This window comes from Motacilla alba, chromosome 9 (genome assembly GCF_015832195.1).
Source record: "Motacilla alba alba isolate MOTALB_02 chromosome 9, Motacilla_alba_V1.0_pri, whole genome shotgun sequence".
In the NCBI taxonomy this organism is placed as follows: Eukaryota; Metazoa; Chordata; class Aves; order Passeriformes; family Motacillidae; genus Motacilla; species Motacilla alba.
In genome coordinates, this window is record NC_052024.1 from 8829800 (window position 1) to 9118157 (window position 288358).

General features: G+C 41.7%; 3 protein-coding genes and 1 long non-coding RNA gene across 24 annotated transcripts; 2 read left to right on the forward strand and 2 right to left on the reverse strand.

Annotated features, from left to right (window-relative positions):
• The first annotated feature begins 19075 nt into the window (after positions 1–19075).
• On the forward strand, positions 19076–39464 carry LOC119704699 (guanylate cyclase soluble subunit beta-2-like). 3 transcript variants are annotated; one of them, XM_038146309.1, is made up of 16 exons: positions 19080–20238; positions 21100–21173; positions 22141–22235; positions 22422–22582; positions 23004–23103; positions 24206–24426; positions 24514–24619; positions 26291–26394; positions 27853–28069; positions 29686–30006; positions 30710–30858; positions 33047–33193; positions 33470–33624; positions 35072–35286; positions 35375–35497; positions 36209–39464. In XM_038146309.1, exons 1-16 carry the CDS (start codon positions 19930–19932, stop codon positions 36358–36360), a joined length of 2649 nt encoding a protein of 882 aa, XP_038002237.1. In that variant the 5' UTR covers positions 19080–19929; the 3' UTR covers positions 36361–39464. The 3 variants fall into 3 exon arrangements, 2 of the variants coding, with proteins under 2 accessions (XP_038002237.1, XP_038002238.1); XM_038146310.1 differs by lacking the exon at positions 19080–20238 and adding an exon at positions 20309–20353; XR_005258021.1 differs by lacking the exon at positions 35072–35286 and having other exon boundaries at positions 19076–20238; positions 36209–36344.
• On the reverse strand, positions 36183–45268 carry LOC119704700 (putative coiled-coil domain-containing protein 195). The gene is made up of 5 exons (XM_038146312.1): positions 44582–45268; positions 42900–43161; positions 39471–40173; positions 37245–37303; positions 36183–36307 (listed from the first exon to the last, which is right to left on the reverse strand). The coding sequence occupies exons 1-3, from the start codon at positions 44850–44852 to the stop codon at positions 40128–40130; spliced, it is 579 nt and encodes a 192-aa protein (XP_038002240.1). The 5' UTR covers positions 44853–45268; the 3' UTR covers positions 36183–36307; positions 37245–37303; positions 39471–40127.
• A 10978-nt stretch (positions 45269–56246) lies between these two features.
• DOCK10 (dedicator of cytokinesis 10) lies at positions 56247–201599 on the reverse strand. Of its 19 annotated transcripts, none has more exons than XM_038145324.1 (58): positions 201408–201599; positions 144606–144722; positions 137066–137155; positions 128789–128871; positions 125839–125911; positions 125388–125525; positions 124944–125078; positions 120429–120612; positions 118728–118813; positions 116538–116621; positions 115492–115647; positions 113766–113987; positions 112931–113053; positions 112259–112341; positions 106721–106843; positions 105383–105462; positions 104101–104288; positions 103412–103477; positions 102459–102551; positions 100470–100593; positions 100205–100326; positions 99461–99547; positions 98820–98912; positions 96666–96784; positions 93848–93917; positions 91969–92082; positions 90806–90877; positions 90249–90395; positions 89116–89199; positions 86449–86545; positions 85795–85839; positions 85176–85351; positions 84933–85049; positions 83843–83954; positions 83006–83127; positions 82806–82920; positions 82573–82639; positions 81784–81831; positions 81037–81138; positions 80040–80164; positions 79534–79646; positions 78691–78828; positions 76989–77171; positions 76329–76439; positions 74726–74941; positions 73970–74027; positions 73543–73641; positions 71895–72001; positions 71305–71427; positions 69900–70013; positions 69224–69229; positions 64889–65035; positions 64345–64555; positions 61347–61537; positions 60597–60697; positions 60123–60261; positions 58136–58211; positions 56247–56996 (listed from the first exon to the last, which is right to left on the reverse strand). In XM_038145324.1, exons 1-58 carry the CDS (start codon positions 201519–201521, stop codon positions 56929–56931), a joined length of 6597 nt encoding a protein of 2198 aa, XP_038001252.1. In that variant the 5' UTR covers positions 201522–201599; the 3' UTR covers positions 56247–56928. The 19 variants fall into 19 exon arrangements, with proteins under 19 accessions (XP_038001252.1, XP_038001251.1, XP_038001257.1 ...); XM_038145323.1 differs by having other exon boundaries at positions 144606–144725; XM_038145329.1 differs by lacking the exon at positions 201408–201599 and adding an exon at positions 196007–196421.
• Positions 201600–243135: 41536 nt separating this feature from the next.
• On the forward strand, positions 243136–244490 carry LOC119704320. Its single transcript, XR_005257924.1, has 3 exons — positions 243136–243306; positions 243988–244048; positions 244370–244490. It is a non-coding gene; the product is annotated as an uncharacterized LOC119704320 (long non-coding RNA).
• Positions 244491–288358: the final 43868 nt, after the last annotated feature.

A 288358-nucleotide genomic window follows, 5' to 3' on the forward strand; every position in this document is an offset into this window, starting at 1 on the left:
TTTTGCATCCTGCTCCATGTACCTCCATCATCAGTGTTTTCCTACAGGTGCCTGTAGACTGCATGTGTTCGCAGGACACAGAAACAGCTTTCCTTCTCTGAGCTAGTTTACCTTCTGTGCCAGTGATTTCACCAGTTTGGTCTCCTGGAGCTGGTTACAAACACTTCCTGTTGGGACTATGCCTGTTCATATATGACATATTTTTTTAATCTCCTGATCAGAATTAAGTATATACGCCTAGAGTAGGTGTTATATAAGAGCAACACAATAAACAATGATTGCAACATGACTATGCAATAGGAACCAGTCCTTTTCAAAATTACAGTATAGTCAAAATGCAGATCAAAGATGAGATGAGAAGGGAAAGATTACCTGTTGTTAATATGAAGAATATGGCTTACACATTGTTTCAATATAATTTCAATGTAATTTCTCCTCCTAAGTATTTTCTTTGCCAAATGAGGACAACCTCTTATGTTAATGCAGGTTTTTTTTCCCAGTCCATAAACTTTCAAGAAAGAAGAAAAAAACAACTTTTACTGTCCCCATCACTGCAGATAGCTCTGGATTAACTTCTCTAATGATTGCTTCTGTGCTTCCTGCACTGGCCCTATGCTTGTGGCAGCCCTGGACAACCAGCCTCTTTGCCTTCTAAGTTGCTCTGAATGCACATTTTTTATCTAAAAGTAGAAGAGTGCTGACTCACCCTCAGACACTGTTCAGACTGGCACATAACACCCAACAAAAATTAAAATATTCTCCTACTAAGTAATCTCAATTCTCACATCAAATAGCTTTCTTTTACACATGAGTTTATAGCTACCACACACTAGCACAAGTGTAATGATAGCTCTAATTTTATTACTAAATGCTGATTTTGGAGCCTGAGCTTTCTTTTGGTGTAGATTTATGACCCAGTGTGTCACATCTGCTAACACAGATTCCTCTGGAGCTCCTCCTTTGGTGTCTGAGGTCTGTGACTGTCCAAGGTGCAGAAAATTACCATTTTTAGTGCAAATGTTCTATTTCCATACATAATGTACAAAAGGAGGTTCCACTAAAAGTTACCCTTTGAGCTTACATAGAGAACTAATTGAGATGTTTGTTAAGTGCTTATAATGTGAATTCCAGGTGGGTCAAACCAGAAGGAAGGCAGGCAGGTGGGGGAGGACAGATCAGCACAGGAAGCATGATGCACCCTGTGGCTTACCCAGGTCACCTCAGCTGTGTCCCAAACATCTCATGTCCTTCTGTGGTCTGGCCACGAGGGAATGGTTCTTGTGCACAGGTGGGTCACCCCATTGCAAAGTTCCCATCTGAGCATTGAGCAGCCTTAAACCCAGCCTACAGCAACCACAACAGCATGCAGAGCTATGAACACCCCCAGAATCATTTACCCTAGTGCAGAGAAGGGCTTAGCATTATCCTAAGAAGTCATTCAGAGTTTGGGTTTTATGTTTTCCTGAAGTCCTCTGATTTTAGATACTGATGATCTCACTAAATGACAGGGGACATTGCTTAGGTGCCTGCCAGCCCACACAGAATATCTCCACCTGAGTAACACATCACCTCCTTGCTGTCAGCAGCAGAAGGATGGCTCTTTGCATTGATCTGTATGTCTTGAAGGTCACAGCAAATCTTTAATTATTTAAATACTGGGTTTATCATCTGATTTATATCTTAACTTATAATTTTAATGATGTGAAAAGCATCAGAAATTTTAGAAGAATGTGAAGAGCACATTATATTGGAATTGATCTAAATTTACATTTTTATAATTAGGCCTTTAGGCAGAACACAGCTTGTGTTAACTTCCAAAAAATATTCAATATATACCTGTGCAAATATGATTTCTTTATTTCAAATCATGACTTTCTGCTTGGTAAGGCTTAATTGTGTTTCACCAAAGCCGAGAACTGTGATTTTTTTTTTAAGTAACCATCCTTTCCAAGGAATCATACATGCATATTCTCAGGTCTTCCTTGCACAGGGGTGAGGGATTGAAATACAAAAACATAAAGAATAAAAGTATTTCTATCACAGAAGGATGCAGAATGACCATATCCTGGTCTGCAGTGCACCTGAATGCCTGACTGCAAACTCAGGGACAAACATTGCAGGGCTTGAACTCACTGTAAGATAGGTAAAAAAAAATAATTCCTGAAGTGGTGGGAAAAAATGAGATCCCTCCCTGTAAAGCCCAGATTCAGAAGGAGGGCTTTGCCCACTCCAAATCTTTTTTTTTCACTTTTTTTTTTCTGTGAGTGCCATCACTGCACGTGATGGTTGCTTTCAGATTTGCATAATTGATATGTGACACAGTAACCGTATACAAGACAGTTCAAGCATCCGATGAATGAACCACACACTGGCTTTTAATTGATTATATTGAGGATTCTGCCAAAAGCAGAATCTTATTCCAAGTCACTGAAAGAAAAAAAAAAAAGCTCAGGACAACCTGATAAATGTATACTTGTAATGCTTTAATTACTTCCCTGCAAATCACAACCAGATGACTGATTTGTGTACAGGCTTCCTAGATTTCAGTAGGTGCAGGGACAATAGCTTCCTGTAGAAACAGGATCAATATTCAGAAATATCATTTACCAGGGCACTATTACATTTCTCTTTGAAGAAAGAAAGTGAAATTTCAAGGCATAACAATTTCAAGGCATAATGTTTCACAATATTATTTCTCTATCCATTTAGAGGCTTTTTTTTCCTTTTGTGTATGTCCTGGATGAAGAAAAAACTTGTTTTTATCTTCCTCAGTCACTATTTCAGAGGAGTGTGGGCCAAGGTATAATTCACTGTAATAAAGCTACTTGCATTCCAGGTAGATCTGTAAGTTTGGAGGTTTGTTTTTTTTTCCCTATGCAATAGGAAATGTACAAAATATTTTGATTACTTTAACAAGGAGCACAGTTGGGTTTTATTTTTTGTTTTTGTTGGGGTCTTTTTTGACATGGTGGGGGTGGCTGAAAGGCCTGGGGATGCAGTGAAAGTCTGTGGAGTGGCAAGACAAGAAGAAAAACAAGCAGCATAAAGTTATTTGCTTGCTCACTCATGGAAACTTGTTGCTTGGAACATTTAGCTAGGATGTGTTTAAATTTAATTTCTATTGCATTTAAATGCCACCACAAACACAGTAAATGCTAAAATATGGCAGTCTAAATAACTCAACAGTTTCAAAATTAAAACAGTCTAAATTACTTTCAAACATTTTTGCAAGCAGGAAGAGATGCTGAGGTAGTGTCTCAACCCTGTTTTCTGTGTTCCTGCCCTGACTTACAGACAGAGCCCTTGCTGCTGGGCACAGCTGAGGCAGGCTGTCCCTCAGAGCCCTGTGCATGGCTTTGCACAGCAGCAGCAGCAGCAGCAGGCTCCAGCAGCACTGGTTGCACAAGCCCTGCCTGCAGTGCTGGCCGACTCACAGTGGGCTGTTTACAGCAGGGCGCTGAGGATGGGCAGGAGGAGATGATGAGGTTGCTGTAATGAGCACATCATGTAGTGGCACATTTCAAAAACAGGTCTAACCAGACAATGCACATAATAACCAAAATTAATGCTGTCCAAACACCGCTGGCTTCCCTTTCAGTACCTGACCCACTTCAAGTTCATTGGAATAATACTGAAGTCCTTAACAGGCTAAGTCAAGTGTCAGTTCCAGTGCAAACTCCCATCTCTGATGCAGGTCGTCAATGGCGATCTTGCACAATGTGACTGCAAAAGACATGAGCAAACCATGGCCTGTAACTCCTGTAATTCCGCAGCACTGCAGCTTCCCTGATGGCAGCAATCCACGCCCTGCCTGGGTCTGTGTCAAGCAGGGACTGCAGCAGCACCGTGGGTCAGTGCCTGTGTCCTCGCTGCAACAGGAGAGGCTGTCCCATCGGGAACAGACAGGCTCCGGGCTTACTGCCCCAGTTTTGAGCTGTGAAACCGCTGCTTCACTGTCGAGGGCAGAGTGTAAACAGGCTTCCAGTAGTGTGACAGGAGATGTAGTTGGAGCACACTGTTTGTGCAAGGCTCACATTAGAAAAAAAAATTGAAAATCATGCAACAGAGTTCCAGCCAAGAGTGAAAGCTGCAGTAGTGCAGTCAGACAAATGGTTCAGATATCTTTCCTATCACATCACAACAATCTGCTCTTAAGAGGTGAACAAATATGAATATATTGTGTCAGAAGATAGCCTCAAAGAGCCACATGCTTCAAAACACTCAAGGCAACCTTTCAGGAAAAAAACCAACCTGTTTTCTGTGACAAACCGCAGAAGAAAATACTGTGCACCAACCCAAGTAAAATTAAAAAAGCTGCACCAGTACCGTCATACCACACAAACACCTACCAAAAGGTATGGGGCAACTTGTTCTTGGTGTATAAAGCACCTACCTAGGAAAGTGGTTTCTGAGAGTACTGCCATTTAAATCTAGTAGGAAAAGAGAGCCCGACAAATTGGTTGGAAACTGAAGCAAGATCAAAAACAATGCAACACCAAAGATAATTATTCCTTACAACTACTTACTTACATATGTGACAGATCCCTCATTATTCAACCTGTCAAATGAAGCTTAGTAACCTGCTAAATACCAAGTCAGAGTCCAAAGGGGGTGAGTTATGTCAGGAGTAGCCACTAATGCCACGTTCTTCCAGAACGCCTGGATTTATTCACTTCAGTAGAAATAGCAGCAGCAGCTCTTGGCATCATCTGCAGATGCAGGTGTGTAATGTAGACTTTTGGGAGCATTTACCCACTGCTTTGTGTGGCACAGACAGCGCTGATGGAGAATGTCTGAGATAGCTGACAAATCTTTCTTCTTATGAGATCTAGTGTCTTAGTACCAATTCAGTTTCTGTGGGACTGGAGGAAGTTACTTTGAAGCTTGAGGGAAAAACACATTTCACATTTTTAATGGTTACAGTCACTAGAGATTACTTTATTTGCGGCTGTTACTGACTTTCACGCCTCAGCTATTCTGACGTTTCCTGTTTGCTAAGTGACAGAGAATTGCTTGCCTTGCATACTTAAAATGCCTGTACATTTGTGGCCTTTTCACATTCTCTAAACCTAGGTAAAACTCTAGGTTTCCCACAGGTACATTGCTTCTAAAATGTACACATTGTTCTAAAAGTTACTTCTGCATGAGAGAAGACTCTACCCAGGTGCAGTTTGCATCCTTTGCAGTCCTTTACACTGCCACAACAAGCCTTGTGCTGTAAAGTGACTAATGTTCAGTCTCACATCGGGCATTTAGTGGCCAAGCATCTGTGCCAGTTTAAGATGTGACCAACATTCAGGTGTTTGTCATCACTCTGCAGCAGCTGTACAGTCAACCCAGAGTATAAAAAGCTATATTAAAAAAATCATGTTTAAATTCCAGCAGAAAAGTCAGGTGGGTGAACTCACATCACTCCTACCAGCACTTACTAACCTGCTGTCTTTGCACTAAAACCCATGATGAGAGCCCACATGATTTATTCTGACATTTCAGCTGTACCAGGAAGAAGGTAATTTTCAGCTTATGGCTGGGGATGGACATCTTCAAGTGGCACAAAGCCATTTCTACAATGACTATGTGACTGAAGCCTCAGAAAACAGTCATTATTTTACAGACAGCTGGTAAACATCCTCTTCCAGACCTGGTTCTGCAGGCTAAAGATGCCAGGCATCTGGAATGGGCATTCCCAGGAACCAGGGCTCTCCCTGGAATGAACTGGAATTGTGCTGCAGTTTTCCTGATCTGCCTGAGACAAAGCATGCAGGTTAGTCAAGCCTGCCTTTGGCAGCTGTTTGATCTGTTTCAAGCAGAACTTGCCTGAAACAGAGTAGTTAGTGAGCATTAATTGCCCTGGTTACACCTTTTTGGTAGAGTTGTGTTGTTGGTCACTCCTGGTTGTGATGAAAATGCAAAAACTGGGGACAGAGAGAACAAGATTTCAGCAAAGGGGTTTGCAAAATGGTAATGGCACATGACCATCAAGTAGTCAAGTGAATTGCATAGTACAACTGTCCATTTTTTTTCTAGTTCTGATTAAAAAAATACAAAACATCCAATGAAAAACACAACTGTCTCTCAGCCCTTAAACAGCTCTCAAATTACAAGGTTGAGTTCAATGCAAGAAATGATCTTTTAATAGCTTTTATTTCATGATAATAAATTCAGACAAGATGCCTCTTTAAACCACAAGATTATTGCTAGTATCTTTACTACACTGTCATCTGAGAGCCAACAAACAGTACTTTTATCTGCCACTAGACAAGCACAAAAAATAGACAATTTCTGCAAAAAGGTTTGCAAATTATGCAGACAAGGCAGGGAAAGGTGTGGCGGGAAGGAGGATGTGTTTTCAGGAATGGGATTATGGTCTTTGGCCTTACAGTCTGAAAGGAGGCCTAAAGCAAGGGAGAGAAAGAAAAAGATCACATAGTAGATGTATTGAGCCTGGTGGGAGCATGCATGAGATCACCTTGGTATGCATCTGTCCCTTGTGCAGACTCCAGGGCTTGACAAAGCAGGCCAACGTGTGCTGAGCCTGGCTTATGGAACAGTCATGACATGCGCGCAAGGTAAAAAAACAACTTCGGATGCCAGTGAGTTATCTTAGAGAAGTACCTAAAGAAATAATGTCCTCATGAGAGAGCATGGTGTCTCGGTAGCACAGACCCATTCCCATGAAATTGCTAGAGTTTCTCAAGACATTGAAAGACAAAGTGCAGAAAAAAGAAGAGCTACATACACCTAAATAAAAATCTACATGCAAGACCATCTTCCTAGGATGGATGCATCAGATGCATGGCAACATTTTTATAATATAAATACAATGTATCAAGAAAAGTTCATTGGTACTGATGTACTTTACACAAGCCTCCTGTGCTGATAAAAAAGAAAATAAATATTTGATCAAACAGTGACACCTTTTCAAGGTGATGCTCAGGTTGGCAATCACATTTCTTAGTGTCTCTGTCTGACCCAAATTCTTTCTAGGGATTGAAATCAGCTGTGGCCAGATCTCAAGGCTTATTTGGCTCCAGCTTCATGGCTAGGAGATGTTTTATTCATGTCATTACTAAAATCACTACTTCAATTTAAAATGCTGTCAGACAGTCTGCAGATTCTGCCCATAGAGGATAAGCCAAGCAATATTCCTCAAATGAGCTGTATTGCACATAGCACTCTTGAAAATCAATTTTTATTGCATATACCATTGATATTTCTTAATTTGAGCCAACAGCAATTTCAATACCACTGTAAAAAAATATGACTCTGTAAAACACATCTGGTTTAGTATGGAGAGACAATACTAGTAGTAATGTTAAGACAGACAATAAGATTTATTTCTAGGAGATATTTTTCTTCTCTCTTTAATGGGATCCTTCCAATATCTAATTGGGAGTGGAGGAATAATAAAAAAAAAATTCTAGAAATTTCTTAACCATGATCTCTCTGACCAACTTTTCTGGTTCTTCTAATTGAGAAATTATAACAGCTAGGGATAGGCACATGTTATTATCAGAAACCTTTTGCAACTGGTAGCATGGATCCAGTTATGTGCTTCATTACTTTCTATTGGTTTCATGAGTGTAGTATTAAAAAAACCAAAAAGGACGCAAAAACACAAAAAAACCCAGTCTCCTGGCACTTTTAAAATGCTACAATTTCATTTTTTTGTGAACATTACTACAAATTTCCTTCTATTTTACTTTACAGGCCATTGTAAGGGATATTTCTGATGTCTGCAGTATACAGGACAACTGTGTGTATACAGATTTATTGGAAACCCCATCAATCTGCCTGTCTTTAAAAAGGCTCTTAATTAACTTGCAAGGGTTTGGGCTCACATTAGCTAAAGACCCTCAGAAATTCTCCTCCTCAAAGATTTCCAATTTTATTTTATTTTTTAAGTAAAGCAGGCATCTTAGCAGAACATTAATTTAACAAATGTGTGTATTAATGAAGTGAATGTGGGATGAATGTTAATTGCAAACCTTGTCTCTAGTACCAGACTGTTCAGGAAAATAGAAGTAAGTAAATTCTAGGGTAGTCCTGAGGTGTTTCAGAAATAACAGGAACAACACTTGTGCTATTTTAGCCATTTTGTTGTTGAAATGCTACCACTGTTTAGCAACTCCTAGACATCAGGCAACAGCTCAGCAAACCTAGGTTTGCAGATTTCTTAAAACCAGGAACGTCAAAGAGTTTTCTTCTGCCAAATGAGACAAAGTCAGCCAAATGGAAAGGTGTAAATCCTGTCCTCTTACGCCCTGAGCATCTCTAGCCCCCTTCAGGGCCTGGCAGAGGTCGAAGCTGTCAGCTATTAGCAGCTGTAAAGAGCATGAGGCATAATGCCAGCTTTTCAATTAAACAAACAAAAATACTTTTCTTGTTGACTTTTAAAGGCACGTATATTTCTTTCACACTTAGTGCTCTGTACATGGTCTTATTTAAGTGAGTGGCTGGAAAAGTACCAAAGACTTTTATATGCTTACATTGCCAAAAGGAAGACTGCAGGATTTTTGAATTCAGGATCTAGGAAGACGTCCCCCGCTCCATCTCTGGGCCAGCTGGACTATTAGGAGTTGGGAAGATTTTTGACCAGATTGGAAAGTCCTAAAGGTCATTTCACAAGCCCCATCAATCAGCCTAATGCTGGGCCAGTTGCCATAGGAAAACACGTTTAAAGAATTTTTGATTAGTTAAAAGGGTGATTTCATTTAATTGTAGATTTTTACCCGGGAAGAGTGGTGTGTGTTTGTTTTTTTATTTATTTTATTAATTTTATTTTTTTTAATTTAATGCTGCTTTCACATTTCAGAACTACCCTGACTTAAAGAATTTATCCCAATTAATGGACGTCTCTTATTCAAATACAAATGTTACCCTTAATAATATATTCCAAACACTTCTTCACCATGGGTAAGAGAAAACATTTATAAATACATTTCCAAAAGGGGGAGAAATGATTAAAAGTGACTCACTTACTGGAGTTTTGTGTAAGGTATAGCTGGTACATGATATACAGGAGTGGTGTTATTTAGCACACACACATGGGTTCCAGTGCTGGGCTGTGGAAAGAGTGCCATACAGTGCTTGCTGACAAGAAAACATGTTCAGTTGCCTATGAGAAGAAATGCTAAGATATTCTAGAGTTGCTTTTTCCCCTACAGCTTCCCAGATGTTGGAAAGCATCCAGAAAGAAGAGTAACTTCAAAGTCTGACTCTGTGTACTTTCTGCCAAATTCAAAAAACATTCATATGATCTGAGGAGGGCTAAATAGCTCAAAAAACATGTGGTGGAACAGGTGCAATTCTTTCCACAGGGAACATAATTTTTCTATTTTCCAGAGCACAAACCATTAGCACTCTCTGTCTCTCTCTTCGTGTCCTTTTCCATTTCTTGTCTCTTTCCTAGATATTCCTCACCAAAAAAACCCAACTAAGCCAGCCTTCCCAACATAGAAATCTACACCATGCCAGTCAATCCTTTGCATAACTCTGCCAAGCTCTTTCAGCACTAGCTTATGACATTATTTTTAGGGTTTTCTTTCTGACTGAAGCTCTTTGCACCGGCATCTGGGACTCCTCCTCCAGAGCAAGCTTCCAGAGCCACCATTGTGAAACTGCTGCAGCACTGAATGCAATCAGAGCAAGGCAGGAGGCTTGCATTCATTGCTGCAGAGGTGTTACTGGCCCTGATGTCTTGCTTTACAAACATTTATATTGTATATATACACATAGATGTATATTTCTTCTCAGTGAGGAAGGACCTACCTACTCATTCATAGCATTATACTGACATATATCTTGAGGAGGCCTTCTAAACCTGAAAGTCAAACATTTAATTAAAAATTAATATGCCTTTCAGGCTTCCTTGCGCATGAGATCCATGGGAGCCCAATTGCTGCGTGTGGCGAGGCAGTGCCAGGCTGCCTGTCAGGTGCACAGTGCTTGGTCAGACCCTCTGCTGACAGGAAATTCATCCAAGGTCCAGTTTCTGCAGCCATAAGGAAAAAAAGTATCTACTTTTGGTTGGCAGGAATTTAATGATTCAAGCAAGATTTTTACTCACAGTGTTTTCTTCTCAGTATTACACAGTGGGTGGAATGCAGAGGACTTTGCTCTGTGTTTTAACGAAGACCTGTAGCGATGGCAGAATTTTTCATTCAGTGATTTTCCAGGCCTACAAGAATGACTTGGCTTGAAGTATTGGGTGTCCAAACACACAGATTACCCAATACAATCTGTTCTTTTCCTGGTGTTCATTAGTCCAAGTCCTGTGAATCAAGAGCTCTCTTGGGTAATCCTGCATGCATTCTGATGACATGCATGGATTCACAAGATTCTTCAGGGTTACTTTATGTACCAAGTGCTCTCATACTGGAAGGCTTTTGAATAGCTCTGCCTTGTCTTCCCTTCTTTTAAAAACTGTGCAAGGAAATATTTGCAATACACAGAAGACACAGGAACCACAGAAACAATCCTGAATGTAGGATGGATTTTCAGACCATCATGTCAAAGGCATTACTTGTCAGAAGAGCCCAAAGCCTGGGCATTTTCCATGACAGCAGTGACCTTGCTGCTTGTGGCCAGTCGCTGTTTTGGCATGAGAATATTCCATTGTTAATCCCATCTCTTTTCCCCAGAGCATGGAAACCAAGGCATATAGTTGAGGATGTTAGCCTATGTTAGAAAAACAGCCTGAAAAGGTACTCTAATTTTCTTACCCCATTGACAATTCTCTCACTTTCAGGCGTGGAAGCAGGAAATTATATCTTCTCTCTAATCCCATTAAAGAGATCACTCTTCCATGTGAGAAAAGAGGTGTTGCCTAGAACCCTGGCAAGTTTCATAAATTAAACACCATTAGAAATTTTGGTATCTGGATGTTGCCATAGGGCAAAACAAGGAATTTAACTGTTGGCTTACAGGCAGCAAATGGAAGTCTGGGAAGCAGTGGAAGCCCATGTAACTTAGACTCTGTCATCCTAATGGCCAATCCTTGAAAATACTTGTCACTATAGATTTGGGTTGGCTTTACCTGTGACATTCATTCCTGCATCTCTGCAACCAGCTGTAGTGAAGACTCTAGTAACTAGCCTGTACATGTTACTGGACAGCAGGATTATTGTTGTTTTTAATGTATTACACCATCAGGCAAGCTGTTAGGACAGAACAGCTGTACAAGTTGGTGCTAGCCTCCTCCCAATTAACTGCATGGTGGTTCTGCTTCTCAGAAGCTCACATCTCGCCACCTATGCATTTGTATTTGTTTATTTCAGCTAATAAAACGGGTCCAGAGTACAGGTCTGATGGCCAGCGGCTCTGGAGTTACATGCTGGATCATCAGCCCTGTGTCCCATTGCACGCTGCACTGCTCCTCTGTTTTCCCCCTGGGAAAATGTGGACATCACCATTCCCCTGCATTGCAAGCACCACTTGTGCAAGGCTTTGAAGAGAGACACAGCAAGGCTTTGAAGAGAGACCAGATACTCTGGTATCTGATGTTGACTTTATACAGTACTCACACCCATCAAACATGGATAAAATTAACATTTTAGAGCTAATTCACAAACCAGTTTAAATCTGTTTCTCACAAACTGTCACTGTCAAAGAACTGAAGGTCCTTCAGGCTCTTCACCTGCCTGGCAGTCTTTCCTTGCAGCTCACACATGCTATGATGGCCACAGATTTTCCCAGTCAAGGTTCAATTGGAGCTGGTTTGTTTGCATTGTTGTGCCTAAGAAACATGCTGCTTTGCCTTCCCCACAAGGCTACTCTGTCAGACTAAGGAAAAGAAGGGAGAAAAGAAAGGGAAACTAGCAAAGCAGCACGAAAGGAGGGGAGCAAAGCCCCAGCACGCTCCTTGAGGGGCTACAGGCACTGCTGTGCATGCAGGGAAGACAAATTGCTCCAGCAGCAATGCGATCCTGCATGCTTTGAAATGGTTCCATGCACACAAACACCCTGCAGCATGCTCGCTGGCCACACAGACAAATGCTTTGCTGAACCACGTAACTCCATGCAGCCAGAGATAGCGCTGCACCTCTGAGCTGGAGCTCGTGCTGCAGTGGAGCTCCTGTTTTCCATGTGCACACATCATCCCACTGCAATGATTCCACAGCCAGCTCCCACACTAACTCGTGTCCCTCCACCTCCATGAAAGACCACGATTTGGATTCCCCTTCTTTCAGCAGGGAAATCCAGCATCAGTCTTGGTCATGACAAAAAACAGAGCAGAGCTGGCATTCACACAGCTATAAGAAGTTAGCTGTACTTGCAAACCATGTTTGTAAAGGCCGGTGATATCCAGGTTTGGGCAGCTCTCTGCTACACCCATTGTGAGGTCAGTGCCAGTTTCCCAGTGTGTGACACAAGTACACTGGAGCATGGCACACACATACATTGATTGTCTGCTTCTCATCCTACTGGGGGCCCAGAGATGAGCACCAGCAATTTATCTTGCTTCTTGGACAGCTCTTACACTCTTTGACAAGTTCTTTGTTCTTCATCCGTCTGGAGCAGAACTAGTTCAAACAGACGGGACAGGTGTGCAGATATAGGTTCTTATTCTTAAAAAAAATAGCCTTTCAACACAGCTACTCCCTAGCCTCAGAGACACACTATAAAAAACAGTTTTGATGAAACCAAGATGGTTCAAGTCAAGAAAGGAAAACACTGGCTTTGGCAAAACAAATTATCAGAGGAAAAAAAATCAATCTCAAGGGAAATGCTGGAGATCTCAAATAGTCCTGGCTCCACATTTACATTAAAACCCTCAAAATCTCAATTTTAGTTTATCTAGTGTTCATATCAGTGCAAAGCCAAGCACAAAACCAAAACAAAGACCACTATTGTCCCCCAATTAATCCACAAGGGCTATTAGATGGCTACAGCAGAGGTCAGAAAGGTGCAGTGCATTTTTGGTAGCTAGCCTAAGCTAGAAAGACTTTTTAAATTATTGCTAGTTTACAGAAAGGTATTTTCTCTTCCTGAGGATGAGTGTAACTAGCTGCAGCAGACGTCAGAGCAATAATTGAAACTGTGTGGTGAATCTTTATAAAAATCTAATGCTGGCTGTTTTGGCTTTATTGTTTTGATTGGAGAGGGAGGGAAGGACCTTAATGCATTACGATATAAATCAAATATAAAAATATAAATCAAATAAATATAAATCAAATATCAATATAAGTCAAATACAAATACACAGGGAAGTCAGAAGACAGAATAATCATCAGCAAGCACCAAAGGGATCATTTCTCAGGTTTTCTTGGTAGTATAGATTTTAGCTCTTGTCCTCTCTGCTCAACTGCTCAACACACTGGGCCTTTCAAGTTTGTTCATTGCTGGTTGGATGGAAGTGGGTAGTTGAAGGCTAAAAGGAAAATTACAGGGATTTTGGGGTAATCCTCTGAAGGGATTCGCCAGGGTGAAGGCCACTCCTCCATCACATGATCCAGCTGCCCTCCAAGTACGAATGTCTGGCTAGTCAGGTGCTGGTTAGATCATCACCAACACCTCCAGTTTCGAAAGCAGAGATCAAAAAGGAGATTGCAGTTGTAGGCAGAGACAGAGGAAACACAGGCTACCTCCAACTGCTTCTTACCAGTTGCTCTCAGCTGGTCTGTGAGTTTCTCATCCCCTCAGCTCAGCCTACCAGACACAGGTGTGTCACTTTCATTGTCCAGCTAAGCCCTTACCCCTTGCAGAGCCCATTACAAAAAATAAAGCTGCTCTAACATCCAGCAAGCACCTGCTATCTTCCTCACTCCTGATCACGGCATTTCTCCCTGTGCAGAAGGAATAGGAGCCATCATCCCTTTGTGCCTTTAAAAAGCAAGTTGACACACATTGGTCACAGAGAAAGCACTTCATGTTTTCAGTCTTCCTTTCACTTCAATAGAATTTACATTTCTTCCTGAGAACTCACATTTTTTTAAAGTCACTAACCATTCTGGCTTTAACATTTATAAATTTCTGGCCAAGAGCCCTGCTACTTGACAAATCAGCAGGGTTTCCTTAGAGCTTCAGCCTTTGGACTGCTCTTGTATTACCATCAAAGATCTCCACTTGGATTTTCCAGAAGAGTTTACTACTCCCTATTTAGCATTCCCTACTCAATTACAAATTTTGCTTCACTTGCTTAAACAAGGGAATTGTTTTTTGTATACTTCCCTCTGTTCATAAAGTGCTTTGCTGTCAAAGCTCAGGTCCAGTTCTTGGGGATCATGGGAGCTGTTGTCCTCTGGAAATTCACACCTAAAGCTGTAGAACAGCTTGCCCTAGTGACAGAAAAGGATATTAAACTTCACCTTTGTATAGAATGGATCCAAGTATGTTTCAAAGATACCCCACGGGATATAGTTCACATATTCAGTTCAAACCAGGAAAGCTAGAGTAAACATGTATTTGCTAATAATTGTATGAGAAATCTAAGCATGCTGTATAATTAAAATTATTGCAAAATGTTACTTGGAGGAGTACAAGCAACAAGGAAGCAGATTGTTACCTCTGAAGCACCAAGAGAGCATCAGTGGTAGGTGGTTCAGTGGGAGAGGATGGCCAAGCAGAAAGTTCCCTGGATCATCAACAGACGAAATAAGATTTGCAATTTAACAGTTAGAGGTCTTAATACCCACAGGCACAGGAAACCTGGGCCCACCTCTTAAGCACAATCCCCAGACATTTATCATGCCACAATGGAGGATATCTGGATTATCATTTCAAAATTAAAGGAGCAATCTCTCATAATATGAAAGACAAATAAAGCTACAGCCAGCATTTACCATTTGTTGGTTTGACTTTATCAGGGGTGTGCTGCTAAACTGCTTTGGGTTCTTGAACCGGGCCTTTGGAGATTTTGAGTTACATGGCAAATGATTGGTGACATGAATATTCCAGGGAAGGCCCTCTCTTCAAATCCCAGGGAAGGGACACTGGTGAGGTGGAAGGGAAATACACCACAGAGCCCTCAGATACTCCTTGTTTAGCAGCACCTCCTGCACAGGCTGGTACTACACTATTTCTTCATTTGGCACAGGCACCTCGTCATTTGGAGTTCCATTTCCAAGGGAACAAGATGCCAGAAAGCGACCAAACAGCTCCATAGGCTCCTGTGTTGGAGCTACAAGGCCGGAGTACAATACAGATACAATAGCAAAGCACCAAAGATTGATGAGCCTCAGCTTTTACCCATTTTTGCATTATTCTTGACTGCATTCTTCCAGTCTCCCGGATAACTGTGCCATCTGTGAGCTGTAGCTGATATGAGCCTGGCCTCGGCAGTTGGGACAAGCGATTCTTTGTAGCTCATTGCTACAGTGATGTTACAGCTGGAACCAATTTCATTAGCTAGCAATCAGAGGGGGAAAATACCAGCAATGAGCCATTTTTTTTGCAGAAAACAAAGATATCGGATGCTAGCTCTTGAATGTGAGTAGCCATACAAGAACTGAGAGAAAGGAAATACCCGGAGGAATGTGCACAAAGACTTTAGCCAGAAAGTTTCATGCAAATGTAGCTCCAGGGCCTGTTTCTCCTTGGCATGAGACATTCCCAGGGGTGCAGGCCTGGCTCCCACAGATCAGAGGGGTGCTGAGGAAGGGAAGCATCAGGGGGATCACACACAGCGAGAGCAGAGCTCCGTGGCAGCAGACATGGAGAGCCAGGGGAGAGGGAGCTGTGCCACTGACCATCCAGCTCCTGGAGGAATCATTAATTTCCTCAATTCCCTCCCCATCGGTGTGCTCAAGAGCACCTGTGGATAGGTTTTGGACCTGAGCTGGTGACTTTTTCCAACTTAATTCCCCTTTAAAATATTATTGATGGCCTCCTATCTCCAGCTCAGCTTAACAGATAACCAGAGGGGCTGGGGTTTTGAAAGCTTCCTTGAGGACAAAGCCTGCACTTGTGCAGTTTCACTGCTGTTGAGTTAGTCTACATTAAAGTCATTTAAATTTTGCCCAGGGTCTTTAATAAGAATTCAAATATAACTGCGGGGGGTTTAAAATATGTGTTTTGAAAATTGGAGCCATCCAAACTATGCAGGACAGCACATCTCCTGTGTTTATTTTTATTCCTGATCTAGACTTTGCATCAGCTGTCTTCATGGTTTGGTAGTGTGAAGTACTGGAAGCCTACCAATGCATATATATATATTTATATATATATAAAACTTCCTTTTTGGTTTGCAGCAGTAGAAGGACAGATTCTTTTTCACTTTGAGTCACTAAGAAGTCACTGTGCAGGCTAATTTAAGACAAATGTGAACACATGATATCTGAACAACGGATGTGAAGCTGTGTTTGAAGGAAGTATGCTGAAAAGCCCTGCATCCTTAGGGGTCTTTGGTAGGAGACAGTGCTGGCAACCACTTGGAGAAAGGATTCTGTTACTGCTGTGGTATTTTGGGCTCCGGGGTGCAGCATTTAGAATGTGCTCTGCTCAGACAGTCGTGGAAGGAGCCTCTCCACCACGGCAACTCACATATGACTTTGCATTGTTGGTAATGATCACACAGCAGAGACAAAAAGAAGAAAAAGGAGGGTAGCCTTGCATAGGCAGACCATGACGGTCTATGACTGCATTCTCCAAGGCTGTAACCAGGAGTTATAAATTGCTATATTGCATATTTTCACCTCTCATCTAATTGAAGAAACAGTGTATACAGCTTTGCAGATGGCCCATTTATTTTGCTGAACTACCAAGGGCTCAAGGATGCTGTTTAGAGCTAACTGGGTACAAGAACAACAAAGGCCAGGGGAAATTGGCTCTTGATAAAATCAATTGTCAGGTATGGATGAACATCTTTTTTGCAAGGTCACAGCACCTCCTTTCTGAATTAATGAACCTTTTGCCACAAAGGCAGAAAAAATATAAGGCACACTTACTGACAAACTGCCCGGAATGTTGCAGAAGTTTCCAGAATTTCACTGCAGCACGGTCGTCAGGCTGCTGTTTGGATATCAGCACTGGATGCTGAGTGGGCTACAGGAGGGAGGAAGGGCTATGTGCAGGTGCAGCCCCTGGAGGACTTTTCAGACACGTTTCACCTGAAGGTATCCTGTGCCCATCGCAAGAGGCTCAGCCTCACAGGAGAACTGCAGTGTGCAGTTCTGTCTGAGCCTATGCCTGTCCACCCTGTGTGTTCTGGAAAGCAAGAAACCCTCTGAAACCAAAGGCATCCTGCTCCAGCCTCCCCCCTACATCCCCAAACATGCCTGCTCTGCTGCACCAAGGGGCAGGTTGGGCCAGTGCCAGATCTCTGCAGTGAGGTCCAGAACAGGCTGGGAGACCTGACTGTGTTGTGCCAAGACAGACCAGAATCACTATCACCAGAGCACAGCAACAGATTGGAAAGGGGAGTATTGTTTCCTTCATTTTACACAGAGTGGGATGAGATAGAGAAACATGTTGAATGTTGTTTTTGACTGGGGATTATACACAGAAATAGCTGCTGATTTCAAAATTCTAGGAAGTGTTGATTACATTGTGCCGAAGGAATAAAGAATCCCCAGTGACACCAGAAGTGTGTTATAATTTTTTTACCTCTTGATTTCTATTATTTTACTTGGAAGGTTTCTGTTATCTAACTTGAGATGACAGAGGTGACTGGAGATGACCGAGGCCAGGGGCTGTGAAGGATGACCCACAAAAACCAATCCTGACTTGAATATTCTTTATCCAGATTTCTTTCATAATCACAAACAGACCAGAAAAAAACTAATAGAATCAATTCAGTAACCAAAGAAGGGCTAAAGCAATAATAAATGCAATTATAGTATGATTTACCTTGTGCAATATAGATGTAGTATATAGGTATTGTATTTGCAGGGATCCCTGTGGCAGGGAGGAATGATGAATCTGACTCCATGTTCTCCAAAGGCTAATTTATTGTTTTATGATACTATATTAAAGAATACTAAACTAAACTATACTAAAGAATACAGAAAGGAAACTTACAGAATGCTAAAAAGATAATAATGAAAACTCATGACTCTTTCCAGAGTCCCGACACAGCTTGGCCCATGAGTGAAAACAACTCACAGCAGAAACCAATGGAACAATCACCTGTGGGTAAACAATCTCCAACGTCATTCCTCATGTGAGCACAACACAAGAGAAGCAAATGAGATCAGAATTGTTTTCCTTTTTCTCTAAGGCTTCTCAGCTTCCCAGGAGAAAAATCCTGGGCGAAAGGATTTTTTTCAGAGAATGTGAATGCCATATGTAAGTACTAATGTGAGTTTTGGATAACTTACCTGAATTGCGTCTCCAAATCTTTTTGATAGTTGCTAATCTTTGCTACTAAAATCACTGTATTGCTTATTTAGGTGTTATACAATGAGAAAAAGAAAATATACTAAAGTACTGAAAGAGAGGATACTTAAGTTCTTACTGTTATTGCAAATCCCACCAGTGACTCAGGTTTTATAAATCTTAAAATGAGTTTCATTTCTGTATAATTAATTTACACATTAATTTATACATGGAAGGCAGTGAGCATACCTATACAACTCTTAGATTACATGGTGTTTATTCCCCTCAGGTATTGCTGGCTGGCTGAGCTGTGGGGCTGTGTCTGTGGGTCCAGGACCACCTCTTGCCCTGCAGCAGGCAGGGGTGCTCCTTGGAATCCCAGCAGAGAGAGAAAGCCAGGAGATAGGCCATCTGTTGTGCTGGCCAATGCTAGCTCCAACAGGTGCGTGTTTGAACAAATATTTGATATTGTCCAGGAAATACAGAGGGGTGTGTTACATGTTTCTGTGCTAAACTAGTCCTCTGTGCACAGCACAGGGAATACAGTGGGCACAGTTAGTTAGAACTGTTAGAACTAACAGTTTTGTTAGTTCTCTTCCCCTAGGCCTGGCTCTGACCAGGCTTTGGCTCATGAGGCAGCTTTTGAGAAGAGACCTAGGTCCCTTCACGAGGTCACAGAGCAGTCACTGGTGGTGTGGGACAGAAAGGCTGTGGGGAGTTTAGAGGAGGCTGTGGGAGGGCAGAGACAGCACAGGGCTGGTGGGAGGGCTGTGATTGCCAAAATTTCAGCAGTTCTGTAGTTTGGAGAAGGGCTTTGGCCCAGATTTTGATGTGCGGGCTGAACACACTCAGCAGTGGAGGGCTGAGGATCAGAGACAGAGCCACGAGCACAGTGCCTTAGAATCACCACACCAAGAGCAAAACCCTCCCTGCCAGACAGGAACAGAGTCCTGGCTCAATGCACAGTCCCCTGCAGCATCCCACACCCCCTGCAGCAGACAGCAGCAATGAGGTGGTGACACAAGGCTTTCAGCATCCACAGGGCTGCCTCTGTGGAGGACAGCAATTCCTGCTGGACAGGAGGACAGAAGCTCGTCTTTATCAAGGAGAGAGGGGTTTTCCCCAAACAGTTCTTCATTCTGTTCCTTCAGGACTCTCAAACCATTCAAATCTCTCACTCTACAAATAATTATTTAAAAAATAAACCTAGGAAACGAGATAACTCCAAGCACCAAACCCCATGAATTCATTGCACCTAACAGCAACCACTGCGTTCCTGTTTACATCCCGGCTGCTGTCCTTCCCTCTCAGACAGGCTGGGTGGCTGCAGACACAGCCTGGATGATGGCAGCCGCATGCAGGGAGCTTCACCTCCTGCTTCTTGTCAGGCCTCTGGCAGCAACTCCCAGCTCAGCAGCAGTCGAATGGAAAGTGCTGCTTCTCCATGCGAACCTCCTGTCCTTGGGTAAGGGTGGCTGTGGACTCCACCATTCCTGCTCCGCTAAGGGCAGTTTTGAGAAACCCTTGGCAAGAAACCTCCTCCGCTCTCGTCACTCTCCCGGCTCCCTGCCCTCCGGAGGTTGGGACCCGATGGTCCCGGCCGTGCCAGGCAGTGTCCAGCCGGGGCTCAGCAGCGGAACGGGTGACCCGCCGTGAGCTGCCGTCGTGCCGGCGATGCCGCGGCCCCGGGATGCTCCTCGGCATCGCTCGGAATTCCCGACACAGCCGCAGCTGCGGGGAGCGCGCCTCTCCTGCGGAAAACAGCCGGGCCCGCGGGGGCGCGGAGGGGACCGGCACCGGCACCGCACCGCTCGGGGCCGCTCCGAGCGCCGGCGGCGCTCCCTGCCCGCGGCCACCGGGTGCCACCGGGTGTCACCGGGTGTCACCCCCGCGGGCGAGCGCGGCGGGGCCGGGCCTGGCCGGGCCGCCGCCCCCCGGGCCGGCAGCGGGCGGCGCGGCGGGACCGGCGGCAGCGGCAGGATGGTGAGCGGGGCGGCGGGGCGGGCCGGGACAGACAGACAGACACACAGACAGACAGCTCCTGCCGGGGACCGACAGATAGACGGGTAGCTCCTGCTGGGGACAGATATACAGACAGGTAGCTCCTGTCGTGCACAAACAGCTGCGGCCGGGGACAGACAGAGGGGCAGCCCCTGCCGGGGACAGACAGACGCGCAGTCCCTGCCGGGGACGGACAGACAGACAGACAGACAGGCAGCCCCTGCCGCTGGCCCCCAGCCCGAGAGGCGGGGCTGAGCGCCGTTTCGGGACAGGGTGCTGACCCGCACTGGGTGCTGTGGGGCACTCGGGCACACCCCGCCGGGCTGCTGCGCTCCGCCAGCGCTGCCCGGCTGCCGTCTGGCGCTGCCCCGGTCCCAGCGCTGCCCGGCCGCCGTCTGGCGCTGCCCCGGTCCCAGCGCTGCCCGGCCGCCGTCTGGCGCTGCCCCGGTCCCAGCGCTGCCCGGCCGCCGTCTGGCGCTGCCCCGGTCCCGGCCGGGTCCCCGCGGCTGCCGCAGCCGGGCGGGGATGCTGTGCCCCGCCGCAGCGCCCGGCTCCGGCCGCAGCCGCCACAGGCACCCCGGCCCTTCCCTGCAAAACACCGCTGCCTGCGTACTCCGCCGCGCTGAGTGCCTGTGAAACGCTGAGGGAAGCGCTGCGCTGTTTACTGAGAGATGTAATGGCTGTCCAACATTATTGCTTTCTCTGTAGGCCGTCAAGCGTTATTACTTCTTCTCTTGCAATATAAAATTAGCAGACGAATCTGAAATACAAAAAGGTGGCGTGTTGGGGCAGCGTTTGAAAAAACAGTACATTTTCTCCATGTTCGTATATTTGCTTTTGCAGTATGGGTTTATAAACACGTGCCTGAAGTCTTTGGTGGTGGAAAAGTATGGTGAAGAAACATGGGAAAAATTAAGGTAATGTGTTCCCAATAAATGTAGCACATTGAAAGAAAGCGCTCAGGAAAGCAGCATCAGGGGATATAATTTCTTATTGGTAAATGGTAGCTGATGTGTATCTCAAGTCATAATTAGGAGTAACTAAAAGGGCAAAAGCAAGAGTTTCTTGCTTTGTAACACTTCATCCTCTGATACTAATTTGTCCCAATTAATTTGTCATATCAGATAATTAAAGATGACATTTAGTCTTATAGACAATTTTGCAATAGACTTGCTGGCTCACGGTGACGATATTGAGAAGTAATTACACTGAAAAGATGTCATCCTTAATATAAAGTCAGTTTAATTCCAGTACTCAGACAAACAGCTAAATCATAGAATCATAGATCATCTGGTTCCAATCCCCCTGCCATGAGCAGGGAACCTGCCACTAGACCAGATTGCTCAAAGTCCCATTCAGTGTGGCCTTGTTATCATATCTGGTTTGTTTTGTTTTTATGAGCTGTATGATATTTCCAAGATATGTAAATGATACTTAGATGCCATATAATCCATCCACGATATATTATCATCCATTGAAGCCAATAAAAAAAAAAATCAGCAGGTTTGGAAAGCCCCAAGAGCTTGATATTGTGGCCGTATTGAACAACAAACCAGTAGACAAACTAAGACTCCACTTGCACTAGCACCCAACAGTATGATGTCCTAATCCTTGAAAGAGTTTACTGTAATACCAGAATGTGAAATAGCAGACTCGGTGAGGTGGACACCACCATTCAGCTGTGTTGAAGCAATTTAATTAATTTAAAGCAATTTAATATTAAACGTACATCATTAGGTGAAGTTGTGGGTCCCAATATAACGCTTGAGGGAGGTTGAGGAGTGCATTCACAGCAATCAGTACTTAAGAAATGCCAGCTGGGTCACCCAAGCATGTTGTATTTACAGCACTGCTGAGACAAGGATATTGTCTTCTGTGTTGTAGGCTGCAGGCTGGAGTCCAGGATTCTTTCTTGACTTTTGAGGTTTACAAAGATGAGATCACAATGCAGCTTGTCGACAAAGCCTGCAAAGTATTAGGTATGTGTTAGCATGCCTCAAAAATGGATCATCCTGGGTCAGGCCTGAGACTGCAGCCCAGGTTTTGTCTCCTCTGCCCTTGGGAATGCCTTCCTGCAAATTTTCTGCTTTCAATCCTAAACCATCATACAGCATTGCAAGAACTTACAAACCTTCCTTATTCCCTAAAGTATCTTTATTTTCTAGGTGTCCCTGCTGACATTGTTCTGAGGGAGTTTGGAAAGTATTTCTTTGAATTCTGTAAGCGCTCAGGCTACGACCACATGCTGAGGACACTGGGTGGGAATCTCTATGAGTTCATAGAGAACCTGGATGCATTGCACAGCTACCTGTCTCTTTCTTACCAGGCAAGTCTGACTAGTAACTGCTGAGCAGGTATGGATGGACTCTGCCAGAGTTCATAACACAGGGAACAGCATCTCTTAGGTGTGAATAAATACTGAAAAATGTCACCAAAGCATGTTCTCTTCTGCTATGTTCTGAAACAGATTACTCCTAATGTTAAGATAATTTCTAAAAATGGTTGGTTTAGACTAGTCCTCAACATTAGGTATTATTTACTACATTGGCTCTAATGCATAGCAGATTTTTCTTCATAGGTGAGAATATTTAATTTTCTGTTTTCCAGCTTATTTATATTACAGTGTACGTTATTAAGGCATGAGATGCTTTTGTACAAGTGGAATTCATCAGCCTACTTTCTGAAAAAGTGGCCTTTTCCAGAAAAAAGATATTGAAGTTGTGGTTTTGGTTTTGTTTTTTCCTCAGGAGATGAATGCACCCTCTTTTAGAGTAGAAAAGAATGAAGATGGGTCAATGCATTTACATTACTATTCAGACAGAAGAGGTCTGTGCCATATTGTGCCAGGTAATGAGACTTAATGCAGAGTACAGATCAATGCAATATACATACAGAGCAATCATATATTTGCAGGTGCACTCAGAGTTCAGTATCTTTTTTCAGATGAGGCTTGGCCATGGAATTGAGGCCTGGTAGAGTTCAGTGTCCAGACTCTGAACTCATTATTTCCCTACTGCCTGATCACTCCTAGCTCCCAGTAAATTTCATAAAAATTTTTTGTATGACAACCCAGACCATAAATGCCCATTCTTGCTGTAGAATTCCCTCCCTGGAAGAAAAATTCAAGTTTATGGTGTGTATTGTGTCCAACTGTTTATTAATTCTCAGTGACTCGTGCTTTTTAAATTCCCGTGAAGTAGAAATTCTAGTTGAGTTGAAGAAATTCATCCACCCTGTAGTACATCCAATCTGTGAATCTCCTACTGAACCCTGCTCCAAACTGAATCTTTTACCAGCATTTACCAGCATCTCCAGAGCTGTGCTTGTGCAAGCATTAGAGAGCTATAGGTCTGTAAGGGATTCCTTTCTTTCATAAATGATACTGAATTTAGTTCATCAAAACTTCCCCCTTTGTCAAAACTTACTTGATATTGAAAGCACTGAATTATTTGGAATTTCAGATAGAGCTTTTGATGTCATTTTTATGTCCAGTATTTTGCCTAATACCTGACCAGAAATGAGAGAACTGATTGTGCATCTGCATGAAAGATATTTCCTTCCTTTCAAAACACAGTATTCTTCAACGACTGAAATAGATTGTGTAGCAGAATCTCTTTAGACTCCCTGAACTCTTTGGGTTGATGGGAATTCATATTATTGCTCTATGGCTACTTGAACACATTCTTCAGCTATCCTGCTGAGCTGGTCCTGGTGAAAATCAGCATTTGTCCTCAGCCAAGGCAAAAGCAGCAGTAACTTTGAAGCTGACCTCCTATGAGCGCATTCTCATCATGGCAGCTGTAGCAAGGACGGCATGCGTTGCTTTCTTCTTCCAGAGTTCTTTGGAAAAGTGATTTCTGAAACAGTGAAATTCCACTGGGGGCCCTCTAAAAGGGGAATTGAAAAGGTTTTGTTCTTGGCAATACCTTGTCTTTTGTTTCCCCTTCAGGAATCATCGGTGCAGCAGCCCTAGATTTTTTTAACATTGAAATTTCAATGAAAATAGTCAATCAAACAGAAGAAGAAGAAAGAACTGGGAAAAAAGAACATATTGTTTTTCTTGTCACTCAAAACCCTCTATTTCCATGCAAGGAAAGAAATGAATTTTCTTCCTCATCTCAATGTCTTGTTGACTCTGAAAAACAAATTGAGAACCAACTGAATAAAGAGGTATTTTAATATTCATTATTACCATATTACTAAAATATATTTAAAATGAAAACACCAGTGAATTTCCCTTTGGATTTATTTCAACAGGACCTTGAAAAAGCCAAGAATGCAAATGGAGACAGAGGAAACTCTGCTTGTCTTGTTAAGAAAAGTCACTGGAAAACATTGAGAGGAATAATCACACTAGGAAAAGGTGAGAGATCATTCAGAGTGAGCTCATCTTCATTTCTGAGTCTCTTCAGCTAGAAAGTCAGTCAGCCTCCCTATCCCCACCCACCCATCCATTTTGAAGTTACCATTTATATTTCCTCTGCAACTTTTCAAAATGTTTCTGGTTAAGTTTCTTTCAGTTTGACATTGATGATCAAAGAAAAATTGCAGATAATAAGCATGCTTAGTAATGACAGATACTTAAGTGGAATATGACCTGTCACTTTTGTCTCTTAAACAGGGCTTTCATCTGAAACTTGTTCTTCTATAAAATGCTATTGTGTGGTGAATTTGATTCTTCATTCTCATGTCACTTGGTTCAAGATGCTGAATTTAAAAGTGTGGTTTTTAACTTGGTAGATACTACTCCTTTCCAAAATTATCAACTGTAGTAAATTTTGAAAGCCAAATTACATCCTCCACTACCAAAAGTCTACTGCTAATCTTGTAATCTCTTGCCTTTATCTATTCTTGCCTTTATCTTGCCTTTATCTATTAGATGTTTATATATGTTTATAAAATGGAAAGAATTTTTCAGTCAGGATCTTTTGATTCCCCAGAAGGATTGAGAATCTAGCTCAGTATTGCCACGATGTCTGCATTCTGGGATGAGTGAAAAATTGAACCTGGTATCACCTGGTGCAGTGCCACATGCATTACAAGGGCAGATATACTAAGTAAGAAATTTAAAATAAAAATTTAGAGTAGCATTATTACTTTAAAAAATTAATTATTTACCTATAAATGTGAGTTATCAAGAGCCAGACTTTGATAAATTAAAAACCCACACTGACTTCCCCTGAAGCAGTAAAAGGTCTAAAAGCTGGGTTCTAAGTTTGCAGTATTTTGCACCAATCTCCTGAGTGACTCGAACATTTATTCTCAGCAGAACTTACTGGAGTAACTATCATAGCCACCTTCAGGGGGAAAGAGATCATTGGAAGTAATCATCTTTTTGATTCTGGTTGTTTACTGGGAATCCAAGTTTATGCCATGAAGATCAAAGGTTTTGGGTGCTTCACTCAAAAGATGAGCTGTTTTGGTATTTTACCCGTTGTATTCCTTTTACAAAAACATCTGCTAGTAAACACAAACTACTCTATAGATTTGTGACCATTTTGTAAAAAATCTTGGGGTAAGTAAACTAGAAACCAAACAGTAATTCTGACTCTGTGCTATGGACATTGTACATATGCTTTATTGTACAGGAGACTAAGACCCAGATCACACTGTTTTTTTCTCTTAGTGTTCCTTAGTAGCTGGCAAAGTGTATTAAATCCACTGCTGTGCACATTTTTGTGGGATGTGCCTGTGTTATATTGCTATGGCATCTGCAGATTCATAGAGAAGGAACATCTACAGTTGTTCATCTATTCTTATTTTTTCAACATAATTTCACGCATCTAGTGCTCTGTGGTTTTTGTGTGCTTAAGTTTTAGACACTCAGCCAACTCAGATTAGTTGCTGATCAGCTGTGGGTTACACTGCAGAGCATTTAGCACAGATGGGGGCACATTTATGGGCCCACACACTGTTTGCTTTGTCCTCACTCACTATGATACAGGGTCCTGTCTCACTGAGTGATAAAAAGCCATGCTGATTGGTTTTATGAAGTGCAGCCTGATTTTAAAACTACACATTTCTCTCACCACAGGTAAGCTCCTGAGAGGATTTGATCCTGTTTATCCCAAGAGCCTCTGGATTGACACAAAAACATTTTGCAATGGACTTCCTTTTCATATGGTTTTTGACAAAGAGGTAGGACAAGCATGTGGTCAGGGCCCTTAGTTTGCATAAACCTCAGAGTAATTTCCCTTTGTTTTGACTGTCCTGCAGTTCCCTGCTGCATGTGCTCTGTGTGCAGTGTACACTCACAGGATTTGCAGAAACACTCTATACAGAGACATATCACTGCAGATAGAATCTCCTTTAAATTCATTGAGTTTCCCATGTCTGAAACATCTGCAGATATGCCAGCAAGGTTTATTGCAGCAGTCTATCTGTTACCAAGTAGTGAGCAGAATTTTTTGAGGTTTCTGGTTGCCCTCCCGTCCCTGGATATAGCAGAGTCATGTCCCATCCTTTAAACATGCTTTGCATTTACAAATGCTCTCCTCCCAGTTACTGATCTGTCCCAGGGCTTGGAGGGCTTTGCTGGCAGCTGAGGCTCCATGTGCTTCCTGAGCCTACTCCTACATGCTTCTGCTGGGAAAGCCCAGCCACCTACTGCATCAGGCAGCATGCAGCCCCTTTGGGACCCCAAAATCTCTTTACTTTCTGGGGCAGGATTGAGTCTCCTCTCCTGGGCACACACCCTCTGCAGCCCCTTGGCAGGACTGCCCTCTGGCTGCTTCCCAGCTCACCTGGGTTCCCACCAAGCTGCAGGTCCTCCTGCTCTGAACCCTGTGGAGAGAATATTGGCTTGAGACAGGAGCAAAGAAAGGAGAAGCTGAGGATGGGAGAGTAGAAGAACCCTGAATACATTGCCCTCAAGGAATGTGTTTTGGCATCGTGCTGATCGAGATACCAGAGCATATAATCTGCTTCATGCCACTGCCCACATCAGCCAAAATACAGTCTTAAACCTTTCAAGAAGGCCAGTATGCATAATTTAATAAAATTACTAGTGTGCAAAGAATAAAAGTCATACACCCATTACTGGTAGCCAGGTCAGAGCTTCAATAGCCGATGACAAACAGAGAAGAACGCTTCTGCAGAATTTAAGAGCTCATGTACAGTCAGCAGAGTAAAGGAAAATGACTAAGCCTTTACACTTTGTTAAGAGAAAGTAAGCCATGGCATCTATTAGAAAATTAATATTTTACATAATATTTTACAAGGCATTTTATGCTACAGTTATTTTTGTTTTGGAATACAAGACACTCCAGTATCTCAAATTTTCTCCTGCAGAATTCTCCCATTTTCTCCTGTAAGGCAGTTTGTGAGGCCTGCACAAATGCAAGCAGGGATACTAGCAGGTAGTTTTGGGGCTTTTCACAATTGACAGGAAGGAACATTTTAATAACAGCATTCCTTACTTGGGGCTTTGTCTTGCTGTGAAGGGCTGGGTAGCTCTACACTGACGAGGTAGAAACTTTGCTCAGAAATGAGCCATTGCTCTAGAAAGGCTGAGTCTGTGGAAATGTTATGAGCAGCTGCTTGGTCTGAACCCAAAGGGACATGAATTGTAACATTGGTCCATATTTTCTTTTTAAGCTCAAAGTGAAGCAAGCTGGGGTGAGCATTCAAAAGATTGTACCTGGCCTTCAAACCATGGGCATCTGCTTGGATCAGTATTTCAGGATCATTCACCCAGAAGTACCCTTCACCATCTCCAGCATTCAGAAATTCATCAACAGCCAATTTGTTTTCCAGACTAGAAGAGAGATGATGCCTGAGTCATGGAAAGAGCGGCCCATGCTAGAGCTGAGAGGTACTTCAGTGTTTGCAATAGCCTAAGTGCTCCTGTGGAATCAGGAATTAGGCTGAGGTGCACTCCTGACCTCACTCCAGTCCTATAAATAGCCCTTGGGCAGTGAGGAGATTAGATGGTTCTGTTTAGAGAAGCAGTAGATGCTTGTACACAAATTCTGCTGTCACCTCACCAGATTCTGAAGGCTTTCAGTCAGAAGCAACAACTCTGCTCCTATTTGAAAGGCTTAGAAATACAGCGATTTTCTGATGCTGCAAAACCCACATGTGAATACATGGTTTGTTCCTAATTTATGCCTTTGAGGGGAGTTATTTGCTACTGGCTGGGTTTCCAATGTGATTAAAAATAGATTAGTTCTCTGTGCTTTCATTTTTTGTAGCACATTTTCAGGTTCTGTCTTCACACACCCCCCCAAAGCCACATAAGAGAGTTTACAAGTTAAAGTTATCTCAGCAAAAAAGATATTGTATTTGCTTTATTTTTACTGAGAGGACTGAATATGGGATGATCCTCTGCTTGGTGTAATTAACTATAATAGCAGTTGGTTTAGTTGTTATGTGACTTCAATTTTTCTTTTCTGAACTATGTAATGTGACCTAATTTTCTCTTGTTTCCTTTCACCTTTATGTAATGAGTGTCAAATCTTGTTTTCCCGAGATTCAGAAAAAAATTAAGGGTTTAGGGACAATCTTGAAAAAAGTAATGCTACCAAAAAAAGGAACTTTGATCAGTCATGAGTACAACTGTACTTTCTCTTATCCTCTAGGGGTTACTTCACATGTATTTCTGATGTTTCAATCCTCTTAGTTTTAAAGCTGTTCATCCATTAGCCCTGGGGATGAGGTGAGGGAAAGAAAGAAATTGGAATTCCTATATTGCTGTTTAGAAAACAATGATACTTATGAAGTAAAAAAAAAAACCAAAAAAAAAAACCCAAAAAAACCCCAAAAAAACCCCCGAAAAAACCCAAAACCAATAATAATAATAATTATAATAGTCAGAATCAAATCTCAACTAAAACCCAAAAACCTAGACTCCCCACCAAAAATCCCGTTAACTTTTCAGGCATTTTTTTTTGTTACTTCTTATTTAGAGTATGATTGTAACTGAAAGCTCCAATTTCCAGGGAGGAAAGTGCCATTGACTTTACTGGGACACAAACTGTGCACTGTGAAATTAAACTTCAAATGCTTTGCTTAATTGCTGTGAATCTCAGTTCCCCTGTGCAAGATTCTGACTGACTGGCTTCGGGAACAGCCCTAGAACTGGGAGGAGAGGAAGGGAAAATACAGAGAGGAACAGAAAAGAGGAGAGATGTTATGAGCACTGGGGTTCTTCATGAGGAGGAGGGATTTCAATCCTAGTTGGGCTCTGCCCAGCACCTGCAATAAAGGAGTTACTGCTTCCTGGGTTCCAAAATTTTGTTATTGGCTCCTCTGAACACGTTCACCTCAAATTCCTAGGAAATAGATTCCTGTGATCATCCAGACCCTACAGAAACCCTCTGACCTTAGAACTAATCCACTAGAACTAACACCAGTAACGCAGAGCACCCTGTGAAAGGCCTGAAAACTGAAAACACTGCTGAAAAGCCTTGCCAACACTTGTTCCCACAGGCCAGATGATGTGGATGGAGCCCCTGCAGTGCATGCTCTACCTGTGCTCGCCTCTGCTGCGCACTCTGCACGAGCTGGAGGAGCGGCAGATGCACATTGCAGACATCGCCCCCCACGACGTCACCAGGGACCTGATTCTCCTCAATCAGCAGCGCCTGGCAGAGATGGAGCTCTCCAGCCAGCTGGAGAGGAAGAAGGAGGAGCTGCGGATCCTGTCGAAGCACCTGGAGGAGGAGAAGAAGAAGACCGAAGCTCTGCTGTATGCCATGCTTCCCCAGCACGTGGCCAACCAGCTGAAAGAGGGCAAGCGAGTTGAGGCAGGTGAATGAGCAGGATGCATTTGGGATGTGTGATTTGTGCAACAGGGGGTGGGGATAGAGAGACTGGGGTGCTGGCACAGCTGCTTTGCCACTGCCCTGGAGTCCGTTCTCTACTTGGTGACATCGGTGCACAGGAGGATGATCACAGCCCCTAATTTCACTGATAATGAAAATTGGGCTATTCTATCAAAGAATGCTTTGGGAGCTCTTTGCCAAAATTGTTCCTTAGGTGGTGAAAGGTGGTAGTGCTGCCCATTCAATGAACAGAATTCAGTGTTTCAGCAGTAATCTGAGATTTTGGTTTTAACATGGGTATACAGGAAGACGAGGGCTCAGAAGTGAAGGGAGTAAAGAAAGAGGTCATTGCTAGAAAATTCTCTTAGTACCTTTATGCTATTTATAAATGTAGGATCATGATGATTCCTGTTGTTATTAAGGGTAGCAATAATATGCTTAAATTCCCTTTAGTAAGCATATATATGAAATTAGGGATAATGAGTTATGTGTTTCCTGTATATGGTGTATTCACATGTTTGGGTTGTTTGAGATGTGCAATTATTCCTGTATTGATACACTCTTACATTGACACCTGTCCTTCATCTCAGCACCTGTGAGAGGCCATAGAATGATCTTTCCCAACAAGTCTCAAACAGATACTGTGATTGTGCAGCCATTACAAATACCACTGCTCTTTCTGCCCACAGGAGAGTTCAAGGAGTGCACTATATTGTTCAGTGATGTGGTGACCTTTACCAACATTTGTGCCCAGTGTGAGCCTATTCAGATAGTTCTCATGTTAAATTCAATGTACCTGAGATTTGACAGACTAACCACAGTGCATGATGTGTACAAGGTAGGTACTGATCAAAAAAGGCTGCAGAAATTTTTGCTGGTTTTTTTTGGTTATTTGTTTATTTGGGCTTTTGTTTGTTTTTGTTTTAAGCGTACTTGAATCCTCTTCACCACAGCATGATTGTTGATTAAACCGTAAAATATTACCCATTTGTAGTGGCCACACAAACTGAAAAACTGGGAGAAGTAGACATTATTGGACAGGAATGCAACTTCTATCATAGGCTAAAGTCTCCTTCCACAATGCTGATACCAGAATGGCTCTTCTTTCATATATCTCTCTCTCCCTCCTTTCTCAAATGCCTATCCAACACGAATAATTTGCCTAGTTCTTTTATTTGAACCTCTTCTAAATAGGTCACTTTGTCATTGTCTCTTTTGGTGGGAAATAGCATTATAGCCAATACCCAGACCATAGGTAGATTTCTGTTTCATGGAGATCTTCAGCAGTGGTATCCTCTCCTGCTAACCCCCACAGAGCATGAATCAGACCCACACTGTACTTGTGGTCTCCAAACTGTGCTGGAAAGATCAGAGCCCTGGCTGGCCTACAATTATACTGTTATTAACACTTCCAGAGGTACCAGATTTGATGTGCTGAAGAACAGTTCCTAAGTTTCTGTCTGTCCTCAGCTCATTAAATATTTAGGAAGGCAGAAATAGTAAAGGGTGAAATCCAAATCTCATTTATTCATTGCTCAGGCAAGGCTTGCAGTTCATCCCACAATAAATTGTACTGGGAAATCAGAAGCATTTCTTCCTTGGCAAGGAATCTGTATTCAATAATTGAAGAATCCAGGACACGGCCCACAGATTTCAGGATGAATTAGCATCATATTCTATCTAATTCATCCATCATAAGTAAATGATCTGTCACTATAATAATCTCCTTTTGAAGCCTGTACATAACTCCTATTAATATTGAAGGAATAACTGGGGTATAGAGAGCAAGGATGAGATTACTATTGCAGGGAATTGGGAAAGCAATGAAATAGTGACATTGATCAAAGAAACTTGGCCCAAGCTTATAAACATCTGAAGTTATGACTAAGTCTTGTTAAATTAAATCTTCTACTATGGCTGAAAAATAATTAGGGTATCTATTTGCATTAGTAGCTTTTTACAGTTGTTTTTAATTTGTTATAGAAAATTACTGACATCACTGTGGGTTTGGCTGTCTGATAGAAGGCATGGACAGTAACACATTATTTGAGATTGAAATGAGGGGCCGTTTTAAGTCATTGTGTTAATGAACAAACCCAAATATTAAGTTGTGTTTCCACTCTCCTATTGGTGTTAATTTTTAAGAAAGCAAATTAGTCTAATCTAAAAGATCTCTTTTTTACTGTTGATAAATGGGCCAGTGAAACCTCATAAGAGCAGTTTAAAAATGTCATTACCGTGCTTTTACATTACCAGGCTTTTACAGTGGATTTTGAACATTTAAGGATTCTCTGTTTCAAACAGGTCTGTTCTATTCCCAGCAAAATTTCTGTTACAGGAACAAAATCCAAAGCATTTCTCAGGTACTTTAGCATGTATTTCAAGGAGACTGGATGCCTGGAGGAGGACAAACCCTTCAGCATTTGTCTTGCAGGCTGCAGCTGTTGTGGGAAAACAGCTAGTTGTAGGGAAGGATGCTCCCGAATTGTTTAGCTCACACTCTGTGAGATCCTTGAGACTGGCGGTTCCTGAATTTTGTGTGAACCCCTTAATCATAGCCAACAGTGAATGGGCTCCCTTGCTTTATTGTGACTTTTAAAAAAATAAATCCCTCTCAACAAGAAATACGCTTTCAGCATTAGTTGTGAATTAGAGCTAATTAACAGCACTCATCTATCAGGTAACCTCCCGGCCCAGGAGGCTGTGCCCCCGGCTAGCTCTTTGCATATACCGGGGTAAGAGGAAGGCAAGCAGTCTGACACTTGCACAGCAGCCCTTTCTCTCACACTGATATCTAAAGTGGGTCAAGTGAGCAGGGACAGAATGCCATGGAATTTTTAGTGTGGAGTGAAGAAAAGGATCTCCATCTCAAGGAAACTCATGTGTGCTAAAGCTTTTCAGTGACTGGAAACATCTTTGAAGACAAAGGGGGGGTTGGTGCAGATGAGAAGAGCCCTGAAGAGCAAAACACTAACCTGAGTGAGATGCAGCTGGCATGCTCATGTGCTTGTCCCTCTCCATTAAAGGTGGAAACCATTGGAGATGCCTACATGGTGGTAGGGGGGGTCCCTGTGCCTGTACCCACTCACGCAGAGAGAGTTGCTAATTTTGCCTTGGGCATGATAATGGCAGCCAAAGGAGTACAGAACCCAGTTTCTGGAAATCCCATCCAAGTAAGTTAACACAAAGGTGCATGTGTGTCTGTCTGCTTCTTGTGCTGAGCTTCTGGTTAATGTACTGCAGCAGCCCCTCAAAGAGCTGCCTCTGACTCTTCTTTGGCTTTGGGCAAGGCCCGTGAGGGCACATTTCCATGAGGAGCCTCTCCCTGTGGATATTTGATATCATACTGGCATCCAGTGTTGTGTTGAGATGAACTTTTCGGTGGCTGGATAGCATTAAGATGTTAAATAACAAGTGACATTTTTGGGGGGTGTTTTATCTTTGTAAAGATTCGAGTTGGGATCCATACAGGTCCTGTCCTGGCGGGGGTTGTTGGAGAAAAGATGCCTCGTTACTGCTTGTTTGGAGACACGGTGAATATCGCCTCCCGGATGGAGAGCCACGGCGTGCCCAGCAAAATCCACCTGAGCTCCAGTGCCTACCAGTGAGTAACTCTTGGGGAAGCCTTACCTGCTCAAATCCACTGCCTTGGCACTGCACCTTTCAGATGATGCTTAGTTACTCATTTATTTTAAGCAGCTTGTAAAGGGAAGTCACCTCTTTTAAAGAGTCTTATTTTTTTCCTAATTATTACAAATGTACTTATATATAGGAGCAGAGGTTTGAGAGAGCAAAATATTTTAAAAAACCTGTGATAACTTATTTAGAAATACTGATAAATTGATGTAAGTGCTAGAAAGACAGTCAGAACATCTAGAACATTTAATAACAAAAGGCTGTCTGATTGAGCACCATAATTTGTAGTGAAACAGTTTCATTTACACTTACTAAATATTAACTGCATCAAGAGCTATCCTCTTCATGCAGTAATTTACTTTCCAGAAACTCATGTTTGTGAAAAATTAATACTACATTTCCAAGAACTTTATGTGTGCATAAAATCTGTATGCAAGAGTGGAAGCAGAGACAAACTACAAAGGAAGGAATACAACAACATTGTCTGGGCACATAGGAATGATGTTGGGAAAATGAGAACTCAGCTGGCATTGAAATGGGAAACAAAGTTCAAAGGCAGTCAGAGGAGCTCTGCAATGTTAGAATATAAATAGAAACACGGACCTGCTGTGGCAGGTGATTTAGTGACAATGCCCTGAAGAAAGGCTGAGTTACTCAAGGCCTCTCTTGCTTTGGTCTTCACTGACGAGATCTTCAAGGTCCCTGCACCAAGAGTCAGGGTTCAAGGAGTAGGTGAACCATGAGTACTGGAAGAGGATCAGAGCAGGGACCTTTTGAGACATCTCAATCTACAGAAATGCATGGGAGCAGAAGGGATCTGAGGCAATGAGAGCTGGGTGGTGGCACTGCAGAGCTGCTGGCTGTCAGCTCTGGCAGGCCATGACTGTCAGCACCCCAGCAGCTGAAGAAAGCTACAGCTGTATGGAAAAATGGCAAGGGTGACATGGTGAAACTGCAGGCTGATCAGCCTCATGTCAGTCCCAGAGAAAATCAAATGGCCATTTTTGGACACATGAAAAAGGCAATTGGGAATAGCAATGTCTGGATGTAAAATAAATTAGTCAATCATGCTTGACGGACCTGATTGCCTTCTCTGATGAAATGACTGGGGATAATTCTGTCTAGCTGATATTGGCTGCCTCAGTTCTTAATTTCTATTTACTGGTAAATAAGAGCCCTCCACCCTACTGAAGTATTTGACTATGTAATCCATTAATTTTTGATCAGGCTGTATGTGTAATGCTATGAAAGCACAGCATGCTTGAATAAACAGTTGAAACATATCCTCAGTTCTTCACAAATTGAGACTCTTTTCCCCAGAATGTTGTGATTTGATCACTCGACTCTTTGAAAACATCAGTGTCATTTTTACTTGTCTTGAATTTTCATGTGTCATTTTGCTTCTGATACTTTAGGTGCCTAAAATACAAGAATTTTGAGATTACTGAAAGAGGAGAAATAGAAGTAAAAGGCAAAGGGAAAATGCACACATACTTCCTCATTAGAAATAAATCTGCAACTGAGAATGAGATTATGGGAAGGCCAATGAAAGATTTAGATTCTGGCCGTGAATCTGTTCAGTCCTTTCCAGAAGGCAAGACTGAAACTATACCAAGTTCTCATCAGCCAGGTAGAGTCAACTCAACACATATTTTCCTCCTTGAACAAATGAACAATTGTACAATCCAATTAAATGTCCTTTTTTATTCTTCTTTCAGCTACTCAGACTCAGCAAAAGAAGGACCAGACCCCAGCTATTGCAATGAAGTATGTTGATGGCCCCACAGAAGCACAGAACAGCCTCAAAAGGAGAAATCAGATGAAAGCTGGAGATTTAACAGGTAGTTATTTAGTTGCCATCTCACAAAGAGCACAAAACTAGGAAGTAACTGAGGCTTAATCTTGCAAGTTCTTTATATTCATCTTCTGAATAACCATAGTTTTGTCAAGCCAGAAATTCATGCCAATATATACACATTACCCTTCTGCACAATCTTTAGGACCAGACAAGTTTCACCCTTGGAGCAATCCCAGGTGTTGGTTTGCACTAGTGAGAAAGAAGCTGACAGAGCTGTCAAACCCCAGAGCCCTTCTGGGAGTGCAAATAGAATGGATAAACATTAGACAGCTCTTCACAGGGACAGGCCCATGAACTGTTCATGTACACATCTTTTCCTAGGAAAGATGTAGTTATGGGAGAGCCTTACCTACTCAAGAGAGACCTCAGTCCTGCCTGCTGCAGGAGTCAGAAGGATTTATAGCCATGCTCATGTTCTGTGACCAAAGTTCATTCTCTTTTGAAGTAGCTGATACTGAGATAACAGATTTGATGCCATAACAACCTAATCTAATGCAGCAAGTCTTGTAGTTCTATGTATGTGTTTTGTGGATTTTAAATAGACTAAATATGTTGTCGCTAATTACTCGAAAATATTTTACTGCCTTCCCTCCCACCTGCTTAGATGGGGTGGTTAATCTAGTATGTGGCGTGCTGACAAACAGAAACCTCTCTGGTCCTTAAAAACTCACAGTGCAGGAGTGTTTCCTTTCAGGCAAAACTTGTGATTCCAAAAGCGATGGGAGTCTCCATGGCAACCAGCATGCAGATGATGGTCCTCGTCCTCCAAACCAGGGAAGAGCCAAACGTGCTGCTGAAGAGCCACAGAATAGAAATGTTCGCTCTAATTTTTGCACTTTACTCTAAGTTTCTTACTTTTACATTAAACAGAGAAATTTTATTATGATTTTGTGCATTTTGCTGTTATGGGACTGATTTTGTATATGAGTACCACACGATTTTGTAAAAAAACAAGAAAAAAGACATTTCATCACAGTTTTCAGTAAAAATAAAACAGTGGAGGAAATTTTTTTAATCCATCTACATGGGCCATATAATACTCCCAGTAGAGAAAGAAACCCTTGCAGGATGCTTTGAAGATGCATTTTCAGCCTGTGCCACATCTTTGAATATCCTTGTGTAAAAATCATGTGTTGGTATCTGATGCAGCAATCGAGAAAGAGGTGACTCATCCAGCTAGAAATATTCCTACTCAAATGAGCACTTGCCATAAAAGAAACATTCCCTGAAGTGACCATCTGTCTTGACTCCAGCACAGCCAACAACTTCCCCATGTAAGGTTAGCAGCATGCCACCTATGTTTTAACTGCAATAACAGCTTAATTTCTTGACTAATCTTTGGTTGGGTAAAGACATTATGAAGTAGAAGTGCAGAATAGATCTAAAACAACCTGTATTTTTGCATCCTGAAGAGAGAATGATGTGTACTTGATGGCAGCCAACAGTAGAAAAGAGCACCTGTGATCTCTGAACCAGCCATACATACTGTGCATGGAAGGACATGGAAATGGTGGAGCTACAAAGCATCAGATTTGTCACAACACTGAAGGACTGTTCAAGGCCTACAAATGAGTTACAAGTTTATTTCTCATTTTTTCACCCCAGCTAGACAAAAATGAAAAAAAAAAAAAAACAACCAAAAACATTCAGGACTGCAGAAGGAGACTGTCAGTGCTGGAATTAAAGTCGCTAGCATCATTGAAAATGACAGCATTAGAGATCAGCACTACCTGGTATCAGAGGCTGCTCAACTGAAATACTTCCATGCTGACAAATTCTTAGATTAGGCCTGATCAGAAATGGGAGAGAAGAATTGAAGCTCATTTGTCAGAGAGAGGAGCAAAAATACAATGGATATAAAGGTTGTAGACAATTTGGTGCATCATAAATTGTGCTCTCACTCCTATAAATGGAGCTTGGAATAGGTGGGTGGCTTTGACAGAAGATGTGCCCTGCACACTGATTTATTACCTTTGGCTGTAGATTCATTGACTAAGGATGCAAGCATGAGACCAAAGTGAACTCTGGGCAAGAACTCACTGGAGAAGGTGATAAAGTTACTCCTCTCTGACAGTCTGGAGCATCACATTTCCACCTCTGTGTCTGCAGCAAGAGCAAGGCTCTTTAAACACCAGACAGAGAGCTAAGACTGATGAAAGGCATCTCCTCCTCTTTATAGTATAGCCAGATGAAATTTCACCTGGTTAGAGTTTTTTTTCCAAATCTCTGAGACAGTAGCTGGACAGCTCAGTCTACAGGAACAATTAGTGCAATTAGACCAGCAGAGGAGGATGCACAGAGTGAAACCATTGCTGTTGTTCTCCACTAAAGAGGTGTTCAGGGGTTTGCCAGGTGTGGTCCCACACAATGAACACCTGTTAGCTTCTGGAGCACCTCATAAGCACATGCTCTGGCTTAGCTTCCTCCAGAAAAGATCCATTGAACACTTGCTTTGCTTAAAACTGCCCTTCTTGCTCTGAACAATCTATGGTGTTTAATGTTGGAATGCTTCAATTGCCAGTAAGTGCTCCATGGTAAGTTACTTCATGCTGTCCTGTGGTAAAAATGGTGTGCTCAGTGGTTTGTCCGTGGCATCTGCTACAATCTGGTTCTCCTGGAGGTGCAGAGCTGGGTCAAATCTGCACATCTGCTTCTAAAAATTAATGTGCCTGTGCATCATCATGTGTTCTTAAATCTGTAGGCACTTCTAAAGATTGCAAAAATACAATTCAAAAATAAATCTTTTCATTAATAAACCGACTGCCATTTGTCAGTGATTACTTTGATTCCTGTCCCTCTTTTTCCTTCCACCTTTTCTATTCTCCTTTTCCTCTAGGCCTACAAAAGTGCTCAGTTTTTGTGTCAGTCACATAGCTACAGTGAACTGACACAAAAAGGGTGGGAGAAGGAAATTCCCACCGCTGCTTCATGGAAGCTGAGGCTTAGAAAAATTAAAAGTTGAGACTTTTGAAAGCTTTCTAAAGCATATAGATCCCCAAATCCCATTAAATCTGGTGTTAAAACCTTAACTGTAAAAGTTTGGGTACCTTAAAGGCCCAGGGGCCAGATTTTTCAAAGACTTTTGTTACTTTCCTGAGGGAAAACTTGTTTTAGGTGCTTAATTGATCACATATGCAGTGTTTAATTCCCACAAATGATGCTTTCCTTAAAACATTTATAAAACCTTCCCTGTAAAGCCTTCTAAAATGGGCTGTTTAGTAAACTTTCCAAACTGGAACCTCGTTTACATTAATTCATTACTTTTGACATTACAATGCAACTCTGTATGGATCCAAGCTGAACATAAAAATACACCAATAAAATAGCAGTAAAACTGAAATTATTACTTCAATAGTGAGGATATATTAAAACCACACTTGAATATAAAAAACTATGGTGAAATTCAAAATGAAAAAGGAAACACACTATTTCATAGAAGTATACAACATCATGGAAAATCCAGAGGGTATTTTTTCTACTGTCTCTGCTTCCACCTTAGAAAACTCAAAACTTTCAGAGCAGACAATGAGATTAAAATCTTCCTTAAAGTTATCTGTGCAAACATCTACTATTCATGTATTCTTTATACAACATTCAATCATCAGTGCTTCCTGTACAGAAAGAAATAGCAGTGTGCAGTATTTTGATTCCATAAATAGTTGTAATCAAAATAAACACATGGAATGTTATCTTCACTTATATGATCAGACTAACAAGCACTGCTCATTTTTTGCAAGCTGTCTGTGGTTCTATCTCACAGTTATGTTGTACTTGCTTGCTGAATTTCTGCTAATGATTTTTAGTCTGAGCTGTGCTGAGAAGCCATTCCTAAAAAATTCTGATATCCACAGTTCTTCCTATTTTGACTTGGTGTCCAGCCGTTAGTCTCCAGCTGGATGAGCACACCATGTGAGAAGCAGATATGTAGTCACATTTTCATACCAAGAAGTACTTACTGTGCCCTGTGCTCTGTTGGAAGTGGACCCCAAAAGGACATAAACTCATTGCCAAGCTTTGCAGAAATCAGGGCAACATTAACTGACTCTATAGTATCTCCTTAACTTTGATGTATTAGTGAAGCTTGAAAGTTTTACCTACAGAGAAAACCTCCCAGGCTCTTTGATAGCTCTTATTTTGTCACTTGCGTCAGACACCTTTCTGTCAAGGGAATCGGCAAACACAAGTGGTGACACGGTTTCTGCTTTTTGTGACAAACACACCAAACCCAGCTTCAGCACCCTGTTCTCATCAGTCCTGGGGTAAGGGGTCCTTGAACACATTGCACAGGAGCACTTTGTGGAGGCACCTTTGCCTGGTGTGGTTTCATCGCAGTGTCTGGGCTTCCAGTTGGCTTTGTTGTGGCTTCCATTTCCATGCTGAACATCAGGGCAGTGACCCAAAACACGGCTGGGTGATGCTCTGTGGGCATCCTGCCAGAACGTTTTGCAGGAGAGGAACCTGACACACAGCTATCATTTAAGGCCAATTGATCTCAGGAATCAATGGGCCTTTAAAAATTCACCAGCTCACATATCCTTTTCAGTGGTGGTCATCAGATGTTTCGTGCTCTGATTTTGTGGGCTGTTGAGAGAACCTTGCTTTTCAGCAAATGATCACATATCTGTTGGTAAGAGGAAACTCACAGCCTTCACTTTACCCCTGGAGAAAAAAGAGAAATCATTATGAGGATTACAAAGGTATAAAACATGCAAAGAAAGTAAAAAAACAAAACCCCAAAACACCAACCCAACCCAGCAAGGAAAAAGTAAATGCTTTAAAGTCTTGCATGCTACTGGAGGCAGGATTTCATGCCATTCACAAGGCCATCCCAAAGGACCAGGCATGGTGCTCTCTGCTGGAAGCATCTGCCTTTTTCCATTGAGTCTCACACCTCCCTGTCAGTGCCTAGCCTGTGTGTGCAGAGCTGTGTGTGCACAGAACCCTGGGGGTGCATGTGCACCCACAGAGACCCTTCAGTAATTTTAGTATAATAGCCCTGAAAAGAGTTCTCAGCCTCTCTTATCCTGTATTTAAATATTTAATGGGTTTTTTCATTTACCAAACACAGCGGGAATCCCTTGGTAGAAATAATACTTTTGCATGTATGAATTAAAATATTTTAGACATGCAAATTAGAGATGATTTGTTAGCAGTGCTGGTTTTTTATTACTTGGGTGCAATGGCACTCTATATAAATTCAAGATGATACTTCTAGAGAGTTAATTTTAAAGCAGCAATATTCATATCACATACAGGATTATAGCTTTGGAGCAAAATGTGAGGAAGCTACAATAAACTAAGAATAGGAAAACCTGACATGAAGCAGCATGCTGGAAAGCAAAAATGTCATCCTTGTAAAAAAATTAAGCTTAATACGCTTGCTGAACTAATTGCTAGAAATTACCTTGTCACTATAGGACACGAAACAACATGACGTGCACACGCTGTTGTTTTCAAGGTGAAAAAAAGGGAAGTTTATTTTCTGATTCTAACATTTATAGATTTTTAAAAGTGGTAGTGGATTGGAGGGTGAAAGTGCCACCTCTCCAATGACACTGGACAAACTAACAGTTTATCAAATTTCTTCTCTTCCATAAAAGATTGTAGAACAATAAGTTATTTACAGAAAGTGTGAGAAAGTTCATTACAAGAATGTAAACATCAGAAGGCTTAGAAAATCTTAAAAATCAGGGTGACATTACCTTACTGGTGAAAAGCGAAGATGGTGTGTGTGTGAGACATTTGAGTATATAACGGAAGCATCCACCATTAAGACCATAAAAGATACTAGATGTTTTTTTGGTGTAAGAAACACAAAGCTTTGTGCTTCAGGATATCACCCAGCCTACTGAGGGGGTGATGTGAAAAGCTCTTCCCACAACCACTTCTCCTCCCACAGCAGCCAGCAGTGAGTGCCCATGAGTCACTGCTCAGCTTGACAAGGCAGCTCTAATGGCAGCGATAAAATCATCGCTGCTGTCCTCTGGCCACGGGGCACCCGGCAGCTCCCCAGGCACTCCATGTAACAGATCTGTGCTGCACTTTCGATTGCTTTGAAAGCTCTTTCCCCTCTCGAGCAAGCAGCAGGATTTGCCATTGCCATCCCAGGCCTGCACGCTGCCCATGTTTGCTGCCATGCACACCTTCCAGCTGAGCTGGCTCCATGGCAAAGCTCCAAAGTGTCCATGTGCACCCTGAGTGTCCCTGAGTGTGAGCTGGCTCCAGGGCAAAACCCCGAAGTGTCCGTGGGCACCCAGAGCCCTGAGTGTCCCTGAGCCAGCAGGGCATGCACAGAAACCCAGAGTTACAGGGTCAGGGTGCTTTGCAAAATGATACCAGTTCCCTGCCAGTGACTAAATTTAGGTGCCCAACTGCTGTAAAATGCCTGACCCTGAAATGCCCTTACAAGAAAACCCAGGTGCCTCTGAAAGCTTGACCTTATTGTCCCCTGCAGCCTCTCAGAGAGGAGCTGGGCCCCAAATCAGCTTTGCACAGGGAGTGCAAAGGGCTGGGCACTGGTCTGCTCTGAGGATTTAGGGGCACAGAATAAAAGCTGTTGTGCTGTGCCATGCACAGGTGCCTCCACACAGGTGACACAAGCCACAGCAGGTGTCAGCCCTGGGGTGGCCACTGGAGTCCTGTCCCAGGACATGCATGGGCAGGCAGGCAGAACCTTGGACTTCTCCTGCTAAAACACCTGCCTTGAGGCCCTTTGGATGATTGTCCTTTTGAGCACAGCATGACTGGGCTGAACCCAGGAATCAGCATGAATTCCCAAGGGGGATATATCAGCACCAGGATGTGCTTGGGCTATCATATATCACAGGCTCCCTACTGCTCACAACAACCTGTGGTTGCTGTCCTGTGATGGAAAGCTTCTCATCAATGAGCAGAGACACTCAGGGCTGGTGCAGCAGCCATTTCACTTAATTTAGAAGCTGTCCTCAGACTACTTTTTTCAAGGTTGAAAGCATTGACTTGTAATGTTTCAGTTACAGGGGAAATATGATACAATACATCTAAATCCATGAACCACACTTCTAAAGGCACAGTGCAGAGTTCCTTGGTATTTCAGTGCTTTTTGTCCAAAGCTTAAAAATCCCTTTCAAGCTTAGCTTGTCAGAACATGACGACAATCTGCAAAACTCTGCCTGGCTTTAACAGAGCAAAGATTTCAGCCAGCTACCACTGCCGAACCTCATGCAGTGCAGGGGGGAGCACAACTTCCTCAGAGGAGGTCTCCAGTCTGCTCAGGGCCCATACACATTCAAACAACTGTTTTGCTGATAACATAACTAAAACCCAGAGCAAAGTCCATGTATCTAATTAGGAGAAACGTGTGACCAGCCCAGGCAGGTGGTGCTGTGAAGGCAAATCAAACCTACTGGCACTTGCAGACATGCTCCTGGAACAGCTTCACGTTGCTGGAGTGGCTGTAGGAGAGACAACTGGCTGGTGATTTTCCAAGCCCTCCCTCCTCTTCCCTGCTGAGCTGTGCTGCAGCAGGAGGGGCTGGTGGCTGGGCACTGCCTGGCACCTCCAGGAGTCCAGTGCTTGGAGGCTTCCTGCCAGCCCAGTGGGACCTTGTGCTGGAAGGAGCAGGAGCTGGGGAGACGGTGGAGTAGCGTCTCACAGTCATGGCAGTATCTGAGGAGCAGAGAAAAAAGCAGAGATAAAAAAAAAATACTAGTACTATTAATAATAATGACAATTCAGATATCCTCAATGTATTTTTGGAGAGTGACTTTTTACATGTGCATATAGTGCTAGAACAAGGGGCAAGAGTTTTAAGCTAAAAGGGACATGAGCGTTCAGGAGGTGAGGCAGTGGCGCAGGTTGCCCAGAGAAGTTGTGGATGCCCCGTCCCTGGAAGTGTTCAAGGCCAGGATGGATGAGTCTTTGAGCAGGTCTAGTGGAAGTTGTCCCTGCTAATATCAAGGGTGTTCAAACTAGATGATATTTAAGGTCCCTTCCAACCCCAAATGATCTACCATTCTATTTTTAATCTCTTTTTTTGAGGCTGAAAACCATTTTGTATGTGGTGAAGCTGAGAGGCAGAGGAGGCCAGATAGCCCCTTTAGGTCCCACCTTTTGCCCTAGAAAGCAGCTGGAGAGGAAGAGCCACAGGGCTAGAAGCCCTTTCCAGGGTTAGAAAGCCCTTTCCACAGATTTCCCCTTGCCAAACGACCATGGAGCTGCTCCCAAACTGATGACATCCCCTAGCCACCAGCAGCCCCTGCCTGAGGCCTTCAGGCTGGTAACCTGGCCCCTGGGTCAGTGGGATTGGCAAGAGCCACTGTTCATCACAGCACCCCTCTGGCTGCGTGGAAATCCACTCATGCTGCTCAGCCTCTCATCTCATTCCTTCACACAGATTTGTCTCCACGAAAACTTGTGGGGCCATTTCTCCAATTGCTCTCACCAAGCCACATTTTGCTCTGATCCCTGCTTCATTAATTCCTCCAGAACTCCCAACCAGACTCCTATAACTGAGTCATATTTCCAATTTTCTCCTCTGATAAAATTGTGAAGAGAATGTATTCCTATATATTGACCCCTCTCTGCCTCAACAGGAACAAACTGTTTTATCTGCAAAAATAATCCGCACATCTGGCGTGATGTATGCAGCCAACCCGTTATTCTTTGCTATTTTTTGCATCATTTTTCTCATCTTTGACTAAGGCAGGATGGGTTATGGTATGGTTACGAGGGCTGGCCCTTTTCTGCCTGGAACAGAGAGGGGACAGGCATGTGGAGGAGAGTCCATGCCTGCGAAAACCCAAAGCAGAAAGTCAAATTCTACTTAAGCAAACTGAACTCTTTGAGTTGAATCCTTTGTTTGAGCAGCAGTAAAATACTGCACTGAGCTCATCTGGTGGGGATGCGCCCTGAAAAGCCCACAGAGCTGGGGATGCAGTGCTGTGGGTTCGCTGAGAGCACTGAATGGGGCCAGGGCGCTCCCGTGGAGTTGACCAGAAGGCAGCTGGCAGCTCATCCCCCTTCCCTGCGGGCTGGCACATGCTGCAGGGGCACTGCCAGGCGTGCCAGGACAGCCCCTCGCCGGTACCTGTCTGCTCCCTCGGCGCTGGAGCGGCCGCGGCGCCTCCCTGCAGGGATGCGGGGGATGCGGGGGATGCCGGGGATGCCGCCGGTCCCTCCGCACCGAGGGCGGGTTGCTCCCATCTCCTCGCTCCGCCGCTCCCATCTGGCCGTGCCGGCGCCGCTGTCTGCCCGCAGCCCCGCAGCTCTCCCCTCAGGGCCCTGTTTTCCCTCTCCAGCTTGTGGATCTGGGAGCGCATCTTGCGGATGACCTGCAGGAGGTGCGGGCTCCCCTCCATGCTGCCCTGCCCTGCGGAGCGGCTCCTCGGCCGCTCCCTTAAAAGCCCCGGGACAGTGGCAGTCCTCCCCCCGTCGGATCCCGGCCCCGGGAGGGCTGGACCGAGCTGTCGAGCTGCCAAGAGAGGTCCATGACTTATTCATCCCGGGGCTCGCGTTTCAGAGCGGAGCCGGCCCCGGCCCGCCGCACGAATCACTGTCAGCGCGGCCCCGCCGCCCCGGAGAAACCCGGCCGCCCTCGCCCGCCCCTCGCTTTTCTCCGCAGGCCCATTGCCCTTGGTTTGCCCAAAATGGCCAGTGATCATCACCGTGGCACGGAGAGTCAGTCACCCTTTGCTGGGCAGCAATTCATCTCTTCACTAACACGGGGTGGTTTACACTTTTTTTTTGCTCTGTGTATCTGGAATTTCAATTCCAGAATTAGTAATTTCTCTCAGGAAAATTACGTTTCTAAATGAAAGCTGATACAGTGCAAGAACTCTGCTATTAACAGCAGCTGTGATGGACAAGCAGGGACACCAAAGCTCTCCTGGAAGGCTGCAGCAGAGCCTGGGCCCTCTCTGGGCACCAGGGAGGCTCGCTGGAGTGGAGCTCTGGCAGCAGTGCCCAGGAGTGTAACGAGAGACAGACCAGGCACCATTCTGCATCAGCAAGAGAAACACAATCCCCCTGCATTTCTCTCATCACCTAGTCCCTGAAGCCATCTTTCTTCTGGCAGTAAGATGCAAAAACCTGTGGAGCAGTCTTCCCACTCACCAAATCCTAGTTCAAAATACAGAGCTGAGAATGCCAGAAAGTCAACAGGGAAATAATTTAACACACCTTCTGCTTTGAGGTCCTTCACTTCCCAGTGACTCAGGAATAACTGAGAGAGGAAAAAAACCTCATTTAATCTGTGTGCATTTTCCCGCTCTCCTGCTGGAGGCTGTGGGAAGAAAGGAAAACTGTTGTGAGATGCTTCAAACATGAGATGACTCAGTCTTTGTTTTTCCAGAGGTGTCAGAAGGGCTGTGGGTCTATGGGGAGGTGCTGCTGGCCAGCATCAGCCCTGCTGTCACCTCCTGGGAACCTCTCCAGAGGGCACTGCATGGTTCAGGCTGCAGGCAGAGAGGTGAAACAAACGCGAGTTCTCAGGCTGCAGATGAAGCCCACAGCACCCATGCATTTTTCTTGGTCTTGGACCCAGGCTTAAATAACAGTGTAGGTGCCCCTGTGCTGGGGATGACATGTAGGGAGCATTATGGGTCTATTTCTCCAGCAAGCAGATCAGGCACTAAGCAGTGACAGAACCCATGTGCAATTATAATATTGCTGCTGACCCTGCAGCTGGCAGGTTTGGCTGGGCAGGGGACACTTACCAGCTCAGCAATTAGCTTACCCCAGCTGCAGCTGCAGACATCTCATGCCTTGCCTGCTGCTTCTCTGGAACCAGACTGGAGCAGGCACAGACCTTTTGATGCACCAGAAACGTCTGAGGAAATGACTTTTGTCTTGTAACCTTGTACAGCTGCCCTGCTGAAAGGGGCCAGATGACTCGGGGGTTTCAGACAATGAAAGCCTGGCAAAGCTGCCTTTGCCACTGCGCTGACCAGTGTGTTCCCTGGAAGGAGAAAGAGCTCCATGCACCCAACCTTGTTTTTTGTAAATTCAGTGGGGTCCAGGACGTGTGCTTACCCTGCCAGCTCCTGGATGCTGCTGCTCTGCGTGCCACAGAGGGAAGCATGCTGGGTGCCTCTTAGCCATGGCACACTTGCAGGCTGCAGATTTTGGTGAGTGCATCTTCAGTGTGCCTGCCTGAGCCTACTGCAGACACCTATAACTGTGTGGGTTTTGCTATAAAACACCTCAGCTTTAACAGAAGGGGCAATTCCTCACAGCTGAGATGCTTTAGCAGGTTGTCCTTGGTAGGATATGGACCCAGGTAGAATTGTTTTCACCCTCAGACATATCCAAAGCTCTCTGCTAGGAGCCCCATAGCAATATCTCTGTGTGGCTGCTGGTGGATGCGCTCTGTCTCAGTGGACTGTACAAACTGCATACCAAATCATACTGCAGCAGAAAGCACAGAAACCTTGTGGAGCATCTTCATCCAAAGCACGGGGAGCTCAGCTCTTTGTTCTGCCCCTGCCCAGCAGCGTGGCATGCAGCAGCTGTGTGTGCACGGTGGTGCGTGCATGCCTGCTGCAGGGGCTCCCTGGGGAAAGGCTGCACTGAGAGCTGGGAAGGGACAGTGTGAAAACTGTCCCCAGCAGGAAACAGCACCTGCACAGCCAGCACCACGGCTGAACAGTTTTTGTAGCTGTCTCACTTGCAAAATCCCTCTTGAGGTAAGTGAGATAAAAATCAAAAAGGACTCATCGCTACTCTAGTACAATGATTTTTTTAGCTTACCACAACATTTTGTCCTGGAAAATCCATCAGCAGCTGGTGTGTGGATGTTTTCTGTGAAATGCTGCAGCTGGAGGTGTGTCCTGCCTCCCAGTGGCACAGGAGTCCCGGTGCAAAAAGACAGAGCCTCCCTTTTCTGGGGCTAAACCCGACCAACAGAGCACAAGTATTGGCATTGCATCTCCAGCCTTGCTGGAGAGGATGGGGGAGAAGCACAGCAGCCCACCTGCCCCAACAGGAAATCCTGGGGAATAGAACAGCTCACAGGGCCATCATCCCAGCAGCAAACCTGAAGCCCAGATCTCTGTCGGGGCCAGAGTCTCTGAGAAAGTTTGCTGTTAATCAGCCTTGAATGTCAGCAGCACTGGATATATGCATCCTATAAAACATTACCAGGCCAAAGTGTAACAGCAACTCTGTTTGGGGTCAATGCCAAGCCTTCCAATTCTCACTGTGCAAGAACACGGCCGTGCCCTGAGTCCTTGCTTGATTTCTGACATGTTTTATGCTTCACTGTGGTGCAAAAGAGCCCAATTCTCTTCTGAATTTGGCTATACCACTTAAGGAGGTAAAAAAGAATATTTTGATAGATTTAAAAATTAACAAGAAGATTTTTGAGTGTGTGTGCTGATTCTGTTTTGCTGACACACTTCTGATAATTTTTCCTCCTGAAAGGAATTTTTACATCTGAAAGGACTGGGTGGGTTTAATGTACAAATTTGATCCTATATTTGCCTTCTCTCAGTGGCTTCTCCTTTTAAATGGTAAAGTAAGAGGTAAACAGTAAATTTAAGAAGAAAACTTATATTTTTTCCCAATTTTCATTTCTCCCCTTTCATTCTTCTCAAAGTTGAGACATTTAGATGCTTATGCCTTTAAATTATCCCTATGCTTTACTTGGTCTAACCCATTGCCTGAGGCTCAGCAGCAGGTTTAAGATTGATGCTCCACTTGAATTTATTTTCTTCTGAGCACTCAAATAACAGCTTGAATGCAGTGGGACATGCAAGTCTGCAAGGCCCTTCCTCACCTGAGCCCAGCCTGCTGGCAGCCACATCAGTGTCCCCACAGGTGCTGCTCTGCCAGGCCAGGTCACATTTTGCTTTGGATGCATTTCACCTGCAAATGTGCATCCATGTAAAGAAATGCATCCTTCTTGTGAGAAAAGGATTTGACAAAGTAGATTTTGCAGCAGAAATTAGAAATGTTCTGATACTTGGACAAATGGCCCAGTCTCTCAAGTTTGCTGGTCATCTCTGTGTTCAAAGCAGTTTCCTGGCCCTGCACTCCCTGGGGAGGGTGCTGCTCCCAGCCTGTGTTCACCCCCAAAAGGTCCATCCCTGCAGGGCCACTGCTCCTTCCTGCGGCCAGTCTGGGCTCCTCTCCAGAGCTGAGCTGCCACAGTGAAGGCAGGCAGGTACAGGAGCTTGTAGCAATGCCTGCAGCAGCGCCTCAGGCTTTCACCTGGGCAATCAGCTAATTATTCACTGACCAGATTCATTACAGGGCTGTTTGGAGCACCCCCAGTTTTAGCTGTGGGGGTACCTCCCCTCCTCTTAGCTGGCACCACTCTATAGCCTAACAGAGGAACCTGGAGGCCCATTTTGGTACATTCTCACAGGTACAAATGCCAAAAAATACCCCTTCTTATTCTGAAAAGTGTGGCTTTTGGGTCTTACCTATTGCACGGCTGAAACCTGCTATTCCTAAGCCCCTTCTGAAGGACAAGGGGGAGACCAAAAAATGCATTTGCTTACTTTTAACAAAAGATACAATATTTATATAATCTTTACCTTTTTAACAGGCCCATAAGAAAGGGGCACTGAGATCTGCAGAACCCATGTGATGCTGGAGTGTCAGCTGTCACCCACTGTGTTTGGCTAAATAAAATCCGTAATGGAATTGAAACGAAAACAACATATAGCTCACGTTTTGTGTGCAGCTGTTGGGACACCCGTGCGGGAGGGTGCCATTGCAGCCGTGCCAGCAGGCAGGTGTCCCCCAGAAACACACAGCCCAGCCAGGCCCGGTTTCAGGTGTGTGGAAGGGCTGAGGCTGTGCCTGTGCAGGCGGAGCTCTGCGGGAGCTCAGAGCGGCCCGAGGCAGGCACGGCGCTCCTGTCCCAGCAGCACATCCCTCCTGTCCCAGCAGCACAGCCCCTGTCCCAGCAGCACATCCCTCCTGTCCCAGCAGCACATCCCTCCTGTCCCAGCAGCACAGCCCCTGTCCCAGCAGCACATCCCTCCTGTCCCAGCAGCACAGCCCTCCTGTCCCAGCAGCACATCCCCTGCCCCAGCAGCACATCCCTCCTGTCCCAGCAGCACAGCCCTCCTGTCCCAGCAGCACAGCCCTCCTGTCCCAGCAGCACAGCCCTCCTGTCCCAGCAGCACACCCCCTGTCCCAGCAGCACAGCCCCTGTCCCAGCAGCACATCCCTCCTGTCCCAGCAGCACAGCCCCTGTCCCAGCAGCACATCCCTCCTGTCCCAGCAGCACAGCCCTCCTGTCCCAGCAGCACATCCCCTGCCCCAGCAGCACATCCCTCCTGTCCCAGCAGCACATCCCCATCCCAGCAGCACATCCCCTGCCCCAGCAGCACAGCCCTCCTGTCCCAGCAGCACATCCCTCCTGTCCCAGCAGCACATCCCTCCTGTCCCAGCAGCACAGCCCCTGTCCCAGCAGCACATCCCTCCTGTCCCAGCAGCACAGCCCCTGTCCCAGCAGCACATCCCTCCTGTCCCAGCAGCACAGCCCTCCTGTCCCAGCAGCACAGCCCTCCTGTCCCAGCAGCACAGCCCTCCTGTCCCAGCAGCACATCCCCATCCCAGCAGCACATCCCCTGCCCCAGCAGCACATCCCTCCTGTCCCAGCAGCACATCCCCATCCCAGCAGCACATCCCCTGCCCCAGCAGCACATCCCCTGCCCCAGCAGCACATCCCTCCTGTCCCAGCAGCACATCCCCGTCCCAGCAGCACATCCCCGTCCCAGCAGCACATCCCCTGTCCCAGCAGCACAGCCCCTGCCCCAGGAGCACAGCCCCGTCCCAGCAGCACATCCCCTGTCCCAGCAGCACATCCCCTGCCCCAGGAGCACAGCCCCTGCCCCAGGAGCACAGCCCCGTCCCAGCAGCACATCCCTGCCCGGGCCGAGCCAGCCCCGCTGGCCCCGAGCGCCCCCGCGAGCAGCCGGCACATGTCACCCGCGGGCGGAGCGCTTTTCGGAGCGCTCCCGGCAGAGGGACAGCTGCAGGGGCTCGGCAGGACCAGCCCAGGAGGGAGCTACGGGTCTGCAGGGATGCTCTGTCCTGGACATGGAAGTGCTCCAGCTGAGTGGGATGGGGACCCGGGACAGAGGGACACGGGACAGGGGGACAGGGGCTGCCTTCGGGCACGGACACGAGCAGCAGCGCTCGGGGGAAAGGCAGGGCAGGGCAGGGCCCGTGGGATCGCCCCAGCCTCGCGTGTAGCCGGGCGTGAGCGGGCAAACCCGGGCGCTCGCTCGGCTTGAACGAGACCTCGCCTTCCTCATGACTAATTAAACTAATTAAACGCTGCCTCTCAGCCACGGCCGAGCGGGGACTCGCTCATAGCCTGGACAGTGAGGCAGTTGTGGGGAGTGAGCTCCACAACCTCCTAGAAACACGATGGCAAAAATCAATTATATGTGTAAAGCATTCTCGGGTTTCAACATCCCATTAGGTAATGATGACACAAAGTTATCTGATCAGTCTGTTAAAAGGTAATTGTTTAACTTATTAATGTCTGCTATGCATCCTTTTCCTTTTGCAAGGACCATTGGCCTGACTGTGCCTTAACTCCCACATGTATGCAGAAAATCCCACATGCACTATATTAAAGCTTTGATTTTGAACATTCAAAGTTCCTGAGAGGGGTCTGAATTCCAGCAGGGGATGCTCAACACTTTTGAAAAACCAGGCTTAACCTGAAAATGTGAAATAGAAACACTGAGATACATCAGTCACACCTGAAAACCTCGGCTATAGTTTTGGACTGGGCTGGCAAGAAGTTTGGCCACAGAAACATTTCAAACTTCTAAGAAGGCACTTCAGGTGCCGTGTTGAATTTCCAAGGCTCTGTCCCTTTAAATGGATCCTCAAGTTAGTGTGGAATAATCAGAATTAGTCTCTTTTATGCCAGCACCCTGCAAGCACAACATATGCTGCAGAGTACAAACCCATGCCTCATGCAAGAGAATCTTTGTGCTCAGCTGGAGATTTTCATAATGAGGAGCTCGCAACTGGGGCCAAAGTTACCTGCACAGAGCTTGCAATAGCTTTCAAATTAAAAAAGCCCTCACTCATGGGAGAGAGCATCACAGTTACAGAGCACAAAACACGTCCCAAAATTATTATGATTATTAATAATAATAATTTCTTACTCTGCTTTCTTTTCTCAAGCAAAACAACCCAGATAAAATGTGAGCATATTTGAAACCCTGCAGCTATAAGGTATCTCACCACAGGCAATCTGTGCAATGACATCTAAATCAGAGCTTCAGGCAACATCACATGGCATTTGCAGGTCACAAAAACTATCACAGCATAAGTAACACCCTCACTGTCCTAACAAAAAGTGAGTGACTACAGCTAACTAAAGCAGCACGTGGGGAGCACAGCCTAAAAAGCACACCAAAAATGCAGCTTCTGTAAGATGAGGCGTAGTTCGTAGGAAAAAAGGAAACTGCTGCTATTCAGATATAAGATGCTCTAGTGAGTTATGAAAAACCTCAGCCTGGACAGGGATGTCAGTAATTACAATTAATGTCAGTAATTACAATTGCACTTTTGCATTACAGAGAATTTTCTAAAAAATACCTGTACATTGTCAACTCAATGAAACATTACAAACCATGCACATATCTCATGTAGGCTGTGACTCCCAGATTAAAGGGCACTCCTTACTCTGACTCCCACCTGACTGTGCCTCAGAGATGCTCTCGAAGGCATGGGACATGCCCAGGGCTGATCCCAAAGCTCTGTTGGGTACAGCTTCCCTGAGGGACAGCAGCTCCTCCTCCCGCAGTGCCATCAGCCAGAACTGTTTGGGTGCCAGTGTTTTTGCATCTTGAGGCTATAGTGAGAAATACACACACCACTTACTGACTAGGAGGCTCTCCCAGATGACCTCTTTACCATCCTCCTTAAAACCACTCAATACTCTCTTGGCCTGATAATCTTCATGCTGTGGCAGCTTTCCCCTAACACTGCTGGTTTCACTGTACTTTTACTTTTTCCCATCTCCAAGTGCTCCAACACATGCCTGGAAGGCAGGAAAGTTACATGATATTTTCCATAGCTAATATTTCACCAAGGAACTGTGCTGGATTTTTTTCTTGAAAAGAATAATAATGTTCTCATTTCCTCCCCCAGCTGCCCAGCAAGCTGATGGCTGCCCAGAGCTGCTCTCTGTGGACTGCGAACAAAAACAGGCTGGAAGGGCCCGTGCAGGGAGAGCTGTGGGCACCCAGGCTGGGGTCTGCGTGCTCTGCCACTGGCCCTGAGCCCACCCTGGGCTGTCAGGAATGGCTCAGCCCCAGCACAGCCAGAGGGACCGGCCTCATTTGGAACAAACTCTGCGTGTCCCTGATTTAAGTAATTTTGAAACAAAAGCATCAAGTTGGCATTTGCCAAAATTTCCCCTGCTTTTCCCAACTAAAATTGGTTATTCTGTTCAGTTTTAATTAGCAAATAATTTCAGTTGTGTTTCCCCAGTAGGAAGGGTTCTGTGTTTGAAGTACAGGAGAGGTCAGCCCAGAAGGAGGCAGTGGAGCAGAGCTGTGTGAATGCCACTGCACAGGGCTTGGAGCGAGGCAGGGCATTACAATCCTGAGTCCCTGTGATCCAGTGTTTTTCTACAGTTTTGAATGCTTTCCTTTAAATCCCATTTCTTTGTTCTCATTTGATATTTGATTTAAACATCCTTTGATTTTAACTGCTTAGGTTCAGAGCTCACTTCATGGTTTTAATTCATAGTGACTGTGAACACTGATTATTTTTGTGATAATCTAAATATTAAGAGAAAAATCTTCTGTGTGCATACCAAACTTGTTAAAAATTGGTAAACACATTCAAGTCCATAGCAGATATCCTTGACAGATCATCTTGAAGATTAATTGCCCCGTGTTACTTACAGCTGAAATATTGAGTAGACAGTTACCAGTTTTAAAAATGTTCAAACTTATGTAAAAGGTACCTGCAGCCTGGAGCTTCTCAGCACATATAGGACAGACATTCTCATGCTGAGATGAAAAAAGCCACATTTAAAGTTACGTATGCATGCAATTTCACTTCCCAGATCCAGGTCCATGGATGGCCAGCATAGGGGCAGTGAGTCTGGAGTATGAATAGTATAGATCATCTCCTTCCATTTCTCATTTGGATATTATCCAAAAATAAAATAAAAAAAAATCCTTTTCAGATCAATATTACATTGCCAAGATAACATCCCTCTAGTGAATGTTAAGATATAATTACCCTGTAAGGAATGATTCCTATTAAACATTTAATACACCTCCCTCTAATTGAAATTTAAGCCTTTGGTTGTGGTTGGGTGTCACTAAAGATGTGATTAAACATAAAATATGTATAACACTTAACTCCTTTTGGGATGTTGAGATAGCTTCCACTAAGTAACAAACATGAATAATTTCTTTTGCACTCTGTAAAGTTTTTAAAGAAGCTCAGTTTGAGTCTGGCTTGCACAGATCTCCTTCCTTGGATGAAAGGGAATCTGTCACCAGCTTCGCCTACAGCACCGGGGGATGAGCCTCCTCCAGCTGGAGGAAAAGGTGTAAGAATAGATTGTGAAATAATTTACTGGAGAAACCCTCAGCTCCAAGAACAGCCAACCATGATCTTATGGCTGCCCTAGACAAAAGGAGTCTCAAAGGGGAGTTTTTGGTAGGAAAAAGGAAATGGTGCAGACCTCATGTAATGCTACGAGTTTAAAAAGCAGCAGTTGTGTGATGAGCCTTTTGCTACAGCATCAGACAGGGTGAGCGTGAGATTCAGTGCTACACATCTCACTTCTGCAGTTTGGGATGCTGAATTTTATCATGGGAAAGGGCCAAACCCCATCCTTGTAATCATCCTACAGCCTCACATGCCTCCTGCATTTCTTTCATTCTCTCCCCTTAAACATGAGCCCATCCATGGTTTAATGCTTTGTTTTCTCCCCCTGCTGCAGCCTCGGTTCAAAGCTAATGTTTGTGCTAATTGCTTTCACCCTACTATGTTTAAAGTGTGTGAACACAGCAGGGGAGGGAAGAGCCATCTGGAGCAAGGACCCAGCTACACTCAAGCCTGAGCATCTCCAACACCAGCAACAAGGCAAGCCCAGAATATGGGCTGCTTCTCAAGTCCCAGAGGGGGCTGTAGAGCTGCTTAAAATTAACCAAATCCCACAGCCCTTGGATTTACTCATGAGACTAATTTTGTGTGCAAGCTATTGGGAAAACAGTCCAGGGGTTTCCTTACCTCTGCTTTACAGATCACAGTTTGGCTTCAGCCCAGCCTGCAATGCTCCCTCAGTGCAAACCATGCTTCTGCAATCCAGTTATTCCCAGAGATGGCCACCAACAGATGTAGTTGCTCATTTCATGTGAACATTAACTAGAAACAGTCTGTCTCCAAATCACCTTGATGGCTTCTGAAGTACCCATCCACACATCATCATAAACCCAAAATGAGTCCAGTGAGACCAACAAACCAAGGGACAAGAGGACTGGGTGCCCACTCACCTCTCCATACAGCACAGTCCTGCTTCCACCACTGATGACAATATATACACTATATATGGGTTCCTCCCATAGATAGATAGATATATATATAAACAGCAGGTTTCTGTATATATATACAGCATAAAGCAAGTTACAATTTGGGCCAGCCATCATTCCTTTCAGCACACCACTGTTTGTGCAGAGCGCGGTGTCCAGAGAGCAGAGCCGGGCCTGTCGGGGTGAGGATGAGGAGGGCTCAGCTCCTGCTCAGCTGAGTGCTTGCTGCTGCTGTGCAGTGCCCTTCTCCTTTCCTTGGGCTCTTTCCAAGCCCCAGGTGAGGGTCACGCTGTGGCTGCACTGAGGCTGGAGGAGGGCCATCCCAAACCAAGGTGTGCCCGTCCCAACCACTGCCCTCCTTCCCCCAGCAGGCAAGGACACTGGGCGGGTTTCCAAACCTTAGCCAAGAATTCTGGAAAACTCCTGATCTGCTGAGTGAGATGGCAGCAGGTGCTGGCAGGAGCTGCAAGCAGGTGGAGGCTGGGTCATGGCACCTCTACCTTGCACACAGTGAATTCAGAGCCCAAACTTGACTCTGGCCTGCAGGGGCAGGCTACAACTCCAGCTGAGATGCACCAGCTGTGAACTTGGGGTGTTATGAGAAGACACAGGAGGGCAGAATGAGGCAAAACACCGTAAAATTCCTCCTGGTATCCCCAGGTAGAAAGACATAGTGCTGGCATCTGCCCTGAACAAACCTGTGGAGGCCTCAGGGCAATCACCAGAGTTTCTCCAGGGGAAATGAGCTAAACAGAAAAAAAAAAAAAAACAGCTTAGCAGAATTGTAGGGACTCTGTGCACTGGAAAGAATTCTAACACAGGTACTATGAGCAGGGACTGCTGCAAGCAGGGGTTTTCTGTGAATGAACATGGAGTGTGGGAACTCCCAAGAGCTGGCACAATCACTCCACCTTATCCCCACATGATGCAGAAATGGAAACAAACATCTCATAAAGGCACATGGACTCCCAATGTGCCCTGGGCAAAATCTGTGACTATGAGCTTCAAAGGAAAATCTGAGTTTTCTTGGCCTGAAGCAGGATGTACACCAAGCTTGCTTCCAGGGTGACTTCAGTCTGGAGCCATGGAGAGAACCCAAAGCCATGTTCTGCAGATGTCATAAGTGTCTCTATCAGCTTCCACAACATGACAGACAGTTGGGATGATCCTGATCTCCACCACTCTGGAGAGTGCTGTCACAGGAATGAACCAATGCACAGAGCTTCAAAGAGAAAATTTTATGGACGCTTTTATACACATACACAAATATTTTAATATAATGGTAACTGAAATGTTATCCATATTCTTAGTACTGTCATAATTAACTAAAAAGATATTTTTTAAAATTTTGTAAAAATGACATATTTTACACATCTTCTATTTACAATTGCAATATGCTTAAATGTTATAAAACATCCACTCTGACCTTTAAAATATATGTATACTAGGACTTAGTATTAGATATATTATAATTTATAGCAAACTTAGGGTTTGCCGTGTACCTATCTATTCAATGGGAATTTTGTAATCAGCCTGGCTTAATAAAGGCTGCTCAAAACCAAAACTTGACAACAAAAAAGAAAAAGAAAAAAAGAGAGGGAATGTGCAAATATTGGGGCAGGCAAAAAAATAAAAAAAATTCTCAAGCTTGCATTTTTTAAAATAACATCGTGAAGACTTCCAATAAATTAAAAACTTAACCCTCAAATCCTTTTCCTGGTATCGTCCATCAACTTAATTTTCAGTACTATTAATCTAAAAGGAAAAAATACCCTCAACAACAAAGGAGAAACCCCCACCCCAGACAGCAGATCTTCCCGAGGCCGTGTGCTCCCCACGCTGCAGTCAGGCATCAGGGTTTGCTGGAGGGGCTGCTGCTGGCACAGAGGAGCTGGCTCTATGGATGACTCGTGAGTACGTGCGCTCCATCCCTGCATGTTTTGCTGAGTCCTCCTTGTAGGCAATCTTTTCAGGAAAAGAAAAAAAGCAACAGTGAGAGAGATCTGACTTATTTGGTGTCTGAAGGGTCTGTTGTCTAACCAAGGGTTTCCCATTTTTTAATTGTTACACAATGATGCCAAGGATATGACAGAGGAAAAGGACCTTTCTCTGGTAAATGGAGGCTGCAGGGGCAGGGATGGCATCCTCTGAGTCAGGGGTAAAATGGGGCTGGGCTGACTTCTGCCAAGCTCCATGGGGCTCCCTGAACTGCACCACTCTCACACAGGTCCCCTACGCTTTGCAAACTCCTGGGCACCCACATCAGCACCTCCTGACCGTGGCACAGACAGGCCCAGCTGTGCCCACGCTGTCATTTGGGGATGCAGCAGCCCCACAGAGCTGCCCAGGCCGGGCAGCAGGGCTGGGACCAAGTGCCAGGCTGAGCCTGTGGGCAGAGCTGCAGTTGAGCAGCAGTGGCAAAAGCTCTGCCCTGTCCTAAAGAAGGAAGATCTTTTTCCTGAAGAAGCTCTTCTAACCTTGGTAAATGCTCTTTTTCCCTACTTCTATAAAAGCAGACTGAAAGCCTGTCTTCCTCCATGGGTGCTTTGTTGAAGCATTCAGAGCAGAGACAGGGTGATCCCCACTGGTCACACAGCACCAGCACTGGAAAAGAAACCTCTCCCCTTGACAAAGCTCCAGGGGGAACCCTACACCATCAACCCCCAGCTGTCCTTGGCCAGGGCTGCAGGGCAGCCACACCTCAGGTGTCACCCGGGCAGGCATGAGCAGGGACAGCTCCAGCAGCTCAGGCAGCTCTGGGCAGGAGCTGCTCTCACACCGTGGGCTGCAGGAAGGGCACTGGGACTTGGGCACGCCCTGGCAGCCACTTTTGCTGCTATTGGCACTTCTTTTGCATCAGGGAGCTCTTGTCGAGCTGCCTCATTGGCCTCCCCAAAGTTCACAACTAGGATCCTAAAGAACAGGCCTCTCAAGACTGCTCATGGACAACACATCACACATACAGCTTAGATCTTTTTTTAAACTCCCTGAGAAGGGAGTCATTAGAGATGAAATGAAACAAACATACCCAGCAGAAAAACCAGCAAGTGAGGGAAGTATATGACATTAAAAGAAAAAAATAGATGTAAGAAAAATGAACATACCACTTTTGGCTATAGTATTGAGGGAAATGTTAGACAGGGAAGAAGAGAAGCTGTATAAGCAAGGACCATGACAGAGCTGTCAGAAAAGAAAAACAAAAAAGAGAAAAACAAAAAAGAGAAAAACATATGGTGATGAAAAAGTCACTGTCAGTAGGTGAGAAACAAAGCTCTCTTGAATACAACAATGGGAAAGATGGCAAATTGTACTGGTGTAAAGCACAGAGCACAGATGCAAGAGAGCCTCAAGCTTTCCAACTGTGAAATAAATATTTCAGCCACAGTTTATGGCATGTGATTTCTCTGAGGAAATACTCTGCTCAGAAGCAGGGAGTTCATGAGTTCACTGCAAGTGGAGCAGAGTTTTCTCAAAAGCCCCCACTGCCCACAAAATGAGGCTGTCGCTTTTTAGGCTTCCCCAAAGGATTGCAAGTGGGAGACTGTTTTAGGGTGGACTTTAAAATTCAGACGATTTTGGTAAAAGAGATGACAATTTTGACTTTTGTTGGATGAGCTCTTTACACATTAGCACTGGTTTGTACAAGTAATTTTGTGTTATTTCGTACGAAGAAAACTCAGAGCTCATGGATATAAATACAGGTATGAGCATTCAACAGAACTCTGCAAATGTTTTATGAATGCTGAAGCTCGTGGGCTGCTCATGCCTCATTTGAGCTGACCATCCATTTTCCATTCTTATGGGAAACAGTGGTTCACACAAGATAAATGGTGCTGCCTATGCACGCTGAGTGATGGCCAAAATAACTTCCATGTGAGATGCATGAATATTGATTAACAAATAACACCCCTAACTCTTACATACTTAACAAAACAGTGATAAATACTAGTTAGGATAAAATCACTGGAAGGCTTGAGGTTCACAAATCTTTATACACCTGAAGAGGAGAGGAGCTCAACTCCCAGACCTGCAGCCACCCCTGAGCTCGACCCCATCCAGCAGGCACCAGGCCTCCAAGCAATTAGGAGCTTTACAACCAAGGAAAAACTCACTCAATTCCACACTAAGTACAACAATGGGCAAAAAATTCAGGTCAGTCCTTATTCTACTCATTTGTGAAGATGAATAATACAGCATGGGGTAATGGAGAGCCATTTAGGCACTTCTGTGAGGTGCTACCACTGATACCAGTGGTTAAACCAAGGTACTCTACACCAACAGTGCTTTTGGATGCTACAGGCACCTGGAAATGCAGCACAGCTGCTAGAGAGGAACTATTTATCACATGCAATCTAAGGTAGCCTGCCCATAAACATGCAGAGATATAATTAAACATGGTTTAATTAGCACTTCAGTATGCAAATCGCTCAATATTTAATTGAAACTGAAAATATTAAAAAAAAACTCTGCCTGGACAGAGCAGTAGAATAGCTGCAAGTGTGCACTGGAGTCCAATTCAGAATTTTGGGATGCAATTCATATAATCTATATATGCATGCTCGTCCTTCTGAAGCTGCTAAAATGCATGGCATCTATCCTGACAGTGTACTCAAGTATAAAAAAAAAATTGAAAAAGAACTTTCTCTGAAAGCTGAATATAAATAGACACAATAAAGATACCTCCTGTGGTTATAAGCTACATCTTAATAGCAATTTACTGTCCTAATTAAATACATCACAGCTATAGGACAAAGCATGCAAAGCATAAAGTTTAGACTAGTTTAGACTATTTTTCTATGCCTCTAAACCCCAGTCAGCATTTAGCCTCACAAACATTCAGCTTTTCCATATGTAGCAAGGCAGACAGAAAACAGACCTTTGTTGATCAGATATAGAATATACTTCTATTACAAAAAAAACAGAGAGGAAGAAACAAAAGCCAAAACCACAAAGAAAAATAAACTGTTTTCTGTCACTACTGCATTGCAAGGTTTTACTTCTAGTATTTTGCTCTACAGCTTCACTTTTCACTAGAAGACACAATTAGCCACCCTCATGGAGCCCAACCAGCACCAAAATAGATGTTCTGACCTGTTCATTCATAACTACAGAGAGCTCGCTGAGCATATCCTTGTAATGAGACTTCATCTCTCCCTGATACTCAAACTGGTCCTCCTTAATGAGGCGCTCGTTGACATCCAGGGCATGGCCACAGGCTTCAGCAAATTGCCTGCAAGCACCGAAACACAAAAACAATGACACAGCTTTTGTAGTAATGAAAAAACCTATCTATACACACACAGTGCTGCATCTCTTCTCCCCCTTGCAAACTGCACCTCATGAGAAGTGAATTTCAGAACTCATTCCCAGATCAAAAGGATGTATTCCACTCGGGTAGCCCAGAACTCCAGTAAATGTTTCTCAGGAATGACTTGTCAGATAGGGTAAATGCAGATGTAAATGAGGCTGGTTCAAATCAGCATGATTTTGTGTCTTGCCTGCCTGTGCCATGCAGAGTGTCCTATATGTTATGTGACGGGTGAAAAGCCTAAAATTAATGTTTACCTGAAGATTTCCTTCAGAAGTTTAACTTGATTATCAGGATATCTCTTAGCATTTGACTCTTCAAGAAAAGCTCGAGCATAGGCCATTGGTCCAGCATTTACCTGGGTGAGAAATACACAGCTTAGGAACAGAGAACAAGCCATACATTGTTGTCTCTCTTGCTCTCCAGGGCTTGGAGACTGGCCTCAGGCAAGCTAGGCTGTGAGAAGAACATCCCCTCAGTCCTTTTGTCAGCAGGATGGAAGGTAAAGAGTTTTATTGAGGAAACAGGAGCCGCTCAACCTTGTACAAGCTGCAGATCTGTGCTGGCTTTCCAAGTCCCCAGCCAGCTGAGCACCCAGACACGTTTGTTTGTACACATTTCCACGTGAGCACCAGGAATACATGTGCCTGTCACAATCCCAACTTTCCTAAATAGGGAATGACAAAGCCAATCCAAGCAAAACTCCCTTTAAAGAATCCACCTGCTTGTGGTGGGCCATATTCTCAAGTGATATGCGACAGTCTTGTTGGAAAGGTCTTAGCTGTCATTTAGAGTAGACTTGAATTAAATAATTAGCATATAAAACCAGCAGTCATCATGCCAGTGGAAAACTTTCCATTCCTTAAAGTGTTTAGAGTGGGATCTAACAGCTCTATAATATAAGATATGCCAAAGACAAAGACAAAATCTGGAATTATGAAAATCAGAATAAAAATGTAGGTAGATGCATTGAAAACAAGAGAAAAAAGGCAGCAAATTGACATTACCTTGACACTGACACTTCCTTGGAGCTTGAGCTGCAGTCGGATCATGTCCACTTCCTCCATTGTGCAAAGCTGATTGAGCTCTGAGACCTTCTTGGACATCTCATCAATGGCCACTTCAATGGGGTTCAGCTCTGTGCTGGTTTGGCTTATGACCTGAATCCTCTTCTTCACGTAGGGAAACAAGTGACTGGCTACTCAAGAGAGAGAAATGGCTCAGAGAACTCGCCCAACAAGAGAGTATTCAGGAAAGCAGAACAATTAAGTCAAAGTATTAACTTTTGACTTTGTCAATCTCTTTACTAATCCATTAAAATTAAGTTTTAATCACTGCATGAGTAGAAGTGACACAGCAGGCCCGAATTGAATTTGATGTACCTGTCTCTGGAAGAGCATTTCCTTTTGAACTCATCAGTGTTTGATACCAAGCTCTGCCCCATGCAGGTGGCAAAAAACTCTCAGTGCTCAGATTTTAGAATCCGCAAATTTCTTCTGCTGTGTTAAGGCACCAAATTTTAAGTCCACACTGAATTTCAGACAGCTCAAACCCTCACATCAAACACATTTCATGTTAGAGCCAGGAGCCCCTAGCTTAGCTGAGTTGGGAATCATTCACTGTGCTAGTGTTGGCTGGGAAAGAGTTAATTATCCTCACAGTAGCTGGTACATGGCTGTGCTCTGGATTTGTGCTGGAAACAGCACTGATGGCACAGGGATGTTTTGGTTATTGATGTTGTGATGCTTACACAGCATCAAGGCCTTTTCTGCTCCTCGCCCCCCACACCAGAGAGGAGGCTGGGGATGCACAAGGATTTGGAAGGGGACACAGCCAGGACACCTGACCCCAACTGACCCAATGGGCTTTTCCACACCATATGGTGCCATGCTCAGCATATAGAGCTGGGGGAAGGAGGAGGAAAGGGGAGGGAACATTCAGTGGTGTTTGTCTTCCCAAGACACTGTTACATGTGCTGGAGCCCTGATTCCTTGGAGTTACCTTTACCTGCCTTCCCAGGAAAGCAGCAAATGAACCCCTGCAGTGAATCATTACTTTGCTTGTTGTTTGTACAGCTTTTGCTTTACCTGTTAAACTGTCTTTATCTCAACCTATGAGTTTTTTCACATTTACACTTCTGATTTTCCCCATCCCACCAGAGGACAGTCAGTGAGTGAGCTGCTGCATGGGGCTTAGGTGCCAGCTGAGGCTAAACCAGGACACTCACCTGCAGATGAACCTACTATTAAAACATCACCCTTAAAGGAGTGAAGAGGTACTTTTAACATTCAACCTAAATACTGCCAAGGGAGCTGACAGAGGAATTATTCACCTTTAAAACTCTATACTTCTAGCCTTTGATGGATCTCAGGGAGTTTGGCAAAGGCACTGTTATGGTGCACTAAGTCTGATCTGAGCTAACACTTTTCTGATTGCCCTACATGCTTTGGAAGGTCTCCCAAACTCCATGCACATCCTTCTCCAATAAGCATCTGCTTCCAGTCAGCTCAGACCTAAATAAGCTCCAGTTTACAGTGTGTCTGTCTCATTGGTGAGCAGGAAACCCAGGACCAGAGCTGGAAGCATGAGCCAGGCATGGCAGAGAGCCAGTGAGCCAGGACTGCAGCCACGCTGCACTCGCCCTCGGCCCAGCAGGCTCTGCAGCAGATGCAGCGCAGGTGCCACTCCAGCCCCCCAGGCACAATGGACTTCACCACTCCTCCAGCCATAGCAGAAGCCTTGCTTCTCAGACTGAAAGTGCTGAAGTTTACACAGGAAGCAAATGAAAACTCATGACTTTATCAAAGAGGAGTGAAAAAAAAAAGAAAAAAAAAAGAGAAGAAAAGAATGTTTCCTTTAGTGAAAAGCACTGAGGTGAGGTAGGTGCCAAAGGAAAAAGCAGGGGAGAAGAGGAGTCATCAAATTCCCACCTAATGCCAAAGATGGAGCAGGGCCAAGAGTGGTGGGAGCTGATGACAGCATGTAACAACCCAGGGAAAATTTTCTGCCAGAAGAACAGCCCTCTCTGTTTTTGCCAGACAGACCATAACAGCTGCACTTTCAAGTCAGTGAAACTACCTGCCTCACTACAGATCTCAAAACACCTATTGCTGCCCAAGCACTTAAAAAAACCACTCACAAGCTATTCCTCCTTTCTTCTCCTTGCAAGCAAAGCTGTGTCATGTAACAAGACACCCTCAGACATCAGTGCCTCTTTTCTAGCTTGCCAGAACAAAACTTTTAGGTGACTATGCTTGCACTGTAAGTAGTTTTTTTCACTTTGTCCTTTGGGGGAAGCAGATGCACTGAAGTTGGTAAGGAACTGGATTTTCTGTCACCTGGGAGCCTTTGCTGCAAACATCAGCCTCTCTGCCCATGGCTGCTCATGAGAACGCCTCCATCTCAGACAGTTCCTCATACATCAAAATTCAGACACGTCAAGTTTCAGTAGTAGTCTCACAAAGGAGGCTTTTTAAAAGAGAGATTTCAATCACGATAAGGAGCAAAAAATTTCCGTTTAATATGACTCATTAAGAGAAGACATATCTAGTGCTCCTGACATTCCTGCCTTAAAACACTGATTGAAGTCTTACATCTAGCTTAAAAAAAATTCTCTGTAATGTATCTTACTCCCATTTTGAACAAAAATTTCTATCTGCAAGTTTTGCTCTTAGCAGAACAGACATCCTACTTGGCTTTTTCTTTGAATTGTTTATTATTAAAAGAAAATGGTTCTGAGTGCTAAGCTGCCTCCAGCAGAACCACTCCCAAGTTACATCACTGCAAGAACAGTTAAGATGTCAATTATAAGGAAAAATACGGCAGCTGAATGGAAATAACCATCCCTAAGCTGGTCAGCAGGTCTGTAAGGAAGACATGGCCAAGACCCACAGTGAAAAGATGAGTTATCATCCTGCACAACTGACTGATGGACACCTGGCACTTGAGCTGCCCCTGTGGGCTGGGCAAGGCGGGATGGAGCAGGGGAGAGCCGAGCAGACGTACTGGTGAGGATGGTGCGCCTCTTGCACTGCTCCTCCACGCCGCCGTGCTTCTTGCCCGAGAGCGTGAAGGGCGTCTCGAAGACGAAGCGGTTGATGTTGTGGTGCATTTCAAAGTCAGTCTTCCGATCCTCGGCCTCCTTCTCCTCAAAGAAAGGGGTCACGTAGGTCACCTGGATGTAGGCGTATTTGGGATCCAGGTCCTTGGGGTTCACCTGCGGAACAGTGGCACAACAATAAAATTATGTTAAGTGTGATGAGCTCCCAAGGCATCCATAACATTTTTGATGTGTTTATTTATTTATAGCCATATCGATGCAAACTGAGACTTCCAAATGTAATACTCAGATCATGGTGGATACAAAGGTATTTTACTGAGAGTTCCCTAAGAAGAGTGGCACCTTTGACTATAGCTATTGGCAAAAATGGATGAAAGCTAAATGAGACAGAAAACAACCTGCTTCTGCACTGCAGCAAACATCTGCCTGCTCCTCTTGCACCCATGCACTCAGTTCTCTCCCTTGTGCAAAACCACATGTCTTTCTTACCTTGTTGGAATCCTGGATGATCTTCACATTATCTATTCCAAACTTGTCTGCATAAAGTTTCATCAGCCTCTGAGAGATCTCAGACAAGCCAGTTAATTTGGGCTCTTTATAGATATACTCTTTACCTTCCTCTTCTTCAAAAAAGCCCTGTTTAGAAAGGAACAAAAGGATACAGTGAACATAAAAGCCATGGCAAAAGCTAAAAGAGGTGCTTACATAGGAATCAAAGTTGCCTGTATACCCACCAGAGCATCCAGTAGGCCCCTTCCAGCACCTAAGTTAAAAGCTTACCTCTGTTCACTCCTAGCAGACATGTGCCCAGAGGTCAGTGTTTATACTGGTCTGCAATCTCCAAAGTTACCCAGGAAAAGATCCCTACACATTTATTCACTCAAGAGACTGAGCAGCTTAAAGAGTTAAAGGGCTTTCTTGAAAATGCTGAAGTGTGTATGATGAAAAAACCCTCATGGATTAAAAACTAGAATTAAAAATTCTTTAAATCTTAATAATTTGGTTCAATTAACAGCTGATTGCTGGACACTGCTGCCCACAGCCATGGCATGGGAGCACCTGGGAACCCGTCTGCTTCTCCTCAGGGCAGCTGAAGAGAGACTCTGGTGGGCACCTTGAAAGGCCATATAGAATTGTAGCACTTCCAGAGACAACTACCAAATTATTCACATTTGAAAAGAAAAACAAAAAAAAAAAAAAGGCACACAGACTCTGTTCCTTTGAAACAAAGGTACAGTCTTGTTAAGGTCATTATTTAATAAACCGGATGGACTTGGCAGAGCTTTAATAAAAGGGTCCACTAAGAGCTGAACATCAATCTGTCAGGCTCCAGAAGAAATGCCAACCTCTGAAAATTAACAGAGGATTGCATCACCTGCAGGTGAGACACTCAACTGCCACAAGATGAACATGTACATCAGTGCTCCAGGAGAAGCTCTCCCAGCTGGGCAGAAAGCAGCAGGTGCCCCATGAACAGGGACTGCATTTGTCCCAATGCCATGAGCAGCACCAGCCCCCTCCTAGGATTTCACGTGCAGCTTGGTGATGGGCACCACTGCAGCTACACTCAAAGCCTCTTCCTTTCACCTTAATGCAAAGTGAGCTAGGGAAACACCTGAAGCTGCAGGGATAGGGGGAAAGGCAGACAGCATTAGTGATGTCAGACCCAAGGCCCTTTGCACTTCACATGATGTGGCTTCGATGGCCAATTCTACAATCTGCCTAAGCAAACTGCTATCTGTAGAAAAACAGAGAAGCAGACATTAATGAAGGCAAGAGATATCTCCAAAATCTATTCAGAAGGTACTCATGCAAAATCCAGCTTTTTAAACTGGAAATGTGTTTCAACTTTGCCCTCTAAAATTATTGATTAGGCAAATCTTCACAAAAAAAACCCAAACAGAATTAAAATAAAATAAGCTATGAACTTCATTGCTTCTTTAGGACCCCCCAAGCTTTATTTCAATGGGGATTAACAAATATGTGCATCTCTGGCGTCTCCTTCAGTGAGGACAAGGGGCAATAAAATTGTCTTTTAATTTGGCAAGTGTCAGGAGTACTGTGGGCATTACTGGAAACCAATAACTAACAGCTGCAAGAGCAGCTCAGCTGACAGCATCTTCTTCAGTCTCACAGGGATTGTCTAACATTGCATGATTTTTAACAACATTATCAATTAAATTCCATAGGCATATGAAGACCTTCACAGATAATTAGAGAAAAAAAAACAACCTAGAGCTCCAAAGTTGACATCCTACAAACATGTGTTGAGCTGGGCAGGCAATTGACTTCCTATTGATTACACTGAGAAAATATCCTCAGGATCATAATCTGGTTCCTGATCTTGTTTCCACTGAAGCAAAACTGCTTTATGTGGGAAAACCTCATTAGTTTGATGCAATCATACTTAAACATGCTACTCTGGACTGTTTCTGTCAAAAGACATCTGCTTTCTGTTACTTCAGAAATTCAGTGTTTTCAACAAAACCCCCCATGTTTTCCAAAATGATCACATAGCAAGCTACAATATAGTTTATGCTCTTAAACCCTGATCCTGTGTATGTCTGCATGCTGGAACACAGTGCTTACATGGCAAAGCTCTGCTGATGCTGCATGGCACACTGAGATGATATCTCTGTTAATCGTTTCACTTAAAATAAATTCCTGAAAATAAAAACCTAACAGATTTAGTTTTATCTCTAACACAAGAGACATCATTTAAGTACATATTCCCTACAGTATTTCAGCTGACAAGTGACAAGCAGAAGTTAACTGTAAGCTATAAATAATCATGTCTGCCATATGCTATATGTCTGGCAAAGACTATTAAAAGTAAGATTAAATACATTTCAGAAGCCAAATATCCTCCAATTTCAGGATTTTAAAATATTAAGCAGCCAAGGTTACATTATCAATGCATATCCCTGGATTATTTTCATCCTGGCTGGCTTGGTCCTGCAAGGACAACGCAGCCTCACAGATGGAAATTATGACAGAGAGCAGCTGATGGTGATGGAAGGCAGATGACCTCCTGAACAGCAGGTTACTGGTTTCCACTGAGCTCTGATGCTCTGAGAGACAAGTTTTGACCCAGGCCTATCAGGTGGGAATTCTGATAAGGCCCTTCCTCATCCTCGCACACCTCCAGACACAGCCTTGGAGCTCACAGGACATCAGACCCTTCTCTGCCCTTTGGTGAAAGGTGCTGAGGTAAAGCCTTCTGCTTGACCTTGACCCGGTATTGGCATCTAATGGTTCTTTCCCTATCTCATCCCACAGTGATTGTGATCACTATGGAACTCTGCCCTCCAACTTCTCCAGCTTCTTGTAAACACAGCAGAACAAACCCTCAGCTCTACCTTTGCCTGACACTGCTCTGAAAAACAGGTCTTGAATGTCTTTGCTTATCAGCACAATATGAGTTCTTAGCATTTCAGTATATTTAACAGGATTTTTTTTTGGCTCTTAATTCAAGAAAGACACTGACTTCTCAAACGCTCATCTGTGAGTAAACTCATGCACTGGCCAGTGTGGTCACTTGGGGGTGCAATGAGATACTGTCACCAAAGGGCTTTAACAGAAAGTGCAGTCTAAACCAGCAGCTGCCATGAGATCTGGCTCCCTGAGCTGGCAAATAAATCTTGCTGGTGAAAACAGATGACTGTGTCCTCCCTGAGGATCACATTAATTCAAACCATCCTTGCACAGGGTCCCTGCAGCAATGCAGTAACCAAATTCTGCCTCTGCATGAAGAACAGCTTTCAGGTGCAGCAGCAGATCATCTTTCTGCACTTAAAAACCCCCAAAATTCTCCCTCCCAGTATTAACATTATTCTTTTGTCATTTAATCTGCTTTCCCTGCAGCTTTTGTTTCAGTTAAGGAACAGCAGCCACATCACATCTCTCCTGCAAAGGGCAAGGGGAAAGCAGTGCCTGTTGCCTTTAGAGCCCAGTGACTGGGGGGAACAAACAGAGGAAGACACAGCTGTGACAAAGTCATACCCTTTAGAGCACTAAAGCTGTTTAAATGAAGTTGCCTTTGTGGCACTGGCACCTGGAAAGTCATTGCACTGTCACAGAGATGCTAGCCCAGTCCAGCAGAAGTGCTGCAGCTAAATTACCCCGTGGGAGAGCCACTGGCTCTGGGAGAGTGCAGGCCAGGGGCTGCAAGTAGGACAGCCCTGTTTTGCCCTGTGCTGCTCCCATTTTGAGGAAGGCCAGGCATAAGGAAAACTCTGCCCTTCCTCAGGTGCAGCTCACTTTCTCCTTGCATTTGGCAAGTTCAGCTTTGCTAATCTGTCCAGATAGCCAGGACCTGCCATTCCCCCTGAATCCCATTTGCTTGCTCCTACAAGGGACTGCCAGGACCTTGGCCACGGCCACAGCCTGCCCAGAGTGCTCCAGTGGCCACTGCCATGGACCTCAGACTGACACAGCAGCCCTCCCCTTGGGAGCTGCAGTGCAGGCCAGGAAAGCAGGCTTGCATTCAAACAGCATTAATGCCACCCCAAGACTTGCAACAGAGGAAGAAGGGCTCCAATCCCACTCCCAGGGAAGCTGGGAGGAACTTCCACTGAGATGAGATGAAGCAGCATTGGGCCCCACAGTGCACACACATGATGACAGGTACAGCTCAGTAGTTCAGCTAACTGAACAAACAAAAGTTAGTTTGCAGGATGCAACGATGAATGCAGCAACATTATTTTATCTGCCATAAACCAAAGAATCGAGAGCGCAGGAAAATTAATGCTGAGTAACAGTAGAGGGAAGGATGAAGGATGTGTGAGGAGAATTAAACAAAACATGCAACAGAACTAGACTTACCACAGCCTTGAATAAGATCAAAAGGAGAAAAGAGCAAATTTCTGCATTAAAATCTAATTAGCAAACAGAATGATTCACATCAATCTGTTGTTTACACACTTTATATTTTAGAGCACAGGAAATTTTATGCTTGCCAAAACCAGGACTAAAAGGAACATGCTGGATTGCTACACTGGTTTGTGGTGGAAGAAAGCACAAAATAATGCTTCAAGGGTGCTGAAGCACAGCAGAGGGAATAATGCTATTCTACAGTACATTGCACAGAACCAGAGGCAGCCTGGAAGCAGAAGGCAGAGTCAGTGAAAAACAAAAGAAAGCATCTACTGCATACTGCTCTGCTCCTCTATCGGAGGAGAGTGCCATATATCAAAGATGCCTTATCTGGTTCTATCTGTGTTGTAGCTTGAAAAAACCTGCCCTGCCTCAGTCTCAGCTTTGCTTTATGAAGTCAAGAACTAAAGCTGACACAGAAGTCTGATCTCTAATACACCACTAAATCCACAGTAGTGGTTTACACAGAGGCAGCTGGGCTCTCCCTCCTGACAAAAATCCTGCTGGGAGTCTGACCCACGAGGCAGATTTTACCCTGTGATTCCCTACCAAGTGTTTCCCTGAGCTCTGTCAGGAACAGGTCTGAAATCTCTGACTGTGGAGACAAGAGCCCAAGCTCACTTACCTGCCCATAAAATGCCACCCTGTAATATCTCCCAAAGAGACGTTTCTCAGAGTTCACCACCTCTGCAACCTTCAGGTAGGAGCGGTGGATGTCGTAGTACAGTTCAGACAGCCTCTGCATGGACAGACAGACAGAGAGAGGGGAGCTGAGGGCATGCCAGCACCTTGGGAAATGCCACCACAGCTCTGCACAGCCGTGCTTGCCTTAACTGGCTTCCCAAACTGTGGTATTTTCTGGGGTCCCCCGTGGCAGGAAGGAATGATGAATCTGACTCCATGTTCTTAGAAGGCTAATTTATTGTTTTATGATATTATATTATATTAAAGAATACTATACTAAAACTATACTAAAGAATAGAGAAAGAATACTTACTAAAGAGTTAACAAGATAATAATGAAAAACCCGTGACTCTCTCTTCCAGAGTCCTGACAAAGCTGGACCATGATTGGTCATTAAGTTAAAACAATTCACATCTTGGATAAACAATCTCCAACCACATTCCAAAGCACCAAAACACAGGAGAAGCAAATGAGATAATATTGCTTTCCTTTTTCTCTGAGGCTTCACAGCTTTCCAGGACAAAATCCTGGGCAAGGGGATTTTTCAGTGACACCAAACCTTGGCAAAGATGGCGGGACGTGCTAGGGGAATAGTTTAACCTCATTAGCAGTCACTAAAGACTCATTGCAACGTTTCTGTCATCTTCTGAGGGGTTTGTGGCAGTGGAGCCTTTGTGCATAGGCTCACAGAGAATCATCCCACCACCAGACAGTGCTGCTGGCCTTGTGCAGGTGAGAACAAGGTGCCAACACATCCAATCAGCTCCCAACCCCACACAAAGATGTGCTTTCCACATTACCACTAAACAGCACTTTCTCAGGATAGTGAACCAAAGTTTCAGCTAAGTTAACATCTGGTTAGCTTCCTTAGCATACAGCTTATTGCTACCTACCACTTTGTGTCTCTTTCAATTTAAACCCAGAAAAATCAGTAAATGCAATTATCATCTGGCTATCCATTAGGTATTGAAATTGCCAAGTAAATAAGAAACTAAGAAACCCTGAAATTGTGAAGAAATCACACAATTTTTCAGCATTTTCTGAATGTAAATACAATGCAAATGTGCTCTTGGTTTGAAACCCTTGTAAAAAATCATATCCACTGGCTAAGACAAGAGGTTTATTTGAAGTCTTTCTACAGTTACTGTTGCATTGATGCTGAAAAGAGGCAGAAAACACATCAATGTTTTTTATTTTCTCACAGCAAAAAACATTAAAAGGAGAAATTACAGACAGGAAGAAACAAAACATTCTTTTTAAAGAAAGCACATTTTTTTCCCTAAAAATTTTGATCTTTACTGTTGCCTTAGGATCTTTAAAAAGACCCAAACCAAACACGCACTTACTTTAAAGTCCCTCTGCTTTTCAAAAACAGCAATGATAGGTTTGTTGACCTCAGCGATAAGCTCATATCTCTCAGACTTCCAGAGGTACTCAACACACAACTCCAGCTGTTCCACGAGAATATTCTGCAATTTCGCAAATGCAAATAGTTCAGTGACGTGACAGCTGGTGGTGTTTAATTAATAGCAATGCAGTAAAAGCACATACCCACTACTTCATTTTTATTCTGGAACTTCTATGTTAACGTTTATTGCAATTGCACAATGTTTAATCAGGTATTGGTGACCTAGCTCTTCTTTAGACAAAAAACCTGAAATAATGGCAACATGAAAATACTTGAATAGTTGACATCTCATGCAGAAGAATGGGTTAGCTTCATGGGCTTCTCCCTGCCCTGACTTTCAGTTCTGGTACTTTATGTTCTTCTTAGCTAAACATCACTGCAACAGCTGTGACATTTCACTCAAAAGCCGTGTGCCTTTTAACATTGCCTGAGTACACTCACTCTAATTTGCTGTAACATGCACAGGATTCCACTAGAAACAACATTCCGTTAATCCAGAACAGGGATATAAATGTTAACATTGCTGACCTCGTTATAGGGAGTATCTTGCATCCCAGAGTCTTCCTTCATAGCACCTTCTTCTTTAATGTTGGGGGTAATGCTCAGAAAAGCAGGCCATCCCATGGAAAACAAGCCTTGAAGTGCAAGTCACAAGAAAGGCTATTAATGACTGAGTGAACAGATACTTCAAGAAGTTACTAGATGCCATTACAACTGAGCTGATGAGTTCATTTCTTTTGCAGCCCAAGTAATGAGAAACACAAATGGAGCTGATGGAATTTATAAGACTATTCCACATTTTCCTCAATTATATAAATTCACTTCTCCAGGCAAAGGGGAATGCTAGCATTCTCCCAATGCAGTGTTATTCCTCTCTCTGGCATTTTGGTTCCTGAGCTCTACGTGCTGGCAGCCCTGGCAAAGCTTCATGTGCAACACTCCTTTGTGCACAGGAATGACCCTTGGCAGGCTGAGGTGACACAGCTCACACTTGGGGAAGCTGCAGGTGTCCCCCTGTCAGGTGTCCTGGGAGCACAGTCCCCAGCACTGCACAGCCCAGGGGAGGTGGCTCCAGGACACACTGGGCTCATGCCCGTGCTGGCAGTGGCTTTGCTGTCCTGCCCTGGGTCAGCAGTGTTGCCAGGGCCCAGCCAAGGGACTGCCTTGCAGAAACCTCTGGCTGGTGGCAGCAGCTACAGATGGAAAGGCTCATAAGGAATAAAACTGAGCTTAAATCGAGTATTTGCTAAGCTGAGGCCTTTAGTACCATGGTTGCAGCAGAAACAACTTGCACAGGCATCACACTTTACAGATCAGGGTTTGCCCTGCAAGGATTTTCTACTGCTCTAGAGTGGAGAAGGTAAAGCTGCCAGGAGAAGTGACAAAATCCTGGCAAAGCCCATGTTTAATTTAACAGTAGGAAAATGCTACTATAGCTCAATTAAAAAAGCTAACCCACAGACATTGAGATGGGAGTCTCCACCCTCTCAAGTTTTGAAAACTGTTTAAGCACAGGTTTAAAATCACCCAAGTTATTCACTCCAGCTACTATAATCTTTATTCAGGCAAAGTCTTTTACCACTACTAAACTGTCTCACAACTATTGCTCTTCACAGAAAGCTTCCTTCTAAAAGGAGGCATTTTTTCTTCCCCAGATATTTGCCCTTGACCCTGGAAAGTGCTCTTTGTGGAAATTGCTAACATATCTCATGCTGAGAATTACTATGAAATACAGATTTCATAAACTAAATAACCATTGGCATAGAAACATTAAAAACATAAGCCTGCACTTTGTTTTTAAATAAGTATCATAGATTTAAAAAAACCCCTTTATCTATACTAAGTTACATATGGACAACCAGATATTAATTCCATCCCCCTGCCCTCCCAGCTTTGGACAGCCAAGGAATTGGACATGGATTTGCATGCTAAACACCAATTAACCCAAGAGGGATTTTCCTGCTGCAAAAGCCCATAACCAGAGACATTCTGAGCAATCCATCAAACCAGCCAAAGAGCATCAGGAAAGGAACTCACGATGTTTCCAACATTGCTTTCTACAACAGCCTTCAACATGCACTAGAAAGAGTTTTGATTTGGTTGACATCTTTCCAGATCAGTTTGATCTCCTAATCATGTTATTTGACCCACAAACAGGCACGGTTAGAGCACTCACTTCCTCCATTGTGAGTTGTTAGTAACACATTACTATCAGAGACTTGAGCATCTTCCAGGAGCATACGTGAGGTACAAATCTTTTCCATTTTCCAGTAACCTATGATATTGTAAGATGGTATTAGTATACTGCTACTGGTATGTGTTAAAACATGCATATTTAATAACAACAGACTGACAAGTGAAGCATTCTCTATTAGCACTAGCTTGCTAAACATTTATTTAAACCTCTTTACACAAAACACACTTGCACTGTTCCAGTCTAAGACTAGCGTTTATGATATATTTTAAAAATAAAACATTTGGGAAGAATTCAAGCTGCTTTAAAAATACTTTACATATAAGAAAGGAAAGCAGGATACCCCAAATTATTTTGAACAATAGTATTTCTAGATATACAGATCTGGTTTTGGATATGTTGATCTTACCTTTTCTCTTCAGGTATTCTGCAATGAGAGCAGCAATATGAATATAGCACATAGCAGCCTGTAACAAGAGACCAACATACATGGATAAGTTACAGTACCCTGAATTACAGCATACATGTGATAAGGAGCACACACTTTAAGGACTGCCAAATCATGAGGCAGAAAAAGGAAGACAAAAGTAATTGAAGAAAATAAAGGATTAAATGATGAGATCCTCCTCAAGCATAAATTTCACGAGGTGTCTCTCATAAATGCATGGATTTTTCTCAAAAAAAACATTAAGATGACTCAGTAATAAGGCATCCCTGGGTTATGCAGTGGAATTTTGCATCACCCATTTAGTCTGTGATGAAAATGACAGCACATTATAAGCAAAGCTCCTCTTCTGGGCTGTAGTGGGGGAGAAGAAAATCCTTTCTGTGAGTTACTCACTGCCCATAAACTCCCCTACACCACAGCTACTGTGCCTGTTAGGGGTAGGCAGCAGAGGTGCCAAAGTGACACTGCCCTCAGCTTCCCTGTCAGCCAGTTTCAAGCCTTGCTCCAGCCTACATCAGGTACTCAAGGTCAGGCAAGCTGCGATGAGCACATCACATCTCCAGGTGTTTTCAAACCTCTACTCCTCTGATTCCCAATCTATGACAGACACAGTATGGTTCTCTTAACTCCCTACTCCTGTCGGTGTTCCAAAGCCCTTTTTATCAGAACAGCTCAGCCTGAAGACAAACTGATTTCCTGTTCATTTATTCACATTACCTCTGATAAATCTCCATTTCTCGCGTGAATCTTGGCCATGCTTTCGAGCCATGTCCTGCGCAGCTCAGGTGTGCTGGCATAGGAGTTTGCCAGGCTGTACTGCAGATCCACCAGCATCTCAGGGTCCTTCTCGTGCTCCTTCATCTGAGCTGTGGCCATCAAAACCGTCCTGATGCGCTTGGTCAGATCCTTCACCTCTGCTGGGAAATTAACGTTCTTGGGGAAAGATAAGCAATGCATCACTGAAACCATCCAAAGAGCCCCATGCTGCACCCCCAAACAAGATAAAGTTCTGCTTACAGAGGACCTCCATCCTCTTCCCTATCTGGGCAGGCTTCAGAGCAGTCACAGTTCCAGAGCATGCACACATTGCACACAAACCCTGGGTGTTTCTCCTGATGTGCCACAGCACTGCAAGATGGCCCAAGTCAGTCACCTGTTCCACTGCCATGTGCAACAGCTCTGCTGAAGTCAGGGAACTGGAACAGGTGTTCCTTAATTGCTTACTGGGCCCAGAACTGGATCCTTGCACACTTTCCTCTGAGCAACAGCACCGTGTGCTATAGATAGTCCTGCTTAACTACACTCCCAGCATGTTTCACCATGGGAATAAAGCACAAGTCTGGCTCCTGACCTTCTCACACTGTGCTAGATTAAAACAGAGTCCTTATATTACTCACACCAGCTGTTCTCAACATATTTAGCTCAGCTCTTCAGTTTTTCTTTTTCAGATAAGCAGTAAAATACATTTGTTTTCAGACTTATTTCCATCCTTTGTTTTGTTTAAAAGCAAAACATTCAGAAAAAGTAAATGAAATTAAATACTCCCTCCTCTATGTCACAGAGATAAGCAAGTCACAGAAGCAGTGTGACTGTCTGCAGGGCTGTGAAACCAAAGCTGGACTTAAAAAACAAATAGAATTGTAATGACATCTTATTAGATAACACATCGAATTACTTCTGCTAACTATCTACCAATTTGCTTATACTAACTTTATTATCAATCTCAGTGGAGATACCCTAAGGTCACGTTCAGAGAAGAACAACACCTCCAAAGCATAAAACTGAAAAGGCACATTGACACGTGTTTAGACAAGAATTGTAAAAATTAAACCAGAATATTTTCTCAACAATTTTTGTATAGACAATACCTATAATAGCAGGGGTAACTTGTCTAAGAGCCAAGTATACCTTCAGTGAGCTACTAAGGTTTTACAAAACCCAACTGCTGTGCCTGTTTTTGCTACACATTTACTGAACAGAGGAAAAGGAGCAATTGTAGACTAAAAATTGTTTGTTAACTGCAATTGTGTTCCATTAGTCCCAAAGCATGACCTCTGACGTGAGGCAAATGAACAAAATAAGCAATAAATAATAAATAATATAACTTTCAAATAAAATATTTTTGTTTAAATATTATTTTCACTTATTAAGCTTCTGAGTCAGAAACACTTTCATGACTTCAGATTGCCTGAGAAAGGCACGCTAAGAATGCATAAATCACTGGCTAATACAGCCAGCAATTTTATTTACTGAAACACTTGCTCCCGTGAAATTGTTGACCTTTTGCAAGAGGTAGTGATTGACAAAAAATGCTTCTTACTTTCATCTGCTTGTCTCCATTAGCAAAATTATTTATAATTGCGAGCGAATGTTGAAATCGAGATCCGCCAATCCCCGCATCCGCTATCAGCTGGCTCACTGCCTTGATGAGCTGCACAGGGAGCAAACACAGGATGCAATTAGCAAAGAAATCAAGAGTTTCAGAAGAGTTTTTAACCCCTGTTTTAGTGTGACTTGATGTACTTGTAATTTCATACAGTGAAATTTCATATCTGTCCTATAAAGGTAACATGTACAAAGGCAAGGACTGTGACTAATCTTTCAAAATTTTGTAGCTGCTCACATTTTGCAGTGTAAATATGTTATTACTGGACTTTACATGTCTGTTCCTGTACTGTCAGATTCTCTTTAGTTCTCATCAGCTGTGCTCCAACTGCTGCAAGCAGCACACGAGTCAGGAATAGCCATTAATCTGGCAATGCAGATACACTCACAGCTGTTGTCTCTCCCTGGAGCAGAGCTGAGCAGCCCAAGAACAGCAGAGAATCCAGTCCAACTTCAGACTTGGCAGGAAAATCAAGCTGCCACAGAGAACTGCCTGTCTGAGGACTGCAAAAGGATTGCCTTGCTTCAATGTATTAAAAAAAAAAGATAAAAACTAATGCACATCAGTTAAATATTGATCTCACACTTCACTTACCTGTAGATGGGACCTGACTATTGATTTCTGCTTGTTAAATTCAAAGTTCTTCCTCATGAAAAAATAAAGAAGAGCAGATGCTTCTGTCTGAGTTGAACGTGACCTATGGTTACAGCACTTCAGGATTTCATAGCAGAGGGAACCACAGAGATCTGCTTGTCCTTGGAAGAATGCTGATGGGAACTATTGAAAAAAAATGTGTGAACAAGTTCAGTACTACTCTCAGGTCTTGGTGCAGTTATTCTGAGTTAACAATTTTTTAACCTCTCAGTAACTCTCCCACAGTTATTCATACCAGGGTTTAAACTAAGCATAATCCCACACTCAAATTAAGATTAATTAAGAACTATACTCATATTTTCCTACAAACACTGTATGCCATCAAACTGGCCTCTAGGAAGCCCAGAGAGCAGCTGGCCACAGCAAGCCCAGCAAGCAGCAAGGAATCTGCCAGGAACGCACAACAGCTAACCAGGAAGAGCAGGGGGAGTTCTGCACGGGCATAAAAGCTGTTCAGCAGAAGGAAAATACCTTCAGTGGCAAAGTCAGTGAACATCCAGAGGTCAAGGGTTTGAAGAGCAGGAGACAACAGAGGGCTCTCCAAACCATACCCACTGTTACCAGCAGGGTGAATGCAACAGAAGACTGAGCGAGGAGAGGTGGAAATGTACACATGGGCTATAGATCTTAATTACTGCCTGAGGGGTTCTGCTGCAGGAACCACAACAGATCCCTGCTCCCACAGAACCATGAAGGGAGAATTCAATCCCAAAAGCTCCAGGATAAACGAGAAGGGCAATTCTGGATACTTAATCATTTTCATTACATGGAGTTCTTCCATTCCCAGCTGTCTGGGAGGTCATTTAAAGCTGTGTGTGGATGGTTTACTTCATAGTTCCCCCATGTACTCCAGCTGCACTACTGGGAGAAGCACAATTTCCTCCTCCTTTCCCCTGAGACAACCAGAGGGAGGCCACATGCTGTAAACTCAGCTACACTCTTGTGTTTCATAGAAACACTTAGCAAGTGAGGCCAGGTTTGCTTATTGTCACTTCCCCAGAGCAATTGTTATGTAAGTGCTACATTCTGGTTGGTTTTCAGAGGATCTCATCTAGCTCTGTGACTTGGGAATTGTGCAGCCTTTGCAGCTGGCACCAAGTGCCTAATTGACCGTGACAATTAGACAAGTGCAATGCAAGCAGAGAAACAGTTTGACACATATCCACACTGTTTCCTGTGTTTAAAACCAGGTATTTGTAAAACTATTAGTGTGGATGAACTTTTGGTGAAGTGTCTGGAATACTCTCCTGCTGGTTCCTCTGGGGACAGCAGTAACCATTCACTGCTGGATTCTGCAAACCAGGGATCTGCCACAAAGACCACGGACCTCAAGGGTTTCAAGCTGTCTTCCATAGGTGGTAAAAGCAGGAAAGGCAATGGATACACCACAGAGCTGGACATCACTCATCTACTTACATTAAAACTTTCCCCTACTTAGCAAATTTTTCAATTTCAAAACAGAACTGTTTTTTCAGACATTGTGAACTTCTTTCTTTTCATCAGCAATAAATCAGACCGTCTTTGTCAGGAATAATTATTAATAGAGGAAGTTCAGAACTCTTGCCAAGTGTTCAATTGTCCCCAAGCTGTACTTGCTGTAAGATATTGCTGGGCAGGACTAACAGAATAAACCCAGAGTTACCTTGCCCACAAACAGCCGGAGAGCAGCAAAGACGTGTTTGAGAGCTGCTGCTGACTGGTTGATTTGCAAAAAGAGCATGTGCGTGTCAAAGACCTTCTTCATCAACACATTCTGGCAGTCAGATTGTTGGAGCTGCCTCTGAAAAGTTCACAGACAAGACAGGACATTGTGGTTATTGAAGTGAATAAACTGGAGAAGGATCTGCTGGACATTACCTCGGAGTGCTCCTAGAGAGATGTTTATTTCAATGTAAAATTTTTGCAGATGATTCTTTCCCAGCCTGCTGCAGACTCTTTCAAGAAAAGCACTTTGCTATGCCTGCACTACTCATGGATTGCATACGTTATATTTAAGGGTTAGGCTGACAGAGAGGGAGCCCTAAAATGTGAAAGGAGCTGTTTTCTGTATTGTGGCTATGAGACCTTCAGCAAGTCAACTGGGCTTGCTGAAGCAATCTGAGCAATTTTAAGGAGGCAGAGGATTCACCTTCTGACTTGCAGAGATAGAGATAATAGGCAGGTTGGAAATCTGTTGCTGAAAATCACTGAAATCTAGTGGGACAAGCATGGTTCAGAAAAGGTGACTAGATGCAAGACACTTCCAAGCAGAGCAGGGTTGTACACAGCTCTGGATATGCAGGATGTTCTTCTTCCACCTCTTTCCATCTAGTTTGGGTACTATGAACCAATGCCCTTCTAAAAGACCATCACTGAGGACTGGCATATGTTATTTCCCTATTCTGCTGCTGGACATTTCAGGTTTTCTGTGTGGCTGCTCCCCCAGGCCTTCCTTTCACCCCGTATCCCCCCAGTTCAAGCAGAAAAGAAAACCAGCAAAACATACCTGGTGATTCAGAGTGTAAAGACACAACAGGTCGAGGATTGTGAGGGAAACTTCTGTAGCAATGTTTGCCTCTGTGTCTACATACTGAACAATGTCTGTTTCATTGGAGGTGCCTGCAGCAGAAAAAAAAAAAAGAAAGATTAAAAACAGTCTTCTGAGTATTGTTAAAGATGATTTAATTCTGCAGTCTGGTCCTTAAGTCTCGTCACAGCAGAGATGGGGTCCTAACTGTACTTTAAACCAAAGTGGTATTTTGAAGTAAACTGCTCATAGGAGATGAAAGGGGAGGAAATTTGAGTCAACTCTCACCAACTGCACCAGTGATGTGAGTACAGTCTCTCACTGTTTCTGTTCATCCTCAAGGAAGGGAAGAAACCTAATCGGGAAGTGGTATAGGTGACTCCAATCTCATAATTTTAAGAGCCTCTGGTCAAGAAAATGTCTGTATAGAGCCTGATCTAAATCCCACAGCATTCCAGAGGGAAGTAAATAATTTCTGTACTTACTTGCAGTGCTACTGTCTATCATCTGCAAGAGTTTGGGGTTAGAAAGTGCATTTTTCCCCCGGATTATTGGTAATGTTTGAGATCTGTGGTGCTTGTGGCCATCATGACTTGAAGTAGAATGCATCCTGCAATTGAAAGGTACCATTAAAAACAGAATTAACTACTGTGCCTATTCAGAATTTTCCATGTTAGTTCCATGCAGTGCTTCTCAATGGCTGAATTAAACAAAATGAAGCAAAATTCTTCAGAGAAACAAAAATGAAGGAAGTCAGTGAGGTGAACAAAACAAACATGTGCTGTGATTTATTGAAATCACAGGGGACAAAACTTCCATTAAGCACTAAAAAAAAAAAAAAAGCATCAGCTTAAATAACTTGCTGATGTTTAGAAAACTGTCTTTGAGTGAAGAAAAACTGAACTAAGTTCTGTTAGCTCAGAATATAAGAAAAATATATCCTGTTTAAGAAAGAAACAATACAGTTTCTATGAGATGAAAGAAATGATGATAAACTGACAATGACAGTAAAAATGCACGTGTGCATATTCATGTGTTCTTTTAATCCTCTTTGATGCTGACCAACACATTATTAATTTATAATGAGACGTTTAGACCTAAAATACCAATGATTATTATAAGTTTTGAAAGGATTTTATTTTTGTAACTAGTGTAGAATTCAGGAAGATTTAACATCTCAAAATTCAGGTAACTTTTTAAAATACACTTCCTGTTTACTTTTAAAAATGTGATTTCATAAATTTACATGATTAAAATTATTCTAGGACAGAATTACTCCCTGAACATAACACTCTAAACCAACAGCTTGTAAGTCAAGCCAGAGAGACTCAACTTTTTTACAGTTTGAAGCTCTGTGGCCTCTGAAATTTGTTACATATTTTGTCAACCTCTTTTCAGTCAGTGCTGTGACAGAGTATGAGGGCTGGAGGATGAGAGCCCAGGCTGGGGGTTTACAGAGTTAGGAATTCAATGCACCATTACCATTGTGAGAGCAGCCCTGATGCCTGGCCAGAGGAGTTGGAACCTTTCAGAGTTCCATTATTCTGGGTGGCCTGGACAAACTTAAAAGCAGCTGCAATTTTCCTGTTAAGAGAAAGAGAAAATAAGTGTTCATCTGTTATGAAACGTGACATCGATTTTGCCATGTCCCTGAAGGGTAAATGCAGCCCTGACTAAACCTGGTGTGGAGCAAGAACTGGTTCATCTGGTGACCTTTAATTTTGACACTGCATGACATACAGACAAGTTTACAGCAGTGATATAAAATTAAAAATGAAACATCAGCTGAGACAAAGTGTGCATCCCAGCTTTCACAGCTGAACATTATGTCACATTTTTTCAGGGAGGCAGGAGATTTTTTTATTGCTGTGAAACAATTATCTATGCCCATTAAAACTAATCTTTCCATTAAATGGGTGGAAATAAAGTGTTCAAACTTCCCTTGTTTGGCATATGCACAGAAATGTGGTGAAGAATGGCCCCAGTATTTTGAGTTATAAATGCAATAATGGTTATCACATCATGCAATTCATCCTTTATAGCAGATATTTACTCAGATATGCAAAACATCACAATAACATCACTTGCATAAAAGAAAAAATGAAACATACATTGGCTTCAGTTCCACAAAGGGATTCTTTCAAGAGAAAATTGATGTCATCTCATTAAAGTCTAATAAATGCTGCAATATTTAAACACTGCAACACAGAGTCTGTAATACAGAATTACCTGACAATATTGCGTTTCCCTAGATACCTGAAGTTTTGCAGACAAACCCTGAAAGATAAAAACAACACATGTTATGCCTATTAATGGCTTTGTACTTTTGAAAAAAAATGCTGAATCTCAGTGCCTCAATGGCACATGCACCTGCTAGTAAGCAAAAATAACAGAACGCAGCAGCTCCCAGCCTAGGGACACACGAGGTGTGGCAGCACTTTGCACACCCACATTCTCTTTCTCTGCAGTTGAAGATTTCTGCATGGTGAGATTGGCAAAGGCAAAAACCTGCTGCAAAAGCATTGCTGCATCACCAGCTGAAGGTAAATAACTCACATTTCAACTACAAGATGGTGAGGAAATTCCAAAACCAGCCACCTGCTGCATTCTGCAGTCATGCATAGATAGGAGTGAGCAAACCACCCTGGGGATGTGAAAAGCAGGTCATCCTACATTGTATGACTTTTCTTATGGCCGAGAAATTTTGAGGGGCTAAATACTTTTCTCAAGGGAAAAACAGAATCTCAACACCAAATGGTAAACTAATATGAAAATCTGTTTTAGGAGGAGGACCCAAAGCATTATATCCCTTGTTCATGGAAATTACAACATATTGGAGGATATGTATCTCATTAATAATGTCTCATTATGACTTTGAAAGACTATAGCAAAATAATTTAAGATATAAGAGCTATCTCAGACTAGTCCAACATATGGACAAACCCAAAGAGGAATTGTTTGCAGCCAGCAATTTAGAATATTCAACACAAAAATCAAACAACCACAAAGTAAACTTACTCTAAAATGCTGAAAAAGTCTGTAATTTCTGAGAAGGGTGCTCGCAACCAGTAGGAAATCAGTGCATCTAAGGAGAGATATTAAAATATATTATGTATCCATTACAAGGAAGTAAACTTAGCCCAAAGCCTGTAAAATACACTGATGATTATTCTAATTTAATGCTCACTTGGATTCAGTATTCCCAGTATTTTACAGCAACATAAATTAAGCAGTGTGTGCACAGCTTTTACCTTCTGAAATGGTTTTCATAATGTGAAGGAAGCACATAAGAAGGCTTCTAGTTTCAGCTTGATCCAGCTTGTCAAAACGAAGAGCTGACCCAATCAAAGACAAAGGTCTCATGATCTGTTGAGGTGACAGCAAAGGGCCTCATTAAGCACAGTGATGGACTCCCCCCTCTAGCAAACGTTTTCAACATTTGCACATGTACCTTTTCACACGTGTCAGTTCTCTCACTGTTTTTTTCATTGGTACTTGGGTTAGATTCAAGACTTGCTAAGGAAGCTCTGGAGTCAGCATGGTTTGCTGCAGAGATAGCTATTGATGAAAAGGCTGTAAATGAAAGTCACAGCAAACATGCTAAACTAAAACATTTATGGATACAAAAACCAACAAAAAAAAGGAGAACTTAAAATGTGTCACATGCTGGATTGAGACAAGGGCTTTGAACTTCCAATAGCAAAGCTATTGATGGGTATGTTTAGTACTGAAAACATGCAACAAGTTGAAGTACAATGATTCAGTTTGCCATCTTTCATGGCATTAAAATGGCCTGTTGCATTCTGTAAGAACTGACCTAAGGACACAAAAATCAGTGGAAAGATGCCTGAATTCATTTCCCTGAATTGTGAAATAGGGTTGGAGGTAGTGAATAAAATAAGTTGTATTTCTACTCTTCTGTTAAGCCTGGAAAAACTATGAATATTTGCCTCCATGAGACACCAGGAATTTTCAGGAGAAACCTTGGAACTATTTTTAAGTCAGGCAGAGACTAAAAGAATGAACTCAGGCAAAGGGATTTCTTAGAGCCTGAATACTGGCATCATTCCAAAGCAGGAGAGTAAGTGAAGCAGTGGAAATAGAACAGCTTCACAAGAGAAAGTCAATCCAAAGACACCCAAAGGGAAGAGAAACATTGCACACCATGTTTCCCTGGATATGGTATAACAGAAGTTAATGATGTCCTCCATGAATTCTAAGCAGAAAGCACAATGGATTGAGATACACACACATCTGCCTAGGTGTCTGTTCAATCTGCCATTCGTACCTGCAATGGAGTTCAGAACATCTTTGGAAAAGGAGGTGTCCACAGAGTTTGCATGTTTCAGTGCTGTCTGGCTCTGAAACCCACCAGTCGTGCTCAGGTCATCCCTGGATCCCTGTATTTGAAAGAAACAGAACCAGCTCCAGTGCTCCATGTCATGATCCATAACTTGGATAATGACAGCACATCCAGGAGGCTTTTCTTAGACTCAGAGTTTGAGCACCTACTTCCAGTTGTTTTGACACGACAGCCTTAAAGGATCAAGGCTTGCCATAATGTGCTGAGAAGTTACCTGCCAGATGAGACTCTCTCACAGTGGAAGCTGTAAAGGACTGATCAAATCTAACTAGTGCTTGTTTCTGAAACATTAACACAGCACCGGGAAAGGAACATTAGTTGCCATTAGCAATGCTCAAATGAAATGGAATTTAATTTAATGGAAGGACTGAAAGATAAAATAACCCTGCAGAAATCTGCTTCTAGTTTTTGAAGTGTTATGGTTATAACATATCTTCTATGAAACAAACATATCCCTCCAGATGTGCAGTTTATACAGATGTTGTCTGTGGCAGTAAAGCTGTTTTATGATGTTTCTGTACCCCTTTCCTCCTTCAGTTGTAAGCATTCCCCCGCCTTCTGGAATAGCTTATGGTCCTTCAGTTGTAGCATCCTTGGGTACACAAAGCAATCCTGCAAAGACTCTGCAGGCAATGGGAGGTTTTCTTTACACCAGTGTGTGCCAGCCTCCTGCCTGGGGACACGTCCTCAGAGCCCAGCCTGTGGCAGAGGTGCTGGACACATTGTCTGGGGCTCCAAATCTCTATCCCTGAATTTCCAGCCCTGGGACAGCAGTGTCCTGGCTCTGTTCCAGACCCCCATTCTGTTCCTTGACAGTACAGACTCCCAGGGTTCTGCAGGTGCTCTGCAAATTGAGACCTTCCAAATTAAACTTTGCAGATGCAAATACATCAGCAATTTCAGAACTAAATTCTGCTACCTAACTGGTGACCAGCATAAACTTGGACTTCCTCCCATTGGGTCAGACTGGCTCACTTTGATAATTTCAGTGCTCTGACAAAACCACATGAATTACCTGATTGGAAGTGTTGATATTGAAGAGGAACATATCTTTCATGTAAATCCTTGGCATATTGTCCAAAAGCATTCCATAGAGTGGCATATACAGGTTTGCTATTTGTGCTTGTTTGGCCTGAAAATAAGAGACACAACATAATCCCCAAGAAACTAATAACTACATACCAGTAGCTAAGGAAGTTTCATGTATGCTTAAGTGCTGCATGAGCGAGCAAAGAAAAAGGACAAACAGTCTCTTTACCGGCTCCGCGTATCGATCATCAAACGAGTGCTTGGCCATCAAGTTTTTGAGCACAGCCAGGGCCAAGTGCCTGATGTCCTGGTCCTCTTGCAAGGCAAAGCCAACCTCCCGCAGCAGGACTCCAATCAGGAAATGCTTACGGCAAAATTCATTCGTCAGTGTGTACTCTGGAATGTCTTGGAGTAGAATGGACAAGAGGGTTTCAATTATATATAGGTTACATACATCCTTCCCACCCCCTTCATTTTCCAAATGTTCCACTGTTGGACCTTGATTTCCTGGTCTGACTGCCTCACTTTGCTCCTTCAATTCTCAGAATGATCTAATCTAGTATTATTATCTCTTGAAATCATGCAGGTTTTACTATTTAATAATAAAAGATGATTTATATACATGTTCCCACATGAGGATCTCAACTGTTTGCTCATTAGACTATTGACTTCTTGGAGGCACAAAGTCCAAATTGTTGCTCTCATATCCTAAGTTAGAAGAGTTCTAGAACACAGAGGTCAAGAGCAGTTCCACTTCTGAAAATGAGAAATAACTTTTGCCTAAGATTTGCCACAATGCAGTGGTCAAAGTAAAATTCTGCTCATTTCTGCAGTCATATTGCTCATACCTGATGTTCGATATTCCTGTGCTGATTCTGAAGGCGTCATAGTATCTTCATTTTTCATAAACATAGGAAAATGGGAAAAAAATGCACTTCTTAATTATAAGTTAAAAAAATATTTGCATGCTTTTTAAAAAATCTGACTCCAATTTGAACTAAACAGCTTCTATTTAAAAAAAAAAAAAAAAGCCCTGACTGTCAAAACTGAACTCATTTTTTGATGCTGAAAACCAAGGTAAAAAAGGTACAAGAGCCCAGTTTTTGAGCTTCTCCCCCTTCCTGCTGTACCTGTTGAAATCCTCTCCTAGTTTATCACCTCCCAAGGCTATAGCAGTAGCTTTACTGATTTAGTGAATCAGTCATCACAAAAATTCCAGTTAAAACTCCCAGTGAGAAGCTTCCACCTCCCACCCCCTAAATGAGCTGCCAGAGGTTGCATTATTTACAGGCATACTGAAATTTTATTTTTAACTGAAAATGTATTATTTTTAACTGAAATGTTATTTTTATCACATTGCTTAAGTACCACACCTGAAAAGCTGTTTGGGGCTTCTGAGCCTGACGTACAGACATGGCTCTGGAGAGAGTTATTTATTACCTGCTCTTTGAACCTCCCAACAATTCACTGTTGCACAGAAATCCTCCTGAGGGGGGCCTTACCAGGAATGTTTGAAGACCTTATGGGCAGGCACAGAGGGATGAAGTGCTCATGGTGACAGACTTCTTGGAGAAAGTCAAATTTGAACTGGTGTAAAGTCTGAAAATCACAACAGGCAACGGTTCAGTTCACATTAAAACAGGAAAAATGGTGAGACAGAGCTCCACTATTATCTCTACCTCAAACTTCACACTCACACCCAACAACAAAACCTTACAGCTAGTTATGCTAAGCTGCACAAACAGTAAACATGTGGTTTTCATCTCTGTTATCAAAAGAATTTGTCTCAGACAAAAAAGATTTTTGGATTTTTAAACTATGATTTTTCATTGTAGGTGATTAAAGCTACACTGGGACTTTTGATGACATATACCATAGAATTGCATCATAGTGAAGTATCTTCTCCAGTCCACAGACATTTTGAACCATTATAATTATTATGACTTCTTTTTTTTTTAAATAAAGTTTCCGCCAAACAGGTTACACCCAGAGCTTACTGACAGTAGTGAAAACTTCCTGTTGATGCCAATGAGTTCCACCTGCAAGGGATTTGGGTAATATACAGTTTAGGTATTATATCTTTAATATCTCCCTTCAAAGAAGCCATCCAGATCATTTTTGGAGCCTTGCACCTACCTCAAGAATTTATCATTCCTTGTGTAATGAAGTGACATTGAGATATAAAGACAACACACCATTTCCAGCAACACATTTTTATTTCCATCATCTCTTCTCACTGTTCTCCGGGGCCAAGCAGTCATTGAGCAGCAGGGTTACTCTGAATGCCCTAACACTAGAAAGCACTTGTAAAAGTCTTTTAATTTGCACAAAAATTGGATTGTAGCATTTCTGCTGCTACCAACAGGCTGGGATACCTAGAAAATGCACTTTTCTGAGTCTACCAAGTAGGGGATGGTAGAGAATTTTCCCCTAAAATATTTTACTGCACTGTAGCACCTCTTCAGGAATACAGCATGTTAGCTGGACTTGCTAATGGCAAATAAAGAAGTGAATCATCTGAAATGTGTTCCCCAAGAGTAGCTGTGACATTTTGAGGGAGCACAGAAATGAACTGATTTCTAATGAGGTATTTCAACTTTTGAATACATGTTTCTCAAAACAATATTTAAATGTCAAAATATGGAATACCATAAGGGATATTTCTGTGGAACAGAAATTATGTTGCTTCATCCAGAATTACAATAAATTCAAACTGCATTGCTACAGACTGATACACCTACAAAACATTCAGGCAACAATATACAATTAAAATTTTCTAAAAAGGTAGGTCAGACTGCAGTATTTTTTTTTTTTTGATACATATTTCAGCACATTTGGAAGACTGACCCCTGCTTAGGCATTGGACTGAAATGAAAATGATGCAAGGCCTCTCTCTCCTTGAGGTCAGAAATCTCTGATTTTATTTTGTGACTATTGTTTCCAAGTGCCACAAAGCTCCAACTGTACATCTGTCACAGCTGCACAGTGAACCTGCCCCCACACGCTGGCAGACAGGTCTGGAGGGGCGCTGGCAATGTTCACACACTGACTGCCAAGAAGGTGCTAAGTACTGCCCTGCACACTGATTAATCTTAGGCTTTTCCACTGACCATTAATGGGCTTTTTAAATTAAACATCTGTTTCTGTGGTTGAATGTATTTAGGGAAGTTTGAAATGTGGAAGCAGTTTTCAGATTGCATAATATTATTTACAGAATTACAGACTTCAGGCTATGACAGTAGTAACTGAGAGACTCCATTCTACAGCTGTTCCAGAGATTCAGGCAAAGACCCGAGTTCAGAATGAAGCTGGTTTTGGTAAAAAGCAAAGCAGACCTGGAGTAATCTCATTCTTTAGCTACAAATGAAGATATTACCAGTAAAGAATTACAAAAAGTTAATAGACAAAAGCTTTGTGAGCTTTCTGGGTAAAGATGAATCATTCGAAGTGTATATCTTGACTACACTGTGTTACTAAATATATGCTCTGGCGTGGAAGAGAAAAAGCCTGTGACTCATCCTGTGATGGATGAAGAGCAAAGGAGCCACACTGAGTGATTCAGGGACCTCTTGCTGTTTGAAATTTATTGTTCAAACTATATCAGTGACTAGTGCAGGCATTATAGAAGAAGATCAGGCTGCAGGGAATTTTCCTCTTAGCCAGCACAAACTAATTTGGAGCTGATTTACCTTCTTGCATCATCAGTGAGGTAAGAGCATGGCACTCACACAAAGTAAAGATGTTACAGTCTCACTTGAGTTTACACAATGATAACTTTTTAATATGCTCTTACTTTATTCTCCTCAAAGAAAATTACTTCCAGCTGCTGATGATATTCATAGACAAGTGTGCTTTCAAAAAATTAAAGCTTAATTTGAGTCTTTTGGAGTCTTTGATCTGAGCAGTCTGTGCAGTCTGCTCTTGCAGTTCTCACTGAGTAGTTGTTTGAACGTGGCTATTTACTCTCAGAGAAGGGGGCACATGGATTATTAAACCCAAGAGGTTTTAATCCACATTTACTCTAAATGTTTTCACTGTCTTGAGTTCTGAGCATGGGGAAGTCATGGAATCATAAATAGTTTCAATATTTTCAATAGTTTCAAAAAATATTCTGCTCGTCTGAATATACTTTAGAAAAACAGACACAAACAAATAAATCAGAGCCATACCTTGCTATCTCCAGCTCCAAACATACTTATGTAGTTGTTGACCATCCTGAACACAAACCCACGATCCATAAATGTGAAACAGCGCTAAGAAAGGCAAAAAAAGAATTACTATTTTATAGAAAAATACCCAATACATGGCCTCAGTTACCTGGCTGGTCACTATGTGTCACCTGTACATGGGAATCCTGTACACAGATGAGGTAAGTATTAGGCAGGTCAAGGAACATCACAGACCTGGTGAATCTCCCTTGATTTTTATATTTATTTTCAGTTATAATGAATGAATCAAACTTTTCTTTTTCGTTGTGTCTGCAGCCTAAAGCAACCACCACAGTGCACTCGAGAAAGCCTCTCTTTTGGCAGCCACTCCTGCATGGCAGCACTGCATGCACCACTGGAGGAGGCAGCGGATGGGAGCTGAGCTCCCATCCCCTCAGTGACAGGGCAGGGACTGGTGAGGAGCCAAGCCAGCCCCAGTGCTCATTGCCTGAGCTGTGCTCTCTCTCTGGGACAAAGTGTGACACTACATTGCTTTGTGGTGAGAACACAGCTCCTCCTCACTGGTGGGGCTAAATATTGACAGAAGGTGTAAAGGTTTTGAGGGCCCTGGCTCTGCAATTACTGACATGTTTTCCTTGCAGAGTCAGCCTACAGGTACAGAATGCAATCTTGAATTTCCCCCTTCTGTGCAGTTTCTGAACTTTGCAAAACTAGCAAAGCCTTCTGCTACACACATTCAAACATGATTCCTTGATTAGGAACAGTTAATCCACCCACTGTCATTCAGAAATACAGCATTTAAAAAAAAGAACATCAGCTCAAGTCTAACTGAAGTCAGATTCCTTACCAAATGTTTGACCCATTTGAATATAAGGTAAGAATCTGCAAAACGTGAAAACTTTGACTCTTGAAGAGCATAGACAGAAATTAATTACAATTGCTTTAGAGCAGATTTACATGAAGCTTTTGCATCCTCTAAGACCAAAGGCCATAGAAAACGAAACAGTCACCACTGAATTTGGAAATTGAGCCATCATCTGCTCAGAATTTGTTTTACTCCCTTTGACTGTACTGGACTGGAGCTTGTATTGAATATGGGGAAGTGCATGTGCTGTAATGACAGAACACCTCACCTTGAGAAATTTGGCAGTGCTGTAGTTTGCATTCCTGGTTTCCTCAAGAGCATCTTTGTACTTCCAAACAACATGGTCTGCTAAAACCATCACAAGTGTGTCCAGCTCAGCTTGAAATGATTCTGGAAACCTCCGAGTTCGAGAAACCTAAGCAGGGAATAGATCATCAACTTAGATCCTCAAGAGTGCATAATGCTGCACATCAAACATTCAGGCCAAGAATAAAGACAATAAACCACAGGCCATTCAATACAGAAGAAAAATATTCCCAGAGTTCCATGGATCTATTCTGAGCAAAAACCTGAAATAGAAGAATCTGGTCCATGGGAAAGGGGAAATACATCTTCAACCTATCCTCAATCTATCTTTGTACAATCAAGAACAAGTTTGAGCCTAGCAGGTAAGATAATGTTTTGCATGTCAACCTAATATTTTACCAAGTATCACAGGATTTATTTTATTGGCCAGTCAAGAAGTAAAGTTGAAATACATTCAAATGTATTTGCCAGGATTCTGCATTTCATACTTTCCCTAAGAGATTTTGTATGTAAACTTACCTTTATTTTGTTTGTATCAACCAAGTGCTGTGCCATTGATTTTAAGATGACTGCAAAGAAGAACCAGGAATGCTGTTCAAAAGAAGGAAAAGAGTGAATGAATAATGGTTACCTGATAAACACCTTATGATGATTACCATTCTTTACAGATGGATTGCATGGCTTGGTAATGCACAGCGTTAAACACTAGATGACAAATAAATTTAAAGATCTAAGTGCCATGTATTTGAGTAGCACTGGATCATGTCCTTAAGAGAGATGAAGCCAGCTCAGGCATTTTGTCACTGTGGCTATTTGCAATAAGGAGACTCCAAACAGCCCTCCTACAAACTTCCCATTCCTACTGAGCACTGTCTTCATGGTTTGCTCGCAGGGAACTGGCAGAAAGGTGTGATGCAGAGAACCTCAGAGAATAACCTGCCTTGTGAGTTCCATCAGACAGGTAATTTGGCACAGAATAGGATGGTACTTGAACAGAGTGGTTCTTCAAATACCATTTGAAATGGTGAATAAGTGTGATACAGGTTAATATCTCAGGATATATGTGAAACAAATACACTCCAAAAGCTTATACATTGAAAAAAACCCCAAACCTCCCCACAATAAACCCAACCACAGGGCACTTTTTTGTGTCCCAGCATTGCTGCAGGTTTTCTGCCTTTTTTAGACTATTTTTTGCTAATGGCTCAATAAAGAAAATCAGAACTGGTTCATTTTAAACAGGTGAACACATTTTTGCCTCTGGGAAGTCCTGGGCAGGACTGGGTAGCTCTTGTACCATAACCCAGAGGCCCAGGGAGGGACCTTACAGATGTATGAATTTCATACAGATCAATATTTTCGTCACATCTTCCAAGTTAAAAGTTAAAACAAAGTATATTAAAAGCAATTGCCCACATCATACTGTGTAAGAATTAGGTCTCAGGTTCTGACTGAGCTGTAATAGACAGGAAGAATTTTATTATGCAAACTACAGCATCTTCAGATACGTGTTATCCTGAGAACATGCAGCAGTTCTGCTAAGTCTGGCTGTGGAATCACTGCAGGACATGATTTGCACAAAGGTCATACAGGGAAAAGGAAGGGGAGAAAGAGAAGCGAGTTTCAGGCAGAAAACCAGTAGTAAAAAAATTACAAATGTGCTAATTCAAGCTATCATTCACCTTTAAAACCTGTTTCACAGTTACTTGTTCATTTGACTTCAGCAGCCCAGTCACATTCTTGGCTAGCTCCTCATGGACAGTTCTTTCATCAAAGGATTTGGTCCTGAAGACGTACTGACAAAGAAAGGAAAAATGAAATTTCAAAATGTGCATTAAAACAAATACAAAAAAGCCTCAGTAGGAGATGATAAATCATTTGTGTACCACTAACAGCTGACAGTCTTTGCTGCCAAAAGATCTTGACTGAACAATCCATTCACATAAAGTTTAATTTCCCTGGCAGTAATGGCACAATACTACTCCCCTACAAAAAAAGCCCTCAGTTTTAAACACAGCTTCCTGTTGATTTCAATTTAGTGTGAATCAAGAGGAAATTCTGCTTAAAATTAGTGCTATGATTTACTATTCAATAGATTGTAGGATCCTGACACCTCCAAACTGCTTTTCAAGCCATTCCATCTGGGAAGAAAAGAAAAAGCAAGCAGAGGAAGTGTGGAGGGTTTTCCACCCTCCTAGTCCAGGTCACCTCTCACCTGCTCCTTCCTTCCAGAGGCAACAGCTACTCACAGCTGGTAACAACTCCTCATCCTGAAAGGTGTAGAGCACCCACTGCAGCTGACTGATGGGCAGAACTATACCCCTTGCAGAAACTGAGCCCCCAAGGGAGGAATTTACCAACCAAGTTGCTAGGAACTCATAAACCTACCATGGCTATTCAACAATTTAGGCTAATACTTTGGTACCACTGAACCTTCCCTAAAGCAAGAGCTCTGACAGTGATTCAGTTGGGATTAAAAATCTTTTCAATACAACCAGGTCGGCAAAAGAAACAAATATTTCTTGAAAACATGTTATTAATATTCAGCTTTGTTTCCACAGCAGATGCCACAAGCTTCTCCCTGCGCAGTTTGGCTCTTCTGGGTCCAGTTATTTAAGTCAGTGTAATTTCACATTATTGCTGCATTGTGAGTCACAATTCTCGACTTACTTATTCCCCAAACAGCATTTGTAAAGTAGGTATTTGTTTCCTTACTGATGGAAAACAAAGAGATTACCAGTTATTGGGTTTTGGCTGCTGCTAGAAATGAGAAAACAGACCAAGCGGACTTATGGTGTAACTTAATGATCAGCTGTAATTTCAAAGATTATTAGCTGGTCATGTAGTAGATATCTACTGCAATTTTGAAAAGGTATTGAGTAGAAGTTTTAATACCCATTTAATTACCTACATTTATGTGTTACATAGTTTATTTATTTCGGAGCCTGAAGAGCTCTGCTGGACCTCAGCAAAATTCTTCTGTGCTTAAACTGGGGTACTTGAGACTAAAAGTGAACTACTCAGAGGCTGAGGTGCATGACCTGTGAGCACATACATTCACGCAGGCTGCAAGCAGCATCAAATGCCTCTCACTGGTACCTGTATAGTTGAAGTTTCACAATCTTTCATGTTATCTCCCCCTTCCCTTCTCTCAAACCCCGCACAGTGGGAAATTCTTGCTTTAGCATCATTTCAAAGACTGACACCCTACACTCCCAAAAAGCTCAGTGCTAGTACATTTGCACCAGGTTTTGGCTCTAAAATATCAGTTCTGGTTATCATCTGAATGCACTGCAGCTTCTCCCTCCTGTGCTTGCTCAGCTTGGTGTTTTATGGGAAAAAAAGCTGCAGCAGCAGCAGAGACCTGAGCAGCTGCTTGTCCTCAACAGAAGAGTTTTAAAGTTTCTTAACCAGAGTCTCTCAGTGGCAGAAAGTTATGATGCAAACACAGAAAGAGCTACAAACAAGTAGAACTAAGAATAAACAGGAAAAAAACCCACAAAACCACCAAACTCAACCCATCTCTCCACAAAAACATGAACATTTCAACACCGGCCATACCATCACGTAAGAATTGATGCAGTTGTCTAGCTGTTCTTCATGGCACTTGGCAACAATGTTGGTAAGAACTCTGCAAGATAAAAGAAGAACAAAAATTGAGCTATTTTTTGTCATAAGGCAGAGAAAATCTTCTTGATACTCACATTGTACTCTTCTTGTAAGCTCATCTAAAGCAGTGCATGAGCGATGTGATCCAAATGATGAAGAATGTGCAAAATCTGTCCACTGGGAAAATCCAGTCATTTCTTGGGCTTTCCACTGCTTGGACTGTGCTGTTATATATGCATTTGCTTAACATTGCACCCAGTGTAAAGGATAATAACTGTACTGTCACCACAACAAGAGGAAACACTAACTAACTGAACTTTATGCAGGCCTTGGATACGTAGGGATGACAAAAATTAGAATACTTCAATGAAACAGAGTCAAGAGCACCTTTCTCCAGGAATGCTACTTGCTAAGTTCTCTCAGCCCTTTGTGACTGTGCAAATCCTCTGATACTCTGCTTATGCTGGCACAGCTCCTCAAGGACAAGCTCAAGGCTGGGCTGCAGCCCGAGCAGGTCCCCCTGCAGCACCATCTGCCCCTGCCCTTGCACTCAGGCTCAGCACTGCACCCTCAGCACTGCTCAGCAGGGAGAGGCTGCCCACTTGGAGACACCACAGACAAGCTTGGGGATCACCAACAGGGAAGGAAATTGCCTGGATCACACCAGCACTCACTCTCAAAAACCTGAGCTCCTACAAACAGCAGGACACTGAGAATTTAGCTGTGTGAAAGTGAGAATGGCAGCAAAGTTTTCTCTTCAATTTGTACATGGACCATCTTTGCTTGAGCTCATCCTGTTCCAGAAAACACAGATCTAGGCTAGAAGTCTTCAACTTGACCATATCCTTCCCTTTTGATTATTGGGAGCTCAATTTTTCAGAATACTTAATATAGAAAAGACTCTGCAATTTTATAAGCTTATTTTTATGTTAAAGAACTCAGGGATAGGCATAGTAACAGTATGACTAAAATAGATTAATAATATGCCTGACTGTGGCCCACATACAAGTACTCCTTTTGACTAGCTTGGTGATTGAGTGACTTCTGGCAATTCTTATGATTGGATCCAAAAGCTTTCTAAGTCCCTTAAGTGTTTTTAATTTATCTCATTTCTTGCTTTTAGTTGGAGAAGCAAAACTTGTAGCAAAACATAAAAGCTATGACAATTAGTTGTGGGCATTCTGATCTTTTAACCTTCATTATGATTTGAAACTGAAATGAGTTCGGCCAAAAATGTGACAGAGAAATGATGACACGACTGGGCCCCCAGACAAGTAAATAACCATGAGTATGAAAGGAATAATGTTTTCTCCACAGCACATAAGCCAATCCATGCTCTCATTCTGTTGTTGTTGCTTTCAAAAAGTTCAACACAAGCTGCTTCAAGCTATTCAGAACAAAACAGAGTGTGTATATATAGGACACGTCAATGAATGACACACAGCAGACATGCATATTCCCACTGGCATCAGCTCTGCCAGCACAAAAGACAAGACACCACACACATGAGAAAAACACTGAGAATCCTTCTTCTTTTCCTTTTTCCTTTTTTTTTGGGGGGGGGTGGTGCCCAGGTGTGTGCATAGTCAAAATTTGAAGCATGGAAAAAATAACACCCTTCCATTTTTCCATCTAATCATTAAAACTGTATTTTAAACAGCTGCTTCTTCTGCAGCATTTGCCCAGCCAGTTAACTGATGCTGAAATTCTGCCCTGAGACACAATTCATCATTTTCTCTAGACTTAACATCAGTTGATTTGCTGGCCACAAAAGTGCCCCCAACAAAGGTCTGCTGGCTTCTCCCCCTTTAGAAACAGTGTCAGTGATGAAATCCCACACACTTATGAGGAAAGGATCTTTTAATCCTAGTACCTAGCTATGGTGAAACTGGACTTTGCCCTGAAAAATGATCCTTTGATAAAGCATATTGAAACTCTAGCTTTCCACGGCTAAGATGGGGAACTCTGCTTCATTGCTCCTTGAAGTTTCCCTAAATAATCATTCTTCAGGAACAAATTCTGAAGCACAATCTCTGGAAGGAAAGAAAAAATACTGACAGCAGATCAGTTTAACAGGGTTACAGAGGACAGTGGTAATTTTTTCCTACTAGCAGTATTGTAGTCCCCATGTTTAGCTGCTGGAGGAAGTACAACAAAAACATCACTATGGACACAAGTAAATGCAACACAACTTTCTGCCCTCCTGCAGAGACCAATAATAATAATCTTGCCAGTATTTTTTTCCCGCTGCCCTGATTAACAGCATCAATAAAGACAATTTCATTATGTGAAGGGTGAGAGACTCAGCAAATCATTGCAGTTGTTTGCCTGCTCTCTGGAAAATGCTTCTATTGCTCTTCAGTTATTGCTGATATATTCTAATTAAAAAATGCCCCTGAACGGTGTGACCTGGTTGTTTGACTCTGCACTGGATGCAGCAAGATGTTGAGCTCTCCCTGTGCTGAACTCCACATCCTCAGAACCAAACAGACACCAAAGGTGAAACCCAGCTTTGGCAGGAAGCTGGTAGCTGCTCAGGAATGAGACCTTTCCCTAGGATTGCCTCAGGGTGATCAAACATGCCCACCACGGTCAATAATTTCCAGCCACATGATACCAACACTTCCACGTGTTATTTGCAGAGCCCAGTGCTAGGGGGGAAGCAGCATTCTCACTTACTGAGGTCCAAAGGAGCAGCTGTAACTGGACTAAGATCTGCATTAGTGCCCCTGAGTGAATCCTGTACATCCCACAGGAGTCATCCACATACCTGGTCACAGCTGTTGCAACTTCATCATCACTGTTTTGCACCAAAACCCAGAAGAGCTGGTTCAGGACTACAGGAAGAAAATTCATAATCACATGGATCTTCTCAATCCTCAGCAAATTCTGTAAGGGAGGAAAGAAGCAAGGTGAGAGACTTCCAGTGCAAGCAGTGACAGCTGGCAGGTCCATGCTGCTCTGCTGCTTCAGCAGGTAAAATACAGAGCAGCCACTGGCCTACCAGCAGCAGGAACACAGGGCAGCTTAGCAGAGAACTGGTTCCCCATGAAGCTTGCTTTAAATATGACCATCAACACAACTGTGAACAAATTCACAACAATATTGTCCAGAATTCCAGTATTTTGTGCTATACTGACTTAAGGGCAAAAAAAAAAAAAAAAAAGGAGAGAAACCCAAACCAATTTTTATATTTCACGAAGGATACTATCTGAGGGCAAGAAAAGAAGTCAACTATTTCTAAAACATGAATTTTCTAATATTTTTAGGAAAACTCTTTTTTTTAAATGCAGAGATCCGATAAATTCAACATGTTGTGGCTAAAATACTTTTGTTAAAAGCACAGTGGTAAAAATGAATATTAACACACTAATCTGACATTTTATGTTCTTCTCTAATCAAGGAAGGTATTGAGCTTTTAATTAAAAACAAACAAACTCCTTTGAATTTCTCCTATGTTTTTATTTCAGGTATTTCCAAATAATTCCAGAATTTCTAACAAAGGTACTAGCAACATATAAATAAAAGCAAACTACCATAGGGAAGATTATTTACTATGGTTATACTGCATAGTTAATTTCTTGTTACATACAACATTGTCTCTGTTTTCTAATAAGTTCACTGGAACATTTTTAGAAGGTAAACTACAAACAGCAGATAAAGAATGGTGCAATTCAGCAGATAAAGAATGGTGCTGGTGGTTTAGACAACCAGCTCTACTGTCTAGCAAGTTGTAAAGCTTTTATGGATTCCTAAACTTTGCCCATTATGCTCAATGGCTTTCCAAAAATTAATTAAGGACTTCATTCTGTAGAGGTTTAACCTCTAAATAACACCGATGCTTTGATTTGTGAGCACACAACTTAATAATTTCTTTAAATCAAGAGAGTATTTGAAAACACAGCCACTCTTTTGAGGTCTGCAGGTAGAGCTGCATCTACAAACAAAAGTAGTGGCCATCCTTATGGATTTGTCCAGGGAACTACCACGATTTATTGGAAATATTGTTTGCTTATTAAAGAAAAATAATCTCTCCCCAAGCAGCTGGTATCTGATCAAAGTACACTCCTACAGGAAAACATCACCAGTGAAGGAAGGGAGAAAGCACCTACATGGTGCAAACACCTAAACCCCCAAACACCTGCTGGATTTTACAGAGTGCTAAAAGGAAGCACAATAAATGTCATATGTATGATGTTCCAGTCAGTTCAGAGATGGAACAGAGTCACATCTGCCCTCACTTTTCTTGCTTATCTGCCTTTAATGTTCCACGAGCATGGTGCACAACAAGAACTCTGGATTTCAGCACTCATGAACATATAAAGAATTAGGACCTTACATTTATCTGCTGCTCTTCTAATTTGCTTATCATACTCCTCTCCTTTCTCACAGTTTTTCACCTCTACTGAATACAGGCACATTTAATGCAGCTCTTGCTTCATCTTTGTAGATGTTCTTTTTGGTTTCAGAACTTGAAAGGCAACAAACACCCTTGATTTGTACACACCAAATACCCTGAGCAGCCCTTGGAATAGCATCCAGGTTTTTAGAGGAGGTAAGGATAGAAGTTATTTAAGGCAACAGAGGATTATCAGCAATACTGCAGCTCTACAGCTCCCTTCCCCAGACATTGCTGGAGCAACATTCCCTTATCCCCTGATGGGATCAGAGCCTGGCACAGGCTGGATTAGCTGCTGCTGGGGCAGATGCAGCCCTGCTCTAGATGAGAAGGGATAGGAGGCAGCTGGTGACCAGCAGAGCATCTGTCACATCAAGTCCATCTGACTGGAGCTGTCACAGACCCTCTGCCCCCTGCTAAACCTGTGCCATTGTTGGAACTCTGCAGTGGGGGATGAGCTGAGAGAAAGCCTTAAATACAGTTGTACAGTACAATTTGGGGTTTGTACTATACAGGTTACTTTACCTTACAAGAAGTGATAAAGTTTGAGGTAGGAGGCTGAGACAGATCCTTTTCCCTTTCCTGGCACTGATGGAAAAATTTATTCAGGTATGGATCCTAAAACAGGAAACACTCACATTAATGTATATTATAGGTGATTAGAATTTAGTGCCAGAAATTGGTTACAGCAATCACCCGTGACACCCATGAACACACTTGGTCCCACCATCTTACACAGCAGTCACAGACAGAAAATCAATTTATTGAATCCAACCCACTGGGCAGCACAGCTTGCTAAATGCCAGGTGCTTTGACAAACCCTTTTTCACTCTTGTGAGTGATTAATTTTTTCCTCACAACCTATGGGATTTCAAAGGCTGGACTTTTTTATTTTCTTTCTGGTGCTTAGAATTTATTTCCTTGCTGTTTAAACTGATATTCCACAATTTTTCTATTGGTATAATGTTAAACAATTTTTATTTTTCCTTGAATTGTGTCACCTTAAAATATGTATTCCATCATTGGCATCTTTCCCTTCTGTATTGAAATAATCTTTAAATGTTCTAGAAACAAATTCATGCATGATTTTAAAACCCCTTTCAGACTCCCCCCCGACACTTTTTGTGTGTGAGCAGGTCACAGAGCTAAGAGGAATGTTGGCTTACCTGAGTATTTACTGTTGATACAACAAAAGTGGAGACTTTGAAAAGTGGTTTCCCACTGTCTACCCATTTTATATCACTGCCAATCTGCTGTAAAAGCAAAAACAACAAAAATATTTTTCCACCTGTTTCCTATTTATTGAAGTTTGCATCAAATTTTCAGTGCACAGCTTTGCAGGTGAGAGCGCCTGAGCTGCACTGGCTGCTGTGCTTTCACAAACACCATCACTGCAGTACAGACCCACTTTTCAGCACAAGACCAATGCTACCATTCAAGGGACCAGATCCTGCCCCACCCTGTCCTCATGACAATGGCAAAACAAACACAAGGAGGCAGAAATAATCCAAGCTGGACTGGATCAGCAGGAAAATATGATATCACACCACAAAACTGGAGAGTGAATCATGACTGTGGATCACATCAGCTGGAGAATGAATGTCATATGGCCTGAGTTTGTGAAAGAAGCTCTTTTTGACCACTCTGATTCACATTTGAGGAGTTATAACACTGTAGAATACATAAAATACACTTTTTCCATATACACCTGTGAATCAGCAACACAGGACACTCAGCTCAGTGCTGCATATATTAGTTCCTATGGTCAGGGATATGTAAATGAATAAACCAGAAACCCTATTTACCATTTACACTCCCCAGCAAATGCAAATGGAAATCTGATCTCATGAAAATCCCTTGGAAATGACAGCTCTGGGCCACGTGAATAACAAGGAGGGGGGAGTGAATACCTTTGTGCTGGCTGGCTCCTGAAGGCTCAGGTAGTTGGGGGGCAGGCTGCTGGCCACTGGCACCTGGTGCTCCTGGGAAGCCAGCTGGGCGTCTTTCAACAAAGGGAGCCAGGCAAAGCCCACTGTGCACAAGAACAAACAAATGGAACTCTTTGGAAAAACAAAGTTTAAAGGAAGACAGTAACATCCAGCCAAAAACTTTGAAATCCTTATTTGAATGCACATAATGTATATTTATAATTGAAAATAATTCTACTACAGGTACCTGGTGTTTCCAGAGCCTCTTTCTTTTTGGCATTGGCTTTTGCATTTATGTCACAGGTGACATGATAAAATGAAAACAGAATGTGGTGTTTCTTATGGAGTTGAGTGGGAAGTTCAATTTTCACCTGAAATGTAAAATGTTACACCTCACTTTAGTTTAAAAATCAATTAAACCAGGCATCAGAGATGGGCTAAATGAGTGACATCTCTCTACACAGAGTTCTAAGTACAGCCTGCCTTTACTGGGTAATGTTTGTCCCATGGTAAGAAATGCTCTCTTAAGGAAATTGTTTATGATGATCATCTATCAATTTTACTTAAAACAGCTTTTTTCAACTTTGTCTTGGGGAGGAATATTTTCATTAATGATGAAAGACCATAAGATGAAAGAGGACAGAACTAAGGAGTGGTGGACTCTGCTTAGAAGTGATCACCTGCACTTTAACAGCCAGCCCTGTGCTCATATTTTCAGGATGACCAAACTAAAACTAAAGCGACATCTCTGCTACTGCTTCATCATCATTTCATAACAAAGACCAAGTAATAAAGGCTGACATGCAAATAAACTTTTATTTATAATTTCTGCTCAGTCTTAAACCCCATATCATGCCATCCATAAAACCCTACATACTCTTTTTCAGGTATTATTAACCTATTGGAAGAAAAACACAAACTAATCAGAACATGTTGCCATAAGAATAAAAATGACCCTTTGCTCTTGTGAGCTGTGATGAAATTTATCCAAGCTAATCCTGTGCTAAAGTAAGGGTCAGAAATGGTTGAGAAATGCTTCCAGTGTTAAATCAGCTTATGGGTAAGAACCTAATACCATAAACACAGATACAGAATGGGCACCCAGAGTTACAGGTGAAGACAACTTTCTTCTCAACAGCCTACATTCTTTTAAATTCTGCTCCTGCTTTACTAGGGACATTAGGACAGGGGCACACCTCTTCCAGCCAAATTGGCTACTCACATCTGAACTCAGCTCCTCATCCAGGTTGAAGTAATGTCCCCAAACCAAGTGGCTCACTAGCATCACATGAAGGACACTTTCAGATGTGTTAAACCCCAAAACACATCTTGTAAAGGATTAGCAAGGAGTTAAAAATCTCTGAAAATGTAATGCTTTAAGTTCCACCCCAGTTCCTAAACAGAAATCTTAAAATTGATACTTCAAATGTAGTTGTACATTATCTGCTGATCTTACCTCAGCAATTTTATCAAAATAAATTTTTACTGAAAAAGGAAATTTTACCAACTATGAGAACAGTTTGGAAAATGCTGGCTATAAACTCTATGCTGTTTGCCAGTCTCATCACTACACATGAAGCAGTAGTGGAAAATCCAGAACAGACAGTTGACATTCACAAGCCATCAAACACACCAGTCCCTGACAGGGTGAAATTAATTTCACCTGCAGGAAGCCTGGGGAATCAGCACTTGGTGTTGGTGAAACAAAAAGATGCATGTGTGAGTAACATTTGGCAAAGGCCACCACGTGAACTACTCTATAGCTGCACCCTCAGCAGCAGCAGCTGAAGGACTTGCTGCAGCCACCACACGTCACTGTACATTCTGTTCAGACCACTGCATCAACAAAATGCCCCGCTGCAGATCTTGGATGTCAGGGAGGGATTTGTTCTGACACTTGGCTCCACACTTCATCATAATGTTTACTATTTCCATTAAATTCAGAGATGCAGCTGGATCCTTAATGTAATCCAGACATGCATTTTAGAGAGCTGGACGGTTCCTAATTAATTCTACAGCATCTTAACTGTACTCAGAGAATCTTACAAAAGGAACAATCCACTGAGTTGATTTAAGAAAAGAAAACAAAACGTGATACTGCGTGTCAATCTACAGAGCACAGCCCTTCCACATACACAAGCAATGGCAACAGAAGCATTCTGTACAGATATTTTTCTCTCTCATTGGCAAACGTGTGGGATTGGAAGACATTTAATGAAAGAAAAAGCAGACTGACCTCATCATAGAAATCAGGATTCTGGGAATGATGTAGCACAGCAGTGTAGGCTGAGGTTGTAAATAAGGGTCCACCTGGCTTCCCATAAATGCACTGATAAAAGTAACATGTTTTCATTACATTGGGAAATTCTGCTGAAGATACTAGTATTGTTATATCTAATATGTATGCACATTTAAAACAATTATCATTAAAGATTGATCATTACTTTATCAAATATTAAAAGAAATGTTTTAAGTGCTCAAACCTGGATTTTTTAATACACCCTTCCAGTAAAAGACCATTGATTCTGTGATAATTACCCTATGCTCAATTAAGCAATGCAGACTCCTTAGACTTCTTCCTTGCTGTTATCAATTTCAGAGTTTTCTGCAAAAAGCTTTACAAAATCTATTTCATTTTTATGCACTTCAATACACAATACAGTGCTTTTACTGACTTTCAAATGTTACAAAAGCTATCCCTATTAAGAATCTCTTTTCTGGCAGTGTCCTGTCTGGGAGCTCTTGATTACTGAGTAATGGCAATTTTATTTATTGCTGGGAAAACTAGACCCCAAGTGTACTATGCAACAGCCCTTGGGCAATACCAAAGTTAAGAATTAAGTCTCAGATCCTTCTAATTTTGTGCCTCACTCTTTTCAATCAAGTCTCGAGAGCTCAATGAGAAATGCAGGATAAGTGATAAATTCTAGAAAAAGCAAGCTGCACTGTAAAAAATGGTTCCATTTTCTAATGTCATCTCCTTCCCCCCCCACCAGTCAGAATGTTGGCACTGCAAAATGGAATCACTGTGACCAGCTGGGATCTAACAGAACCACAGTGCAAACATGGAGGGATGCATGACAACATCCACTCCTGAATTGTTCTGGTTCAGTATCACCCTTATTCCTGGGTTTGTAAGTAATGTCCTCAGAAACAGCACCCTCTGCACACACTGCTCTTGCAGCTCACCTTGAGTGGCTTTGCACCTTCTTCGTCAGAGCTTTTGAACTCAATGCACACTGTTATATTCCGTGCCTGGAGAGACAGAGCATATTAAAGCTGAGATCAGAAAGGGGGTAGCCAGAAAAACTCAGGTAAACTACAGAGCTTGAATAAGGCCTTTTCAGAATCCAAGAGAAACATGCAGATGGTGTACAAATATTTATAAATGCCTGTAAGTCCCAGTGATATCACTAGAAATAAAATTTCCAAGAAAAATGCAAAATGCAAGCCAGGCCTCAAAATGACTGAGTAAAAGCAGACTCTTAAATGACCAGAACTTACATACATCTGGTCCTTAACTAGTTTTCAACCACCACGGAAACACAAGGTGATACCAGGTTTCATTTAAGAACTACAAACATTATCAAGATTAATTTTATCTGCACACATTTTGTAACTAAAATAAAGCCCTTCTGAAAACTGTGAGGAAGGTATTACCACATTATCTCTCTTTGAATCACTGTTACAACTTCAAAGTAATCCATAGATTCATTAAAATTGTACCAGTGTTTCATGATTGCAAAAGGCGAAAAAGATGAGGAGCCAACTCAGTGGCATCACCATTTTCCTCTCCTTTATTAATTCTCCTGGATTCCATGAAAGAGCTCATGCAGGCCACTGCTACCCCACGTTGGCCTGAACAGTCACATCTGTACCTTGTTGAAGTGTTTTTGGCTGTCATACTTGAGGTGTTTTGGATAGATGTATATTTGGTTCTTGTACACCCTGTAAGGTCGAGAATATTTTGTCGATTCCTGCACAAACTCCTCAACTTCCACTGTAGGTTGATGCTCCTTTACATTATGGAATGGCTTGATTGGAATAAAGGATGAAGTAACACAGTCTTCAAAAGAAAAGAGAAGAGGCCCATCACATATTGTGTTTGTTTTCACTGTCTTACTACTGAGAATAAGTAATACTGAGATGGAGCACACAAAATCCTGCCTTAACCTACGAAAAATGACTGATGCTGAGATGCCTTAAATTTACACATTACCTCAGAACAGTGGCAATAGATCATCCTTAAATGATTTCTCTCACTTGAATTAAACTGGACAGCACTGGTAACCTCTTTTGACACCTACAATATTTGGTGACATTTGAGGGTGTAACAGCCCCATTGATATATGGAGAACTTCGACAGAATGCACTGAGTGATGCTGCTTCTCATCAATTTTACAGCTCAACAGCTCATTTAAGTTTTTCTATTATCTAATAACATACTAAATAAAATGAACAAATGAGCAGTGCAGCACTAGATCAAATATATGATGCAATTGGGATAACTGGAATCAGATCAGGAAACAGAAGACAAAAATAAGCCCTCTGTCACTGAGACTGGGAGAGATTAAAACTGGACAGAGAATACTTTCTCTTCCTATACCATTAAAGCAGTGAGGCATTTAACTTCATGGGGAACTCAAGCTGAGAGGGGCCAACACCTTAGAGAAGTCCAGAGCAACCAGAACTATTTCTGGGAAAAGCCATTGGACAGACCGTGCCTACAAATTCCTTCCTCAAATCATAGGATAATCCCCAGGAAAAGTCTACCAATATGTTGTGAGGAGCTGAAAGAAGCTTGTGATCCCTCACACACACACCATGCCAAATTTTGCTTCCTTCTAACCTAGTGCAAGAGGAAACTGCCAGTTTCAGAGTAATGCAGGTGCTCTGCAGCCCAGGGAGAAGTGGCTCCAGGCCAGCTGCAGCAGTGGGGTTTCTTTCTGCTCTTTCACAGACACTGAAAACTGAGCTGCATCTGGCCAGGTACAGGATGAAACAAAGAGTGGTGTAATTAAAGGACAGCAAATCAAAACCACTCCCCTGCACACATTTTCCTACACAATGGACACCTCTGTCAGAACTGTCTCAAGGCACAATTATGGATGGAAAGCCTACTATTTAATTAGAATAATTAGTTTAAAAGTAGAATCATACTTGGATGTTCCAAAGGAACACAATCAACTGCAATGTCCAAACAGCCAGGTATAGTCTGTATTTTGCTAATCTTCTCTGCTCTGCAATGAGATAAATGAAAACATTTTAGAAAATTAGAACAACAGAGATCATAACATCACAGGAACTATCTGAAAATGAAAAACAGACCCTTATTTAAGATATTTAAGTTACACTAAACACATTTAACATATACCTATTGGCTATTAAACTCAAATCAAATGTAACAGCACAAATAAAATATTATTTGGTTTGTGGTTTCTTTTGTTTTTTCTTCAGCCTTCTCTTTGCAAGCATTATTATTTTGCAGAAAAAGGAAGGAAGTGATGAAGCAAAATTTATGAGAATTAACTTATCTACTTTTACTTTCTAAAACCCGAATGAAATATTCCCTAAAAGGAATTCAGTGAGCACTGGGATGAGAGGAGTTCACAGCATTGTGGCTTCTGCAAGTGCCATGCTCAAAAGGGACCAAGACACATTCCTTGTGCCCGAGCAATTTGACCAGTGCCAAAACCACAATGCTAGATCTCTTTTGTCCAGGAGATGCTTTAGGGACACAAACACAGCAGCGGTGACACTAAGGAATAGTCAGTGGAGTGTCCTGAACAGCAAGGGGGCACAAGAAGTTAAGAGCCTGATCCAAGCCCTGTAGCCAACATTCAAACTTTCTATGATCTCTTTTTATATAAATGGAACAGAAGTTATTTAGATTAATTCATTTTTAGGCCTATTTAGAGCAGAAGAGACAAGGAGAAATACATGGCTCAATTCTCATGTCACTTATCCAGTATAAACACAGACCCTGCTCTAGGATTAACCAGATTTATACCTGCATGGAAGCTACCCAGCCAAACCTCCTCAGAAATTTACAGGCTGTAAAATACTTGGAGAAGGTTTTTACTTGCAATGTCCATTCTTGAGTTTGCCACGGAGACTCAAACAAACACAAGCATGGAGTGGGGAAACCCACAAAAGAATGATTTTGTATCTCTGTCACTCTTTTTTGGATTTTTTTCCCCTGAGATAATGTTGGGTACTTCACCTGCATCTCCCCTGATAAAAGCTGATTTAAGCAATCACTATTTTTAGGTTATAATAACATTTATTTTAATGTGCCAAATGACGTCTCAATTTTCCTGGAAAGTCCAACCTCAAGCACTCTTTGGCAGGTAATAACCTAATGTGAAAAACACTAATGTAACATAATTTAACATGGCCACTTTGGCACACTGTGTTAAATGAAGGAAAAAAAACTCAGCTACAATTATTCTGCACAGCTTTATAAAGCTTCAAAGCCAACTAGAAACTTGTCCTTACCTTCTGTATTCTGCTATTAGTTTAATCAAATCTTCCATGGAAATCTTATTACTTTCTTGCCTGAATAAGGGTGAGAATCGGGAGTCTCTGTCAACATTTCCCTGATTATCTTTAAACACTGGCCTATAAAGAAAGAAAAATGACATATTTATAAACACTCATCCGTATGTATGTATGTATGTATAAATATAGATATATATATATTTGAGCATTTGAAATTGTCATGAAATCTTTTAACAATGTTGTGATATGAATTCTTACACAAATTCATGGCCTCTCTGCAGATTTTCACCCAAGAGAGCCCTGCCAAGCTTTATGCTTGCAGGACAAAGAGAATTTCAGTTTATTCCATGTGCATCCCAGACCTCCAAAAACCGCAAGAGCCTCTCACCCATCATGGACATGACTCCTCCCTTTAACAAAGAGATTGATTCCTTATTTCAAGGAATCAATTTGAAGAATTCAATGTATCAGTAGGTAGTTTCATCCATAGTTATTGTCCAAGAAGTTATTGTCCAAGGAAAGTCATTATAGTTTTAAAGAATGGAAATCATAGCTAGTTGTCAAATCTCAACCACCAGCTCTTACCACAATGAAACACGTGCTTTTACAGAACCAGGTTAGACACCTCAGTGAATGTTCCTGTGCATTAAATCTGCCCTGTGCCCTCCAGGAGCATGACACCAACTCACTGTGGCTTAGCATTCCTTCACAAAACAAGTTTGAGGAACACCAACTAAATTTTTGATGAGCCAGCTACAAAGTGCCCAATGAACTGGAAAAGAAGGATATCCATCTATAACTGAGAACAATAAATATCATCTGTTGTGTGCACAGGAAAACATTTCCACACATTTCCATTCCTGCTCATTGACACTTGCAGGATTTAATTAAGACATTGCAGTGCCCTTTGTATATCCTCAAGGGTCACACACGCTGGCTGGACCAGATAATGTAACAGCTATCCAAATTAATGAACCTTGGATTCAACTGCAGCATGAAAAAACATTGCTTAACAAAAGTAAAATGTTCCTGACACTAAGTGCTGTTCTGTGAATCATTTGGCCAATCTTGCTTCCTTAATTTACTTCTCTGTTCCACTGCCAGTGAGAAGAAGAATTGATGCCAGGACAAATTGTTGCCAGATGCAAAATAACAGAGCAAACCTTTGGAAGAGAAGCCCAAGAATAAGTATAAATGCATTGTATCTTCACTTAATTGACTGAGAGAAGCATCCCTATCTCATTTCTTTGCAACTGTCAGGAATGATCAACTCTCTTCTACCAGATTTTTACCTCCAGCTGTTGGAGGGAACAAGGTCCACACCAACACATCATGTCAAAAAGCTTACTAGGGAGAAACCAGACCTCATTTCTGGCAGCCACCACCTACTCTACAGATCCTATTAAACTGCTGTCAGAAAAAAAAAAAAAAAAGAAAAAGGAAAGAAAAAAGATTTCATAATTATTACAGTATAGGTGACATGATGATATTTCTTGAATTCAGCACTGCTTCCTCCTCCAGAGTAACAGAGAGGACCAAAACATTGGGTGAGTGATTTCCACTGTGCCACTGGGCTCTGCGGTGTGATGCTGAGCAAACACAGCTCTGCTGGAAACTATTAACTGATTCCAGAGCAGGCTCTGACACTGAGCAAACCCCTGCTCAGTGCAGCAGGGTGTAGGGGCACTCACCAAGGAGGGCTGCAGATGCAAGTGAGAAAGGAAATGAAGCTGGAAGTAGCTCACTCTGGGTCTGTGGTATCGAGCACTGCCTTCCAGGAGGTTCAGGGACACAGCATCATGATCCTCAAGGTATCTTCAATCCATAATTTCCCACTCCTACCCTTTGGTTTGGAGTCAGAAGGGCTTTACAAAGTCATCCTGCCTACAACCACTGCTCCAGAGCATCAGTGCTCCCTGGCTATCACACGCTCTGCCTCTAGGAGTGGTTCAGCAGCATATCCCTACCTAAATAATGCACCCAGGACAAAATTAAAGGCATGAAACCACTACAAAACAGGGAAGTATTTTTCATCTCTCCAGTTTACACACAGTACTCCATTTATATAAAGTTCTTACAACCACATAAGTAGTTTAGATGTCCACTGAAAAGAGGATAACCCTTCTTAAAAAGGTATATTTTATGCACAGGTCAAATTGTACTGGTGTCTCCATTCCCCAGGTTCATTAAAGCTGAAGAACTGCCAGAACAGCAAGTATTGAATGTTAAGTAACTGCGGTCCCGTGTTTTGCCATATCCTTGCAGGTGGAACAAGAGCACTCCTTATCACAGGGATCATACTGAAGGCACTTGAGAATGACAACTGTCACATCAAAACAAGGAAATGCTTTGCAACTTCTACAGTCCAGGAGTCCAGTATTTGTCTAACACATTAACAATGTACCATAGTGCTGGGTACCTAATTACAGAGGTATTTTAAGAAAAATTTAACTGAACTAAACTCCTGAGGAGATTCTAAAAGTGATAATTCAGGGAAAAGCAAGTTGATAGATTACACTAAAAAATCACTGAAACATCATCTCAGTACTTAATTGTTTATATGATTCTGCTCTTCTGATATTGTTAGCTGCCCACAATCCTAAAAACTTGTGAAGCACAGAAAACCTGCACATTGTTCATAATTTAATTTTGAAAAAGGTTACTCTTGAAGTAGTGGTTTATGATTTGAGGGAAAATTGCTCACCTCCAGGGTTCGACAACCAGTGCTGCATTCATCTGCAGCAACTGGAAATCAGTGCAGTCTCACTGCCTTCAGCTACCTCAACCTATGGCAGCTGAACTGAATCAGCAGCTGCACAGGCTGCTGAAGGATTCCAACATTAGCCTCTAAAACATGAAGTCTACGAGGGTGGAGAAGTTTGAAGGAGTAAGAGTGTAAAAACTAATCTCTGTGAATGAAGTTTCCCCCCACATCTACAATATGTAGCTGAGGCAGATATTTGCAAACTTTGGCAGTTCTGGCAGGAATCTGAGACTCTGACACACTGCAATTCTAACACGTACTGTAATTATACCTGCAAGAGCACACAGACACCAGATTTCCCAGCAGGAACTCAGGGAAGAACCCTGAGTCATGCTTTTGAGCAATGCTAACAAACTGGTGCCACAGGAGCTAATTAAGAGTTTCAGTCACATGTGCAATACTCAGCTGTCAAGAGTTTGGCTTGCTGAATGCATACGTAAAAATCACACTGTGGCCATCTGTAACTGCTTTAAGGAGGGAAATTTCCACACAAAAACAGGAGTGTGGTTAATGCCAGAATGAACTGACTGGAAAACACATTTCCAAACCCAGGGTTTTGCTATTTATCATAGCCAAACCATTTCTTTCCCCCTGTAGTGTGATAGCCTCATGTGGAAACTTCTATTTTCAAGCTGTGAAAACAGAAATAGATTTTATACTTTGCTTTTACCAAAGCCGGACCTGAGCAATGTTAACACACAAGCAGATGTAAATGAGTGTGGAATTTGAATTTTCTCAGTGGACCCTAGCTTGGCAAGTGTTTAGGGGGCTCTCAGCCTCACTGGGACAGTAGCAGCAAAACTTCACCCACGTCTGTTGAGATTTCCCTTGGGCAGAGCAAGTGCAGAGCTGCAGCCACAGTTCTGGGCTGGGGCACACCGTGGGATGCACTTGGGCAGCACAGCTGTGGCACACGCAGCCCAGCAGCTGAGAACCAGAGCAGAGGGGCACAGCCCAAAGCCTGCTCCTGCCCACTCCTCATCATGGGGCAACAAGGGATTGACACTTGGAGAATCCTATGAAAAGAAAATTGAAATTCTTCCCAAATTAGAAGAAAACCTTTCTGTATTTTATTATATTCTGGATTTTATTATAAATCTGGTAGGATTTGCTGAAGCTGTGGAAGAATGTTCTAAGCCTTCTTTATACCCATGAGTGCCTGGCCAGACCCTGAGCTAGTTAAAATCATCATGACACCTAAAGACACCTACTACAGCATTGGCTGAGTTGCAGAACATATCCCTGATGGTATTGCCACAGAGCACAGGCAGGTGGGCAGAGTTAATAGGGAGCTTCAGGTCAGTCTGGTGCCAAGCCTGCACCTCCTGCCATCACAGTCTGTTACAGGGTACAAGTGTCTCTATCAACCCTTCAATATGATTTTGATGAATGGTCCTCTGGGCTACACAGAAGTAGCAAATATTTATGAGTATCCTTGAGCTTGTGATGACAGATCAAACCACATTATCTGTCCTCTTGAGCGCTCACCTCTCCTGTTCTTACTGGATATTGACAAAAAAGTATGTACATAAAATATAAATGAACCCTTCAAATGGCCATACCTCACTGTATGTTTTCTTCTTTGCCATCTAAGCACCATATTCTAAAATCAGAAGTTTTCCCCTGCATGTCATGGCAACTGTGCCCTCCTGGTGCTCCACACCAGAAGCACACACACACAGAGCTCTCTCTCATAATCATGGGCAGTGCCACAACACAACTTTTCCACCCAGCACTTGCTCTTCCTTTCTCCCTACTGAGAGCTTCAGGCAGCTCTCCACCTGGCCTGCTACTGTGAGAACAGAAGCCACAGAGGAGGGGGAATGTTTTCACTTGGCAATTGACAGCTTTCCTTTTTATATGGAATATGGAAATTTATATTCCCTGCTCTACGCATGGCAGAAAGAAGGGAGAGCTGTACCAGGCGGGTCTCTGTCAGGGAGCTCTCTCATCCCAGGGCAGCAGTAAGTTGGAGATATTACACAAGACTGAGAAAGAAAAAAGGGAGAGGACAGAGAAAGCAATTACACCAAAACTTGAAGGGAGAACAAATGGGAAAAAGCCAAATTTGGTAAAAGGGGATCAAAAGGCACAGGCGTGCCTCAGTCTTGAGGTGACACCAAAAAATATTATACAGGAGAAAGAAGTCCATTGCACTGACCTGCAATAAAACCCAGATGACCAGATGAGAAAACAGAAGTTCTCCATCACCTACTCACCATGAAAAATGCAGGAGTACCTGAACTGTTATCCCTCAATATGACTCCCAAAGCATTTCAAGTCCTTGGTTAGATTTTCCGTAAAGCTTGACAGGCATCAAAAATGAACAGAGCTGCAAGAACAGGTACCTGTGCACCTACTTTCTGGGTGGCCACTGCAACTTTATTTCAGACCACAATTATCTTTGCAGGAAATTCTTATGAGAACTGTGACTTTGAAATCTCTTTGGTCATTTTTAGCACCCAATGAATGGTGGTGCTCATGATAAATTGATATTCTGTCAGCTGCCTTTGCTGCTCTCTGGCAACTTCACTACATACCTGAAGAAAAGACTCCACCACAGCAACATTTAATGAGCAAGTAACTGACGTTTAGCTGTGAGAAAAATAGGGCAATGAAACAAAAAGCCTGCAGGATATTCTGGGGTCCTGGACCAGAGAGAAAGCTTTGCTTAGCTTCAGGCAGAAAAAGTGGAAAAGGATAAAAAGATAGAAGTCCAAGGGAATAAGCTATAAGATGCTTATAAAATCATGAAAAGAATGAATACATACCTCACTGACCAAGCAAATGGCATACGGTATTTCCCCAGCTTGCTGCAGAACTGTTTATTGGATTTTAACACTTTCTGTGCACACTGCAAAAAAGGAAACGTGAATTATTCATCAGTATCATTCTAACATCTTAAATGCTGCATAAAGTACATCCAAGCTGAAGAGGCTATGGTGTCCTACAATAATTTGGCCTGATACTGCTCAGAACCAAAGGTTCTGGGGTGGACAGACAGCAGAGATATCACAAGATGAATATGATGCTGCTGACAAATTAAACCCTGTCACCACTCCTTTATTCAGAACTGCATTAAAGTTGTTATTCCAGTTTTCTGTAACTACCCAATGCAGGTGCAGTGCCTGCTCTCAGAGACAGAGAGGTGCCTACCCCAACTCTGCTCCTGTACAAAGTTCCATAGCTCATAATTTCTAAAACATTGCTGAAAGAGAACATCTCTGTACTAAGGCAGAACCAGCACAGCAATGCACCACGGATGTTGCAGATAAAATGGAGCTTCATTCTTCCAGCCAGTGCAACTTGGACATTTGCTTTCTGAAGCGTGGTGCTCCCAGGAGCCTGTCCTGTTCAGCAACCTGAGATTTGTCAGCACGATTTGCAGTGCCTTCAGCAGGCTGAAGCTTACAGAGAAGGAAATGATGTTCCTGTTACATTACCTTAAAAGAATCAGGATTCTTAATGTAAGGCTCAGCACTGCTGGCAATGTTTCCCGTAAGCACCTTTTCTATTTTTGCCACCAGTACAATCTCAGAGTGAGGATTACTGATGGAGAAAAGAGCCTGTGGATAAAAGGGAGAACAGTTCAAAAGTATACAGTGATACTGAAGAAAGGAAATACTGCCAGTGCTCTCTGCTGATGGAAAGAGTAACAAACCATATCCAGAAAGGATTATTAAGGATTAGTATCTCTACTTATTCAACACAGCCAGATGGAAAAGAAAATCTTCGTGCTAGTGCTGAAGTCAGCTTGTGCACATGCAGCACCTTGCAAACTGACTCGAGTCAAAAAGCCGTGTGACCGTGTCAGTATGGCCTAAGCTAACTGCTCCTCTTGGGCAGCACCCAAGAGCTGGCCTGAGTCAGTCATTCCCCAGGGCAAGGAAAGGAGGAGAAAAGGTAACACATGCTGTTTCAGCCCACAGCTTATGGCAACAGCAAGAATGTGGAAGCTCTCTGAGATTACTGCAGCACCTAGGTGCTGCTCTGAGTTGTGATATTGTTTGGCTGGTTGGGAGAGGTCAGCAAATGGACCCAAAGAGCACAGGAAATATGGGTGCTTTCTCTAAACAAGAGACACTAACTTTTACCAGTTCTGATTGTAAATGGTCTCTACAGGGAGCTCAGAAAGTGGGTCTGCACAACTGACACACAAAAGAGAATTTTGTTGAAAACAAGAACATAGCATATGAAAGTTTTCCAATGAAAAGGAATATTACCAAACTAAAATAAGTCACACGAGTTACTAAGCCATGCAAGTCACATGTGGAATACCTGTTTGGGGTATTTCAGCCACTCTTCTGGGAAGCCTTTGACCTGTGGTTCTTCCATTTCATTTGAGTCAATATTTTCAACTGCACCATTTTCCAATGGACTTGAGGAACCTGAAATCATCTGTCTAACCAGAGTGTGGTTCAAATCCACATGAAAATCAGCAGAGATCTTCCTGCCATCCCTGACATCATACAGTGCCACGCTCACAAAGAAAGGCTCTACCTGCAGAAAATACCAGAAACATAATACAGAGATAACTGAGAGGATGGGGGTAAATTCTATCTTTTAATGGGTTTCTGCAACTAGAAAAAAAGAAAGTAAACAAATATTATTTACAAATTATGAGATACATTAAAAACACACGTTCACAAACCCCTCAGATTAGTTTCCAACCATGCAATTAATTTTAGGGGCTTTTAAAGAAAGCTTCTTAACAGAGGAGAAGCTGACAGCTTAGGAACTCAAAGAATCAAAAGCAAATAGATAACTAATTATTAGAGTAAATGAATAGAGCCCCAGAAAACACACTGCAGGATGTTTAAAATGTAGATTGAGAGTCATTATAAAAGAGGGAAGAGTGAGTGTGGGCTTTCCAGGGATTGTCAGAAATGCAAGACAAAGATGACAAATGTGAGGGGATGGAAAATGTTTACTGGTACAAACACAAAGGCGTGGGTGTATTATTCTGTGGGAAACACATGTTCCATTTTGCTGGGAAACCAAGAGCATTCAAACCACTCTGACAGTGCCCACTTATCCTATGGCAGAGTACCAGGGAATTCAGTCCTGTGACTGAAAGTAACCTCCTGAGAGCATCCATAGTTCTGACAGAATAAATCAGCCTCAGGATAACACCTGAGCTGTCCAGAAACCAGAACCTTAAACTGTGGAGATAAAGAGCAGTGCATAGCAGGTACAATGTCCTTTGCTTTTCAGCCTCTGCAGTGAATATTGCATGCCCTTGGTGCAGTTATCATGGCTTTATTTAAACAGTTATTCCATTCTGCCAAAAAAAGATATTGATTACATCATGCTGAATTTGCACTCACTGTAGAGGTCATCTTCAAATGAAAAACAAACAAATCAACAAACAAAATCAATGCCTCATATGTAATATATGAAAGTGGAGCTGCTGGGACACTGATGTCTCATAACTTTACTGCTTCAGAGGAGAACTAACTAAAAGCTATAGGCTGACATCTACATTTCAATTTTTCCTTTTTTTTTTTTTTTTTACAGTAAGAATAAGCAAAATTTTCTGTTTTGTCCTGGTTTTAGCTGGGTTTTTCCACTAGATGAAACAGCTTGTCCTTTCTATTTTGCCTTCTCTCCTGTAACTTTATCTGCTTGGTTCCTTGTCTGTCCCTGAAAAACAACAAAAAACCCCCAGTTCACCAGCAGCTGATATTCCATTGCATCCCTACATAGGTCTTGGCAGTTTAAACTTGTTCTTCTTATAGCAATTGTTAAGAACTTTGAAAGGTTTGAAACATTTTTAATCCTTCACTGAACTACAGCTAAAAGTCTGCAATACTAATCAGCTTCAAAATATCTATTTAATCAGTTTTGTTATTCAGTCCAAAGGGAGCACTATGCATTTGTGATACAGCTTTTCTTTCACTTCTCTCTCCAAAATAACACATGTATGAAAAGAAGAAAAACCCCAACCAACAAACCAACCAAAAAAAGAAAGAAAAAAAATCACACAGAAAGAAGAAAAGCTCACATTGGTTAAGGGATCATTTTCATTTTCAGTAACACAGGCCTGGAGATTCCAACTGAGGGATTTGCAGGTAACCAGGATCCTCTTTGCAGGCTTTTCTTCAAATGGCTTTATCACTGAGTTTGTCCCTGCAAACTCCTTTCTCTGAGGATTCAAGGCCTGAAATAAGTAGGGCAATTTGTTATACACAAGAAAAAGCATCATATTCCAAAATGAAGATTCTTAAAGGTCTTTGCAACCACTGAAACACCTGAAAACCTCAAAAGTCACCGTTGGTCTCTTCATATTACTACAGTAAATGAGTATCATTCCTAATTTATTGATCAGGAAGCAAACCAAAAAGATTGCCTGAGGGCATATATAATGTCAGATGCAGAATTAGGGATTTAAATTAGTTTCCTATAATTTTAAAACAGACTTCTTTCTTGTTTATTTACTGTTTCTAAAACTTTATCTTTTAATTCCCTCTTATAGATTAAAAACCCTCACATTTTCAAATTATTAACAGTACATTTAGAATTAGAGTCTAGGCATTTCCCACTTGTCCCATTACTTATATACCACATCACAATTTCAATTTGTTTAGTACTTTGAATAAAGGTCTTATAGTTGATTGACATCAGGCTCAAGTTTAAATATACACATATCCCAATGTTACTTAAGCCTTCTTTTTAGCTAAAATAAAATTTCCACTTACATCACATTCAGTGCAAGAAATAACTTTCTTTGAATCCTAACATTAAATGTTAAACTTTGCTTTAATGCTTGTTTTGAACTAATTGAGAGCTTAGCTCAGCTGAACTGGATGACCTCCAGAGGTCACTGCCATCCTCAGCCATCCTGCAGTCCAAGTGCAGAGTCTGTACAGAAATCTCTGTGGACTCAGACAGATCCCCTCCCTCCTCACTGCTGAAGCCCTGGGTATACCCAGCGGCTTCCTGAAGTGCAACCCACTCTGCTGGCTGAGCTAACCCAGTTAGTTCATGCCACCTGTATTTTAAAACTTCTAAGAATTAAAAAAAAAAAAGGAAAAATGAAATATTGCTTACTGCTATATCAGGATCCAAAGAGAACAGGTTTAGTCGCTCTGCATTTCGAGAGGCTTTCACTGTTTCTTCTGTTTCTGTGATGTACTGTGGTGACAGAAAATAAATTAGTTTTCTGCACAAGAACAGAAATCCATAGAGCTCCTGGACTTCTACATGAGTGATCCATGCTTCCCTTGTAACATTTCCCACTTCTGCAGCAGTTATCCCCAAGCACCTCCAAGCACTCCTTGCTTGTGAAGCAGGGCTTTTCAGGCCATGACACACTTCTAAGGAATCCCAAAACAGATCAATTAAGTAATTCAAGTTTTTGTATGCTCACATACGCTATCCATTGAGGAAGATGTCAGATCTCTGCACCAAAATCAGTTTAGAGATTCCCAAGCTGAGGGAAATAACCCCCCAACAAACCAGCCCCACAGAAAAACACCTGAGCCAGGGGAGGGCAGAAAGGGGAGCAGCAAATGCCCCTCAGGCTCAGCAGGCACACAGACTGCAGTGCCACCCAAAGGGAAGGCTGGCAGTCCTCTCCCACCCACCCCGTGCCACAGGGAACATCAGACATACCCATTTCCTTTCTGACACATGCTTAAGTTAACAGCAAGCTCTCTGACAAAACCAACTCCACCTTCTGAAACTGCCTGGTGCTGTTCTAACCTACCTTCTAAAAGTTTATCCTTACGTCTAACTGCAAAAACCTTTTTCCTCACTAGTTAAGCTCATTATCCAATATGTAAAGTAAGCCCTCCACATTCCCTTCCCCTCAGAGAGCCCATGGGATATTCCAACTGCTCAATTCCTTCAGTCTTTCTTTGCACTTTGATTTTCTCTAACTTAAAAAAAAAATAAATTAATCTCTGAAATATTACGAGTGTCCATCTTTTCTGGTAGCCTAGGACTGAGTACAAGCCGTAGCTGACATGGCACAGGATATTCTCTTGTTCAATGTTTCGTGTCTCCCACAGCATCATGGTATTGCCATTTCACACTAAGTAACAAGCAGCAGCAGCCCAGCAGGACCAAGAGCTCTGTGTTCATTTCCCAACACACACTGCCCATGGCCTGACCTGCAGACGCCTCTGGATGTGGCTCTGGTAGCCAGGATTAGATAGAGATGGGACCAGGATGGGACTAGGGAAAGGCCACAGAGCACTGCTGCAGCCAGGCCTCTAGAGCCAGGGTGGGGGAACAGGAATTACCCATGTAAAGGGCAAGAAGAGCATCAGAAAGCAAGCTGACCATCTCCTATGGCCTTGCAGGCACCAGCGGCCTTTGAGATATCTGCAATATACCTCTGAGATATCTGCATCAACCAAACCATTAAAAAGAATCTACCCACAGACAAGATGGTCAGACACTTCTGCTGCCCTTAATACATAAACTCAGATCCATTTCATTTGGTTGGTTGTTTTGTTTGGTGATTTGTTTTTTTTTTTTTTTTTTCTTTTTCACATTCTAGGTGACCACTTCACATATATGAATATGACCTACAGTAAAATTCTGTCCTCAATTGCATAGACAGCTTTCAGTTCAAATCTGTGTAACATCCTCAAACAACATTTGGCTCTGTAGGCAGACAGCATCTAGAGCAGCTCACTGGCAGAAGGCTACAAACAGATTGTGCACTCGTTTAAGAGAAAGCAGTGAAGCATTTCCAATCTAGCTTTTCATTAAAAAGCTTCTTAGCACCTTACACAATTATCTCATCCACATGAAGCAGTTTATGAGCTCCAGAGGACAAAATGCCTCCCCTGGTAGCACATGCATCTTTCAATGAAGTTACAGAAGGCAATGAGCAGTCCAGAGCTCACTTCCCTGCCAGTCACACAGGAAATCTTGGCTCTCCAAGGGCCAGATTCTACTGAAATGCAGTTCAGAGGAGCAAATCTTTCACACACAGCTGAGAGGACCACACCCTTAGTGATTCTGATTTAGACCCTTCACAGGTCTAAATCAAAACACACTGTGGAGCACCTACTCTCTTCGTATCTGATGGATATTTTCTTACTTAAACAAAAGGATGGGCTGCTCAGAAAGGATTATTCCTGTCACTTGTTGTGTCTCTTACAATTGTAATAGACTGAGCTATATTTTTCAACCTTTCAGGATATTAATGATCAGGTATTGGCAGGCATTTTTCACCTAGGAAGTTCTTTCCATTAGACTCATAAAGAAAAGTGTAACATCCATTACTTTTGTGAAGTCTGGGTGCAAGGTGCTCTCTGAAGAATCTGCCTCTTCTTGAGAGCAATCATAATTCACTGGAGGTTCTGCAGGGTCTTGAAGAGAAGGAAAAATAAACACAAAATGGTTTTATTATTCTTGTTATTACCATAGGGTTTAAAAGATAAAACCCCATATTTCCATGTCATTTCTTTTTACTCCCTTCGGACTCATCACCTCTCCAAATGGAAGCAATGCTTTGTAAACCTCTGTTCTCCTCAACCTCATCTCTCACTGCTGTTCACTGTATCTTAGTCTATATTTAAGCTTCCAAACAACAGGCCTGACTACTCAGTGAAACATCCCACACATTCACCCATGACAAATATTCACACCCATGACAAAGACACCTTTTCCTCTCAGTCCCTTCTGATGCAACACCAAGGGTTTATTCCAACCAAAGATTCTGGATTCCCAGTAAAGGGAGGCAGGCAGGACCTTCCCCTCTCTCTGGGAAAGGGAGGAATGCAGTCTGGACTCCATGAGCTGCAAACCTGTGGGTCCAGAGAACAGCACTGAACACAAGCCCTGGGCTTTACCCAGCTCACCAGGGGGTGCTCTGCTCTCATGTGGTAATTCAGCCCCCTGAGAAAGAACTCACTGCAGTCACTGAGGGCTCTTCTTGCCAAGAAAGCCTCATGTCTTTTGACAAGTTAACTCTATAGTACATTCCTGTTGCTTGTTATCAGCTTTTTTATCAGTAGAGACTTCTGTTTTCTGTTAGCCTGTGTCTCTGACCTCTTATGCACATATTTCTTCCTGTTTTATTAATATTCCTTATGGGTCACATTTTCAAAAGTACTCCTCTGATTCTGAAGTGAAAGCCTCTTGTGCCTCCAAGTTCTAAAAACATCTTTGTCTCTATGAGTATCCTGTCCTTCCAAAATTAGAACTTACTATAAACATCAGGCTAAAGAGTTCAATTAGCTCTGAACATCCCAAAGATTCAGATGCATATGGATGCAAAGCTTTGACTCAGCTCAGAGCACACGCATTTTACATCTGTATTATGGTCTCAAGTGTTTTCAGCCTTAGAATTTCAGCTGGAGTGCATCCAAACTGTATGTGGATTTATCATGTGAAGGAATGAGTTACTGCCACATGAAGACTGCAGTATAACAGAGCATCCAATTCTTTCTTCCACAGTGAGAGCATAATATGCAAGCTCAAAAAAGCAAGAGGCAAAAGTCAATAAGCTTGCAGAGAAAGAGCCATGTACCACAGCTGGGTTTTTTTTTTTCTTTTAAATTATTAGCTCCAGATTTTTAAAGAAAGCATAATGTTGGAAAAAGAACAGATCAAACCACTCTCCAGCACAAAACCTTTTTAAAGCTTCAGAGTTCCAGGACAGTAAAACACAAAGTACCAGCGAGATCACTGACAGAGAGGACTAAATTTGAAAAAGAGCTGCATATGCAAAGTGGAGCCACGTTGCTCCTGCTGACTTTGTGGGAACAGCTTTACCTCCCCTCCAGCTGCTGGAAAATGATCTGAGGGGAGTTAGCTGAAACTGTTCAAGGATTGCCAAGACTGGTGCTGCTTTGTCAGGAATCAATAGGTACAGAATCCATTACAGACTCAGGCAGTTCAAATGATTAAATACTCATATGAAGGTTCCACTGTTTTCACTTGTTTAAAAACGCCCGGCAATACAAGGGATTTCACTCTTACCAAGTCTCAGATCAGTGAGATCTGCACTCTTCCTCTCCTGAATGGTTCCCTCTGGATTTATTTGCAGGATTTTGTTGAGAGTAAAAATCCAGTCATCCATATCCTGCTCATTTTCAGCTGCCAGCACAAAGTATGTGAGGTCATTCATTTTCAACTCAAAGGCATGTTTCCTAAGCCTGTTATTCTGTTGGAACAAAAAGAAAATAAAAATAAACACTAGAACTAATACAAAAAGGTAGTGACAAAGGCATCCATCTTATGGACTTGTATATGGCCACTCCTTAAAAATGACATTTAAGCAAACTTCAGTGGCTTTAAAGAAAATTCAAATAGTGTGATATTAACACAAATTTCTGTCAATTTGTGCATTTAAGAGCTTCTGTGGCCAGACATATGCCCTATATTTCGCCACAGAAATCTAAGATGGACGATGGTTCAGAAGGGAATACCTCCCATGAGGAACAAAAAAAAATCTCTGGTCACAAAATGCAGCACTTCTACATGAGTTGGAGTGGTCTGCAGAGAACAGCTCTAAAAAACAAGCTCTTACACTTGACCAGCACACCCGACACCCAAAAAGATAAATCAAAGTATTGCTAAGTTATATAAATATTTGGGGGAGAGTGGGAACAGGACTTTCCAGGAGATTGCAACAGGACAAATTCCTGCACAGTAACTATTACAATGGGTACTTCCCACATCTACTTTTGTCTTAGATGGATTTTAAAAACAACTTAGGGGATTTCAACAGTTTTTCATAAAAAGCAAAGGTGAGGTATAGTGCTGGTCAGTTATTGCAATGCTATCCTTTTCAAGCACAAAATAAGAACAAATGCCCAGTACACTGGCAATAGACTGAATTCTGAGAGCTGTTCTCTGTCACCAGATTCTACCTGCAGGAGATGATAAGTCTATCAATTTCTTTTTCATAAGAATTAACAGGTACTTAGCTACTGAAACAGCTCAGTAAAATTAAATAAAGTGATGGGATCTAACATAATGTGCTTAGTTTCTCAATTTACCCAATTAGTGAGGCACATATCTCCTAGTCTTAAGGAAGCAGTTGCATCAATTTTCTCTCCACCTTGCTTATATCTGAGAGGACAGTAATGCATTCTATCCCCTATTGTTTCACTGAACTTTTAAAGCTGACTGATGATGGACATCAGTGCCACCATTTTGATCTCAACATTCCAGAAGATTGCCATCACTTTGTTGACAGATTTAACCTTGGAGTGATGCTGACAAATGAAAAAAAAAAAAAATCATCCACCTCATAACTGGTCATTTCACTCCATTTTTTCTTCATTAACAGTCTCAAATATCACCACAGTGGTTGCCTGTAGTTCTGCACCCTGGAAGTAATTTTCTGCACAGTTCTATATGAACAAGTGATTGAGGGGTTTCTAAGCCAGATGATGAGATGATAGTGATACTTTGATTTAGGAGGAACAGAGGCAAAATCTGATACTGATTAGCAGAGGAGGATGATAACCCAGGACACTGAGAAGCAAGTTCCATGAACATTTTTTTCCAGCAGCAGAGATGATTTAGAAGATTCCTACCCAATCTGTTGCTAATCACTCACTCCAGCTCTTATATTACATGTCATGACCCAGATCAGGAATCACTTGAGACTGAACTACTTCTTCTGGAGCTACTTGGGTCAATGGGGTCAGACAAATCTTGGCTTTTCAAACTGACTTGGGATTGTCTGTGTGCATGTGTGCTATTTTTCAGTTCTGCTACTGGAAATTCTCTTGATAGGGAAATTTTCCTCTCAAGTACTTTATAGAGGTGAATATTCTTTTGGTGTTATAAATTTTAATTCATCAAGTGCAGAGTAAGAACAGGCTTGGGTTTTGTAGCAATTGGTTCTTCGGTGTTCAGTATTTATCCTGATCCTGAAATTACTCCTCTCCTCCAGTCATACATACAAGATAATGTAAAACAAGGACTAAAACTTCACTGAAACCTGTTATATATACATAAAATTATATAAGGGCTTGACTAAGAGCTAGAAGTCAAGCAAAACTATGCCAGGGATCTTAGGTAATGTCCATTTAAAACATTTAAAGCCAGGTTACTTGTAAAGTAAATTATGTACACCAGTTTATGCACAATCCATAAAAAAGAATACTCTGTTTCAATTTTACTTCAGATAAGACAAAAGCATTTAAAATGAATGGGTTTATTTTCTATTTTATATATTTCCCATTATGACATGGCCAAGATCTTTAAATCAGGTCCTGAAAGACTATCAGACATTATCTAATACAGCAATACATTTTGCATGCTGAACCTTAAAAACATCAGGCAGAGCAGGAAAACTTCAATATCCACTTTTCCATCTGCACTTCAGACTTCTGGCAAGCAGATGAGATCTACAGCAAAGTCTTTGTTTCAAATCTAAAGCCAACTATTTTACCTTCCTGATCAGTTAAAAGGGGAAAAAACCCCAACAGCGTACCATTTCTCAGTTTGCTCCTCTATAAAACTCCTTCCATATGGTATATGGACCTTGACTTCTAATCTACAACAATTAATTTCAAGTTCAAAAAATTTCTTTCAGAAAGAAGTAATACAAGATTCAAAAAAGAGACTATGAATGAGCTACAAATGAAACATCAGGCCAAGTCTAATGCCTGCAGGGTCATTCTTCCAAACCAACGAATTGTTTTGGAAGCATTTTGTATTTTATCTGGAGATGATTTCTCTGGGATATTTACTACAATTTTGATATTCTACCTCAATCAAACAGGAGCACAAAGTCATTCACAGAGACTTAAAATAATTTATAGTAGTATTAAAATTCATTAAATCACAATGTACATATCACATTTTTTCACTAAAAATTCAGATTTACCCAACTCTTTCTCCGCATTCTCTGGTCTCCCTGTTTATGGCAACTCTAAGCCAGGTTTTGTTTTTTAGCCCTATGATTCCTAGTCCATCACAGACTAGTACACTCTTGGCTAAGACTCTAATTTCTTTCTAGTTAAGTTAGCTCCAATTTGAGAGTTCCATGGTAAATGCCAATCAAAACCTATCACAGAAACTTGTATTTGGGGGCAGGCAAGAGGAGAACCCACTATGCAATCAGTGTGGGACAATCTGGAGGAACACTGTAGATTTAGAAAGCAGCTGTCAAAGGTTCAGGGAGAGGAGGATTTCAAAGGTTTCTTGAGGTTTTCTTTTGTCAGAAGTTGGTCAAAAAGGGCTGAAATCTTGCAGTCAAACCATTTCTGCAATCCTAGAGCATCATGAGAAACAACACAGCAGACAGGGTACCTTCTGGGGTGGCATTAATTATGTACATAACAAGACCCTACAGGGCTGGACTGGAGCTCTGGCTGAGACCCAGCTTACAAGACAGCCCCTGCTGCAGGCAGGAGCAAGCAGCAATTTCTCACCAGGGTTTCTCTCTAAGAGTCTCCTCCGTGGCTTCTGCTACACTTCCAGGCTACTTGTGAGCATCTCTAAAGCCAATGGACTGACACTGGCAAACATCACTGTCCTACATGCTTATCTCCATCCTTTCCTACCCGTTTGGGAAAACAAACACCCTTCTGAACAGCACTGGGACAATGGCCTTTGCCCACCGAGCTGGGGACCGTCAGCAAATACTTGTTCCCAGGTGAATCACTGGGAACTGATCACTTTTCTTGCTCCAGAGGGGTTTAGAGGTAAAGGGGGGACACCACAACCAAGAAAACATCTTATCAGGGGTCTTCCCTTGTGCTATCTGAAAGGTTTCTTTCAAAGCAATCCTCAAATCAGCCTGCCTAGCACTGTTACCAATCTCTACTGGTTAAGTTGTAACATATGGATTAAATAAAAGGCATTTCCTTATTCACTGACACATTGGGCTAGATCAGTCAATAGTCACATACCATTCAAGGTAACTTCTTGTTTAGAACAAAACAAAAGAAAAAAAGAGAAATATATTATAAGAATCAGAGAAAAGGAAGAACAAGATGGGAGAAAAAAGCTAAGAACACAGTCTAAGGGCAACAATAGAAAAAAAAGGATTTAGACATTTCTAGATAACAAACAATAAGGTTCTGTCCTACCTGATGCCATTAAGACTCTCTATCATGTCCAAAAGTGATGACCTTCAAGGAGGCTCAGGATACAAGATTCATTTCACACTTGCCCAACAGGCAGTGCTTTGTAAGCTGAATCTCTTTACCCCACAACAAGCAAGCATGAGGTAAAATCTGACATCTCAGAAAACAATTTCAGTGAAACCCCTCCCAAACATTTCACAATGTTTTTTCTCATGTTCACCATGGACAAAGAGCGTGTGCATGGTCTGCTACCATAATTCAGCTGTGCTTTTTTGTAACTTGTCAGTCTGAGCATCTGCACCAAATAAAGAGCAAAACCATTGGTGGTTTCATTTCCTGAAACTGCTAATGAGACCATTATTCTGCTAATGAACGTGTCCTTCCACTTGCCTTTTCAAATGCATCCTACATCCAAAACTCTACAATGAAATAAACTGGAACTTACCTGCACAACTCCTGTACAAGAATCCAAAAAAATACATCCCTTTGGCTCCTTAGATATTTTTTCATCTTTATAAAAATTCATAATGTACGAGTTATCCGACAACTGCGTCAGCTGGAAGTAGCGCTTTTTGAATGACTGCAGTGTGGGAAAGAAGAAGCATGAAAATTTTTCTGTACTGCAAATTATTTCCACTGATACTTTATTCACAGGGTTTAAATAACAGGTAACTCCTGACTGCACTTCCATCACTATTCTGCAGACAAATGAAATATTACTTTATTATAATTTAAAGCAATGTAATCAAACCTGAGATATAAACAATGCAATCAACCCTGAGATACAAACCCGAGATACAAACAGCTAAGTGACAATGGCAAAAAAGTGTGCCTCTGTGGGGAAAATAAATACAAATGGAATAAAGAAAGAATAATGTTGTTTCCTTACCCGAACAGTAATGCTATTGTTGACAGTGCTGTTGAAATTCCCTTTATAAAGCCATCCAGACTTGTAAACTCCTGCTGCTAATCCTCCTCCTCCTCCTCCTCCACCACCACCTTTAGAAGATGAGTGGGATGTTGTGTCCTATAGGGAAGACAAGGTTAAAATTGCACAGACGTGTTTTCTGAATTCCAAGACAAAAACTGCAATGTGTGAATATCTGCTTGATAACAAATAATCACCCTTTCATTCCTTTTGAAATAAGACATTATTAATAGCCCTCCCATACATAGGATGACATGAGACAAAGCCGTTCCACTAATTTCAGAGCTATTTAAAATATGAAATATTTTACAGGAGGTAATGACCCTCCATTATCATTCTTTATTTGATATTAAAGTAATAAATAACTTCCCCAGTAGAAAAAAACAACCCATGCCAAAACCAGAATACATACTTCATCCTTATCCACATCTTCATGATCGATTTCAAAGGAATGTGATGGCAGTTTCTCTGGTCTACATTCACTTCTGGGAGGGGGAAAAATGTATTTATTTATTTTTTAAAAACAAATAATGTACCTGCTATTTCAGGGAGGTAACCATACTGAGCCCCCATGGCAATGTCAGTACACCTTTTGCTGTGATCCTATTGTCTCCTTTAAAACCGTGACATTTTCAAAATACTTTTTTCCTAAGCCACATGTATCTTTTTCCCCCCCAAGACTCTGAAGCTGTAACTGTTCTATACAAATGATACAATACCAATTTTTGGTCTCTTTGCAGATGCAATGGTCTCATTTGCAATGCACTGGTATTTTTGACATCTGTAAAGCTTTAATAGTCAGAATATTTGTGATGGAAAACCATTGTAGGTTTTCCAATGCAACCAGTAGCAGCTGTTAAAAATTCTTTTACAAAAAGGAGGCACCACACCTGAAATATCTACCAAGTGTTCCAGGTTTCCTCTGAACAGCAGCAGAATTTTTGCTAATGACTCTTTCTGTTCCCAGGCACTCAGCAGAGCACACACTAAGCAATCCCATATCTTTTCCCACCCGTCCACTTGCTGAAGAAGCAAGAACACACCGGCACAAAGCATAAAACATGGTGTAAAAGAGGTAGTGAGAGCTCACAGAGAGGAATCTAAGGGGTTAGAAAGAGCTGAGAAAAGCCTCCAAGGAGGAACACACTCAGAGAAAAACCAAAGCAATTGCTAAATATTTTGATCCTGTCATGCACACGGCGCTGAGCTCTGTCCTGGTGCCACAGCAGGGCTGCAGTGGCCATGCTGAGCACTCACTGCCTGCCCTGGGTGCTCAGCATCACACGGCAGCTGCTTTCAATCACAAAGGCTCAGCATTCAGAAAGAACTGCTCTGACAAAAATCTGCTACACCGTGCAGCCATTACTCGAGTTGTTGCACGAGTGTGTGACCCAGCACAGCAAGGCCTTCAAGCACACCCGAGCACGAAGTCCTTCAGCACTGCTGAAGGCTGCTGAGTCCCAATATGCTTGTTTATGCATGGAAAATCCCACAGAGAAGTTCAACACACCCTCAGTGAATGGAGTTACTTTAGCTACAGTTAGACCTGGTATTGTAAATGATATTCCTTCCCCACAATGTAAAGCTAAACACTTAACACTCATCCAGTGCTTGCCAATACAATGACTTCCTATAAAGAGATTGATACGAGAGTATGTTCAGATTTTTAAAAGTATGACAGCAGGTCTCTTCAAATGGAACACAAACCAGTAAAAAGTGGGCATCCATAGCTATCAGCAGTGAGATACAGTATAATGACCAGGATATAGAATGTCCCTTTATTTTTCTTTAAAAGATTTAGTTTAAAACACCAAACTTTGTAACATCAAGTGTAAATCAAGGTAGAAGAGGCTGGAAACAATACGAAATGAGGTGGATCTCAAACCAGATCTGTTAAAGGTATGATAAGCTCAAAAGCCATGGCAGTTTCCAGCAAAAAAAATGCAGACAACCACCTCTATAACTTCGTGTCTGAAATATCAACAAGTGTGGCACCCAAACCTTCCCTACGAGACACAAAACACAAGATCTCATGTCAGTGCAATCCTCAGTACAATGTATGTGCCAGCAGGGGGGAAAAAGTAAGATGTAAGACACCCTGGAACCCTTGGAGCATGAACCCATGAAAGCAAATCCCATTAAGCACCACACTAAAATATCCTTTGTAGAAGGGGATGTATGTAATCAGCTAAAATGTACTTTTGTGAATAGTAATGCACCCACATCTGCCCCATGCATATTTCATAAGAGTGAAGACATTTAAGGTTAAATGGAAAACTGCTGTGCTACAAACATTTTCCTTGAGCACTAAATGCATTAATTTTCTAAACCAATCAGCAGGCTGGGTACTTAAGAAAGGGTGTGCTTATAATCTCTGATTAGCAAAACTGCTCTTAATGGCTTTTTGTACTACCACGTATGCTGTTCATAAAAATATCAACCTACAGGAGCAAATGCAGGTCTTCAGGAAGGTTTGCAGTGCAAAACCCTCTGAACACAGCATCTAACTGGGCCATAAGACTCAATTTTATGAGTTTTTTCAGTTCTTCAGCAATGAAGTTAGTACTGGTTTCCATCCAACCCAAGGTTGGAGCACTCATTCATTCCTGTCCTATGTGCAGGTAAAAACCTTTTTCATCCAGTTAATTTTAATGACTCAAACTCCAGGAAAGGAGGCAGTAAAACAGCTCATTCTGGCACTTGGTGATTTTGGTAACTACTCTCTAAAACCTCCCTCAGGGGCAGGACACAAACCTTCCAGAAACAAGAGTATGGGTAGAAACTCATGTAGGAATGAGCACAAAATTCTTCATTTCTTTCCACTCAAGTCAAGGAACTTGTTCCCGCTCCTCCCAGCACTTTCCCAGTGATTTTCATGTTCGTGTGCCTCCAAGCAGAGAAGAAATGCCCCTTACCCTGACACTGGCACACCTCCACTGCCTTGTACAATCAGCTCTCCTGTACATACAGCCATAAAGCACTGAAATCCTACTCTCTGTTCCACTGGGTAACTAAAAGGAGAATGAATCCCAGTGAAAGGTGAGTGACATTTATGCATTATTAAGGAAAACGAAAAGCCACCTCTCCTGTATCAACTGTGCTCTGAGAACACAAATACACTTGTAAGGATTTGAATCAGCACTAATGGGGTTTGTTGATACCAGTGAATTCTGCAGAGTCTTGAACTTTTCTGAAGGACCTTTGCTTCCCCTTTTTAAAAATGCAAGGCACTAAAAATACGGTAAAACAAGCACAGCTCAGAAGACAAAGGAAAGTGCAAATATGGACAAAGCTTAGCAAATAACACAAGAGAAAAATAATGGGAAAAAATAATAAAAAAGGGAACTTATGCGAGTTCTTACTGTGGTAAGTGTCGAAAGTCTTCTGAATAGGATTCATATTTGTAGTTCACAACATGCCAGTGGGAACTGTAGTATTTACAAGCCTAAACAGAAGAAACACAAACAATACAATAGAATTACTACGAGGGTTTCGACTCAAGAAGACTAGAGAATTGATAAAGTTCTGGGCAGCCCAAATGCTAGAGAACATATTTTTCTCTTTTACAGCTGGGTGCTCAGTTCTTAAAGGAAAGCCAGAGTCAGATGTTTCCATATTTTGAAGCACAATTTCCCTTTAAAATCAAATGCACTGAATCACATGAGATGGAGGAGGGAGCTGATAGCATTTTAACATGCTTTACTGATTCTCATCTGCTTTCTAGGAAGCATCATTAAATTATATAGTTACTGCCTCAAAAGACATGATCTAGTTTAGGCCTGACTTCCTCCATGGACATTGATTACACATTTTTTGTTTGCATCCTGTTTCATTACCTAAGTCTTCCACTGTAAATACATTTGCCTTACTCTTTTGTTTCCCTTGTTGCAGCATAAGTGCTCTACTTCTTATTCTGCCCTTCAGGATTGATCTTTAACCTCTTAATAACATTCAAGAATATATTAATAGGACTACAATTTTTCACCAGTCTCATTTTCCCTTCCACACTGTATTTGCTGAGTCATGTCATCATGTAGTTTTCACTGTCTAAAAATTTTCTTGCTGGTTTTGCATTCACCTTTGAAAATTGTTCTTAGTACATCAATCTCCCTTTAAAAAGGAAGCCAAACCTGAACTATAGGGAAGGGCTTGCCTGTGCTGTCAAATAGACCAGAATATCTGTGCAATTTATTTGATGCAGAACTTTTATCAGTGCAGTTAAACACAACATGACATTTTGAAAGGAAACAAGATGCATGAAATATCTAGAGCTATTGCTAAGATGCACATCTACATGAAAAATGACACTATGTCAGAATTTCCAGTGATTCTTCATACAGAGTGTAAATTGCAAACTGATATTTGTACAGTATGCTGAAGATTTCACCACATTATTATTTTCTCCCCACACTCCACGTGAAGATTTGCGCCAGCCCACTTGAGATGGAAAGGAAGAAAGAGAGGGATCAAGCCCAGAATCCAACAGTAGAAGTTGCTGCCCAAGACCACAGGGAAAAGGAGGTACATCAGGAAGGAAAAGGGATCTACAGTGGAGAAAGAAGCAGCAGGACTGAAAGGAATCTGAGGTGGGAACAGTAAAGACAGTCTCACAGAAAGGATATGAGACTCCAGGCATCAAACAGAATGGAGCAGCAGATGGATCAAAGGTGTCTAAATGCCAAGAGCTGTGCAGGGAAGGTAGAAGGAAAGAGAAGAAAGGACAATTACAAATTAGTATAAAAAGGTTGACTGCTTCAACTGGGAGTATTCCCTCTCTTCATTCCCAGCTTCTTCTGAAGTGCCCATGGGAGTCATTGCTTGCACAGGGCTCTCTGCCTCAGAGGGATAGAGAGGGGATTATCAGGCTGCCGGAGAAAACCTCAGATGGGCTGTCTAAATTACTCAGCACCAGCTTAACAGATCTCTTTTTCTAAATCTTGTGCAAAATTGGCAGAGTATGTAGCCATAAATTATTTTAGGAAGTAGTCTTCTTTGTATTCAGAGTCTTCTGTGACAGCTTTATTTGGTTTAGAGTGTGGAAAAGGTGGCAAGGAAGTGGGTGCACATTTATAGGCACTTCTCTCCCTGGCAATTCAGCACAACCAAAGGCACTGAACACATTCCATGTGGATTCAGCATCCACCTTCTCATCTGACACAAGACCTCATTATTTTACAGGATCCAGAATAAAGAGTGACCATTAGACAATACAATCCCATATTCTCCAAGAATGAAGATAATGTTACAGCATTATAACTGACTCTCTCTGTGCTTGCCAGGGTCAGGTTCAAAGCTACCCCTGAAAACCACTCCAGCACTGATTGCCCTTGGCCTCTGAATGTAGAGATAATAAAAAAAATAACCACTTCGCACCCAACTTTCTTGGTCACTCTTGCATTTGTGTTGAATGTGTGTGACAGTCACCTAGGCTATGAGAATACTCTTACAAGAGAAACATATTCTCTATTATACATAAGCCAAGGAGAAGCTTCCAGAGCATTGTGAGGGTGAGCCCAGAACTTCCATTTCACACATCATTCCTTTTCTCCTCAGCAAATGTAAACCAAGTGAACCTTCTACAGAAAGGACCACTTTTCCCCTGTGGTACTTTCATTACTAAGTATTTTATTTAACAGATGCAATTAAAGCCCACAGAGAGCTCTCAATGTTGGCTTTTATTGCAAACATTATAGGCTGGTGTGTTCAAAAAAGCAGTTGTGAATAACATATAAAGCAGGCCACAGTATTTTAGCTTGTAACTATAAAGGTTTATTGTGCTCCTCCAAGAAAAAGCTAATCAAAATAAAAATCAAAGGGGACAAAGCAGCACATTCAAGTATCACTCAATAAATTCACAAAAGACAAGCTAACCCAGTGCAACAGCTACCACTGTTCTGGAACTAGCTTCTGTGGGGAAACTAGAGCTAACTTAAATAGTAACACCAAAAAAAGATTTTCTCTTCAGAATATCCCAAATGAAAATTAAATACTTCTGCTAACCATACTGACTTAGAATTATTTTTTTTAAATTGGAAATTATTACTGGAAATTAAGTTTTAGCAATGAGGAACAACACCTGCAAACCTGATTTGAGGAGCAAGTAAAACCTTTATAGAGGCAGATATTTCAAGAAGAGGCTAGAGCTGGATACTTCCTGGCAAAGAACAGAGGCACCAATGCAGGGGCTGTTGAGCTCAAGTGAACTGTGGGGGAGGAAAAATATAGACGGAGAAATGGAAGTTTTGGGATGTGGGAGGCTTGGCACATGTTTGCATGAACTTTCTACTGCTCTGTTAACCAGGCAGGCAGCACAGCCCATTCCCAGGGGCCCCATCAAACTAAGGTCTTTCCTTTGTTTTTTTAAATTTTTCTTTTTTTTTTTTTTTTTTGTTTGTCCAGATGGCCTAATTTTTCCTTGCAGGGACAGAAAATCCTGCAGACTTTTTCCATGTGTAACTTCTTATCGCTGTTTCTGGTGCTGACAGCATGATGGCTACCCCTGTGAATAAGGCATTTAAGAAAGATTTACCCAGCAGTGGAAAGGAACATTTTGGAGGGAAAAAAACCCAACCCCACCAACCAACTCACAAAAAAACCCAAATAAACAAAAAGAAAAAAACAAAAAAAAAAAGGGCGGGGAAGTGAGGGAAACAAAAAGGAAACAACTTCCCTGCTTATATCCTCTCTAAGACAGCACTAGCATGTGGCCTTCAGAAATGGAGATGCACATACAATAAAAGTTATTCGTGGAACAAGAGGGCTCCTTGCAGAGGAACTGCATGCACAGAGAAACTCTGTCCCCCCACCCTGGCAGAGTGGCCGTTCCTGAGGTGGAACAGGGTAGGGCAAGCACATGCAGGAGCCTGGAACAGAAAGCCAGGACCTTCCGGAGCTGGCTGCGGCTGCAGAGGAAGCTGCAGAGGTGGCCCTGGGCTCTGCCCATGACGTGCACAGCCCTGCTCACAGAGCCTCCCCTCTCTCCTCTGACCTCATCTGCAACGCCAGAGGAAGGAAATGTGTGGGGATTTGGGGAGGTGGAAGGAGCTGAGATCACCCCGGGTGGAAATCCAGCCCAGTGAGCACAGCAGCATCACCAGCGGCTCTTGCCAACTCGTACCTTCATTCTGGGGCTCTCAACACTGTGCCCAAAATAACAGTTCACATGTAAAGTCAACGCCAGTGACACAGGCAAGTAACAAGCCAAAACATTGAAACACTATTGCTTTAAAGTATCAAACATTTTAACAAGTATTTATTTATCTTCTGTGCTATCAAAAGACTCACTATCCTTTAATAATCTATGTCTAGCCCTGACACTACAGCTCTTTCATGCACTGAAAAAACTTAGATTTTGAAGATGGGGAAAATTACACTGTGATGAATGACAACAAAACTTTCTGGGCATCATTGTCAACAGGAGTTCCCATTTTAGTCTAGGAAAAAGGTAAGAACAATGCAGATTGGCCTGCAAATCAAAAAGCCTCCGAAATCAACACTATGGGCACACCACCATTTTCAGAAGTTATACAGGAGGCTGTGGCTTCTTTACATTGTGATTAATAAACCCATGTTTCGTAATTACTTAGAGATCCTGTAAACCCAACCTGCAATACCTCAAATAAAAACTCCCTCAGATGAGCAGCAAGGGTTTTGTAAGCTTACTACAAGTGACAACTCCCTCTTGTGTATCTAGAAAACCTCAACAGGAAAGTTCAGAGACACCCACATGAACACTATATTATCACAAAGTTAACTACATCATTCACTGAATGAAATTGCAATATTCCCACACTGTTATTTCATTTTGATTTGTTTTTCACCCAGAAAGATCACTCCTTCTGCCCCTGTACAGCTCCTACACCTCCTCATTCATGGGGACAGCCCCTCTACAAACATGTTTCCCAAAAACTCATCCACATAGCACCTTTTTTTTTTTGAAGGATCACCTGGCTTAAACTCATTTCTTAAAGGAGAGCTGACAACTAATATTTATTTACTTTCTGCATTTTTTTTACATATACCTAGAATTTTATTCCTAGAGATACACACACACACACAAACACCATGTATTTGTGTGCCCATGCCTGCATTCTTCCTGAAAATGCTGGCTTCATGCAAACCAATATGGGAATAAGTACATTGCAATTAGGTAGTTTAAGTTCCTCAAACTAAATGCAACTTTGAATAGCAAAGTGTACTATCCCCTTATATTTCCAAATGAAATGTGGGGAAAATCTCAAGAATTCCCATTTGATCTGCATATTCAGGATACAGACTAAGGAAAGGCGATATTAGGAATGTTTTTATTACCTATAAGGAAGAATTTTATTTTGTTTCTAGTGAAGAGAATATTTCTTTTTGTCAAAATTATGGACCCTGAGGACAATGCTGACTGGCATTAATGCAGCAGACGTGCAGCAAACTCTGTGAGGAATGAGAAAATTCAGAATTTGGAAGGAAGCAGCATGATAAAGGAAGTCAGGAATACTTAAAACAACAAACCACTGAAGACAATTTTATTCTGGCTTTAAAAGTTTCTGGAAACTTATCCTTTCTTGGAACCTGATTTAGTTCCTCAGGCTGGTCCTGCCTAAGAAAAGTTAAGGTGGAAAAAATCCAGAAGGAAAAGATCGTAATACAACTACAGATATAGGAATAAGCAATTCATGAAGTATTAACTTTAAAATAAAGCTAATACTTAGGAGCTATAAATTAATAAAGGGACTCAGATATTTATCAATCATAAAATGCAAAATATTTATTCTCCTTGCAGGCATAAAATACTTATTAAGGGATTATTTATTTGCCTTGGTTTTATTTTGTTTTAGATTTTCATTTTGCAGTTTCAGCAAAACACAGGTGGGTCAGACATCTTATTTAAAGTCAATTCTTCTGCCTCACCCATTGCAATAACATTTCAATATCACCAAAAGGGAAAGTTTTGAGTTCCTGAGGAACGCAAAGGCAGTATTAAGAGAGCTCAGTGGACAACCAGAGGCAGAAACCCTCCACTACAGGTGGATACATCAAATGCCATCAATACTGAAAGCTTTCCTCAGCAACATCAGCCTCATGTCTCCATTTGTCTTGTCAGCTCTTTTGGATCCATAAACTGATACTGCCCAGGCAATTGAGTCCTCCTGGTGTGCCTCTAAGTACTGTTTATGGTTGCTTGAGGAACGGAAATCTGGACAAATCCTCAAGCTGTCTTTGTATGGATTTTGGTAAGGGCTGGGGAAAAACACCCTCATCCCTGAAGGGCTATAGCCATGAAAGGGGTAGAGGTGGAGGAAAAGCTTTCCCGCTGCCACCACTGGGAAACACACAGCCAGGAAGAGACAGACAGGCTGTTAAGGCATCATTACAGACTTCTGACAACCCTTTACAAATGACCTTGATCTTGTAGACAAGACCCTCTGAACACTTCCAAGCGCCCAGAAGAGTGAGACAAGAGATCATGGATCTGAGGTCTTAATGGATCTGAGTTTCAGTGCCATGTCCTCACACTGCACCCTACAGAGGAAATTGGTTTCCCCTCCAAGAGTAGATGCCTCTTTTAGAGCTCACCAGCTTGCTCCATGTCTGTCTCAACTTGCTGAAGTACTGAGGTAGTGAGCAGTCAGAGACAGCTGATACCAAAATGGCTTCAGCATACAGAGCTGGACATTCCCCAGAGTCTCATCAGGAATTGGGCATTTGGTCCTGGGTTGCCACAAGTCCAGGTGACCAACAGTCAGTCAAGTGTGCCCAAGGTGGACACCTTCACTGCGCATATTGTGCTATATTTGAAGAAAGACTCTTTCAGTGAGTGAAGAGTTGGCTTTTCCACAGTTCCAAGACAGAAATGAAGTCCACCAACTCCACTCCTGTACACCTATCCCAAAGTGCTGAACACCTGCTGTGAACACAACAGGCTGCTGCTAGGGCAGTAACATCTCTGCAACTGCTGCAGGGGACAACCATCACAGATCTTCATAGAATCCCGTGCTCAGTTTTGCCTAATTTTGGACTGGAAACCATCCTCTTCATAGAGTTTAATTTATTATGTATATACGTATATTTTTTGGCTTTGTGGCAAATTGGAACATACGCATTACTACTTTAAACAGGGTCTTCACCCAGCTACTCTTCCATGCACAGCCTTTAGTCCTATTGTACTGGTTTTTCCCACTGCTTTGCTCCCCTCTCCCCCTCCCCCTGGCTCACTGGTACAGCAGAGAAAGCTAATAGATGCACTCAATATGTGTTTCACCAGGTTGCCATTAGCATCCCCTTGGCGTACTCAGCCGTAACGATTCCCTACACTGCGTTCCATTTTTAGACCACCACTTTCTCTGTAAAGCCATGAGGGCAGTGCTGGCCTTGCAACTTGTGGAACCTTAAAATAAAAAGCAGACCCCAAAGTGCTGAAAGGGCAGTGAGGCTTCTGGGAAGGTAGATAACTCCACAAGCTATGTTATCTTCTAACACTGCTGCCAGATTAACAAAGATGGCAAAGTTCAGGCAATCTGAGCTGGCAGTAAATTATTATTGCTCTTTTTAGACCTGCTGAAAAGAAATAGGGCCAGCCTGTAAAATGTCACATTGCATACAATTCAACAGCTACATTTCTGCCTAATTTTGGACTCAAGGATTTCTAATCCCTGTGCTTGTCTGCCACTGACTTTTCCTCACAGTTTCCTCTTGCAATTATAGAACATATGAAATACTTTTTCAGACCAGAAGCGAGGTGTGAAAAATCCCAATCTGTGAAAAAAAGGCTGAGAACCATCACATTATGGGCTAATCATAAGTGCTTGGAATTTAACGCCTCCTCAACACTGGCCAAAAATTTGGTTTCATAAACCTGTTTTGTTAATGCAAATGGTGAGCTATTTTGCACATCCATAATGAAAGATGGGAATGTTCAGGGGTTTATCTAAAATAAATTCCTTTGAACAGCGCAACCAGCTCCTCTAAAGTCCTTCAAAATGATAAAACCAGAAACAACACGAAATATTCCTGAGGCAGCAGGATGAGAAATCTTCTCCTACAATCTGAGATCAGGTATGGAAACAATACAATCATAGGGGTTTTTTAAAGATAGAGCAATTTTTCACTCCTGGTAGGCCTCTAACTGTCAAAGAGGAACTTGTTGGACTTTCTATTATGGTAAAGTGAAATAGACCCTAAGTACTGACAATAAATATAAACCCCCAATCACCCTTCACAGTGCACCTACTCCTCCAAATGAGATACATACCTTGTAACAACACCTAAGAGTCTAAACCAGTGCCAATGGGTTTTCTATTTTTGGAAAGGTATCAATATTTTCAAAGTGCAAAGCACATGCAGATCGCCGATCATTAGCAGTGATGTAAAAATACCAACATCAATAACACTGGACTAGTGGTGACAGGGAATGCAGCTGGAAAATAGTACAATGACAGGCTAATTCAGGCCATTTGCATTTTTTCTAGATACAAACATCTCACAATAGGCAACTGCAGACATGCTGTTAACCCTCCCCCCTCCTACTGGCCTTCAGAATTCCAACCTGATTCAAATCACCTAAAGCACATTAAAAGAAAAAAGATGTTCATTATAAACATAGCAAACCTCCCCCAAACTCTTAGTTGCACTTAAAATTAGATACTCACCTCTCTAACAAATAAATTTTCTGCTTTTTGTTCTGCATCTTCAGGTACAGAAGGATACAGTGTCCTGATTTCCAGTGAAATTGTGTCTATCTGACAATAAACAAAAAAAAAAAAAATGCAATTTAGTCAAAGCCAAACAGAAAAGCAGTTGTGTCTCAGGAAGAGGTTAAGAACCTTGCTATCATGGCTTGCATTTTTCAGTTTGTCGTGCAGCCAACACACATGCATACCAACAACTGCAACCCAGCTCCTGCCCACACACACTATTCAATACTATCAGCTAAGGCATTAATTACAAGGAAGAACAGTGTTCAAGTAGATTTCTGGGAATAAAACTGTTCCAAGCAAAGTTCCTTCAGTCTCTGAGGTTTCTGATAAAAAAAAAAAGTCAAGTTTTCCTTACATCCTCTCCCAGACATACATGCCAACTCCAACAGTGATATTTGCTTCCTCCACTTCCCTTCTCCACCTCATGCCTGTTTGGGGAGGAATGTGGAGACAGAACTAAAAGCTTTGATTCAAGAGGAGCAGAGTCGCCCCAGGAAGCTGTAAAAGGAGTGCCACAGGACAGCTCAGCGGCTGGAAAGCAAGGAGAACCAGGCAGCAGCTTCTTGGAGGGACATTTCCACCCGAGGGCACAGGCAGCAGGACACTGGCGCTGCCTGCAGCCTCTTCCAGCCTCCACAAATTAGCCCTATTTCTGAAAGCAGCTGCTGGCTGAGCTGTCTTGTCAGGCCCCAGAGCAGGAAACCACAGAGAGAAGTGGATCTCCTGAAGTTCTCCACAAGGAGCCAAGCTTCTCTTGGCTCCCAGCAGCAGGCCCGGGCCACCAGCAGCGCCTGCGTGACCCTGTGCTGGGGCTGGCCAAGGCAGCCACTTCGCAGAAGGCTCACAAGAGGAAGCTTTGGGGTATTTTCAATTAACCTACAGATCTGTCCCACTCGTTTTCTCTGCCATAAGAGAAAACAACCAAAAGCAATGCCCAGCAGCCCAGATTATGCTCTCAGTTACAATGGAGTAACTCTGTCATTCAAGATAGCAAAGGACTGAAACCCAGACAAATCTGGCCTCCCAAACACATTTTCTCTTCCACTACAAAAAGACCCAGAATTTTCAGAGGAAGGCCTGAGGCAGACAACTGGTTTAGTATGAAGAATCACCACATACTAATTCCACGAAGCAGCTTGCAGTACCTCCTGCATCCCTGGAGGCTCTCCTCCATGTCCTCACCCTCAGACTAAAAGGTGATGTTTTCTCTCCATAAACTGAAGCACCCAAACTCTACACAACAAGTGCCTGGATATTATTGACTGCATTTTTCCTCAGAGTTTAAGTGAACTGCTCTGATTTACCTCCATCACTTTCCACATGAGTAGTTATGAAAAAAAGGCACATACCACTCAGGCAGAAACATCATGGGATTCCCCAAACTTCTGCTTTATCTGGAGAGATCGGGATACAATATGATTAAACCATGGCTCTCACAGAAAATGATGGGGGCCTCACAGACACCAGAAAGAGAAAAAAATCCCATTGTTCCGACAAACAGAACACCGTTTTCTAAAATGTGGGTTCCTGGGCTCTACCCATCTGTGCTACCAATGCCTGCATGAAGTGATTTACACAGTCATTGAGTCTATGAGTAAAAGAGACAGAAAGTAGAGAAGTATGAATTCTCAGGCCATGCTTAGTAATACATGTCTGAATTCTTGGTTGCTTAGGGACTTCCCAGCAGTACTCACAGTCTCTGAAAGGCACCTTATTCCTTTTACTTCACACATATGTGACATTTTAAGCAGTGAATTTTTTTAAGCAGTCACGACAAGACACAACCCCTGAGCACAGCTGGAAAGCCTGGGATGCCCCTGTGGCCCATGATATGGAGCTTGTAATGCAGATGTAATGCACCCTGTACCTCACGCTGACCCTGTCATGGTGGTGAATAAGCTTCAGAGAGACCTGCTCTGCTTGCCCACAGCAAAACTTGCCTGCTCTTCGTATTGCACAGGAAGCAGTGTCAAGTATCTTTGATTACAGGTAAGACATAGAACAAGTCAATTTTTTTACCTAATACAACACTTCTTGTCAACTGACTGAGAGAGCTGCTATTTGCCTTAGTGGGGCCATTGTGTCTCCCTGTCCTTACACAGCCTGTTAAAAATACTGTAGCTGAACACGACAGGTAACCCAAGCCCACTGTTGTGCCCGTGGTACGTTCCCTCACTGTCCTCCCCAACAAGACTGCACTTGAAAGAAAAAAACACAGCCCTACAAACCTAAGAAATCAAGTACCACTGGGCTTGTTGCCTTTGTAGACTTTGACAAAGACTATCACAGGTTTATTTACAAAAAATTGGGACATGGAAAATGTTGCATATTGTTATATTTAAACTTGTGTTAAAAACTACAAAGAACTTCCCTTCTGAGAACTGGTTACATTTAACCACTTAGCTGCAAAAGCTTGGCCACAAAGGCTCTTCCTGTTCATAGTTGATTACTTTCAAAGTTAAATGCTCTTAAAAGGCTGATCAGGCATGGCATTATTCACCAAAACTGCTTTATTCAGAAAAGAACTAAATTTCAACAACAGAATATATGCTTCTGAAACAGTCATCCAAAAAAAAAATCAGAGATTTTATTTAGAGAATTCAGTATTTATAAATATGCTGTGAATTCAGCCTAATTCTCTAATGTTTAGGCAATCATGGCAATTGTTTGTTCAACCCAGAGACCAATTACCCTCTTATTTGTGCATGCAAACTGTGGTAATCAAATAATGCAGGTATCAGCCTAAAGCATTCAAGTCTATAATTCTTCTGAATTATTTTAAATTTATTTTATATAAATATCCTATATCTAACCATGATTTCTGGCACTGCCAGGCTCTCTCATTTGCATAAGCTGTTGGCCTCAGGTGTTGGATGAGCAATAAGGTGCAATTTCACTAAGCATCTTCTCTCGCCACATTCAACTTCTACAGTGAAGGACACAAGTTAATACTGCTCTTCTCAAACACTGATTAGGAATAATGTTTTCAGGCAGTGACTGCTTCCCAGTGACATGGTGAATTTAGCATTTGAAATGGGAGTTCAAACTCCATTAGCCATTTCCAACATTTTCAGTCCCAATATATTCCAAACAGCTTTTAGTCTGAAAGCATGTTAGCAGCAGTTAAATCTTTAGAGGGATGCAGCAACAACAATGGTATTTACTTCCTGCAAAGGCTGCCCTTCAGAGAGACATAACTACACACTGGCTGACGTGTTCCTCTCTGGTAATGCTGAAGTTCAGGCTCTCTCATGAAAAGCTGCTCAGCCCCACTTTCATCCAAGTAAACAGATTTACTAAACATTACCAAAACATGCAATGACATAGTCCATCAAAATAAAATAGAAGGCTGAGATGGAACTATGCTGTATAAATACTACAGTGCTGAGGCTGCTGTGGTACAGGGCTTCCCGACAGGCTGCAGCCCCAGCACAGACCTCACCACCTGTGGGGGGGCAAGGAGAAAGGAAAGCAGGAGCAGAGCATGTTTAAAAGACAGATTTTGCCCCATCACTCCCTGAATCACATCCAGGGTGAGCAGCTATGTTTTGCCCACAGCTTGCTTTGCTGACTGTATTAGCTCTCTCTATTTATGGTTGGAGTACCTCCCTAAGAGTCCAGACAGCTCTCACTGTCGTGCTCTGCCAGCCCATGCAAACTTGCACGTCGAGGATACCCACAACCCCATTAATCATGACCGTAATGGACTCAATTTCTGCTCCTCTAAGAATGAGCAGATACTCACTTGGAAAGAGGGAGCTAAATCATGTGCTATTTGAAATAACTCATGATTTCACCACTGTAGCTCTTCTGATCTTAGAAATAAGAGTCAGGTTTCCAGGGGATTTTCCAAGGAGTCTCCAAGGCCTGCATTCCAGCTGCCCCTATGGCATGCACATTTCATGTTAAGAGACAGTGTCCTTATCTTGCTCCCTCCCCTTACAGATGCATCTGGTTCTGCTATGAACTTCTGTATCCAAATGAACAACTTTTGTCCCTGCACAGCATCTAGAAAGCAGAGGTTTCACAACCTGAAAATCAGGGAGATTTTGGCTTTTGTTCAGGGCTAAAAAAAAGAAATCTGGAAACAATCATGCCTGCAGTGATGGCAAGTAAAGCCATTTCACAACTCAGCCCCTCTTCTTCTAAGGCCCCCGTGATGCATGGAGAGAACAGGGCTCCCAGGTGGGCTTTCAGAAGCCCAAAGAGTCAGGAGCACATCAGACTGAACTTCAATAGGTTTTGCATTATGCAGGCAAGTTTTGCCATCTTACACCTGTCCTAAATTTAGGCAATGAATTATTGTTTCTATTGCAGGTTGAAAACCAGGCATTCAGCCATATTTATAAAAATAGTTAAAAAGAAGTCTGAGTTCTGCTTTTCAAACAGATTTAGGAAAGTCATACGTTAGAAGGAAGAACAAATTTTCATGACCCAAAGAGTTTAACATGCTTTTATACCATACAAATTTAAGTGACTATTAAATACTTTAATCTACCTTTTTAATACAATTAACTTATATTTACCAACATACAATTAACATATTTAGTTACTAAACCTCCACACAAGAAAAGCTATTAGCAAAGGAGTGCTGATCCTGCCAGCCCTCCTTGCCACTAAGGAAGAGCAGCAGTGATTTTAAGCAAGACTTCAGATCCTAAAGATTTGAAAAGAGACTGCTGGGTGCTTGGTAAATTTCCAAAGGATGGAAGAAAAGATAAAAAAATACCTATGAAAGGATACAGCAAGTATTTTGTTTGGACGTATGACAGTGCTTAGGAGCAGGAGTACAGATGTATGACAACAAAACCAGGTAACACTAAGATGTCAAAAGTTAAAGGTGGGAGTGAGACCAACGTGAAGGAAGGTGTCACACTGCCTTCATGGCTTCCTTTCTGGCAAACACACTGTGGAGAAGTGAGAAAGAGGAATCCCAGACAGCAGCAGCTCTAGTTGCCAAGGAGAGTGTGGCCAGGTTTGGGGAACAGAAGGTGATGGAAGCACAGCAACCCAATGGTGAGGATGCAAAACTACCAGGATCATCACCAAGCTTTTTATAGGTACAACAGGAAGCCCATCAACTCCCTCCTGCTACCACCCAGAAGTACACTGTAAGCTATGTGCTGATGACAGACATTTTCACTGGCCATTATTTCACAGCACAGCAACAGAAGGGAAATTTGTTCATGGGATACAGGAACAGGTGAAAAATGAAGCTGAGCTCATAATGCTTTTTCTGAAATGAAGAATGGACTATGGGCAAGCAAATGAGTTATAAGGAAGAAATTGCTCGGAAAACAAGAAGTGGAGGTGGTGTGAATCAAGTATTTTTAAAAAATTTTTTAAGGGATTATTAAGCATGGTTACAAAAGAAGTGAAATATCTTTTCCTCAACTGGAATTAAACCAGAGAAGGCATCTGTAATGCATACATCTTGCACCCTTCTGTGGAGATGCTGGGAATGGAGGAATAGAGTCTATCACACCCAGATTGATATAAAGAATTCTCTGCTGTTCCACAGACTTCACGTAAGATGTTGCAAATGACCAAAAGGAGTCTTGTGAGAATAACAGCATTCTCTCTGAATGCAAGTCAGAAAGAGAAACAAATCTGAGAGGAAACAACAGCTACAATAATTCACCCATAACTGACGCACGTGGTGAACATGACAGATCCAAAAATGAAAAATCATTATTAAAAGCAGAATTTTCTCCTATGTTCACTACTTCAGCCAACTCTTTTGGTTGGGCTTTTACTCTGGAGAGACTTTTGCCCACAGGCCCAAATTGGGGCTGTATCAACACTGAGACACAAAGTCTGCAGCAAGTGAAATCATTAGGAGTTAAACAGAGCTGGCCACCATTTCCTCAGGCATTATCACATTAAATGCCACTCAGAGCCAGCTTGGGTACCTCCTAATTCAGTCAGAAATGGATCTCTTTCTACTCAAATGGCTGACCCAGACTTCTGTGCTCAGGTAATATTTCAGCAGGAGGGATCAGGACTGTAAATAGATACTTTGCAACTGGAAAACCTGCCTGCGACAAAAGCCCTGCAGTCCTGTCTGGTGACACAGGCTCTTGCCACTGACTTCAACAGGAGATAACAAACATGAGAGAGGTTCATGGCAAGGATATGGACCCTACCTACCATGGCCTTTGCTCATCTGTGAGTACAGACCCCCTCTACCATGCAATTACCTCTCTCATATGTCTTAATCTATTTATTATAATTATTTTTTTAATTCAAATAGATTATGCCAAATAGTTGCAAAGCATAACAGAGGAAACAAAATAGAACTAGCTTCTAAAAAACCAGGCAACAGCTGCTCAAAATAAAATGAAAATAAGGATATGAAAATATGCTTGACAGAGGTCTTCAGCAGTAGGACAAGATTCTTCTCTCACTGAGTAGATTTGCTCCATGGATTTAAGCTCAGTTACTCTAAATCAGAGAGCTCAAGGGCCTTGTGACAGCACACAGTATGTCTAGTCAGCTCTGTAAAGCTAAGTTTCAATTTCATAAATTGACAAATGTGCAAAATGGATAAAGGAATTAAGAATAATGAGGAAATCTATTCTGTTTAGCTTCCCTCAATCCCATGAGCACATTAACTCAGTTAATGCCACCAAGGAAATAGAGCCATTTAGTAAAACAAAGCAGTCAATTAGATTAAGCTGCCCTCCTAGGACAGTAGCAGTGCCATGAGCTGATGGGAAGGGCCCTCACAGAGCAGTTACAATTGGTCACAAATTGAAATGTCTTTCCATTAGAGAATGCCTATTCATCAAAACCTAAACATTATACAAAGATGGGGTGATTTTGCACAAGTTGCTGTTCAATGCAGGCAATGTGCTGGGGGACTTGCCTGGCAACACAGCTCCCCAGGCACCCTTCTGAGCACCCAGCACTGCCCCTGGAGAGCTGCCCTGGCCCTCCAGGCTCTCAGGGCCTGCAGTTTGCCAGGACAAGCCATGGGGAACTCAGGATGAGGTCAGGCAGCTCCATGGCTGTGGGCTCAGGGATCCACTGCTCCTCAGTGTTCCACCAGGAGAGCTTTCCTCAGCACCAGAGACTTTATCTAGTGGCCAAATACATCAAACAGAACAGGATCAGAACTTACAGACTAAATTAGACTATAATAGTATGGAGAGATTCTAAGACTGGGCAAACTAATACCATGCTGAGCAAACAGACAAGTATACATTATAGAACAACATGTTTATGGGTTCCTGAAATGTATGGGAACAACCAGGACTTCACACTTTATCTAATCCTGAGCAGTAAAATCATGCATATATTAATGTCAGAGAAAAAAAAAACCCAAAAGCCAAGTCAATTTGGTGGGAGGGAAGTATAGCATTATGCATGAGTTAAGAAAATCTTAGAGAGCCCTTGGACAATTTCTGGCTCTCCCTCTAGCAGTGGAGATTAAATTAATGAACAGAACAAACCTAAGCAAAGGAACAACACATATTTGCCTTGTACTTACTGAAAAGTCATCATCAGGGAATAATATCAGATCCTTAAACTGGCTGTCCCCAATATTTTTTTCGATCTCTGTGATAACAGCTTCATAATCCAAAGGCTCCAAGAGTTTGGGTTTTTCCTGCTATGGAAAAAAAGAAAAGATCAGGTGATCTCTTTACACACAATTTGCTTTCCTCCCCCTTCATAAACTGAGATCTGTGGCATTTTTGCTTTTGTATACCAAAGCATGAATAACTTCTCCTTTCATTCCATTCTGCTCAGCTTGTTGCATCTGAGCTCATGCATGAGAGCGAAGTGAGGAAGTTGGGCCACTTCTAAGAGCCACTCTCCATCTCAAAACTCCAGACCAATCTGTCAGCTCATTTCAGAGACTGAAACCACCATGTTAATTTACCTGGAAGTCTCAGGAATTCTCTCTCGCTTTCTCCATAAATACATCAAGAAAATTGATGGACACAGTTTGAATTGAACTTAGATAGGACTTTGAGCTAATGTGTTTCAGAATAAGTAACCTACTTATTTCTTCACTGTCTTACACAATTCACCTTTTGAACTGCTGGCAGCTTGTGAAAGCCACCATATTGTTTCACTTGGTAATAATCCAGGGTTATTCTCCTGGGATAAACTATCTGGCATCCACCTCCACAGCTTTTCTTGTCAGAAGGCAGGACTAGTATCGTCATAGCAGAACTACGATTGCCTGAAACAGCGCTAAAGTAAGGAACCGCCACAGGAAAAAGTAAAGTCACAGTGTCTTGAAACACAACCCAAAAATAGAAAAAGAGAAGCCTGCCTGACATGCTAGAATACATTAAACAAATGAAGAGTCATGTACTAGAGTGAGAACATTTGCTCAATTCAAAGATGTAAGCATCAGGAAGAGTGAATGAGAAAGGGCAAGAGAACTGCCAGAAGGGATGGAAATGAAAGGGATGAGAGAGAAAAAGGACACTAGTGGAAAGCAAATGCAGAAACATTTACTCTCTTAGTGTGATTCAAAAGAGGACATTAGATAAAGTAGTATTTTATCCACTGTTCTTCCGTTGGGCTATTCAAAATTATGTAAGATTTTCCTCTGTCTTCCCTAAATCAAAACCAAGGTGTATTGAAAAAGAAAGCTTTGACATCTCCACAAAACAACTTTGTCCAATGAGATGGTCCATCATATATGATTTTACCTATTTCATTCATGTACAGTCCATTATAAATATTATGATTCAAATGCAATAGCTCCTCTCTCTTTTGACTTTGTCCTAGAAAGTTCTTGTTTATTCTGTAATCTCAAGGTCTTTTATAAACATTGTTTCCCTTCTATATAGAGTCCAAGACTCCCCTTGGCACCAAACGCATCTATGAATAGCTTAATTAAGTATACGTAACACAGCCACACAAATTAGATTAAAACACCGGAGTACACATGTTCTAAGAAAGTTATTCAATTGCTGAACAGCTGCTGCAAGAATCACAGAACAACTCAGGACCTCTGCAGGTCATCTACTCCAACTCCCTGCTTAAAGCATCAAAGCTCCACCAAGGTCTGGCAAGGCAATTAAAAAAGTTAGAATTGCTCCTTCAGCAGTTCAATCTATTACCTCTCTTCTTGATCTATTAACTCTAACGCTTCCATTTGCACACTTAAGAGTAATAAAGTTCTAAAAATCATTATTATTTAGCACTCATAGGCCACAAACACTATCTACTGATTCTGAGACATTAAAGGATTATAAAAGACAGGCAACATCAACACATAACAGTAATAAATCAAAGAAAACCACTTTAATGTTTGATTTAGGTTCTGTGACAGGACTGGATTCTGGTTTTGTGATGTCCAGTTAAGACAAGGAGCCCTTCCAGGACATAAGACTTCATAATAACCCAGCCACATCACCTTAAGCTGCCCCAAGCCAGTACTTAGCCCTGGCCTGCCCCAGTTGACTCACCAATATCTAGTCCTGCTCAAGGAGCTCTTGGGCTCAGTTTCAGCCATCTCCCTTAGGGAGGTCTCTCTGTCTTTTGCTGACAGTGGCTCCCCACAGGAACTTAATGAGGTCACTTGGCCATGTCACCATACACAGCTTGCTCTCATTCCCTTCCAAACTGTGTTAAGGCACTGCAGCATTTTTTGACAGGAGTTTCAGACTTTTTGTCATTAAACTTGTCATTGCATCTATTTATTAAATATTACTTTATAAGCATACATTTCAAGGAGTTAGAACCATGAAGGGAAAACACCAGTGCACACTGAGTGTACCATCTATGATGTACCACTGGTTTTGGTAATGATACCTAGGCCTGAACAAAGTTCACTCAGTTCAAGTTCAGCAGAAAGCAAACTGTTACCTTCAGTAGGAAGCCTCATAGCAACCATTTACCAGAAAACTCAAAGTAAAAGTAATATATGCACTGACATTTATGAGCCACCAGTGCTTCACACAGGCATTTTTCCTATGTAGTGGTTTCACTAAAACATGAACATTTTCTACAGAAAATCTGTGACATTGACTACACTGATAACCCTCCCTTCCCAGAGCTGATACTGTCACGCTAATGATTTTGCAACAATCTCAACTCTTACTAAGACAGATATGCCACTGAAATAATAAAATGTCTGCTCTCCAAAACAAGACGTGTGTCAACACAATCTTAATCTTGGTCAGATGCTCCTTGGAAACATCATGAATGTCAGTTTTCAGAATCTACTAAAAAAACATTAAGAAAACAAATGACCTAAGTAGTCATTTTCCTATTGAAGTTGTAGACTAGGGAAGAGCCAGGAAACCCCAGAAATCTTGGGACTTCTCTTGAAATATAGGGAAATCCCATAAAAATGTGTAGCATTTGCAGGTTTTCTACGCCAGTGGAAACCACCTTTTTTGCTGGGGCTGGCAGAAGGAAGAGGTATTCCTTCTTCCCCCTGGAAATCCCAGTGAGGTTGGGGTGAACGCAGCTACATCCCCATCGAAGTTAATATTCTGCAGATGTTGGGGTGCAAGTGGAGGCAGGGTAAGCTATGCCACATTGCCTTCTCTTTGCTCTTCAGAAACCAGCAATGCTCACAAAGCCATTGCTGAAAGCTGCTCTAACACTCCAGGGGAAAACTTCTCCTTGGCAGCTGCAAGGTCATTTACATGAGACAAAAAATACAGCTTGAGAAAACCCCGGAGCAGAGGAACACAGCAAGCATATGAACATCACTGTTCCCACAGCACTAATTCTCCTGCTCTCAGTGCTGCAAAGGGCATGATCTGATGGAGGCATTTTAACAGATGTTAACAGAGAAGTCTTTGGAGAAACATTGCACATCTGAACTAAACACAAGTAGGTATGACATTATGAAACCTATAGCAAACTTTTCACTGAAGCACTTCAACATTTATGCTGATGTTTTCCTACTGATGCAATAAAAATTACATTCTTCCTTCCATGTCAGTACAGCAAAATCCTGTGTAAAATGCAATACTGTATTATGCCAGCTCCCATAAATCAGAGATGCAAGTAATAGCCCATCCTTGTCAGTACACTGGCTGCAGAGATAATTTAGTCCATTCCCTGCCAGCATCAAGCATGATAGTATAATAAACATGATGCCTCCCTTCATCAATTCTGCATGTTCTTACAGACCATAAGACTCTGCTCTGTGGACACTGGCTCCATCCTCTGCAGTATTTTGGACTCAGCAAGGCTCAGCAGCGCAATGCTCCTGTTGCAGTTGTGATGGGAAGTGGCAGCTGGTTAGTTAGCAGCTTATCTCTGCGGCTGTGGGGTGGCTGCTCGGTTTTTTCCTCCCAAGCAGACAGAAGCAGTTATGTTGGGATTAGCAAATTCCTCTCTGCAAGCACTAGCAGAGATCTGTAAATGAGTGGGGCTGATTTAAAGCTAATTTAATAACCACAGCACTGCCTCTTCTCAATTTAACTTGTCTGTTCTTTTTGGAAACAGGCCAACCTGGCAATCCGTGCCAAAATCGAATTATGCTGGCTTGGATTTCTGTAATGCTTTTTATATTCTCCATCTCAAGTGAGTAATGAATTTAGTTGTGCTGAAATGGTTGTGAATACATCTAGTAAAAAGGCACTCTTTGACTCCTCACCTGCTACAACATCTCAGCAGTACCATTTACTTCACACCCTGACAGTGTAGTGCAGCTTTGTATGTTGTTGAGCCAGCTTTTCCACACTCTTCTGGAACACTGGAGAGATGTTAAATCAGAGCCAACACCATAAGAACACAATATAGTCTCACAGGGGTGAAACCAGCCAGATTCCACCAGTGATATATGGCTTCATTGCCATCATCTTCTGGTCTAGGTAAGAAAAGATTATATTTCCCAGTAGTAATTACCCAAAATATCCACATAAATGATATTACAGAATCAAATATGGTACTTGACTTGCCTCCAGATGCACAGACATTGTGCACTGATGCTAGTACCCATCTTTTCTTCATAATTTTATCTCATCCCCCTAAAGCTGCATTTCTGTGAGCACTGTCTGAAGGAGGAAACTATGTAACAGAGACCAATAATCTCTGAACAGTCATCCCAAGAACTTCCCCATTCTAAAAATAAGCTAGACTAACTGCTATGATTTCTATACTTAATGTCATATTATTCTGACACCAAATAATGAATATCTAGAATTTACTGAATTTAATAGAGATGCTTAAATTAATTCCTTCTCTTCCATGCACCAGGTAGGAAAAAAAAAAAAAAAAGGAAACAGATAAACAGAAAGAAGTTAAGTTGATGAAATTCAGTTACCTGGACTTCAGTTACCCTAACCCTATCTCTGTGACAGGAGGATCCATGTTCATAAAGAGAATCAAAATTATTGTGATGGCCAGATTGGCAAAAATCAAGCAAGACTCAGATTTTATATTTCATCCAAGCTATGGCTTGTCAAAAATGACAATTCATTCTAATATACATTTGAAATACTGAAATGGGCACTTAAAAGAGAAAAGGCCCCTTACTAAAACAACAGCATCACCTTCCTCCATTTTTTTAGACTTAATGATATTATGAACCAAACCAAATCCCACCAAAACTCACCAGAGAAATTAAACTGCTTTCTAGGATGACACCAATATGAAGTGCTTCTCACACACCTTTGTTCTTCTTTTCCTTTCCCCAGTTAAACACTGTGTCTCTGATATAACACATGTTTTTCTACGTTTTCACATGGTTAATATATGTAGCTAATTATATTCCACCAGGGCAGGCCAACTTCAGCTGAATATTTCTTTGCCAAGCCTGTCCAAACTGAAGCTAAAGAACAGCCAGAACTCCATTACTTTTGGAGAAAATACAGTAAAAAGGCTTAATTTAACCCTGTCTCAGATATGCCAGAGATCCAGCATGCCCAGCTGGATGAGATGTGCCACCTAAACACTCAAGGAGCTGAAGCTGAGGCTATAAAACAATTTGGGTTTCACGGAGTCGCCAAAACTTTTGCATTTCTGTAGGACCAATGTATGTCCCTATTCACAGGGCAGCAGAGCAGTTTGATGCCTGGGGTGAATTCCATGGGAAGGATATCTCCATTGGGTGCACCTTTTCCCCCACCAGATCACGGGTGAGCAGCCCAAGACTCCGGGTACTCCTGGCAGGGAGTCCCACGGCAGCACCTGTATCCAGGGGGCACAGACAGCACAGCCACTCTGGGATTAAGGGGTCCCCAACAGCCTCAAGCAGCTGAGCTGGGAGTGACAGGAATCACCCACTCAAAATGCTTCACCCCACAGGCCTGCCCTCCCTCTGCTCCCCACACACTCTGCATCACGTAACAGATTTCCTTTAAAGAAAATAAGTTTTGCATTTCAAGCACAGGGCAAGCAACTCCAGGTCTGCAAAAGGTATCTGGTGTATGGATGGGGAGGCACAGCCAGAACCAGCGGGCAGACGGTCTCTTTTGATTCACATCTTCTTTATGACTGCTTGGCCTGTTCTGCATCTATTTACAGTCAACAAACTCTCTGGCCACATTATAAAGTCTTCCTTTGGCTCAGTATGTGATCCACAGTCAATAAATTTATTAAAATTAGTGGTACAAAGAAAATTTTCTTTGACACACACCCCCTCCCACCTTAAAATACATTCACTTGTCAGGTCCAAAGTGTTTAATTTGTTATGACTTTCAGTAAACCTTGGAGAATTTCACTTGGAAAGAATCCAGTCAGGGCTGCACAGCACAACTAATATGCTCTTCAGCGTCAGCACCGAAGCCAACATGCCAATAAATTTCATTAAGGGGATTTCCAGTTCCCACACAATTCTGCTACAGAGATAATCACAAAGAATTACGAAGAGTCCAGCCCCCAATTCCTAGCGCTTCAGAAATTACCTGCCAAAACCCTATAGTACCCATCAGCACAAGAGAGCAAAAGAAAGGAAACCTGCTGAAGACCCTTCTGGGAATAACAACATTGAAAAGTAATTTTCAATCTTTAAAGCCTCTTTATTAAAAGAAAATTCTGATTTCAGTAAGTGACCTGCTTCACTAAATGAGACTTACTTTGTACAAATACAGCGGGGATAGGATGAATCCTAATTGCTTATACTACCATTGTTTTATGGATCACAATCTCTGTAAGTCTACTTTGTATTATGTTCCAGCTTTAAAAATTACTGTCATAGAATTCAGCATGTCTTGAAAAATAGAAACACTTCTCATGTGGATGAGCTAACTCAAAACTTTCATGTCAACTGTTGGTCCAGCTGGAGCCCTCGGAGCCCTCGGGGCTGCTCCAGCGCGGCGAGTGACGAGCGACCAGGGCTAAGGCTGCTCAAACCACAGAGAGCTGTTCTCAGGCCACTGGGTGTGACCTACTCCTTCTAGTGCCTCCTGTTTCTCAAGACAGAACTTGTCCTTCCTTTCACTATGAATTTTGAAAGCTCCAGCCCTCATAAAACTACCTTCCTCCTGGTTAAACTGTGGAAGTCACACAGGACTGTTGGTTCAGCAAAGCATCCAGCTGGGGAGGGTGAGAGAAGAATGCTTTGTGCCATGTCCAACTTGGTCATATGCATTTCCTGAATTCTGCTTCCCAACCATGATTGTGCACCTGGCATTGCAGCCTTGTGACTCTGGATGGTCCATCTTCATGGACTAGTGTTTGTCCTTTTAGACAGTTGATAAAATTACCAGTACAATCTGTGAAAAACATTCAGGGTAACACAGGAACAACTTTCTCTGCTTATGGAGTATCTTGAAACTCTCCTTAGGAAGCAGATTAAAAATTTTCATTTAATCATGAAACTACTAAAATCAGCCACTGACAAGAAAGTACTAAGTTTTATATTTGGATTTAACTGGTTGGCTTCTCAAAATGTCAAGAATAACAGCTTCTAAATACTGAGGACTTCTGAAACCTAGACTAAATATTTATCCATAGGTCATCTCAGGGGAAAAACAAGACAGTTTTGTAAAGCATCGTAAGCTTTTGGGTTTTTTAAAAATAATTTACATAGACCTCTAACCTAGCAACACTCAGCCACTTTCTCTCCCCTTACCTGACCTAAACCTGGGGAAAAAAAGTGCAGTTTTAGCAACAAAAGGCTTTCTTTGAATCTCCCACACAGAATCTATTCATGAAGAAAGCAAGCAAAAGCCAAAGACGCAATTCACTGCTCTTCATGCAGGCATCCGAAGGGACAGGTAGGAAGTGGTAGAAGGGGACTGGGCAGAAGGGATGGCAACTGTGGGGAGCAGAGAGGAGCTGCCAGCAGAGCTGGAGTGTTCTGCTCAAGCACTTGCCTTGTTAGCGATTACTTCAGCCCAGGGAAGGAAAAGGGCATTGTCCTGCCCTGTGCGCCCCAAAGGGGATGCTGAAGTGAGTCTAGTTCAGCTCTTCTGGGAATATGCTTTGCTTCATGTCTGCTTCTTCCAGCACAGCCTCACGCAGGCAGAGCCATGGCCTCAAGCAGAAACATTAACAAAACCAGCCTACAAGCTGCACACCGTGGATTTGACCAAAACTTGTCAGCTTCCAGTATAAAGTTTATGTAAACAGCACTTCTGAGTCTGTTGGAGTGTGTGTGTGCATACACACATACACACACAGAGATATGTATAACTTCACATAGACAGTCTTTGTAGGCTCAGGAAAACCTACATTTAAAGAAAAGATACTCCCAATTTTTGCCCTTAAGCAGCACTCCTAGCAGAGGCAGAAGCCCAGCTCTGACACCTATAGCATCTACACAGCAGTAACAGAAGGGGATAGAACAACAGGCAAATTGGTCCCCTCTGTTTGTGCAAACGAGATGAATTAGGGAGACAGAGGGATCTGCCCATGGTTATCAGTGTACAGGTTCAGGGGAAGTACAAAAAGAAGGATGTGCCAGGCATTCCCACCTCACCCACCCCTCCACTAGGTTCATCCAGCACAAACCTGCTGCTAAAATGGGGCAGATTTTACATAACACCATGCGTAGGACGGGATTGTCTTTAAAACAGTTTTATTTATTTTGAAACTTAGGATTTGTTTTTAGCAGACTTTGGTTTTAGAATACATAGAAGAGTTTGTTTTTCAAGGACTGAAGGGAAAGCTCTCATGTCTGTTTGTTAGATCATGCTCTGATGCTGAAGACTTTGATCACTATTGTATGTCTGATGAAGTTGCAATGCAGTGCAAAGGCAAACATTCATTGTTCATTTTCCATTAAAACTTAAAATTTAGTTGTATGAAGACCTAGACATGTTGACTAAGCAAACAACTCTTTTGAAAAGGGCTCAACCACTTCAGAAGCTCCTGAAGCAAAAACAACTAACAAAAATGCATTAGCTCTAAATAAACTTTTAGAAGGTATCATTTAACTTCTAGAGTACTTATTACTAAGTCACTGTCCCATGGGGCAAATATCATGTATGGTGTTCTGCTTCATTTTACTCAGTGAATATACCTCTTTCTCTACCTGCACTAGGGTTACTTATTTCTTCACAAGTGATAGGTATTTGTCATGCTACATACCTGAGTAAGTTATTTTAAGTATTTCCACAGAGGCTTTATCTGTAAAATTCACATCATCTGTACATGACCACTACAAACTACTCAGCTCTCACAATGACGTTAGACTTGTAACTGTTTCCTTGACATCAACTCCCCTCCCAGTCAATTATCTGGCTATCAATGCATTTGCACACACAGGATGTAAATGAGAGCAAAATCTGGTCAACCACACTGAACTCAATCATCAACCTACTAACAATTAAAGCTAACCAGATAGTAATTAGTCTTAGAAAAAAAGGAGCTTCCAGCAAATAATGTGAGTCCATCTACAGAAAACACAGGTCTAAGAATAGCATCTGAAGAAATGCACTCTTTGAGTAAGGTCCCCACGTACAAAATCCTTTACAGCTGCAGTGAGAGCTGACATCACTTTGAAATCTGTGTGGAGGTGCACAGGGCTGATGCATGAAGGAGAGACTGGCTGCTGGTTGATAGCAAAAAGTGCCTGTAGGCCAAAGATTTAACATGCTCCAATTATGAAATATTGGGCAGAAAGACACAGATTGCAAAGCACAAAAGTAAAGTCAAGTGTGCCTGCATTTCCTAAGGGCTAAACAAACTACTGAGAAATACATCTACAGAGTAATATGACACAGTGACCCATCTTAGTCTATCTTATGTTTGAAAAGAACAGAAATCAGCACAGATTCCCCTGCAAAGCTGAGCTGTGCTGCTGACATAAAGGAGCCATCCACGTCAGGGGAAGTGCAGCGTGACCCACAAGCCTCTGATGAAAAAGGCTTGTTTCCTATTTCCAATTACAGGCAACAGGCCCAGGGTTACAAGTGCTCTATGTTTTAGGTCAAACTACAATGCATTGTTGATATTTCTATTTAGCACCACTAAATTGACTGCTCAGTTTCTGTTATCTGAGGACACACACAAAAGGGAACAAATATATTTCTCTTTATCTGCAGGCAGGCTGCTGGCTTATTGTTACCATTTGGACTTTATTTCCAGCCATCCTTTCCTGTAGGGCTGCAACCACTTCTGGTGAGCGCTAATAAAGTACAGTCAGGATTTGTACAAAAATGACAAAAATCCCTCCTCACCAGGATTTAAGAGGATAAGTCAAGTAAGCAGTGCCTGCCTCCCACCAAAGCCCTTTGAACTGCCAGGGTTAGATGCTTTCAGCAGCACCAGCAGCTGATTCCTAAGACCCTTGACCATGAAGCTCAAACGGGTCATCTTTGACTGCATGCCAATAGCTCAGGGCAGCAGAAACCACACCATAAAGTAGCCTTTACAAAAAGAGCCACTTCCATGTAAAGTACCTATCCAAAAGGCAGCTAGTCACAAGTAAAACCCAAACATTACTAGATGAACCACAAACCATCTTAACTGGTGACCAAGTGTTACAACTGCAAAGTTATTTTCCTTCCTATTTAAAAAAGAAAATGAGAATACTCTTCTTGGTTGCATTATCACTGATTCTGTTACACTGAACATGCTGAAAAGCATCAAAAGAGCCCTCTGCATGCACATGCAAACAGAGTAACTGGATGAACAAAACTATGGAAGGAAACCAAACACCTCTTGCCTTGAGGAAAAGGATTCTCCGTCTCTTCTTGGGGAAGCCATTAAAGCCATTTTATGAGCTAAAGTAGACTTTGAAGTGAAGAGATTACACTGAAAACCAGTACTTGCCTAAGACTCCTCAACAGCAGGCTCTAAGTATTTTGCCTCTTGCTGTCTGCAGTTTCAATTTCAGCCCGGAAAGTCTAGGCACAGCACAGCTAATGTGAGCCTCCCAGCGCCCCACGGAGCAGTTTGAGGAGGCTCAGTCCTGTCCCAAAGCCATCAGTGGCAAAGCTGCAGTGTAGCCCACAGGGAAGAACCTCACCCTAGCTTTCCACCAAAGGTTATGGAGCTTTCTCCAGCACCTCCCTGCACTGTCTTCTCCTCCTCCGGGCCTTGAGAGGTGCCCATCACGAACTCTGAAATAGCACAGAGGAACTTTCCAGAAGCAGCACTATGAATTTTCATGGAACTTCCAGGCATTTGCTACAGGTGTCAGAGAGACTGTCAAACACCGCTGCTCTCAGAATGTTTCTGACCAGCAATGTGAGCCTATAAAAGTCTCCCTAATGTGCCTGAGCTCGTAAACTCCTGAACCCCCCGTGCTTCAGCCTCATTCTCCAGTGCTCAGCCCCTAATCGCAGACTGAATGAGGCTTGGTGACTCCTACATAAACACCAGGCAATAAATCCTACTCTTTCCAAAGTGCAGTCCTAAGAGTGACCTGCAATTTCTTAACTATTTCTCAGAAGAGGTGGAAGAAGCATGCATACTCACACAGCTTAATCTTTGAATTTCTCCTTGATTCACTCTCCTAGTGGTCCTTCTCTTCCTCCGCAGTTCACTGGCCTCCCTTCTGAATCTCCCACGAAAGCTCATTGTGTCCGTAGGAATTAAGCAGCCAACAAATATCTGTTTAAAAACTGTGCTCTCCTATAACCTCCTTCTTTCAGCAGCTTCAGCACAACAACTGGAAGCTGCATATGCTGTTCAGGGGAGAAGTAGGTCTAAAAGTTACATGCTGTATCCACAGTAACTGAACAGAAAGAAGAAGAAAACCAGCAATAACTCATTTCTTCCTGTGAACAACATTCTGCTATTAAGGCAAGAGCGTCTCATTAAACCATAAATACACCCAGTCTCCACCTCTAATGCAAATCGAAATAGGAAGTTGTAGAAAAAGTGCTGCAAGTGAACATCTATCTTTGTCTCAAACACCATTACATCCTTTCTCCTCACCACCCTCCCCGATTCGAAAACCAAAACAGCTGCACTTTTACTTCATGTGTGTGTGTGTCTGCAAGATAAAAAAAGTCATTCACAGCACAGCCATCTCCTACAGAGCCCCTCGGCAGCACCTGGACCACAGAGCAGGCAGTGACAGATTTGTGCTGCCAGGGCCGCTGCTGCTTTCGGACCAAGGTAGCAGTTCCCCTTCCAAAGCAGCATGAAACACCAATAAGAGGAAGAGCCCTGCAAAATCCTAAATTTGCAGACAGTTAAAAAAAAAAGGGAAAACAGAGAAATTCATATGCTAACATCCAAAGTACATTTTTGGCTTGTCAAAAGCAGGTTTTAGAAGTGTTTGTAACCTGCCAGCTAAGAACTTTCTTGCTTCACATCCTGCTCCCACGTCAGGAGTAAAGCTGCCAGGCTGAGCCTGCTCCCCAAATGCCGCACACATGGGAAATGGCAGCAGCTCCCCTTGCCCCCTACCCCATACAGGGGCAATCCTAGCAGCACCTTGGCAATGCAGAAGCCCTCACTCAGAGCCTCAGAACTGCAGTGGCAACAGGAGTGGTGACATGGCCAGTGACATTACTCTTAATTAAGGTAGGAGACTGACCCAGTGCTCAGCTGTCTGAAGGCTGGCAGGGCACAAAGGTCTTTTAAAACTGAACAAACTCCCTCAGTGCCCACACACGTGCAGGCACACACACAGACCCTTTCTTCTTTGTTCCAGCTGAGGATGCATCCTGCTGCAGCAGCAATGCTGCACTCCTGCACTCCCCTATGCACACAGCCCTCACGAGGCATGCATTAGGTTTTTATTTTTATTGAGTATCTGTGTGCATAGCTAGGACAAAGGGATAGCTTTTCTGCTTTCTCATTCTGTATTTTTTGCCAATGGGACAATAAGCATCATTCTCACAACTTGCTTGAATTAATTAGTTACTCTGTTTGAGATCTGCAACTTATCCCGAGTGCCATTTTTTTTTCCTTTCCAAAAAGTAATTCTGAGTTCTAAAAAATCTAGGAACTCTTTCACACATTTCTCAAGATTAGTAACATTTGATCCAAAGTAACAAACCTCTGCAGGAGTTCCAAGGATTGTTCCATATGCTAGGTTTCCATTCTGGGAGAGCAGAGACACTGAGCCCAGCACGTCTGACCTGAACACTACAAAACCACAGCTGTCTGATCAGTTGCTTTCCTCTTCCAAAGTTAAAATGTGGTGCTACTCCTGAATTAACCCCTCACCTCAGCATTGTCTTTGTCATTCAGCTTTGCCTTTGAGATCGCCTCCTTTAAACTGAGAGCTACCAGCCTGCTGTGTGGTGCCCTAAAACAGATTTCACTGCACTCCTACTTAGTGGTGAAAGGCATCTGTCTGGCCCCAGGAAACAAAAAAGACAACAGAAACCTTTTGCCAAGGTATGCAGACATTTCAAGTAGCCACCAATATAGAAGCACAGCATTAACCAAGCTGGAATCACCCTTGTTTTCTCTCAAACTACCACGCTATCTCTGCTGGAGTCCCTGGTGCCTCTCATGTAACACAGGGAATGCGGCTGCCAAGACCAGAGCTCCTAGCCAGAAGTTAAATTTAATGCTGGAATCATCAGCTCTGCTGGCTTAACTTTGGGCAGGTATCAGCTCCTCTGAGGCTCCTTTGCTTATCCACTCCTTAACTCAACTGTCACACACAACAAGCAGAGTTCATCCTTCCCTTCCCTGGCAAGGCTCTCCTCAGCTTCCTGCCTCCCACAGCACAGAGGAGCCTGGCCAGGGTGCCCTTTCTACTGAGATAAGGGTCACTAGCACTTCCTGAAACTTTAATGAACTTGAATCACTCCAAAATAATACAAAAGATGAACTCAGGTTCAAGCTTCCAGCTGGTCCTCATCCAGTTTGCTCCACTGAGTGTCTTTTGTCCAAAAGATTTTCATTCCTAATATTATTACTAATCCTCATTTACTGCCATATCTCTGGCAGATAGGTTTTCAGGAACAATACAAAAAACACTGTATTTTCTCAACACCAAGACATGAAAAAGTTGAAGCACTGAAATAACAAATAAGCTACAGCATTCACACAGAGATATGAACCAAAATAATAGTAAACAACTGCAAATAAAGACTCCACTTTCTGAGATCTATTTTGGATGCAAATCCCTCTTGTAATAGGCAATAACAAAACCATTCAAATGTCTAATAATGCTTTGTCTTGTAGCAAAGTACAAAGCAAACTTCATTAGCATCAATGTGACTGTAAAAGATTTCCTAACTTTTCCTCAAGATTTCTCTATCTCTTCAGTTAAAGATGCCAGATAATTTAAGATGATTATAGAATTGGTTATGTTATGTTAATATGAATAAAGCTCCTGTGCTGCTTTTTAAATTCAGAACTATAATGTGTAAGGTGAGAAGTATTATCCATACCTCAAGGTATTCCAGGAAGACAGGTATTTGGTACCAGGAAAACCACAAGCCTTGGTTCACATTTGTGAACTGCTGTACCCAATTCATAGAGTCAGAATGGGGATGCTGAAGGCCTTCAAAAAACAATCCATTATGTAAAGTAGTCTATTAAGTGTTTAATTGCCTTCTGCTCTGCTTTGTGGGACATGTTCATCTGCTCCCAGCAGTTTTCAGAAATGTATAAATATCCATATAGGAAGAATAATGATATTTGATATCTCTGCTCCAGTTAAGGAAAAAAACTAAGCATTCCTTTTGCTGCAGAGCCACCAGCATTTAATTTTCCAATGGGGGTCACAAGTTCTTTAGTAACTTTAATTCCCTTTTCCTCCATTTCTTCTAGAGTTGCTTATTTCCCTTTTAGATCTATTAATTGTCATGCTTCATTTATTTTGGTCTGAACTGTGATATACAGCAATATGTAAAAAATACCATAGAACAAAACAAATTCATTGCTACAATACATCATGTGATCATTGGAAAATGCATTTCAATAGTGCTTTGCTAGGAGCCATAGAAAGATACAAAAACTCAGTTCCTAAAGTGTGTACCTTCAACTAAAATAAAAGACACCCCAAAACAGGCTGAATATTTGCTGTGTAGCAAATAATTCACCATACTGTCCTTCTAAAGTAAGATAATTTACCAACTCCAACCAAGCAGGATCAAGGACTGATACTTTTGTTTCTCACAGTGGCATTTTTTCCACCCAGATTTAGAGAAGAAAAAGAAAATACCATGCAAACATCAAATTCATAGCAAATTTCAGGGAATGAATGCTTCCCTTCAGCTCAGGACTTCTGTCTGGGAGCAATGCTGACCTGAACAGAGTGCAAGTCAAAAACACAATCTTGACTTATGCCAGTGTATAGATGAATAATTGTATAATCCTGACTCAGGCCTTTTGTTGAACAGATTTGAGAAAAAGTTTAATTAACAAGTAAGAAAGCTTCTTTTGCTAGAAACAAGCTGCATCAACTGCATATTATGCTATGCTAAGGTTGAATTCTGAAATGAAACACAAGCTTTTCATAAAAACAATTGTTTAATTTATAAACTAAGACCCCTGTGATGACAGTGACACTGCCATTCAGAAACTCTGTGCAGCCCAGACCAGGACTGAGAGATCTTCTGACGCACTTAACATTTCACAGCTTGGCAGAGTGCAGATAAGAACCTCCCTACCTCCCTTGGCTTGTGGCTCTTCTAGCTTGTGGCTCTTCTAGCACTTCAGAGTTCCTGGAAGAACCACTGCAATAAAGTCACAGAAAAAAAACCAGAGGATGCCAGCCCTCCCCAACAGCCAGCCCCTGGGGTAGGACCAGAAACAATCCTGCTCTCTCTGACCATGGTTATAGGTTGGCACATGGGGAACAGGCAGCTATTAGCTCAGGTACTAGGGAAAAGAAGAAAAATCATGGTTCCTGGAGAGGGTCAAAAAGAGATCTTTATATTTTTCTTTTTAAATTTAAGTATTTTCACAAAATTTTCTCCAAAACTTGGAGATGTAGCTGGTGAACTCATTTTCTGAGGCCAATAATGAGGAGATTTACACAGCTAATATCCCACAGCATCCAGGCAGTGCAGGTGCACAGGCTGAAGCTGCTTTTCATGTCTTCGGTGTTAAACCCCAGCAAGTCCCCCACCATGGTCTGTGACACCCTGAACGGGGCAATGCTGCCAGAAGCCAGTTTTGTTTTTGGACAAAGGCAGCAGGATCAGATATTACACACTGTTTTTCTGTGGTCAGAATGCTCTCTAGCACATTGATTGCACTGAGCGGCCACACACTGGATGTGTTTTTTTTCAGATGTGACTCTCAAAAACCTCCTAATGGGACTGTGAGAGTGAAGCTGAGGTGACAGGGACTGGACACCATGTTCACCTTACCTGCATCGTCCGGGCTTCGGGCAGAGCGCGTGCTCTGCAGCTTTGTGTGACTGCCCCAACAACTGCACTGCCAAACGCTCCATGCTGGACAGGTAAAGCTGGTCACTACACCAGGGCCCGGGACAGAGAGCTGCTTTTCACTAGCACCCAACAAAGACCACAGAAAGCACCAGCGACCTCCATCCCAATCCCTTTGTCGAAGACTGAACATTCTATCCACTCCTCCTCCCCCATCAAAAAACGCCCAAATCAAACCAAGAGGTTGTATTTTGGAATTAAATGCTCACTATTGATCCCTACATATAAATATGTCCTTTTAAAAAGAAAGAAAAAAAAAAAAAAGAAAAATATGAAACCAAAACAATGTAAACAGAAAGGTAAAAACAACTTAGAAAAACTACATCTACAGCAATCTTTTGCAAAGCCATTCTAGTATTGAATCAACTGAAATGGAATGACTTTTTTTTTTTTTTTTGAGAAATATGACTCCACAGCTTAAGCTGATACATCAAGCCTTGCATACAAACACTCCACAAAGCCTTTAGAGCAGCTGGTGCTTGCATTTTGCCCACACGTCCATACAGCTCACTCTGACCAGGCAAAGGGCTGGGAATCCATCACAGTTAAAACGACATCAGCACACAAGGTGAGCTCTCCGAGGCAGGGGAACGGTGCCCCTGCATAAATATCCATGAAAAGCAGCCCTTCTATCTGTCAGAGCTCTGCTAACAGATCTTTCCAGAGAGCACTCCCTGATGTCAGAGACTCTGCCTGTGTCAATCCATCTCTGCTCTTCCCAGGCAGATCATCGTGCTGATCTCAGCAACTCCTCCCTCTGTGCCTTCACCTTCTCTTTGTGCCCCAGCTATCAGCGCACTCACACAGAGCACCTTTGGGAGAGGCTGCTGTGTCCTGAGTGCAAGGCTGAAACTGCCCCTCCAGCTCAACTGGTGGTGACAGGAACCACACACAGGTTGTCTGTGCCAGTCTCTGCCTTGCCAGAGAATTCACCCGTGGCCAAAGGGGTCCCTGACGGGGCGAGGAGAAGGCCTTGGGAGAGCAATTTGGCAGCACCCAGCCTGATCACCCACACAGCACCCAATGGCCATTTCACCACCTCAGCATTCCCATGTAAACACAAGGGCTGGCTGCTAACATCCACACCCCAAAAGCCACTTGCTACCTCCCTTTGCTGAATTTACAGCTCCTAAAGAGCATCCTGATAGGGAAGCAGGCTTGGCTGAGCCAGAGGCAGCCCCTCCCTGTCCCCCAGCCTGAGGATGCTGCTCCCCCGGCACACACCATCCTGCTCCCAACCTGCCACCACAACGTTTCTGACAGGTCACCCCACAAGAACACTGATGGAACAGCAGCATCCTTCCAGCAGCTTCCCAAACTGGAATCCCACCTGCACCTGGCATGAATATAACACATTCCTCTGCCACAAGGCTGAATGAAAATGAAAAGGGCCTTGGAGAACCTAATGATGGTCTCATTTACAGACACCATCACCTCAGCTCTCGTGTTTGCTGCCGTTCCTCTCCTACCCCGTCAGCCCTCAGGGCACAGAGCCCGGGGGGAGCACAGGGAGCAGGGCACTGGTCCTGTGCCACGGTGCTACCAGCTGGTGCCCTGTGCCAGTGCCAGGCTGCCCAGGGCACTGCAGCCCCACGAGAGCACAGCTGAGCACAACCATCACAGCCTGGGGACAAACTGGGCTGCACCTACTCTCTTTAAGCAAACAACATGCTGCTTCTTACACCAGCAATCAGATTGGAAGAATAAACTTCCCATTAGAAATGTTGTCCTGCTGATGCGTACAAAAGCAAAATATGCAATTACTTTAATTTCTGCTTTAGTTTTATCCGTTGGGAAATTTCACATAAACATTATCCCTTTTGTTTTCCTCTACTTGGACTGGAATCAGCCCTTGATAGCAACACACATAGTGATGAAGGGACATGAAAGGTGATTAAATAACTTAATAATCTGACTTTACGCTATCTCCAGACATGAAAATGCAGCTGTGATTTTGGCTCCTGTTGCTTGCTTTTCTGAATGTAATTTCAATCCTTTTTATTCAGGTTGATGCTATGCTGCAAAAATGATTTTTTCTTTTTCTGTACTAAGAGAAGCCTCAGATCAACATATCTGGTTTATAAAGAGAATCCACATTTTCACCCAATTTTCCAGCTGGAATAACTGAAGCAAAAGGAGGTTGGGCAACTCGTTTACTCAAGGTCACAATCAACATCTACAATGCTATAATATTGACATAAAATATACTAGAATCCTCTCCTTTTCTTTTTTTTTTTTTTAACACTAAAACACCCCTCCATACATGTGCAAGCTGACTCTACGTTATTATTGTGTTTGATATCATATATTTGTAACTTACATTCAATGTCACAAATTCCTGTATACCCTCTTCTAGTGCCTGTGGGTATCTTAAGCAATTGAGAAAACAACTGCATGTAATAATTCATCATCTGGATCCTATAATTGGAAGTTAACGATGGCATTTTGGAAGAGACAAAAAGCACACAAATTTCAAAAGCAAATAAGCAAGGTTATTTTCTCATTTCAGAAAAAAAAAAAAAAGGTGTGAAGGGTAAAACTCTGCAAGTCAGATTTACATCAATTAAATCTGGTGCATGGAAAAGAGAGAAAGACAATTTGCGTCCTTTTGACATTGCCTTCTCTTTTTGTTCTCCTGGAACACAGAAAATAAAACATCATCAAATTGTGCCAACATCTGATATGGTATTTCTCACTCTGACACAACTTTCTGAAAAAGAGAATTGTTTCACCTTTCCAGGTCTTTGTGTTTAATTTCTTAATTAAAAACTGCTTATCCTAACTCAGACATAAAAAATATGCAATCTTCAGTATTACCGAAATCCATAAGGAAAATACCCGAGTGGCAGTGCTTAGGGTCCCTGAGTGAGCCCATGCAAAGTCATTAAAACTACATGCAACCCAACCTTGACCAAAAAAGAGATATAATGTAATCCATCAAATTGTACTCCTTCAGTTATCCCACTCCAAATTTCAGTTTTTGTAAGCACAGTCATAGCACGTAGGATTTAAACCACATTTTTGCACCTATGTCTGGAGGTGCTTGGGTAGAAGTACAGAACGTGGTCACTGGAACAGAATTTCTCCTGAGTACCCTTTCCATCTGCACTCATGCAGGTTCTCAGCCTGAGACAGCACCAGCATATTTACTAGTTCTCAAAGACTTCTCTCACACAAATTTTTTCAATCATTCTTCAAACCTACACATTTTGTGACAAGGAAATTCAGTTTTAATGTTAATTAAACATTAATTTAATGTAAATTTTATGTTAAATTCTGTACATTTTTCCCCCAAAACATGTCCCCCACAAGTTTAATTCGATGATCCCTAGTCCATCTTCTCTCACTTTTCTGAGAAAAAACTGCAAGCAAAGTCTACACACCTCTGACCACTCTTGATTTGTATGACTTTGATCAATCTCCTGACAGTTATTTCTCAGGCCAGTCCAGGCCCAGTCTTAATGTACAAATGTAGTCGTGGACTAATTTTGCTGATTCTCCTTCACTCTTCTCTGTAATATTCCAATTGATGTAAGTCTGTCTGATTTCTGTGAGGTATTAAAGGCCTCCCAAGAAGTTGCTATAGAACTCTGCTATCCAAGGATAGACCAAAAAGCAAAATTTATTTACTATTTCTTAGTGAACTGGAAATCAGCTTCAAAATGATGTTGTTTTTGACACAGTAAAGCTGCTCTAAGCTTCCAGGTCCCAGCCCCTGCAAGGCAGAGCTGAATCACAACGATTCCACTTCCTTCACACTTTCTGGATGATTTTCTCCAATGGGATAGGCCAGTATTCCTCCCCTTGTGTTTATCTATCCCCACTCCCATACGATGCTCTTTGTATCCAACACACAGACACAATTGTTTGCACCTTCACTCTGGCCTGATATCAACCCTGAACTGGTCACTGACAACTGACTCTGTACCAAGAAGTCTTTTTTTAATTTGGAAATTCTGGGGGGTTTCTAATATGAAAATTCTGGAAAGTCCAAAAAATTCCCTTTTACTGGGAAATTGCTTGAACATCATGACTCTTTAAGCGCCACTTGAGCTGGAAACAAAAGAATTGGTCAGAAAATCAGAAACTAAAAGGTTAACTTCTGATTTCCTACAAATACACACCACAGCCAGGCATAAACAAGTGCCAGAAAAGGATGCGGATGGGAAATAAAGCAGAGTTTGCTGCAGTTCCTCCTCACTCAGCTCCTTGTTCTGCCTGAAACACTACAGACACGTCCTGACTGTAGGAACAAAACCTTTTTTGAAAATATTTCCAAGAAATACAGTTGTCTTTTGAATGCATTTTACAAAACACAATGTTTAGCCACCAATTCAGATTCTTTCTGCAGGCTCATGTAACTTAAAATTGCTTTTGAGTTCTTTTAAAAAGGAAAAATTGGCAAGCACTTAGCACGTACAAAAGCTTTTGGCAGCTTAAAAATACTGTGTAAAGAAACTTCTCAGTGGGAGCTGGTACAAACTTTTATGTCAGCTCATCTCAAACATTTCATCTGGGCAGGTCTGCTTTGGTGCATTCTTCAAGAATTGGCTTTTTTGATACAGTAAAGCATTTCAGAATTACATTTTATTATCTGATACTTACAGTTTCATTTAGATTCAGAGAGGACATACTGGTATAATTCCAGGCTTGGATTCACTTTAATATTTAATATAAGAAGCAGAATAAGCACATGTTAGTAAACATTTCTATTATTTCCAAATAGTTCTTCAGTTCAAACTGTGTTTATGAGTATTCTGTATACTTCCATACATTCTGCTAAAATATTTTGCGTTTGCAGATGAGTTTGAGGAATGAGCATCCTGTCTGTAAGAGCTGCTTGGTCAGAGGGTTTCTGAACAAAAGCAGGTGACAGATGCACAAACACTCCAGTCACGAGTCCCTCCCCAAGTGACACCTTTGCTGTGCTGTCACCACAAAAAAAAATCAGCTGCTACAAGGGGCAAATGGTCATCACGAAGAATCAGCTGCATCATGAACAACAAAATATACTGTGTATCTGAAATACTGGAAAGTGCAAAGCGACAGTGAATGTTTCCTGCTGGATGCACCAGATTCAAGGTTAGGATTGCTTTCCTTTGCCTTCGACACATGTGATGCTCACATTCATCTGGAGGGTGTCCTAGGGAGCACATGTCCAACACCTGGGAGCGGACAGCAAACAAGGGACTTGGTTTCTTTCCTAACAGCCCAGTTAAAGATAAAAGGAGATCCAACTGCAAGGGTGAAAGACCAAAGGAACTGGACATTCTTGGCAACAAACAAGCTATTAGGTAACTGCTTAGATCACTGCACCTCCTTAAGGGCTTTGCTTAAAACCAAAGAGCTGACAGTGGACAATAGCTGGAGGAACTCAAGCACTGCAAAAGCCAACCTGAGTCACAGCTGGGATGAGCAAAGTCAGGCTCAAGCACCAGCTGGCAGGTGGAGAGTCCAAACAGGCAGCTGGATGCATCTTTTGGGGGGCTCTAGGGAGGTGAGAAAAGTCTCCTCAAGCTCATGGGAGAATAAAGACAGGGAAAGGGCTAAGGCACTGCAAAGACAGATCAGCGGTGTGAGCAGTTTTTATTCTTTAACTTCAAGCCATAAAAGTAATGGATCCAAAAATGAGAAAAAATAGGCCCAATTCCAAGAGCAGTTTCTGTCAAGAACTTCCCTGTAATCTCATTAAGATCAGATCTCCTATAGTGATGGCTGCGATGAATGTTTGCACATAATTTACTAATGGCAGAAACATCTCAGATGATGGGGGAGCATCTGGTTCCAGGAATCTACATTTCAGTAATTAATCTCTTTACTGCTAAGTCTTATACTCTGCACAAGCTAATTTTAGCACATAAGTCACAACCTGTGGAAAACATCAAGGTAATAACACCAAACCCTTATTTGAAATGCCAAAGAAAGTCATGAGTGATTGGTGGCATGATGTTCAACTCCCAGCATCCCCATTTCAGAGCCAACCACTGACTGATACAGCCAGGCCACACACATTTTCCACTCCAACTTCATGATTTCTTTTTTTGGAGAGAGAAACATGCAAGCAACACAGAATGAAACTTCTGATCTGGTTTACTGCTTTAAGTCAAAACCTTTTTCTGCTGGATTTGTACACATTTAACTGAGAACTGAATCTGGCTGACTCATCTTCATGCAAGTATCAATACTAATGAAAAGAAAATGAGCACAGCAGTTGACAGATGAGAAGCAAGGAAAAACAAACACCAAAGACACGAAAAATTCAATTCAACTGGCTCCATACACTGTACTCAGAGTGATCCCTGAGGCAGAAAGTCCAACAAACATCACAATGGCTATTTTTCATCGAAAACCACACACAGAGAATCTATTATTTTTTAAGCTAACCACAAATTGGCAATAATTATTAACAGACAGCAATTGTAAAGTAAGATATTGCACATAGTTTCTTTCTGTTTGGACAGAAAATAACATTTTGTTCTGAAGAGGCACCACATTAACAGGATAATGAAAGTACATTTTTATAGAATACATTTACTTACAGAGTTTAAAATAACAGAAATAATTGAGCCCCACAACAATGAAGTAATAAGTTTCTGTCTGACTGGAAATGTGTGCACACATGTACAGTTACCACACCTTGGCATAGGACATCATGGCCCATGGTCTGAGCCAGCTTCAGCTGGACTGGACTTGGAATAGTGCCTTGAGATGATGTCAAACCCTTGCCACCCAAAACATCCTGAAGTATTCATGTGACTTGCTTTTTGATGCTGAATCCTAATCCTTTCACTATTGTGGTATTCCTCACTCCAATCACTAATTCAAGCTGGAAGCCTTAATTATTCAAGGAAGTGATTTGAAAGCTGAAAGACCAGAAATGGTTCTCGTATTTCCTCAACAGTCCATTTTCTTTCATCTTCCTTAGCTCCAAACACTCTGAAGATAAACCTGCTCCAATATTTCTGAACAACATTACTGCAGGGAACAAGAGTTCCGTTGAGTACTTCAGCAGGTAGTTTAATTTCTGTTTTACTCATAAAAGTAGAGCTGCCAGTACTAGCTGACATCCTCAAACAGGCTGAAATGCTGTGTAGACCTAGAAATTAAATCTTGTGTTTTGCCTTTACAAACCTCTCTTTGGTCAAGGGAACATCAAAACCATTTGCCTGCGTTTGCCCAGTTCCCCTTCCACTACAGGAGATGCTGCAAGCTGGAGCTGGTCTGCATTTACCCCCATAATGACAGCAGGCAGCTGATAGTCATGAAGCACTGCTGCCTTTCATCAAAACCCTGTACGGCTCAGGAAATGTAGTCTAGAAGTCAGAATCTCTTGAGAGGTTTTTTGAAATCAGGTGACAATCCCCCTGAGATGCACAGAAACAACCAAGAACAAAGCTACCCACACCAGGTTTTGCAGCACACAGTTGACCACACTTAATTTTGTGCTGCAGGTGCATTCACAGTATCTACTCATCCATTCAACTTTCTGCACAGCTGATGGTGGATGGTTGAGCAGCTGCTATGAAGAGAAGTGACTCCTGTTACCACATGACCTTGCTTTGCTGCCCAGAGGTTACAGAGCAACAGAGACCCTCCACATACACCAAAACCAAATAGTTCTGATGGATGGAAGAGTATGAAGCATGGAGATAAAGGTTCAGAGATATTTCTCTGTCTCTCAAGAGCAGTGCAACTTTGCATAATGCTTTTGTCAAAAAATGTGCTAAGGTGGCATTCTGGTTTATTTAAACTTGGTTTAGAACAAGTGTATTAAGATTGGTGCTGTAAAGAAGAAATTTCATGGAAGTGAGAAATATCAGGAACAGTTCTGTTGCACTCCATTTAGATTTCCAATCCAGGCAGGGAAGAGGAATGGAGTATATTTATGCTGACATCAAAGCAAAAGATGGTTTTACACTTTGGGAAGGGGGAGATAGAAGCAAGGCAAGGGAGAAGAATTTATTATCAGTGAGGAAGAGGCATACTCACTCTGAAGTAAACCAAAGCTTTTGAAGAAAACAAAGTATAAGGCAAAAAGCAGCATTAGAATATGATATATCAACAGAGCAATGGTGCGTAGCCCTCTAAAATCAAGTATCTGACCAAAGTTTAACAGCAGTGTGCCTATTTAATTCCAGATGAGAAGAAATTTCCCTCTTGGCTTCTTTCTCATCACTTAACTCTTCCTCTCTTACACACTGTCTTTGCCTCGACAGCCCTCCCTCCCAGCAGCTTTTGCTTTGGCAGTACTTTTGGCTGGCCAGCATTCTCTGAGTGTCTTTATGGCTCCCTTCTGCACTCAGCACACCTCTTACAGGGCAGAACTGTTTCCAAGCTAAATCAATATCCCATATTTGTGGCCAAAGGCCTGAAATGGACTCTGGACTCAGCCATACACGTTTAAATCCAGCTCAGTGCTGCTCTGAGGATTCTGTATTGACAACAGCAGAACAAAGAAAGCCCAGCCCAGCTCTCAGGGCTGCAGCCAGCAGTGAGTTAAGGCCAGTGAGAGGCAAGGGCTGAGGGCTGGCACCAATATCGTTTTCTGAAAGCATGAGCTTAATATACTGTTCCTTTGTGCTCTTCTGGAAGCAGCTGCAACTGCCCCTAATTCAGCCAGAGAGACCCAGTCTGCCAGAGCCTGGGCCAGGGACAGCGAGCACACGTTCGGATGTGAGCGCTGCTGCCACTGTCCCTGCTGCCACCACGCTGCCACTGTCCCTGCTGCCACCACGCTGCCACTGTCCCTGCTGCCACTGTCCCTGCCAGCCAGAGGCTGTCCAGCTGCCCTGCCCACCGCAGGTTGGTGCTCCAGCAGTGGATCCCTGCGGGAACGCTCTCGCTGGTAGTGCAGTGCAAACACCTGTGTTGTGCTGGGAGAGAGAATGGAGCATCACAGGGGGACTGTGCGCTCCTCTGGCACGACAGACTGCCTGTGCTGGCCCAGCCTGCCTCCTGCGAGCCACAGGCAGTGACAGTGCTGCTGAACTCAGAGTGTGCTGTGATTCTGTGAATCCTGCCTAATGGAGATGGGCTCCTTGTAAGGGAGCAGGGAACCACCTGCTTCTCAGCCGAGACACTGCAGCAGGTTTATCACTGTTACCACTTAATGAGATAAACTATGTCGCTATGAACTATCAACCTAAGCCACTCCCACAGCCTGGTCAGTACAGTGCCAGCAGCAGCCACACATCCCAGCACCAAAACCTCACAGGGGGAAGCAAAAGAACAAATTATTTGAACAATGTCATGAGTCTGGAACTCCTTGTGCAGCCCAAGACATGCATAAAAAAGCCAGAGATACTCTGAAGTTATACCTAAAGGCTGCTGGTTCCAAATACACACATACATATTTTATATTTCTATCCAACACCTCACTGTCTACTGACAGCATGAAAGAAAATACCTCTGTTAAATTCTGAGTGAAATGCACTACAAATCAAGTCTCCAGAACTTCAAAGATATTACTGTGGCTACTTTAGGTGGCTCATCCTGTGTCTAGCACCCGGCATTTAAATCTGTATTTTAATTATTATTCAGTTTATCTTTTCCTTATAATTCATTCAAGTATTTAATATTGTGATAAACACAGGAGAGACACAAACAAATGCAAAATCTGTGCTCATGGCTGACTTGGTGTATGAGTGCACCCCACCACGTACAGAGCTTCAGGAACCACTGCTCACCCAGTCCCAAAATCCCAGATTACACAGATCAGATTACCCAGTCCCAAAATCCCAGATTACACAGAACTCTCCTACCTTCCTCTGTGTGACAATCCAAAGAGCAAAAAGATGAATAGAAATACAGAAAGCTTGCATTCGCTAAAGCCCACGAGAGCTGGAGCCAAGCAGAACAGCAGAGCATCATCAACAAAACTGTGACAAACCAAGCACGTGTGTGCACAGCTCTGTCTGTATAAGTGCCTGTGCCTCAGCACTGTGCCTGCACATGGCCAAAGCCTGAAAAACCTGACTTGTCTTTTTCCTGCTTCTCTTATGCGGGTTTGTTTCTCTCTTTGTATTCTTGGCTTTAATCAAGTTCCTGTGCCTTTCTATAGGTCAATTTTTTTCTCTCTCATGTAGTATTTTAAACACACATCCTAAATTGGGATTTTTGTGAAATGCATAAATCACCCTCCCAAAGCACTCCCAAGGAGTGAGACTTACAGACTTTCTGTGCCTCTTTAATTTATATCCTACTCTTTCAGGTAGGCATTGCTTAAAAAAAAAAAAGCTTACTTCTTTTTTTCCCTAGAAAAATGAATAAATTCCTCATATATAGGAGAATGTTTTCATCACTTTATTGCTTTGAGCCCACACACTTCATAAGCTGTCATAAAAAATTTGGTTAACACATTCATAATAATTACATTTCACACACTGTCATACTATACACATTGCTGCAACACTAATAAGAAGTGAAAGCAATATAAAACATTGCTCAGAGTACCAAAGTCAGATGGAGAAGATTTGCTCAGTGGTAAAAGGCCACTTTTAACACCAGCTTTTCTTGAACCATACGCATACACTACGTGGTACTGCAACACTGAAGAATGAAAACTGCCCCACATTTCCTCCCCTCTGTAAATAAGAAACTCTACCCAGAGCCACAGCTGCTGTCTGAGCAGGTAAACACCAAAACAAACCCAACATCCTGCTGAGGAGCAGCAAAGGACACTGTCCCTGGTGCCCAGGGCTGGCAGTCACTGCAGTCACTCACAGGTCTGAGTGGCACTGGGCACAACACACAGAGAAGCTGCAATGGTAACAAGAGGCGGCCAGAATGACTCTGAAGCAGAACTGCATTTTGTGCACCACTTACTACTTCTCCTCTTTACACTCTAATGTTATTAATTTATTCAAACATGGGCCTGTTTCTGTTCCTGCTGAGGTCAAGTACTGAAGTGGAAGTTAAGGTCAAAAGCTCCATATGCTTATTGTTGCTTAAAAGTGTATTACACATTGATGCTTCTGACTTAAGCTAAGAAGTCATGAAAATTTTGAGTATTTTTTTTTTCACTTTGCAAAGCAAGATTACCCAGAGCTGCAAAGACAATCCCTCCTCCGAGACATTGCAAGAACGCCATTCTGTTCCCAGGGCTGAGCCTCCAAAAAGCACTGCAATTCCCCACCATTTGAGTACACACAGACACATTCCCACATTCAAAACCAGTAAGTTATGAGTCAGAGATCCTGCAATTCCTACAGTTGCCACCCATTGATAGCACTTCTATTGTACAGGCCTTCAGGAGAAAAATGCACACAAATGAGATGAGTGCATGAAATTATTTCAACTAAAAGGAGAAAACTAACACAGACCGTACAACAAAACTTAAGGAACACAGTTCTGGAGGCAAACTTCAACACTAGATGATGGAAAATTCTCAAAGCCATGCTTCTCTTCTCTCTACTGCTTTTAGAAGAGTAAAAATTCATTTACAAACTAACTGACCTGAGAAGCAGCTTGGGCAGCATTAATGAAGTGAATATTGCTGAGTTCAAGCTAATAAGTCAGCTCAAGTTACACTATTTTATTCAAAATGCAAAATAATTTTTACATTTTTATGTAGTTTATTACCAAGGGCAGGAAAGCTCATGGTGGGGGAAAGTAGGATCATATCCTCAAATACACTTTGCTCTTATCACACAAACCTCAGCTGGCATAGTTTGTAATAAATTGCATGAATAAACCCAAAGAATGAGCTACTAGATAAAGCTCAACTTCAAGTCACAAATTCCAAATGCAAACCATCATCTTGAATGTTAGTGCCACCTTTAAAACACCAAGCAGCTCTACATAACCCATGTACTTCATTTTCTTCCTTCAGGCATCTTCCTCTTCTCCTTTTTGTTGTGGAAACAGCATGTACAGCCATTTGCATTCACTCTAGAGAGGTATTTAGTACCTCAAACCTCACCATCTCAGTCTTATTTTGAAAGCCAGTTCTTGCAGACATGCTCTTAAAGGCCCAGAAAACAAGGGTCAATTAAATCACTGTCACTGAGCAAATTGATTGAACTTGTACACCATATTAGAGGTTGTTTGTACACTTACTTTCCATGTCTCTGGCAAATTCCAGGATTTCATCCAAGAGAAGATGACATACCATAGTGATTGACAGAGAATTTACAGTTTTCTCTCTCCAACATCTCTCCCAGCTCTGTGGATCCAGTCAAGATCTAAAACTAATGATTTATCTGTCTTGCCTAAGGGTAAAACCAGAGTCCTAAACTAACAAACAGAAGAAAAACAATTTCTCTGAATAAAGACATCAATCCTCACGTTCTGCAAGAACCAGAATGTTAGAAATGCCTGCTGTGATGCCTAAAGGCTTCACACAGTGATTAGTAGGTGGCCATTGAGCAATAGCTGGAGGCTCTGCCTGGGACTTCTTCCTTTTTTTCTCATAGAGTGCACCCACCGAATCTCCTGTGTGGAGATGCCACTCGCAAAAACAATTCCCAGAAGAACATCCTACCGGGATGTTCCTCTTCAGTGACCAACAAAGGAAAATGGGGCACATCCCTAGAGCTGTTTATTTACTTGAAGTATTTTAGGGTAGACTGCTGTTCTCTCTGATTCACGGTTGCTTTCCATATCAAGGCAACACCAAGGTGTTACTTTTGCTACACGCAGGACAGGCAAACTTGAAAGAACAGACAGCAGAGCCTGGTGGCTTCAAAAGGCTATTCAACCAGAAGGCATAGTTTGTCTCCTGAAATCAACACCAAAGGCTCACACTTTCAGCAGGGCACATAGAGGCAGTGGCACATGAGCTACAGAAGAAGATCATTTCATCTGAAGGCATGAAGAGACAGAATGCCATACATTCAGCTGGCAGGAGCCAAATGATCACACCCAGGGCCATCAGTGTACTTCTGGTATTCTGCATTTGAGATTTCCTCACCTCTCTTCTTTGGGCACTCCAGTTACTCACTACCCTCAGACACCAGCACTTGAGAATCTCATTTGGATCAGTTTAGCTCCTGGCATGTGCTCAATGTGCTTAATGGCACTGGCAACCAAACACTCTTTGATCATCTACACCACTGCCTCCACTCTATTATCCAGACATAATCCTCAATGATCTACAACAGACCCAGGGGAGAAACTAATTTGTTAGGACCACAACATGTTGTATTAAGGCCCAGTAGCCTCCAGCTCTCTTTATCATGCTGCGATTTCAAGTAACATGAATTCAGGTTAGAAACAGGACCATCCATTCTGCCACAAAGTGCTCTGAAGCAGCACTTTTTTCTCAGCTTGCCAGGTCTCCACATCATTCCTGAGCCTAACTAAAAAGTTTAATGGCAAATTCATTTAGATATTTCCATAATTAACTGCTTCAAAACAAAAGCATGGTAATAATATACATCCTGAAGAGAAAGATGTGTCTAAAGTCAACATTTGCCCAGCAGCCTTCTTCCCAAGTGCCTGCCTGCACCTACTCCAGCCCCAGGACAGGGCTGGACCACTCCTCCTCCTCTTCTCAAAGGGAATGAGAGGGAGAAAATGATCCCACAAAGCTCCTGGGGAAGGGCAGCCTTTTGGCAGGACAAGCACCAGTGCATTTACCACTGACAGAGAAAACCTAAGCCCCTGCTAGCACAGCTGGGGAATGTGTTTGAGGGGATCTCAGAGCCCACATCCAGCATCAGGTAACACATCATCTTGACCAGAATGTCTCTCCTTCTTCCACAGCTCCCTCCACACTGCAGGGTAAAGCCTCACCTCCCTGAGAGCCCAGGGACCTATGCTCTTGGAGCCCTGATCTCACAGGACTTACCACACAAAGAAACACAACTCAAGCTGCTGATGAGTAGTTTTGGGTTTGGCAGGGCTGGTACAGTGTTTGCTGCCACAACACCCAAGAGTACCCTTTTCTTCCAAGGACTGAAGCAAGTTACACAGATGATCCATACTCGGATGTGCTTCCAGACATTTCTCACTTCATCAGGCTTGAAATTACTACCAGGAAGGACCCATTTATTCATTTAAATGCTGTTGAGGTCATTTATTTAACCGTTGGGTAGAAAAAAAATAGTTTGTTGTATAGACAGATATACTTTTAGAGCAAAAGAAGCTTTAACATCAGATTGACCATGATGAAATCAATTTCCTTCCTCCTTATGACCATGCAACTCCCCCCTGCACTGGAGAATACGCTCAGCTGATACATAAAGCTCTGCTGAGATTGGGTCCTTGCTACTATCATTGCCACAACTCTACCACACACCTCTCCACGGGCAGCAATGCTCTACTCAAAACAGCTGCTCAGGACAGCTATTAAATTCTCTAATGCTACCCTTTACCACAGCCCTGTGTGGGATCACGAGTATCATGGGAGTGCACTTTGAACTTCATCAAATCTCCACCATTTAACTGATATAAAAGAGCATCCTGACAAACTGAAAAAAATATTATTTTCAGTTTCTTGGTAGTATTTTTATCAAGTGATAGCCGCAGAGTAACAAATCATTGCCACCTCAGATGCAAACCACTCCAGGGTTCGGGAAATGCTCACCATATGTGTATTTGGCAAGGAAGAGCAGTAACTAGGCAGTAAGAGTACTCCTCATTCTGAAACAGTGATTTATAATCAGGAACAACCCTGTCACTTATTTCTAGTAAACCTACAGTGCTTATTTTATTCCCCTGGCAAAATAAAAATTTAATTCAGGAAGAAAATGACGCTCAGAGACAGACAGCCCTCCTTCATTAAAGAACAGAGGCAACTCAGTAACTCGGAAAGCAGTGATCCAGCAAACATTGTGCTGCTGCAAACTGCTTGAAGCAAAGATATATGGGACTTTATTTGCATATAACTTCATATGAATTCCAATTGCATCCTGGGTGCAAGTAAAGATTGGTGTTTTTTTTGTTTTGTTTGGCTTTTGGGTTTGTTTTTGTTCTTATGATGAACAGACTTAGCAAACATTTCCTAAGCTGTCTGCTGTTTGGAATTCCAACTCTGAAATAAAGCATAACTGTGCTACCGGCTCCAATGCTGCCTATCTCACAAACAAACCCCACCAACAATTAAATAAAAGAACATTTACTTTATACAGAGCCTATGTGCAGCTTACAGCTTCACCTATAAAGCAGCATTATAAATACAGCATATCTAGCAGCAAACTAACCGAACTGACAAACTGCCTGTCAATGCTCTCTCTCTGTGAATATATACTCAAAGGAAAAAAATAATCACATAACATCTGCAGTAATAATTCTGTCACCTCTCTCTCTTGGTTAAAGTGTACCATACCATTATGATGAGAGTCCTGGGTCTGCTCATTTCATCATCACTATCCAGCGGCAGAATTTCATGTGACAACTCCTCTCGTCGCCGGCGCCTGCAGATATGTGGACAGTTCCTCTGTACCACAGAACGAAAGGCTTGGAGCAGAACAATGCTGGCAGCACAACCCATATCTGCATCCTGAAGCCTACAAAATAACTTCTATGTTTATGCTATGTTTGAAAAACAGTGGCTCCTTGTCCCTGAAAACAGCCTACAGTGCAGCTGCAGCCAGCTCGCTCTCCAATCACTTCCTTGAGCTCTGATCATCTGATCACAACCAAATAGCTTGGATGCAGACAGAGGAAAGATTTGATCCGCTGAAACAGAAACACACGCAACATTACGATGCTTTCCTCTCCCTCCCTCCCTGCTCCTGAAGTCGCATGAGAAAATGTGCTCCCTCTCTTGTACAATCATCTGCCTCCTCCGATTCCAGTTTCATGGAACTGAAAGTATTAAAATTCCCAGTTCAAAAGAGCCAGCTGTTCATTAAACACACACAGAGGCATCCACAGCAACTGGCTGGATCAGTTTAAATACCTTCTTAAAAAATCGTACGTAGCAAAACAGCCAATATCTGCAAAGTTATAAACTCTCATTATCAGCACTGCTGGCTTTCAAACACTCTGCCTAAGGGTTTTTTTACCACACACACACACACAGAAAAGAAGCTCACAGAGGGATTTGCCTACAATGTTTTCACCACTTCTTGCAATTTTCTGAAGCACAGCGAGTTCATTTGAGTTGTAAATGTAACAAGTGGCAAAAAGGCAGAAATCTGTGAGCTTCATCCAGCTGATGCTGAAACAACTGTGGAAGGCAAAGCAGCAGCTCTGAAATGCCTCTCAACAGTGGGGCTGCTCTGTGCTCCTACACACGACCTTCTGCCTCCACAGAGAAACATCTTTACACCTACGCAGGGGCAGGGTCTCACTCTGAACCACACAGTGATGACCTTCCCAGAGGGTGAGAAGAGAGGGTTTCTGTGTGTTATCAGTGGGTCCAGGCTGGGGGAAGCTGCTGCTGGCAGCCAGCACTAACAGCTTGCCTCTCTGGCTCCTGCCTGGCAAGTCATTCACAAAGCAGCCAGGGATGCTCAGCAATCACATGGCTGACCTGGAAACACGGCGAGCACTAATGGGAGAGCATGTAAGATAATAGCACAGGAGAGGAAGTTAGCACTAAAAATACCTACAGAAAATGGATTTCTCCTACACATTAGGAAAACTAAAAATTTCCAATAGCGTTTCCAGAGCAGCTGCTTTTAAGCTAATATGTATAACTTTATTATATGTGCACCCAAAACCATATTTACCTTGCATCAAAAGGTTTTCATTTCTAATGAAGGCCATGAAAAGTTTTGTCATCAATTCCTATGGCGGTATAATGAACTTTATAATGTCTGTTAATGAGATATCTGTAAATAATACGCTCTTTCACAATCTGAGCCAGGAACCACACTGAAAACTTTTTATGGAAGTACTTTTTCTGGGCTTAAGTAGAGTTTAATTGCTCAGCAATCTGGCAGAAGACATCATAATTCTAATTAAAGCATTTCCCAGAAAAGGTGAATCCTTTAGATCTGTCCTTTAATAGCAATAAACTCAGCACCATTATTTCTTCCCTTAACTTCTTTAGAGCAAACAGCTTTAAATGCACGTGGAAAACAGCAGCACTTGGCAGGCACTGCACAACCTGACCCCCAGGCCTGCCAATGCACCCACCTGGCTCTTCCCCCTCAGATCCTCCTGGGCACACCCTTCACACGCTGGGGAGATGTCCCTGCCCCCGCAGCAGCAAGCACTGCAAAGGGGGCCCCCCAGAATGCTCATTAGTCTGACTTTCCTAATGGGATTACAAGGGCACAGTGGCACAGCTGAGTAATTCCTGCACCAAAGCAGCAATCCTGCTGCTGCTATTGTTTGTGTTTTCATCAGCCCCCTGCCTGCTCCAGAGACACCTTGGCCACACCAACGATGCGCTTGGCAGCTGGGACACCTCCATTCCTACTCTAATTCCAGCAGCAGCAATACAGTCCTGGGTAACATCTGCTGCTGGCTGTTATGGCAACTGCTCTGCTGCCTTGGGGGCTGCTAACACATCTCCTGTCTGTCTGCACAGCATCCTCCTTCACTCACCAGTGCTCAGCTGTGAGAGTTGGCAGCATTTTTTTGAAATTTGTTTCTATAGCACAGCCCAACAGAGTCGCACATGTGCACGCACGTGTGTCTGAATAGCACCCTAGGGCTCGACCCAAAGCTTCCCTTTGTCCTCAGAGAGGAAGCCCATTCATTCCAGGGGTCTTTGGATCACACTATTCTCTGCCAGCGGCCTTAGTAACTTCATTACAATTATTTGTGGATTAAGCTATTATTAGACACAAGTAGAAATGACACAATCTTGGCATTTTGGCTCTTTGGAGAGAAAAATGACACTTAGTCTGAAAGCAAGTAAACTAACAAGCCAAAGCTAAGCTAAAAGTAGCCTCCAGCTCTTGATCAAAATTCAAGAACTGAAAAACAGCTAATGCACAGGGGAAAAGAAACCACTGAGGAGCTAAAAAAAAAAAATCCCTTCCGTTTTAAGGAAATCTCACAGAGGCATGAGCTATCATTGGAAAGGAAACCTCCTAGCCCAATAAAAATGCCTGGACACAGACAGGGTATCAACAGCTTTGTTTTACAAAGGTAGGGATCTCATTAGCATACATTATGTTTATACACCAGTTATCAACAGTGTTAGTTACTCTTACAGTGAAGCACTCAGCACTATTTTGTGTTAATTAGCACTTTAATCCAGAAACAAAATTCAGTGAAACCCCCTGGGAAGCAAAATACTCCTTAGTGCAAGCAACTCTTTAATTCCCCATTAGGAAGGCTTTGGCAGCAATGCTGGGCTAAGGAATATGCCCACTGGAAACCTTCCACTGCCCACTCTCACCCCACTCTTATCCACCACCCGTTTTAGCTATGCTACATGGACATGTAACACCAGCATCATGGTTTGTGGGGACAGGCTGGGAAGGAGACCACTAAAAGCAACTCAGTGAAGAAAAGGAAAAGAAAAATTAGATAGGCAAGACAATTGTTTTAACCCAGAGGACTTCAGTGACCCAGTCCTCACAAACTCCCAGGGCTGGGTCTGTGTAGCAGCCGAGCTGTGCAGGAACAAAAGTGGGTCACACTTGCCACGTCTTATAAAAGTCCATGATAAGAAAGCAGAGTTCAAAGGCATCTGTATCCTCGAGCTTACAGCTATTCCAGCCTCAGCTTCCACATGAAAGAGATACCAGCTCTGCAAAAAGGCAGCCAGGGTGTGAGGAGGCAAACTCTCTTTCATACTATGTCTGTAGCAGACAGTAAATGCCTTCTCCTCCAAGCACTGGGTTATTTCTCTTCCACAGTATTTCTATGTTTCTGTTTCTGCAGGCTGCAAGATTTTCTAAAGATGCTAACAAACATATTCTTACATACCTATTTCATACCTCATTAGAACACCACATTAAAAGCTGTTTTCCTCCCCACAGCTCACTTTATTCCACTAATTTTCCTTGGTCTTCGTGGCATTTGAATTCCTGTGATCATAATAAACAGGATACAATCTATTGGTATTTTGGTCTTCAGCTGAGGGCTTTAAAGAGGCAGGCAGAAAGGCAAGTGTTGGAGAGGATCCTTTAGTAAGAGGATGACTTGTCAAATTCAACACTGATCCTTCTTCCACCCCCAAAGGAGGCCGTGTTTTTCTCAACAAGGAGGATGGCTGCAGGTTAGAGCCCCCTTTGCCATGAGACCTCTCAGCTGCCAGCATGACAGGCACCATTTTGTTTGGTTGGGTTTTTTTTTTTAATCTGGAAAACAAGCCTGCCTCTCCATGGTATTTTTGCATGACACATGCTGAGAAGCTCCACAGAAGCTCTTGTAGTGTGACAATCCTAAAGCAGCAGTGGCAGGTGAGCCCAGGAGCCCTCAAAATGAACAGGAACACCCCTGGAACTGCTTACAGCAGCGTGTTTAGTCTGGCCCACAGAAGCCTCAAGCCACGAGCAGGAACTAAAGACAGCATAGCAGTACAAGCAACAAGAACTCACTGTTACAAATGATAAGGCTCATGCCACCATTACAACTTACCATTAAAGTTACCATTCCATATCCTGGTACAGATGATGAGCAGCTCCCCAGCAGCACACAAACAACACAAGTGGCCAGCGGCTGTCACCCACAGCTCCACACACAGACCCACAGTTCATAGTGAAACTTCTCTGAAGTTAGTCTATACAAGAGGCAGATAAACATTTGAAGCAAGACATGACAACAAAATTACACTCTCTGCCTTGATGCAAATGAGGATCACTCACATTTTGGTAAGCTCATGCCTCATTTCTCAACTATTAAACATTTATCAGCCACCCTTTCAAAACAAAAAGAGCTGATACACGTTTTCTTAGCAAAGGTCTTTGCCTCCAGTATTTATTTTCATAAAGGCTTGAAGGCACTTGCAAAGAAAGCAGAGGGGAAAAAACACACCCAAATCTGAAAGGCTCTTATGATCTGTTACTCCAAAACAAACAGGGGAACCCTAACTGGCCCCCAAGGAATGAGCACGGAGACCAAGCTCAGATAGGTGCAGCACTCCAAGAGATGGTCTTCATGGCAGGCAGCCTAACGAGACAAACCCTCATCAATAGCCCTCTTTTCCTCGCACATTTTATACATGAGGAAAAGCTCTAAGTACATATATCTGAGTATAAGCTCAGGTCTTCCCATGCACTTTTTTCTTATGACTATGGCCTTAAAGCAATGTGTGCCACTCTGCACCATGTCAGAGTGGCATCTCTCACTGCCACAGAGGCAGCGTTTCCAACACTCCTCAAGGAGCAGCCCTGTCTTCTCTTTGCAAAAGTTATGTCCCAAACCTTTCACACCCAGCCCAGAGGCCAAGAGAAGCTGTGCAGGGCTAGGCTGAACCATTGCTGCCATACATTTTGAGGGAGGAGGAAAAAAAAAGTGCTTTAAAGGACACACGGGGATCCCACATTTACTTCAAAGAAAGCTTATGAGTCACAGGTGCTACAAGCCATAAATAACATATGTGCCTTCCACTCACTCATAACATCCCTCTTGCACTCATCTCAAAACGTTCATCCACTGTATCTTCAAGTGTCGCTGCAAAAATGGTTAAATGTCAGAAACACTGAGGCCTCAAACAGCAGAGGGAGCGACTAAGAGTCAGAAAACACAGGCTTTGTAATACTTTAGTGTCACCCTGATTTTTTAAGACTTTGCTAAGCCTTCTGATGTTTGCATTCTTGTAACAAACTTTCTCACACACAGTTCTGTAAACAACTTATGTTTTGCACTCTTTCACGGAGGAGGAGAGAACTGATGGACTCTTGGTCTGTCCAGTGTCATTGGAGAGGTGGCACTGTCACCCTCCAATCCACTGTCACTTTTGGAAAACTATAAATGTTGGAGTCAGAAAATAAAGGGCCCTCTTTTTTGTTCACCTGGAGAGCAGCAGTGTCCATGTCGTCTTTTCGTGTCGTATTGCGACACTTTAGTTTCCACCAGCTGCTCCTGAGTGACCCAGGAGAGCAATATTTACTGCAGTACCTGGTCAGCACGACTCCTGAACCATTGGCAGCTTTTTCATCTTGAAACCGTTTCCTTCTCGCAAAGTTCTCCTCGACCAACCCAACCGATTCACAACACGCGAGTTACAGTGAGCGGGAAGCCAGGAACGAGAGCGCACGGTTGTGACGGTGCGAGAGCTGCCCGAGCCCTCCAGGCCGGTGCTTTCTGCGCAGCGATGCTCGCAGGATGCTCGCCGCCGGGCTGGGGCACCGGGCTGCGGAGCGAGCCGAACGCGGGCGGCTGGCACCCTCTAGGGAGCAGCGCACGAAAGGCCAGCTCGCAACTGCTGCTTCCCCACTCCGCCCACTCCAACAACTGCTGCACGCACGGCAGGAAAGGAAAAAAGACAGGTAAGCACAGAAAGAGAATTCCCGTGACTGCCCGTGCTAGCGCTGCCTTTCTCTTCTCAATATTCCCTTGTTCTTTCACGTTGATGTCTGGTGCAAAGGGTTACACAGACGTTGTGTGGAAGATTTAATTACTGCCACTCTTTACGTGGCCCAAATACAGGCTCCCCCATTCAATCTTCCAGCTGATTGCAAAAAACAAATTGCAACCACTTGACAAATAATAAAACAAAGTGATAAAAACAGTCGTGTAAGGACTTCCAACAGGCTGATGACCAAAGCTGGTCTACAATCCCGTAACCTCTGGAGCTTCAGCCTCTACAGAGGTTTCTCAGAATATTCTCTTTACCCAAAAAGTGAAATAAATCTGTAATCTGCATACAAGTAGTTTCCACGTTCTTATTTTCAACTCATGCGAAGCACCCTACAAATTTTCAAGAAATTTCTCACTTTGACAGGTAATTTTCCACAACTGCAGCCTCCGTGAGATCAATGGGATTATTCTTAGGTCAAGTAAAATGAAGAACTGCAACCCATAGGCAGTGATGAAAACCTCCTCATTTCAATGCACTTCAGTGGCTTCTGGACCTAGCACAGAACATTCTAAAATGCAGCTAAGAGCATTGTTGTGGTTTCCTTAAGCATGTAACAGGAAAAGAAATCTTTGACTTCAAACCAGGAAAAACAAGTACTTAACCTACAAAGCAAATGTTTGTTTGTTTTAAAAAAGAACTTTTATTATCCCATAAAATGGTGGGGAATTAGTTGGAGCTACCAAAACTCATCTTTTCTTTGGCACACAGTTAAATAAAAACATAATGTATTAAGATAAACTCTGTGAAGAGTTTTCACCAGAAGTTATAACCCTGGCTGAGCTCAGACTTCCAAAGCAAAGATTCTACAGATAAGTCACAATAGAAAAAAACCAGCCATCACCCTACTGGCTCCCAAAAAGAACTGGTAGCAAGCAATTATCCTCTTTCAGAAAGATACACATTTAACTTCCACACAGCCCCTCAGACTGCATTATCAACAGCTTAACACCTCAGCTGTGTTGAGGTGACCTCCACTTCCCTAGCCCAATGGGAGAGCGTCTGAAAACCAAAACTGGCATGGAGGAAAAAACCCTAAAAAGATCACAGTGCCTGTTTTCACTCTACCATGTTGGTTTTGTGGCATTCCTTACAGCTAAACAGATGCTACTCCTCTGTTACCTGTCACAGTCCAAGATCTCCACGGCATGCATAAAGTCCAAAGCCTTCTGTCTAGATGTTTCACAAATCAATTTTAAGGAACAAAACACACCCAGCTACATGGGAAGATTCTCTTCCCACAGAAGAGCAAATGCATTCTCCATTTGCTGCCCTGGTACCAGCCCTGCCACTTATGGAAACACTGGAAAGAGAACCAAGCAACAGGGGAGACCAGGCAGGAACACGGCGCAGGGCACACGGAGACAGAGATGTCAGCAGCCACTCACGAGGCTTTAGGAACAAGGTGTGGGTTTGGATGAGGTGCCCTTTGTACAGCAATGTTCTCTATGCTGAATGGCCTGAACAGCGCCATGGTTTAATAAACCAACACTTCTTCTCTACAATGTAATCAAAGGCTGAAAAAAACCACGGCAAAACCTCTCACCCACACCCACAAACTCCGGACAAGAGCCACAGAAACCTTCATTGTTGACATCTCATCTTCAGGATGAGCAACTTATTCTCTATTTCTGTAACAGCCACAGGTTGCCATAATCCAAAACTAGTATTTCTGTTCAAATAAAAGCTAGAAATACAGAGCAAACACAAATAGAGATAGACTGGAGTTACTTTCAAAGAGATCACTTAAATCTGGATTAAAGCAGAATTTTAGACAGTGACATCTTGGTAGAAAATGCATTTCTTATTCTAATTTGCCTCCAACCTAAGCCAATGACATCTTTGTATTTACAACCCAGCTAACAATAATAACAAAACCCAGAACTGCTCCATAACCAGAGCACTTTCAGCCTCTAACTCAAAAAGATAACTCTTTTTCGGGTCACAAGAGAGCCTGCAAAGGAAGATATCTCTTGGCACACTCCAATCTACTTGTACACTCCTTTTGTTTTCAAACAGCTCAAGTAGGAGAAAAAATGCCTCAACATTTGAGGTAAGAATTTAAATAACACAAATGAATTCTTTTATGTTTTTCATATTGTTTAACAAAGAAAAACTAATGGCTCACAACCAAGAAAGAGTGGAATCAGGTATTAAATGAACAGGTCATGCTTCTTAAATGAACAGGTCATGCTTCATACACAAATGGCACAGATTACACAGGACAGGTCTAAATTCAGGCCATACCAGATAAGATAGAGAAGTAGGATCATATTGATTGCAAATGCACACATGGTAAAAAAATTTTGAGAAATGCTGTGTGGAACTCAGTGGCAGGCTGGATGGTATCTTCACCTCATTTACAACCTTCCAGCAGAGTTTCCCATTCTTCACTATATCAGCAGTTACAGTAACTACCTGGGAGCTAAGCATGTTTCTTTGTTTGTCTGCATGAAAAATAAAAAAGAATCCAAATCCCACCATTTTTTCCCCTGCAGATGAAGTCAGGCCAGAGATGTACAGTCACTTATCTCTTGGCTCCCACTTTTGATGCCCTTCCTCTCTCTCAGGGCAGACTGACATTACAAAAGTAGCATCCAGCACCTTCTGCCTCTGAGTCAAGACTCTGCATGTGATGGAGGTCAGCAGCAATTCCCCCCTGGCTTTGCACATGCACACTGTTGGATTTTCAAGCCAAGAAAGCCCCTTCCAAAGTCCCTCACCAAAATAATGGGCTGTCCCAGGGAGCCAGGAGTTGAGCTGCCTAAAGCATTCCAAACTAATTTAATACATTTTAATACAAAAAATCAAATGCCTTGAAGCTAAGAATTTCTATTGTAAGCTGGGCAATCAACAGCTGAAAACAAAGGAGGAAGAGCTGGAAGCAGAGGCCAATACCAAAATGATCATCAACAACCAATATGACACTAGCACAAGCAGAGTTCAGTATAGTTCTGGATATCATGCCAGGTAACTCTAGCAAAGGGAGTACTCACACTACTGAGCTTGAAAGTAATGACATGAACACCCTGCTGAGACACCACTCAAAGTGCATGAACAGGCCTGGCCACCTTCAAGAACGATCCAGCTGCAGAACAGACCTGCCAATGTGCCCAGGAAATCATTGTGGTTGCTGTGTCCAGCTCTCAGGTGCCCAGCACAAATCCACTGACACAGAGGATCGAGATCTTTGGAAGATCACCAAGGCAGACTGAGGCTGGAGGAATTGATGAGGAAAATACCTTTGTGCAGCCATAAGAAATGAAGGTTGATGGAAAACCTTGTCAGTCTACACTCCCATAGGGTTTAGAGAAGAGAGAAGCTTTCCACACAGACATAGCAGCAGGGGATGAGACAACAAACAGAACACCTGTGATAGTGGACATTTCAATTAAATACAGTAAAATAAACTTTCAACCATGAAGGGTGGTCAAACACAGGGACAAGGCATCCTTGGAGAGTGGAAAAGGTCCTGAGTAACCTTATCTCTGTGGAACTGCTTTGAACAGGGAGCTGGACTTGACAACCTCCAGAGGTTCTCTCCAAACTGTTATTTCATGAATTTGTAAAACATGGCTTATTCAGCCTGACAATCTAGAGCCTGAATTTGTGCCCTCTTTGGGACAGCCCCAAACACAACCAAAGCCATCTAAGCTAAGCCATCTTAGCCTTAAACCAAAGGCTAGCAGTGATGAACTGGCCATTCAGGCCATACAATTACTCTTCACACAAGGCTCTGTTTCTAAACTAACCCAGAAATGAACAAAGGAGGCTTCCAATCAGGCTTCTTTCAACTCTAAGTCAGCTGTACAATCCCTGCTTATTATTTCAAGGCAATTTCACTTTGAGGCATATACAAAGAGTTCAGCCAGAAGCAAGGAACCAAAAGGAACAATCTCATTCAATTTCCGAGCATAAGCTTCTGCAGCTGCAAAAGGGAAAATTAGGCACAAAATGTGGACAAAGTAAAAAAAAGAAATGCAAAGTAAAATCTGTACATATGAGGCCAGCAAAAACTGTGTTGTCTCAGGTGCTGCTCTCCCATCACCCCACTCCCCCAAATACAGCTGCAGATGTATCCTTGCATCGGTCAGAAAAGATCCCACAAGAAGAATATGGATTGTTTCCACTAGCAGTATAATAATGTGGCTTCAGATTCCTTTGTTATTATCAGTGCCAAGAATCCAAAATAAAGAAGCTAAGAGTTAGGACTCTCTGAAAGTTTTTAAACATATAAATATTACAGAGCTGTCTTGATTTTTTTTTGTTTGTTTACATATTACCCAAAAAATCCTACCCAAATCTGACAGGTCCAGGGGCAGCCAGCCAAGCACCTTTTCCCTGTTTGACCATGTCAAGTATCACCTAAGCATGACACTTCTTGGGCTAAAGCACACAGGGCAAATTATTAATTTCTACAGAGCAATCCACCTACAGAGAAACCTACTGGCATAAACATCAGCCCTCACCAGACAAGGAAAGGGATCTGTGTGTGTACAGTGCCAACACTGTAAGAGAAGTTATCCTCTTGATTGCAATGTGGGGGCTGATTAGCCCCAAACCCTTTCCCTTCTTAGCACGTCTAGAAGCTCAGGGAGGCTCACATTCCTGCTGCTGTACACCAGCCAGGAAGCCCGGGCTGCACAATGGAATAGCGAGACCACCCAGACAAGAGCACAGAAAAGAGACAGGGTCCCTCAGACCCACACTGCTCACTGGGACCTTGTCACCCTTCAGAGAGGAGCAGCTCAAACACAGCTCCTCACACCACACCCAAGGAAGTGCCTGGAACCCACGGCTTTGCCCTTATCACCATGGAAAAGGAAAAGCACCCCAAAAGACAAAACAAAACACACCAAACCAATCAAAAAGCATCCTGCCCCTTTTAGAAACAATATTGCTGGGCTTTTGTCACAGCACAACAATGTGCTCACTATATCAAACCAAGTGACAGCTATTGTAGCAGCTAACGAGTGAGACTGTCCCCTGGACAGCTTTTCTGTACAACATGTGGTTTTCATTTTATGTCTCTTGTCAGGATTTCACTCCCTTTCTTTTATTTGACCTCCAGAAGATAATAAAATCATACAAAATCTAAAACTGACGAGCCTTAAATTTCTGGCATCCATTAACGCTCACATCCACAAGGCTGTTGATTGAACAAAATACAAAATAAGCAAAATCAGGCCAATTATAAGTTGTTTGGCCTGTATTTGTTAAGTTCTAACACAGTCCCTATAAACATATGTCTTCTGGTTGGTATTTCAGGAAGAAATCCTTAGAAGAATAATATTTTGATTAGTAACATGTGTGTTTTGAAAGACTAATACTGAACTCCAAGGGAGATTAAAATATGAGTAGAAACTATGAGCTAAATACACATATGTGCAAAGAGCTTTCATTCTCACTGACTGAAATGTCTGGTTACAAGTAATTTGTTTTTATTATTCAAGTCCTAATAGCCTGTGCTATTGACTTTTTGGAAAATTAACTGATATTTATGAAAATATCCTGTTCTTACAGAACCACTTTAGACCATTACTTTAAAAATTACCTAGCATATAACAGAAGCAATGTCATTCTCTAGATTATTAGGACACATCTCAAATGGACTTCCAAAGGATCCTAGTAATTTTAGGTAGTACCCAAATGTTGACCTCTTCTCTTTTTAGTCTTTCAGGACTTCTCAATCAAGCAAGAAACAGAGATCAGCCAGAGACTGGTTTTCAAAAAATCACAATTATTTACACTCACAAAGGTATTGATTTACTTCAGGGCATCAAGCAGTTCCCTGTGTGCAAAATGTGATTTTTAAATAGGTGACCAACTTCCTAGGCCCCCCCTCATTCTTCTGCTGACAGCTGGGCATTCAACAGCGTTATGTGTTTAAGTAGTTCCAGTAGAAAAAGTGAAAATGCATAAGTAAATTATTTAGATTTTACTGAGTACACATGGGAACTCTAACCCAAAGGATTGTTTATAGCTGCTTTTTAAGGAAGTCTGGTTATCTATGCTGCCAAAGCTTTCATTAGAACATGTGATATCCAAGTGAAAATATGATGGTACATGCATATTCCCTTTAAACACACCCCTTTCTCACACCAAGGGAAAATATTCTCAACTTTCTCTTACATTTCAGATGCAAATTTAAATGCAGAGATAGCAATTTTTCATTTCTGCTAAAATTCACTCCAATATATAATTAGTGCTCTAATTAAAGTTAACAATCATTTATCACTTTCTATGCAATGTTACAATTATTTCATGGTAACATAGAGTTGCAGCCAACAGAAGAACTCTCACCTCGATGTCATTTATGCTTTTGTCAAGCAGCTGAGCAATTAGGAACAGTTACAGCTAAATACCAAACACTGCCAGGCATAAGGGCAGACTTGGTTACAATTACTCACTCTCAGTATCAGTGCTTCACTCTTGATGTAGTAACACTAAATTCAACACGACTGCTCTTCACAAAAGATCAGGCTGGCAATTTACTGAGGAGACTGCTGGGGCACAGCGTCGCTGGCACGCACAGACACCAGGAATGGAAGCTGCTGCATTTCCAGGGACGCACCTAGAGATGTCCTCCACCCAGCACAAACGTGTCTGCAGATCTCAGCTCTCTGGGAAGCAGCACCCTCTGCCTTTCAAATCTCATCTATCAGCATCTGATTTGAAAAAAACACGAGTTTAAAAGCCAGCCCCAAAAGACTGGTTGGTGCACCCTGACAGGAGGTACTGCCCTAACCAAGACATCCTGCTGAACCAGGGCTCACATGACTGCCAGCCAAGAGGAACAGGCAGGGTGAAAGGTTAAGAGAGGGTCACTGTCACACAAGAGCTTGGGTTGGAAGGGACCTTGACACCCCTGTGGACAGCATGTGCTTGGGGTCTCAAGAGATAAGGACATAACTCCTCTCAAGAAAGTAATGGAGAAGATGGATCTATCATTTTATTCCAAATATAAATTTATCTGGTGATCTGCAAAGCACATCAAATGGCACTACAATTATTACTCAGAGTGCTGAGGAACCTTGTCACAGCACATGTCACAGCTGAGATGGCCATGACACACCACAATTATCACCACACAATTTCAGAAAGCTTCAACCCATACAGAGCAACACCATGCCTCATCAGAAGGCTTCAGGTATCTGCCCATACAGAGTAACACCATATCACCTCAGAAGGCTGCAAGCCTCTGCCCTTCTTGTTCTTCAGCCCAGCCTTTTATCCCCTCATGTTGATGCAGTGCCCCTGTGTGCCCTCTGTTCCTTTGGTGGTTGCTCAGTGCCCCTGGGCACTCCATGGCTCATTGCTGGCAGTGCTGCTCACCTGCTGCTCACAGCTGCACCCACTGGGGATGAGGCTCAGCCCAGCCCCATCCCAATCACCACAAACTGTGTGCCTACCAAACCTGGCATCTGCCTATGACACAGGACTTCGGGAAGCTCTAATCTGATCCAGAAGAGCAAGCCACACCAGTATGAGCCTGTATTTTAAAGGCAAATCTAATCCCACTTTCCAACTTGACTATGCAGACAGAAATCTGAAGATGTTACACTGCAGTCAAAAGAACTACAGCATAATTCTGTATTTTTAACCAGAACCCATTCAATCTACTTAAAGGAACAACTACATTTAGATTTGGCTGTCACTGACATTGTCTATGCCACCGTAACAACAAATGTTGAAGCCCCAGATGGGTTAATATTTATGAGAAAGTCAACAGAATATCAAAAGAACAGGAAACAGCATTTCCTGCCAAACTGTCTAAAAGCAGTCATACCGTTACCACTGCACTTTGCTGGCTTTTATTCTTGTTATCTCACAGACAGATATGAAAAAGCTAAAAAATCTGCCAAGCTGAGCCCATGACAATAACAACTAGAATGTATTATTCCTTAGTCATGGCTCAATTTTAATTTCTTTTTGCACCCTTATGATAGAAAAAAAAAAAGTATTTGTTAAATTGTCCATGTTAGTTAATGCTAGATGGCAGGATGTGTTTGGCATATTGGGTCTGGGGCATGTCTGGAGCTCTGACACTGGCAAAAAAAGTCATACAGCTCTCTTGCACTACCTTCTTACCTCACCGATGTTAACAACAACCAGCTGCATTGCAAACTGTGCCAGGAGGGTACAGGACATGCTGCTGGGATGATGACAGACCCAGTTACACACTGAGCAGCAACCCTTCATTGTGCATCACGGAGCTTTCACACCTCAGTCTTCAAGCTCTACTTACAAGTCACTTGCTGACTCCCATTCTTCATCACACAAAATCTTTCTCCAAAAAATAAAGACACTCAAATTTCTTATCTGAATCCCTCTGAGATCCTTCAGGATGAGGAAAGAGGATCTTCTGAAATACACATTTGGAAAAAGTGGTAGAAAACAGAAACTCAGAGGCCTTGGAGCACAAAGACCAAGCAGCCCTTACACCTTATTCTAGCACAGCTCAGTAGCCATCATCATGGAATTTAAATGCAAAGTTTTTGTCTTAAAGCCCCCCCAAACCAGGTATGCCACATTATTCTAAGGAAACTGATTTTAGCCCTATTTACCTGAGTCAATTTAAAAATAGATCTAAATCCATTGATATGTTCCCACATCACAACATGGACTTGTCTTTCACACTACACTGAACAGGAACCACTGCTTCCTTCAAGGAAACAGACACAGGAAAAGTTCTTCTTGAAAGAGAGTCCCTCAGTATTATTTGAACTATATTTTACCTGGTGAAAAGTCATTCAAATAGCACCTATCAACACAAATCCAGGTGTTCAATGCAAAACCTCACACTGAAGGCAGAGGAGAGGCCTATTACCAAAACCAAAGGCTTTGCATTGCCAGTTTGGGGGAGAGAGGCAGGGCTGGGCACAGCAGCTGCTCAGGAGGGGAGGAGCACAGAGATTACCCACTCGCAGAACTGGCAAGGAGCATTCCTGGAAGAAGTGGGTTTTGATGTGGCATGGATGGCAGGCAGAGATAGGGTGCCTGACACAACTGACACACTGTTCCCTGCACAGAGAGGCATTAACAGAGGCTCTGGGACAAGTGGGAGAGGGACACAAAGCACAACAAGGATCCAGGACTGGAAGGGGTGAGGGCAGCAAAGCAGGGAGTGGGCAGATGTGAGAATGAAGAAATGAGAGAAAGATAATATTTAACTGCAACATACAGGCCATGGCTAGTGGTTTTGAAGGGTTCTCATTGTAAGAAAAACTCTAGGGAAAAAAAAGGAGATAAACTTCACGTTAAGGCACGTAAGACATTGTGTCCCACTGTACTACTGCATCCTTATTGCAACACAAGTAACTGGTAACACTCACCTGAAACCCCTCTGCAAACAGTTTTCTCCTCACCCTTTCTGAGGAAAGAATATATAGAAGGCAAAAAGCATTTCATTGCCAATATCTCCAACCAGCTGGAACTATCATGGCTACATAAACCCCCCCAAAAACTACCATTCCATCTTCCTCCATTTCCAAGCCAATTGGAGTTAAACCACTTGGAGCTGGTGTGTTGCATGAGCTCCACTTCTTTTAGAAAGTATACAGAAACATGGAAACAACTGGGTATGTATTTGAAAGATAAAAAGAAGCAGGTGTCTTTCAGAAGACACCTGAAGAAAAGTAATCATCTCCCTTGACTACAATTTTTTTTTGTTGTTTATATTAGGGATTTCCTAACATTACTATTAAATCACAGGTTATTATTTGACCAGAAAAGCCAAATTTCTGTTCATGGATTTCCTGGATTTCTTCTTCTGTAAGTTCCCTTACAAAACCTCCAAAACAGTTTTCATTGATTTAGGGGAAGCAATGAGGATAATAAAGAGACCAACCCTACTTAATGTTGTATGACTTCGTTTCCATCAGTGCTTGAGATTTTAGCTGTTTAATGAAAGGGTGTCAGCAGAACAGAGGCACTGTGCAATCACACAGCTCAAAGAAAAAGACAACTGTTACTCATGTAAAAGGCAACTGTTGCCTGGAGTGAGATGCAGCTTTGGAACACGCAGATGCTTTTCAGTAACTTGCTTTCAGAGGAGAGCCCTGCAGATATTTACCGTCTGCATTGCTTCTGTAATTGCTCTCCATCCACTGCTGGAAGTCCACCTGCCACCCATGAATTGGAGGGGAAAACATGTGCCTATATACTGATAACAGAAACATGATGGCTCAGCACATATTTTACTATGCAGTGTAAATATGTGAATACAAAAGGTATTCACACACCACATGATATTCTAGAATATCAAAGTGCTCATTACTGGTTTTAACACTTACTCATCACTCCCTTTCTCTCTGCACACAGAACCAGAGGTATGACCCACGACTTGTTTTCCCAAAGTCTCTCCCTGTCAACACACTATTGTTCAGTAGAACAAACTTTTATGTATTTTGTTTCATATAGCTTAAAGTTCAAAGCCACAAAACAGTTCTATCCCAAGGATGCTCAAATTTAGGCCCCTGAATCATTTTTCAGACTTGAGACCACTTGAGGCTAAGTAACAAAAAAGAAGAAAAAAAGAGAAGCCAGGAAAAAGACTGTGCACTTGTATCTTCAAAGAGAGACTGAGATTGCTACAAATACCACAAGTTATTTATGGCCTGTGAAATGCAACAGAGGCATTCCTAACAAAAGACATCAAGCCTGGCCTGTACCATGGTACTTGCACAGCAATGGAGAAAGCTCTTTCACGGGACAGGCTCCAAAGATGACTTATTATCTAAGCAAGCACAGTCCAGTCAATGGCCTCCAGGCTGACTCCAGCCCACCACGCTCACTCAGAGACTCAACAAGCTCTGAACCCTTTCTCCTGCACCTACTCACAGCATGGAAAGGAGTGCTGTGTTTGCTTCCAAAGGGGAGAGAAGGGAGATGTGGAGGACTGGCACTCTGCCCTCCCTCAAACTGAACATACATTTTGCAGTGTCTGGGTATAGGCAGCCTTTCCTTCCTCTGTTCTGTTGACTTTTTGGCTCAGACTCCCCCCAGGGCTGCCAGAGCTTGCAAAGGACTAAGAGGGAAAGAAGGCAGGGAGCAGAGAGTGGGCAAGGAGGAAGCTGCAACAAGCACCTCACAGCAGAAGAAAGAGGCAGAAAAACTAATTTAAGGCTTTGTTACACAGCACTGTGGCCAGAGGATACCACAGCAGTCTTCCCCCTCCCTCTCCTCATGTTCCTCTGCCACACGCTTTTTCTGTTCCAGGGCCTGGCAAACACTCAGATAACAGGAGAATATTCTCACACTTTAAAAATATATTTTCTTCAAACCATGCCAACCTCTGCCCCTAAACCACAAGGAAAACCCAATCCAGAACAAAGATCACTGAGGAATTTGCATCAAAAGATAGACACATTAACCCTCAGTTGAAATGGTCCAGGCAGCTTTTGGATAAAAGATGTTTCTAGGCCTTGCTTGCAGAGCCATTGGGCTCCCAGTGTGGGGAGCCTTTAATTTAGCCCTAGAAATGCAGAGCCAAAAGACACTTAAGAGTCCAGAATTTCATTCTTGCCTATAAATTAGAAGTGCACTCCTCAAAGTCATCAACCTGAACATGGTTACCAAAGCAGGTACATCTAGCATGGACAAGCAATACATTTAGACAATGACAATTTAAAAACTAAAATACAAAGATAATAGATTTTCTTTTTGCTATTCTAAACATTCCTAGTCACTCCACTTTCAGAGAGAATATTTCTGCATTACGCTTGTGATAAACAGCAACGCATTAAAAATGAAACCTTTTTTCCCCCTCTATCATATCCAATTCAATTGCATTCATTAAATTGCATTATATCTACATCATTTAATTTAGGTCAACATGTCAAAGTAAGCTAGCATCATGTTTGCTTTAAGTCAGCCAGCATTATTCTCCCACCTGAACAGCCCCTTTCAGACTCAGTGACAGAACTGCCCTCCACTTCCTCCACACTCCATGAAGGAAAAACTACACTGCAATTAAAAAAATCACTGCAATGCTGACAGCACACTAAGCTTCAGCACAATGAATATTATACAACTGCACAACAGCAATAAGGGGAAGAACAATTAACAGCAAGTTAATTGTTATTTATTAATTACTGCATTAGGAATTCAAAATGTAATACAGTGTATCTTTCAACTTTTGAGGTTTCCTTTTTTTTTTTTTCCCTTTGGGTTTGCAGATAAAATCTTGTTTCACAGAGGCAGCAGAAGACTCTCCTTGCAGGGAGGTACCATCTCCCTTTCCCCATACTTTCCTGAGATTCCAGTGACAGTAGCTGCAATTCACACTGCTGTCTGCACAGTATGAACCCACACACGTCACAGACATAACCAGATTTCCCCATCTGATGTACTTTTATACAAGCTTAAAGAACATCTATATTATGTCATCTCAAAACATTACACTGTGTTCCAAAACATGCAGTATTTGGGTTCCAGCTGAAAAGTAACTTTAGAGTACCCAAGTAAAGAGGCTGGATGTTGGCTCCCAGTGTAACACTGGGAAGGAGAGGCTGGGCAGCACCACCTACCCCCAGTGCTCCAAGGAAACTCTCTTCCTGTGTAAAATTTGAGAACAAAAAATGCAACATTGGCCTCTTCCTGTCTGTATCATGAAGAATAAAACTAGTACCAGAAATTGCAAGTGACCTACAAAAAAATGTATTTAAGCAATGCAATTTAGGTTGTGATTACGCATCACTGACATGAAGGGAAAAAAATAATAGACTACTGCCTTGAGCACCCAAACTAAAAAATGGAGGAGTGGTAAGGAGACTTGGGAAATTAAGAAAAAAAAGAAAAAAAAAAGAAAGAAAAGAGAAGTAGAAAAAGCCTTCCCAGCTCCAGAAGGCTTCACTGACACACATCACCACCTAACACTAATGCAGCTCAGTACTCTCCCATTTGTCTGTTTGTGCTCTGCCCAGAAAGGGACAATGTGAGCTGAAGTCATTTACTCTAAGCAAGCATGCAAAGGACAGGCAGCCTTCAGTTTTCTTACATTTTTCAAGACAGGGAAAAATTTGCCCATGTCAGAAATGAGAGGAGTAGGGGGAACTATGGAGCCAGGCAAATTATTCATCCGTGTGGGGCAGGACAGCCTGTGAGGGGGATAAACTTGGAGACAATCATTCTATGGCTTTTACTATAGATTTAGTGCATGAACTTGGGCAGTTAGCTCCTGGTGTTTTGTTTTTCTTTTCAACAACAACAGGGATAAAGTTGGCTTTTGCTAAAATAAGAATATACAGTTGTTATAAAACAGACAGCGAGTATAATTCAGATTCAGAAAATTATTTTTGAGTTCTGTGAAATGCACTTCCTGTTCTGTGAAACTGGAAACATTATACACACGACAAGCAACTCTTTGTGTAATAATCACATCTGTGTCACTACTTCATAGGCTTTTGACCTTATGCTAGAAAAGTTACAAACATGTTTTGACTTCTGGAAGTGATATATGCACTACAGAATTGCCTGTTAGAAACCACAACAATATTAAATTATCTCTCTGTGTATCCATCCTCCTCCAAAGCTAACACAAGGCTTAATTTTCCAGCTTCTCTTTGCTACTGATGCTCATTCTCTCCCCCTCAAGACCCCCTATTTCACCTTGCAGGCAAAAAAGTTAATGCAACTTATATAAACCGAGAGCATTTTGAGTTACTCAAGCTGACTCACCTTCCATAAATTTAAAAGAAAGTGTTAGTCAAGTGACAAGACAAGAGTAAAAGCCCTGCATTTAAATCCAAGTGCCTGGTTTTAAATGGCACTGCCTAAATGACTGCCCAGGGGTGCACATTAATGGCTTATCTGCACTAGTTATTCACCAACCTGACGAAACTTTCTTGCAGCTCTCTTCGTTTCTTTCCTTCGTTTTATTGTCTTCTTCAGCCTCTCCTTTCCCACAAAGTCTTTTCTTTTTTCCCCCATTTTCTCCAGTGCTTTTCTTCTTTCTAAACCATTTTCTTCCCTTCTCTGTCTCCACCCTCTCTGAAGCTCTGTTCCCTTATCTCCTTTCCCTCATTTCTGCATCACTTTTGTCCCCAGTGCCAGATGAAGTTCCTAGAATTGCTCAGAAGCAGACTTTGCCCCTTTTGTCTGCCTGCAGAGGAGGGAGGCTTGCAGCTGGAGAATGTGCAAGTAGTGCATTCCTGCCTGTACCCTTTGCTTGATTTGCCCTTACAGCTGAGCTCCAACACCAGCTGAAAGCAATCAGAGCCTTGCCCAAGCCAGACCAAGTGTTCTTGGGATACCCCAGCTGAAAAACATCTACAGAATTACTTGTCAGACACTCCAAAACAACAAAAAAATTCTAATAAAGGAGACTACTTCCAAACGTTGTGGGTCTTGTGCTTGAGCAAGTAAGGGATGTCACACAGGCTATAAATGAAAGGTAAGTTTTGGAGTGTAGATTCGTGAACAAGCTTCACAGGTAAATGACAAATATAAGCAAGCTTTTTAATGTTTCAACATTGCACAAGGTTGTTAACATTCTAAATATGCCTGTCAAGTAGTCTGCCCTGAGCAAACCCTAACTCATCTCAAATGCCAAGGCTGGCCATAACAGAACTCCAGCTCCAGACCTGCAGGTGAGGCTCCCTTACACTGGTGTCATGAACAAACTCTCCCAACCACTAGACCAGGAGGAGGCTTTCTCTGTATGCACAAGCTCTTAAGATTACTGCACCAGTTTGAGTTTTTTTCTCAGGAAAATAGGCAAAAAAAAAGTAGTTGCAGGTGTGTGAAAACAGTGCCTGTGCACCTACGTATGAGCTCACAGAGTCTATTTTGGGTACAACACCACAACAGACTCACTGCCTTTATAAATGCGTTACTTGGCTTCACCCTGGACTAACAGAAGACATCAGGAGAAAGGAGACTTTCACAGTGCAGCTTCTGTCTCTGAACTAGCTCAGGTAGCACTGTACCTTCTCCACAGATGGGGTTTTCAGTGATACTTCATTCCCAACATGCAAGCCCAATCCCATAATGAGAAGAGACCATACAGAGTAGGCACAGTCCAAGCTCTGGTATCATTATCCAGGTGCCACGGCAGCGGTTGCTCCCTGTGAGGCTGGAAACCACACACATCACTCTTCTTGAGAGACTAAAACACACCACCGGAGTCACAAACCAGTTCATTAGCCACACAAAACTAGAAATATACAACCACAACATAAACAGAGTGTTATTTATTATCTGTAAAGTACATACTACATGAAATACACACGGGAAACTAAGGGGATCTGTTCTTTCAGGGAGGAATTATGGTGGTTCCAGGTAAGGTAAAAAGGAGAGGAGCCCATATTGTGCAGAAGAGAGAGCCATGTAATCCAGCCTTCCACGTGAGAGAGAGCCAGTACTGAGGGATTGGACACCACAACTCTGTGCTTGGCTGCAGTGGGATGGAAAGAAACCTCTGCCAAAAAAAAGACACGTGGAGCAAAACCCAATTCCAGACTGCTATTAACTTGTTTAACGATGGAAGAGAGATGAGGAGCAAGACCTGCCACAGCTCTTTTATAAAAGCAATGTCACAACACTTTATGTAAAGGATGAAGACTGCAGCCAGCAGTACTTAGCCAAATTAATTGAGATCTGGAAATAATAGTATAACATGAAGTTTAGTACTAGCTGAGCAGTTAGCAAGCTGATTTCTAGGAGAACTGACTGGCCCATCCCCATTTTAAAAACTTCCAGTAGAATACTGCTGCAGTGACAGACACAAATGAAGCAACAGACATATTAATTTCCCTTTCTTGTGCACAGCTATTCAGCTCTCCGGGGCAGTGGCAGCGAGTGTTCATAAAGCAACTTTCAAACAAGTGTTTCCTATTAGAAGAGACAAAGAATTTCACATCAAAGTTTCAAAATACAATAAATTATTTACCTTCTAGAGGACGCTGATCTATTTCACCAGCTAGATTGGTGAATTGCCATTACTACTTGAAAACTTAAGCAGGCAATGGAAACAAGCTGAAGTGCAGCCATACACCATTAACACCTGATAGCAGCACTCCTCCCACCTGCTGAGGAGTTGGGTAATTAATGTAGAATGTGTTACCTCTGCCAAAACACTGCAGTTACTATCCCCTGCCAGTGAGATACACACATATATTCCACCTTCAATCTCTGTTTCCACTTTTTATCTTCCAGGGCACTGCAGAAGTTCCTCTCTTATACAACACCAAATTACAAACATCCTTACTTCTGCCAGCTCATTTTTCCTGACTATAATGGCGCCTTCCTTTTTTACAAACAGATTTGTGTGCTGAACACTAGCAACTACTAAATGACTAAATGAGCAAAAGTAAAGGTGAAGGACACAAAAGAGGAAGCAATCTATATGAAAACAGTAAGGAGCTGTAAGACACAACACTTTAAGATAGTTTAGACATTTGATCCCTATGCTCCTATGAAAGGTTGCACCTAGAGCAGGTGCTGTCCAGCAGAAGTCCAGCTGCAACTCAGTACAGGACATATACAAAAGCAGTACCAGAAGGCTTAGTTCTTTGCTCTTTACCCATAATTCTTTACACATTACACGTTCATGCTTTCCCTCCTTTGTAGCTGCCAGTTATTTGCAGAGTCTTGACAGCAGCTGAGCCAACTTTCAGGACACTCCAACACAAGCCAGATTTAGTATAATTGGAATATAAGGTGCTGATACATCCAGAGCAAGATGTGCTGAGAACCAACAGACCTCACTGAATACACCCAATTTTTCTCTTCTGTGGGAATATTCACTTCTGGTACAAAATGTCAGTTGAAATTCAGCCAGAAATTTCAGGTTCTGTGGAACTTTTTTACAAAAGCAACACAGCTTTACTGCAATGGCTTTGCCATGCCAGCATCCCTGAGTGCAAGGCACAGAGGTGAGAGGGAACTAGCACACCTCAGCAGACCTGCCACCCTGGCATTCCGTGTCACAGATCCAGAGGCAGCAATCACTGTCCAGGACAGCTCCACCTGGCAGCCCCAAAACTGCAGCCTGGCACATCTGCCAAGAGATCTGCCTGTTAGCCAAGATACAGTGGTTGATTCTGCTCAATCTAGCTGATGTAGGTAGAGAAGATTTAACTCTGAAGGGAGCAGCTTTGTACTCCATCATGAGACCTCAGCAATAAGGCATTTTATAAAACTTTGCCTTTCAGAGGCAACATTACTGACAATCCAAAAAAGTATGGTAAAAAGATGGTAACTCCATGAAGTTCCCCAGAGCCATACATATTCAACACAGCAAGCAACTCAGACTTCAGAACCATTGTGCCTGCTGGTGAATAAAACACATCTGGAAGTCCCTCAGATCCCACTGAGCGGTATAACTGAAACCAGAATTTGGTCTGGCATCCTCAAATCTTAACTTCAGTATCTTTCAAAGACCATATTTTCAGATCTGACTGCATTTGCCTCAGATATTGCATCAAAAGCCCCGATGAAATCCAGCAGCAGTGTATTTCATCAGTCAACAGGAAGTCTCACAGAAGACTCATACAAGTGGCAGATGATTTTTGTCACCCTAGAACTGAAGTCTCGATGTTTTAAAGGCAGATTGAATAAAATACAATGTGAATACAAGAGGAGTAATTAATTAAATGCTATATTAAGATAGCAGCATAAGATTTGTTAGCAACACATTAAAACACCACCGTCCTTCTAAGGAAACAGACCATGAATTTCAGATTTGCTTAATCAATTTAATTCTGTTTTGTTTCTGCATTCTTGCAGCAAAGGCACAGCAGAGTAAAATACATTACTAACAAAACTTCATTTATAATACTCTAAGATGCGACACTACAATAGTTTAGCTAGTCCTTGAACTGAAACATGGCCTCTTAGGGGACCACTACTCAGCAGTGTCGGGTCAGAGTTCAAACCAACCATGATGGATCCTTGAGGGTTTCCACCAAAACTCCATCAGTGTAGTGCATCCTGTTTGATAATGAGCCAAATTCTGATCTCTGTGCCCAGCAGGTGGGACCATGTAAATCTGTTGGTGGTGGAGTTCTAGGGATGCTTTGGGGTTTGACAAAGGCTGACAGCACGCACATTTGTGGAAAGTCAAGAGAGACATGTAACTTCTTCTAAGTTTTCAAAAATCAGGAGTTTTGGAATACTTTATGAAGACCTTCAAAGCTGACTGTAAAAGCACTTTAGTGATGTAAAGAAAACAACACACATTTGATGTAGAGGTAACTAGGAACTGTGAACTGGCTGCTGTCTCTAAGCCCAGCAGTTACTTTAGCACAGCTGTCCATTTGTACTGGGCAAGAGCCCTCAGATGAGGGAAAATGCCCATGAACTTTACGGGAACATGCAGAATTGCTTTCTGTTTTATGCAGAGAGGATGTATTACAGCTAGGCTGCTGTAGGGTAAACTGATGACTGATGACCTTTCACTTAAAACTTTCCCTCTACTTCATGAGCTGTCTTGCCTGAAAAACTAGAAAAGAAAAATATTTATCTGAATTAAATGATTCACAGAAATGATATGCTTAATCATCTAAAGAGTCATATAAGTCTCATAACTCATAGCTGTAAGTCCAAAGCAATCTGAGTATCAAAATGGCTAATAAATGACTCACAAATACCTAGAGATTTGAAAAGCCTCGTGAACCATAGCAATTTGCAATCTATGCCTACCAGCTAAGGACTTAGGTACAACTGTGTAACGGAGGAGAACACTCCACTGATGGAGAGACACGGGGCCTGAAGCCTCACGCAGCGCATTTTAAAAGCGAGCGCAAGTAGGAAGAACAGGGTCTGCGTTTCCGTGGCATTTGAGGCTTCTCGCGCGGGTTTTCCAGTGGAAATCACCGGGAGCGCACACGCTCCTCGGCAGCGATGGTGCCACCCGGGCCGTGCGGACCGACACTCCCGTGACTGTCACACACCGGGGACCCGCGCCCGTCCCGGCCCCGAGCACCGCGCCCGTCCCGCTCCGGCTGGCGCTCCCGGCCCTGCCTTCACCCGCCGCCGAAGCTCAGCCGGAGGGACAGAAAACCGGCGGAGGCGAAGGGAGGATGCCGGGCTGTCAGCCGCCGGCCGTGGCGCGGGGAGGCGCGGAGCGGCTCGGGCGGGCCAGCGCTGCCCGCGGGCTGCTCCGCTCGGGGCCGGGCGGGCCGGCGCTCCCGGCGCTGCCGCCGCGCCTCCCCGGGACCCGAGCGCGCTTCGCACCTGGGCCGGTGCCCGCTGCCCGCGGCCCCGCCGGGCGCTGCCCCGCCGCACTCACCCGCAGCTGCAGCCGCCCGCTGGCGGCCGCGGCGGCCGCGCTGTGCCGCAGCTCCGCCGCCTGCCCCGGCCGCAGGAGGCTCCGCGTGAAGCGCCGCGTCCGCTCGCCGGCCATGGGCGCCGGCAGCCCCGCGCTCCGGCCGCCGCTCCCCGCCCGGGCCGCGGCGCCGTCAGGAAGCGGAACTGGGGGTTTCCCTCCCGCTCCCCCCGCGCGGGGGAGGTGTGCGGGGCGGGGGCCGCCCGCCGACCCTCCCCGGGGCAGCGTCGCGCCCCCGCCGCCCGCGCCGGCCATGTGCGCGCCCGGCAGCGCCGGCCCCCGAGGCGCCGCGGGCACGGCCCCGCGCCGGCCCGGCTGCTCGGGACGGCTGCGCGCCGAGGGGTACGGGGGCCCCGGGGGCCCCGGGAGCGAGCCCGGGCCGGGCCAGCGCAGCCACACCGCTTTCCGTGCGTGTGGTCACCAAAGGATGCTCTCCCGGCAAGGCTGCGGGTGGGCTCGGCGCAGGGAGCTCTACTCTTGGTGATAACCACTTGCTAAGGTGGGAACCGCGGTTCAGGGGATGAAACCGCAGTGATGTCCGAGTTTCATGAGAAATCTCTCTGGTCATCACCACCGTGCCGTGAGCTCTTGGAAAGCATCCTCCCAGCAGCACGGAGACCCTGCACAGATCAAGGCTGGATGTCTCCCAGTCCTTCTGCCAGCTGGAACGGCATCCCTCTCTCTTCACCATGGAAAACTCAGCCGATCCACAATTAAGTTTAGCCATTTAAGCCCACAGAAGTTACACAATAGTCACAGCTCTCCCAGCCCCCAGCACAGCAATGATACCTTGTGTTAGTAGGAACACAGCTTTATGCCTCAGCACTAAAGCTGCAATGTGGAGAATAAAGGATTGCTGTAAGAGCTGTATCTTGATTTCTTTGCACAGTAATACTTACATTCTCCTCCTAATGCAGAGTTTTCTTTCTCCAGTTAAACTGGTAGGGATGGGAAAGGAGGTAACCATGAGAGATAGCACACCTGAGTGCATGGCAATCCCTGTAAGAAAAGATTGAAATAAAACCCGAGGAGTTTCAGGTGTAATCCCAGAAGGGCAACACTGCTGTCCACGTGTGAGTGCAATAGCTGAAGATGCTAAAACACAAAACCCAACAGAGTCAGTTAACATTTAGTTAGACTTTGTATTAGAGAATTAAGTGTGTCAAGAACTCCTGGATTACATCCTCACCGAGAAGCACCATGTGTGGACACGGCAGGTTACAGTGTGGTACGAATTCACTGCAGCCTCCTCGTGGCTCCCAGTTCTCTCCTCCAAGCTTACTGAAGATATGAAAGGCAGCAATGATAACAGAGTTTAAGTATTGCTCTGCACAGAAAATGTTTCCCTATAAAGTGAATTATCTGAAGTGTGCTCCACAATTGGCTTAAAACAATTAAGTACTCTAGCCATTTTTTACTGGGCAACAGGTGCTACATTGTAATATCTTGGAGATGACATTTGTTTGAAGCTAAAGCTCAGTAAAAAAACACTACTATACTGGAAAAGATTTCTTGAGAAATTTGACAAAAAGCTACTGTGAGATGAAAAAGGAGACTCCATTCATTTTGCAAACAGTCCATATAAGGCTCTTTTTAGGAATGCAGCCCGATGTTGCAAAGAAACAAAAAAGAAGAATGAGTAGCCTCAGAGACTAGGGAAGCATTCTGCGTCAACACAAGGATGTAATTTAGGATAAATTTGAATGCAATTTATTGCAGACAGCAAAGAAAACACACATTGCATATGTGAGAAAGGACAAAGGAAATTAATGGTTTCTTCCATTCAGCATGAGCATGTACATTCTGAAAAATGGTTTTAAGAAAATCATCACCATAAAGCAGCCCAGAAATGTCCAGCCATGCCTGTCTTTGGGCACAGTGCTGTTGCTCCTGCTCAGATGTGGTCAGCTCTGTGGTCAGGCCTGTGTTCCACAATACTTCTCCCTTCACAACTGCACATGGGCAAGCTGGGGTTGAGTGAATATGCAGATACTTGTCAGTGAGCATTTGGCTGCTGAAATCTATTAGTAGACATCAAGAAGTAAAAGAGCCAGCTGTTTCTACACCACAAACATTTTCAAGCCTGCAGGGAAGCAAGAAATATCCACAAATACTCAAATAATGAGCAAAAAAGGCAGTAGGATTAAATAGAACACATTTCTTGTTATCATCCTCCTAAGTAAACATTCAGGGATAGTCTAGGAAAGGACCTCTGTCAAAGACAAGCTGAGCCTCTCAAATTGTCACACACAGTGCAAAGAACAAATGGCCAGGATTTTACACGCATGTGGTTGTTAACCAAAATCTCTTATGCAAGAGTATCTCTTTGGGTGTGTTTCACAGTTCTTCTGTATTTCAGAAGTTCTTTGGTTCTCAGATTTCAGTCAGTTGTTACACAAGGCCACTGCACTCCCTAAGAGGCTTTCCATTTGATTTTGGGTACCCCACAGTGTGGTTCTGCTAAAAAGGTATATGTGCTATAAGCTGTTAATTCTCCACCTTTAAAAAACTTTTACCTTGATAAACATGTATTTAGCATTAGTAAAATAGCAGCAACAGCAGAGTAACTTTGGATATCCAATTGATCTCGGACTAGAGATTTTTATTTACAGAAACAAGTCATTCTTAAAACATGAATTTGAGTCCTATTCCTACAACTACTTAAGGCTGCCCCTGAGAGAAGGATGATATAGCATCACTGATGGAGAGCAATTTGGGCACAGCATAAAATGGCTGGCACTAACTGTTTGGACTGGGTTTCACACTCAAATTTGGCTTTGGATCTGGAACACTTTTTCAAATTTCAAGAATGTTTGGAAAAATTTTGTTTCAATACCACTGCTAATCAGAAGCAAAACCCTTCAATTTGCAGTTGCATTAAATAGCAAGGCCATGTTAGTCTTGTCTCTGTTTAGCAAGATCATGAAAACTATTTTCTTTCACAACTGTGTGTGAGCTTGAATAGACAAAAGTTCCACTTTCTCACAAATTCATCAAAGAATTGACTCCCTTTCCCCCACAGACCATTTCCCCCAGGCTTACAGCAAAACAAAAGATAGTGACACTCTGTTTAGGTTTGCTTCTTTAGCATGTTTGGTAATCTAACATTCTAGAGCTGCTTTTTGAAGAAAACACCGAAATCTGTCATTTTATATATCTATACTGGCACAACTTACCCAATATGCATTAGTTTTCTAACACAGACATCCAGCTTTGTTATCCGGGGATTCTAGTTCATGCCAACAGGACACTCATGAGTGTGTGTGTTTAAACATTTTACCTAAGTTTTCTTTGTCCCTGAAATGGTCATTAATTTGATTAGTGAAAAAGGCATTTCTTATGTATTTCTTATACCATTAAGCTGGTGCAAACATACATTCAAGACAAACACTTTTTTTCATTGAGATAACACCTTCCCCTCCCCGTGTCTCTGCTGTCCTTGACCACAAATGCATTTCTGTCTTATTATCAGCACGCACTGACTGCAAAGTGAAACTAACTGCTGGGTTTTTTATCATCTGAGCTGCAAAAATCCCAACACATACTGTAGAGTGTAGCTTCATTTTCTCTTGAGCTTTGAACTTTTTACTGTGGGCAATGTAAAGAATCTTCCTGTCCATGAGACCTTCCTTAGATTCTAGAACAGTTTTAAGTTGTCACTAAATGCTGATGCAGATGTTTGCTGCCTGGAATTTGGGAATCTCCCCCACTACTAATAGCACAAGAAGGTTGACTCCTTTAACAAGATTCTAAATGCAAGTGTCTTTTACATTGGTCCAGTAGCTCAGAAGCTTTTTAGTCTTCATTATTCACTTCCCAGGTAATTCCCACTCCATCTGATTTGTTACAAATGACAGCACTGCACAATCTTTAATTGTTCTGCCACCTGCAGAATATGACATCCAACCTCCCACAGGCGCTGCCCTTCCCAGGATGACCGTGGTTGCTCTGGAACACAGCTCAGCCTGCAGAGGCACAGCACATCCCCCAGAACTGAGGAGAGCTTTCTCCCTCCACAGCTGATACCTGCACTGCATCTGCATTGCTTCATCTCACGGTGGATGAGCTCAACAAATTCGAGGTGATAGATCTGTTTGAAGTTTAATGTGTCATAACACAAGATAGCAACAGAAGGAAATGAAAACCTGAAAACACAAAACACCTCCTTCAACGCTCAAATTAAGAACTGCAAAAGTAATACTCTTGAACATGCCTTTAATATCTGCACATACAGGCTCACTCTGCTGCAAAGGTTACACTCTGTAAAAACAGGCTTATAGCATAAAGGATATTAGAAATAAGTTTCCAGCCCTTCATTTACCCTGTCTCTGAGGCACCAGGTTGGGTGTAGCTGCCTGAGTAGGAGCATCCTTGGCATCAGTAGGGCTGTTTCAGCAAGGCAAGTAAGAGGGTCATGGGGTGGCTCTAAATATTTCAAGCTTCATGCTACTACTCTGTGAGTACTTCATGACCTACTCTGTGAATGCATATAAATGTAATTATTTCTGCTGGATTTGTGAGGATGTAGGCTCATCACTGAGGAGCTACAACTGACAGATCACAGTGGAACTGTTTTTATTAATCAGTTAACACATGTATACCTTTAATGAACCAGGATCAAGTTGGTAGTTAAGTGCAAATCTCAAACACTGGGCAAACAGTGCCCTTGTCCTTTTTATAAATTCTTCTAACTGGAAAACACACTGTTTGTAGAAGACAGGCTATGTCATTATTTTACATGTTCAGCAAGGTCAGAATGTCTTTCCTTAATTACAGAATATCAAATCTGACCTCACATTTTGTTACAATGCCAGGGCAGAATTCTAGTCCTTCTAGAGAGTTAAATGCAAGAAGTTAAGAACGATACAACACTGCAGGGTTAAAAAAAAATCCTCCATATTTATAGGCCTCCAAAGTACTCAAGTATGCAATTTAAATGAAAAAAGATGTATACATATTTAATGTTATCTCTGACCAGGGCATGCAATCACATCAGCAGCCAGAAAATCCAGTATGTCTTGTGGTTCTGAATTCATTCATGCTTTGAACTCTAGAGATAAGCTCCTCTCCCATCCCAACATCCTTAAATTTAATACTACAAGAAGCATTTATTCATCCAAACCAGTTTCTTTAGGGTAATGTGTCTTTGCATGATGAATAGGCATAAAATTTACTGCCAGTTTTTATGTGATATGGCTTTAAACCTGAGAGGGCACTACCTAATGGTTAAGGCAATAATCTGGACACTTGTGTTGATTCCTATTCTGCAGGATTTATCTTCTCTATCTGACTTTTCTCCAGAGGATGGGAAAAACTATATTCTCACCATGGATGTAGTATAAAGGGGCTCAAGTGTTTAGTTCACAAGGTCCAAATGAGTAACAAGGCTATTTATGTCTATATGTAAATATTTGTAAGAATAGTCTCATTCAGAGCTGGAGTTTCACAAAAAAAATTCCATCTAAATATTGTATTCCATTTTCTGGTTGGCTGTATAATTCACATTAATCATTCTCCCAGTAAACAGTTTCAATACTTTCCCCTTTACTATGGTAAAAGTGCAAGAGCACTGCTGTTTATAAAGCATTCAAACACTGTATTCAGACCAGCATTATAAATACCTCGCTGGAACATACAAAAAAAAAAAAAAAAAGTTCTTTTCACTTCAGCTGTGCTAATGCAAACCCTTGATTTTGTGACAGCTGTATGAGCCTCTCAGGAGAAGATTCACACATGGATTTAAGCACCTTTATGGAGCAGAAGCATTACTCAGTGATTCATGAGACACTCACCCTGTAAGTGCTCAGGCACTCACAGGACTACAGACATCGTTAAATACAGAGTGCTGTTCTTAAGTGTGCAGAAAATAACAAGTTTGGTGTTTAAACCTTTTTCTCTGCAAAGCTGTTTTGAATTCTCAAGCATGGCAGCACTGAGCACTGTAGCCTTTCTAAGACTCATTCTTCACATCCCCTCTCTGTCGAGTCATCAGGCTCATTTTGGAAATTCTCATAAAATTCTAACATGGAAGCTGCAAGGAAAATCATGTCAAATCAATTTCAAGTTAATCTCAATCACTGGAAGATTGATATGTTCTCAATTTCAAAATGTGACTCCATTATCAATTACATGAAACGTACATTGCTGAGAGGCTCCATTTGGTATGATGGATGCGGTGCCACGCATGAGTTAATTGTGACACCAACCCTCTTGTAAATAGACTGAGGTCCATTGTCACAAAAACCAGATCTCTGTCATGTTTTGCATTGGTGAAAGTGCACTTAATCACGCAAATTAAACAACAGCTCAAGCAGCCTTTTCCCTTTTAAAGTAGAAATTCTCTGCTCCATGTAGCACTTGACAAGTGTGCATCATTAGAACCACCTCTTTAGTTTAAAAAATTGGCAGAAAATTTAAATATAAAATAGCAGAAGCTTAAGGTAGTTGTGATCACAGTCTTAATTTAGGAATATTCAGAGCAGCTTGAAACTTCTAGTAAGTGCTCCACCTGCACATTTTTCACTGTACTTATAGATGATACTAAAGGCAAGATTAATTATCTTCATGCTTTAAATTCTCATTTTCATGTCCCATACCTCCATAGCACATACTCTTCTTTCACAGTAAGCATATTTTACCATTTGTGGAAGTCAACCAGGTCAAGATCCTGACCTTTCCGTTTTTAAATGCTGTTTTTCCATGGTACTCTATACAAAGTGTACTTGGCATTGAGGATTGAATTCCAGGATCCTCTTTTTTCTTTTCTAAACACAGTCTGCTTGATTTTTCTACTGCTTGAAATGATTGATAGAATGACCTCTAAATTTAAATTTTAAAATGCATTTGGCCTGCTACCTCACAGGTAAAAATTCCCAATGGAAAAGAACTGGCATGAGAATTGAATGCAACCATAATTCAATGGGTAATGCTCTTGGGTGAAATCTGGATTTTTTTTGTAATATTTTCCTTTTTTAAAAGCAGATGTTACACAAATGTTTTTTTCCTTCGTGAAAATACAGAGCACATAGAGGATAAGATCTATGGTATAAAACAATAAACAGCAAAACCAGCCAACCTGACTTTACTTCTGCCAAAACTCTTGGGCACTGCATATTCACAAGCAGTCCACTCTTTGGAACAGGAAGACATAACCATAAGCAAGAACGAAGCAGGTAACAGAAATGAAGCAGAAAGCCCATTATGTATTTCAGTCATTTTTATAAAGTGGACACAGGTTTCAATAGAGTACAGGTCCACTTTAAAGCAGGAGGAAGTGAAGGCTGAACCTACTGCTGCCCCTTTCTTTTGGTGGTTTGTTGGGATGCAGCAACACATCTATAGCAATGTACTGCTGCCATGGTGGAAAGCAGCTGCTGGAGACTGGAAATGCTGCATGACCAGATGGGAGTGAAAAGGACAAATGTACTGGACATGATTCAGTACTTTCCTTTGGGAGGAAAGAACTTTTTTTTTTCCTTGCTCCATTTGAGAAAAAAAAAATAAATAAAGAAGACTAGATGCTGGAGTTCACAGTCAGAGCACTCAAATTGTGGAAAAGGTTGTTCAGGAAATGCATCCACCAGCTTGCACATCCCTAAATACAGCCAGGAACATCAGTGAGTGGCCTCTGCCCTTATCGTTGACTTCCTCCCACCACCCTGACGGCACAGGGGGAGGAATTGTCCTCAAATGTCACAGGAAAAGCAGAGGCCTTTCCTCTGCTCTCTCTTGGACTGTTGTTGTATTGCTGTGCTGGAAAAGTGAGTAGCAGCCACAGCAGCAGCTCTGTGCAATCTTGTCCCTACCACAAACACTCGCACGCTGGCTACTAAAGCCTGCTCCTTGAAGTGGAAACGTGGTCACATCGTGTGGCTTTGGGGTAAGCTTTGTTCTCTATTTCCACTCTTGCCTCTCACACAAAGTGATTGAAATCATTTTTGGTTTCACTTCGTGAGCAAATGCTCACAGTGAGACCTAATCTTTTCACACTCTTTGCCACCAGAATGCAGAAAGATTTAAGATATCTCCCACAGCCCCTCTGAAATTTTGTCTGGACACTGCAAGAACACTATTGCCAGAGCTGATTTAGCTTGGAAAACACTCAGATTGATGTAATCTGGCTCTTTATAAAATGCCCAGAGACTTGAATTTTCCAAGTTAGAAGACTCTGGGGCCCACTCCCACTTCTGAGTCAGAAGGATTGAAAAAAGTGCTACACTATAAACATGTGTCAAAAAAAAAATGTAAACAGGCACTCTGAAATTTACTTTCTAGAGATTTAGTTTTGCTAAAATTTGCTGCTTTCTTCTTCACCTACAAGGGAGCTTGTGGAATAAGAAAAAGGAGATAGTCAAGTTATCTTCCCTCTGTCCTGGTCAGTGACAAACAGGTAAAATACTAAAAACCCTCAACAAATCACATGGATGCATTGGCAGGAGAAAGAGGGGCAAATGTCATCCCTGAAGTATAAACTCTTTGCTTAGCAGCTGATTGTAACCAATTTATGTGAGTGAAAATCCAGAGTTTAATCTAGTTTCTGTGATATAAGAGCCACCGCTGGGTCCAATTTGCTTGCACCACATAGAGTTTGTATGCCCCCGAGCAATCACTTGATATTTAAAAAGAGCAATACTAGAATGGCAATAGGTTTACCTTTAAATTAAATTTAGATGCTTAATAAATTAAAAATAATTGTATTTTAAACAAAAATCATTTTCACCTATCCAGCACAAGGCCAATTTGAGGTCAAGCTCAGATTGTAACTCATATGATGTAAATGAAAGCAGCAGGTTGTATGAGCATACTCCACTCTTGAGAATCAAATGTCTTCTTCTGATGGATTTCTTGAATCTTTGGAGTGTATCACAAAATCTATAAATAGAAGTTCTAATACAGAACAGAGTACAAAAATAGTAATAAATGATTAGAAAGTGATTTGTTCTTAAGTGAGAGCACAGATGGGCACCATAGCTACATAACATCCAATGGAGAGAGCTACCCATGGAGACCAACTGGAAATCTGAACAGGAACTTCTGCCAGCATCAGTCAATGTAAAATAATTCTGCCCCTCTGTCTGTAACAATGACAGGTGCCAAGACATCTCTCTTTCTGTACTCATAAATAAACACATTCAACAAGATGGAATAATAAGTTACTCTGCTTAGGGTAACTCTATATACTTAATGTAACTAGAGAAGAGTGTTAAAAACTGGCCTGCAACTGTACTCTGAAGCTGTTATCAGATTCTGGCTTTTACTTGATAGTAACAATACATCATGTTATTGAGACTGACCAAATCTCATTAAAGTTCATGGGATTAAATCCACTCATTTTACTGGACTCTGCCATTCTCTCTTCCATAAGCAAGAGGGACCCACAACTAACTCACTACTGAAGTACCTCTTTAACATGAGGGAAAAACTCTCTCCTGAAGTCTACACGCATATTCTCATTCAACTTTTATAGATTAATTGATGTGGCAGAGGGGAAAGATGCATATATTGCATGCAAGGGAAGATTTTGACAGCAATTACCACCTCCTTTTTTCTATAGGATACCTTTTATGTTACCATCTGCACAGTGGAACACAGAGCCGCTCATTTCCCCAGGTGCAGAAAATTAACTTTAAAAGAAAGCCTTCCCTCCCTGTTACCTCCTACAGTGGAAACAGTCATGTAGAATATTCTTGGCCACCTTTGCCTTCATCATGTCATGATAGTAAACCACCTGGGGTTTTAATTTTACTTACTGCTACCATTATCTAACGGGTCCCTGTAACCTCCAGGCCCAAATGAGGTTTCACTACAGACCACTGTTTCTCATTAGTTTATAAGGCAATAAACTACTGACTCATGGGTCAGAGATAAGCAAACAGAAATTCTTCTACCCATGTTTGGAGAGTTGGTGGGACAGGAAAACTGGAAATGGCACTACGAGCAGCCGGTAGAGTTCAGAGCAGGTGCCATTTTCATGAGCAATGGGTCTTAAAACTACATTCAGAGAGCTGAAAAAAGATGCAGCTTGAAACATGTCACACACAAAAGATAACTGAAAACAACAGAAAAGGCTCCATTAGTGCACTGCCTGGGACTTGATACTGCAGATTCACAAAGGCATTTACTGATTATTTCTCCTAGAGCAGTGTGCTCAGTAGGCAGATATCAAGACCTAAAAATCAGTCTCTAGCATCAGCATCTGCCTACATGATAAACTGGCGAGATGACTTTGGCTGCACTTCTGGGTCCATCACAATTAGACTACTGCTCTGTTTTCTGAACTGCTTCATCTTCCTTAGGGCCATCTCTTCAGCTTTGGAATAAAGCATTTCTTCCCTGCTCAGCCAGATGATCTGTAATACTTAATAGCTCCTTTGAGGGGTAACAACAAAAACATCAGGGGCTAACATCAGGATTGCTTTTATGACTATTTAATATTTATTTATTACTAGTGGCACATTAATAATTATAGTTCCCTGAATTTCCCGTTTAACATGCAGAGAGTCTCTAACTGTGTCCTTGAATGTTGTTTTATGTGGAACCCAACAATTTAAAATTTCTAGGCCCACCTTCTCATCACCTTACATTTGCACAGAAGTGGAACGATGCATGCAAATCAGACATAACATATGCCATAAACAAAAATGGGGATATTACAGTCATTCCCTCCCCAGAGATGCACAGGATAAAGTCCCTTTTAAAGCTCTACCCCTACCCAGACTTCACTTGGGGGGGTGACACTTGAGTTTCTGCCAGCTGATTAGTAACAGGTGAGAGATAAGCTCTGTCCTGTAAATGGTTTCCCACCTGTAGTGAAAGTTACAATTAGATGATTAAACAAGAATATTATTAATCCATTAATCCTAAAAGCCCAATTCACTTGTCATTATTTATTCCATTTTACATACTCCCTTTTTACCTCAATTTACCTCAGATTAGGTAAGGAAGCCTTTATGTAGAAAAGACATGTAAGGGCATAGGGGTCATAAGAGTTTACATCTTTTTTTGGAGGCAGGATGAAGGATATCCTCAAGGCTTGGTGTTAGGTCTCTTTCCTCCACATACCCTTTGCCTTCTTTTCTTCCTGGACTAAACTCTCTCATTTTTCTCATCACTGAGAGATCTGCCCTCACAGTAACATCACCATCTTGGTACTCCCATTGAGGTGTCAGACACTCTTGCATCTTTCTGCTGCTTGGCAGTTTACTCTCCTCTTTCATATTTGAGTACTCAGTTTCTCTGAAGTGCAATGTTTTGGACCTGGACTGAATGTCAAGTAGTGAATTTCAAACCATTTTTAAATGTCTGAATATTCTGGTTATCGACATCAAAGTACTGCAACCCTTCCCTGCACAGCTTCATCTACAAATGTTAATAGACCATCTTTGTTCTACTCTTATGTCAGTAGCCAAAAGATATATTACAGTTAAGCTGAGGACAGCTTTCTCTTGAAATTTCCTTCTGTTTTAGCAAAGCAATTGACACCTGACCTTTGGACCGTTTTCAGCTGGTCGTGTACTCAGCTAATGATGATTCATCTAGATTCTGCTGCCTTAGTCTGTTTATGAGAATGTCACGTGAGAATGTGTTCTCAGTGTGCCACGTATCTGATATAGCACAACCCTGCTCTGGAAGGTCAGCTGGTCTGTCAAAGAAGAAAACTTTACTGCCTGAATGCAAATGCTTTGGCATATCTCTTGCTAAGGCAATTTGGGCTACAGAGTGCACAGAGAATAAACAAGATGCAAATTCCCCCATAGATATGTGTGCCCCTCCTCTTCTGGATAATTGCCAGTTTTTCATGCCCTGTCTCAATCCTTATTTGATTGCTGTGTGCACCTAAAAGGCCACAGTATTCCAGCTTTTTATTGCAGCAGGGAAATGGAGAGATGTGAGGCCATTCACTTCCAGCTTTCCCATGTGCTCTGACCAGCCTGCAGCCATGTCCAAGTGTAACTCCACCACCCTGCTGCTTTTAAGAGACAGACACACGGTCATGCATTGATAAGGGACAGAAAAATCCTCAAGAAAACTGGAAAGGTGCTGTAGAGTGTCTGTGATGTCCTTCTGCACTGCAGACACTCTGGGCTGAAGGCTGAATATCTCAACCCTATAGACGTTTATTAGGGCTTTATCCTGGAGAGAGGGATTCAGATTAACTCACCTAAATAGAAAGCTGATCTGGGATTTCCAGCATTTCAGATGCGTGCCCTAGCCATGCAGCTGCTGGATAAGACATGCATGCTATTTCTTTTCACTGCTGTGGGATGTTGTCCACAAGATCCCTGCCCAATCTGTCAGGCAGACCTGGAATGTATCAGCCTGTGCCCTGCAGATGAGTAAGTCAGAAAGATGCAGACTGTGAATACTAAAAGGGGCTAAGCATTACTTTTGTGCACTGGTACATAATACTTACTAAAGTGAGACTCCGGGGGAGATTTCAAGAAGCCAGAATGTGATGACTTGGGACACTGGTGCAAGTTTAGACATAAACAGGAAACTAGCAGAGTCATAGTTTTCTGAATTTTGAATTTTTAATGAAGTAGCAGTCAAGTATTTCAACTTTGAATGGTATTAAATCCCATAGTCAGTCAGTGACATTTTTTATGCTGTGCTCTAAAACAATTTTCTAGAATGTCCAATGATGCAACATTTAGCTATTCCTGTACATGACTCCTGGAGATCAGGGATTTTAAGTCAGTGTAAAAATATAACCCCCTCCCACACACATTGTCTTTCTGTGTATATAGGACAGCAACACTCAAGAGCTGTCCTGCAGGTAAAAAGAACATTGGAGATTAAAATAGTACACAAATAAAATAAGTTCAGTATATATAAATACATAAAAGTTTAAGAGCTTTTCCCAGTCAAAGCTTTTCAAACAGAAGTATCATACATTTAAAATTTTACAACTCTTCTGTTTAAAATCAAAAGGAAAAAGTCAAACCAGTAAGCACCTGGAATGTTCTGCAATTCTTCATTTCTCATTCCACTCAACGTATCATTGGGTAAATTAGTCCTGTTGATGTCATCTTCACATGTCAGACTGTGACATGTCTAGTTTTATATGAAATACAGATATTAGTAAGTAGCCAACTTCCTCCCAGTCTTTGCTTGCTTACAGTCATAAATGACTACATTTAGTCTATATTTAACCCTCTTATTTTTTCTTATCATATTTAAACTTGTTGCCCAACCTATGGATATAAAAAATTACCTTCTCAGCTTTTCATCTGATGTTTTCAAACTTTCGCTGAAGTTATGAAGCTACATAGACATAAATACAAATGTCACATGCACAGTCATGCAAGAGAAACACCAGTATTAGAGTGAGAAAATAACATTAACTAGGTAAAAAACAAATGCATCTCCTCTTAACATAGATTCACATGAAAAGGGAAGCAGGAAATTGCTTGCCAAAATAGTCAATATCAGAATACAGTACTTTCAGATTCTAAGGGAAGACTTGAAGGTAGGAAACTTTGTCTGGGGTTTCAGCTCTGGCAGGATCAAAACCAGTACTGAATTACTTTGGACTAGATCAGAAATCCAGTTTAAAAAGTAGCTGTACTATTTGACACACAATACTTCAGCATTCTTGCATAATGCCAAAATGCAGGACCCGTTCATTCTTTTTGATGCCTGTCATCTTTGTGTATTCCCAGAGAGCTGAACTGGTTTTGTACAAAGGTACTGCTTCAGCCAGACACAGAGCAGTTTCTGCTGTACAATAGTGTCAAAGGAATGGGGAACATGGGAATGAAATCTCTCAAAAAAGAGAAAAACTTTCCCCATCCGCTATTTTCTACACAACCAATCCCAATTCAAAATATGAAAAGGGTTTAAAGAGGACAATTTAGAGCAAGGAATTCCTGAACACCTTTTGCTTAGGAAATGTGTATTGAAACAAACAGCCACAACAGAGCCTCCTCCTATGCACTCCATGTGCTCTGAGCAACTTATTACCAGACCCATTATCAAACCGTGTTGCCCAGGTGCTGTGGCAGCAGTTCGGTGGGGCTTGTAGGAGCACAACGTTGCACCTAAATCACCCAAATTCCACCTGGCTTCATGGTGGATGGCAAATCCAGTTTTAAATTGCTGCAGTGTTCAGCTGATGGTTGGGAGATTCCAGGAAAGCCCACCAGCTCAGAGCAGCTCCCAAACACACACAGAGATTTTAAACTACTTGAGCTGCTGTTTTCAAGAGATTAAATGGGAAAGAAATAATGGTCTGCAGTATCACAACTGCTTTTTCAGAAAGGCAAACATTAGAACACTCATCTAGGGTCATGGCCTAGAAAAATGCCTACATGATCTTTTATGCCAGATTTTCTGCATGTTCTTCATGGAGGTGTAAGCCATTACCAACAGTCTACCCACCAGGTCTGCATTTTGAGGACATTTTGCCTCACATGAACCCTTTGTAGGCATTCTTTTCTATCACAGACCTAAAGTTCTACATACTTCCAAACTTAAATTCTATCCCTCTCTCAGCTCAAGCAGAAGTCAAAGTACTGTATAATAGTGCTAGCAAAACATGTAAAATCACACTGAGTGGGAAAGTGGAGCTGGGGGCAGGGTGGCACAGAAAGAGAAAGAGAAGTCCTACTCTTTCAGAAATTGGAAGGGAGAGACACTGCAACTGTGGGCTGGCACTGCTCTGTGCCTGGCTGGGACCTGTGGGTTCCCATAAGGGCAGGTATTTTTTAAGGAAGTGAAGAAAGGAAGAACAAAAGCATAAAGCACAATCTTTAAGGTTTCTCTTTAGCTTCAAAACCCCCGTGTCTCACAGAGTACATTTCTTACTTCAGATTTGATCCAGCCATTTTCCCCCTTCAGAGTCTTAAATGCTTTCCATATGTTTAACATTCTTCTAATGTATTTTCCATCTATATAATGCATTGTCTATTCTATTTCTATTCAGCCACTTTGTCTAATCAGCAGGACACTCTCTCTGATCCAATAACTAATTTGCCAGCATAAGGCTGGAACTCCTCTGTTATCTAGGAGTACTCCTATTACTGAGAGTAATTTGCTAATATACTATAGGTAGCACTTCAGATGCTGGTGTCCTTGCTTTTGCAATATTAATTACTAAGAATCATATTCCACAATGCTCTAGGTTACAGCTGCCCCAAAACATATGCTTATAATTTCCTCCTGGGTTGAAACTTCCCCAGCATCAATTATTTTCTTGTGATCCCAATCTGTGTAAGTGTTCTGGTGCCCAGGACAGTCTGAAGTATATTGGATTGCATTTGTTTCAATTTAGCAGTCCTTGTTGATTAATAGCTCTTAACTCATCTCCTCACACAATTTCCTCCACGTATTCAGATAATCCATCTTCTTCTGCCAGTGTTAAATTAAAGCATCATCTTTCCTTTAGAGAATATCATGGAGAGGTTCCCACTCCCCAGAACTAATACAGTATTTCATAACTCTCTCCTAGGTGTCCTTACCCAAGCCATCCACAGCCTAATGAACTTCTGCTCCCAGATTGTTTTCCTTCAGGAGCTTTTCATCCTCCAGACCATTCTGTGCAGAATAGACACCTGGAGGTCCAAATAAGGAAATAAATTGTTTGCTCTGGTTTGGTTGTTGGGATCAAAACTAGCAGAGAACAGCTCAGGCTCAGACAGCAGCAGGTGGCAGGGCATGGAAATAATATGGGAAGAACAGGACAATTCAAGCATGTCCTGCCACCCCACGTGGCTGCCTTCCAGACTCACAGCAGTTCTGCAGCTCTTGTTACATGGGCTCTCCCCTTGGAGCACATGGTCCTTGAACCACTTCCTCTATGTTTCTGTACAATTTATCTGCTTTCTACACTTCACACAATGCCAGACAAGCTTCTTAATACAACCCCTCAGACAGCTACAGGCTGCTGGCTTTGGTTCCTTGAAGGGAGTCTTCAGAAATGGAATAAGGTTGTGTGATGTATTTTGAGAGGGGTCAATGTGTGGGCTGAGCCAAATGCCCATTACGGCAAATCTGTCCCATCAGGCTCTCCCCGGGAAGTCACTGCTGGGCTGGCAGCAAGGCCTGAGCCATGCCAGGTAACTGGGAGGTCACAGGGTGCCAGCACTAGCTCTTGAGCTGGTGAGGTGGGACTGTGTGAAATGCTGGCACCCTCACCTCTGACACACCTGAGTCAGGGAAAAGCAGTGCAGGTGAGGATCACTGGAAAGAAGCGCCCATGTCCTCTGTCTGCTGAACTGTCCTTTCAGACTAAACCTCAAAATGCTTCTCCCTTGTTTAGACATCTTTTCTGATGTCTAAGAACTACAGAAGTATGTTCTCATTCTCTGACTTATTCTGTGTAGGAACATAAATCAGCTCCAGATCAGGCTCTGCTATTCCAAAGCTCTTCACACAATGGCAGGCATTACTCAATAGCACTGTGGTGGATTTAACATGTGGTGGATTAGACATGGGGAAAAGAGCTACAATTAACATTAGTGATGTGTGGCCCTGAAATGAGAAATATTTTTAGTTCAAATGTGGAGGACAAAGTAAGCCAGTAGAGCACTTATGAGCTCCCTCTTGAGGTCTGGGGCTTGAACCTGAAGGTGGCTCAGTAGGCTGGTGAAGTCAGAACATGACGGCAACACTTTTCTTCCCAGGTTTTTTATGCAAGTTATTTTTCCCCTCAGCTCCTCTTCAAGTACACTGGAATAGAAAGCATGACATGCTCTGAAATAATTTTTATAGTGTGTAATTTGGGAACTGTTTTAAATGTTAAAAATCCTAAAGTACACTAGGACAGCTTCTGGGAGACTGTGAGCCTCCCCTAGTTCTTTGACTAATACTTATTTAGTTTTGAACAGTAACTGGTATTCTAGGCTGCTCCTTAGAACATGTGATCACCCTCCACCAGTGAGGAGGTGACCAGCTTGGTGATGCAGACTGGCATTCCATGTGTCACTGCTTCCTGCCAGATCCTGCCTCTCCCCCTGAGCCAGGCGTAGTCCCAAGGTCTTTCTGAGCATGGCCAAAACCCACATGCCACAACCTGTTAACAGCCACTGCTCCACACCTGCCCTCATCAAGTGCTTCTCTCTCTGCTTGGGAGAGCTTTGGTTCAGGAGGGACTCCAGTCAGGTACCACGTGCAGACAGTTTGCAAAGACACAAGGCACTGCTGCTCTGGTCATCCCAAAGCACACCATAAAGTACAGCCACTGTGGTGTCCATAGCCTTTTCCACTTATTTAGTCATTTTTCTTAGAATCATAAGCTCTATCTCCCATCACCACCTATCAGATAGCATAATTTGAAAGTTGAGTTTGGATATTTCCTCATCTACCTATCATCTTTGTAGAGGTATCTGTTGTAGATCTTGGCCAGACATCTGGCTTGTTAGTCTTATCTGAACACCAGTGTATTCTTAAACAACCAACACTTCAGCTGTACAACCAGAGCCCACCTCTGTGCTGGGCTCCCCATTTCTACTAAAATTAACAAGACTCAGCAGCTATTATGTGCCTTTGAGAATTCCAGATTATGTCTGCACAGCTTATGAAGACAAAACACTAATAGGGAACATAGTAATTCTCAGGCTAGAACAAGGAAAAATCCCAGTACCTTGATTTGAGGCACCTTAGAGAAAAAGCTCTGCTACCTTCTATTCATATTATCATTCTCAGTAGCTTAAGAGAGCAAGTCGCTCCTTCACAGCGAGTGCTTTCTAACTGCTATCAAAACTGATTTCATTAATCGTTCTGCATAAATTCAGACAAATTACTGAAGTTCTAGAAAGAATGTAGCACTGAGAAGGAAACAATTCCTCATGTTAGCGACTACAATCTGTTCATCCTGCTGTGCTCTTCAAACTTGACAGCCATTTTCGGAACCAGCAACTCATTTTAAGTTTGCATTCAGGAAACTTTCCAATATAGAAACGCCAAAATAGAAGAGCATTCCCCTCCAAACAATGATGCCACGAGTGCTGAAAATGGACTGTTTAAATGATTTAAAACCTTCTGCCTGGGTGGGGCTGAGGAGGGATTGCCCAATCTGTAGTTCCTCGGAGCATCAGTAGGTTGCAGCAGAGTGTTAAGTACAGCCTGGGACGAGGGTGTTCAAAGGGCAGGAGCACCACAGGACACTGCAGTCACAAAATGTGACTGAAGCCAACACAGCTAAGTCTTGGGAGATATGTGGGAGACTTGAACCTTAAGAAGGTGGGCTTTAAATTACCCTACAGCCAGAAGTTCTGTTTTCGTAGCATGCCAGTGTTAGTTTTGGAGCCTCATCATCTGCCGGTGACATGATGGATTGACATCACTGATTTGGGAAAGGGAAGTTTCATTTCTGTGGTACCATCTCTGCAGTTTGGTTTGGATTCAGGAAGGCAAATGCTGCCTTTAGATGTTTTTCTTCATAGAACACTACAGTGAAACCCAGCAATTTATGGGAGAACGAAAATAGGAAAAATCAAAGCAGCAGATTAATATGATACAGTAGTTGTACAAAAAGTAAATTTTGGCAAAGTAAAAACAACACAGTCTAGTACTGCAATAATAAAACCACCATACAGAATTATTTGTCTCTTGATGATACATTTGGATATAAGAAAAAAAGAGTACTTCAATCAAGGCTCCCAGCAGTTATTAGTGGGGTCTCTGTTCCCTTCAATTGTTCTTTTTCTCTAATTTGATTGTAAATAATAACTCCACAGCTGTGTCTTCTGTAACCAATTCCATCTCTCTAAGTTCCTATATTTAGCCTACGTACAGGCATGCGCAAAAAGTAACAAAGACATGAAGAATGCTGCTTAGCCTTTAGCAAAATCATACAAAAGAGCTAATGAAGCTCACTCTAATAAGCTTTACTGAATGACCAGCTGTAAACCTTCATTTGTATTCTACAACAGGAATACTCAGAGAATGTGACCCTTCCTCTAAAGGTATTGAGTTACTCCCTTTCCAAGGTATCACACTTTACTGAGTAACAGAGATTTCTTGTGAACTGAAAGCAATGCCATTGCCAGAAATGGCCCTGTGCAACTGGTCAAAGGATGCTTCTCTATACAAAGGAATTTCAGGTAATAAAACTTCCACTTCTCTATTTTTTAGCTAATCACCAGGCTACCTGAAAAAATAAACATCACATAACTATGCTGCTACTGATAACAACACCTTCCTTTTCACAATTTCTTTTGTCTGCATCATATCCTAGACTAAACCCACCATTTCTGTGCTGTTGTGCTACCAATGAAGCCAGTAGCCAGTTTTTCCATTTGCAGAGGAATATGACTTAGTGACTCATGCTTCTGTACAGTCAAACTATGGACACTCTGGCTAACATCATTTATAGTAACCTTGGTGCATCCCCTGTCCTAATGAACCAACGGTGTCCAGAGAAGCCGTGTGCTGTGTTCTTGCAGCACATGTTGCAGTTGAGATGGCCATGACACACAGAGTGTCACCATACAATTTCAGACGGCTTCAGGTGTCGGCCCATACAGAGTAATGTCAGGTCACTTCAGAAGGCTGCAAGCATCTGCCCTTCTTGTTCTTTAGCCCAACCTTTTATACCTTCATAGCACTTGTGTGCCCTCTGTTCCTTTGGTGGTTGCTCAGTGCCCCTGGGCACTCCATGGCTCATTGCTGTCAGTGCTGCTCACCTGCTTCTCACAGCTGTGCCCATTGGGGATGAGGCTCAGCCCCATCCCAACCACCACAAACTGTGTGCCTACACTGTGTTATTCAAGAGTTTACACAATCACTGACACTTGCCTGAAAGCAGGGCAAGTACAGAAAGATTCAAGTTCCTCTAAGGAGCAGATGAATTATGACTGTCTACTGCCAATATTCTCTTCTCCTGACAGAGCCTGGGACCAGAGCACACCAAAGGAGTGAAGGTAGAGCTGGTGGCTGCTCTTCTTCCAACCACCCCAGGGAGCAGCTTCCAGGTCCGGGCCTCAGCTCCCAATGCCCAAATGAAAATATTAATGCAGGTTTGTGCTGTAGCACGGAGGGCACACACACCACAGTGAGCTACACTTGGTACCTGCAGCTGGCTGCCTGGTTGGGGTGCCAGCACAGCAAACTGAAGACACTGATGAGATGAAGTCAACTCTGTGGAGGGCCACCAAAATGGTCAGGGGGCTGGTGCATCCCCCTCCTGCATGTTCTGGGACTGAATGGGGGCAGTTCTGTGGAGCAACAGGAGGCCCATAACTGCAGCATGTTTGCACAGACCAGCCTCAGTTGCTCAGGCTGGATCCTTGTGTAAGGAAGTTGAGAATCTCAAGTTAATACCTTCTGTTTTCTAGTCATGGATTTGGCAGAGGACAACACTGGCCAGGAGACATTCTGTGCTCATTAAATACTGAGGCAACATGGAGAACATGAGGAACAAACCCTTTAAATAAGGCAGCTACATTTAGACAGTAGGAGATGCATTACTGTCCTCTACTTGGAGTTATTTCAATTGTGCATAACAAGAGCTGGAAAAGAGCCTGGACAGCCAGAGTAGAGAATATAAAATCCCTCCAAAATAACATACTTCTCTAGAAGCTTCAATAGCTTTTGTAGCAAAAGGTATATGCTCTTGTCCAAAGAGGTTTAGAATAGTGGTTGCCTGGAAAGCACCAGTAAGGAAAAGTTTCCACCCACAAAAGTAACCTAGCAAGTAAATATATCTTGAGAGAAATATCTAACCACTCTTTTTTAAACCCAGAAAATAATTTCATTAGGCCATCTTTGCTAACTGCTATGAGAAGTAAAGTATAATTTCTGTTTCTGATTGAACGTTTTTCCCTTGGAAAATTCAAGCTCTCCAAAATTAGAATTTTCACCTTGAAATAATATCCTAGTGGGGAAGAACATAGGAAAGAAAGTTCATATCCCTTTCTATTTGTGTCAGTGTGCTGACTGTGAATTCACACAGTTTCCCTTACCATATAGAAGCTCTTGTGTCCATGGTGCAGCACTTGGCAGCAGAACACAATTAAGTTCAAGGTCAGATTAAATGGTTCATTTCCATACAGGAACAGGGCAACAACTACTCTCTGTGTGGAAGGTTTTTAGTGGTGAAAGCTTGCAAGGACAGAAAATGCATTCAAGAGGGAAATATCAGACCATTGTGAGTCATGGTAAAGCACATCTGGTTACCAGAATTTTAAGTTCATTGTATTTTTTGTAAAAGGAAGCTATAATATTAACAGCAGACTTTATAAAGTCTGCCTCTTTCCTGCTGGAACTGTTTCATTTTGGGTAGATAATTAAATATTCACTGAGCCAAAGAGGACTACAAAGAAAGAAAGAGTTGTGACCAGGAAAACCAAGGCAGAAAACTTCATTTCAAAAGAACATGTGAAAGGAGTCAGTTTCACTTCCACAAAAAATTTTTACAGTATTTAACTTTTTTAAACCAAAGAGTTAGCTTGGCTCTGAGATCCTCATCTGAAACATTTACATTCTTGAAACTCAATAGCCACAAACAAGGTAAAGAAACTAGAGGAGCAGTATAAATTTACAATTGGTACAATATTCAGTTCTGGTTGCCATAGCAGTATCTGCATTATTTTTCTGGACTTAAGGTAGACAGAGAAGGATCAGCTAGCTTCTCTTTTATTTTATAGAAGTCTTTAACAAAGCTATACTTGTTAACGTGATTTCATTGGGAATGCTCCATACACAACATTTCAAACTAAGAATAAAATTGTCCCAAATCCACAGGGTAATTTGAATACAATGTAAAGCTAAAAAAACCCCACTCCCTTTAGTTATGAAGGGCAAAAACTAAAAATATTTTAAAATTACTATAGGAGGTGAAAAAACTTTATTCCGTCTCTTTCAAAAAGAAATGCTTTGTTCAGGATTTCACACATTTTCAAATTACATTGTTTCCCTTGATGAATATTCTAGTATGGGTCTCAAAGTCCTCATTTAGTATGACAATATGTTCACACACTTTTCATGGTAAGGAAGAACGCCAAGATTACAGCTGAAGAGGCCAGATTTGTAACATGGCAGAAACAGTCTGGGAATTCCTGATTTCTGTCTTATTTATTGGCAGCCAATACCAGATTTCCAGCAGAAAAGGCCTTTCATCCAGAATTAAAACAGCCCTCCCACAGCATCATGCTGAGAACAATTTTGTGGCCAGTAGAGGCAATGGTAATTCCTCAAAGGCTCCTCAGTACCTACATAGATCCTTGGGAGACTTGCATTAATTAATGTTTATAAATACCTGAAATTAATGTTAGAAGGATGACAGCTTTGTCTGGGGGCCTGTGCTGGCCACAGTCCTCTCAGAGAGACACAGGGCAGTAACTCCAGAGGAAATCCTGCATTGGCAGGCAGAAAAGGGAAGACGAGAGTCAGATTCACAACAGTGTAGGTCAGAAGGGAGGTTCCAGAAACATAAGCCAGTTATTTGGCATTAAAATACCAGGTAGGAAGAAGGGAGTGAAAAGCAGTGAACCTCATCTCAATCTTAGCTCCTGGAATCATTTGGAGTTCCAGCAGTTCTCTCCGTTTGCTCTGGGAGTTTGCTCCCACTCATAGCAATATCTGCCTTAGGATGGCCACTGTTGGAATGTGCCAAGTGCTCTGCAGAGCGCAGTAATATTTCTGCAGCTGCTTTCAGAGCTGGTAAAGTACAGCCTGAGAGACAGAAGATCTTTGCCTTACACATGGGACAAGTTTCTGCAGCTGGAGCTCAAGCTTTGCTGAGCCAAACCAAGGGCTCTCTTCCCTTTGCCTGCATTCCTGTGAGCTAAATTGCTTTGTGTGTAGAGAAAAAAGAAAAGCATTGGCAGTGAGTTAAGCTACACTCCTCCCATGTATATGCAGCTTTGTGTGCATTGACAGGATGCTGAACTAGAACTTAGTGAACTCCAGGTTCAGAAAGATCAACAGATGCTCCTTTGTCTGGCACCAAATCCCTCCTCTGTCCCAGTCAGGATCAGGGCAATCTAAATCACTGCACTGAGCTCCCCTGGAGAGAGGTGTTCTCCCTCAGGAACCAGACAGCTCAGAGATCCCAAAGACCCAACCTTTGGATAGCCAAGGGACACCTTGGATTCCCTGCTGTTGTTTTCCTCTTGCAAGCCTTAGGCCTCCATACAAATACATATTTGAAATCAAGCTTGAAAAGTAGAACAGGGATTAAAATATTACATTACACTGTTAGGACTCTGGAACACTGAAATAAATCAGAAATGCCTTTAAGCAAAACAAAGCAAAAGAAGATGCTGAAGCCTTTCAATCACAGATAGCTTCTTACCCAGGTACTGGCACATTTTTTATTTCTCAACAGCAGGAAGTCTATGGTTATTACATCTCCCTGTTTTCTGAGAGAAAGTTATCTTTTCCCTTGACAGCTGAAAGAAAAAAACTTCTGAAAGAAATTTGATTCAATGTTAAACATTTTAGATGTCAATATTATTTTGGCGTCCAATAAAAGGAAGTTAATATAGTTCATTTGACTCAAACTTAATTGGCTTACTTATAAATTTAGAGCCTCATTTACCTACTGATATTACTTAAATCACACATTTAAATGACATCTCAAATATTAAAATAAAATCTTTTGTCAGCTCCAGAATGAAACATTAAGGCTAATGTCTTAGCATTCCTATTTCCTTTTCTTAAAGAAAATACTTACCAAAATATAGGTTTGATTTCCCAAAAATTTTCAGATCTCTAACTATTTATTTAAAAGTTAGACCTGGTATGAAAAAATAAACAAATTTTCATCATGTCATATAAATGTGAATTGCTACAATCAGACCAAACAAAAGAAAACAGGATGGAAAAAATGAGTTTAACTTTACTGCTGGTTTATCTCAATCCTTGAGTTTTCTTCCTTCTTACAAGTCAATCAAACAGCAATATATAAAAAGCAGCAGTAATGCACCTGAAGACAGCGAAGATGGTGTAGAGTTTGCAGACATGTTCCATGTCTGTAAATCTCAGCAACCACCTTGAAAACATGACCTGACTTCTAAAGTGATAAGGAAATAGAGGTGATGATCTCAAAACAGTTGTGGTCTGTAAAGCACAGTGAAGATTTTTCCAGAGTTGTCCTTGGTTTCAGAAACAACATAAATTTCAGGCGATTTTTAAGCTGACAGGAAGAAGATGCTTTTCTCCCAGCCTTTCATTCATGACAATTCACATACTGTCTATAGAAATTTAAGTTTATTTAATAATTCAAATAGCATAATATTGCCCAGAACAGAACAAAACTTAACATAAGAATATCTAGTGAGGGCCCATCTGTTCAAGTAAAGAATGCTAATGAAGACTGAAAAAGGCAATTGCACTTTTATTTTGTTTTTAGTTGCTCTTTTCATCTATTCATAAATTGCAAATGAGAGAAGTGAAACTGTCAGTATATTACACTCATGTCCAAGACCTCCACTGTGAAGTATCCCACTTCTCCCTATGGGTCTTTACAGCTTTTAGGAAAACCCTCTTAGTATAATTCCCACACTAGCCCACTAATACTTTGCAATTTGGCTTCTGGCTCCCATCCCTGTCTCTCAGATGTCTTTGTTTGCTTGCCCACCTCAAAGACAGCACATTTTGTAACATTAATTAGGACTGGACTGTGGCAATACAAAAATTGCATCTCCTCCAGGAGCTCTTCTATACCCTAATAACCATTTGTTTGGTGGATTTTGACTGCCCAGCAGGAACACATGGCCTTGGTTGGGGCTGGGGCTCTGAACTGAGACACTGTGAGGCAACAGTCTCTGTACAATAGTGCTGAAAAGCCCTACTGGAGACAATTTTGTCTCTCTAGAGTGTCTTTCACTAAAAGATCTTCTTCTTCTTTTCTCTTACGCTCATTTAATGGAAATAAGGAATACTCCTCATTAGAAGTAACATTTGCATCCAATTCACCCCCAGGTTTTTTATGTGTCATTGCACCAAAACCAAGGGAAATACCAGAAGAATCCAGTGAGTATTTCAGTGGCATAAGGACACAGAATAAAGGGAAGATGACAAAGCAGCAATTTTATACTAACAGATGCTCACTCTCAAGATTTTCTCCTTAGTAATAATGCCAAATCTTTGAGTTTAACCAAATACAGGCAGAGGAACAATGCGTGGCTGTAAAACTGTTAATTTGCAATCAAGAGGGAGAGTTCCCAGCTCCAGTGGAATTGGTGGAGGCCACATCAGCTCCTGCATAATACCTGATCTGAAGTTATGCTGTGACCAGGTTTTGGAGCTGCAGCTGCCTGTTCTCCTTTATTTACTTTATTTCTATTGTCCACTTAAACTACAAGCTGCGCCTGCCAGGAGCTCTCTTTCAGGAAGCTCTAAGGCCCAGCACATTGGATTCCAGTCTTGGTGAAATTTGACAGAGCTTGCTCTAACTCAGACTACAATAATAATACACTACATTCACAAGGTTTTATGTTAATGAAATGGAAAAAAAAATTACTTGCCTGTCTTGATTTCAGCCCATGGCTTTGCCTCAAGCTAAAACACACGCTAAGTGAGCTTGAACTAATAATGTCATCTCTGTGATTGCTAATGATTTAATTAAATGACTATAGTTACATTCAAATAAATATCTGAATCTCATTTTCTGAAGTGCAAAAAACTATTTTAATTAAACCTGATTACAGAAGTCATCGAAGGAAGTATTCTCTTAGTACTTCTACAGGGAAATGGAATCCATTAATCACTTTGATCTCCACATTTGAAATACTACAAAAATAAGTGCCTGTAAAAGGAACTGTTGTCATGTTTTATAGAAATACATTGGTACAAAATCCTGTCTTAATGGGAAATTACAGATGGGAAATGAAAGGCTACTGAAGCTCAAAATTCAATAGTGCTATTTCTTCAAAAATATATCACTCACTATGCAAGTGAAATTATTAAGATTTTTTTTCCAGACAATGGCAGATTTTCAGTTTTAGAAGAAAATTAAGAATATTGTTGTCTTCTATGATGGGACTACATTTGCTGTGGGAACCACCACACTAAATTTCCATACAGCTGTGTTTGTCCTCAGCCAAAAAGTGGAATTAAAATAGTTTTCAGAATTCATATTTTTGATTCTTTAATAAGTAAAAAAATCCACTCCAATAGAACCTCAGATTCAAATAAACACACACAATTTCAATGACTCAATTTTTTTCATATGTAGCAGGTTTTCAACATAAATAAATGCAACTGAAAATAATTTAATTTCTTTGACACATTGACCTAAATAGGCTTATTTCAGAAAGCAGAGGTTTCTACCTGGACTGACATGCCTCAGTGTATTAAAGTTACTAGAAAAACATAAGGCATGTGTTATGAAACAGTTCAATTCTGCTGCAGCTGCTGGACTCCTTTTACTGCCATTAGGAGGATCTATGGAAAATAAGGCTTGTAAGAATTTAATATTAAACCCTTCAAAATTTGGCCAGTATAAATCATTAGCTTCAGTATAGTCTCCTTCCTCCAGGATAATTCCTGAAGAGCAAGGCCTAGAGAGCTGCGTTGAATTGCTATTAGTTGGGAAAAAGTTTTATTCAATTGTATATAATGGGTAATTTCTGAACATCTTGCCCAAAGATATTTAAGTCTGGACTGCTGCAACCATGACCTGCCTGTGTCCTGAGCTTTGTGATCACATCACCCTGTGGTTTCTATTCCCCTGTTGCCTGAATTTTGAGTGCTCTTACTGTGCTGAACATGTTATGGTTTCCAACCTGGAACATTCACATTCCCCCCACGTAACTGAAGCAAAGATGCTGCTGTTTCTTGAATTTTGATAAAACTTTCTACAAAAACATATTTCCACAGCTACAGACTATGTCTAGGTGCTAGATAGTCACACTGCATCTTAAATGTGTACCTCTAAAGGTACAGTCACTGGAGGCTCTTCACATTTTTAACAAGCTGCTGACAACCATGGACAAGCTTAATTTTCTGCAGATCCAGCCAGTAGAATATTCTTTGAGAAAAAAAAAATAAGGCTTTCTGACATGTTATAAAATTGAATCTGTGTTTTCAAACTTGTGGGGCAAGATCTCAGTCGGTATAAATCCCTTCTGTTCACCTCAGTCTAGACAATTCAATTTAGGCTGCCTGAGAATCCAGAGCAGGGTTTCCTTCTGTGATTAATAGCTATCAGATGATGTCCTGCAGAAGGACCGATGTGTTCCTACTATCGTTCCCTTGCTTTTTGTATCTGCTATTTACAATCTGCATTGCCATATTCCTTCCAACAATAAGATTCTACTTTAATTTCCTGTACATTGCCTGCTACACCTGGATTATACGTTGCAGCTATGAAAGCTAGAAAATATCTAATTAAAGATATTAGTAAAGGAGACTTTGATCACATCTTGAATACTGGTTTTGTGCCTTTTCTAGTCTAACTGGGTGTGGTGGTGCATTTCCCCCCATCCTCCTCCCTCAGGCTGCTCTGTGATCTCAGGAATCCTGGTGAGGCCTCGTCCTTGGCTAATGGCCCCATGGCAGTTAAACTCCCCTGGAGCTTATCAGGAACAGTGGCTGCAGCAGGAACTTCAGTTGCCTAACCAAGGAAAGGGATGAGAGATAAGCAGTCATCCCTGGGCAGCCTTGGAACGTGACTTGCCTGAATCATAGCCCAGGGAGAACAATACTATTGTTACTGGACTTTTGAAAAATTCCAATAATTCCTGTATTGGGTTACGGCCAGGCTGGACATTGACTGATGACTAATGCCAATCATCCTGCAACCTCATAAGCAGCGGTGCTAAATGAGGCCCTTGGAGCTCCCTGGGGTCACAGGGGGCTTTGGCAGCATGTCCCCAAGTGGGACAGCTCAGCTCACCAGCTGACCTTTGCAATACTTGAGGGTCACCCCGAAATCTGCCGAAGGGCTTGAGCTGTGACCCCCATGATCGAGGCTCCCCTCTTGTCTGCTGAGAAATGCAAAGGCATTCTTAAAGTGTTCCACTGAATGCGAGGGGAATGTCAGCAGGTACCTCTGTCCATCTGCTCATACACACCCTGTGTCAGTGTGGGTGCAGGTGTGAATTGTCTGAAATACTCCATAGCAAGCATGGTAGGAATGTTGCCATCTCAGATCTAGAGTTACTGCTGTGCTTATAGCAATCCTATTGCATCAGCCATTGATTAAGGACTCTTAAATGCTTTTGATGTAAACTGTTGACCAGGTTGGAGGCTAAGTTTGGGCTCAGCCTTGCTTAGGCTCCATCAGGGCACAGAAAGCAAGGGGGACTATTCTGAACCTTATGACCCAATGTGAGGGTCTCCCTCACCTGATTGCATCCTCAACCTTTGTGTCCCTACCCCTCTGCATCCTTACCCTGTTGTGTTTCCTGTCTCTGTAAATCACTCTAAACACATTCTAATCTGAATTCCCTTTGCATGCTTCATCCATGCAATAATAGAGTGAACTGTGCTGTCAAACTTCATTATGTTATATTTCCACAAATTTCTAGTAAACCTGCTTTTGCTAATAGCTTTGATGATGATGCTTTAAGCAACCTAAGCCACTCATTTGTGACACTAGACCCCATTGATAACACTCCTGGCAAATATTTAAACCTTTCCAAGTACCTAGTTAATATTTATACTAGACAACACATTGTAATCAGACAATTAAAATCCAAAAAGAGAAAAGACTCTCTGACAAACACAATCAAACCTCTCTAGACATAGATCTCCTTCTATGTCTCCTCTACTGACATCACCAAGTGAAGCTGACAGATATAATAGCACACTTAAATCACATAATTTTTAATCTTATTTTAGGAATTTTATATAATCTGCTGGCTGCTGTGCACTGAAATAAGAAATGATAAGAAACAGCAAAAACCTAGACACCTTCATACAGACAGCATCTTACTGACAAGCTATTTTAACCTTTTCCTGCATTTCTCTTCTACTCTGTTGCCAGCTGTCAGAAGACATGGCAGAAGGGCCCTTTGCTGGCATTTCCATTGTCCTGAATCTCCTCTTGACAAAAGTTAATGAGCCACTTCACCTCCATCCAACCCAAGCTTTAACTTCTGACACTGCTGGAATTCTGAATTTTTTTTCTTTTATCCATGCTGTGCCTTTACAAGGAATCTTGTTAATTAAATAATCTCAAATTTAAAAAAAGAAAAACAAAACAAAAAACTTTTAAAAGTTGCAAGTTTGGCCCTTCCCACCACAGACTGAAGAGCCATATGATGTTTATTAGCATGCAGCACACGTTACTTTGAGTTGGCTGGGAGGTTGATGGGGTTGACTTGAATGCCATACTGGTACTCACACTGGCAGATCTCCAGCTCCTCTTTGCTGCCTGCAAACCACATCCTCCCCCTAACACGATGCTCATTTCCCCATTGCCTGTGGCAACACCAGCTTCTGAACAAATTCCTGTTCTTCCTGAGTTTTCAGGTATGGGAGGAGCTCATACACAAAAGTAAGGCCTTTGTGGAGCTTTCCAGATAAATGACTTTGAGCTGTTGAAAAATTTACTCTTCATTTGACTCAGTGCAGCCTCTTTGCCATCTTTGAACAAGTCAGTTTTGAACTTATTTTTAACTATATTTCAGTACAAGTATGACTATAGGTCTTCAGTCAGCCTACTCATGAGAGTCAGTGCTTCATCCTGAATTGAGGGTTGAAGTTCTTTAAGAAAATGAATTTACTGAATTATACAGAATTATTTGGGTCAGCCAAAGTGATGGAAAACTGAATTTGTTGAACTGTTTTGAAATTAATGGGGAGAAGGCATACAAAAAACAATTAGGAAATAAAATTAATGACTTTATGGCAGCATAGTCTGGAAAGCTTTCACAGAGATAATGGAGAATGTTCCAAACCAATTCTAAGACTCATATTTTTGGGGTTTTCTGTTGTTTATCACATGATTTCAGTTCTTCAAGACATTTGTTGCAAATTACTAAAATGGCAGTTCAGCTAGAGATGCTGCTGCATTACTGTTTTGCAAGATTTTGTGTGACTGATAAATTCTTCCTCTTAGAGGGCAGTGGAATAACCTCTATAATTCAATTATCCTTAACAGAATAGGTGCCTGGAATTAGAAAGACTTACCTGAATCTCAAGTTTAAACAACTCTTTATAGGCTAGCACTTCACTATCAGGTTAGTTTAACAAGCAATTATAATTATTGGGAGACCAGTGTCTCTATTAAAAGATCAGGAAAGAACCACTACAGCTCCAGCTATGAATATAATTGGACATTTATTGAAATGTGTCTGCCCAGTGTTCTTTTTCCCTTTTTAACAAATTCATTTTAGAATTAGAATGCAGTACAGCAGTGTACTCAGAGATATTTCAGGGAGAAAGATGACTGGTTTTGGCTAAGCTTATTTATTTCTTTTTGAAATCTGACAGTACAATCAACAACCCCTAGGAGTAAAAGCACACACAAAAAAATTAAAAATTATTATTATAACTATTTATGTGCAGCACAACTTAAATTTTCAAAAATTGTGACTAAGTTGATTATTCATTCTGTATTTGAACACTCAGGTAATTTGAAAAGGTGGAAAGCTCCCAGGAGCAGTAATTTACATATCTCCCTGAAATCTACTGTTTCTAATTATAGACTCACAAATGCAGAAGTACTATATCCTTCCAGAAACGAGGTGTGCTGGAGAAGCCTTGACCATTTTCAAATCTTTAGAGGAAGAATTCTAACATTCAGATTCCTGCCTGCAGAAAACCAAAGCTCTGGCAAGACCCTGTAGCTGAATAACCAGGATTCTTAATTAGTATTTACACAAAGGTTCTTAGAATTTCTTCTCAGATCTGAGTCTTTAATCAAATATAAAGGAAACTAGCATAAATTCTCTGAGGAAAATGAATGATTTACTGTATCTTAAATTATGTGAGAGGAAAGTTAATTTGTCCCTGGAATACAGTGATTATCTGTGGTGGAACTCACCACTTCCAAATGAGCAGGCAGAAACAGAAAGGATTGAAGAATATGAGAGACAGAGTGCTGAAACCATTTGTTGTCCTAAGTCAATAAAAAATAAAATTTATGTGTGGTCCATATCTAAGGCTAGGCTTAACTCCCTCGAAATGGAGAGGAAGGGATTACACATTTGGGTGCAGATTGCTGTATCCCAGATTAAAGGCAAGTTACTTTTCAGTAAAGCATATTCTGTAGTAAGGGCCATTTTCCCATTTTCACTGTGATCCCAATGCTAATATGCATGTTAATAGGGATGAAGAATTGTACTGGTTTCTCACTTGGTGGAAAAAATTCTTTTCTTATTTGAAATAAGTAAAATATTTATGGCTTGCTTGATTGTAGGTGAAGTACTATAGCTACTTGGTGAAGTAGCTATAGCAGATGGTCTGCTACTATCATTGTTACACACAGATATTTTTGAAATCCTCTCTGGCTTCAGCAGGAGCTGCAGGACACAACATCTTAATGCTCATGGTGACAGCCACCAGGGGAGAGGACCCCAGGCTCCATCAGCAGACAGAGAAAGCAGCAGGGATCAGGCAGAACGAGCACAGCCACGGCTGTGGGCTGGGAAACTGAGCTCTCTGGGGCTCCACCAGACACCCCGAGGCTGCTGCCCTGAGCCCAGGACACCTCGGCAGGCTGCTGACCTGAAGGGAGGGGGTCAGCTCTGACTCCAGCCCAACAGGGAAATCACAGTCCTGCTGCAGACCTGCAGTTTTCCAGGGACGTGCATATATACAGGGAAGAGAAGGAAAGTTTCAGCTACAAAAAATGGTAAAAAAAGAAATGGCTTTTATGTACAAGTTTTAAATGACATCTGCAAATGTTTTTAATCAGGCTAACTGAGTGAACTTGCTATATATCCTCTTGGAAGGATGATTTTAAAGTAATCTAATAGTGTAAAATAATGTGCAGCTTTCCTGAACAAAACTAATCTAAAATCTGCCAAATATGTCACTCAATAAGTGCTTTGTGAAGCCTATAAATGGGCTTATTAAAAATAAAAAACCTCTTATTTTGAGCCAGTAGTATAAACTCCAGGCTGAATTCAAGAACAAATATAAGAAACAAATCAATTTTTTCTTTTAGCTATCTTCATATACTTAGTGATGACAGAATAAATTGTCATTCAATCTAAATTCAGCAATTATGTAATGTGAGACAACAAAAGCCCTCAGCAAAAAACAAAACCTGCAGTAGATCTGTGCAGACCTTGAATTAGGCCTCTGCATTTCATGCTGGAACAGATTAATAAATGTTCCCATGTTCTGATCTGCTGGTAGAACTATGGACTAAATGTTGAGCATTGGACAAAAAAAAACCAAAAAAACCCAAAAAAAAAAAACCAAAAAAAAAAAACCTTAATGCTGCCGCTAATTAATTTAAGCCCAACCAAAGTGAAATAGAAATTTTACTGACATGTATACTGACTTGAAGCATAAACTTATGACAAATGCCACCTGATACTTAAAACAATGCTAGACAGAAAAGTCTCAGTACAACCTTCCCAAAGTGACACCACTGTTAATAACTGACAAATGATCCTGACAGAAGCTTTCTACACCTGTGGGCAGAATTTTCCCACCACCAAGTCAATTTCCCAAAGAAGCATTACTTTGGGGTTGACAAGCATGAAAGACTAAATCAGGCTGCGAACAGTCATACTAAGCTGGAATTTCATGGGAATGCAATTCCTGGTCACCCCAGACAGGAATTACTGTGGCAGAGTGGAAAAGGAGGTGGCAGAAGCAGAGGGCTCCAAAGGGGCATGGCATAAATCAGATGAAAACAGAACACCCTGGTGTGTCCTCAAGGATGGGGCTGGGGAGAAAGGTGGAGGGCAATTCAGTCAAGCAATGTTTTTCTCTTCTGATCAAAATATGAAAAAGAATGAACCACAAAGTTTAACAGATCCCTTTTTCCCATTACTGAGTTACAACAAGCTCCTTTCTGCTTTGTCTTTCACTTCTCCCCAGTGCTTTAAATGACCTACTAACTCAGGTTTAGATCTACTGGGAAGGCTGGATAAAATAATACCTCTGCACAACAACTTTTTTCCTCTTCTCTTGTTACAAAAGGAGAAATGATAAAACCTATCTTCATATTTGAAACCATATTATAACAAAAATACTATATAAATTAACAAGGGGGTCCTTTCATTTGTAAATAAAATCAATTAAAAATTACTGAACAACACAGAATACAACTGCAAGATGCTTTTTTTTTGCTTGAAGTGATTGACTTGTTTGATGGATTTTTTTTCTGCCTTAACTAAGGCAAAATTATGTCTGTGATGCACTGAAATATTTTGCATATTGCTTTGAAAAAAGAAAGCCTTAAGGAATTGCATGACACAGTGTTATCTGAGGATTTTATTTTTGTTTCTTGTTTAGGAAAAGAATTAGGATGTCATCCAGTTATCTATCAACAGGACTCCTTGCAGATTTAACATCTGGTGTATAGAAGAATCATGATTTTGTGCATATTGTGTTAAGAGCTTTTGTTTAGGATCATCTTATGTTTGCAGACATAGAACTGTTCCACATGTACACCAAGAAACAAGCCTTACCTAACCTGTGTTTTGAAATTACTATTATAAAATTCTATGAAAAAACATTGTCCTTTACCACCCAAAGGAATACCATCACAGTGAACAAATTTGCATCTGCTGTTGTTCTATATTAGCAGAGCCAAACAAAAGAAGAAAGCATTAATATTCATTTGTTTTTATTTAGCTCAGAAAAGAGTCTGACATTGTTAAAGAAAGAGACACTGGGCTAATGAAATCCATAAATAGATTTGATGACATGTGGGAGGAAATCAGCTGGAGCAGTAAGTGAGGAAAAAAGAATTTGGTTCTTGAATTTTTCACAGATGAGAAAATCCCATCTGATATTAGGAAACAAGTCTGTGTTCTTGCTTTTTTTCATAAGAAAAATCTAGCATATGTTTATAATGACATGAGATAAACTTTATTTGCTTCTGTAAAAATAGTAGCAGTGTCCTGTATTTCTGTGCATTAAATCTTACAATACCAGCATAATTAATTTGTTTACCTGACAGTTACTACTATGGTATATAAGTCTCTCTGGAAACTCACAGTAGGTTCTCATTGGTTTTTTTGTATGTCCAAGCGTGGTCCTTTGTGACATTTGGGGATTTAAGTTTTTTGTTTCACTTTTCTGGCTCTCCAGAGCCATTCACATCCAAGATCACTAGAACCATGCAGGCAGAAAATGTTACACCATCCAGATGTTCTTGGTCTAGACCCCATACAAATTTTTTCAATGCTTTAAGATTATATGCATGACATCTGGCCTTTAATGCCTTTATATTTCTAGTATTTAGTTCTCAGGCAGTTTGAATGATTATTTCCTGGTCTCTTGCAGCACTCAATTAAGTTTCATCCTTGACAACCTTTAAAAAGTTGCCCTGCTCTGCCTGAACAGAAATCTCACAATCTCAGACTCCATTAGAATTCTCTTGCTGAGAGACTCAGTGGTCTCAGTGGAAGACACAGTCTTCCCTCTAGTTTAATACAGCTGGAAAGCAGCCAGTTAACTTGAAAACCACATTTCACTGTTTCCGTTTCTTTATAGCCCCTGGCTGCAGGATTAGCCTCCAGCACCAAAGGAAAACACTGCAGTGCGTTATTTCTAGGAAGACAGAAATGGTGATACTAAATTGTTCAACTTCATAATGAAAAAATAACTTTAAGGTTAAAAAAATACCATGTAAATTTTGAAATTTGTGATGGGTTTTAATCTGGTCAGACATCAATTCAGTCATATCTTTGTTTTCCTTTTCTCACATTTTCCCTTCCCTTCAGGTACCAGTATATATCACCAATCCTTTTAAGTTAGAAAAAATAGGTAAAATTAAGAAAATTAATGTTAAAATTGAAAGAATCACTATGATTTCTTCAGTCATTTAGAAGGATTCAGTCAACTTCCACTCAGAATAGTTTTGGTGCCAAAACCTTTCCCAAATATGCATGGACTTTTAAAGAGAACCCAGAACTTCCTCTGCTTATGCCAGCCTTGCTGGATGAGGCAGATGTGAAGTGCCATGATTTTCATATCAAAATTCGTGTCTCCACCACTTCAGTGCGCAAATCCAGTACGTTTGACAATGGAAACTTTTCCAGAAGGGTCTGAGGCTGCAACCTGTGCAATCTAAGAGTTTTGTGATTTTTGACAGATGGACAATACATTGTTTGTGCTAATGAGAACAGTTTCAGATAAAACACCAACATTTCTAGAAGCCATTTACAGGACAATTAGTTTCGGAGAAATTATTTTATAAAGCTTACCTCCACTAATTAAATTATTAAAGACTGTTTTAAAAATTGATTCCATCAAGTTTGACAAAGTTAAACCAAAGCTGTTTTTTCTGTCAGTTCTGACTCAAGTCAGTCACTGCCCAAGCAGGGAACTGCCAGGGAATGCATGTTCTGACTGCAGGGGAACAGAGCTTGCATGAGACCAGTCTGGATTAACATCAACATACCCCACACAAATGGATCAGGAACCTAAGGGGAGGAAACATTAGTAGCGACTTGGACCTGCAAACACATCAGTGAATATTTCATTCAGCCTTTACTGAATACACAGAGCACAAGATCCTGTTGCCATCAGTTGCAGGTAACAAGTGTCTTCTATTTATAATTCAGATATTTTGACTATCACTGATATAATTTTCATTTGCCTTTGCACACACACAAGAAAAAAACACTTGCTAGAGCAAATGCTCTAAGGTTTCAATAGACGGCTAGAGGGGTATAATAAAGTAGAAAAAAATTAAGCCTTTGGAAAATTATTTTCCACAAAGGAACCTTAAAGTCCTTGGCTGAGCTAGCATACATTTGTTTTTCTGGAAAGAGCACATATACTATTGTAGTTGATTACTTTTCCAGATTTATTGGCTTTGCTCTACTCACAAAATTATCATCAGCTCTCTAACACCAATAACTGGATGAGAGTTTTCATGTCAGGGATAAGGCCTTGACTTTCCTCTAAAGCATTCCAAGTGTTTTTCCAGTATGTAGGCTTTCAAGACTGGTTCTTTTTATCAGCCTCAGAACAGAGGGAATAGTAGTGGAGTAGTGACAGTAGTAAAGAGACTTCTGAAAAAAATCACCAGCCCCATCACTGTATTCCTTGCATACTGGTCAGCAATCCTTCTTCTGTCCTCCTAGGGCAGAAAAGAAAGCTGAATCTCTCTGTAAAACCAGGGAGCGCAGACATAAATGATCTGAATGGAGGGAATGTAAGAAACAGGCAAGACTTTCTCAGAAGAGCACTGAGTCACTGGGCTGGCACCAGAGAACAGAGGCAGGAATACCCAAGCATTCAGGAACGTTCAGAATTTGGCTCAAAACTTCCATTTTCTGTAGATTTGGATCTTTTACAGCCTTGCTTTGAAGGAATGAGTTTTACCATCAGTATCTTCTAGCAAGAAAAAGAGAGGTCAAGGCATTTGGAATATCTCTTAGGAATTCTTATTTATAACAGCTCCATATGAAAATTTACCAGAGAGAGAAGCCCAGAAGCAAGGACTGTCTGTTCTCATCACAGGTTGTGCCCAGAACTGGAGAACAAATGCTTGCAAGCCCACCTATCCCTTTAACAGTATTACTGAACTATCAACATACTGAGCAGGCCATGAGACAGTAAAAGAACAAATCAGCTGAAGTTACAGGAACCCAGACTTGTAACCCTGCACCAAGGAGAAACTATTGAGTCAAAAATGCTGGACCTCAAATATACAACCTGTATTTAACACGAGGTAGTCTGATACTTAGTTAGTAGCACAAAGTATCTTCTCTACTATCATAAATTCTAATTAGCTGAATTTTGCCAGTTGTCCCTAATTTATGACCTTATTTGTTCTTACACATGAATTTGTAATATACCAATTTAGAGAGTCTCCTAGTCCTAACCCTACACATAACATTATGCATAATGCGCAGTAACCACAATTCACATCTCAACCTTGAAATATCAACATGGTAAGAAATTTATTTTTCCTTTGATTTTAATGCAAAATAACCTACTTTGTCTTCTCTAGCTGTAACCCTCACCCTCCCAAACTTCTGTGTATTATATAACACCACAGTAACCACTAGCTGCTCCATGTGATACAGCAGTGGTAAACCTCCTTTCCCAACTCCTTACTGCTCACAGCTAATGGAAGACCCAGCCAAGAAATAATTTTAAGGCCTGTGCACACTAAAGAAATAGGATGTACTTCAGGAAACCCAGAACCAAGTCCTGAGACCAGAGTCCGTACGTCTATGCAGTTTAGTGCTAAATGGTTTTATTTACTTGTGTCCAGAATGTCTTGGAATGCCTCACTAGGTCTATGCAAATATGATAAATGGCATGCAAACCCAACATGACTTGCATCTGGTCCTTTCACAGATCTTTGCCTTATGTTTCCTTTCATTTCTCTTTTTGAGGTCAATATGAGCACGTGGTCTCTCTTTCCAACATAACCATACAAATCAGCTGTGACTGGAACATGTAATGTATTCTGCAACTCCATTTACTTGTTCTGTTCTTGAGTGTGTGCCTCATACCTTTTTACTTGTCTCTTTATCCTGACATGCCCTTTATTTCGATTTAAGCCTGTGTTTATACTTGGAATCTGTTAAAATACTAACAGTAGAGTTAATCATTATTATAACAAACATGGTCTAGCTCCTCACCTTTAAGTATCTCCTGTTTTGCAGTGTATGAATCAATCTGAGAAGACACTTTTGATAGCTCTGAAATTGAAGAATTTGTCAAAAACATACCATAATTGTGACACTTCAAACACAATCCCTATTACTATACTTAATACAATTGTTTCAAAGGCTCAGGGTGTGCAAAATGTTCTACAACCACTATTACTATTTTTTAATATTTTGTATTTTTAAATTGTAGGCCACATTGCTTCCTCCTCATTTTTTATTTCGTATTTTAAAGTTGCAGTCCATGTGACTGCCTCATTTTTTCCTTCAATATGTCAAAATTTTTAATCACCTTCATCCTGAAAGAGTACTCAGAGCGCATGAAAATGCATACTGCCTACAGCCATACTGTCTCCAGCTGTGATCTTGTCAGAACTCATAAGATAAGTGGGTCTGTACTTGAGTGGCAGGGCTCTAAGAGCAGTACAAGGTAAAGTTACACTGCTAAAGCAAGGGGCGACTCTTCCCAGGGCGCTCCACCGGGCTCTGCTGCCTTGTGTAGGTTGGGTTTGGTCAAGCAGGTCAGCAGACAGAGCATGTCCTCAAAAAACCACCAGTCCCACAAAGCTGAGCAGAGTGTGACTGAGGGGCAGGCCAAGTTCCCACCTGAGTACTGGGTGTTGCTGTAGTGAGGTAGCTGGGCTTCCATGGGATTAGAAACCAACATTGCTGGACAGCTCGGAGCCACTAAAACTTCAAAATACGCTTGTCATTGTTCACTTGCTACAAAAAGTTGGTAGTCCAGAGATGCTGAATTCTAACCTGGGCAGCTCTTCTTGCTAAAGCCTATTACTTTCAGATGACCTTGTTATTGTGCTTGAATTCATGAATTGCTAAACTTAATGTACTTCTTTGTTGCCTGTGATTTGTTACAGAGTGACTTCTGCATATTGCAGAGTTTGGATAAATCAAGGTTAAAACTCCAATGAATTTTGGAATACTTGTTGATAAACAATGCTGAAGAACACAAGATATTTATCATTGTTAGTATTCACTGGCTGGGCTAATCCATATTCATAAATAATTCCTTGAATAAGTGAAGCACTAACATTTATAGTTCAGATTTGTAATTATCTCTAGGGTTACAGACAAAAGCAACACCTCCTTTGCTCTAATACTGCTCTAACCCAAGGACAAAAGAGAGAAGGAGACAGGCAGCTGTCCCTGTGCTGTGCTTGGTTTGTAAACAGCTCAAGTGCTGCTCATCACAGATGCCACAGGAGCTGTGCACACACTGTCAGCCCCTGAGCTGAGGGTCCTGGCTGGGGCTTTCCATGACAACCATATTCTGTTGATACCATGCCTAGAATAAAGTATGCAGTAAGAAAGGACAATTTCATCAGGAAAAAGGTTTTGGTGGGGTTTTTTGTTTTGTTTTGTTTTTAAACTTAAACTTCTATGATCCAGTGTTTTGTATTTGCAAAAAATATTCCATATTCTAGATATTGTTTCCAATCTTCTGTTACCAGACAGGATGTGAGATATGGAAAGGAAAGAAAAGGCAAATTATTAACAATTTTAATTGTTTTCTGCACACTGACAGATTATAAATTGCTTGTCAGCAGTGGTGCAACTAGATGGAGAGGCTGACTCTGGCTTGTGGCTGAAAATGTTTACAGAAATGCAATTTTAGCAATACAAGCCCTGATCCCAGCCACAGTGTTAAAACTAAGAAGTTGGTGTGCAAGTGTCCTTGCTGTCCCTGCCAGCTGAAGGCTCTTGAGCAGCTAGAATCAGCTTCACCACAGCCTTTTGTCACAAAAACCATGCAACGTTAGCTTAACATCACACAGAAGCAGACCCAGAATATTTTGGTTCCATATTTTGTGACAGTAACGCATGTAATACGTCTTGAAAATGCAGTAACACTTCATGCAGCAAACCTGCTGGCTGTGGAAATGCCTTTGACACTTGAAATACTCAGTATCAGTAATTCACATTAGGGAAAAAAAACCCTAAACCCCTTCTTTAAATTATATATAGCAATTCTGAAATTAAAAAACCCCAACAAAACAAAAATAAAATAAACCACCAACCCCCCACCCAGACCCCAGATTAATTGAATAAATGCAATTTGTAGCTGCATTCTAATGCCAAGCCTCAGTCTGGAACACTTTAGAGCCAAATGACAAGCTCATAAAAACAGGAATTTAAAACAAGAACTGGCATGACTGTCAAGGTAAGAATATGAATGGTTGTTCTTTAACACCTATTGAACTCTTTTCTGAGCCAATAGTAATGTATAAAAACCAGTCTATAATAAACATTTTAGATAAGATCTAATAGATTGACATTTGCATTTAACATTTTAGAGATTCAAAGTCATTTGATCAAATTAATTCCTGGTGAAACACAAATCACTTGTGGTAAAGCTATTCCATACAAAGTTCTGTTTGTGAGGGCCTCCTTAAGATATTTCCTTACTTTAGTCATGCTGTAAAAATTGTTGTGGCCATGATGAAAAAGATTGATATGGAGAACATCACAGCCCTTAAATTTTGCTTTTTACACCGCTGAGTGTCTTCTCTCCTTCTTTCTAAAAAGGTAATGGAAAAATGGCTCAAAAAAGCTGTTGCAGGTGCTAGAACAGTTCTGAAAGTCATAGCAAACTACTGAAATGAGCAGGCACTTCATTTGCCACAAGAAGAGTTTGGTATGTAACTAAAATACCCCAGATATCACTCACTATAGACAGAAAAGAAAATAAAGCCCGGCCTAAATGGAAAAGAATAACTTGTTTTCTAACCCAAAAGGCTCTACACTGGCTGGAGTCCAGGAAAGCAGCACATAGGAGTCCATTAGCTGAGATGAAGGAGGTGAGGCCTGAAAAACTAATTGTAAGAGAGCAAGGGAAATGGATTAGTAGAAGATAATGTATCAGCAACAGAAGATTGGAAGGCTAGACAAAAACAGAGTAAGAGAGTAACAGAATGAATTTGGTATCATAAAACAAGAGGTCTTAATGGCCTAATTAAGAAACCCAACAAGACCACAACTTATGATATAAAATAGGAGTTCTTCAGTGTAAAAGTGACCAAGAAATATATGGATATGCAATCTGAATGTAAGATGATAACAAGCTGCCACAGTAACACCTGTGAAAGTAACAGAGACATCATCCACTTTATTAAAAGCAGATAATGCTTGAGGGAAGAATACACAACATTAAACAGCTTTGACTACAGTATTGGCTATAATTTCGCTCAAATGTAGGGGACTGGTGAAGTCTGACTTACTTCTGCTAACAAATGAAAGCAGAGAATGGATAGAAGCCCGTAAGTGTCTATAAATACATCACAGGGATAAATGCCAGGAAGGGGAAAGATCTCTTTGTGTGAAAATAGAAAATGCTGGCACAAGAATAAAGCAGCATGAGCTTTCCCTGAATAAACTGAAAACTGGATGTCAACAGAAGTTTTTTAACCAAAGGAATGACTTTTTGTGAGTAACAACCTCCCTACAGGCACAGCAGACCCAGTCCCTTGCTGAGCTCCTAGGAAGCAGTGAGAGGAGCCTGTGCTGACTGGGAGTGTAACTTCCTCACCTCCAGGATCCTCTCCAGTTTTCTTATTACTTCAGTGCAGGCCTGGTGAAAGCCTTGGAGCTGACATAATAAGGCAAGACATAATAAGGACCTGCAGACAGAAGCTGACTGTGTGGTCTCAGAGATTTACTCTTCTCACTGCAAAAGTATTAGCATCAATCTGCCTGGCACATGAGACAGACTAATAGGAGATGTATTTGCAAGATCTGACTCCCTCAGACTTCTGAAATACAGTATCACAGACACAGCATTGCTACCCAAATTCTTTCTAATACTTCTGTCTCAATTCCAATAACAGGAACTAAAGCTGGGGCACATCAGGGAAGCTCATTGACATTGACACAAGGCAGAAAGTTGAGAAACACTTTACAGATCTAAAAATAAAACCAAGCAGACATAAACCAGTGAACTTTTTCCACAGACCTCTTTGTTTTGCTTTCACTGCTTTTTCTTTTTTTTTTTTTTTTTTTGGGGGGGGGGTGGAAGCAACCAGAAACTCAGGTGCAAGGCAATGGGAATTTGATAAATGGGAGGAGGAATACTCGAATATTCTAAGTGCCACTAAAGGACACACAGCAGTCAGACACTCCCATAGAGACCTTGCATTTCTGCTTCTGGCTAAGTTGCCATCCAGATACTCGGTTTCATCTTTTTATTAGAAAAGAAGGTAAGTAGATCTTGATTTTTCAGACATAGATGAACACTACAGTGCAGCTGGTTCAGTCTGGGGAGCAGCTCCTTCCAGTCTGCCTTCCCAACCAAAGGAGAGACTTGTTTAACCCTCCAGCACCCTGCAAGGGGCTTCCATCCCCATAGCAACTGCCCACCCACCTCTGTCCTCTCCCACCTGACTCAACTCCCCCTTGGGTCTGACCCATATGCCAAAAAATAACATCAGCACTGGTAATTGCATACTCATCTTCATGAAACAAAAGGGGCCCTAGTGGCTGCAATTTGAACTTTAAGAAACTGTGATTTAAAAACAAAGCACAAAGCCCAGCAGTTTCTGTTAGTAATTTGCATAATAATTAAAATTATATGATGCTCTTTACAGAAAAACCTTCATTATAAACAATATTTAGAGGAACAAAGTATTAATTTGACATGTGATGAGGAATTAGGTGTATCACATGTTTCCAGTTGAAATATGAAAATGATTGGGTTTTGTTATGCAAATATGCAGCATTCCACTTCTGCTAGACTACCCTTGTGAGGTTTTTGCAACAAATAATCTTAACAAATAAGATATAAAGAGAATATTAAAATATAATATATTTTTATTATAAAAGAATCCTGTGTCTGTGTTACAAAGACAACATGCCACAAAACTCACTTTATTTTTTCCTAGATAAGATGCAGTTGCCCTTGGGAGAGGCACATGCTTGCCTGGCACCTCCCACTGCTGCCAGGTAAGCCCCTGTCCCTCTTGGAGCCATCCCCCCAGCACCACTGAATTTACAAACCCCTCCAATCAGCCACCTCACCAAAGTCACTGCATGGCACCCTGTGGCTCTCCGTGCCTGCTAATCCATTCTCAGGGCTGTCCTTAAAGAATTCCCTCAAGGCAAACAGACTGCAGGCAGCATATCCTGAGCTTAATCCTCTGAACTGGTGGGAAAAACAACCACCATGCTCACCCACTCTGCATTTTGCCTGTTCTCCAGGGCACAATGACAGGCAGAAATGCAGGGGGGAAAATCATTTTCTTGTGCATTTCTTTCTGTTTCTAGATGACCTTTATTTGTGGAGTGGAGCAAACTGCAGTGCAGACTGTCAGAAGAAAACCTCACCAGGGCATTCTTTCAAGGGGACTTTTTGTTTGGTTTGTTTCTCTTAATCAAAGAAACCTAATTCGCATAGAAAGTGTCTGTTTGCTCTTTGTGTCTGGAAAAACATAAGAATTACAATGTTAACATTTCCAAATGGCAAAAAATGAATTTCAAATAGCTGGCAATGACAATGCTTGATAAACACATGCTGGCTGAAATTCATTTCTCTTTCACACCCACTATGCCTGAACTCCATATTAACCATATGTTTTTGCAGATTAAGTTTAGTTCTGTGCCTAGTTTATAAGCCCCTTTGTTACAATGCAGCTATAATAACCTAAAGTTCCTGAAAATTTAAGCTAAAGGGAAAAATAAAGCTAACTGTGAGATTTGCAAAACCATACAAGAGACAGAGCATTTGTCCTGTATAATAAAACCCTGCCAAAACTTCAAGTAAGCATTTAGTAGTGACAGTATTTTGCTATGAATCATACTGTCTGTTGCTGGCTTCAATTCTATTGATAATTTTGTACTTATTGTACAAATTCTGTGGTTAATATTATAGAAAGTTTAATCACACAGAAATGAAAGTATGATAACATTTCACATTCAATTTCAGCTTCAGCACATGCCACGAATTCTGAATATGTACCTTGTTTAGAAAATCACCTTGTGAAGTTGCTGGCTCTTTTTGACTCAGGTGACACTGGCTGCTCTCACCAGTGGACCACATGATGGCCATATGACTCTCCTATTTGTATCAACTTGCCAACAGCAACACTAGCTTATTGAATTTTAGTTAGAGCACTTTGCATTACATTGGATGGGTTATAATTGTAACTTGAAAACCACTGTGCCTCTTAAATCACTCAATTGTTTACAGAAAAAACTTCCACATTAAAAAAAATCCTTATATCCAACTGTAGTACACAAATTTGCATGCAGCAAATAAATCTACCACCACAACCAGGATTGTCACTGGTAGTTTTCTTCCTAAGCCCACTTCTGCTAGGATTCCTCCAGGCTCTTGGAGGGGTTCAGCTGGGTGCTGGCAGAGCCTTCGCTGAGCCTGCTGTCAACACAGGGCACTGCACTACTGAGGGCTGGACATTCACAGAAGAACAGAACCCAGTGCTCCAAAGACCTTTCCATCTCAACCCAGAAACAGGCAGCAACATTGAGGAGACAAATCACATCTGTAGAGTTCACCCCTGAAAACCTCCACCACTCCCTTTTAAACTAATTTTCTTGATCCACTTCCCCATGACTCAGTCCCTGCTTATATATTGAGAACATCTTTCTGGCTTGTTGCTTTGGAAGGCAAAAGGAAGAGTAAACTTCTTATCCCTCCCCCACTTCCCCAAAGCATACCTGTGAGTCTTCTGATGGAACATTCTTCTTTTGAAAAATGGAGGTTTGTCAAAACTGAAAAGTTTTGAAGAGCAATGTAACTTTGTTGACTCTTCAAACCTTGATTTCTTTCTAGCTCAGATTCTCACAGGCTGAGAAGCAGCAAGGCTTGGAAGCTGTGGCTGAATCTGTGCCATCAAAATCTATTGAACCCTGAACTGGTGGTGGGCTCACCAGTCAAACAGCCAAAGCTCTGAGGTGTAAAGTGAAACTGCACAATTGGTTTCAGACACTTCTGTTCTACTCCCCCTAGATGACAATGTCTGTTTCTAGGAAATGAAGTTGCACTTTGATGCAGAATTATCTTTGTTTTTCTCTCTGTACATGGAAATTTCAACACTTCAAGATCTTTCATTATATGAGTAAGCATGTAAAGTCACGAAAAGGTGATCTTCTGGCTATCTACTCTGCGAGGACAAAGCAATAGGAGACCATTTACTTGAGAAGTCTTTAAGTAGAGTCTGAGGTCATCAAACACCCTTCCCTTCTGCCAGGACGGAAAATCTCAAGCATCTATGAGGTATGGGGTGTCTATTTGCTCTGCCTTTCAACAAAGACTGCTGCTGGCATATTAGTCTTCCAATAGAATATATTTCCATTCAAGCTTTATTTCTCAAATGGGCAATTCACCTAGGATGGCATTCTCAGTACCCCAGCACTCTTGACACTACCAGGAAAGATTTGTAGAGCCAATAGTGTCACAGCATATGTTGCAGTTGAGACAGCCACAATATAGAGTATCATCACACAATTTCAGAAAGCTTTAGCCCATGCAGATCAACACCTTACCACTTTAGAAGGCTTCAAGACTCTGCCCTTCTTGTGCTTTAGCCCAGCCTTTTATCCCCTCATGTTGATGCATTGCCCCTGTGTGCCCTCTGTTCCTTTGGTGGTTGCTCAGTGCCCCTGGGCACTCCATGGCTCACTGCTGTCAGTGCTGCTCACCTGCTGCTCACAGCTCTGCCCACTGGGGATGAGGCTCAGCCCAGCCACACTCCCAGTCACCACAAACTGTGTGCCTACAATTGCAGCTCAACTTTGTTCTGAATTCACTTTCCAATGTGATTGTACCACACACATAGCAGCTTTAGTCAGTGTTCATGAAGGCCACAGCAAACATCCCATCACACAGTAACATTCATAGGCAAAACCTGGCTAAATCAGTTTTGTTCCCTGTGTACCAGAAGCTGGACAAGCTAATTTGCACAGCTAGCTTACCTGCACATTTAAAAAGGGACCTGGGCTGAGGGAAGATTCCCTGCCAAGCTCTGATTTGCCTCCCTGCCAGCACAGCCATTATTTCTCACATTATTTCTGTTACAATAACATCTAAGAGCTTCAGCCCTCGATGGAAACCCCACTGTTACCCCATACACAAACACACAGCAAAGACCAGTGCCCTTGTTGCAATGGAGCCTGGCTACTGAGCTTGAAGCAAACAGATAGAGAAATACAGCTTTTCCCTCTTATATTGATGGTAGCTCCCTGCTGACAAACACAGAATCCTGGGAAATTGAGGTCAGGTCCTCTAGCTGTTTTTACTAAGAAAAGGAGCAAATCAATACTGTAGTAAGGTTAAAGAGAGTATGCAAGCAAGGAAAAGAAGTAATCTGGCTTTCCTGCTTATGAACTTGAAGGGATTTCTGAGCACTTCCTCAAGTGTCAGGCTAGTGCTGAATGCTTCCAGGAAACAAATAATGTGACCTGGCGGTTTTGCTCACGAATCACTGTGCACTGCAGTCAGTCAGCTCTGCCAATGCAGTGCCATGCACATCCTAGTGGGAGCTTCATGTCCACTTCTGGAGTCCCAAGCTTACTATTGGCAATATCACAAAGCAAGACACCAAGGCAACCTTTTGATGTGATTAGAAAGGAGATGCAGATAGAGCTGAGTGTGAAAGAATGGCCAATCCCCACGCTATTTATTTAGTATTGTTACTTTGAAAAATTCTTTGGACATGTTGTCAAAGCTGATCCAGGAAAATACTGTCTTGAGCACTCCTGAAATTGGCTAAGTGACAAGATCAACTGACAGCAAGGAAAAAGCTTTCAAATGACTGGAAGTATTGAGAAATAGAATAAATGAACTGTTTTCAGGACTGTTTTGAACAGTAATGCTTGTATGTAGAATGGTACAAATACCCCTATGATACAGAGTCCTTCACCAAGAGGTCTTTTTTTTTTTTTGCTTAAATGCTTTTTTAAAGTTTATTTCATGTTCCATGGCTGCTTGTTACCCAAGGCCTTTGCTGCAACCACAGAGATAATCAATATTTCTACCTGATTACAGCATGTAAGACTTGCCTAAAAGAAACTCTTCTGTGGCAACAAGCTCTGTGGAAATGAAGTGTTGAATCTGCATCAAATATCTGAGTTTAGGAAGAAAACCTGAACCATAGGGCCACATAAAGTATAGGGAAACATTGGCCACACTCTGTCTACAACAGTATAGAACATGTTTATACCTTTAAGGGAAATCAGCATCTTCCTGAATTAGAGAAACAAGTGTCATCAGTATGGAGCAGAACATTGAAATAGGAATGACTAGGAATTGGAAGGAAAATTGGTACTCTGTTGCCGAGCTTGCAATTCAGTGGACAATACCACGCACCATCACAGCCCATAGCATTTTATCTTTATTTTGTCAGTTTCGATCTATCTCAGATCAGAAATTGCCAGGAACAGTTACTTCTTTAACATTAATCCAGACTTGCCTCTCTACTCAGCACCAGAACCACTGGTCCTGTGAACACCCCTAACTGCTGAAGAGTTTTCTAAGTAAACAATCTTAGCAAAAATAGCCCACAAACCAAAAGTGCTTCTGTTTTCCCCCTTAGAAAATACAGTTTTGTTGGAAGTTCCATAATTTTATATTCTGATATTATTAATTTGAAGCATTCAACCGTACAGAGATGTAAGCTATTAAAAATTATTCTATAGCTCCAAAATAATACTTTTAATGAAATAAATATTATTCTTTCCATGGGGAAAAAAAGAAAGCCTATGATCAAATAAAAAACAAGTGCAAATTTTAAACTTTCAGGATATTCTAGAGATGTCCTGTCAGTGCCAAAAACACACACAGAAATTTCAGTCTATCTCAGGAAGGGCAGGTTGTCTGCAACGTGACATCGTTGCCAGATGCACTTCATGTCTTGGATGCCAGTCAGGTCTGAATAAGTATGAACTGAAAATTGCTCAGTCTTTCATATTCCTCCATCTCCTTACAGGTCAGAACTGAGACCTGCACTGTCACTTCACAGGCAGTTATCTACTTTGTGACTGAAAAGGGGATTTGATTCTCTAAGATTATCAGTTGGGCACCTTTACAGGCAACAAATTAAAAACAAAACCCAATCATACAACCTAACCTTCTTATCAAGGGCATTCATAAAGTGGAACAAAAGCCTGACAGCTCTGCAATGGTTAGTTTTGAAGCAGGTTCAGGTAACTTAGATTTATGGGAATTTGATACAAATTCTGAACATCTTTTTACAGTCCAGCACTACCTGAAGCAGTGGGGCTGGGGAGGGGCAGCTGGAGCTGCTCTGCTCCAGCCCTGCCCTCAGACCATGCAGTGCAGTTTCAAAACCCCACAGCACCTGAATTCCCAGCCCAGACCCAGGCAAGCAGACATGATGTGGAATTTGGTGTGGCAATGGAGAGGGTTGATGTGACACTCGCTTTTTGCGCTGGCTGAACCACACCACGTTCATTGGCTGACCAGCACAGCCAACGTGGCCATTCCACACTTGAGCTATATTCCTCACCAACAGCACCCTTAGGAAGTACTGATTTATTTTCCTTTTAGTACTGAAGACTAAAAACATTGCTAGAGGATGCCCTCTCTGTTCTGAAAGAATAACAAAATCTCATTCATAAATTTAAGGTCCCATCATCATTTTCTCAAATAGATACAGAAGCCATTACAGCAATTTTGACACTTTCAAGTTATATTCTAAAACTCCTTTTCTAAGGGAGGGAATTTTTTCTTTATATTACTTCATATTTTCTTTCAAAAATATTCTGCCTTTGTTGCTGAGAGAGGAATACTAGCTGATAGTAAGCGAAATTGTTGCCTCCAGACAAATTGGCATTCGCCATTCAAGCAGAAAAATAAATTAAGTGCAACATTTAGGCACTCTGCATTAGGTTGTTTAAAAAAATCAACAAAGGGAAAACAAATACTATGTCAACTATTCACTGTAAAAAACAAATAAATAAGAATTTCTCTAGTACTTGTGCAGCCATGTAATTCACTACCTCCTTAAAAGTATGAAGCTTTTAATAGTTTTGTGGAACTGGCAGTCAACTTTATTTTTTGGATAGAGATATGTGGCCTTGGTAAATCCTAAAAACTACATCTGTTCTTTTAAAATTTCAACATGGTATTTAAAATAACTAAATTATAACTATAATAGTATTGCTATTAAGAATGTTAAACATAATTATGATATTTTGCCACAGTCTGGAGGACTATATTACTGCTTTACCTTGTCTTTGTGGAAGGTCTTTCTTCCTGAAGAATTCAAGAGTGCTTACACATTTTAAGATGCAGAAAGCATCTCAGATCATTTCACGCACCAGGTGAGGCCATCTCTGAAGGAGAGTGTCAATTTTACTTTCCTCCAATACTGTAGGACAGGAAAGAGAATGGAAAAATTTGAGCATAATGCAGTTAACTACTGGGACAGCTGTCATTTGGCAAAAATCTTAACAGCATTTACTATGGAGCATATACTCCTTGTCACTTGTACCCCATGAACAACATGTATTGCTAATGTCAGACATTTTACAGCATAAAAAGAGGCTTTGGTGAGCTTCTACCATGAAAAGAGTGTGAAATTTGTCAATAATTCGTGTAGTTTTTCTGTCAATCAGTGCTGATTTTCAATCACTATCACCCTGGCAGAGCCATTAGCATTCTTTAAGGTTCCCTCAATCCCTACATGTTATTAACTTTGCATCACTAGGAAATTTTTTCACCCTTCTGCTCATCCACTTTCCCCCATTATCAATAAAAACCTTGTCATTCCACACACAAAATTATAGCTCACCCTACAGCTAATTTCTGCCCTTCAAACTGACCACGTATTCCTTGTCAGAGTCAAGGACTTCCTTCATCACTTGACTCCTTCCCAGAGCTCTGGTCTGCAGGTCACCAAGTTGAGGGGTCCAACACAGCGGGGGCTGGTACTGCTCTGACATGGACTAAATGTATGAATCGTCCTCCACATTTTTCCTAAATCTGCCCTTCACAGTCCTTCCCCTAATATGTATGACCTTGTATTCTCAACACACCCCTGAAATCCTGTATGTTCTCCATATCTCTATAGGGTCACATGTGTGCCTCCCCTAGAGCATATTAATTCCCCACAGCAGTCTGGGTGAAGCAATAGCCACATCTTCAAAGGTAGGTTGCCAAGCCCTGAAAGGGCAAAAAAACTGTGTGATACACTGGTAATGCACTCTTCCACTGAAAAACATGAGTTAGTGTCTACAACTGTTCATGCATTTAGCAGGGCACACAGTCCCTCTTACAAAGCATAGGATAAATCAGAAAAGAGTAGGGGCTTTAAATACATTTCTTCTTAGTAACAACATCAGCAATTCAATCTCTGAAAGCTCAGGTTATTACTCTTTTCTCCCTAGGATTTAGGGTGTGATGCACCCTTCTTTCCCACCAGGAAATAATTTTAAGAACAGAGAACTGAGTACTTAAATATAAGCAGCCCCATGACTATTTCTACCTGCCAGATGAAGTTTAACAAAGGAGATGGTAACGAGGTGAGCTACAGGAGAGGGGAGGGGAAGAAAGAAACAAAGGGGGCAGTAGCTGAGCCTTTGTGTCTCCAGAAAAGAAAGGGGTCAGAATTATTGACTCATGAGAGAAAAGAAAATCTCAAATTTCAAGACCACTTCTCTTTTCCAATTCATGGTGTGGTCCTGAATTAATTAAATAAATTTTAAAAAATGGTCTTAAAAATATGATGAAAACATCCCAAACTCTGCAAGAGTACAGATTTGATTTGTTCTCTCAACCTGCTTCCCAAGATCTGTTACAGTGTGGCTATACTAACAAAGTCCAGTCACATTTTACCAGGTCAGAAGAACTCATAAAGAATTCAAGGTTCTTTAAAGGGAGACAACAGGTGGGAAAGCCACACCTAGCAGAATGCAACATTAGTATGCAAGGAATTTGGATGGATGCCACTTTTTGGCATGAAATGACTGGAAGAGACTTGCTGAACTAGTGAACCATACCGATGCAAGGTCACTGTTGTGTTAAAGGGTTGCCCTGCCACTTTCACCAGTTTTCTTTTTCAACCTTATGTCACCATTCTTCGAGCACTACCTTTTGCTGGAAGCCTGGGCAATTTCTCCATCACTTGGCTGATACCTGGAATACTGCAGACTTCTTCTCTGTGCATAGGTATATAGTCATACTCTGCAGAAAGATTCAGGAGTCAAATGAACCCAGTTCAGCTGTTAACTCTTTCCTCTTTTGCTCTCAGGTAATTTGACACAGTCCATACACAACCTCCCTGTATAAGGGGAGAGATTATTTTCAATCAGAGCAGGTAGAACAAGTGTTAAGCTCACACTGCAGCTGTACTGCAAATTTGTTATGCTTTTTTAAAGAGAAGGGTCCAATAATTTCCCTGCTTCAAGGTGATTAGCCTGAAGTAATGCATGGTGAATGACAAATGTTTGGTTAATGAATAATTTGACTATTTTGCTTTGCATGTAAATCTGACCTTTATAGTGAACATTACTGCATTAAAAAGGTTCTGCATAATCAAAACACTGTACAGCCAACATCTGTTATTCAGAAGACCCGAGGGGTAGGAAAAAAAATCACAGCAAATCATTTGACCTAAATATGTTTTGCTCTGTGATATAAAGTGCACTTTTACTGTCTGACTTGCTAAATTCTTCATGCCTTAGTGTGACACTGTTTGTTAACAGAAGTATGTAATTTGTGTAACCTTTGTGTTTAATGTTGTAGCTAATTGTTATTCTTTAATAGTGTATACGTCATTTGTCACACAGTGAACTGTAGATGCTAAAGACAGATGGACCACCAGATGGACCCTGGGAAGGATTGGTAAAATGTCAGTGATAAGCTAACAAAATGAAACACAGTAGACTGAAGAGACTATTCAGCTCAAAAGCCTGACTACAGAAATAAGTTTTGTATTACTCACATTCATTAAAGTGCACTTCAGCCATGCTGTTTTGACATTTTTTGCTTTGTGATTTTCAAAGCAGCCAAAGCTTTTTTTCCTTCCCCAAATACGTGTTTGATAATACAAACGTGGCAGAAGTGATCCTAGCTTTTAGAGGTGATCCCTTTTGCCATCAAGGAATTTAACCACAGTTATGTTCAAATCCACAAGTGCCACAGTTCAGAGCTTGAGTAAACAATACGACTGCAGGAGTTGTATTGACAGAAGGGAATGATTGCTTGCTCCTGGTCAGTTACCATGACTTGGATTCCCTGATTCTGGCCATGCATATACTTTGCACTAATAATCACAACAGACTTGTTTGGGTCTACCCATGAAAATTGCAATAAATAAATGGAAAAATCTTCAGTGGGATCAGGATATTTGACACAATGCACAAACCTAGTAAATCACAGAAGGCAGCCAACTAAGATTGCTTAAGAATGGCTTCAGGCAGAACCAATGCTGCAAAACAGAAACACAAAATACAGCGATTTATGTATTTCCTCTTTTCATATGGTTCCACATCCATTGTTTGAGGAAAGCAGCTATTTCTGTGGAACACAGGAAAAAACAAACATAAAAATCTCTGGCAACCCTGGCTGTGATTTTTTACCAATGCCATATGTCTGATCCATCTATGCCCTCATAAAAGATATTTTTATGGTCCCAAGCACAAATCAGTTGTCACCAGAGAAACATGAAAATCTCATTTTCACTGAGTTGCTAGATATCTAACAGCTACCGTCAATATTGCCATATAAGTGAAGCAGGAAATGAAAACAAATTATGGAAAATTTGGGAATTGTAGTACTTCTCCATTGGGTTAAACAAACATCCATTGAAGAAGAGGTTTCAACTTTTAATTTTTCTTACTTTCCATTTGGAAATTTTTGAATTTCGAATTGTTTTTACTGAAAGTGTTTTAAAACAGAAAAACCCAGCAAAATTCTGCCGTTTGTCATTTGATCTAACAAAGGTAAGGCAAATAAAATGAAAAGCCATTTCAAAGAAGGACAGTGAGGTTGGCTAAACTTATGGATGCACTGTTGCTTCCCATCTCTTGAGATCTTTAAGTATTTCTGAAAGGCATTCTGTGCCTATAAAAAAAAAAATAAGAGCTGGATAATGGGGCAAAATATGTTATGCAGTCATTTAAAGAAGATAGTCAGAATAGCTGAAATATTCCTTTTTGTTAAAAAGCACCATTAATCAATCTGACATTTTCTACCAGCAAACAATACGGCACAGAATGAAGTCACAAGCACACATGTTCATCATCAGAATGATGGAGTGGTGCAAAAATGCTTATAGAAGACTGTGCATAATCTAGCAACATAAAATCCCTCTATGTTCAAATATATTTAAGCCCAAAAGGATGAAGGGCATTTCCTTTCATTTTAACCCAATTATGACTCTCAAAATACTAGCATTTTCATGTTCTGTGTGTTGCATTTACACACTGCTCCTTTGGCTTTTTTTCTTTCAGATGTCACCATATGTTGACATATCTAGCTTAAGTAATGTTACAGTTACCTTATATGGCAGGAATTTTTGTTACCATCCAGTAAATAAATCAACTGAGGCTAAACCCACTGACATCAGTAATGCAGCTGCATTTTGCTCAAAAATACGTGAACAGATCCAGAGGCGAAGGCTCCAATATTTGTCAAATCAGACTCTCAAACAAAGCACAACAAAGGTATTTGCCATTACTTTGAAGGTACCATGAGCATTAACAGCACCAGCCTCAGCTCGCTTGGTGACCATCACAATGCCATGGGGGTGTGGTCCCAATTTGTCAATATCCAGCTGAAGAGCCACCTCGGGCATTTCTCTGTTTCCATCTGCTTGCTCCCACTCTCAAACCTGCAGCAAACAAGCTACACAAGCATTTTTGAAAATGCTTCTTGTTTTGCTTTGTTTTGATTGTGTGACCCACCTGAGAATCCTGACCTCTAATAGGACAGGTGAAATGTCAGTGAACTGGGACAAAGGCAAAAATTTCTTTTATAGCTTTACAGCATTAACATTTTACAGGATATCTCAGAATACAGAAGTTTTGTTATGGTGACACAAGAGCTGGACACTATGGTCTTCCACATGGAAAAATGGAGCTTTAAGATATCTCAGGAGGTATTCTGTAATCATATCTCAACTTTATTCATTCATTCTTACCAAAGTGGCTTCAACCAAATCCTTATCACCTCAAAAGAATTTCTACAAGACTTGCCTATTGTTAGTATTCAAAATTATCAAAGTAGACCCTCTCCCAGGTTTCATTTTCCATAGCTGGGATTAACTCAGATCTATGGGATTATGCAACAGGTAGAGTATATTTTTCACTGAATGTAGCCTGAAGTTATTGGCTTTTCGAAAACAAAACTTTCTGGCATCTCAAATAATTAAATAGAAAATGTGAGAAAATTCTAATCTGTAAATCAGTTATATTAGGGGAACTAACAGGATTTGAATATGACTCATGCATTACAGTTTGAAGTTCTTGATTGCTGTCTTAAGTGTCAGGTTTTTTTGAGGCAGAAAAGAAATTAACACCGTAAAACTCTTCTAATAACAGCTTTTTCTGAAGAAATACCCTGGGAAAGTTTAGTATGGTGTGAAAATTACATTATTATCTCTTAAAACACACAATGGAAGCACTTGAAAAAAAAAATCACAAGAAGATTGATAACAAAAACATAGTTAATGTAACTTTATAGCAATGAACAGTAATAGTACAGATTGATTCTGCAGATTTATAGCAACAATATCTTCACTTGTTTGTCATGTGTTAAAAAACATTTCATGGTGACAAACACCACAGTTTTTCTCTGTGTGTTTACATCCATGGGCGTGTGAAAAGCATCTGAATAAATGTGGGTGTGCGCATTTGTGCACTAATAACAAAATCATCCACCACAGACCCAATTTACTGCGCTGGCAATGACAGCGGGCAGCAGCTCTGCATAGTCACTGACAGCATGGCACAGAGTGTGTAATACCTTACATCACAAAAGTTATTTCCTAGCCTTAGGAAGCCAGGAAAAGTTTGAGAGGTGCATAAACCATGTATACTGTGGTGGTGTATGCAACAGCTCTTCAAAGGAGATTCCACATGAGCTAAAAATTTTGAAAATATAAACTCTTCTTTTGTCATAATTCATTAGTAAAGATGATTACAGACTCAGCTTTCAGACAAGAAAAAGTTACTGTATTTGAAGATACTAAGATTAAAAAAAATTAAAATAAGCAACAATAAACAATAGTCCTCATTGTTTTCAGTGACAGCTGAACAGGAACTACTACACTCATTTTTTTCAAATTCTTAATGGCCCATCATAACATATCTATATACATAAAAGACACAAAATCAAGTCCATCCTGGAGAAAGCTAATGCTCATTTTTCTACCCATTTCTGTCAGCAAAGATACCATACTACCATACTCTGTAAGCCACAACTGCCTTGGGTCTTGGTTTGCACAGCATTGATAAGAACATGGTTTTGGTGCTCTAAAGCACTGGCACAATTTACACACTACCTTTGTTGAAACAAGAGGAGACTTAAAAAATCATGCTGGTTGCAGGCTGACCCCCTCAGATCAGTAAAGAGTTCAGTAGAGACATCCCTCTTAAAAAAGCCCTCTACAGTAGTTTTCCTTTCTAATCCCTAGAAAATGCTAAAATTTCTGCTACTCCTAGGAAACAGCAAATCAAGAAACCGCTGAAAATAATAATTTATAGTCTCATATTAAAACTTCAAGGTTGTGCAGATCATGGGCTTTCATTTGCATATTCAGTTTTGCACCCGGGTTCAGCTTAAACAGCAATAAATCCCCCAAACCTTCAAGGATTAGGATTTTAAAAGGCAGAACTACTTCTGGCCCTTAAAGACTGACAAAGCACCAAAATTAATTACAAAAAAACCTGTCCCTCACTGCAATGTGGCTGTTTCCCTAATCTATGAGCCACCGTTGGAGTCTAAATTCACCCACATTCACTTGTTGGGCTCCCCAAAAACAGCAAGAAAGAACAATGTGTGACACTACAGTGTTCTGCTGCAGACCAGGGACATGTGCAACCCCAATCTATGGCACAAAATCAGAGCCAGGGAGGATGGGGATCCTCTACCTTACAGCTACACACAACAACCTGATCGCAAGGTGAGTAATAACAGCGAGTAGTGGACTCTGCTTTGGGCTCCAGCTCATTATGTAAACACCTCAGTGAAGTATTTTCCTTTAGTAAAATAGGTAAAATCATAAGTTTCCCACTGTTTTTGAAGTAGAAAAGATAATACAGAGAGACTGAAATCCTTGAAACCATCCCCAAAATCAGAAAGAGCCAGGGTGATACAGGAGAAAAATTAAATGGCTGCTGAAGCCAGATACTTGGAGCAGTTGTCAGACTGAGTCCTACAAATGTGCTGGGAAATGAACATACCCACTAGTCACTTGTAAAATTCCACTGCTGTTTGATAACATCTCTAAAAAATTATAGAACTTCAGGCCATGTGCCTAAAAATAGCATCTATAGCTTTGCTATCTTTTGCATTAGCTTGGATTAAATATATTACAATTCCACAGAGAGCTCTACATTTGCAATTAGTCTAATTCTTGGAAAGGAAATTTAGTAAAGCTTTCACAAAGCCCAATAGAAAGAAGATGATGAAGTTAGTGTATTGTAGTACAGCTGCTGACTGGGCTGGGAATAAGAAAACTGGATAGTAAGATGAGACACTGCATTTCTTTTAAAATATCGATTATTCCTAATTTTTATTTATTACATATAAATAGTAGTGCATGCAGGATGCAGCCATGAGTTACTGCACAAAAATGTAGAGGAAAAAGTGACTCTCTCCTAAATAGTCTCCCATGTAAGCGCACACCCAGGTGGTGTTTTTCAGATGGAAATTATTGAACAGAGGTCACCCAGCACCCTGGCTATTGTACCAAGCCCAAGCTAGTGAACTGTGTTGAAAATTAAAAAGAAAAGAGCCATAATGCAAGTTTTTGTCTTCTATACAGGGAATTGACAAATCTTGCTACGCTGTATAGCCAAAGCAGGAAAAGCAAGGAAAAAAATTGGAAGCGCCAAGCTGAGTTACTCAAATTCATTCAGCAAGGGAGCAGCAGTCACAAACAGAGCCAGTGTTTGTCTTCCCACTGTGCCAAGCTGCCACTGCTGTATAGTGAGATTAGAACAACATTAAGGAGAAGCACTTCACAGGAGTTTTACAGTCCTGGCTCCTGGACATGTGGCCAGGCTGTCTCATACCACGGAGAGGCCATTCTTTTCCTCTGAATATTTGGAAACTAACAGGGCAGCACCACCAACTCTGCCTATGCACATGGGATTTCTGTGGCAGAAAGAACAGATGTACAGAAGAACCAACACTTGTTCTGCCCCCATCACAAAGCTGAGACACAGCCCAGGTGCCCTCAGGGACTGCAAGAGGTGCAAGCACTGAAATACCTTGTTCCTTTTCTATAGGCTCTGCACCTGTTCATAGGAATGCTCTATCTCCACATGCATTGCACAGACAAATACAGGATCATTCTTAAACACAGACTGAAAAATTTTCTCTCATATCCAGGTCCCTGGGATACTTTAAACAAATAAGACTGAGGGTTCTTCAAATTCAACATCCTACCTCCAAGAGCTGCCAGGTGTAGACTACAAATAGAGCATAAGAACCCAGTACAATCAAAGTGTGGTCTTTTCCCCTTTTGGGAGGTTTTGCCATCCACTGGAATGGAGATTTCTGCTCTGCACCATCATGATTGAAAGCTACCAACTGCTAATTTTTTTTTCTTTAAATTCATTATATCTTGTCTCTACTATGGCAACAAGCTCCAAGATTTAATTACCTGGTGTGCATGAGAAGCACTTTCCTTGAGCAGTTAAATCTGATACTGAGTCGTATCATTGTTCATTACTTTGTCTTCAATTTTGTGAGAAATAGTAAATAATCACCCTCTCCTATTCACCTCTTACTCTCCTATTCACTTTCTCTGAATGAAATACCAGATCATTCACTCAGATATCCCTTACTTTAAAGTTCAACTGTCATTATAACTCAGGGAGAAAGCAGGGTTTTTTTAAAAGTTTTCTTATGCCAGAAACATTCACAAGGATTTTTAATATCCTTTATGAGATTGTCTCTGCATATATTTGTAATTCACAGTTTTGAGTTTTAATAAAAATGGCTAAAACATCCCATCTGCATAACACTGATACAACCTAGTTTCAGCTCTCATTCATTATTAACAGATAGAACTCAGTTATTTATGAGAAGTTTCTTATTCACTTCCATGCATGCTTCTTCAGCTTTTTTTAATGAAAAAACCCACCAACACAAAACCTAACCTCTCAATTCAGGAAAAACAATTTTAGATTTCTGTTCAAGACCTTTCATACTCTTTGGCAAAGTTACTTTTGATAACTGTAAATGCATAAAGATGTTTGTGGGTTTGTGGTCTGCTTTGTTTTTCTTTTGGATTAATCTATACTCCAAGATTAGAAAAAGATCCTATAAAATTAGGCTTCTGTTAGCACCATGCCCTGCTAAATAACAACAATTGTAATTTCAACAATATCTAAGTGTTTCACCTGTCTTGCACACTGTGTAACTCATTAGAGGACAGAACAAGCTGCTATCTGCCACAGAGGAATTTTTTCCTACTTTTTTTTTAAGGGAGTACCATATTGGAGCCCTCATAAATCACTAGAAATCTCTTGATATCACTAAAGCTGTGCCCTTTGATAACCTGGGACAGTTTGGTTTTACAGGGTCTTTTAAGATGCTCAGTGGGTGACACTATAATAAAGACAGCTGATTTTAGGTCTTCTCCAGCATGTGCTCTGAGGAACTGTGAAGAAAATACACTGTTTGGTAATTTTGCTCATGCTTCAAAGGAGAGCCTGCAGTAGTTAGGTCTCCATAAGCATTGGGAGTTTCTGTTTTCAGCTTCTCAATCCATGTCCATCCCACAGTGGACTTCTTGGACCTTGTTCCTGAGCACTGGCTGACATGGTTACCCACAGAATATCAGAATGTAAAACTGCCTCAATTTCTCTGAGTCAAAATCCTGGCTTCAGAAGTAGCCAAAAGTGAACCTAACACAAATAGCAAATACATAAATGGAATTTTTATCAGAAATGTTCTCCCAACTTTCAATTCATTTGGAGATGCAGCAGACACTCAGACACAGCCTTTAACTGTGTGGTCAAGGCAGCTATTCAGCCTGCACACATTTATAGCAGCATAACAAAGGGGCTTTACTGATAGAGATAAGAGAAGAGAATGGCATACACAACCCATTGTGAATGTCACTTTAACTGGTCATGAGAGAACCTATTAAAACACCTAGGGCTTTTATTTGGATAAGGAGAAAGGAATCACAAGTCGCACAAAATGAAAAGAAAGCACTGATTTATTACAGTGCCCTGACCGTTGTAGCGTTAGAACCATCAACTATAAGAAAAAAAAAAATCTGCTGGTCTTGTGAAAACCTAAGCAACCCAGCCATCACCTTCATTAAGCTCCAAACCCCGAACAAGCCTTACAAATTCAGCTTGATGAGCAGAACTAATGGTCAATGGTCTGATAAAGCATTTTTTCCCATGAGAAAAAGCTGATGAGTTGAAATGAAAGCATTTCATGAAGGTATTGATTTTAATAAATTTTTTAGGGGAAATAGCTCCTTAGTCCTGATAGGATATTAAATCCAGGAGCACCAATACATCTAACCACTATCATGCAGTTTCTAATTAACCCACATTGCTCTGGCTGAGTCTGACTGGAAAACTAGACCTCTTTTGCATATCACAGTAATTATCCACTCATCCTATTAACTACTCTTGCATGCTTTATTCTGTCTTCTGGCAGGACTCTACCAGTTTACACAAATAAATATCAACCCAGAGAAAGAGCAGCTTCAGACACAGCTCAAGATGGGACACTGAGATTTAGCTCCAAACTCAGTGAAGGCTCATTTTTTTATCCACCAGGAAACTCAACATGACTTCTACTGGAGTGCTGAAACAGCCTTGGGATCTCAGCCCTTCATCTTGGATTTTGGCAAACCAGGGTTAAAGCATCAGTGCAACGAGGCCAAACAAGGGTTTGCAGTGAAGTCTCTGTGGTCCAGAGGGACTGAACTGTCTCTCAGAGCTCTCTCCATAGAAACTGAGGCAGGATGAGGATAAAAAGGGACCTGGTATGAGGGAACATTTAGTGAGAGAGGAAGTTTGTGAAGAAGGGAAGAAAGAACATTCTCCTGAGGGGAATGCTGTGTTCCTCAGGGGCACTAGAATTTGAAATCAAACGTTCACAGATTGATTTGATTTCAGCTTTCTGTCCAGGCACTTATTTCACAGAATCTGTAACAAACTGGCCCCTGCAGGGCTCACACAGGTCATGTCCTGACTGCTTTCTTCCACGGCTTACTCTGAATGTTTTCAGGTTCTGGTTCAGTGAGATTCCAAGGCAGTTCCTTGAGAATCCCCAAGCTCTTTGAACACACACTTCAACAAAAGCGAAGGCACTCAGTATCTCTCAGAAACAGGCTCTTGAACATTAAGGGCTGCAATCATTTCAAAGCATCAGGGAGTTATGCACTTATTTCACCTGCATATTGATGCAGAACATAGACATTAAGTATAAGGTAGCTAAAGGCAATTATTCTGATCATTAAAAAAATCTAATCAGAATAACTTTGAATTTTGTAGAGACACAATCAGAGAACTAGTCACCTTCCCATTTTCAAGGAGACTTCTATATTTTGAAGCATTAAATACTAACCATTTATGCAATGCTTAAAGCACTCAGGTTTTGTTTAGAAAAAAGCTACAATTACACATACCAACACAAAACATTGCAAAATAGTAAAATAATATTGCAATGATATTTCTTTCTCTATTGGGCTAAGAAAGCAAATTCCTAGAAAAAGCAACCACTTTTTTTTTTTTTTTTCAGTATAAATAATATTACAGAGGCAGAAAAACTTGGTTTTAAAACTGATTTACCCAACTCCATCCTTCCTTTGTTACTGGGACCAACCCTTAGGGCTGATTTAGAGCAAGCACCTGCAGTAGCTGCACACTGGGGAACAAAGCAACAGTGCAGAAGGTGATCTCAGAAATCTCTAGTGAATGACAAACCAGAGGTTAAAAACCTGTTCTACCCATCAGTGAACATTAGACAGGTCAAAGCTGCCCACTCTCAGTGATGTTATGATGACCTCCCTGGGGTTAAGTAATCTGTACCAGATGTGGATCTGAGTAGTTATTGACTTAAGACAGGGCTCATAGTACACAATTCATATCACCTTCCTGTGGCAAGCTTGAGTGAGAGTGACATGCCCCAAAAACCTTATTTTCCTCTCTTTCACATATTAGCTTGGAGGGCAGGGGAAGGAAAGGGGCAGACAAAGCATTGCTCTTGTCCACTGAAACTCAGCTGAAAGCTTGGCTATCTCATGTGATGGTTATCTAATTGATTCAAATGTCACCTTCTTATACAGAGCCTTGTAGCTTTCCCAGACAGGCTGTTGCAGTCTCCTCTCTCATTTATATTTTTCAGAGGCTTTTCTTTTAGTCTATGAAAGGAATAAAATATTATACAAATTATCTCACTAAATTATTCTCTTTAAATGTCTGCCTTCCTTTTCATGTTTGTCTCTGACCTACTGTCGATCCCATTTACATGAAAAAATTACTGGAGCACTTCTCCTATATCAGCATTCATTAGCAGCTCCAAGTGCCTGGCACACAACAGGGGTTTTGCCTACTATGCAGTTTGAGGATGTTCTCGTCAGAAATAGGAGCAGATAATGAGGAAAGAACACAAATCTATACGGTTTCTGTCACCACTGCTCTGTTTACTTCAGCAAGCAGTAATGGGGAAATGTTTTCATATGCCAGCTTTTCTCCTGGAGTTTGTGTAGTCAAAGCAGTTTTAGGTCTGTTTTCTTCCTTTATTGCTGTTGTTTATTGCCCTTCCCCCCATCCTGTACTGCACATATCAAGGTGTTCTGAGCAGCAAAGTTTAAACACACATGACTGTATACTTCTGCTTCAGGAAAACCAGGTGCGTGTGTTAGGGCTCATTGTAAAATGACTGCTCCAAGGATCTGCTTGAAAGTGTTATCCACTGAAAATGAAAGGCAATTGTACTCAGGATTCCTGGAAATCTCTACAGAAGTCAGGTTGTCTGGCTGGAAGAATGATTAAATAAATTTCTCTACAAACAGTACATATCTTTCTAGCCGCTGCCCTGTGACACTGCTGCAGGAACATATACAGACAGAAATCTCCCCTAATTGAAACATTTGAACTTTAAAAAATTTCCAAATGAAAATTTTTTGCATTGAATACTGTTTTCTTATTGTAGTTCCTGAGCTTGCCTCCCTTTTATGTCAGCTTTCAATGAAGGCTTACTCCATTGTGATTTTATCCTCAGTACCTAGCAAAAACCTCTAGTATAATTTTTTTCTTAGCTGTCATAATGATTTGACTATGTTTTACATATCATATAGCTATATATTTAAAAAACCTTATCCAAAAATAGAAGAGGTATTTCTGATGAAAAAAACTAGCATGGAAAATAAAAACAATACAAAAACAAAAACAACAACCCCGTCCCCCCACAAAACAAACAAACAAACAAACAAAAAACCAAAAAACCTAAAAAAACAAAAACAACCCACCTTCATGTGGGGAAATAGAGAAGGCTGAATAAAATACATAGCTGTACTTCTGGGAAGGCTTGAAAGCAGATACACAGTCTGTTCAGCTGCCTCTGCTAGACAGGAGACAAGGAGAAAATCAGTATCTAGGGAAGGAATTGTTTCACTTGTCTTTTAAATTTGGTTTTTACTCTCCCCAGCACGTTGGGAACAAACTAAGATTCTTTCACGAGAAAAGGCAAAGGGATTCTGTATAGCTGGGTCCTGGTTTCCACCCTTCTGCAAGACTTGTGCTGATACCTTTCACTATGAAGAAACAAATCCTGACACACAAAGCTGTGTCAGGGCTACCCCTGTGGCTTTTCACAGCAAGGTCAGAGCAGCAATTTAACTTACTGTTTAACAGTCAGCTCTTAATTGGAAAACTATCCGCTGTGACACTGCGGAGTAAGCGAGCTAATCACCAGGCTGGTGCAGCGCAGCACACAGCAGGTGCTGCCGAGAGGACGAGCTGCCAGCCTCCAACGCAGAGCGAGGGAAGGCGAGGAAGGCGCAGCCAGACACGGTGAGGGGATTCCTGCACCGCTGCAGCCAGGCAGGGGGTGACTGCAGGGGTGGGGGACTTGCTGCAGCCGGTGGGAGCCGTGCATTTGTAAAGATTACGCATCAGCAGGCCTCTAAAAGTTACAGCTTTGCCACAACAGAGCCTTGGAGTCTTTGGGGCTTTCATAGCAGCCAGTGTTTGACCCCCATTTGCCCACCCTGAGCACAATCCATACTGGTGGGTTAGCACTTCCTGACGTCTTCAAGCCCTCTATTTTACAATACTTTACATTCCTTGTGGAACTGCCCCTCCCCTGCTTTCCTCTACTCCTGTCTTCTATTTTAGCTTTTCCCCATGAACCTAAAAAGAAAAAATAGCCTTATTTACATTGCTTTCTACACTGGTAAAGAAAGCTGACAGGTGCATCAGCAACAAGCATCCAAGGGTTCCTATGATTAAACACTCAACTTCACATCTGAGGAGATAAAAGGATTTAAAGACCTTTTTTTTTTTTTTTTTTTTTTTTTTTACTCCTAATGAACTAACTTTAAATATTTAATGATTCTTAGAAAGCTTTTGAGTATGTAATTTTTTTAAATGGTACTTTCAGGGAAAAAATTCCCAAAGTAATCCACTTCTATTCCTTTTACTAGCTGATTTCTTTGCTTTATCTGAAGTGACCACTTACCTACTCGAGGAAAAGTTTGGTTAAAGATTATTTAGTTTCTAAAAATAATGTGAGGTGACATAAAATTAAAATCAGCATTTCTATGTGTCCTTTTAAAAGCTCTTAATAATAAAAATAATGTAAATGCATATTTTTTATTTGTAATGAAGACAAACAAGAAATAAAAAAAAACCACAAAAAAGTTATTAGAAAAAATATTTTCTCATGCATATACTTGACTTCCCTAGTTACACCACATTAAATAAAAGACAAAATACATAATGTAGCTGTATAGGACAGGTCTCCATGCACTGCAAGCTTAGACATTTTCTTTGATCCATTCTCAATTCTAAATCACAAAGTGATGGACTGGAAAGTGATTTCTCCTTCCCCTGTGTTAAGGTATTGCCCCTGAAACCAGTAAAGATAGGATCTCATCTGAATCCTCTTAAAAACCAGTGAGATGATTCACCAATTTCAATGGTTAAGGCAGAGCCTTCCAGTGCAGTATCACATCCCTGTTAGAATGAGAACACTTTTTAAGATAGGTAAAAATCCTGACACTGGTACCTTGATGCCAGTATCAAATATGAATAATCCCTTGCTGAACAGTAATCCTACACATTTTAAGATGATGTTTTCCCACATCATCTTAATGCTACTGAAAAGCAGCAGGGAATCCTATTAATGCCACATTCATTTTTATGCAAAAAAAATGTCTCATTTAAGAATAAAAGTATATAATAAACTTGTATACTGAAACTAATGTCCAGATTTCTCTCAAACTGAAGGTCCTACCAGGGAGGATACCCCACTACCCACATCTTTCTGCTGGAAAATGCCTCACTGAAACCAGTGGTCCCTTTCTCCCAGTCTAAAAAGGAATTTGAGCAGTGAAAACCAGGATTTGATAGTATTGTTCATTAAGATGGAATAAAAAGTAATAAATGCTGTCGAAGTTGTCAACAAGCACTCCTCAGAATGGATGTGGGCACACATTAGGTTAGGAGAAGCCTGCTTTTCTTCAGGCATTCCTTTTACAAATCAAACAAGACAGGAGCCCATGCACAGAGCCCGCCTGGCACTGCTGGAGCTTGCACCTGGTACAAAAAGCCTGGGCCCGGGATAGCAAGAGCCAGGTGTCAGCTGATGGAGAAAGCAGAAGGTAGAATGAAGAATCAATGTTTGGCCCTTAGCAAATCTCCTGTGAGGACAGGGGCTAACCCACCTCCCCTCACATGGCGAGCACAGGCAGCAGCACGTGGCACAAGATCGATGATGGCCTCCCTGCACTGCAGCTGGCTCTCCAGGCTGGACAGGAGAGAGCCTTTCACACGGTGCAAGGCAGCCCGTGCCAAATGGGCTGTGCCACTAGAAAATTACAGCAGATGGGCCAGAGCATCTGCTTTGCAGCACAGCTTCATTGAGAGCATGTGAGTCCTTTAGGCCTCCTCTTTGGGACTGCAGGAAGATTTGAGTCCTGCTGGTTATTGTGCACCTTGAGAATCCAGCCCCAGAATTTGCTCAGACCTTTCCCTTTTCAGTCTTGACTCAAGTCCAGCTCAGACAGAAAGAAGAATTAGAGAAAAAAAAGATACAATAGGGAGAGCACCAAGGCTTTGAAAGAAGCAGCACCACTCACAAGGCACATAATTACATTACTCACATAATTACTTTTCTTTCATAATTTTTCTTCTTTTCAATAAAATAAAGGGTATGCATTCAGCTGGAGTAATTAGATTTCATTTAATAAAATATTAGTGTTTAATTTTGAAGGGAAAAGAATAGAAATGTGGGAAGAAAGAAACACCAGCTGTTTTTGCAAAGGTAAAATCAAACAGACAATAGCAGCTGAACATTTTTAAAGCCCTACCCATGGAGGACTGCAGACCCTCAGGACTCATGCCCACCATCTCCCACAGACGTGCAGGAGTTTTCACTGACTGTACTTATGTTTTCATCTGTTGACAGACCTGGAATGAAGCTTTGCATCCAAAAGCAAGCTACAAATGCAAAATTAAACAAACTCTATGTCACAGATCATCAGCCAATCTAATTATTTGGCTCCAATGATGCAACATTCCAACAGGAAAGCAGCATTTAATTAGGCTGGCATAAACATTTTAACGAGAAATAAAATGGAATTCAAACAAATGCCATTGGTGGGCATAATCTTTACATAACAAACAGCAATTTAAATTGTACAGGTAACTTGTCAAAATGCTATTACCTACATCAAAAATGGAGCAAGAAAAAGTAAAGTTATACTTCAGAAATGCACTCTTTCCAGGGTCCAAGCCTGGAAAAGTCTCCAAGAGTTGTGAATCAGTGGCCATGTCAATCCCAGGAGTTCTTGGAGTCAAGAAATAAGGAAGGGTCCAGAAAGACTCAAAAAAGAAGGCAGCAGGAATCACGTCCTGGAACAATCTCATGTTCACATCTAAAAACCTGTGGGAAAAAGGGTGGCAAATGTTCCACAAGATTAATTGGGCTGGTGGCCAACTTTGGCTCACAGGCTGTAGATTAGGCATTCTCACTCTTAGCTGCAGGGAAATACAATGTGAATATTCGCTTGACTTACCTGTTTTCAGACTCAAAGACTGGATTTTAACCATAACTTCAATATCTTGTGAGCTACAAAGCAGCCTCCTTAGAAGCCAAACCTTTCTTCAGCTTTCCTTGGGACCCCAGCCTCAAATCTGTTGCTGCAGTGATTAGGTTGAAGAGTTAGCTCTGATTCCTATCATCTAGGGCTTTTTGATTCCTTGATTCCTTTTTCTGCTGCTCCTCCTCTCTCTCGTTTCTCAAGGTCGGATCTTTCTCTGTAAGCAGCGCACAAGCAAGATACAAACTTGAGAACAAATAAAAAACCAGGACTGAGTTCAAAACTGCAAAGTACCTTGCTCTGAGATAAAGTCAGGCCCTGAGATTATTGACAGAAATAGGTTGCAGCAGATGGAGGAGCTCCAAAAAGAGAGAGAGGACCTGTGAATGCAGCAGGGCATCTTTGTCTTGACTCTCTTAGCAGGTAACGGCCCCGTCCTCAAAGGAGTTACCCTGAATTTACACTTGTACAATAAAGAATTGAATCCTTTAGGCACTGCCGAGTTCCAACAAGCAAAGATAGATGAGCTGCTCAGGTACAACTGCATTTTCTATGTACAGTATCCAAGCAACCCAACAACAACTGTGCTGCAAAGGCAGCTTTTCGCTCCTCCTGTTCTTCTCTATCAGAGGCACTGGACTCCCACTTGAAGCCTGAGCACACCTCAGAGGAAATGATGTAGCCAATCCAATAAAAGAACACAAGATTCAATATCCAGTAAGAGAACTTAAGTGTGAGGAACTGAAAGAAATGCCTGAATTCACCTGATAAACAGATGACCAGCTGCAAAAGTAATCATCCACAAAAATACAAAGGAAAGCAACCCAAATGCACTGCTTGCCTATAGAACAAAAGGATGTGTTTTATTCCCCATTTTTCAGCAGTACTAAGAAGGTGTTTTCTGGAAGACAAGCACATTGAGGAGAAGAATCCACCAGCTGAGAACTTGGAGATTACCCAGTCTGAATCCTCCAAAACTGACTCCTCCCTTACCACTATTGTGACCACCATTGTAGGCACCAGACAGGCACTCTTGGGCTCAAGCTCCATTTTCAGACTAATCTGTTCTCTTAAGGTGATAAATTTCTATATGGATTATGGATATTTCATACTCATACAAAGCATGAGTATTTATAAGAAGTACAAAAATGAGGGCTGATTGAATTAAAGATACAAAATAACTTCTCTCAGGTACTGACTTTGTAAAGATGCCTTTAAATTCCTCATGTTAAATCAAAATTGCGTAGCTAAGCACTTGTCTAGCTTTACCACCTCTTAAAATACACAGTACTTTACTATTGCAGGAGTGTTTTGTCATTTCCCTTAAATCATCCTTGGCTTTTAGTGTCAATTCTCATTTTGAACAGCTGCAAATGACTCAGTTGTCATAGAAGATGAATATAGTCATCATTTCATTTACAAATGAATTATTTCTATAAAGTACATTAAAATTATTTTGAGCATATATGTTTAGTATTCAAGCAGTACAGCTATGAAAATAAAGGCAAATGTCATAATTTCTCTGAGTAATGAAAAAGAGAATTTCCTTTTGTAAGAGCTGCTGATAAACTGTGCACAGACTTTCTCATATTTTTAAGGGAATCAAATAATCTGATTATTGAAGAGGGTGGAGGCAAAGTCAGGTTGGACTTGCTACCCAGTATGTCTGATATTCGATGCAAAGCAATCAATCCTTCATGATTAATACAGAAATTTCCTATCTTCCAAAAAAGCCAAACACATCTTCAAGTCCTGCTGTATGTCTCAATGCACCAAGTCAGCTAGAAAAAAATTTTGTTCTACCTTTGAAATAACAGAACTAGATCAGACTTTGGATTATTTAAAATGATGTAAAAAACACTTTAACATCTCATCTAGGTTTTGGTACCTCATAATTCACCTATTTCCTCCTGCAAACCTTTAGTTCCCAAAGCATGAGCTCTTCAGAGTTTATCAGCAGCCTCTGAATCTAAACATAACTTGAAGGCAATGCAAAATGCTATCATGTTCTGGCCTGAAAGAACTTTCACATGTATGTCAGTTTTGCTAATCCAGGAAATTTAGTTCCTGGTTTCAGATCTCTCAGGATTACTTTTGGACCACAGACTCTGATGTCCCAACAATTACACTGAAGTACACCTTCTTCAAATCCCCAAAATGGTATTATTTTTTCTTCAGTGGTTTATTGAAGAAAATCAGTAAGTAATTACTCTTATCTACCCTGCCAAAAGCTCATGGTGAAGGCCTGGAAAACATCCCAGCCATGAAAACAAAAGCATTTCCCTTATAATAGGGTGTAACATTTGTCACCTAGGCTCCTCATTTCCTCTAACCAGGTTTCAGGTTGAAAGGTGTCAGTTTGACACCATATGCAGAGCTGCTAGGTACCTAGATTGGAAGTTAGCACTTCTACTTCCTACAGACACAAGAAGTACACATAAAGGTTAGAACAGATGGTAAGGAAGTCAGGAAACATATGTTTTTATCTGGACACCTCCACACTAAGAAATGAAAGAAACCACCTCTATCCTTTTTTAAAGCTGCTCTTTGCTTTTCTTGAGTTGCAGTTTAACAGAGGAGAGCTTATTGTGTTCCCATCTCTGCTTTTCACCAAGTACACTCATTCCACCTCTTGGAACAAGCAGTGAGCCCTATCCCTCCCTCTGCTGATTTCCATCACCCTTGGGAGAATGTAACAAGCAATCAGGGAGGGAACTCTGCAGTTATATGCAGTGCTGCATGAAACTTTCTGACTGCCTTGCAAAATTGTAAACAGGAAAAAAACTAGAGCAGATGAATCAGATTTTGCCAGTTACTGCTTTGAGTTTTAACTGCTCAAACACTAATTTGCAGAGAGGCCCAAAAGACACATAAACCTTCTACTGGGATAGTAGTAATGCAGATAATAAAGGAATATTTCCATTTTTGTCAATAATAAATATTTTGCTTTGAATGAGAGGAAATATTCAACCCCCCAAATGTTTAATTTACAAACAATTGTTCCAGAGGGACCAATTTTCATCTGCTCTTCCTGTTAAATTTCAAGATTTTGTTGAACTATCAGTCACAGAGTCACTGCATGACTTTGACTCAGATATTGCAGAACTTCACAGAACTCACAGCAGAATTGCTCCATTTTTCTGTGCATAGGCATCTCCACACTGATCTGTTTTTTAAAATATACCAAAGTCCATGATATTCCTCTCACTTATGGAAAATTATGGTAGTGTGATAAACATCATCACAGTACATTGCTGCTAAATCTACTCTGTCACTGTTTCCACCTCAAAGGCAGAAAGACAAAGTGTTATATCCTAGATGCACAAAGATCAAACTGCAAAATGGCTTGTTTTAAATGAAAATGAGGAAGGATAAAAGCTTCCCTAAAAAACTACAGCATTTCTTCTGACACACTAAGAATACACACAAAGAGAAAAATATTTGTCTCTGCATAAGGGTTCATAGAAGGCTGATTCCATTTCCACAGTCCTCTTCCCAACACACAGTAAAATGTCTTGATGTTTTAAAAAGCTAATTCTCTTTCATGCTCCCCTGAACTTGCAAATACCTTTAATCAACAGTCAGATGCTTTCCTTTGTCACTGTTTAGTTATTTTATAAACACCTAATCTTTCTGTCCAATTTGATTCTACCACACCATTAATCATTGTCCCCAAAATTCTTCTTCATGAGGATGGATCACGAATGCTTGACAAGCACACACTGCTGTGCTTCAGAAACACCATAATGACAATACTCTGTTTAACGATCAAATCCCAGCCTTCTTAATGGCCATAATGGGATTTCAAAGGAAAAACTTGCTGGAAACACATCTTAACTCATCTTAATTCCCCAGGAAGACAATTGAGAGGGATGCAGGCAGTTTTCTGCTGCCCGAACAGTCTGCAAAGGGTTATAGGCAACTAACTCCTGCTTCCTCGAGATGAGTGAGCCATCAAACCAGTGACATTTTCCAAACTGTAGGTTTGGTAGTGAAATCCATAATTCCAGGGATGTTCAAATGTATAAAATTATGCAAAACTTGTCTGTAAGGGCAGTTTTGCATAGTAACTGGTTATGCAAAATTTGGAGCCTTCTGGTGGATCAGTTTCAGGTGGATGGGAGCCTCCATTCAGCAGAAACATACCTGAAAATGCTCTAAAGCCTGAATAGAGCAGGGTACAGTGAAATTCAAGGAAAAGTACATCCCAGATTCTTGCAGCATGAATGTTTGTTGTGCTGGACATTGCTGTGATATACTAAAACTGGGGAAGTCTTTCTTGTCTTTTCTTGCCATGGATTCTAAAAAACTCATGCTTGTTGGAGACAAGCACTTCTCCAAAAGTAATCACGACACATATATGTACACTACAATCATGGAACAAAGATTTGAATAGTTTGAAAGTCCCAAGATCTTTTCATTAAAACATATCTCTGTCCTGAAATTTAATATCTCTAAAAATCACTTAATGATTCAACAATTGCCGCTCATTTGGTTTTTTGCTGTCTGAAAGGATGAAAGTTAAAAAGCTTAAAAATTACTTACAATTATGGATTATTCAACATTAGCTGGAGGAAAAAGATTATTGATCACATTTTTCTGTTACTACAGCATGCGTAGATGTGACATTTCATTCACAGTTGTCTCCAGAGTTTGTGATCATTAGGACTTCTACAAGCTGGTTAAGAATCTTAAAAAATACAAAAAAAAAAAAAAAAAAAAAAAAAAAAGGAATGCACAGTCCTTAACCAGAAATAAGTTGAAGGGTGTTCTGCCTTCATTCAAGAATATTTTGACTAGCTGAACCTCAAATGATTTCTTCACAATATTTTGTCAGGATTTATTCCCCAGAAAAAGTAATGGCTTTCAATTTTTTATTGCTGCATTTCAACAAACTGAGGATAAATTAAAAGTATTCCCTCTGATGCATTAAGGTAGAGTATGATTCTTTATGCTCCAGTTACTGAAAGAAAAGGGGAATGAAAAGACCAGAGCAGTGAAAATAAATGAACTAAAAAATTCTATGAAATATACAGTTCCTTTAGCTCTGCAACCTGGGCAGCTTTTCCAAAATCACTAGCTTCAAAAGATTCTAAATATCCTAAGAAGAATAGAAGATGATACTCAGAAAGGACAATGCAGCAGAGCTATTGTGCCCAAGTCTTTTTATGAGCTTAACTGTTTGCTTGACAGGTAAATTGTTAATGCCTGCATTTAAAAAATCCTATTGCACAAAACCAAAATAGACACCAAACCCAAAATTCAAAGAAATATATAGAAGATAAGGGTTTAAAAAAATGGTTGGTATTCCCTATGGAAGAGATGTAATCTTTGACAAACACTGGTCATGTGAACAGGTATATTACAGGAAAAAGTGGGTGGTGGGGCACTTCCTCCTCCCCCACTTATTTCTGCCTTTTATGTCAGTGCCTGTCTCTATGGTCCATTCCCACACTTATTCCTTTGTCTTGAATCCACTGCTTAGAGAATATCTACAGGGCAAAATACAGATATGTAAATAACTCATTGTTCTTTCTTCAGCCTCTGAGACACTTCTAAAAATTTTCTAGAAGTTGTACTTGGAGACCACACAAGAGCTGAAAATCATTCAGCAGTAAGGGGAGTAGGGGAGAAAAGGGAAGGTAGAATTTACATGGGACACAAACATAAATGTTATGTTTGGAAAAAAAAAAAAGTTTGGAATCCCTGGGACAAAAAACTACTATTCTGCTTGAAAACCTACCTGTCAGGATAAGACTGGGACAAGGATTCAGAGTATTTACTGGTAATAGGAATGAACAAGGGCTGAGTGCAGACACAGCCTATAAAGGTAATCAAGAGCATGCAGAAATACTCACACAAGCAAAGGCAGACATGATTTTGGGCTGCATAGGCAAAACCCAGTAACAACCACCAGGCAAGCACAGGAACCCTGCTCCATGTGACCCAGATCTGACAAAACTGACAATGTCACATCATCACAGCCACTGCTTCTCCAGCACAACAATCAGACAGAGAAAGCTTCCCTAGAATTAACAACAGGAACGAGTGAACGTTAATTTCCCTTTCAGTGGAACATGACACACAGCAGGAACTAAAACTTGATAAATAAAATAAATTTATTAAGCAGATAGAAAATGATCTCTACAGGCATAATGCTGCTCAGCTCTGCTGAAATTAAAGTCTCAGTCCCTCAAAGAACTCAGCGAGCTTATGCTGTGCTAGGGGAATGCTGACAGGCAACTGAAGGACATGGTTATTTCCCTGTGTAAAAAAGCACACCTCAATTTCAATGAAGAAAGATAAAGTGCAATAAATATAACAAATATATGCCGCTTGATCAAGTGAAGGCTAAAGAGCAAAAGACTGCCGTAATGAATTATTTAAAATAAACACCACCATGGAAAAAAAAATAATTAAACATGAATAGCACTAATGGAATGAGAACAAACACATTTGGAATAGCAGGTAAATTTAGAAACTACTAAAAATATAGTTTCTGGGGAACCAGCTAAAATACAGTCATTTCAGTCTTACCTAACTAGGCTGAGAAGAGCTCTCATATCACACACTAGCAAAGTGACACTGTTACTAGGCATTCAGGAGAGCTTTCCTACTTTTACCACCCAAAGTCTGCTGCTCTTTGCACACATGAAACAAAATTACAAAAGCCCCCAACCTCAAAGTCCAGAACGCATGCATGAAGCACAAAGAAAAAGAACCTCTTTTAAAATGGACTTCAATTTCTGTTATGGGGAAAAAAAAATCTAATATTTTCTTATGTCCCCAATCGTGAAAAGAGAATTTTTAATGCATTTTTCAAGTCACAACAGCAAACAGCTGCAGCTGCTAATACCCCCTACGTGACAAAAAAGAATAAAGTGTCTCAATTTCTTTTAGGATATATAAGATACAAATTACAATTATGTATATTGAGAAAAAATACAATATTACATAAATCCTCAGGAAGTCAAATCAACACCTTGTTTACCCATACAAGTAACTAGTCACCTGCATGACAACACAAAGCAAATTGGTGGTATCACAATGACGATTTTTTTAGAAATCAAAAGACATTTAGTACTGCTGGCTTCTCACAAGTAGATCGCACAAGTTTTACAATGCAATAGCATTTTCACCCTTTTGCAGAATAGGAAACAGAGCTGGAGACAGCAAATGATTTCCTGAAACTCTTTGACCAGGCCTGCAGTAAAACAAAGATGCACTGTCCACAAGCAGTGCTCCTGCTGCAAGCCACAACAAAAAGGCCAAAGACAGGAAAGGAATGAAAATTATCATTGTCAACTGTAAGAAAAGCATAGAGAGGGAAAGTATGATTAAACTGTTACAGACTAGAGCAGGTCAGAACACACTGCTCTTTTCAAGCCATGCTGTTCAGAATGCTGTTGTGAAAGAAAAATTTTCACATATGTCAGCCTTTTGGAGATTTGCTCTAGATCTTTTAGACCCTTCACAGCCTGACTCATTATGAATCACACAGATTCTATGCACCTAAAAGTCAAAAGAGTTTTTGGCTAAGCAGACTTTCTGAAACCACAACATTGAAAACAGTGTTTATCTGTTTCTGGTTTTGTATCATAAAAAAATAAATGGATATTGAAAAAATCTGAAATACTCTAAAGAAAACACAATTTTTGCTCTCAGTCCCCTGTAAGACTAAAACCAGACCTGCTTCATGCATTTCTGGGTTCCATATTTCCCTCAGTGACTTGAAAATCCCACTGTTTGTAGCTATAAACCTGTCACATTTAAAGTGTTAAATTCATTTTAGAAAGAAAAAATTACAAAGAATGTTCTCACAAGACAGGCAGCAATATGTCCCCATAGGTCATAAAACCTGATCAGCCAATGTTTAAGCAGCATGGACAGACATGAGCCAAAATGTCTCATTAAAGTGTTCTACCAGAGTTTCACACTTCTCTGAGATAAATTACTCAACCCCAAGACCCTTTCACAAAAGAGCCTTTTTCCAAGAACCTGCCTTAGAGCAAGAGCATTGAATAGAATGCAGAGGAAGGGGTTTTGTAGATTGAGATGCCCATGACAGTTTTGTATTTTAACAAAGGTAAAGTTACAGTTTAAGGGAAGGAATTACAAGTCTAATAAAATAATTAATCCTGTCTGTATGGAGCATGAGGGCATGAAGGTTCTTTTTCCTCATGTGATTTCTAAGAGGCCTTCCTATACCAATAACAACTGAAGACGTTCCTTGTAAGTGCTATGTGTTTCTACACTTGCAAAAGAAAGTTACTGATTACATGAATATCCAAACTCTTCAGGTAACTTACTATGTAGCAAATGCTTTAACAAGCCTATTGCTGTGGTCATTTGAGAAATAGTAAATTTATACTCTTCATGACTCCAGTCAAAGAAACTCACACTTTATCAACAGAAAGTAAGTCAACTTAACCAAACATGTCTTTGACCCTAAGAGAGAGACTTGACCATTGCATTTTAGACTGCTCAAACACCTTCAGATCAGCAGTAATTCCTGTTGTCCAAAATAGTGGTGGGGGTGTGGGGTTGTTTGCTTTATTTTTGTTATCACATTGAAAACACTGTTCTTGGGCTTGCTTTATGCTACATTTGTTATTTATACTTAATAGTTTTTGGTACAATTTCTTATTAATACATGCTTCAGACTCACAACCCCCCCTACATTTTGTACTTACACTTGTGCTCCACATTTTCAGTTTCCCTGAGGAAGCACAGCTCAGTAAAAACCTTGTTCCCTTTCATTCATGGCTATCAAACCTTTCAGCTACATTTATTGAAGCTGCTGCATTTTTAAACACATTGAAATACTGACTCTGCAGTCCAGCCCACAGCTGCTTACAGGAAAACAGCGTTACCTCTGAAGCAGAAAACAAGGCTAATCTTCTCCATTTTGACCTCTGTGGAGAAGCCAGAGGCAAGCAGGGTTCTCAAAAAAAAGTGGTCAGAGTCATCCATTATGCCACCAAAAAAAAGAATAAAAATACATAAAAGAGCAATTATTGTAATAGCAGGCGGAGGGAACCATGAAAACAATTGCACAGCCCTAACCCACATTCTTTTGTCAATGATTATCCTCAAATGGTCCCAAGAAATGAAGCAGAAAGAAAACCCCTTAGTGGAATAACACTCATTAAGCAACTCAATTTTCAGCAGCAAGTGAGGGGCTGTCACAAGTGAATTGTTCTTAGAATTCCCTCTTGGGACATTCGCCACCTGTTCATTCCCCCTCCTTGGAGCCAGAGGAAGGCTTGGAGCTGCTCTCACAGCAGCAGCTGGCTGGTGTTACAGCCTGCAGCCACACAGCTCGAGCTGCGGTGCCATGAATGTGGGGTGAGGCCAGCTGATCTATGGGGGGCCTGGCTGTGCTATGGCAGGCCTGTGCTATGGCAGGCCTGGCTGTGCTATGGCAGGCCTGGCTGCACTATGGCAGGCCTGGCTACACTATGGCAGGCCCGGCTGTGCTATGGCAGGCCCGGCTACACTATGGCAGGCCCGGCTGTGCTATGGCAGGCCCGGCTGCGCTATGGCAGGCCCGGCTGTGCTATGGCAGGCTTGGCTGCACTATGGCAGGCCTGGCTACGCTATGGCAGGCTTGGCTGCACTATGGCAGGCCTGGCTACGCTATGGCAGGCTTGGCTGCACTATGGCAGGCCTGGCCGTGCTATGGCAGGCCCGGCTGCGCTATGGCAGGCCTGGCTGTGCTATGGCAGGCCTGGCTGTGCTATGGCAGGCCTGGCTGCACTAAGACAGGCTTGGCTGCACTATGGCAGGCCTGGCCGTGCTATGGCAGGCCCGGCTGCGCTATGGCAGGCCTGGCTGTGCTATGGCAGGCCTGGCTGTGCTATGGCAGGCCTGGCTGCACTAAGACAGGCTTGGCTGCACTAAGGCAGGCCTGGCTGTGCTACGGCAGGCCCGGCCGTGCTATGGCAGGCCTGGCTGCGCTATGGCAGGCCCAGCTGTGCTATGGCAGGCTGGCTGCACTGTGGCAGGTCAGCCACGCTATGGCGGGCCTGGCCAGGGAACTCCTCATCAGAGCACACGGGGCAGCGGAAGAGTCGCACCACACTGGGCCTTGAGGCTGGGCACTCCACAGCAGCCCCAGCTAGCCCCAAGAACAGGACATGGCCAGCCAGTGCCTCGCTGCCACTATGATGCCTTTGTGCAGCTGACCAAGGCCAATGGGCCTGCACAAAGGCACGCCTCACAAATCGGCTGCAGCAATCCCAGTTTTCAGGTATCTTTTATCAATCACTTTCCTTGTTTCCCAGTTTTTTTTTCCTCCTTATCTCTGATTCTGATAGGCAGCTATTGACTACAAAGGGAATTTCTTTCATCCTGTAAATGAAGCCAGATAATCAAGCTTTAACGTGAGTTTGGACTAGAATTAGGGGTTTGACATTCTTAGAAACAACATAATAGAAGACCACGATGCCTACATCTCCTAATTTGGAATTAATTTCCTTACACAAAGGTCTCTGTAAGGGAACATGTATCCCCAGCCTCTTACAAGCACAAACTCTTGCACTGCAACAACATCCCTGATGGTGACTGGCCTGGGAAGGATCCAAGATAGCTGTTCCTATGCTCTGATTCAGCTAAGCACTTAATCAAACTGCTTCTAATCCTGTATTTATCATACTGACCTGAGGCCTTCATGGACATGCTTAGTGAAAAGATTGCTTCTTTTTCAGTAGTTGTGAACACCTGTGAGTCTCTTACCTCAGGTCTGTGAATTACCCATTGTAAACACCATTTTACTGTCAGTTTTTTCTCCTTCTGATGCTCTACCCTTCTTTCCAGTATTTCTCAAAGACTGTGCTGCTATGTGTTATTATATTTTATAAAAAAAAAAAAAAAAAAAAGAGCCCACAGCAGAGGTTGCTGGCTGAAATACCAGGTAAACCTTGATAGAAAGGGAGCAGAAATCCAGACTGCAGTAAGACACCACACGGTAGGTCATGCAGGTTCAATGAGGAAATTTCTTTCCAATACAAAAAGTTAGAGCAGACTCCTGCCATCTGGAGAGTGCCATGCTGGCAAGCATGCATTAATGCATTGCATTTCAATGGGAGCAGGAGGGAAATGCCTGGATGAGCTATTTGGGGAGCAGCAGGGGGCCCAGCAGCCCCATCTCTCTAGATGCAGAGCTCCCTCTGGAAGCTGATGCAGGGGCATCTTGAAGAACAGATTCTAACTGCTTGAATTCCTTTTTCTTGCCTTTTCTCTGACTTCACTATTGGGAACTTTCTGTTGCTGCTTTTCATGCTGTGTCAGAGTTAATGTCCGATGCTTCACATTGAGGCCAAAATCTCAGGGCTGGGAGGCTACATCAAAAAATGAGTGTGAAGAGAAGGTGAAAAGCTGCAGAGGGTGAGAACATGAGAGGTTTCTTTTGTGGTTGGTTTAGCTGTGTCACCTTTGTAGGCATGACCACATCCTTAGGTTTCTTTATATCTTCGCAGGAGGTGGGTGGGCTTTGTGTGGGAGTGAGACTGAAGTTTTGCAGTGAAAAAAGAGGAAGCCTGACTTCCCACAGGAGCCTGTTTCCAAGCAGTGGCTCTGTAAGCTGGATGTCTATGCTGTACTTTCTGGAGGTGAGCACCAGAAACCTTGTCAATTCTTGTTGCTCTTGAATCAGTTCTAATTATGCCTAAAAAACTCCAAAAACATAAAGTATGGTTAAACTGGACACTGTTAGTTATTGGAAAAACATCAGGAGAAAAAGAGAGTGGTTGGTAGGATTGTTCCATGGCATTCCAGAATATATACATGTAATTACAGAGGATCTATAGATTAATGCTCTCAAGGTATAGCCTATGACATGGAATGAAAAAATCACCATATTAGTTTAAGGTGGGTTTCTAAGCTTTTTTATCTTTTCTCCTTTTTCTTCTTTTTCTTTTCACAGCTAAGAAAGGATGAGCTTAAAATTCAAGTCTAAGCTTCAAGTAGGGTCTTGGTAGCCAGAGTTCAGCTTTCTCTAGTTTTTGGTTTGGTTTTGTTTGTTTGTTTGTTTGGGTTTTTTTGGTTTTGGTTTTTTTTTTTTTTTGGGGGGTGTGTGTGTGTGCTGTTGGGACTCAGAACTCAGACAGGCAAAGGGAGCAAAGGATCAGCCATTGGGCTGAAGGCTATTTCTGTTGCTTGTGCATGGTGACATTACTGTTGGCATAATTCCCATGTTCAGCAGTTCAGGTTGAGATGCATTATGGATAAATGTAGATGAAGATCTGGAGCTCAGAATTGAAAACATCTTTGTTTCCTCAGAGACCACCATTTAAATGTTGATGAGGTTGGAGCCAAAGGCAAGACATAGGTAGGAGCTGAGAAGCCAATACAGCTGTCAGCTGATGCAGGAACAGGAAGAGAATTATTTTTAATGGGTGAAATTGGCAGTTGTTGTCTCCAGTAAATTGCATGTCACTGAAATATTTTGGTAGTGCAGCCAAATTTAATTTCAGGATAAGTTGCATATTCCTTCTGCAGTTTTTATTTTCCTTTCATGTTTGTATTGAGTTTTAAATGAGAAAAGTAGAGGTCATTCTGAAGGAATAAAAATATTCAACATGCCATCTAATTAATAAATGACAAACCATACTCTATTAACCTTCAAGTATACTTTATGTGGTTGACATGCTAATGCAATGTACTGTAATTGTTAATATATGGATTCATCAGACTGCACTGACCCTAACAAGATATCTACCCATTTCTTTTGGTAGAAAATTAAAAATAAATCATCAAGAGGAACTCCTTTTCAGAGTTCAAGTCTAGAACATGCTGTAGAATTATACAGTTGCACCAGGAATGGCTTAGAATTGTTACTAGGAAAAAAATTTCATGGAAAGGGTTGTCAAGTATTAGAAACATCATCCTGGAAGTGTTTAAAACACATGTAGGTGTGGCACCTGGGGAAATGTTTAGTTGTGGGCTTGGCAGTGCCAGGTTAATGGTTGTATTTGATGATCTTATGGGTCTTTCCCAACTTGAATTATTTTATGATTATGTATATCTTTTAAAAAAGCCTTGCAATGCTAAATTGTTTTCCTCTTTGTATAATGCTTCCTCTCAAACAATGTACCTGTTTTATGTTGGACTTTCTTGTAGCTCCCTGATTGTTTGATACACTTGATTCCTGTCAAGTGCTGATAAATGGTGAAATGAAACTCAAGAATCTCTTGGCCACTGGAGTTTCATTCTGGCTTTTTAAAGTCTGGAGGGGTGGAATGAATCTCTCTGCCCTGTGCTACTTTTAATCTTTTTCTCTGCTTGTGGGTTGGCATCCTTAAAGTTTGAGCTCTTCTCATTTGAAGAGAATCTTATTTTCCCTGCATCCATTGTGAGTGATCCTCCCTAAATTTCAGTGTCTGGAAGGTTGGAATTTGTTTGTGGACACTTAGCAGCTCATAGTAAGCAGTGCAGCATTCCAGATCTGCATTTTTAACTTTTTCCTTGTTAGACAGATGTCATGGACTGATATATTTTAGGTTCAAAACAGCCAAATCCTCATTTCCCACTCCACTCTCTCTGATCCTTTTCTGGATCCTTTTCAAGGTTATTCAGCCTTCCCTGGGGTTTTGCTGCCCAGTTAACCTCTCTGTTCCCAGCTGCAGTTCCCAAACTCTGCTTTGGGACTTTTAAGGAAAACTACAAGATGTTGTATCCTTGAAGGCTGTGTGAACTGGCATTAACAGGGTGGTGTTAGGAGTTCTACAAGCACTGTTTTTCCCCCAGAGATGTAAATGATTCCTCTGCAATAGCTGACCTCTACCAATGCAGGAGATAACATCATGTACTGTCTTCTTGCATGTTTAAGAAATAGTAAGAGTTTGAAACAGTTTTTGTTTGACAGGTGTAATTTTCTTAAATCTGGCACTGGAAATACAATTTCTTACAATGGGAGACATATAGCAAGAATATCAAGTCAGTATATTTCCGTGTATCTGTGCATATTATTTAAAATAACATCTTGTTCTAAAGCCTTGTTTAAGGACATATCAAAGTGTAATTTTTTAAGGTGTTTACTGTTCTATATTATACAGCTGGTAAATTTAGAGGAGAAGCATTCTTGTCCTCATCAGAGACATCAGGTAGTTGTGGGAAGACAGGAGTCATATTCTGAGCAGATGTGCAGTGCTTTTGAAATCATGTATGCAGGCAACGTGGAGGGAATGTGTTCATCTCTAATGAATATGGCTCTAAGGCTGCAATTAAAACTGTGACTTGTGCTCATTTCTATTAACTGCTTCAGCTGTGCTGTTGTTGTTCCTAATAGGCAATAATACTTAAACTGACATTAGGAGAACCAAAGAGTGCTGCATTTGCAATTGTTTACTTTAAAGTAAATTTTGCTTCATTGTAAGTGTCCAGCATGATTATTTGGGAGTCACTGCTGATAACTGAATGCTTAGAGCATTATGAAGTAGAAGCTAATCAGTTTTCAGGAACTGACTCATTGTGAGATAGTAAAATGTTTTCCCATTCTGGCCAACTAAAGAAGTTTCACTTAGCAATAATGATTTTTTTTTAAAAAAGGTATTTTTAAAAGATTTTAAAACCAAATGAACTTGGAAAACAGCTGCTGAGAAGAATTTCCAGTAAAGTCTTTCATCTGTGAGGTTCAGAGCAACCTCTAGGTCAATCACTTTGCTGTAATTTGTGGAAATATAAATGCCTCAATTAACCAAGTTTTAAATAGAAAAGGGGGAGCTAGAAATTGTGGGCTTTAACATATTAATATATCTATGCTTTTCAGCAGCTGGGGGAGAAGTGTGCTAATCTCAAGTCAAAATGAAATATCTATTATATCCTTAAAATTTCTGTAAAACTTTTCACAAATTCATCTGCTTGGTAAGTACTGCCACATGGTGTTAGCACAACTAACTAACCTGATGGAAGAAGATACTCCTATCTGAGGCAGTTTAATCAATCTTTATGATGGTTATCAAATGTAATGTCTTCAAGGGGCCCTGTGTTAGATTGTGTACTGAAGGGCAAGCAATTGCCTAATGGAATACATTGCATGCATTTAGTGAGTGAGAGCAGAGCAATGATCTTGGCTAGAAACAAGATGTAACTCATAGATATTTCAGGTGAGTGCTTTGTCTGCTAAATGAAGAAGAAATAGTATTTAAAATTATACAACTTGTTACTATTTACAAATTATTTTTTACTTTGAAAAGAAATATTTGAAAGTACTGCTCTGTCCTGATTTATTGTTAGAGAATTTGAAAAGCCCCCCTTCTCAATGATCCTATACCACAAACGAATAAAGTTCCTGGGATAACTGTGGAGGTTGTTTGATTGTAAATCTAGTTATAAAAGTTCACAGAGCAGCAAGATAACCAAAAACCAGACTGCTGCTATGTTGGTGTTTGTGAGAATAGAAGTGAACTTGGGTATTTTGGGTCAACGTGCTCTTGTGAAACAAACAATTAAATAGACAATTAAGATGCAGTCTTAACTGCAGGTACAGGCATGTAGGCACACAGTTTGTGGTGACTGGGAGTGGAACTGCAGCTGAGCCTCATCCCCAGTGGGCAGAGCTGTGAGCAGCAGGTGAGCAGCACTGACAGCAATGAGCCATGGAGTGCCCAGGGGCACTGAGCAACCACCAAAGGAACAGAGGGCACACAGGGGCACTGCATCAACATGAGGGGATAAAAGGCTGGGCTAAAGAACAGGAAGGGCAGAGGCTTGCAGCCTTCTGATGTGGTGAGGTGTTGCTCTGCATGGGCAAATGCTTAAAGCTTTCTGAAATTGGGTGGTGGTACTCTGTGTGTTGTGGCTCTCTCAACTGTCACATATGCTGTGACACAAGGATATGTTGCTAGAATAGGCTATTGGGCAGAAATGTTGTCTGCCAGCTGTTCTACATACCTTTAGCTGGTCACTGCCAATTGAAGACCCCTATTACAGGCAACAAAAATATTTTACACCTCTGCTATGAGGAACCAGACTATCCTGTTTTATGGTCCTTTTTTGACTCCATGTAAGCTAACAACATCATGGCTCTAATGTACTAGGTCTCTCCAAATCTGTAATCATGCTGCCAGGATGTAAAACTCAGCAACTACAGTCAAGTGTGAAAGGTATTCTTGCCTGTTCTGTTCAGAGAGCTCTAAACCCCATTCCCTGATTTGAATATAGTGGAGATACCTCCTGCTGTCTTCTTTTTTAACAGGTGCTATGAAGCTGTCAAATTTCAACGTGTGTCACCATCAATTTTCTTGAGATGGAAAAAAAACTCCAGAGTGATTTATTCTTCTGTATTTGCTGAGGGAAGAGGAGGAAGCTACACTGCTTTAGGGGTTTGGCCAAAAGTGGCTGATGTTGTGCTCATGTCTTTTCTTGGTTAAAGTCATCCAAGGTCTGTAACTGGCAGAAGTGAGTGAAGATTCATTTCCAGTCACTTTTGAATTTCTTTCTTGAAAGACCTTTCTTGAGTTGAAAGGAGAATGTTTTCAGTGTGAGGTTTGAGCTCTCATCTCTGGGCTGTTTCATTCCCTTGCAGTTCATGGTCTTCAGGACTCCACTACAGTAGTATCAAGGCAGTGTGTATGACATATTTTTCTCTTGTAAATCTTGTATAATGCTTCTAGGTCTTGCCCAGTGGAAAAATAAAAGTCCTTATTATGTTTGAGGCAGCTGCATGGATGCCAGTTTGTTGACTTAACTAGCCTTGTTATATACATAAATATAATTGATTGACTCCAAAGGGCTTTTGTCTCAATTGGAACAGTGTATACCAAAGGTTACTTGCCTCTGATGAGCAGGAGTGATAGGAAATGAATGCAGTATTTCCTTTTTAGTGATTATCCCAGGATATGGTTTGTAGTCTTAGAACTGTCAGCTCTGGCCTTATCACTGTCATGTGTCCTCACCATCTGTTCAGGGTTCTGTTGGTGAAGATCTGAGGCTTAATTGGTGCTTAATATTAAGCAAACAGTGATAACAAAGGAAAAGTCATTACTAAGGCTAAAGTATTAGTAGTAAAGATACTGTGGCAACAGCTTTTATTGCACTTGTTGTCTGAAGCATTGGCTTCTGACAGAAGGTAGGCTATTTGTATAAAAGTCCTATTTACAAGAATGGCAATTTCCCACACAGCACTTAAACTGAACCAGTGAGTAATGATGACACATCCTCAAGATTCACCCAAGTTCACCCAGGTGATGCTGCGTGTAAGAAGGAAATGGCAGATTAATCATCAAATATAAAATCAGGAAAAAGTAGGTAGGCAGCAGTACCACTGAATATACAGGTTAGAAGACCACAAACTGAACATAAAGCCTCTGCTGCTGCTTGAAAAAAAAGCAACAAATTTGTTCTTGGGTGAATGAATAGACTCATACTATGTGAGACATCATTACAGTCCTGGAGGTTCTCTTTTAGGGGACATATTTTGAGAAAGATATAGACAAAACTTGTAGCGATCTGCTTTATCCTTGTTCTCTTAGATAACACCAGCTATGAGGAGAGTTTCAGATGATTAATTTAGAGTGTGTGTAAGTTTGTTGTGAACAGAAAGGTGAACTGATGTTCTCTGTCTCCCACTGAGAGCAGAGTAAGAGGTTGTTAGCTGCATTTTCAGGCTGGAAAAGGTTTCACAAGAAGATGGTCTGTTTTCCATCACTGGAAGCCTTTATTGACAGGTTAATAGCACCTGTGTGGGTTGGATTATGTATCTCTCTCTTGACTTGGAGCAGGGCAGTGGATGACACAGCTTTTCTAGGTTTATTTTCAGTGAATCATGTAGCATATGGAATCTTTTAAAGTGATGATACCGATGTCTAGCTGAACTGTTCATGCGGGTTTTCAAATCTTAGCTATAACTGCATTTAAGAAGACTTGAAGATCAAGAACCACTCAGGGTTTTGTCCCAAAGTTTGGATCCTTGAACACAAGCAGAAAAAAAACAGTTCAGATTTTGCATTATTTCAACTTTGATTTCTGGCTTCACTGGCTGAGCAGATGGGATCAGTCCCATCTCAGTGTGCTGCAAGGAGAGTAATGATGATTGCGACTCTTGTTGAGGTACTTGGAATATTTATAATTCAGAGATTAAATTAGTTTCAAATTGTTTGTAAAATTAGTGTGTGTTGTTGATCCTACACATTTGTTGTTATCATTGTGGCAGGGTTTTTGTCAACTTAGCAAATATGAGTATAAACCCTGCCCTGCTATAATCTGGAAAGTAAGGACACTGACTTCGGATATTCCAGAATTTCAAAGTCCCTTCCCCTACATAAATGCTGAAATCTTGAGAGCTAAATTTAGTCCAAGGTATTTTTATTTTTTTCCAGCTGAAAAGAGATCTATGAACTCCTAAAATAGCAACTTCTTTTGGTATTGATGACACAGTAGTTGCATTAATATTGTTGCTGTGAAGTCTAAGGAGGTTTTTTTAGGAAAAAATTTACAGAAAATAAAAATATGCCAATTCCGCTAAATGTTTAAACAGAAATAAAAGGAGTTTGTTGTTTTCAGCATAGTAACTGAAATATAGAACTTCTGTTCCCTTTTTAAACACAACTGTGCCATAACATCCAGAAATACTTCCTATTAATTTTTTTCAGGCTTTGCCAGCATGTAAATAATGCCACAACTGGAAAAAGTTAGTACCCAAAATAAAATGGAAATCAGCAACACCACAATAGCTATATATGATGTGTTGAGCACGCACAATGCTGAGCTATTGTTAAAGGTCTAAAAAGCAGATTGGCCAGCAAATGAGGTGGTGTGCCAGACTGCTGCTGAGAGCGCTGACAGAAGTAGCTTACTGCTTGATTTAACTGGTGCAGCACAAAAATGGGTGGAGAGGAGAGAGACGGGTTTTGCAGCTGCCTGCAGAGCCCAGATGCTGTGTGCCTTTGTCACAGAGTGCTGCCAGCACATTTTTGTACAGGCTGGAGATGGGGCCGGGCCACAGCCCAGGAGTGCTGCAGCTTCTGCTGCTCCGTGGAGTAGGAGGAGGTGTGATGGACCAAGCCCCTTCAAATGCATGGCTTGACTTGGATGGATTTTCCCCTTGGGAATATTGAACACTGCACAACCTCCAGAACACCTTCTGGGTCAATGATTTGACTTTAAGGATCAAGGATCCAGTTGAGCAAAATACTGGAGCTCTTCCCTTGCATCCCAATCTATTCTAAGCCATCAAAGCCTTAGATATTTGCAGAAATTCATGTTAAATCTGAACAAAAAGAAATGCTGTTTGAGTATTCATCTAGTGTTTCATGCAAGGACTTTTGTTTTGCTGTGTTGCAGATTATTTCAGTCCTTTCTAAACTTTCAAGGTCAGCTGTGACTTTGGGTTTCTGCAGTACCATGCAGGCGCTTTGTATAATACCACACCAGTGTTTTTAACTTCTTCTCAGTACATATTAAAATTTATGCATGCCTTTAAATCTTAGTGGTAACCTCATTGAAAAGTTCTGTATGGTAGTATCTACTGAAATAATATTTCTATTTTTTGTCTTACATGGTACCTTTTTGAGAAAAGGTGCAGTCCCAGTGCTTAAATTGCTGTGAGAGACCAGGTGCCTTGTAAGACTTCTGCTTTTACAATGCTGGTGTTTGAAAGAGTTCATTAAATCTTTAAGTATCTACATTTTCACTTAGTGTTTCTTAGTAATTTTCTAAGGTGTTGGTTAGCAAAAATAGTCAGGACAATCTGCAGAGCTAAAAAATCTGAACAACAATAATTTTTAAAAAAGCACAAAAACTGAAAAAAATCCCAAACCATCTCATATCTTTTTTTCTAGAAAATGCAAAAAACTGTTCAGAACTTCTTTTTCACTTGACCAGAACTGAATGGGACGTAACAGCTTGGTTTAGAAAGTATTTATATCTTAATACTTGTCCCTTGACTTTTGTGGTTTCACCATCAGGGTTTCACAGAAGCAAACCTTCCAAAGCAAATAAATAAATAAAATCCCAGCTGACAAGCTAATATAAATGGTATGAAACAGAAGGGTAAATGGGGAGAGGGGTGGGGGGAACTGATTTGACATAAACAAATTAGAGCTGTTGACAGTGTGGGTGATTTTGAGAAATGCAGTTCCATTAAATTCACAGATATGAATCCTGACAAATAACAAACCATGGTAATTTATATAAACAAGGAAAGGAAATAATGAGTGGATGTGGAAGTCTAACAAGAATTTGGTTGTAAGTACAGCACAAAGCATTGTGGCAGTATGGACAGAAAAAGCTGAGAGCCTCTGCCATGATGAGGCAGCACTAATGTGCACTGTCCCACTGGAAACAGCCACAACATTGTGCCAGGATAAGAAGATTGAAGGAATTAATGTGATTCTTTGCCTTTCACACTTTTTATAGAAAAGCCAGAAAGCACATAATTAGATTGTAAAGTCAGACAAAAACTGAAGTCTCTCAGTGCTGTGCTGTAGAGGAAAGTTCTGGTGCAGGTGTCTCCGAGGCTAATTCAAGCTATCAGACCCTCTGCACTACACAAGCTGTGGATATGTGGCTTTTCGGCCCCCAGACGTCCTTTTAATTCATCTGGTGTTTTATCTGCTTTACACTGAAGTTTCTGTGCAGGCATGTGGTGGTTGTTCAGTGGAAATGGTCAATACCACACTTGATGTGCTGCTTCCTGCCTGCAGGCACCTCATGGGGTTTATATCCTTCTCTTCTTTTTTTGTGGGAAGAACCTTTTCCACCTTTTGTTGAGGGTTCTTAATGAGCAAATCTTTTAAAATATTCAAAGCACTGTATTTATTTAGATAAAAGCTGTTAATTATAAATGACCAGCCATATGGCCATT

Bases quoted from the DNA above. Each gene is read 5' to 3' on its own strand.
- LOC119704699 (XM_038146309.1), top strand. From the start codon at position 19,930: ATGCCGCGGCCCCGGGATGCTCCTCGGCATCGCTCGGAATTCCCGACA. The intron at 26,395-27,852 runs GTAGGACAAGCA...TTTCTTTTTAAG, and splicing joins ATATGGTTTTTGACAAAGAG to CTCAAAGTGAAGCAAGCTGG. The intron at 30,007-30,709 runs GTGAATGAGCAG...TTCTGCCCACAG, and splicing joins GGGCAAGCGAGTTGAGGCAG to GAGAGTTCAAGGAGTGCACT.
- LOC119704700 (XM_038146312.1), bottom strand. From the start codon at position 44,852: ATGGAGGGGAGCCCGCACCTCCTGCAGGTCATCCGCAAGATGCGCTCC. The intron at 43,162-44,581 runs GTACCGGCGAGG...TCTGCTCCTCAG, and splicing joins AGCGCCGAGGGAGCAGACAG to ATACTGCCATGACTGTGAGA. The intron at 40,174-42,899 runs GTAGGTTTGATT...TTTTTTCTCCAG, and splicing joins GAGCATGTCTGCAAGTGCCA to GGGTAAAGTGAAGGCTGTGA.
- DOCK10 (XM_038145314.1), bottom strand. From the start codon at position 176,233: ATGGGTTGTGCTGCCAGCATTGTTCTGCTCCAAGCCTTTCGTTCTGTG. The intron at 100,594-102,458 runs GTCAGTCTGCTT...TTTACATTTCAG, and splicing joins ATCCTGATTTCTATGATGAG to GTGAAAATTGAACTTCCCAC. The intron at 80,165-81,036 runs GTAATGGTGCAT...TTTCAATTGCAG, and splicing joins TCAGGGCTGCTCTCACAATG to GATGCATTCTACTTCAAGTC.